General features: G+C 40.5%; 2 protein-coding genes across 2 annotated transcripts; one reads left to right on the top strand and one right to left on the bottom strand.

Moving 5' to 3' along the window:
* The first annotated feature begins 61,702 nt into the window (after positions 1-61,702).
* Xpr1 (xenotropic and polytropic retrovirus receptor 1) lies at positions 61,703-220,123 on the top strand. The gene is made up of 15 exons (XM_041662278.1): positions 61,703-61,935; positions 92,479-92,530; positions 144,224-144,325; positions 155,336-155,559; positions 159,188-159,337; positions 159,589-159,672; positions 168,188-168,269; positions 177,027-177,217; positions 177,414-177,593; positions 183,759-183,930; positions 185,120-185,314; positions 204,265-204,431; positions 207,761-207,900; positions 212,997-213,218; positions 214,746-220,123. The coding sequence occupies exons 1-15, from the start codon at positions 61,867-61,869 to the stop codon at positions 214,804-214,806; spliced, it is 2,091 nt and encodes a 696-aa protein (XP_041518212.1). The 5' UTR covers positions 61,703-61,866; the 3' UTR covers positions 214,807-220,123.
* Positions 88,720-89,299, bottom strand: LOC121454900 (cytochrome c, somatic-like). Its single transcript, XM_041662279.1, has one exon. It carries the CDS (start codon positions 89,232-89,234, stop codon positions 88,917-88,919), a length of 318 nt encoding a protein of 105 aa, XP_041518213.1. The 5' UTR covers positions 89,235-89,299; the 3' UTR covers positions 88,720-88,916.
* Positions 220,124-243,793: the final 23,670 nt, after the last annotated feature.

Here is a 243,793-nt window from a genome sequence, read left to right on the forward strand (position 1 = left end):
TGCATGTGTGTGCACACATGCAATCTGTGGTTCATGCATGGAGGTCAGAGGATAACTGTCAGGAATTTGGCTCTCTCCTTCCACTGTGTGGGTTATGGGATGGAATTCAGGTTATCTAGCATGGTGGCAAATGCCTATACCAGCTGAGCCATCTATCAGTTCCTACTTTTTTTTTTAAAGATTTATTTTGTTTTTGTTTGTTTGTTTGTTTTTTGTTTTTGCTGTGCTAGAGTCTCACTATGTAGCCCTAGCTGGCCTGGAACCCACAAACTCTATCCTGGATGTAAATCTCTCACCACTCGTCTTTCACAAGGATCAGGTGGGCTGCCGTACCTGAATTTACACGGGGTCTGAAAATCTGAAGACAGTTCCTCATACTTTTGTGGAAAGGATTTTATGTACTGAGCCATCTCTCCAGCTTGTATCAATTAATCTTCATTTGACTAATGATCCTGCTTTTTTGAAAATTAAATATATTTAATTCAAAGCATTTAAAACTAATTCCAAGATTTAGATTCCTTCTGTTAGAATTAATATAATTTTAAAGCATAATCAGATGATGACATTAGAAGTGTGTGTGTGTGTGTGTGTGTGTGTGTGTGTGTGTGTGTGTTTTCTCTTTGGGAGACAGGCAGAAATTTGCATATGACAGACTCTCCTAAACATTCTGGCAGGTTCTTCTCTTATTGGGTGAAGAAGGCTTCTCTTTGGTCCTTGTCTTCTCCAAGGAAAATGTTCAGCCAAAGACCAACAGCTACAGCAGAACTGGATGTAGGAAAGGAAAGCCAGGTAGTACACACACTCCGGAAAGAAATCAGAGCGGGCTGGCGGGAGGACGTGTGTAGCAACACTCTGAGTTTTGTATTATGGGTTAAAGAACTTTTTGTGAATATTTATGAGATGGGTAGCATATTCATAGGGCTAAGTTGACCCATTCCCCTTCCCAAATCATGTTGGACCAGATTTCCCAGTTAGAGTAATTCTTTCCATGATCCTCCTGAAAAGCCCACAACCGGGGCAGAACCGAGTGGCAAATGCCTTTAATCTCAGTGCATGGGAGGCAGAAACAGGAGTTTGAGGCTAGCCTGGTCTACATAGTGAGTTCCAGGAAAGACAGAGCTACAAAAGAATGAAAGAAAAAAAGGAAGGAAGAAAGGAAGGGACAGAGGGATAGAGGGAAGGGAGGAAGGAGAAATCAAGGAAGAAAGGTGCTATATGATCTTTTACTTTTTGGGTTTTAAAAGGCTCTTTTGGGGGCCCACCATCTAGTTCCCAAATAAATCACACACACGGAGGTTTATTATTATTTATGAATGACTGGTCTTGGTTGGGCTTGTTTCTAGCCAGATTTTCTTATCTTAAATTATCCCCACTACCTTTTGCCTCTGGGCTTTTGTCTTTCTTAATTCTGTATATCTTACTTTACTTCTTTCTCCGTGACTTTCTATGTAGCTGGGTAGTTCGAACCTGATGTCCTCTCCTCTCCTCTCCTCTCCTCTCCTCTCCTCTCCTCTCCTCTCCTCTCCTTCTCTCTCTCTCTCTCTCTCTCTCTCTCTCTCTCTCTCTCTCTCTCTCACATCTCTTCCCAGATGCCTCCTTCTATTTATTCTCTCTGCCTGCTAGCCACCCCCATCCTTGCTCCTGCCTCGCTATTGGCTGTTCATCTCTTTATTAGGACCATCAAGTATTTTAGACGGCACAATAACACAGCTTCACAGAGTTAAACAAATGCAGCGTAAACAAAAGTCACACAACTGAAAATAATATTCCCTAACAGGAAGGAAGGGAGGGAGGGAGGGAGGAAGGAAAGAAGGAAGGAAGGAAGGAAGGAGAAGGCAGAAAAAGAAACACCCACAAAGGGTAGAGGGTGGGGTACATAAAAACACAGTGATGGTGATATTGTAATGACGTCAGGGCTTTTTGAGAATATGGACCCTTTGCAAGTGTGTATATGTGGCAACTGAGAAAGCTTCATGGCGCCTTAGCTTCTGATATAATGGGAAGAACTTAAGAACAGCTTCAGGGAAGCTTAAGCACAAAGAGGTCTTCTCACCACCAGATGACACAGCTACAGAGATGCAGTGGCGGTTTCCTTGGTTACCCTGGCCCTAACTCCTTGCCTATCCGTTCTCATTCTAAGCACTCTTCTCACCCAGTGTGGGCTGTGGACTTTGGTGTTCTTACCCAGGAAGCTTGTATCACCTGGTCGTAGCAATAACAAGAATCCTGTTACATATCTGAAGAAAACACACGCTCTAATAATACATTTTTAAAAATTAAGGCCATCAAGAAGGCTCAGCAGATAAAGGCACTCACCACCAAGCCTGCTGTACAATTCCTAGGTCCCACCATGGTGAAAGAGAAAACTTACTAGTGTTCTGGCCTCCACATGTATATAGCACGCACACACATTTACACACACAAAATAGTAATTTTCTTTTTGTTTTTTGAGAATTTCACAAATTATATTGTAATCATATTCATCCCTTTCCCAGCTCCTCCCAGATTCACCCTATATCTCCTACCTATCCAACTTTCTGTCTTCGTTGTTCTTTTTAACTATTAAGTCCAATTTGTGTTGCCTGCATACCCTTGGGTGTGTGACTACACACTGGAGCGTGTTTGACCAGCCAGGGGCCACACCCTTAAAACAAAGTAGCTCTCCCTCTATTAGCAGCTGTTATTAACAGTTGTGATGAGCACGGGCAAGACTTTGTGCCCCTTCCCCCTCCATGCTGGGGTTTCATCCAGCTTGAGCTTTCCCAGGTCTTGTGCCCTCTGTCGCATGGCTCTGAGCTCGTATATGCAACGGTCCGGTACAAATAATACATTTTTGCAAAAAGAATCCCATCAAGTCGATGTGGCCAGAGTGTCCTCAGCCCAGCCCATTTTCATCTTAATAACATCTCACACATTGAGCCTCTTCCTTCTTCCTTATCAGTAGCTCCCCATTTGTCCTTCTTTGAATTCAAGATTGAGCCCAGTTCTTAACTGAGACCACTTATACTCAGTAAAATAACGGAATGAAACTCGTTTTTACCACATAGCTGCCCAGCCCTGATCTTTCTCTGATACACGTAGAAAGGTTATTGGAATCACCAGCAGGAACAAAAGGCACCTCCATGAGCACAGGTGACTCGGCTGGCAGAGAAAGATGCTGAATTACGGTGTAAATGCAGCTGGGCTCTCAGCTGATCTGTGGGGAATTCTGGGGCTAAAGCAATCTTTCAGAGTTGCCCTGGATACAGCCAGGGTCGGGACCTCTGCTCCCTGAACCTCTCCCTCATTAGATGAGATCATGTGGGGAACTTATATCAAACGTGCTGGAGGAATATTTGAAGTGTAGTAATTCTCAGAGAACCCGAGGCAATCCTTCTATAAGGACAAAATAAAACAAACCGAACTAGTCGCTTATGAAACCCTTTCTGTGGTTCTGTGACCTCTGCTACCTGACAGCCATGTATCCTGGCAACAGTTTCTGGGCTTCCTGCCTAGTTTGCATCATTCCCCCCCCCCAGGGTAAGAGCATCACTTTTAATGGGCTCCACTGTTTCTTACCCTCATGAAAAAAAGAACAGGTTTGTTTGTTTGCAAATGGACCCTCTTCCCAGGTAGCAGTTCCTAGGGACAAGGACCTTCATGCCCATTAGAAAACTCAAGGGGATGCGAAGAAGATGTGTATGGGAACTCTCTCTCTCTCTCTCTCTCTCTCTCTCTCTCTCTCTCTCTCTCCACGTGTGTGTGTGTGTGTGTGTGTGTGTGTGTGTGTGTGTGTGTATGTTTGAGCCAGAGATTCCTGTTACTCAAGCTGACCTTGCACTGGTCCTCCTGCCTCCACCCCCAAGGAATGAGATTACAGCTACGCACCACATTTAGATTCTGAGAGCTTTAATCTAAACAAACTTTTACAATTAAAAATGTTTCTGTTACACTTATTATTTGGATGTGTTTGTATGCATACATACCATAGCAAATGTATGAAAACCAGAAGACAGTGTTTGGAGTTGCTCCTCTGCTTCCACCTTTATTCCAGGGGTCTAACTCAGGTCATCAAGTTTGCTTGGCAAAGAACTTTTATCCAGTAAGCCATCTTGTCAGCCCTCCAAAAACTCTTGACAGTGTACAAAAACATGATGTTTCGGTGGCCCTGGTCCACATACTTGGGGATCATGTCAACTGATTCTGAAAGGCAGACCAAGAAAAGAAAAAGCAAACCCTAAGCAAATACTGCTTCCTCAAACTTTCCCAGCCTCTAGAAATGTAAATACATTTACCTTTTGTTTGTTTCTTTGTTTGTTTTTTTTTTATTTTTTTTTGTTTTTTCTTTGTTTGTTTTTGAGACAGAATTTGTGTAACAGCTCTGGCTGTCCTGGAACTCATAGCCCAGGCTGGCTTCGAATTCACAGAGATCCACCTGCCTCTGTCTCCCAAGTGTTGAGATTAAAGGCATGTGCCACCACTGCCAAGCTGGGGGTTTGTTTTTTGAGACAGGGTCTCACTATGTAGTTAGTCTTAACTGGCCTGGAACTTACCATGTAAACCGGGCTGGCCTCAAACTCATATAGATCTTCCTGCCTCTGTCCTCCAAGTGCTGGGATTAAAGACCTGTGCCACCATGCCCAGGTATATTTCTCTTTTAAAATAGGCACTACCTAGTCTGGTGTTTTGTTATCACAAAATATGTGATGACCATAGACTTAGGCAGATTATGACTTGTGCTCTTGCCTGGAATAACTCTAACATCTGAACAAAACCCAAAGTCTTGTTGGAAGGAAAGGCATTAAGGGATGCCTGTCTATAGTGTGTGCTTCAACCTATAACGGCTCTGTAAGTGGGTCTTACAGCTTAATGTTAGCTTAGTGCCAGCCACTTTATGCTAGCCTCTTATTACAATCAGACAGAAGCAACTGAGTTTCCTCCAAGGCTTTGCAGCTGCCATTCCTACCAGCCGGAACATCCCCCTCCCCTTGCTAACCCTATAGCTCCCATCCTTCTTGGACTTCTAGCTTTGTGAACCTAGTCCCTCAGTGCCATCTGGGTGGGCCACCTTTGGCCTGTCCTGGACCTAGTAGCACCCTTAGTAGTTGTTCAATAAACACCGACTGAATGGCAAACACTGATTGAGTGAATCTTCTCTTCATTCCTACACGCTGCTTCTTTGAGCCCCCGATCTTCGTCACTATTCACGCCTTAAAACCATCTCTCTCCTCATAGAACCATTTAAAGGAGCCCTTAGTCCATAAAATACATCCAGATAGTGGGGTTGGGTTGCTAATGAATTTGAGCCAGAAACTGTTTTGTATGGAATGTAATTTTGTGCAAGCTCAAAAACCCTAATTTGATATTTAATCTCATAATATCCTGTCCCATGGTATCTATGATAAATAATTCTCTTTTGCTTCTGGGCATTTTGCATACATTTTCTTGCTGTCAAGTGATCATGTGTGCAGTGTAGTAATAGGGACACTTAGAAATGCTAATTTGTGTTAGGCTAATACTGGTAGGGGTATGTGTACAGAAAATTATTCAAATACAAGCAGCAGGATAGAGGAAAGGAATAAAAGAATATTAAGGAGAAGATAAAATGTAGAAGAAATTTACCCCAGAGCACGGGGAGCAAATATAGAATAATCTCAGGTGGGGGGGGGACCTTAAACTTAAATAATGTTAATTTGCAAAAATCTTATACCCTCTCTGATTCATTCTAAACTCTGATTTTAAAACAATCCATTTTGCCAAGTTGCCAGGATTAGCAAGTAGCATCCCACCTTGGAGCGACATGCCCTGGTCTGACTCACAGCCCTCTGCTGTCTGACAGGTGTCAGCTAGCACCCCCCAAAAAAGACAGAAAACATCTATGTGTTTGGGGAACGTGACTCAAGGGTGAAAACTGCTCATATCCCCAGAACGAGGCTTTCGCGGATGGCAGAGTGTGGCATGTATTGTAAAGACAGCAAAACAAAATCATGAAGGCTGGGGAGGGGGTGGGGAACAATGCAAGGAAGGAAGAGGGAGAGAAGGAAGAAACTGTGGAGTTAAATGGAGTCTGAAGTTGCTTACGCTGTGGCTTCTAGGAAGCCAGCCCAGCCTCATTTCTTTGAAAGATGACTCAGGCCCCTACCCAGGAGCAATATGTCCTTATTCTGACAGAACTTTAAAATATTTACTCTGTACTCGGTTCAGACAAATTCTCCATTCTTTGTCTTGGGCCATCTGTTTTATAGAAGTCACACACACACACACACACACACACACACACACACACACACACACACAGATTTCACCCTCTGGTGCAGGTAGTGTTTTCTCCAGTCCATCCATGGGCTGCTTGTGCTCCCTAGGGTGACCACTTCCTTGTGGTCCTTGGTTCCCTTAGAATTGCTGCTAAGGTCAAGACCTGGGGCTGCCTGGGCAAAGGATGAAGGAACGGGATGTATTTGTTCAACAAAGGTTTGCAGGGCTGCTTTAGCCAAGGATCCTTCCCTATGTTCAAAAATATTGCAGCCCTTTTATAACATCATACCAGGGCTTTCTGAGGATGCTTAATGCAGTCAAAGCAAACCTGCAAGGAAGTTGCTGGGATTTTAGCCTCGGGGTTTCTGGGTGTGACTGTGTCCCTCTTTAATTCTCAGTGGACTCTGTTTTCAATGTAGGCCACGGGCAAAATCTGCCTTTGGAAATGGAGTTAATAATGAACTCCTTCACATGGTGCCGTGGCAAAAGAAAAAAATTGCCTTTTTAAAGGAGTCGTGGTTATTTTGCCCATCTAAGACAATGAAACTGGCAGAAGGTGGGGTAGGGGTAGGAAGAGAAGAAGGGAAGAGGAGAGAAGGGGAGAAGAGGGGAGAGGAGGGGAGGAAGGTTTGGGGGGACAGGAAAAGACTTCTTAGAATCTAGGACTTTTGTACCTCACAGAATTCAATTTACTGCAAAGAGTGCTTCTTTAGCAGGCTTGGAAAAGGTTTGTTGATCTTCAAAATAAGGGGAATCTTCTGTTTTCTGAACTGGGCTATTGGAAGCACAATCAAATCTTCCTTTGTTGAGCGCTGACTGTGTGCCAAGCACTATATAAGCCATTATTTTCTTTTATCCTCACATGGTGTAGAACACCATTCAGGATTCTCTCTACTGATCTGAACTGAAAAGAGTACTTATTGGCTAATAACAAACTTGGAGGTCCAGGCATAGGGATGGATCCTGATGGTGGGACTTAAACAACATCCCCAGAACCTTGTATCCCCCCATCTCCATCTTTCTTGCTGTGTTGGCTTTGTCCTCGGGTTCCCTGTAGGAACATGTGGCTTGCTATCCAACTTGTTCCCAAGAGTCTGCATTTCAGTAGAAAACGGAACAGCGTTCAAGACCTCAGCTTCCTCTCGAGTGCTCAGAAGACCTCTAATTAAAAACTGTCCTGCCCAGCTCTGAACTGCCCTGTGACCAGGGACTTTCAGGATTTGTCCTGTCATGGTTCACAACCACAGAATAAGGTGACTGGGTCACAACTGGACCAGGGGATAGAGACAAAGGGAGGAGGATCCTCAAATGGAAATTATGGACATAGGCAATAAGAAATGTCCCTGGCCCTCTACATGTTAGGCTGAGTTTGACAGAGGGAAAAATACTGGCTCAGGGGTTTTGCATAACTCACTAAAGGTTAATACTAGGAATTGTCAGGGCAGGAACCTGAATCCTATTTGTTATATTTAACATCTACACCTATTGCTCCATTTATTCAGAGGAGACGTGTTTCATCTTTAAATAAAAACAAAAATACATAATTAGAGTAAATGAATCAAATTTTCCATAATGAAAATCTTCCCTAACTTGTCCTGTGAGTTTGTCCCGGGAGGCATGCTAGAAGAAACCCTCTAAGGAGACACAACTGTCTTTCCAATAGTCACGGCCAAGTTATACTGCCAAGGGAGAGAGCAAGTAGATGTTCCTAAAGATACAGAGAGTGCTTTTAAATTCATACCTGTGACAGTTTGAACCAAACACTGTCCAGGCTTCAATAAAAAGCAATACATTAGCTGAACTCTTGACGCAATGCTTAATTTTCTCAGACACAAGCCGGGCAGTGGTGGCGTATGCCTTTAATCCCAGCACTCGAGAGGCAGAGGCAGGCGGATCTGTGTGAGTTTGAGACCAGCCTGGTCTACAAGAGCTAGTTCCAGGACAGGTTCCAAAGCTACAGAGAAACCCTGTCATGACAATCCTAAAAACAAAACAGTGGACACTTCATACGAACTCAGCTGCCTCCTGGAAGGACTTTGAAGCTGCCATTTAGAGATGCGGTGATTGTTGAGATTGTTCTGAATTCTTAACCACCAGCATCTATGACGTCAGTTATTGATGGCTCTTTCCCTCTTTCTCCTCCAACCACCAGCTGCCCTGTCAGGTCCCTTGTTCAAGAGGAAGGATTCGGGTGAATGGTGGCTGATACGGCTGTACAGTGTGGCACCGAACCACACAGGGCCGTCTGCCAGGCTGCTTCCCGTGAAGGTTGTTCTCTTTGATCATGTCCCCTTTAACATGGTCTGTGAGTGGACTCCTTCATAAATATGAAGTCCTGCCCATTCTATTCCATCCTGGAACCTTTAAGCTTCTCTAATGACAGTTATTAGCCCTGTGTCCCTCAAACGCCAGGAGACACAGGTCAAAGTCTCCAAGTGATTCCATGGTGTAACATGGAAGTAGTTCCCAGGACATGGTAGTGGTGTGGGGGATAGGTTATAGTAGAACCCAGGCCACTCTCTGTAAGGACCAAAGTTTGACTTTTCCTGATATTTTTATGAATTTTTGTTTTAAATTATGAATATGTGTGCGTGTGTGTATGCACCCATAGAAAGCAGAGGCTTTGGATCCCTTTGAGCTGGAGCTACAGGTGTTTGTGAGCCACCTGCCATGGGTAGTAGTAACGACGTTCTGGAAGAGTAATCCACACTTTTAACGTCTGTGCCATCTTTCCAGCCCCCGTACTGACTGCTTAAACCTTCCAAAGGATTTTTGTAGTTTCTCTTCTGTGCGCTGAAGGTGGGTGGTGGGCTTGCACGGCTGAGCCCTCTCTGCTCACTCTGCATCCAGCTAGTTCTTCTCAGTGCTGCCAGCCTGCAAGTTGCCAAGCTTAGAAAACAGAAGATGGACTTTTCTTTAGAAAATGAAAGTCACCCCAAATCCCACCATTTTCGTTTGTTTTGTTTTGTGTTTCCTTTCTGCCTCTGGAAGCGTGGAGAACAAAGAAGGAACATTTAGTCTTAACATGAGCGGTTTGGTGTCCATCTTTAACCCGTCTTTCATGCTTGCACAAACAGGTCGAAGAGCAGAGGCTAATAGGCCGTGCTCAGTCACAGAACACATTTTTGACATTTTTTTTTCCTCCAAGGGTGGAGCTTATACTCCCTCTCCTGGAACTGGGGCAAGGCATGACTGCTTTGACCGATGGAATATGGCTTGTGACTTCTGGGGCAGGGTCATGAGAGGCTGTGAGGCTTTCAACTTGACCTCTGGGGGACACCTGAGACATGGAGGCTACCACAGAACAAATGTGACAACTTTTAAGCCATGACATTGGGGGTGGCCCAGAAGATCCACTTCGGCATTGCTGATTGGCATGGGATGCGGTTCAAGCAAATGGAGAGGCATCGCCCAGCCCCAGTGCTTCTGTCCCCCAGAGCTTAGGTCACACAAAGCCCAGTTATCAAGGGCAGAGAAAAGCCACCTGTGGTGTGCCTGCTCAGAACTCCTGCCCGTGGCCTCTCCAAGTATAGAAAACCAATGGATGTTTTGAGCCAATGTGTTTTAGGGTGGATTGCTACACAGACAGTAAAAGGGAACAGGCATAGCCATTCATACTTGGGAATTCCCGTAACTGCAACTGGGAAGGAGCAGAGGAGAGCAACCCTAGGGGCAGGAAAACAAGGTGTCTGGATTTTGCAGAGGTTCACATGTGAAATGAGGGACCTACTGAGGAGTATTTAGGCCAACACTTCTGACCCACATCCCAGGTACGAAACGTGTGAGGTGTGGCGGCACATGCCTGTAATTCTAACACGTGGGAGGTGGAGGAAGGAGGACCAGGTTCAAAACTAAACTGAACTGCGTGAGAGCCTGACTCCACAACACAACAAAGCCTGCGGGCCACGGTGGCACATTCTCATCATCTCACAGTTCAACAGGAGAATCATGAGTTCGAGGCCAGTCTGGGCTATGCACATAGATTCCCATTTCAAAAACGGGAAAAGGTATGAAACGTGAAAGATTGTTTGGTCTGTGCATGCATCACTCCCTCCACACATGTGTCTCAGATTCCTCTCTCCACGTGTAGAGTCGGCTTTCTTACCCCAGGCTATGTTTTCATGATTTAGTTTTACAAATGGGATGCTCCGAATGTTAGGATGTAGATTACACTAATCAATCAATTTTATTTTATTTCACATACATACTTAAAAGCCTCTTATACTTAGAAAGAAAATATATGCAAAGTGCGGTTCAAAGCAGAACTCGTTATTATTTTAAGTTGAGCCATTTACCCTGTCAGTGAACAAGCAATCAGCCTTGGTGAGATTGGCTTCCTGCAGCCCAGCAGGCAGGTGGGGTGGGAAGGACAGAGGATACAGAAACCACACAAAGACAAAAACAGCTGTTCACAGCCAGTTTACTAGCATGGTTCAAGATCTATCATGCCAGGCTATAAGGCGGTGTGTATGAAGCATGGTTTACATTCTAGAAAGTGATTTGCACACGGGCAAACACAGCCAGACAGAAGACCAGAGGCTTATCTGCTCCAATGCAAAGATTTCAGCCTTCCGTTTTTGCTGCTTTGTTGGGTCCTTTGTGCTTGTTTATGTCTTCCAAGTTTTCTGCGTATACAGTATCAGAAAGTGAAACCAACAAGCAAAATATGTCCTGCAGGAGACCCTGCAGAGGCTGATTGACTGGAAATGCAGTACCGTGGCGAGGCCGGAATGTTGCAGGTCCGAAGGCTGCTTACCTAATCTTGGGCTAGTTCCATCCCTCTGGAACAGCCATTCCTTGCCCACCTCAGTGTCAGAACTACCATCTGGTGACTAAGAGATAAAAATCCTTTAAAATGTGTTAATTTAGTAGATCACTGACTCCCACCAATCCAAATGCTCAGAAAGCACTCAGACATAGAGAAAAGAGGACCCTCATCTCTCTATACTTGTCTCTCTGAGGGACTCACCAACAGTTGGTTAGTTTGTTTGAGACAGGGTTTCTCTGTGTAGCCCTGACTCTGTAGACCAGGCTGGCCTCCTAGAGTTCCGCCTGCGTCTACCTCTGGGTGCTGAGATTAAAGGCGTGTGCCTCCACCACCACCTGCTGAACTCCACCATTGTATTTTAAATTTTCCTTTTTTATGACTATCTTTGGTCTGTAAAATGAGAAAAACTTTTCAAAACTGCTTATGAAACTTGGAACATGGAATCTGGGGAAACCTAAATCTGTGTTCTTGGACCCTGATCACTCAAAATGGCTCTAGAATAAACTTTCTTATATCTTTAAAATGATAGCCGTGGTTTTGGTGTCCAGAACTTCATCCATCCTTCCATACTTGACAATGTTGACTAAAATTTCCATCTTAGATCACTTCGTGGTTCTTTATTTTACCAAGACAATCACAGACCCAATGAAGGAACCTGTTCCACACAGCTGGGCCCCTTCTGATTCCTTCAGAATTCTTTCCTGGACATTTCTCCACTTCTCAGCTTATTCCCCAAGTGCCCAGCACTGTCTGTGCCCCCATCCTCTTCCAGTTCTCCTTTTGGGGGGAGGTGTGGTCTTCAGCAACTAATTTCCTGTGTCTCCTATCACCTTCTGCCTGGCACTCCCTGTGCTTTTCCACTTCCCCACTCTCCACTGACTTCCCCGGCAGATAGCAGTTTGATGTTCAAATTGGAGCCAATACATAGTAAACTCGCTCACGATATTTGAGTAGCTAATAGTTTCGGACTCACTGGGTTTTTAAAAGAGGTTGCCCAGTTCACATGACTGTGTCTCTAATTAGTGATGTTAAAGGTACAGTCAAATGCAGATTTTCACATGCTTGAATTTGTGTGCAAATAGGTCGCAACCTCTTTTAGCAAAGCAGGGAAGGTTGCCTGTAGCCGGGCGCCATCACTGTTAATATCAGATGGAGCGGCAACTAATTCAGTCATGTTGATGGATGCTGAGATGGTGCCCAGACTCCTGCAGTGGGAGCGACTCAGTAGAGAAACCAATTTCCTCCCAGCCTAAAGTGCTCCGGGTCACCCTTGTTACAGAAAAACGACAAGAGTCACTGTGTCTCCTTAGTCGACTTATCCAGAATGGTGTGTACAGCTAAGCAAACAAAACAAACCACAACAATAGGTGTATGTGGACTCTGTGATGTTGCCAAAAATCTACCCCAGTTTTTCAGGGGTAGGGGAAAGAGGCTAGGGAGCTAGGGAAGCCGCAAGGTGAGCTAATTACAAGAGGCCCTGCAAACCAACCAATACTCCACAGAGGCAGAACCGGGGACCAGCTTCTGAACTCTGGCCACCGAGTCAATTCAAAGCAAGGCTGCTCCCATCCTAGGGAATTCGTTCCCTGCGCGATCCACACAATAATCTGAAGGCTTCTCTACCTCCTACCTCCACCCATCGTCTCACACCAGAAAGTAAATGTGAGGTTTATATAAGCACCCAGGGTTATGAAGACATACTGAAACATCTCTAGGTTTTGTTCATTAAACAAACCTTTGTTGGGACCCACTATAGGCTCTGTCCTACTGCAAGGGACGTTACAATCTAGGTAGCAGGTGGCAAGGGGGATTAGTGCAAATGGTAAACACAATCATCAATGAGGTCATGTAGCAGGACGGCAGAGAGCGGAGAATGAAGAGGGCTTCAGTCTTCATGCCTGGACAAAGGGGAGACAGGCAGAGGGGGATGGAGAGGAGGGAAGCTGGTGGAGAAGGAGGACACAGGAACCTGGAGCGAGGTCTTCAAGGATAAGTAGGGACAAAGCCAGTGAGGTGCTAGGGAGGAGGGGAGGACGAGGAGGCAGCAAGAGTTCCCACTGAAGGAAGAGTCAGTTCTACTTTTTCTATGCCTTTCTCCACATTGCTCGTTCTACTCTAAAATCAGAACTAAGTGGAAGCCACATTTCATAGCCCTTGAAAGTGGAAATGGAACAATCTGACCCCTGACTTTCACACGGTTATTTCCTGGAATCTTCGTCTCTTAGCCTTTTGAATTTGTCCTTGTCCTACAAGCTAGATCAGAGAAAGCAAAGGAAAAAAAAGTTAAAGCCAACCCCTTTTAAGTAGTTGGTTTATGTTTTCATAATCTATTTCCAAAGACATTTAGAGGAAACAGTTAATGTATCTATTGAACTGATTGGGTTAAAATGACCATGAAAAGGTTGGAAGGAACAAGCTACATTTCCACTATTTCCTTAAGCTTCTCTCTTCAATTAGCCTGATAATGGGAGATAAAGGAGAACAGGCTACACCCACTTCAAAGAACCCGTCCAGGAAAAATACCAGAGGGCTGGCCCTATGCACACACCACACACATCAAACTGACATTGCACATATTCCTTTAGAGCTAATTCTTAAAATGGGAAGTGATATATGCTCATGGGTTAAAAGACAGAAGGCGGTCGCGCTCACTCTTCAGAAGTAATCCCGCCAACAGCTCTGTGAATCCTCTTCCAATATAGATACGACACAACAGGAGAAATTGTACTTCGTGGCATCTTGGGGATGTATCTGCGAGGCTTAGGAGAGGCGATCTGCTAAGATGGGAAGATTAAGGGAGCAACTGCATCCTCTAGTAAGCAGTTAAGTATTTAGGTTGGTGTTTATTTGACGTGATTTTGAGGAATGGGACCTGGAGCAAATGATGGGAGAAGTGAGATGCTTCCTGGAGCTAGCCATGGTACACAGCCACAGACACTCATATGCGTACAGCTCCCCAACTTCCTCTTTTTGATTTAGAAGTACGTGTGTGTGTGTGTGTGTGTGTGTGTGTGTGTGTGTGTAGCCTAGCCTGTTCTGGAACTTGCTCTGTGGACCAGTCTGGCCTTTGTCTCCCGAGTGCTGAAATTAAAGGTGTTTGTTATCACTTATTTAAAAGTATCTTGAACATTTCATGGCATCATCAGCATGCTAATCGGTCACTTTCTTTGATAATTACATAGAATTTTTACTATATTTAACTCATAATGATAAACATTTAGATTTTCCCGTTTCCACTAAGCATTTGTATGTGTGTGTGTGTTCAGATTATAAAAAAGAATTTCTGTAAGATAGACTCATAGGAGGAATATCTCCAGGATGAATGATGGGAATTCTTAAAGTTTGGACAGAAAACTGTCATTGTTTAATATGCTGTTTATGTGCAGCTCAATGCACAGCTGTTCCATGGCTCTGCAGTTGTGAAGGCAGAATGCTGGCTCGGGTGACAAATAGAATACCTATGGAATTCAGCAGCTGAGGCAGGACAGAGGGTACATGGAAGGGAAAGGGACTCTCCTGTCTGAGTCTCTTTACCTGCCAAAAGTAAAAAAATCTCCAAGGCTAGGAAAGATGGCTAAGTGGTTAAGAATACTAATTGTGCAAGGCAGTGGGAGACAGCACTTGGGAGGCAGAGGCAGGCAGATCTCTGTGAGTTTGAGGCCAGCCTGGTCTACAAGAGCTAGTTCCAAGACAGCTAGGGCTGTTATACAGAGAAACCCTGTCTTGAAACAAACCAAAAAAATTAAAAAAAAAAAAAGAAAGAAAGAAAGAGAAAACAACAAGAAGAAAAGAACACTAATTGTTCCCGCAAAATCTCAGCCTTTCCCCGATAGCCACATAGCAGCTCACAATCACCAGTAACTGTCGGGGCCGTGTGGGTCCAAACACAGATTCCCTAACTGGACGGGAACGGAGTCGCGAGGAATAAACCGACGCAGCCTACACGGTCATCATGGAAGGGCAAGATCTTTCTGAAGATCTCTCGTTTATTCTCCAAATACTTTATATATTATCACATCAATTGAGAGGGAAAACACATTAGGCTGTCTCCTAAGCAACCAGGTGCATGGGCTCAAGTCACATCCGCTAGCAGTCAGGTAGGCCATGAATTAGCATCTCTATAAGACATCCTCCAAATTACAAAGGGAGGAAGCACCAAACCTCTTAACTCTTAAGTCATCAGCTTCAGCCAACATCTCTTCTCAGGTAGTCTACATTTATAACAAAAGAAACTAGGAGCAGCAAGTAACTCCAGTTCCAGGGTATCCGATGCCTTCTTCTGACCTCTGTGGGCACCAGGCATGTGTGTGATGCATAGGTATGCATGTGGTGCACAGATATACATGTAGGCAAAACACTCATATACATTAAACAAAATTAATTTTAAAATTCCAGCATAAATACATTTGCTGTGAAGGTTACTTTCATAAAAATATTCCTTTTACATTTTTCAAGTACGAATGTTTAAAGACAAGCAGAGATGTGGCTCAACAGGTAAATGTTCTAGTCTCGAAAGCCTGGCACCCTGATTTCAGTCCCCAGAACCCTTGTAAAAAGTCGGCTGTGGTGATGAGACTGTAATCACAGAGTTCCTGGGGGGAAATGAGCGGTAGAGGCAGCAGAATTGCCCAGAAACTCATAGGCCAGCTATCCGAGAGAACACAGCACAGCAGCAGAAATAAGGAAGGCAGTCCCCACAGAGAGACAGCAAGCCCCAACTCCTGGAAAGCTGACCTCTCTACATGGACCATTGCACCTTGATATCAGAGTCATGATTCTATAGCTAATAGGCACAGCCTAACACACACACACACACGCACAAAAGTAAATACATTTTTTAAATGTTAAAATAGCAAGGAGCCATGCTTAAGGTCCAAATAGATAAGGCCATATTCCTCTTGACTGTAAACCTGCAATAATCGGGAATCTCGCGATACCATAAATTTCATATTTATGATAGCATGCCTTAGCTCCCTCATAAGAACCTAGTGTCTGTGGTTTTACTTTACCAGCCTCTGATCTTACTCAGTTCCCCTCCCGAGGTGCCTGTGAGGAACTCTGTGACCGAGAGAGAAACCCTGTGACCAATGTAACCAAAATCATATACAGGACTGCTGTTAAGACACTAAATGCAGGGCTCTCTTAAGGAGCCACACCCACACCCACCCCTGAGTGCCTACTTTCTTTACCTAAGCAGCTCACTTTCCACTAAAGACGGTGCTTAAATCTGCTAGAAATCTCATCTCCACCTGTGCTTTATACTGACGTGCCCTGCTCTCTTCCGCAGCATGGCCACATGACACCATCACCAGAACATGCTTGAGAGGGAAGGTGGATGCCGTCGATTGTTACACTGGAAACACACGCGTAAACCAGGACAGTATAGAGGAGAGTGGAACAATCACTTTTGCTAATAATTACTAATACAAGCACTAATGAAAACAACGTATCTTAAAAACATCTGTCAGCTCTGTAAACAGCTTAAGTGACTTCCAGTACCCCCTTCTGGCCTCCAAACCCACTGTACTGCTCCACAGTACTGCGCTGAGAGCGTGAGTATATGAACCTTCTAGCAATCTGCTTGTTGGAACTTGTGTTAATGGCGCAAACAAAACATTTAGTGATGAGTGGGTATAATTAGCTTCTAAATATTTTGCACTATTAAACTTCTCATTTGGAGAGGGAAGATTCTCAAATGAAGGATTACAGAAGGATATAAAACTTTTTCATGGAGCAAAAACATAATAAGGGAAAGGAAGATGTTTTGGAAAATAAAAATAGAACAGTGCCACAAAACATTTATTTCTCCTGTAGTCATCTTCAGCATGTCCACAAGCCCAGAAATTCCAGGGTAGCAGCAAAGACCATGGGAGGCAGTTCGGAGGTCTATGGAGATGTAAGCAGACCAGATCTCAGGCGCTCCCTGGACTGGTGATGTTGACTTTTGTGGCTCAGCTGAGACCTTACACTCTGTTTGCCATCAGTTCTGCCAAGCTTTGACTTGTTTCCTTTGGTTCGTTGTGAACAGTCCAAAGCCCTAGCATACTAGATGTCTCACTGCCTTCTGTGAGCGTGTTCGAGCAGATAGATCGCCTCTCATTTTCCAAGACAGCGGAGGGTGGGTGGGCTTATTTGGCTGCCAGGCAGGATCAATTCTGGTTGGAAATCTGTGAGGTTTCAAGGGACAACTGGTCATTCCAGAAGGAAGGGAAAAGCCCATCTCCAGCCTCGCCTGTGTGTGTGTTCCCTCCAGCAGCGCTCTTTATTCCTTGTTAAGGATTACATTCGTTTCTCTCTGGGTTATCCCCAGCTCAAGAAGAAAAGCCCTTGATGGGTTAATGAATTGCCTTGCTGGGCATACTGAATCATCTGTCTTGTGTTTCTCACTAAATGAGAAGCTTTAACAGCTCTGAGCTGAGGTGTTGAGAAGTGTGTTTCTAGCTGATAGCAAGCTGTTGAAAATGCCTGGGCCTGTCACCCTACCACCTAAAGGCAATTCCACGGGAGGGTGTTTCCCAAGGTATTCTTCATTTCAGCTTTGTCTGTTGGCTGTTCATTCAGAAGGCATATTTAATTGCCTAATTGTTTTCAAAGGCTTAGTTACTACGGTTTGCTGTTTTGAGAGAGCAGCTATCAACTTTGAGCCCCCTCCCCCCAGAAATCTTGACTGGTACAATCGATAGCAATACCATCACCTTATCATTCTTGCTACATTGCTATTTACTCCCTCTATCTCTGTCTCTGTGTGTGCATGCACATGCATGCATATGCATTTCTGTGTGTGTGCATGCACGTGCGTGCATATGCATGTGTGTGTGCATTTCTGTGTGTGTGTACGTGCACATATACCCACATGCCTGCACTCGCTGTAGTGTATGTGTGTGCAGTTTCCAGAGATGGAACTCAGCTTCTCAGGCTTGCAGACAGGCGCCTTTAGCCGCTAAGCCATCTCTTTGACCCCCCAGTAGCATCAGTTTCTCACCTGGACCTTGCTTTTTAATTAACGGATACATCGGTAAAATATTAGACACGTATTCTGTTTTTGCAAAGTGCGTGTTTTCCTCTGTCAAAAAGCCAAGATCAGTCTAAAAAGGTTCTGTCAAAGATAGCTGAGCTGTTAAGTGAAAAACAAACAAAAAATGGTCAAATAGTATGGACGACAGATGCCATTTGTATAAAATATGTGGACATACACTGTGCGTTAGTGTAGAGGAACCGTGAAGGACTGTGCACCATATTATTAATAGCTGCTATCCTGGGGGTGGGACTGTCGGGGCGTTACTTCCTAGGACAGCTGGAATGCTTGCCTTTTCACTATAAGCATCTGTTAGTTTTCCAATCCAAATGGAAAGAGGCACAACAAAATAAAGTTACTCGGAAGGAGTCAATTGATTTCTTAGCTTTCTAGTCAAGCTGGCTGAACTAACAAAATTCAATCAAAAGCAGTTCACCGGCAGAGCACGAGCGGTACATGATGTGTAAGGCAGCATGATTACATATTGATGAATATTATGTATATGTTTATCTAGGCAGAGGAAAGAGGCGAATGCCATAGAACAGTTTTCTCTAGGTGTCTTTCATAAAACAGAAATTTTTGATTAAAAATAAACTTGGATCTCCTGAGTAAATTGGGAGCATGGGGACTTTGGGAGAGGGTTGAAGGGTGGGGAGAGGCAGGGAGGAGAGCAGAGAAAAATGTAGAGCTCAATAAAAATCAATAAAATAATAAAAATAAACTTGGAGCTGGAGAGATGTCTCAGGAGTTAAGAGTTCTCTGTTGTTCTTGCAAGAGGATCTGGGTTTGGTTCCCAGCACCCACATGATGGCTCGTCACTGTCTATAATCGCAGTTCTAGGGATCCAGTGCTGCCTTTCTGACCTCGGAGGGCACCAGGCACACACCTGATGAACATATAAATAGTTAAGCAAAGCATTCATGCACAAAAAATAGGTAAAATGAGAAAATTGCAGAAATTCAAATTCCTCCAGGGTCAGCCACAAAATATGCGCTCAAGGTTGCACTTGTGCTCAGAACTGCTTTCTACTCATCAACTCCGCCACTTTAAGTTAGCCAATAGTGTAAGAATGTGCGGCTGAACTGGGGAGAACCCCCCTTGCCCCTTGCTAACTGCAGCACTCGGAAGACAAGGCTCTGTACCTCGCCTGGGCAAAGCAGTAGAGTTGTTTGTTCCTGTAGACAGGGGAGGGTGGGATGGGGGATGGGTAGGGGTAGGGGTGTGGGGGATGCAGGTGAGTCTGCCCTGAAGGCCTGTGAGTGAGAGAGCTAGCCCACTGTCTGGCATGCAGTGTCATGGGTGAGGGAGAGATGCTCCTCTTGACCCTCGTACCTCATCACCGGGAGGGAAAATGGGAGTGGGAGACCCTGCTTCTCACTAGGTGCACCACTCAGGAGAACAGCCCTGCACTTCACCTGGAGAGCACGCTAGAGCTGACCCTATTGGCGAGGGAGCAGATGAGCCAGCCCTGAGGGCGTGAGAGCAGGAGAGCTGACCTTCACTCCCTCATCTGACATGTGGTGGCCTGAGTGATGGGAAGATGCCCCCCTCTGCCCCTTGCCATCTGCAGCAGGCAGGAGAGCTGGTCCTTGAGGCCATGACCATGGGGAGCTGCCCCTGCCCTGCAGCCTACGGGCCCTGCCCTTCACCTGGGAGCAGGTGAGCCAACCCTGAGAGCATGAGAGCAGGAGGGTAGCCTCTGCGCCTACCTCATGTGCCATGCGGTGGCCCTCTACTCCCACTCCCACACCTGCGTCAAGCCAGAGAGCCAGCCTTGGGGACATGAGAATGGAAAAGCTGGTCCTTCCCCTCATGACTGCAGCAACCTGGAGAGTGGGCCCTGCACCTCTCCTGGGCAAAACAGGAGAACTGGCCTTGGTGTGAGTGTAAGTGAGCTGGACCCGAGGGTGTGAGAGCAGGAGACTTGGTCCCATTGTTTGTTTCTTGCTTCATTTGTCGAGCTAACTGAGGCAGCGCTGGAGAGTTTGTCCTGGTAGTGAAGGTGAGGGAAAGTTGGCAGAATGACCAACCCAGCTACCACCCAAGCCCAGAGCTAGGGCACTGAGTTGGCCCACCCCAACACCCCAACATCTATGATTTGCTAGAGTATGTGAACGGGCCAGACCTGCAGATTCTAAGTTGCGGATCTCCACGACACAGGACAACAATAGGATATCCAAGAGGAGGCCCAGTGAGGGACCAGTATTTGATAGTGTAGCCGAAAGCAGGGGCCTCGAACCAGACCAATGACTCATTGCAACGAACACTTACAAGTAAAGATGTATATTATATGACTCAATGGGCTACACCACAGCTTCCATGCCGAGATTTTTGCTTGTTTGTTTTTGGTGTTATTTTTGTTCTGTGGGGAGGTTGCCCAGGCAGAGGGCAGAAGCGAGGGTACAGGGAGATGAGTGGGATTGGGATGCAAGATGTGAAATCCACAAAACTTCAATTTTAGAAAGGCTAAAAAAGAAGAAGAAGAAGGTGAGGTTGTGCTCTGGCCACTTAAGAGTGTGTGGCACAGGACCCCAGCGGGTGTGCGTGCTGCCTCGATAGAACAAAGCTGTAGGCCCTTCTGCAGAAGCAAAACATTTTGGCATGCTGAAATACTTTGGACTCCGTGGTCACTTTCTTGGGATCCTAAACCCATTTCTAGCACCACAGCCCCAAGGAGCATTTTAACTAAGTTGGTGCCTGGCATGTGTGTAAGGGGTGGGGGAAGGGGCGATGAAAAGGCTCAATGTGCAAGCCTGGAACTCGTGTGATGGGAAGGAGAGAACTCCACAAATTTGCCCTCTGACTGCACACACATGTAGTGGCACATGTCCATCCCCCCCCACATCATACATGTAACCAGTACTAATAATAACGGCAAAAGGAATTATTTTGGAATTATTTATTTTGTTACATAATCTGAACCAATTTCTGTTTGGGAAAATATCAAGTTAGAATATGTCAGATATTGGTCAGTAGTGCCTAATGGCAATTAATTGATGGGTATAGTTCAGTTAATTATATGAGGTCTAACATACTGTTTTTCTGTGGTTTATGACTTTTCCCAATATGGAGTAGAACTTGGTTTTAATGACTCAAATCTGCTTTCTCCCTCACTATTCTTACAATTTGCATTTGTACAAATTCTTAAACCCTCTTGAATTTCAGATTTTGAAACCAATACATTAGGATAAGTGATATCACACAGGGTTCTTGTAGGCTTAAATAAAATCACCTTCAAAGCCTAGTGAGGGCCTGGCAAGTGAAGACTGCAGGGCCAACCAGATTCTCTTTCAGAAGAAATTAAACCAAAAGAATTAAATGATTTGCCTGTTGACAGAGAAGCCCACTTGCAGAGTGAGTTCCCTTAATGATAGTGCCCCAGGGTGACCATTCTGTGAGCCGAGCCTGTGCTTGATCTCATAGTTAGGAAAGAGTAGAGTTGGTTAGATATAAGTGTAAGGACATCTTAAACACAGGATTTTTGGAAAGAGTAAGTATCTTAGAAGTTTAAAGTTCAGTTCTATTTTATTATCTGTTTTAAAACTTTTTGAGTGACACAATAATTGCATAATACTCAGAGTGCAATTATAACTATGCACACTTATAGAGTGCAGTTATACAACATACACACATACACACACACACACATTTTGGTAATGGTCACTTGGTAGGAAGGTAGAGACAGAAGAAATAGAAAGGTGATCACTGATAACCCTTTCAAGATTGCCAAATAGGCTTGCCATCCCTCATCCTCTCTCTCTCCTGTAAGGTATGTGTCATGCACCTTGAAGTGGAGACTTGACCTTTCCCTTCAGCAGCCTGGGAATCTTCCTATTGGGTCCCTCACCAGACCCATCTGGGATCTATTTTTCTGTCTTTATTTATAGATCCTTAAATCCATGCCTTTTTCCCTCTCTGCCTAGAACATTTTGAATTGGTACAGTATGTGACTGTCATGTTCTCATCCTATTTTGCTTGGGACACTGCCTTCAGTTTCCTTTTAGTTCCATGTCTGATGCTATGTATTATTACAGCTCCATATGAGCATTTGCGGTTTTACTCCGAGCCTTCACTTCACCCAAATTTAAAGCATATTTGGTTCCTAAGAAAATATATAGGGCACACGGTGGAGAAGCGTCAAGAAGAGGTCCACTTGAAAGACCACTCAAGGGGAAGGAACAGTAGGTGAGGAATAGAGGAGGGAGTGAGGATGGACAGGACAAGTATCCAGAGAAGATTTCAGGATGTAGGCGAGTGCGTCAAAGACAAGGGGAAAGAGACAACAATAAGGATAGGTCGAGTTAGACTTGTGGGTGAGGGTTCTCCTAAGAATGGGGCCATGGAAGGTTGGGAAAGATTTTTTTTAAGGGTTTGTGATGGCTTGGACAGCCACTCATGGGAAAGGTGAAATGACCTAAGCAAGAAACAAGGTTCTAGGGTAGCACCCTGAGGCTGGAGAGACTGGAGACAACATTTACAGTGATGATCACTGCCCTAGGACTTGAGAACTGTGTTCTGTGAACCTGGCTGGCTCAGTTCTGGTGGTTAATGCCAGAGTTCCCAGGGCCCTGCCCAAGGCCCAGGCATACTGTCTTTAGGACTCTGCAAAAGTCCAGATAAAAGAGTCTTAATATCCCTGCAGCTCATCTCTGTGCCCCGCAGACAACATACATGAATTTCATAGAAGCGTTCATGATATGTAGGAATTGATACTTTATATGATCAAGGCCTCACTTGCAACAAAACCAGTTCTATTCCAATGAAGCCCAAATCTAGACCCGGCCTGCTTCCTGCTACAACTGGAAATGCTCATGGTTCTCATGACTCAGCTGCTTCTTTCCTTATGGAGGCGAAGTAGACGGTTTTCCGGGTCTCTCCGTCACACAGAAGAACGTGGCGAGTCTTGCATAAGCCAAGCTCCAAGTGCTGAAGTTTGATTCAATTGGCATGCACTGGCCAGGCTATTAACAAGCTCCGGCAGGTTAAACCCATGTCAGCTGCTCTGCAGCAGGACTCTGGATCCTGGCCCATGACCTGTCTGGAAGAGCAACTGCTGAGTGTTGTTCCCAGGAGCCTGGCTGAGCCCTTATGATGAGCTGTCTGAGAATGTTCAGGGACTGAAGGCATAGCTGCTGTCATTTTTATGGGACAAAGTACTACTCAACACAAGGGTGCCCTGTTTGGGGAAAACCCACATCTACCACCTAGAAATACCATGCTTCCTCAGCAGGGAGAGAAGTCAGCTGGAGCTGAAGGAATCCTGTCCACATACCTTCCTAAGAACGGCACTCCTGTGGCTGCCAGAGGCTCAGAGTTTCCTTACAGTCTAAACTCAGTGAGCTCAGCAGATCCCTTCTGCTGTCTGCAGACCCACGCTGACCTGAATTCAAAACTGTTCACTTACCAGAATCTATCACTTCCTTGTCCCTTGGGTGATCTGAATGCCCGTGTCTGTGGCCACTCTGGTGGTCAGGTTAGAAGATCAAAATGTAGTAGTCGTATTTTGACAGTGTTATATCTAAATTTGGGAGGCAGAGGCAGATGGATTTTGAGGCCAGCCTGGTCTCCAGAGCAAGTTCCAGGAAAGCTAGGGTGACATAGAGAAACCCTGTCTCAAAAAACAAAAGATCGTATTTCGGGCTGGAGAGATGCTTCAGCAGTTCAAGAGTGATCACTGCTCTTGGAGAGGACCTTGATTCAGTTTCCAGCACCCACATCACGCAGCTCACATCCACCTGTAACTCCAGTTCTAAGGGATCTGATGTCTTCTTCCAGCCTTTGCAAGCACTTGGACATATGTGTTGCCCATAAACTCACATAGACATTCAGGCATATATGTAAATGAATGAATAAATATGTAAATACATTCATGAATAAATAAATGTTCTTAAAAACTGCTTGCCACATAAGCATGAGGACCAGAGCCTAGATTCCCAGTAGCCACACAAAAAGCCGAGAGTGGCGGCACATGCCTGTAATCCCAGTGCTGGGGAAGCAGAGACAGGAGAATACCTGATGGTTGCTCTCTAGCCAGTCTGCCAAATTGGTGACCTCTAGGTTAAGTGAGAGACCCCCACTCCCGAAACAAACAAAATACAAACATAATGGATAGCAATCAAGGAAGATACCTGACTTTGATCTCTGGCCTTCACATGCACAACCACACATGCATGTGCGCGCGCGCACACACACACACACACACACACACACACACAGAGGAGAAAACATCCTGAAATGTTTCCTCTTTCTCCTGTTCTTTTTCTTCTGTCTTTTCTCTTCCTCCCCTTGGTATGCCATGTAGCCCAGAAAAGCCTGGAGCTCACTGTGCAACCCAGCTGGCCTTGCAATCCTTCCTCTTCTGCCTCCCAAGTACAACGATTACAGACACGCAGCACCTTGCCTAGCTCTTCTTGTACACTAAATTATAGATCTCAAGTCCTCTAGAATCTCACATGTGTGCAGGGGCTTCTGTGTATCAAGGAGAAACAAGATCCTTAAAATGGAATTCTTCTTGTCACAGGTTCAAAGTTCGCAAGAAAAAGGTGAAAAAAAAAATACATAAAGTAGTGGTTTGAAAGAAAATGACCCCCAAAGGAAGGGGCACTATTAGGAGGTGTGGCCTTGTTGGAGGAAGCGGGTCACTGTGGGGGTAGGCTTTGAGGTCTTTTTTTCTCAAGCTTCCCTCAATGTGACAGTCCATCGACTTCCTGTTGCCTCTGAGTCAAGGTGTAGGACTCTCAGCTCCAGCACCAAGTCTGCCTGCATGTTTCCATGCTCCCTACCGTGATGATAATGGAGTGAACCTCTGAAACTGTAAGCAAGCCACCTCAATTAAATGTTTTTATTTATGTGTTGCCAAGGTCATGGTGTTTCTACATGGCAATAAAAAACCCTAACTAAGACAATCAAGTTACCCATCATTCCAAAACAAAGTGCTAGATCTTGCGTTAAACCTGTCAGCCCAGCCATAATTCATCTCTGTAACACGAGTAATAAAACCCAGAGACAGATACTGGGGTTTAACCTGAAGGTCAGAAAAGCAAAACAGCCAGCCACAGGCTCTTACCTCTACCTCAGCCTGAAATGGCAATCCTACCTCCAGGAATCTCAGAATGAGGCTGTGCCTGAGACCTGTTTCCTCCCATTTTATATTCCTCTCTAGGACTGGAATTAAAGGCGTGCACCACTGTTGTCCCGCTTCTATGGCAAACTAGTGTGGCTACTGGGATTAAAGGTGTGTGTCACCACTGCCTGGTCTGTGAGGCTGGCCAGTGGGGCTGTTTTACTCTCTGATCATCAGGTAAGCTTTATTTATTAGAATACAAATGAAATCTCACTGCACATCTCCACCCTGGAAAGGAGTGGAAGGAGGTTAGTGGTCAGGAGGTCTGACTAGGAGAGAGTGGGTGGTGTGCTCTGCATCCACCAATTCCTGGAGCCATTCTTCTTGGTCCCAGGCACAGGGAAAAGACTTCAAAGGAATGGAGCTAGGCTGACACTCCCTGATAGATGGCTAACTGACTTGTGATGCCCCAGGGGAAACTGCAAACTCAGGGAACCCTTGATCAAAAATCAGAGAAGGGAAGTGATATTAAAAGTGCTAAATCGGTTTTTAAAAAAAAGAGATTGGTGCTAACTCGTAGGGATAAACTCTGACCTTAAGGCTCAGTTCTGGCAACATCTCATGGCATTCAGAGGTGAAAGCAAGCATGCTTCTCATTCAGTGTCTGCAGTGGCTCAAGGGCTAATGGGCATCTTGAATGTGCTGTTCTGTTTACCTTCATGTCAATTCTGGTTGTGTTCTTGGTAACTGATAGGATCGCACAGAAAGCAAAGATAGGTAGAGACAGGGTATGGGGCTCAGAAATTACAGCCTGCAGCCTTAGCATTCTTTGTTTTCCCTCAGTGCCCATGGAGGAAGAGAGAGTAGAATACTGACAGGTTCTGAGCATCTGCAGTTCGCTTAAGGATGTTGGTCCAGCTGTTGGAGAAGGAACCTCAGCTTCTGAAGGATCCTCTCTTGGCCCTTCAGATATGTTACGTAATCTCCACCGTGTGCCTCAGCTGGCTGACCCTTAGGTAGAGCAGCTGGCAAGCTGATAGAAAAGAGACCAGAAGTGTCCTTCTTTTTCTCATCCACGTTTGTCCATTCATGTAGGTATTTAATCAACCCCTCCTCCTTTACACCCCCTGATTCCCAGTGCAATTCCGCCTCCTTCTTTTTCCCTCTCTTTAAAAATCTTCTTTGTTTGTCCAGGGCCAGCAGAATCTAATGAAAAGGCAACCTAGAGGTTATGCACATAATGAAAGGAAAATAAATTATTTCAGGATAACATGCTTTCTGAAATGAAATTTCATGTATTAAGCAAAAAAAAATTGAGCTGTCTGGCCAATTATCTTTTTGTCCAAGAATTATTTTATTCCTCCATTTAGCCATACGGTCCATGTGTGTGATGGCTAATGGTGCAACAGAGAGGGTCACAGTTAAGCAGCCGTTGAGCAAGGAGGTTATGCGCTTTTCCCTTAAGGTCACGGTCTTGGAATGTGTGTAAATTCGTGGCCATATTTGCTGTTTTGTCTAAAATATGTTCTCAAAGAATGGAGCTGCCAGTAACCTTGGCAACAAAACAAGGAAAGAGAATGGCTTGTTGAATCCAAAGATCTTACAGCTGAAAGCGGCACAGCGTGGCCATTTGGTCCAGTGCCCTCCTTTGACAGACAAGGAAACTGGATGAGAGATGCCAGATGGATTTTCTAAAGACATGGGTCCTTAAAGCAAAGTTGAGCCAGGACCCCGCCTCCTAGGCCTCCTGGAAACTTGCCTATGGTTTATTTTCAGTTTGTATATTCCCTAGCTTATTTGTGTTGGATTGCTTTTGTTTTCATTTTGTTGATTTCAAAAGTATGAAAGTGGTATATTTCTTACTGTAAAGAAATTCAAAACAAAAATATAGAGAGTAAAAAGTGAGTTTCCCAAATGCATTTTTCTTTCTAGTAGAAACTTCTGTTAGTATATCAATGTGTGCTCTTCCTGAACCCCCCCATGCATTTACAGTACCATCTGACTTTTCTGTTTCCTGAGGGGGAGCACACTGTCTGTGTTATGGGGGGAGGGCTTGCTTGTTTCATTTACTACTGTTTTTGTATCAGCATACAGTTACAGTCCTCTTTTGTTGCTGTTGTTTTTGTTTTTTGAGACAGGGTCTCTCTGTGTAGTCCTGGCTATTCTGGAACTTGCTATGTGTAGATTAAGCTGACCTCAAACTCCTGAGACTCCTGCCTCTGCCTCCTGAGTGCTGGGATTAAAGGTGTGTGCCACCACCACCCAGCTCCTCATTATGTTTTAAATTGAGACATTATTTTCTAATCCTGAGATTCTTGAGAGAAAAAAACAGTTCCATAATTCTGAGCCAAATTTCAAGCAAGTTTTAATTAAGCGCTGACCAGAGAAATGGCCAGGTCCATCCTTGAGTTTCCAGAGAATCAAGTCATATTTTGCAGGGGCTTAAAAAGGCAAAACCCACCATTCATTGCCTTTCCCACCAGGTCCAATCAGGCGCAAACATACATCCTGACGTATTTCCTGCCTGCGCACCTTCCACCCACATGTGGTCAAGAGTATTTGGTGTATTTGATTCAGAAAACTTGTTTAGGGGAGTGAGATCACATTGTCCCTGGGCAAGTGGGACTTACAGCGTAACTTTGGCTCTTACATATTCACACAACATGAAATTTGTTTTGAGATGAACAATTCAATGGCTTTTAGTATGCTGTTCAGTTACTACCACTAATTTCTGAACATTTTGAATATACACACACAGTAGAAGCATCAGCATGGTGTGATTGTATTTTTCCAGAGAAACAAAACCAGTAAGAAAAACACAGATATGATATGGTACGGCCATCAGCGCACAAACCCCCTGGAGATCTAGATGTCCTGCAGAGTACCATCTGTAAGTCAGCAGACCAAGAAGGCCAGAGGGAACCACTTACCCAGTACTGGGTAACTTTTCTGGGGAGATGTGAACAAACTTTAGTTTATTCAAGGGGGGCAGATGTGACAGACGAAGACAAGGATTCCACCAGCATTCATCTTGAAAAACCAGTGCATGTATAGGACTTACAGAGCATAGACGAGGGATTACTTACAGGAATATGGATGATACCAAAACAGCTCCATCTTCACAGAGTCCCAGCCCAACAATGATGAGGACCTCGTTCGTGGAAGCTGAGTCATGGAACCCTACCTTCAGTGAACCTGCTGCTTCCTATATAGTCTACCTCCTCCCAAAATCATTCGTAACTAGTGGGCAGGGGAGTGATGGAGGGAGCAAAGGTTGGACTTGCAGGTGAGGATCCTGTGACTATTCTCTAGCCTTGGCTAACACTGTATCGTTCTGTTTATTTTGTTACCATGGCTACTGGACCAAGGAAGTCTGTATTCTAGAATGGCCATGGAATCATGCCGTGACTAGATGAAAAAGCTGTGCTATCACACCCAGTCAAGTTGACACATAAAATTAATCATTCCTTGTATCTACTCGTTGTTAGTCCCTGTTCTCAACTGGCAACCACTGAACTAGTTTGCTTTTCTAGATTTTCCTATTCTGAACACTTCAAACAAAAACGACAACAAAATGTGTATCACTTTTTCACTTTGCCTAATGTTTGCAAGACTCATCAAGGTTGTAACTTTAAAAATGTGGCGCAAGAGAGAAAGATGCCATGCAATAACTCATGTGGAGGGGGAGACAGGCAGGGAAGCAGAAAGAGTGAGAGAGAAAGGAAGAGACAGGAGGTGAGCAAGACCCACCTTTTTTTTTTTTTTTTTGGCTTGGTTTTTCAAGACAGGGTTTCTCTGTAGCTTTGGAGCCTGTCCTGGAAGTAGCTCTTGTAGACCAGGCTGGCCTTGAACTCACAGAGATCCACCTGCCTCTGCCTCTTGAGTGCTGGGATTAAAGGCGTGCGCCAACCCCGCACAGCAAGACCCACCTTTTAAAAGGGAACAGTAGCAAACATTCACAGAAGGTGCTCTTAAGGGCTGCAGCTGAGGACGTATCCTGTCAGGACCTTAAGGGCAGGCCAGTACAGATCCCTGACTACTAACAGTTGTAGTATGTGTAAGCATGGCAGCTCAGGCGGAAAAGTAGCCTGGCAATTGGGAGCCAAGGAATCCCACAAAGTCACTGTAAGCATAACAGTTTACAGCCCTGTTCCAAGGAAAGGTTTCCCCAGTGTAACAACGCTACTCCAGCAGGAGAGGGCTCCCGCAGAGAAGTTGTTCCAGCTCTGCTCTAGTCCTCCGAGGATAGCAACTCTGTTCCCCTAGGGGAAGGTTTCCCCAGGGAAAGTGTTACAATTCTGCTTTGTTGTGCTCTGGCTCCAGGGAAAACTGTTACAGCTGGGCTTCACACGGGTGAGAATGTAACACCACACAACAAACCTCACTCAAGAGATTTATTGGGAGGTTAGAATCCAGGAGGGTGGCTGCCTTGGGAGAGAAACAGCAGCAAACTGAACAGGGTACAGACCTTACATAGGATTTTTTTTTGGGGGGGGGGGGCAAGGCTTTTCCTGGGTGAAGATTGTTAAGGACTGGTCAAATTTCAACCCCTGAGCTTGGACAAGTTCAGAGATTGGCTAGATTTGATGCTCAGGGATTGGTTGGTTTTCCTGCTCAGGGATTGGTTGGTTTTTGTGCTGAGTTGGTCAGGGGCAGAGTGTGTTTTTTAGGCTCTGGTTTTAGGGTCAGGGTGTGTTTCTTTGGCTATCCCTTTTACCCACTTCATTCCTTTTTACAGTTGGCTTATATCCATTTATTGTACGTACTATTTTTTGATCCATTCCTTAGTGGACATTTGAGATGATTCCAGCTTTGACTTTTATGAATAATGCTACTATGAATATGTGTGACTAGTACTTTAAATTATTTCATTCTTTTTGAATTACTCCATAGTGTTCTAGGATAAGAATTTGTTGTATAGCCACTTCTCAGGTCTGTAAACATTTATATTTTATTCAATTTTTTCTTATTATAAGAAACAATGCATTAAATACCCCTGTATATTTATTTGAGAGAGACAGTACAGTGGTACAGAGAGCATTTTGTCCTTGAGTCATTCTATTGCCACTTCCTGGTTCTGCTACTAAAGTGACTGGCTTAAGCTCTGCTTGTTTCCTCATCAGAGGACATGAAGAGAACTCGGCTTGCAGGGTTAGTTAATGTGAACAAAGCAGTTACAAGGGACTTTATGCATAATATATATTCAAATGTTATTATATACAGATATTTCTGAGTTAGGTTCATGGAAATAGAATTTTGGGTCAAGTGTTCATATTTATGATTTTGAAAGATAATAATTGCCATCCAATAAAGTTATAACAGTAGGAAGAAGAAAAATGTCTATTTCCATACAATTTAGTCAATTATGGAAATGTTTATTGTTTTAATATTTTAATTTTATCTGCCTGATAGGTAAGAATGGCATTTTGTTGCCATATGCCTCTGTATGTATGTACGTGTGTGTGTGTGTGTGTGTGTGTATGTTTGTTGCATGTGGGTGTTGATGTGGGACTATGCATGTATGTGCAGGTGCCCACAAATGTATGTACACGTGTGTGGAGACCAGAGGTTGATGTTGAAATTTTGTTCAGTTTTTTTTAAAACCTTAATTTTATTGACCCTAGAGTTCACCAGTTGGCTAGGCTGACCAGCCAATGAGTTCCAGGGGTCTACCTGTCTCTGCCCTCCCCTTTCCCTACCTAAGTGCTGAGGTTGCATACATACTGCTGCTGCAGGCTTTTATGTGAGTTCTGGGGTTTTGAACTTCGAAACTTCTGCATGTACAGCAGACACTTTTCCACTGGAACTGTGCCTCCAGCCCCTTGCTGCTATGCTTTCTATTTCTCTAGCTATTCCTGAGGTTGTTTCTTTCGATATGTTTATTGAGAATATATATTTTTCCTACTGTGAAAATCCTATAACTGAGGCAAACTTTTCTCTTGATTCCTTGAGTGTTTTTTACATAAAAACTAACATTTTAAAGTCTTTTCTCTCCGCTGTCTTCTTAGCATTCATGTCAGATGGCTCACAATTGTCTCAAACTCTAGCTTCAGGGGTTCTGAGACCCTTTTCTGGCCTCCTCAGATACCCACACATACAGTATATTCTCTCTCACACACACACAGACACACTCACACACACACTACAGTAAAATGAATCTAAACAAAAAGTACAAAAGTATACTGTATTCTTCCAAATATTTCTATAACTCTGTTTTTACATTTGGCCTTAATATTCTAGTTGGAGTTTGGTTTTGTGTAAGATTAGAGTTTAACGAATTTTTTTCTGTAGAAATATTATTGATCCAATCAATTTCTCCTTAATTATTTGAATGTCAGGTACAATGTACATTAATTTTGTTCACATGTTTGGTATTTTAAGGGCTTATTTAATGTGTTGTAGATACTATGGATATTTCTAAAACTATAATTCTATTCATGTATTAGAGTTCTCTCTCTCTTCTTGATTTTTTTTCTTAAAACAGGGTTTCTCTGTGTAGCTCCTGCTGTCCTGGAACTCTCTCTGTAGAACAGGCTGACCTCAAATTCACAGAGATCTGCCTGCCTCTGCCTCCCAAATGCTGAGATTAAATGTGTGCACCACTACCATCCAGCTAAATTTTCTGTTTTGACATAGCTTATATCCTAAGCAGATATAAGGAAATTAAGCATTGATATCATAGTTTGAGACATACAAATATTTACAGGCCCATTACATGTAACATCTATATTCTACTCAGACAATATTTTAGCTAGCTTATTCTATTATAACATTAGGCTATTATAATTATAAAATTTGCAACATCAGGATTATTGTTCAGACCCATAGTTAGACTTACGTCTGAGTATGTGGGTATGTGGCATTTTGACTGAAAAGCAATTGCTTGATTAAAATGCCTTTTGTTTGTTTGTTTACAAAATACTTTGCAACCACCTCTAATTTAGACTTGTATAAAATTTAGCAACCACCAGATATGAAGAAAATCTCTGTGAAAGTTTAAGATGGAAGCTAAGCATAGGAAGTTCATAGACCTCTTCCCCGTTTTTAGAGTAAGCGGGAGAAAGGGCTAGGGGATGCAAATGTGTGTAACTGTGGACAGGGAGTCCTTTGAAGGTTGGGTCACCAGGGGCTCACCTTCCCTTACCCCCTCATACTCCCACGCCACCCTTGTTTCCATGGATTTACAGGGTCTTCATGAAGTACAAACTTTCTCCTCAAAATCACTCAGGTTCTCAGGCGGATGGAGTGACCACCATCTTAGAAATGGCTAGTTGTCTCAGCAAAGGAAAGGAAAGAGATTTCTAGAGGGTCTCTCAGCTGGCCATTGAAGATTAACTTGGAAACACAGATAACTTCTGTTTACAACTCATTGATCAGAAGTGGTCACGCAATGGCATCCTCTCAGAGAAGGCTTAGGAAGTATTATCCTAGCCTGAATGGGAGGAATAGGTCATGATCTTTGAGGAGTTGTCATAAAAATCTAAGTTAGACAGACAGATGTGAACAAGGAAAAAACAATAGAGACATACGGAAGGTGTTTACATGCCTGCAGCTGTTGGGTAAAAAGGCTGTGATCCAGAGATATAGGATTAATTGTATATTGTGTCAGAAAGGTGTGGCTTCAGAAAAGCATTTTACACAGACTAGCTGGACCAGGTTTTCAATGAGAGCCTCAGTCACTGTTTCAGATACATACAGTTCTTAGCATATGGAGTCCACATAGGAATTACCAGGGGTGCTCATCAGCCATTGATTTATTCCTGATGTGAGGAGTTTATATATATCACCCAAATATTAAGTCACCAAGCCAGAGGGTATTCTGAATGCATTTGGGAAATGGTAGAGTTATCTGTTCTTGAATAAGTGCTTGCCCAACCCCCGTCTTCCGAAAGCGCTCTTTGTATGTGCATGTGTGCTTCTGTGAGTGGAAAATCAATACCCTCTTGGATAGATGGAAATTGAGCTGTGTCAAGGCATACATGCATTGTCTGATAACATCTTCCTGCCAGGAATCTAATATATTGATCAAATTTTCCTTGCAGAGTATCCCCGTACAATATACAAGAACAAGACAAGCGGATGGTAGAAATATTAGCTGTGCATTTTTTAAAAGTGTCTCCTTTACAAAAGAAAAATAGTGATAATAAGCTTGAGACTTTCAGGCAGGGCATTGCCCCTCCTGATGAGTGTCCTGATCATCTTGTAATTCCTGGCCGAGGTCACCAGCTCTCTCCTGTCTGCTTCAGTGTTACACCTGCTTCTTACCGAGGGGAGAAATGATTTTCGCAGTTGGAATACTCCTGTCAAACACAAGCGTCTACCTCCCACCCTGCTTTGCCTCCTCCCCTCCCCGCCCCCTCTTAGAGCTCAAGCCCTCCACCCCTGCAGCTAGCAACAGTCAATGTGTGGGAGGCTATCTGGCTGCAGCTCCACATGGCTGCCGAGGTTGTAGCTTGATATGGTTCGTAGGGTGATTCTGATCGTGGTTAGCGCTTTTGTTATTATTGTTGTTATATTCATTGTTAAAAGGCCAGGATGACAAGGGAGAGCAGGGGGGAGACTCTGTGGCTCTTTTAGATGTGCGGTTCCTAGTTCAGAATGATGACACACAAGCACAAGGGGCACTACCCTGGCTGACACTCTGGCTATCGCTCGTGAACCCGCCTTCTGCTGTTAAAGAGGAAGGGACACGAAGAAGCAGAGAGGGGGATGTGCTGGTATTTTAAAATGCCTTGTGATACAAAAGGCAAGTGAAACATCTGAGATACTGAATCCTAGATACGTGGAAAATTACTCACTTTTTTTTTTGTCTCTAATGACTCTAGTAATCCAAAGGAAAATTATTGCAGCTAAATGACTCATTTGGAACACATTTTCCAACTGTATCTTGGGCAAGGAAGAAGCTACTCAGAGATAACAATTTATTATTTAACATTTTGACAGGTCCAAGGAAGTACAAGTCAATTGTGACCAAATTAAAAAAAACTGTTCTGTTTTTAGCAATTTCTCGATATGCTCAACAGAACCCAGGTCAGGCATTGTTAAGGGCAGAAACGGGTTTGGGGTTGGTTTGCTTTGTTTCTTTGTTCTTTGTTTGATTGTTTGTTTTGTTTTTCTTTATTCAAGATTTCAGTTGAGATTTGGTAAGCAGAATCTTATTTTAAGATTGGAAAGCCAAGGAAGAGAGATGTTTATGAAAATGTGACGGAAGAGCTAGTAGGGGAGGGGATGGGGGGTAATGTGAAAACACACTCTGCCAGGGAGTCAGAAACAGATGCACCTGTGTTTTTACTGATTTATCTCTATAGTTGCATAGATTGTTAGAAGGGATTATAAACATTATATTATGCTTCCCCGCCCCCCCCCACAATAAAGGAATTTAGTTCCGTAAAGGTGAAAAAATACTATCCCATTGGAATTTGTCATTTAAATGCGCAAAACAAATTCGCAGATTTTTCTATACTCTTTATTTTCGTGTGTTCAGACATTTATTGTTACTGTATGTGAAAACTGTGCACCCTTGTCAGATACAAGGACAGGCATTAACATCCTTGTTTCATTGATGAGGCGATGGTCACACAGAAGAGTTATCATAAAATTGGATCATACATCGAATTTATTGCAACATGGGCCTTTTAAAGCTAAAACCCAGATTGGGGGCATACACCCACCTTCATTTTTCTTCTTGGCATCAAGTATGAGCCCATGGGAGTCCTAGACAAGTTTGGCCCTGATGCTTGAAATTTTTAATCTTCCTTTGGAGGGAGTGACAAATGAGAGTTCTATCCCTATTAAAGTAAAAGTGGAATGTGTATACATATATATATATATATATATATCCATAGGAAACAAATTGACCCAATTTTGCATTGTGCCATTTTTAGTATCTTTGCTCGACTTAATCTATTGTTAATTTTAATACCAATGGAGTAATCCATATAAGGGTATCATGATAATTGAATATAACATTCATAAATTCAGTATGTGTTCAGTAGTAAAGACAGAACTGATTTTGCTTGCATTCTGCTTAAGTCGATTTTCTCATAAATGAAAGATTGAAAATATTTGGAAAAATAAGGCTGTCTTTTGACTTAAGCTTAAAATATGGTATCCATGCAAGATTCGTTTTAGATACAGACAACCAGCCATTTTGGGGAGGTGGCTGGATATTGAATGCTCCTGAAGCTATTAAATATTTTATCAATAAGCTTCAATAGGTTGATATATGCTTCTCATAATGTCAAGAAACCTCAGGTAGGAATCAATACATGCTATAAAATGGCAGCAGAATTAACAGAAAATTCTGAAAAATATAGTGCATAAATGTTTCTATTTTTATTTGAAAGTCGGCATCTGGTTAAACTGAGAAACCTTTTTGGAGAGTATTGGAGCTGTAATAACATGCACTAACTGCTTTTGCTTGTTGAATTTTTCATTTGCAAAGATAATCCATGCTTTAAAACCTGGAAACCTTTGAAATATGCATCAGGGAAGAGGCTGGTGTGGGGATTGCCTTGAGGTCAGGGCTTTCAGTTTCTTGGTTGCTGAATCTGAGGTTTCTGCTAAAGGCCATGAAATATCCCTTCATTAAGTGGTTCTTGGCGGCAAATATAATTAAGAGCTAGCCAGAGATCAGAACGCTGTAAAAGGATAGATGTCTCCTGTGGTGTGAAAATCGGACCAAAGACGCAGATCCTACAACAGGAGTCCTGGACAACTGCTCTTCCTTAGTTGGCAGGGATGTGATTTTCACAAAACAGAGTAGAATCAAGCAGCTGTGCAGCACTGGCGGTTTCTGACAGATAAGGCAGTCGTCTGTGGTCCTGGCAGGGGTAGAGTGCAGGGACTTGACCCCACATGTTCACAGTTCCTTAGTTTTCCCAAATCCTTTCCCAGGGCAGACCAGTTAGGTGCGTGTTTGTGCAGGCAATGGGGACACCCACAGCAGGCCAGTTAGGTGCTTGTTTGTGCAGGCGGTGGGGACACCCACAGCAGGCTAGTTAGGTGCCTGTCTGTGCAGGCGGTGGGGATACCCACAGCAGGTCAGTTAGGTGTGTGTTTGTGCAGGCGGTGGGGACACCCACAGCAGGCCAGTTAGGTGCGTGTTTGTGCAGGCGGTGGGGCCATGCATGGCAGACCAGTTAGGTGCGTGTCTGTGCAGACAGTGGGGAAACCCACAGCAGGTCAGTTAGGTGCCTGTTTGTGGAGGCAGTGGGGACACCCAAGGCAGACCAGTTAGGTGCCTGTGGGTTCAGGCGGTGGGTCAGCGGCTTTCCCTGACAGTCGTCCTCGTCTCTTTCCAATTTTCCCGTTCAGGGTCACTCAAAGGTGGCAAGTTTATGCTCCCTGAAGGCTGAGCCTGCTGCTGCTGTGGCTGCCAAAGCGCGGCCTGAAAGAAACAATGATTTGAACCTGGCTTGCTGACTGCAGCCTCTAGACTCCCTGGCACCACTCAGTTTGGAGAACAACAACAACAAAAAGTAGCAGGTAGCATTCAAGTCAAGGACTATAATGAATTTAGAGTGTCCAGATGTATCCTCTTAAAAGGATCAAGCCAGTACCCAGGAAGCCCTTTGAGGATAATAAATTATTTACTTTTTCCAAAGCAGGCAGGTAGGAGTAGGAAATCTTCAATTGTGCTCATAGAGATTAGATTTTGAGATAGCCAGGCCTTTTTTGAGTAGGACATAGCTGTTTGTGCTAAGCAGAGTACACCACAATTGATCTTTGTTTCCACCTGGGTCATTAGTGCCGGTTCTGATTATGTCCAAGATCCCCTGAGTACACCAATTATACTTTGCTGAAGTCTGCAATAACAAAGTTAGACCGTGTGGTTAAACAAAAATCCAAACCCGTCTTGGGCTGGGAAGAAAGCATTCTGAAATCCTAATATTTGCCTTTATAAGATTATTTATTGTTGATAATCTCTTTTACCCTGCAACTCGCTCTGCTTGCTATGCAAACGAATCAAACCCTTGATATTACTCAAACTGGACTCTCTGCCATTTCCTGTGCATAAAATCAAATAAATACTTATCAAGTCCATATTCTGTTCCAGATACTGCATGATATGTCCTAGATACACAGAAATGCTTCAAGGTAATTAATAATTATCTATCCTTTAATTTAATCAGAAAAATGCTTAATGGTTACCTACTAGACGTCAGGAAGCTTAGATGTAGATGTGACTACATCTTTGGTTTCACGGAACTTATGAAATTGCTAAGAGAAAATAAATGTTAAGTAATAATAAGGGGAGGGAAGGAAGACTTGTTAGATACAGGAGGGCTGACCTCGAAGAAGATGTGTTTTCCCTGAGGCATGAAGCTATGGGAGCAGGCAAATGAAGAGGGTGGAGATGATCCTGTGGCCTGGGGAAGAGTCTGAGGGACAGGGACAAAGTCACAGAGTGGCAGGGATGTAGACTGTACAGACTAGAGTATTCTTGATCCAAATCCTGACTTGTCATTTTTCTCATACCTGAGGCAAGTCTCTTAATTCTATGCCTCTATCCTTGTTTGTTTTGGCTTTGCTTTGCTTTGAGAGAGTTTCAGACTGCCCAGGCTGGCCTTGCTAAACAGCAAAGGGTGAACTTGCTAAGTGGCTGCAGATGACCTTGAAGTCCTGATCCTCCCGGGCCCACCTGGAATGCTAAGATTACAGGTGTGCACTACCTCGCCTAGCTATTCTCTTATCTATAAAGTAGCACGGCTAAGCCAGCCATTGTTCTGGTAAATGAATTGCTGTGTGCCCAGGACATAATAAACATCGTAAAAATGTTAGTTCTTTAAACAAGACAGTGAAAGTATATTGAGTTACCCAAAGCCTAGAGTGGTGTACAGGAGCAACAGAATTAGAGAGTTTAGGGAAGCTGTTAGAGTTTGGCTTAGGAGAACCCACCCAGTCCAGAAGGTAGTCATGTAAACATGTGAAGGATTTTACTGATCTGTAAAACAACGGGAAGTTGTTGACAAGGTTTAAACGGCCAGTGACACAATCTGATTTGTACTAGGCCAAGGGGGACAGACCAGCGGGTAGATTACAGATGCCTAAAACAGAAAACTAACTACATTTGCCTAGGGATTGACACTGTGAATGAAGGAGATGGAAGACTAAAGGTAGCCAGCATCTCTCTTCTGTCCAAATAATGAAGGGAAACAAGACAACTGTGGGCAGATATGGGTTGATGGACTGGAGGGACCTTCTTTTCTTTTTCTTTCTTGTGTCTCTCACAGGTACGCATGCTCCCAGTCCACCTGCTGGGGTGAGCGGAGCAATGTTGGCGGTAGAAGTCTGAGAAGCCATGAGTGAAGACCAAGCTATAGATAATAGGCGGGAGGATCTCCTAGGGAAACTGAGGCAGAATGGAAGACTGGCAAAGCTGCTGGTGACACTGTGTTGCCTCCTGTGTGAGGTCTGCGCAACAGCTCTCAGAACTGCTGGGTGGAAAGGCGACAGAAGCATCTGTGCGTCCATGTCTGATAACAAGATCACTAACACTGCAGTATTGTGACATTATTAAAGGTTTACTGGAGAGATGGGTCAGTGGTTAAGAGCCCTGACTGCTCTTCTAGAGGACCCTGGTTCAGTTCCCAACACCCACATGGTAGCTCACAACTGTCTGTAACTCCAATAACCCTCACACAGACATACGGACAGGAAAACACCAATGCAAATAAGATAAAAAGTAAATAAATTATTTGTTAAAAAAAGGTTTACTCCATACTCAGTGCCGTTTTAAGACCCTCACAGACTACCTCGCAGTCAGGTCTTTCATGGGTTTCAGTGTAAGGCCAGGCAGGTAAGGAGTTTGATATGAGGTAACCAAGAAAAGCTCCAGCTTCATTTTGGCAGTTGCGTCTCTTGGTGGCTGGAATGTCCCCTTGTGGTTAAACAGTTTCGAAACTACAGTTAGGTTCTTCCTATTATATCTGAAACTAAGGCACCAGGGCACTTTCTCAATTGGTACAAACGTATTTTGCTTGTTGTTTGTGTTATTCTTTTTTAAAAAATGCTGCAAGATCCCTGCGGCAGTAGGCCGCAGAAATGCTGTAGGTCCCAAATGGTGGCAGCAGGCCATGTGGTGGCAGGCAGCGGGCTGGCGGTGGGCCATGTGGCGGTAGACAGCGGGCCCTGGGAGCAGCCAGTCCCAGTCAGAGACAGCTGCTAGTCCCAGAGCAGTGGTGGCGGGCCATGTGGCAGCAGGCAGTGGGCCCCAGGCAGAGTCGGCTGCTGGTCCCTGAGCAATGGCTGGTTTCAGGCAGGGAGACACATGGCGGGCGGGCAGAAGACAGAAACATGGATAGACACGACATGCAGGGTGAGGTTGAATGTTTATTCAGGGAGTTATGGAGGAGGAAGGGTGAAGGGGGGACAGAGAGAGAGAGAGAAGAGGGGAAAGAGACAGAGAAGGGGGAAGCAGAGAAGTGGGGAGACAGGCAGAGGCAAAGCTGCCTCTCCGAGAGGAAGATGGAAAAGAGAACAAGCTCAGGCCAGAAGCTGAAGATCAGCCTGCCTCAGCAGATGGGGAGGGGAATGGGTGTGGCTTGTCTCTTAAAGGGACCAAAACCATAACAGTTTGGTTGGTTAGTTAGTTTTGGTTTTGTGAGAAAGGGTTTCTTTGTGAAGCCCCAGCTATATTGGAACTCACTTTGTAGACCAGGTTGGCCTCCAGCTCAGAGATCTGCTGGGCCTCTGCTTCCTGAGCACTGAGATTAAAGGTGTGTTCCACCTTTAATGTATGCTTGGCATACATGCACACTAAATGATCTGCATCCTCAAAAGATTCTGGCTTCATTATAATATCATTTGCATTGGTTTTTTGTTGTTGTTGTTGTTGTTGTTGTTGTTTTGTGTTTTCGAGACAGGGTTTCTCTGTGGTTTTGGAGCCTGTCCTGGAACTAGCTCTTGTAGACCAGGCTGGTCTCAAACTCACAGAGATCCGCCTGCCTCTGCCTCCCAAGTGCTGGGATTAAAGGCATGCGCCACCACCGCCTGGCTTGCATTGTTATTTTGATGCAACCCACTCCTACCTCTTTTGGGTTTTCCAAGGGGATTATGGGAAGAATTACCCTAAATGAGAGAACTGGTCCTCCATAATTTAAGAGGGGGAAAAGTGTCACCTGGTCCATATGAATTATACTATTCACCTCATAACTATGAAAAGGATTTAACAATCTACTACACAGAGGAGACATGGTGGCACATGACTTTAATCTCAGTGCTCAGGAGACAGAGGCAGGTGGATCTCTGAGTTCGAAGTCAGCCTGGTCTACATAGCAAGTTCTAGGCCAGTCAGAGTGATGTAGAAAGACCCTGTTTCCAAAACAACAATAGCAACAACACCAGAACTCTACAATTCAGAGTCTAACGCTCTGCTGCGTTCCCCCAATGCCCCACCTCTTTGGGGTAGTCCACTCCAATTTTTCTCTGGAGTGCATGCTTTAGAAAAATTGATATAAGTTTTAATTATGTGTACGTGTGCAGGTATATGCACATAAGCCCCAGTGCCCACAGATGTCAGAGTCATCGGGGTTCCCTGGAGCTGGTGTTATAGGTAGTTGTGAACTTCCTTTCAGATGTGGGTCCTGGGAATCAAACTTGGGTCCTCTGCAGGCAGTGCATGCTTTCATCCTCGCTCTTAACCGATGAGTCATCTCTCATCTTTACCTGCTTTATCTTGTTTTGCTTTGCTTGATAAGCAATGTGCCCTGACTTAAGTGGCTTAACACAATAGAAAGTTATTGTCTCTCAGTTCTGGATACTAAATGTATCCAGCAGTGCTCTTTCTGAGGAGGCAGAGGAGACTCTTCTTCGCTTATGGTGGTGGCTGGTGATCTTCCATGTCTCTCGGCTTGTAGTTAAGTTACTCTGTTCTTTGCTTCTGTTGACATGGCCATGCTTCCTCTGTGAGTCTGTTGTCAAATAGCATTTCCTTGTTCTCTTTTTCTGTGTGAGTATGTGTGTGTGCGTGCACATGTATGTGTGTAACATTTTCTTGTTCTTTTTTCTGTATGAGAATGTGTGTGTGCATATGTATGTGTGTGTGTGCGTCGGGGGGGCTAGAGTTTGATGTCAGGTGTCTTGCTTAATTGCCACCTTATTTTTTTTGAGACAGAGTCTCTCACCAAACCTGAAGCTTGCTGATTAGTCTGGGCTGCCTAGGTAGCTTCCCAGGAATCTTCCTGTCCCAGTCCTCCCAGTGTTGGGATGACCTGACATTTTTTCATGGGTGCTGGGGGTTGAACTCAGATTTTAACATTTACACAACTAGTTCTTTACTGTCTTGTTAGTTGCTATTCCCCTGTTCTTTTAAGGACACCAGTAACATTAGATTGGGGTCCACCCTCAAGCCTCGTCAGAACTTGATTACATCTACATTGCCCCTATTTCCGAAGTCACATTTGGAAGTTCTAGAGCTTATGTTTCCAATACATTTTTCTAGAGCATGTGGTGTATTGCAAAACCAATTTCTTCCAATCATCTCTGAAAGCACAGGAGTGCTCTTGCACAGTTGCAAACTGGACTCTGCATCAATGTGCTTCTCTCTCTCCTGCTTTGGCTTGTTAGAGTTGTGTCTTCCACAATGGCACCAAGGCCAATACACTACAGATCTACAAAGAAGCCTCAGATGGATGATGCTCTCCCAAAGTGTTGGTATCTTCTTGATGTCACTGCAATCTCTTGTGCTGTCTTGCACCATCTCTGGTTTGGCTATAGACGGTCTCCTCAGTTCATTCTGAACCTCCACATTTCCCACACTGTTACCTTGGTACTCCCACAGCTGGACAGCCCCACTCCCTTTGTAGATGGTGAAACAGTGTTCTACCTCATGTTGAACTTCTGTCCACACCTCTGGAGGCCCCACTCCCTACGCTCAGCAGGTCTAGACACCAATCAGAATGATGATGCTGTTCAAGGCTCTCTCAGTCCTCCAGCTTATACAGACCTTGAACCAGAGTCCTTGAAACAACTCTGTGAGTCTTGTCTTCACCATCCACCCTCCAATCTGATGATAGTTTTCGGCATCAGTTGGCACAAATAAAACTTCTGATATTCTTAAACATGCTCAGAAGTCAACAGTAATTTTTAATCTTCTAACATAAGAGTCTAAATAACTCTTGGGGTCATTTAAAAGAAGTGTGAGTCTGGTCTTTTTTCAAAGATTTCTAATTTTTTTTTAAGACCGATCTCATTATGTATCCCTGGCTGTCCCTGGAACTCTTTGTAGACCAGGGTGGCACCAAACTCATAGAGATCTACCTGTCTATGCCTCCCGAGTGCTGGGGTTAAAGGTGGGGCACTACCACAGCCAACTGAGTTCTAGTCTTTCAAACAAAGGATGACCTCTCTACTTATTGAGCAGCATAGGAAATATGGTGTGGAAAAAGAATGAAGAACTTCTGTCTAATCAGCCTTTTACGTGCATCACCCAAAGTTAGAGATTGATTTTTTTTTTTACCCTATTAACTCAGAACAACACACAGAGACCAACAGATGTTATCACTCCATGTCATGTTGTTTTCAACATTTTCTGTGGGGGTCATGTTTTCAACATCTTGCCATTTCCAGTCAGTAATCTGAGGTCTAATTACCACGTCTTACACATACACACATTGTTCTGGATCAGGGGCGTGAATGGGTCAGGAAAGAGAAGCAGGAAACATGGGGTAGGATTGAGGCATTTGATGCTATGCATTCAGCTGAGCTTGTGAGAAGTAATTATACCAGAAATCCAAAGCACAGTAAGACTGGTTCCATTGTTTCTTTCCAAAGGTCAGTTAATTCTAAACAGGATGTTATTAACTTGGTTATTGGTTGGGTGAGAGTTTGATTAGTAAAAGCAAGCTACAGGCAGCATTTCTCAGAAAAATCATTCCCAATAGGAATCCTTGAATGAACAGCAATTAGCTTCTTAAGCTACAACTATGGCTTCCTCTGATACATGTTTGAACTAATTTCACTAAAAACGTTCTTGCAGCATAAGGTTTTGTTGTGGGATAATCTTTTTGTACACTGTGAAGATGTGTCTCTGCCAAGGCGCCTTCTGATTGGTTTAATAAAGAGCTGAACAGTCAATAGCCAGGAGAGGCTAGGCGGGATTTCCAGAAGAAATGGAAACTCTGGGAAGAAGAGAAGTGGGATTTGCCAGCTAGAAATGGAAGAAATGGGACTTTCAGTATTGAGCAGAGGTAACGAGTCATGCAGCAGAACATAGATTAATATAAATGGGTTAATTCAAGTTATAAGAGCCAGTCGTGAGCAAGCCTAAGCTAAGGACAAGCTTTCATAATTAATAAGAATTTCTGTGTTATTTGGAAACTGGTGGTCCAAAGGAAATTCACTACAAGGCTTCTCATCAATAACTGTTAGGTTGTGCCATTTATTGGGTCTGCTGCTGAAGAGATGAAAAGAATTTCGTCCCCTTTAGAAAAGCTTCCCATACACCTCACATTTCGTTTCAACACTTCTTCTGCCGAGTCTGCTAAATCCACTTTCTGAGATGTTTGTTATCAATCCACAGCCCTTTCATCCAATCATAATCCCTCATTATAGGATAACACAACCATACCCTTCAATATTTAGCAGGAGTATGTTTTTGATTTACTCTTTTTATGACTATCCCTGTTATTAAAGTAATTATACAGGTTTGTGCCTAGTTCCCACTAGGACACTTTTCACTTTCACCACAATAAGAAAAGGTTTGATTATAATTATACCTGCGTCCTATCTACCTCTAAGATGTAATGCCGTTCCTTCCACCCAGATATCAGTCTACAGTTATTCAATCTACATACAAGCATTTATTGATTATAGCAGATATCAGTCTACAGTTAGTTATTCAATCTATGCACAAGCATGCATTGAGTGTTCCATGTGTATGCTGTTTTAGCAGAAAACACAGGGAAATTAGCTTTCAGGAAACTTTTTTTTAACTCTTTATACCTTGATTAATTAAATCCCCCATTCAAGAAACACTGAGGCTAAGTTTGGGGGTGCACACCTTTAGTCCCAGCACTCAGGAGGCAGAGGCAGACAGATTACTGTGAGTTCAAGGCCAACCTAGCTTACTTAGTGAGTTCCAGGACATTCAAAGCTACAAAGAAAAAGAGAGAGAGAGAGAGAGAGAGAGAGAGAGAGAGAGAGAGACTATTATGTGTTGGCACTGTGCCATACACTAGGGGCACAGACCAGAAGCAAAAATTCACATCTGCTCTGAAGTCACCATCTGATGGGGAACCCAGACAGTAACAATCTTGCGAGCAAATCTAGATTCACAAACTTTGGTGGAAACTCTGAAAGAAATAGATGGGATACTGCATACAGTTGGGAGAACCTAAATTAGATTGGGCATGGATAGTCTTTAACATTTAATCTGACGTTTGAAGGAAGGCTGGAAAGAAAACAATAACAGGGTTTTTTCCCCCTCTCTGACTCAGGGTCTCATGTGATACAGGCCATCCTTGACTTAATAAGTTTAAGGTGCTTTTTAATTTCTGATTTTCTTGTCTCTAACCCCAATTGTTGGGAATACAGGCATGCGACAAGTCCAGTTTATATGGTGCTGGGAATTGAACCCAGTGCTTCTTGCATGGTAGGTGAAAGACCCTCAGAGAGGACCTTTCCTCTCTGATGAAGACCCCAGAACCAGGACACCCCGAGACCAGGCCACAGGATGCAATTATCAAGAGGTTTATTGAGTAAACACAGGTACCTGCGGGCAGCAAGTCTTTCGGAGGACTTGCGCGCCTGCAGACTGGGGGGAGGTCTTTTTATAGGGAAGAGCAGGAGATAGAGATAGGAAGACTGCAAGGCAAGATGTCAATAAGATAGGATGTCAACAAAGCAGGTTAGCTATAAGATAGGAACAGGATGACTGTTGCCAGGCATCCATGCTGAGAGAGGAAACCATTCATGCCCCCGCCTCATTCCGATAACCATGCTTTTGCTTCTGTAAGCTTGCGTTTTGCTGACACCCTTGCTGAGAGAGGAAACCATTCATGCCCCTGCCTCATTCCGGTCAACCGATAAGCACGCTTTTGCTTCTGTAAACTTGCTTTTTGCTCTTCCCTATAAAAAGACCTACCCCCAGTCTGCAGGCGCGCAAGTCCTCCAAAAGACTTGCTGCCCGCAGGTACCTGTGTTTACTCAATAAACCTCTTGCTAATTGCATCCTGTGGCCTGGTCTCGGAGTGTCCTGGTTCTGGGGTCTTCATCAGAGAGGAAAGGTCCTCTCTGAGGGTCTTTCAGTAGGCAAGCACTCTATCAACTGAACTACACTCCCAGCCACGAGAATGGCACGTTATACAGGAGGATAGCACATGGAAAGGTCCTAAGGATGTAAAAAGGCTGATGGCTTAAAGGAGATGAAAACAAGACCACCGATCCTTCAGAACCATGAATTAGGAAAAAACTGAGAAAATATGTAAGGGGGATTCTGAATGGGGATGGCAAGGATTCTGGAGTCTATCATATGTGCCATGGAAGCGTCAAGAATTTTAAACAGAAAAAAGATACAATGAAATTTATGTTTTCAAATATCATTCTGCATACTGAGTAGACAAAGGAGTAGGGATGGAGGAGCATCAGCCAGGATACTTGGATGAAATGAGAGAAGGTGGTGGCTATAGCAGTTACTGTTCTAGTTGTGAAGAGACACCAAGACCAAGGCAACTCTTAGAAAAGAAAGCATTTCACTGGGGGTTTGCTTACAATTTTTAAGGGGTTAGTCCTTTATCATGGCAAGAAGCAAAGAAGCATGGTACTGCAGCAGTGGCTGAGAGCTTCAGATCCTGGTCCTCAGGCAGAGGAGAGAGAGAGAGAGAGAGAGAGAGAGAGAGAGAGAGAGAGAGAGATTATGAAAGAAGATTGGGCTTTTGAAACCTCAAAACCACTCCCAGTGAAACATAAACTCCAAAGAGGCTGCTCCTGTTCCAACAAGGCCACACTTGTTAATCCTCCCCAAACAGTTCCACTGAGAGGGGACCAAGCATTCAAGCACATGAGCCCATGGAGATCATTCTCATTCAAACCGCTGCAGTGGCCAATACTCTGAAGGCAGAGACACATGCTGAGATGTATTAGGGGTAGAGTAAGCAAATTTCTTTCCACAGAAGTTTGAAAAGAAAGCCGAAACAGTATAGATGACTGAATTATTTGGGTGTGAATCCAAACAACCTGGAAATTAATTACTTACTAAACACCAGCATCACCACAGAGGATCTACTCTAATCCTTCTCAAGAAAGTACTACTGAGCAAGACCAAGTGCCTGATTTCTCTCCAAATGGGGCATTTGGTTCTCGTCTTAGTGCTTGCCTTTCCCAAGCTGTATGGTCTACGTCAGGACTTCGGGAAGTAAACAAATGTTTTTGTTCATTTGGTTTTGGTTGTTAAAGACTGTCATCAGAGCTGACCTTTTCGAGGTGTTGAGACAACAGAAGGAAATCGGTGTTTTTGCTAATAAAGTAGATGTTTCCTTGCTTATTCCGAGTGGTCTTCCTTGACTCTCACTAGTAAGAGTCTATAGAAGTTATCCTCAAAGTGCACCTGCCCAGGAAACTTCCAGGTCTTCACTCCTTTTACACTGCCAGGCTCACGGACACACTCTCCTTATTCTATAGGCACAGGCTTCTCTCTGGCACCCCAGACATAACTGATTTTTTTTCAAGCCATTTTCTTGCCAACTTCTACCTAGATCTGGGCTCTTATGATACAACTAAAAACTGTGTGTTGTGAGGAATTGTAAAGTGTTTGCCGGACATGCTGGGCTTCCCTGACTGGTTTTTCCTAATGCTAATCAGTCATGCAGAAAGGACCGCCTTCACCCTCCAGTTCAGACGAGACTATGTTTCAGCTTCAAGTGGAGACTTAAGGTGGCTTGTGGAGGTGTCTATGAAGGGAGGGTTTTCCCTAGAGACCTGCTCCCTGGTGGGACTCTGCTTCTGATCCAAATATCACACATTTCCTATCTCCAAAAGACAAAACTAATTTGCCCAAATGTTGATATCATTTCCTTCTGGATGGTGAGATAAAAATTTACTGTGGAATAAGTGTGTGTGTGTCTGTGTATTGCTTTATACTTTCTAGGTATTCTAGGTTCCCTAAGATTAAGATATATTAACTTGATCCACTAAGAAACCGCCTAAAAATTTAAGCCAAGATTCTATGAGACCAGGGTTTTTAATTAATTAAGTTGCTAATTAATGTGTGTGTGTGTGTGTGTGTGTTATGGATCCAATCCATGGCCTTTGCTTTGATCTTAAATTTCTTTTTTATATTTATTCATTTGTTTGGTGTGTATGTGTGTGTATTTGTACACATGCTTCAGCATGGTTCTCCTGAAGACAGAGGACAATTTGTGGGAGTAGTTCCCTCTTTCTATCTTCTGTGCTCCAAGGATCGAACTCACGTCATCAGGCTTGGTGGCAAACATCTTTACCCAATGAAGTATCTTGTCAGCCTGAGACCTTTTTTTAATTTTAATACTGGAAGTTTTTTTTTTTCTTTTGATTGAATGTACCGGCAACTAAGCAGCACCACCCATGAACTTAGTGAGTTTATCCCAAGACCTCCCAACCTCTGAATGCTTCAAGACTTCTTGCTTTCTAGAGCACCCCCCCCCCTTTGCCCCCAGCCAGGTCTCTTGCTCTAACTTGAATTTCCAGCTATTCTAAAAGCTGGGGGAGGAGCCAGATTGTGAAAAGAATGGGTCTTCATAGATTCATAAATTGTCATTCTGATCACTCCTGGAGGGGAAAAAAAAAGAAAGAAAGAAAGCTTGTGTATAAAGAGCCTACTTGTATTGCTATGTAGCATCTACTGTGTTAAGTGCTGTTAAGAGTGACTAAGATAGGCATGGTATCTGTCCCTAAGGAGCCAACTGCAATTTGAGAAAGGTTATTTCTCTACCTTTAAAGCATTAGCAGAAAATAGTCAGTCTTTTCCTTTGATCAAGACATCTGTGAGCGGAATGAAAGACAAAGCTGTGTCAAAGTGAGCTACATCATGGCCTGCAGCAATCTTTATTGCCTGAATACTAAGCAAAAGGCTCTTGTAAGTAACCCAAAACAAATGACCAAAGTCACTGTTTCCTAATCATTTTAATCCAAAACCAAAATAGCCCGACTTGTGCCTTTTCATTTATGTAGGGTTGTTTTATTTGTTTTACTTTTTGGTCAGGGCTTGGGTGCAGATGACAGAAAACCACAATTTAAAGGAGGTGGGCTAACTTCAGGGCACTGGGTGTTTACAACTGCTTTGGAAGGACTGGAGGAGTGGAGTGGGTTGCTGGCTAAGAGAAACTCCTGGGGACTTGCAGTTTGGTATCAATACCTTTAACCTAAGGGTTAACATAAATTTACCAATTACAACAAAATAATAATAAGTATTATAAGGCTAGGGATGTAGCTCAATGCTGGAGTGCTTGCCTACAATGTGAAAAGGTCTGGGTTTGATTCTAGCAACACACACACACATGCATGCACGTACATACACGCACACACACTCACATACAAGGAAAGCTAGGGGAAATGAAGAGAGCAAACACACACAAAGACACAAGCACACACACACAAGGAAAGCTAGGGAAAATGAAGAGAGCGAACACAAACACAGACACACACATACACCAGGAAAGCTAGGGAAAATGAAGAGAACAAATGAAGGAAATTCATTATGTTGTGGATAACAAAGCAAGGAAGAAAACTCCAGTACCTCCTACAGAAGAGCCCACTTCAGTGTGAGCCCAAGTCAAGGCTTGGTATCTCTAACTTTCTTTCACTCCTATCTTTGTTCCTCCACCAGAATTTGGGCTGATCATGCTCATTACTTGATAATTGAAACCGTCATCCCAAGGGGTTTGAGTTTTGGTGATCTGATGTTGAGAATTAAAACACCTTCAATTAGCTTTCACCACTAGATGGAGCATTATAAGGGGTGCTCTGCAGAGTCCCCTTGGTTTTTGGTGTACTCCAACCTACCCCCCTCATCCACTTTGACATCTCTCTCACCTTGAAAGTCAGAATCAGGGGCTGGAGAGATGGATTTGCGATTAAGAGCACTGGCTGCTCTTCCAGAGGACCCAGGTTCAATTCCCAGCACCCACATGGCAGCTCACAACTGTCTGTAATCCCAGTTCCAGGGAATCTGACATCCTCACACAGACATTTGCTAAATACCAATGTGTAGTTGGTCTTGTTTTGGTTCACCAGCTCCCAATTAATGACATGGAAACTTCTTACTAACTATGAAAGCTTGGCCTTACTTTAGGCTTATTCCTATCTAGCTCTTAAAACTTAAATTAACCCATTTATATTAATCTATGTTCTTCCACATGGCTTGTTAGCTCTCCTAAGTACAGCATGTCCAGCCCCATCCCTCATGTTTCACTGGTGAATTACCATGCCTCAGATTCTTCCCAGAATTCCTATTCTCTCCCGCCTAGCCATTGACCATTCATTCAGCTCTTTATTAAACTAAGCAGACAGTGCAATATCTTGCAACACTAATGCACATGGAATAAAAATAAATTTTAAAAAAAAATTTGAAAGTCAGAATCAATCACTTCAACAGCATGGGAACACTCTTTTACTTGTTAACTTAGAATCATGAAGAGCCATATGGGTCTCATAGTCCCAGCATTGTGGCACATGAAGAAGGAATGTTGCCATGAGTTTGAGGCCAGCCTGGGCTACCGTGTAAGACCCTGTTTCAAACAAAGATTTTGCAAGGGATAAAGAGACAGTAGTTAGTACAATGTTTCCCTTGTAAACATAACAATCTGGATTTGATCCCTAGAACTCAAGTAAAAAGCTGGGCATGATAACACATGCCCGTAGTCTGCCTGGAGAAGGCAGAGACAGAAGGATTCCTAAAATAAATGGTGACAGACACAGACGCACACACATCTGCACACACCACTGTTGAATCTCCAGATAGCAAATATCTTTTCTCAAATAGTTAAGTCTTTAGATGTCAAAAGGCCACAAGAAACAACTACAAAGTTGTTAATAGGTACTCATCCACCACGTCGCACTTAAGTTTTCTGACTCCTACTGTCTAAATGGAAGAAGCAGCATCATTTGATATATATATATATATATATATATATATATATATATATATATATATATAATGTTCATTGGTGTTTTGCCTGCATGTATGTCTGTGTGAGAGTGTCAGATCCCCTGGAACTGGAGTTACAGTCCCTTGTGAGTTGCCATGTGGGTGCTGGGAAATCAACCCCGGTCCTCTGGGAGAGCAATCGATGCTCCTAACTGCTGAGCCATCTCTCTACCCCCAAGAAGCAGCTTCTTACACTGACTGCTGGTGAAGGCATCTCTCGTCTGGAAGTATAGTTCCCTACTGTCACTGAGTCATCCACAGGCCACTCCTTCACTCTGTGTTTGCAAGTACTTTAGGAGATGAGATACGTGGTGAGACCAATGAAGCCATCTTTTCTTTCCCTCTCTTGCTTGGCAGGAGCAATAGTAAATGGTGGTTACTGGTGTTCACAATCATATTACTGGCAGAAACAAAATTGGCCAAAAATCCCACATCCAGAACAAGGGTCTGTATCAGTGAGAAGATAATGCCTGTCTCTCCTGCCCCTCCATAAGAAGAGAGCTATGCAATTAACCTGCTCCCTCGTGACTGACTGGCCTAATCCCATTCAATATAACAGTGTGTTAGGGAGTCAGCACTGGTCCCTGTCGACTGTCAGATCCTTGCTGATGGAGGGAATCCCCCATCCTTGCTACAATGGCCACTTTACTCATGAGCTCCTTGGTCAAACCCTAGAGGGGCTAATGAAAGGGGCTGACTAACATCTGTAGACAGTCTGTGTGTGATTGTGACTCTTTAGCAGTAGTCATGGGCACATTTCTTAATCCCCATGACTTGCTCAGGGTTCTTGGCTACAAGTAGGAAAACCTGACGCTGGTTACCTTAAACAGAAATAGATTTTACTGGATGGCTTTGAGTAGCTCACAGTATCAATGTGGAAGCAGGGAAACAAATCTAAGAAAAAAGCAGAGGCCAAGAAAAGCTCACAGCCAAGGACAGAGCAGAGGTTGCAGCAGCTTGGTACCCTATCTTTAGCAGTCAGCTTTGGACACTCATTTTCACTGCTGACCCTGAAGTCTGCTTCACTCTCTGAGGCTAGGTTCTTATTATTACCGTGTGTTTGGCTACTGCCCCATGAAAGCAAGATCCCTGGCAGGAGCATGCATTTGGTCAAATCTGGACCCTATGCTCCTTGTGGAGAGCTGGGGTATGGATTTAAGCTTTTTGTTGTTGTTGTTGTTGTTGTTATTTGTTTGGTTTTGGTTTTTCGAGACAGGGTTTCTCTGTGTCACTTTGTTGTCTGCCCTGGAACTAGCTCTTGTAGCCCAGGCTGGCCTCAAATTCACAGAGTTCCTTCTGCCTCTGTTTCCCGAGTGCTGGGATTAAAGGCATGCGCCACCACTGCCCGGCTGAAATTAAAGCTTATTTTAAGCCTAGAGAGAGCCATGGTCTTGCCTGGTGTCAGACTTAACATGGGGAACTCACTGTCTAGGAAGACAACTCCACTATAGACAGCCAAAACCTGGTGTCTGTCATGTCACCTAAGCCTCAGTTTCCTCCTCTGTGCAATGGAAACCATAATATGCTTTTAAGATCCTTGCCCTTTGTGGTAGATCTTTATCCCACTATTAACTTTATCCTTCATCACTATGATTAAAGGACAATTAACAAATAAAATAAATCTCAGTTGTTATCCTATCTGTCATTATCTCTTTGTCTTGAAGAAAGTTTCGCAATTCCTGATCTCAGATCAATTGACCCCTTCCCTCTACTGCTCTGGACTGCTCAGGGGATTTTGTTACAAACAGATAGCCCCCCCCCCACCCTTGATATTCAAGGGACTCCCACAATATCTGCTCAACTCAGCTCTCATTGGCCCCGAGCAAATGGATTCACTTGTATCCTTCAGAGAGTTTAAGGGAGTTCTTTTAGCTTCCTTCCTGAGCATCAGATAACTACATTTGCCCTGATTATCAGCATTGTTATTTCTGCTCCCAAGACTGAACTGAAGTCAGGTCCCTTTTCCTCTTAAGCCAGTTCCCTGTGCTAGTCTGCCTTCTCTGAGTCAAGGCTTGAGCCCTTTCTTGAGCTTCTGTCGCTGGATATTTACACCCCCCCCCCCCCCCCGTTCTTCCCTCCCCACCCACTGGTTTCTGCCCTGGAGCTTGCACAATCAAATGCCACAGTGGCACATTTCTACACTCACTGGTTGTCACTGACTCTTCAGTTATTAAAATAGAACTCACTGTTTTTGTAGATCTAATTACAAAAAATACAAAAAAATGTGCAAAGAATAATAATCCCTTGAAATCTCTAACTCAAAGAAAGCCTTGCTCCTCTCTGTCTAGTCAAACACACAGATATTTATGGTTGGTTTTATGTCGAGAAAATTTATGTTTCCTCTCTTTCCTGCATAATCGCCTCCCCCCTCTAAGCTGCACTGAATCATTCCCATCACAATATATATGCTGCTATTGCTCCTATCTTGAGAAATTCTCTATTACATTCTAGCCCGACTATCACCTTATTACTCTGCTCCCTTTTAAGGAAGTGCTTTTTAAAGCAGTGATGAGCTCCCATTGTATTGACTGACTCTCTCTCTCTCTCTCTCTCTCTCTCTCTCTCCCCTCCTTTGCAAATTCCTCCTCCTCACTGCAGTCACCCCGGAGAGCCCCAAGGGTCTCTCTTTAGAGTTCTCTTTTTCTATCTACACTCATTTTCTGGAGACTCACGGCTTTAAATGTCGTCTTAGCCTGTTGACTCATGGACTTATAAGAGTTTGTATCTCAGCCTAGGGCTTGCTTCTCTGCTGACCTTCAGACTCCAACTGCTATTGGACATATCCACCCAGATGTCCGACAAACATTCTCAATATAGCGCGTCTAAAGTAGAATCTATGTTCTCCACCCTCTACCTCAAATTTATCCTTCTGCAGTATTCCCCAGCCCTGCCCTTCTAGTTACTCAAGCAAAAGACCTTGGAGTCTTCCTTGACACCTCCCTTTGACTCACGTGTACTACAGCACAAGTCCTATCTGCTTTGGCTTTAAAATAGATCCCAGTTTCTTACCACTTCTCATCCCCTTCGCTGTTTGCTTCCCCATCTCCCTCGGAGAGAGTGTGTTTCAAGTCTCTTCAATAGTGTGTTTACAATCGCTTTGTGTTGTGGGTTTACTTGGAACTCTTCGAAAGGGTATGTTGAGGTCTTACCTGAGGATATGATCTTATTTGGACTCAGGGCCTTTATTAGTGTAATCAAGTTAAGATGAATGAGCTCGCAGTGGCTTCGGATGGGTTCTAATGCAAGAAGACTGGTATTGTTTAGAAGAAACAGTAAAAGGAGGGAGAATGGCGTGTGAAGTGCAGACCCACACAGGCAGAAAACGACGTGACGATGGAGGCAAAGAGCAGACTAGTGCGGGAACAAGCCAGGAACACCAACCGTGTCCACTAACAGAAGCTCAGGGAGGGCACAGCACAGACGTCCCCCCAGTGTCATTGAGGGAACATGGTCTTCCTGACTCCATGGGATTTTAATCCTAGCCCCCAGAATTGTGAGATAAATTTCTGTTAAGCACCCGTCTTCCTTCTTCCTCTTCTTCTTTGGAGACTTGTTTTGCACACAACAGAAACAGACGTGCCTCATCTGATGGATAATATCCAAAAGATAGATGTTTCTCCAGGAAGTTCAACACAGAAGCATCTCATGGTTCAGGAAGTCTAACTGCCAGAGGTCCCCAGCAGCTTAAAGCAGGGACTCGGACAGGTGTGTGCATATCAACATCCATAGTAGCGGGATGCGCTATAGTCAAAACGTAGAAACAACTCAAATGTGTGTCAGCAGATCTCTAGGTCCACAGGGCCTGCCCTGGAATATGACTAGGCCTTTAAAAAGAATGAAATTCTGATGACTACAACAACGTGGATACACTGTGGAAAGAACGTGCTGAGTGAAAGAAACCAAACACAGTTGGAAACTAGAAAAAGAAAAATTCATCAAGTCAGAAAGTCCAACAGAACTGGACTGGGGAAAGAGAGGATGGAGAGTTATTGTTTAACAGAGACTCTGGAAACTGATATAGTGATGGCTGTGCAACACGATAAATATACTTAATGCTATTGCTGTTTAAGCTTTATGTACTACTACTTTTAAATGCATAGATGAATTAAGAGAGATCTTATTATGACATATAAGGTCCCCCCACCCTCAAAAAGGCAAACACATAAAAGGCCCCAAGTGTCTCAAGTCTCTCCTCTTTAGCCTAGCCAATGGAGCCCCTCCTCCCTGTCGGGCATTGCCACTTTCCCTGGGACATTCCCACCACCCAGGTGTTCCTGCCGTTCTCCCAACACTCTGCACGTCTCAGACTCAGGACCTGTCTTTTGCAGATTCCTCAGCTTTGAACACCATTCTCACCTCCCGCTGCTACCTCCAACCTCTGTTTACATAGTTCTCACCCTGCCTTCAAATTTCTCCCTCCAACTGGCCTGACCAGGAAGGCCCTGCTTCACTGCCCTATATAAAAGTATACAGTGTTCTTTCTTTCCCCACCCTGGTTTCTTTTCCTGCATACATGTGTATCCCCAGGTAACCTGTTACACACTGCTCTGTTTTGTTTGTATATTTCATGTTTCAGCAAGCTCCCCCAAATTAGGGACTGTCCGTCACTGCCCTATCCACAGTGCCCTGAAGGGTGCCTGGTGGTAGTACTTGCTAAATGAGGATTTGGTGAATGGGTGTTGAATAAAAGTAAATACCAAAAACATCTGTGTGCGTGCATGTGTGTGCGTATGCGTGTGTGTGCGCGTGTGTGTGTGTTTGTGTATGTGTGTTGTAGATTAAAACTAGGGGCCTACATACGCTCAGCAGGCACTTTATCATGGAGCTGTGCCCTGGTCCAGGAATGCTCTTTTATAACTTGCAAAATACCTTACACCACCAACAAGAAAACATTCAAGCAACTGGGAAGATGGCTCAGACTGTAAAGTGCATGCCACTCAAGTGTGAGGATGTGTGTTTGAATCTCCAGCACCCATGTAAAAGCTAGGCCCCGCACCTTGGGTCTGCAGCCCCAGTGCTGGAGTGGGTAGAAGAAGGTGGTTATATTTAGGAAGTGGTCTCCTGTGCCAATGCTTTCAAGTGTACTTCCCATTTTCTCTTCTATAAGGTTCAGTGTGGTTGGCTTTATATTGAAGTGTTTGAGCTATGTGGACTTGAGTTTTGTGCATGGTGATAGACCAGCAAAGAATATTTAATTTTATTTGCATTAAAACAGACGTATTTCCAGAAATCACACCATTGACTGACTACCTTGAAACTGTATTTGAAATTCCTAGTGCTGTGTTTTTCTTTTTTAAATTATTTTTTGAGATTTATTTATTTTCTTTTCGAGACAAGGTTTCCCCATATATCCCTGGCTGTCCTGGAACTTGCTCTGTAGACCAGGTTGGCCTCGAACTCACAGAGATCTGCCTGTCTCTGACTCCTGAGTGCTGGGATTAAAGGTGTATGCCACCACCACCTAGCTGAGATTTATTTATTTTTATTTTATGTGTATGGGTGTTTGGCCTACATGCATGCATGTCTGTGTAAGATGCACATGCAGTACCCAAAGAGGGTGATGGATCCCTTAGAACTGGTTATAGAAGGTCGTGAGCTGCCATATGGGTGCAGCAACTGGAACCCAGGTCCTTTGGAAGACCAGCCAGTTCTTTAACCATTGAGCCCCAAAGTGCTCTAACTTTAGAAGAAGGGGAATTAATAACCAGGGCCTCTCAGTCTGAAGTCTTTGAATGGGGCAAACTTTAGAGATGTGCAGTCTTTCCAGGAAAATATTCAAATTTTTAAAGGAGTCGCAGATCATATAAAGTCCATCTATTGAACCTCTACCGAGTCTGTAAACTGACCATGTTTTAAAGCGGCACTGGCCCTGGGATGCACTTTGAACGTGATCTTAACTCTTGTGGTACCATAGCTTGCTGAGCTTAAGGTGTACCCCACAGGTCAGTTCCTCTGCTTTCATGATCACCAGTCTTGTTTTCTTCAAGCAACTGTTTGGCTTTATATTTATCATACATAATTCTAAGGTTTAAAACAGTTACTTTGTGGCAAGTATAATTGTTCCCAAACATAGAATTATGTGTGATAAATATAAAGTGTTCAGAGTTAGGACTTATGAATTTCTAAATAAATTGCTGGGTATACTATTAGAGCCTCATTCCTGGGCACTCCACAGCAGGTATGCGCAGCAGGCACACAGAATAAATACAACATAGGACCGCCAGGAGCAAATGCTCTGCATGACTCAGGTTACCGTGATAACCTTTAAATTATCAAAGCTGTTTTCCCCCAGAGGTTATCAATGACTTCTGTTGTATATATAACTTTTAAAAATGATTTGTTTACTTATTTATTTGGAGACAGGGCTTCTCTTTGTAGTCCTGGCCATCCTGGAACTTGTTCTGTAGATCAGGCTGGCCTTGAACTCAGAAATTCACCTGCCTCTGCCTCCTGAATGCTGGGATTAAAGGGAAGCAATCAATCCGTTTAATTAAAGGTATGTGCCACCACCTGGCTACTCATTTTTATTTTATGTGCATAGGTGTTTTGCCTGCATGTATGTCTGTGTGAGGGTGTCGTATTTCCCTGGAACTGGAGTTACAGCCAGTTGTAAACTGCCATGTACATGCTGGGAATGGAACCCAGGTTCTCTGGAAGAACAGCCAGTGCTCTTAACCATTGAGTCATCTCTCCAACCCCTATTAATGAGTTTTCAACTGCTAAACCCAAGAGCTTAGATGTCGGACAGCTCAACTTCTCTATGACATTTTCCTTATCGATTGGCGCTTCCTTTATGAAACTTTTCATCTTTTACATCTTTCTTAACATCACTCATTCCTAATTGCCTTGCTGCTTGCTCTAGCCACATCTCAGTCTCCTTCCTTGACCCCTCTTCATCAGCCTTACACAGGGATGTTCCTTTGGCCTCCTTTTCCTTCTAGCCTATGCTTTATCTCTGGGCAATCTTTCTGGACTTGATTACCATTTAAATCTTAATCACTCCCCAGTCTTCAGTCCCAACCAGTTTCTAAAGCTCTAGATCCATACGCTCAATTGGAGATTTCCAAATACTTAACATATCCAGGGAGACCCCCCCCCCAAAAAAAATTTAACACATCCAGAGTACCCCAGGGATACTCTGTTTGCATTCTTCATCTCAGTGTATGGAAACACCATCTTCCCTGTCATTAGATTCATATGCCTCATCTGTCTTGAATTTTGCATCAACAGACATATAATGCAAGGCTCAAAGGTACTCTGGGGCGGGGTAACAGGGGTTCAAAGGCAGGTCTACCACTTTCTAGGTGGGTGATCTGCAAGATGCTTGTCCCCTCTGCCTTTATCAGCGCCCAAGTGCGGATAAGGATAGAAACTACCCCATATAGGTTCTTATGAGGATTAGATTTGCATTTGCAAAGTGGTCAGGCCAGTGCCAGTACACAGTAAGTGCTTGCTGATACACCCACCGATCTTGAGTTCGGCTCCACTCTAGTCCATCCCTTACCCTGCTGACAGGTTTTGAGAGGTTACCAGTTATGGGATGTTCAATCAGGGCCCATCTTCATGCAAAGAGCTATCGGCACAGAGTCTCATTTAACCCACAAAATTGTTTTCTAATCACCTTTGGAAGAATGTGGAAGGAATCTGGGGCTATAAAGATCAATGTACCTTGCTCAAGGCGGTCGGTAGCTTGTAAATACAAAAGTGAGGAATCTATTTCAGGTCTATTCCTAGAGTCAGTGTTGGGAATATTTATGTGCACTGCTTGCCCAGACAGAAGTCAGGCACTTACTAAAAATTCTTCAGACTCCATGTTGGTGTTGTGATCAGTTTCTGTCTTAGTTAGGGTTTCTGTGGCTATGAAGAGACACCATGACCTTGGCAACTCTTTTTTTTTTAAAGATTTATTTATTTATTATGTATACAACATTCTGCCTCTGCCCGCATGCCAGAGGAGGGCACCAGATGTCAGTACAGATGGTTGTGAGCCACCATGTGGTTGCTGGGAATTGAACTCAGGACCTCTGGAAGAGCAGCCAGTGCTCTTAACCTCTGAGCCATCTCTCCAGCCCACCTCTGAGCCATCTCTCCAGCCCTTGGCAACTCTTATAAAGGAAAACATTTAAGTGATGTAGTGACCTACAGTTCAGAGGTTCAGTCCATTATCATCATGGCATGGCAACGTGTAGGCAGACATGATGCTGGAGAAGTAGCTGAGAGTCCTATATCTTGCAAACAACAGGAAGTTGACTGAGACACTGGGTGGTATCCTGAGCATAGGAAACCTCAAAGCCTGCCCCCACAGTGATACATTTCCTCCAACAAGGGCATACCCTCTCCAACAAAGCCACACCTCCTGATAGTGCCACTCTCTACGAGATTATGAGGGCCAATTACATTCAAACTACCACAGTTTCTTTACAATCTTGTTCCAACTTCATTTTCTGAGATTTACTTCAGGTGGTCTGGACTGTCTTGCTTTTCTGTCTCCATCTTCCCTCCCTTCTCTTCATCCTTCCTTTCTCTCTCCTTCCTTCCTTCCTTTTTTTCTTTCCTTCTTTCCTTCCTTTCTTACTTTTTTCAGTGCCCAAGAGCCAGGCACTGTGCTCAATCTTAGAAGAAAAAAAAAAGGAGCAATTAATTCTCAAAGAGCTTGTGGTCTGATCAACAATTAATAGCAACACGATGAATGGAGAACAACGGGACCAAGGAGGAGAGGGGACCACGCAGACAGTTTCAGCTTTCTGGAGGATATTGGGGTCAGATAACACTGAGTCACTCTTTAGCAATCCTGCCATCTTGCTATATGCCCTTGAGGTATTCGAGGTGTCCCTTTTTGCTTGTCACATCATTGTCTGAGACTGAATTTCAAAATCATCTCCATGACACCATCTTTTTCTTTTTCCTCAGCTAGATATTCGCTTCCCTTATCCAACCTCACTCCCAGCATAGTTCACAGTGTAGGCGATTAGTCTGTCTGCTCATCACTTGACTAGACTGTGATTTCCTTCCAGGAAAAGACAGTTTTATGTCGTTTTGAATTGTCCTTCATTCCCAAAGGACATGACTGGAATATTAGAATGCTCAGCAGCCTTTTGTTAGAGATTATGTTCACAAAGAGAAGTCTTAAGTAGAGGGCCCTTCTGGTTCAGAGCAGAACCATTCATACTATCTTTAAAACATTCAGCTTTATACTCTACAGAGAGTAAGTGTTCAGTAAACGTCATTCAAATATTTGATGAGACATTTGTAATAATGCTCAGGATAAAGAAATTTCACCTGGGAGTGATGGTGTGTGCCTTTAATCTCAGCACTCAGGACGCAGTGGTAGGTGACAATTTCTATTGCGCTAGAGGCCAGCCTGGTCTACATAGAGAATTCCAGGCCAGCCAGGGCTACATAATGAGTCCCTGTTGCTATTTTTTTTTCTTATCTACTTGTGTGGATAAATAAAGACTGTGTCTCGCTGGGCAGCTGGGCTTTGAGTCAGCCTGGAGAAGAACTAAGAATTATTGGTTTTAGAGCTAGAACTAAGGATTTCATTTTTCCCTCAACTGGACCGCAGTTCCTGAATCTTATATACAATTAAGGCCTGGGCAGGCTGTGTTGTGGCAGCAGTGCCCCCAGTGTATAATGTTCCCCTTTGCCTGTGTTTTCCTCCTGGCATTATACTGTTGTAGAAGAGGGGGGCGGAGGAGTACCAGGCTGAAGAGTAGTCCTACATCTCCTCCTTTCCTTCTCTTTGACCTTGATTAGCCCTTTTTTTTGTTTGTTTGTTTGTTTTTTTTTTGTTTTTCGAGACAGGGTTTCTCTGTGGTTTTGGAGCCTGTCCTGGAACTAGCTCTTGTAGACCAGGCTGGTCTCGAACTCACAGAGATCCGCCTGCCTCTGCCTCCCGAGTGCTGGGATTAAAGGCGTGTGCCACCACCGCCCGGCTCTTGATTAGCCCTTTTTAAAAAAATCTATTTTTATTGTTTTTAGTTATGCGTATATGTGTGGGTACAAGCACAAGAGTGTAGGTGCTCTCGGGTGCCACAAATGTCCCTGGAGCTGGGAGTTACAGGTGGTTGTGAGCTGCTTGACCTGGGTTCTGGAATCAAGTTCAGGTCTGCTCTTAATTGCTAAGCCATCTCTCTAGGCCTCTGATTAACCCTTTGCCAGAGGTTGAGGTTTTTGTACAAAAGTTTGCCAGAAAGAGTTAGGCTTTTTCCCACCAAGCCTCATGCCCTGTCTTCTCCTGAAGAAACATTTATAAAACCCTATTGACATGAGTTAAATGGAAGGGAAGGAGAAAAAATCTTGTGTGTGTGTGTGTGTGTGTGTGTGTGTGTTGGGAAGCCAACAGCAGAGATCTATATTGTCCCAGGTACAATACTTCCTAGCAATCCTTTGAATCTCATCAAAATTGTGAGAATTCAAGGACAACGGACATATAAGGGATTTAGAGCAGTGCTTGGTATAGGGGCAAGGACAGACAAGCTGAAAAATCTCAGCTGCTGTGTTATCCAGGGCTCCTCCACCCAGGGTGGCTTTTGCCTCAAATAAGTCCTCTAGGGCAGTCATTCTCACTCAGAATGTGGTACTTTGCTCCAGGAGTGGTATCTTCCCAGAGGTTCAGCCTGGATACAGGACTGTCTCACCAGAGGGTGGATGCAAATAGGATTCTTTTTCCTCTCAGCACTGTTTTCCCTCTCAACCCTTGTCCCAAGCCTCAGTCAGCTGGATCACAGACTAGTTTCAGTCCTTGTTTTTTTTTTTTGTTTGTTTTGTTTGTTTGTTTTTTCGAGACAGGGTTTCTCTGTAGCTTTGGAGCCTGTCCTTGCACTAGTTCTTGTAGACCAGGCTGGCCTCGAACTCACAGAGATCCGCCTGCCTCTGCCTCTCGAGTACTGGGATTAAAGGCGTGCGCCACTACTGCCCGGCTCAGTCCTGGTTTGTATCCAGGTGTTTTGGCTTTTCTTGTAACTCCAAGACTAAACAGACAATTACGTGGACAGAAACAGCACAAATTTTTTGGCACTGACATTTTAAATTGAACTCGACAAGCATTTATTGAGCCCCTAGAGCATGCAAATACAGTTCCTTTAAATGCATTTGCCTCTTAACTGTTTCAACTATTCAATTTGGATTAGTGCTGATTCATCTTTAAGGGTTTTATGAAGAATCAATATTAAGATGGAAAAAATATTTGCACAGTTCTCTGCAAATATAAGCGTCTTGTGTGGATTATTGTTGCTCCAGTAATAATATTAATTGAAATAACAACAGTTCTGCTTCCCAGGCAGACTGTAGAAAGCAGCTGTAGAAGACAGAGATAGGCGGAAGAGGTCAGGGGCGGTGCCTTTACCTCGTCCGGCCCAAAGAGGCGGAGTATAGAGGAAAGCCCCCGGAGGCCCCGCCCTGTATCCCGCCCCCTCCGTTCGAGCGGCGTAGGCGGTTACCATGGCGATGACGTCTAGAGGGCGGGGCGGGGCGGGGCTATGGAGAGGAGGAGGAAGATGGCGGGAGGGCGGCTCTGAGGAGACCTCGGCGGCGGCGGAGGAGGAGAGAAGCGCAGCTCCGCGCAGCGCCGGGGCCCATGTGGGGAGGAGTCGGAGTCGCAGTTGCCGCCGCCGCCGCCTGTAGCTGCCGGAGCCGGGTGGGAGTGAGGGGGACACGGCAGGATGAAGTTCGCCGAGCACCTCTCCGCGCACATCACTCCCGAGTGGAGGAAGCAGTACATCCAGTATGAGGTACCCGCGGCGGCCGGGTTTGGGGCGGGCTCGGAAGGGGCTGCCATCTCCCCAGTCGCGACCTCAGCCGCCGCCGTGAGCTCCCCGGCCGGGGCGGACTTTGACCCACCGCCGCGGGGAGCCCCTGCGGCATCCCCGGCGCTTCTGGCCCCCGGCGGCCAGGCCGTCCTTCCCCTCCCCCGCAGCCCTCTGCCGCCGGGGTAACGGATGTGCAGGCGGCGGCGAGAGGAAGGGCACAGCCGGGCTGGGGCTGAGGAATGGTGGTGGGAGGCTGAGCCGCAGGTGTGACGGCGGCCCGGGGTCGCGGCGGTTCGGCGCCACCCTCTCTCATTTCCCGCTGACCTCCGGTCCCCACCGCGGAAGATTACCCCCTAGCTAAGGTTAGGTGCTTCTCGCCGCTCATCTCTCGCCAAGGAATCGTGCTCTTGCAAGATAAGCCCCCTCGAGCGATTGCCTTCAGGCCACCGAGCCCGTCGGCTTACCCCCACTTGCCCACTGTTGACAAAGGCTTTATAACAGGATTGAAACTTGGTGAAATGAGTTTCACCTAATGCAGTGGTTATAGTTTCCAAACGCATTGAACTAATAGTTCTGTTTTGATAAGGAGACGGTGTCTAGTCTTTGTACTGTTTGCACGAACTATACAGAGGAACCTCATCTTTGGATTTTCACTCTTCTCAGGTTTTGGAATGGAGGGAAGAGGAAGGAGGCAAGAGGATCTTTTCAAATTTCAGATTTTCTGCTAAGTTTTTTGTTAGGGAGAAAAATCACTGTAATGTAAATACTGTACCTTACTTGTGTGTTACAGGAGTCATGTTCCTCCCTTCCTCTCAGTTTCTTCTTCCACAGCTTTTGGAGGCTATATAATAGATAGTGTAAGGAACCTTGAGTCAATATTGGGAACAGTAAAGACAGGGAAATCCACTCACATATTTAGAAGGTAGGGTCCCTGAAGGGTTTTTGAGCTTGCAATAGGTTATTCTCAGAAGCTAGTAGCTCATCTCCTGGATAGAGAAAGACAGCTGGGTCTCTAACCTCCAGGAATTCACATCTATGGTATGAGCAGGAACAAAGAGTATAAAATCAATAGGAGCGCGCGCACACACACACACAGACTGGCTAGGTTTTATGAATTAAAATATTTTGGATCTCTTTTTAACTTTATATAAATTTAGTGATAGGATGTTTAGGCAACAGCAGTAAGTTCATTTATTCATGCAGCCAGTGTAATAATTGGAGACCTGGGGTGGGGGAAGGGTGTAGTTAGGTTAAACAGAATCTTGAAGATTGTAAAATAAGTTTACTTACAATATACTGTATTTAATGCTGGAGACGAATGGCTTATTATTGATAGTTTCTTGCCAGTTTGCTTGTAGGGTTCTTTAACCGCATTCTGTAAGAAAAGGCTCTAACAGTTCAGGCTGTAGAGTGTTGATTTAATGTTTGTAATAACATTCAGTCAGTTTTAAAACCTTGGCTAGCCTCCAGATGGTGGGTTTCATTGAAAGGAGGGCCTTGGCTTTTCATCCCACTGCGGGCACTTTCAGCACCACTGTCAGTTCTTTAGAGAGACTGGGACCGGAGCATGCCGAAGCATATCTTACTATTTATTATACAGTGTGGAACGCTTGATTTCTGGTCAGAGTAACAGTGGTAGGACGTATCCTATGATTTGTTTGAAGTATTTCAACATTTGACTATTTTATAGAATTAACTTGGACTATCTTGGCCTGGAAGGGGAATCATATGATTTAGTTTAAAAATGCAATTAACCCTTGATTTGTAATGTCAGCTTTGTGGCTGGAGTAACCACAGTGACTCTGGGACTCCTCAATTTACGTAGTCTATTTGGTTACTATTATTTCTAAATGGTTACTCTAGATTGGCCACTGAGGGACAGAATTCCTATGCCTTAGAGTAACTGCATTTTCTTTCTCAGACCAATTATAATTTACTTTTAGAAAAATTCATTTATTGTGGATAATTGAAATTTGATTCTACAGAGAGATTCCTAGTATGCAACTCCTATTCTTGGTAGACTCATTGTTCTATAGGCAAGGTGAAAAATAAGGGGCTTTTTCTTTGTAAGTTGGATCCATTTGCATGATAGTGTAGTCTTTGTGCTGTGTATTATTTCTAAAGATTTGGTGCTGTTCCTTTAAACATAGCATAGAGGTATGAGTAAGAATTGCTAAGGTCTGGGAATGTTAGTGACTTTAAAATGCCAGGGAAGAGACTGTCTCAAAAAATAGGGGAAAAAGGTATCTATAATAAAAAAGTTAGCTTTTGCTAAGGATTTGCTTAATTTTTTGTAATATGTGTTTTCATGTAGTTGGAAATAATGCTGACCAAAACAGTTGGCAGAACAGACACTTGGATTTGTTTTTGAAGCTCCAGTGATGAAATTTGGTGCATTTCCCTTAATTCAAGCTTAGGTTGCTTCTAGTGCCCCAGACCAACAGAAACTGTTCAGTTTCTTTGTTTATGTCAGTTTATTAATTATTACTTGAGTTAGGTGGAGCTTTAGATGGAAACTGAACATTTTGCTTGCATTATAATTCTATATAATATTTAATTATATATAATAGTATAGATACATGTGGTATTTGGTATGTTAGCTGTGAGGCCCTGGAGAGAATGTTTTTGCTCTTCCTGCTCTCTTTTTTTCCATAGAGAAATACATAAAGGGCCAAAGCCCTTTAAGGCCCATTCTAGTTCCTAAGTGTTTGGTTTAACTTTTAATTTCCTGAATTACTAAAATTATTGATAGTATTACGTCAACATCCTGAAAATTATTAGTCTTTAAAAAATTGTGGCATTCATAGTCAGAATAAGCACAAAAGAATAGATAAACAAGGCAAGGCCATATACAGGACTTCTAGTTGATGCTTTATGAACAGTTTTACCAAGAATAAATACAAATGAGGAGAGACTATCTTTGTTCCTGATAATCTGAATACAAATCTCAGGGTAGAAAATGGAACATCAGTAAGTGTTGGCACAATCCTTTGAAAAACTTTAGAATCAATGGTTGTATCTGTAATAGGTTAATTGAAAGTAACTCAGACCAATTTCATCCAGATAGACTAGTGTGATCAGATAAAGGCTAGTATATTTGATGCCTTTGATTGTTGACATGATCTTTTTTTCTCTCTCTCTAGGGTCCTGTGTTTTGGTGTCTCAGGAACCAAGAATGACTTTTTAAATGTATACTGTAGTAAGCATAAGCATAAAACAGTGAGCTCTCCAAAGTTGAGGAATTAAAAGGAATTTTAAAGATTATCTACTTCCTTGCTTTTTCAGGCAAAGAAACTCAGGTCTAGAAAGGTTAAGCCATTTGGATTCATATAAATGTGTGGACGCACACACACACATCTGATTTGTTTCTTGAGCACTGTATGTTTCAGTATTGGGAACCAGGTCACATTAGCTGTGTGACCCTATGAAATCACTTCCTCCTTTTGGGGTTTCAGGTTGTTTATCTGTATGTGGTGTTGGAGAACTGAACTTTGATGATTTCTAAGTAAGCCTTTTATAATCCAAGCACCCATTCAATTATAAATTTCTGTGGGGTTTTTTTTGGTTTAATTATGTTTATGAAGAGAATTTAAGGAACTATTTTTAAATCCTAATATAAAATTAATGTTTTAAAAAAACATCTTTTCAAAAAACTTAATGAAAAGCCAGGCATAGTGATGTTTGCCTTAAATTCCAGCACTTGGGAGTCAGAGGCAGAAAGATCTTTGTGAGTTGAGGCCAGCATGGTCTACATGGTGAGTTCCAGGACAGCCAGAGCTACATAGTGAGACCCTGTCTTCAAAACAAAAAAACAAAAATCCTCCATATAAATAAATATGCCAAAAAATTAATAAATTAAAAAAAATTTAATTGAGATTTTGTTGTGACTTGAAAATTCAGTGAAATCTTTTGTGTCCATTGCTGGAGATTGAACCCAGGGCTTTGGGCATGCTAAGCAAGTCACTCTACCACTGAACTACATCTCCAGCAGGAGACTTTTATTTTCCTTAAACAGAAAGCAATGTGATGAACTGATTTTATGTTGCATGATCTGGAAAACGTACTGCATAAACTGCACTTCCCCATTGTCAGGTGGAAGGAAGCCTTGCTGTGATGTTGTTCTGATTTTCACTTATAAAGCCCTCCTGTGGGAAAGCTTGTGTTGCAGCTTCCGTGTCTCAGGGGTATTATGTTGATTAGTTAGGGTTCACTTGCCTTGCCGGAACTTGTTTGAAATTTTCAGTTTGGCCACCCGATGGGGCACAAACAGTTTTTCTTGATGGGACTTCTACAAATAAAGTACAGTGTAGTATATTTTAAATAATGCTTATGAATGATTGTTAGTGAGATGTCTGACATTTACAAATATGATTTAAATGAGTGAATAAAAGTAGAGCAGGAAGCTATAACTGTTCTTTATTGTCTCTGTAAAGTATATTAGGGTGAGTATCCTGGTAAGATTATACTTGTCTATCCATCTCTGAGGCTGATTTTGGATCAGCTTTTGGGTGAAGGCCCAGATCATAAGAACCTAAGAATCTTATTTGACCTGGGGTGACCATGGAAAACTAGTCCTGGCTTCAGTCCTCATTTGGAAAACATTTGAGAGACCGAGTTATACTTGCTGGGGGTTTCAGGTACTTTTTACTTTTAGTCCCTAAAGCAGCGTACCCCAAACTCTATGGAGTGAGACAAGATAGTGTTAAAACCATTAGTTTTGTCAATTTTATGCATACGAGAAGGAAGAAATAACATTTCCAAATGTTAGTAAATGGATTGGTGTAGCACTCTGCCAAGCAGGCTTCCCACAAATGTTTTAAAATTCTGAGGGAGTCAGGGTTTTCAGTGATTTGCTCACTTCTTTGTTCATTGTCAGCGGGTAGCAGTTAGTACAGTTTGCCTAGGTAAATGAATGCTGTTTAAGTTTAGCTCAGTCAACCTTCAAAGTCAGTAAAACTTAAAGGGACCCAACAGGAGATGCTGTGAGGTAATGCCAGTGTGTAGGCATAGCGAACAGCATGGCAGTGACAACTGACTTATCTAGAAATAGCCCCTAGCCAGACTCCAGGTAAAGTAGCAATACTTCGTTAGATCTGACAAAAAGTTCACAGTTGTTAAGATAACCTTTTGAAGTCAGTGTTTATATCCTCTGACATCCACGATTAACTTATATCTCATGTGTGCCTTGATAGTCTGGTGTCCATCAAAATTAAGTTCAAAATTAAAGCAGTCCTGAACCTTACACTAGCCCTTTGAAATACTGAGATAAATTATTAAATCAAAAATACTCAGGTAGGAAAGGTTGTTTTTTTTTTTAAAGTCTTATTATTGAAGGAGGTCTATACTAGTATAAAGTACTTAGATCAGGAATAAGGAGCTAAGTAATTCCTAAGGTACGCTCTGTCATTAAATAGTGAACACCTCTGTGCGCACTTCTGTGTGCATTTGTGTTTAGAAGCCAGAGGTTAGTATCAGGTATCTTCTATTGCTCTCCATCTTATCTATTTTTTAGGTGGTCTCAAAATATGGCTCTAGCTGGTCTAGAACTCACAGAGATCCACCTGCCTCTACTTCCTGAGTGCTGAGATTAAAGCCTTGCCCCACTTTTGTTTATTTAAACAGCCTCTCTACAGGACCTTGGAATGTACACTGGAACTCACTGTGTACAATAGGCTGGCCTCAAACTCAGAGAGATCTGCCTGCACTGAGTGCTGGGATTAAAGGCACGTGCCACCACACCCAGCTCCTTCTTAGTTTTTGAAGACATATCTCTCACTGAACCTGGACCTTGTTGATTTGGCTAGACTGGATGGTCAGAAAGCCTCAAGGATCCACCTGCTTTCATTGCCCCTGTTCAGGTGTTACATACGAATTTCGCCATACCAGGATTTTACATGGAGGATGAGGATCCAAACTCAGGTCTTCATGATTGTGCAGTGAACTGTGTATCCACCAAGCCAGGTCCCCAGGCCTCAGCCCTAACAGTTGGTCTTTTTAAGATAGAAAGGTGGGATGCAGTCACAGAGGAAAGTGGGGAAGTCTCAGTCTCTATTCCACTCCTCCACTTAATCTCCCCATATTCCCTTTCCCTTGGTCTTTCCTTCCTCCTCTTCCCCCTTTCCAGAAAAGGATTTCCGTGTAAGCCTGGCTGGATGACCTTGAATTTCTGATCCCTTTGCTTCTACCTCTAGTGCTGAGATTGGTAGGCATGAGCTACCATTCCCAGTTTACACCATACTGGAGAAAGAACCCAAGAGTTTTCACTAATGCTAGGCAAGCACTCTTATCAACTGAGCTGTCTCTCTAGCTCCAGAAAGTGTGCTTTGTGGGATGCTTTTTTTTTTTAATGCCTTAGAGCAATGGTTCTCAAGCTTTTTGAATCCTACCTAGTACACTACGAAACTCTTAAAATTATAAAGGATGTCAATGTCTATTGATATGCTATATTAGAAACTAAAAACTGAGGAATGTTTAGTATGCAATATACAAGTGCATCTGTTACTAACCACTAGGGGTATGATCTTACATTTCATACAGCATCTGAAACTACTTTGTGTATCTGTGGGAGAAGGAAAAAAAAAACCAAGACAAATGAGTGGTAGGTTTATGAAGTTTTTTTTTGTTTGTTTATTTTATTTTTTTAATATAGGGTCTCACTATGTAGCCCCGGCTGACCTCAAACTCACAGAGATTCTCCTGCCTATGCTTCAGGAGTGTCTCCCTAGTGCAGGGATTAAAGGCATGTGTCATCATAACCAGCTCAGCAGTGCCCTCTGTGAGCACAGGACTTATTTCAGAAAGTTAGGAGGCAGCTTGAATAAGAATGTTCTGTTTTTACAAAGCATGGGAGAGGATAAGGGATTCTGTAGGGTGAGGATTTCCTGGTGCCTGCTACACAGTGAAGGGCCGTAGAGAAAAGAAATTTGGCTTCCCTGGATTTCACCTGCTAAGTCAATAAAACTAGAATTGAAATTATGTCTCACACTGTGGAGCTCTTGCCTCTATGAGGGAGTGTAAATAGCAGCAGTGGTGGTAGTGGTGGTGATAACAGCAGCAGCCAGGATTTGTTTGTTTATTTATTTGAGGGCTTACGTCACATCTTGTGATAAACACTTTAGAAAACATTTCTCTTAAAAGCAGGCTGTGTACGTAGGTTGTTAGTGCTGTCTCAGGAGGGGGGGGCTGATCTTCTAAATAACTATACTGCTGCTCCTAGTTACAGGAGCACAGATGAGACAGTGAGAGGCCCCTTCAGTACCACTGACCTGTTTCTGTATCACCTATTCTGGTGAAGTGATGACTGGTCTTTTCTGTCAGTAGGGTTTGGAGGCAGCAGAGTCCTTAGTAGGACAGAATTCACCTCTGTTAATTTATGTTTCCTCATAGTGGTCATAACATTATGAATAAACAGCTAATACGATGAGCATAAGAAGAAGGGAATGAGTTGTAAAAAGAGGAATGTGAAAGTGGATATTGCTGTTGATTGCCTCAGTTGTGGCAGTTAGCTTTAAGGTTTATGTCAAGGTTACATGTTCCTGTAAGGAACAGTTTGGTTCCAGTTTTGTCCAAGTGAGAATGGAATCAGAGAGATTAAATGATGAAGGTCATTTGGCTTGGTCAGTGGCTGAGCTAACCGTTATCCTGATTTATTTTATTGGCTTTGTGTGTTAACGCAGAGAACCTAAAGTCAGACTGTAGGTTCAAATCAAGGCTCACCGGCTTACTAGCTTAGTGACTGCAAGCAAGTCATTTGTCATTTAGTTTTTTCTTAATAAATGTGTGTGTGTGTATGGTGAGTGCACACTTGCGGAGCTCAGAGGACAACTGTTAGGAGTCGGTTGCCTCTTTCTACCCTGGGTCCTGAGAATGGAGCTTGTCATCAGGCTTGTATGGTAAGTGCTTTTACCTGCTGAGCCATTTCCCTAGCCCACATCACTTGACATGTTTGTGCTTTGCTTTCCTTTTGTGTAAATTAGCAATGATGATAGTAAAATTCTTGTAGGACTGTTACAAAAATCTTCATTTCCAAAATTCATTTCTTCAATTGACATTTCCAAAGTCATTGAGACAGTCTCACTATGTAATGCAGGCTGATCTTGACCTATTAGGTAAGCACTCTACTACTGAACTATAGCTGTAGTTTGAACTTTTGATACTTTGGTCTCAGCCTTTTGAGAAAATGCTGGGATTGCATATGTATGCAACATGCCTAGCTGTTGAGGATTAAATAAGTCAAACCACAAAAAGTTCTTAGAACAATGCCTGGCATATAGTAAGATGAATATATTAAAAAGCTCTTCTTTTCAGTGAGTTCAAAGATAATGTGTAGTGCTTGGTTAGTCAGGTTTATATTAGGGAGATGAAACCTCAAGCTTTATCTGTCAGATGTCATATGTAGGTTTTTATAGAAAATGTCTGTGTTCATTTGAGCTCATATTTCAGATATCTATAGTATTTGTTCTAATGAATTGTTCTTAGCTTTTTTAGTATACACTAAGGAAGACAGTCATCAATGATAATATAGTTGTATAATAAATTAGTTGTGATGGTCATTTTTTAAATTCGTTTGTTGACTAGCCCGTGTCAAGATATTTTTTTTTTAAACTGAGATGAAAAATCACAAGTGCATTCTTAAATGTATCCAAGTGGCTTAAGTGAGCTTCTAGTGGTTGCCCAACTTTAGTTCTTTGCAGTTTTATAGTAAAAACAATATTTTGTCCTAAAAAGTTAGCTTTGGAATTGAAAAAAAAAACTCAATACCTTTGTTTTTGAATGGATAAATTGAGGGCATACAGGTCACACACTGCATGGGATCAGCCTTACAGCTGGCTGCTTAGGTTTAGCACAGCCATATTGTAATGGATTATTAAAAATTGCTGCAGATCCCCATGTAGCTACAGTGGCAGAAACCCTGCAGGTCCCCATGTGATAGCAGGCAGCAGGCCATTTGGTAGCAGGCAGGGGGCAGCAGTCCCGAGAGCAGCCAGTCCCAGGCTGGGACAGGCGCATGAGACCATGCAGCAGGTCTCCAAAGGTGGCTGGTCCCAGTGGCGAACCATGTGGTGGCAGTGGGTGAGAGACAGACGGATAGGCATACCATGCAGAGTGAGGTTGGATATTTATTTAGTGGTTATGGAAGGGAGGGGAGAAGAGGAGAGAGAGAGAAAGGCTTGAGGGGTCAGGTAGAAATTAAAGGAAGACTCAGGAAGGTTAAGAAATGAATAGCGTATTCCTCTGTAACATACCTCTGCTTGTTTTGTAGCATAGGTTACGTGAAGACTATATTTCCTAACTCCTATAGCTCAAGTTGACAAGCCAAAGTCAGGACAATGTGCATAGAGCAGTGGTTCTTAACCTGAGGTTTGCAACCCCCTATCTCCAAAAATGATTTACATTACAATTCATAACAGCAAAATTGCAGGTATGAGGTAGGAACAAAATAATTTTATGGTTGGGGGGTCACCAGGGTTGCAACATAGGAAGGTAGAGAAGCACTGGTCTAGAGGATATTAGAGCATGTATTAAATATATTCATTATTCATGAGTGCCTCCCTTCTTTTTAAAACAACAGTAAAACAATAATGATAATAACCACAGCTAATGTTTATTGAGTGTTCTAGTGTGCACTTTAATCTTCACTATCCAAAGTATATTATTATTCTTGTTAGAAGAAACATTGAGTTTTAGGATGAGTAGGTTGTATAGCTGGCAAGTGCTTAGAGCTAGAAAGCAAAGGCAGGGTGTCAAATTTTAGAGACTAGGTTCTAACATGATGACACACAGTTGGGATCATGCAGGGTGCTGCGGTAAAGTCAGCATGAGTTTTTACTTTTGAGTAATTTTTAAATTACGTAGTCTTCTAATTATACATACATACATATATGTGTATTATTACTCACACACACATATTGTTTATTACAAAAGAATGACCAATTGATTTTGCCCTAGAGAGCAAAGACATTTAAATTAGAAGGATCTACAGTGGTATTATTTCAGTAAGATACAAGCGATTGAATATAATTTTATCATACAGGTAAGAAGGAAAAGGACACTGTAGGCAGTGTAGGCAGAAAGAATGAAGTTGAGCAATGGGAATATCTATGAGGAGAGGGCCCTTTGTTTGTCTTGGCCACCCGACTAGCTTACACCTAAAATAACCACACAGAAACTGTATTAATTAAAACACTGGCCATTAACTCTAACTTCTTATTGACTAACTCTTACATATTAGTTTAACCCATCTCCATTAATCTGTGTATTGCCAGTGACAGTGGCTTACCGGAGATTCTAACTGGCATCCATCTCAGGCCATGGCTTCTCTCACTTTGCCCTTCTTCCAGTATTCAGTTGTTTTCTTCGCCTACCTAAGTTCTGCCCTATCAATAAGGCCAAGGCAGTTTCTTTATTCATTAACCAATGAAAGCAACACACAAACAGAAGGAACTCCTACACCATATCCAGATATACCTAACGGAGTTTGATTTTATTAGAGCATTGGACAGTCTATAGAGTGAACCTGGAAAGGATCTGGGAGGGATTGAAAAGCCTAGAACACTGTGAAGATATGTTCCTGGGTATGAATTGTAAATATTTATTTACTTATTGACAGGATCTTAATATGTAGCTCAGAACTGCCTCAGAGTTGCCATCCTCCTGCCTTAACCTCCTAAGTGCTGTGATTATAGGCATGTATTACCATTCTTTGTCCATAAAAGATTTAAAGAGATGAGACAATGTGGTATGTGTCTGTCTGTAATTTGTATCTTACATGATGTTTTAGAAAAAGTATGATCAAAGACAGGAAAAACAGAGAGTATAGTAAAAATTATGAAGACTTGAATCAGTGTTTTAATTGGTTTTATATATAGTTCACATTTTAAATGAAATTGGGATGTGTTAAAAATTAATGCTATATTGTTTTTCTGTTTGACATAGTATTTCAGTCTTAGAAGTATATAAACCAATGATGTGTGTTGCTGTTGGTGGCTTTTTAGATTTGATGTTATAGTGTAGCATTTACCAGATGCTTGCTGAATGTCCAGCCAGGTAGTAGATATTGTCCATCTAGTATCTAGCCCACCATCTGTCACATTTAGCTACTTATATATTTGTTGGATGATGTTTCTCTTGTGATCTTTACAACAGGCCTGTTGACATAGGTGTTTATCTTATTTTTGAAGAAAAATATCTCATACTCTGGTAGTTGTCCAAGGCTGCACAGTTTAGGATGAATTAAGATTATGAACTCAGTTTTGTCTTAGTACAGATTCTGTTATTTTTAACTTTTGAGATTGCAATATAATTATGTCATTTTCCCTTCTCTTTTCTCTCTCCAATCCCTTCCATGTACCCCATTCATTCCCTTGCTCTCATTCAAATTCAATTCTGTTATCACTGTGATATGTTTTCTGTGCAATGGTTCTGCTGAGTAGGAAAAAAGTTGAAGGGGAAGAATTGTTTTTTATTTGGTACTTGGGAGTCTCAGGGCATTTGCTACAGGAACTAATAAATGCTGCTGGAATTTGAATAAAAGGTGTCATTTGAGGTCAGTGCCTTGCTTGGGAACACCATTTTACTGGTTGCCAAGGAGTTTCACAGAATGTCTTTACTTTGAATTCACTGTGCCCCAAGTTCCAATCTGAATTGATCTTTTCAGTAACCCTAGATTGATGGGGCTTGGCCAATTGTATACAATTAAGTGGTTGGCTGAATATTGTAAGCTCACAAAGGAGTGATGTTTAAATACCCGTGTACCAAATTATTCATTACAATGAGAAATGTACTTAGCATCCATATTTTAGGCTAAAACAGGTTTTCCTTGTCATCATATTGTTTGTCTGTTTTCTCCACCAGCCTATTGAGAGGAGATAATTATGAGACTGGCTGAGCATGTGATTAGAAAGCTAGAGTTAATGATGCACTCATTTCATTCTACAAGGCCTTGGTCTTACACTGTTTGAATGGATCAAATTCCTTGTGTATATCTTTTTTACTGGAGTATGCTTGGATATGCCACCATTGTTACTGTTTTGAGACATTCTTTCCCCTTTACTTTTAATGTTGACCTCCTTTGTTCTATTTTCTTTTTCTTTTTAAGATAATGTTAATGCTGGGCTAAGAGATGACTTAGCAGTTAAAAGCACCTACTATCGGCCCAAAGACTATTTGAACCATATGGTAGAAGGAGAGAACCAACTCCCATGGGTTTTCCTCTGATTTCTGCACATGTGCTGCAAGACATGTATGCTTGCATTCACACAAGCATGAATTTTAAAGACTGTTTTAAAAAGACAATGCTAGTATCTATACTGGTATATGAATGTTTTGTTCACAAAGTTTTTTCCCCCAGTACTAGGACTTGAACTCAGGGTCTTATGTATGCTATGCAGGCATTCTACCACTGAACTACATCTCTGACCTCTGCCTAGTTGGATTTTAAGAAAGCAATTTGAAGTTTGGCTTTATTATTTAATAGTGATTACCCTTTCTGAATCTTAGATTCTACCTGTGGAAGAGGCTTTCTTAGTCATTGTGATACTGTAGGTAAAACATCTGGTCTGTATATTATAGGCATTAATAATGTATTATTTATTACCAAGCCAGGGAGATAGTTGACTGTTAGAGGTTTTATCGCTGGAAGGCATTATTGGTTTTAAGGAAAGCAGCATTGGCAATTATCTTGATAGGTAAACTGCAGTACAGCACTATGCAGTAGGACTTGCAGTGATAGAGGAAATGTTCTATATCTGTATAGTCCAGTATGTGGCCACGAGTCACATATGACTGATGGGTCCTTGAAATGTGGTTCATGAGACTGCAGAACTCAATATTTAATTTTAGCTAATTAAAATTTTAATAGCAACATGTGGCTAGTGGCTACTGCAGAGCTCTGAAACTTTTATTATTCATGGCCATGACAAGAACAGAGAATCTCAGTTTAGATTCCTTTTATTACTTTACACCTTTTTTCTGTCTCTGATTCTGGGTTTCCCAGCATCCAGGATGGCCAGTGTTCTAGGCTTGTTATTGGCAGTGGCTGTTCAGCAGCCTTGAATCAAGGTCTAATTTTTGAGTTGCTGGAGATTGTGTCTCAAAAATTGACCCAATAACTATTTGCTTTAGAGCCACACAGGCTGTGTGTAAAACCAGAAATTCAGTCTAGAGAGATGGTTCAGCCTTTAAAGATACCTTCTGCCAAGCCTGATTACCAGAGTTTGCTGCCTGGGACCCACACAGTGAGAGGAAAGAACTGACTTGTGAAAGTTGTTCTCTGACTGCCACTGGCACTGTGGCTCTTGTGCACCCCCACTGCATCCCAGCCACCCACACAACACACAAACAAAAACAACAGCCTCTATAAGCTGAATCAAACCAGCATGAGTTCTGAGCTCTTGATGATGGAAGTTACAAAATAATCCCACACTCGTTCAGAATTACGTATAATAAACGGTTATTTATTTAGGGAAGACTTACAAATCACTGTCCTAAATCCTAATCCTCTGCACAAATGGAGAACAGGAACAGAGTCTAGCAGCTGGAAATGAGAGCTGGATGCAAGATAGAGTGCACACACTTAGCAGCCACATTTATAGTATAAGAGACCCTGCCCAAGTGGGCTGGTAACACAAAGGCTATTGGCTGAAGGAGGCGAAGGCGCTCCCACAGCAAGCTATGACTCAGAAAGATGTAACTTTGTCTTTTCTTTTGTTCTGTCTCTTTCTTTCTGCTGCTGGTCAGAACTTAGGGACTTCTTCACACCCTCTTAAGCTCCTTCACCTCCATGTGACTGTGTGCCTCCATGTCAAGTGGCCTGGCTTAAACCTTCTCTCCTCCATTTTCCTCCTCTGAGTAGCTGCTGAGACGTACAGCTTGTCTGCTGAAGGGATTTTTCTTTTAAACTCTAATAAAATTGCTCTTGAATGTCAAAAAAAGAATGTAATTTATAGACCTCAGTAGTGCAAGTATCTAGACCCCACTAATTCTGTAGAAAAGTAGAATTTCTGGAATTCAGACTACATATTCTGATTAAAAAAGAAAACAACTTTCTGTAAACCACTGAAATGATTCTTACTATTTTCATAACTGAAAAAACAGATTTACTTGTTATAATAGTGAGATTTATAAGTTTGTTATTTCAATGTGTGTATGAGTAATTTTACAGTTAGCATCTTTACTGGGAGACTTAGTTTCTAATGTTGAACATGTACTGGGTTCATGAAAATTTTGTTGTGTTTCTCACAATTGCTATATGCATATAGGAAGAGTATATCTGCCTTGTTTGTGAAACTAACCTAGAATAGCATTTCTAGTGTAAAGTCAATGATCTCTATACTTTGATTAAAGAATTAAAGATGGATAACTCCGTTAAAGCAAACTCACAGGAGGATTCTTGATCTAAAATAAAATAGAAAGCGCTTGACTTTAGAGAACACTCTTGAGTGATATGTGCAAATGAGCTCTGATGAGGCTATTATATAATTACCATCATATTCACATGCCATTGTTTAACTACGGAATATTGAAACAGAGAAACAGAGAGACAATATCCTAGTTTTCCTTCAATTTTATTCTCTCCTCTCTCTCTCTTCTCTTTCTCTCTTCTCTCTCTCTCTCTCTCTCTCTCTCTCTCTCTCTCTCTCTCTCTCGTGTGTGTGTGTGTTTTGTGCTGTATGTGCACATGTGCCTGTGGGTGCTTCTACCTATTCATGCTCAGAGTCCAGAGGAGGCTATCAGTGTCCTGCTCTATCACTCACCACTTTATTCCCTTGAGACACAGGGTCCCTCAGTGAACCTGGAGCAGTTCTGGCAGCATGTAAACACCAGGGACTTTCCTGTTTCTTCCCCCTACAGTTCTGAGATTACAGGTGTGTGTCATTACGTCCCACTTTTTACATAGGTGCTGGGAATTTGAACTATGGTCTTCATGCTTGCCCAGCAAGCACTTTTACCCACTAATCCTGTTTCCAGTCCCCCTAGTTATGTTTTCTTAGCAGGCATGCTCTTAGTTATGAGGGTTGGGGAAGAAATCAGCTTGCGATCCTACCATTTGCGTACACACTTGATTTTCAGTCTGTGCTTGTTGCCTCTGTCCTCTGCTTGGTCTGCAGTCAGTATCCTAATCCCTCCTCTTTCCTTCAGTTCAGTTTCTTGGTCTAAATGATGTTAGTGTCTGGTGGGATATGTGTGGAAAGTATTGTGGTAAGCCAGGAGTAGACCTGTTCACTACTTTATTCAACCAATCCTGTATTTAGCCTTTATTTAACTTTGCCTTCTCAACCACATGATACTTCCAGTTCCTGGCCTCTTTTGGGTTTATAGACTTGAATTGGCTTGCTTCCTGTTAGGTTCCTTACTCTGAAGGTATTTCAAGTTTTCTGTGTTGTGTGGTAAATCAGTTCACTCCTCTCCTACTGTTTCGGGCAGACGTATTAAACCTGCTACCTGCTATATCTCCTTCCCCATTTTTTCCTTACAGCTTTATACTTAAAAAATTACTACATTGTCATTAAGCTTTGAGAGGGAAGGGGGATAAATATATTGTCTTACTTAGGGTTTCTATTGCTGTGAAGAGACACCATGACCACGGCAACTCTTATAAAGGACAACATTTAATTGGGGTGGCTTACAGTTTCAAAGGTTTAGTCCATTATCACCACGGTGGGCCGTGGTAGCATGTAGGCAGACAGGGTGCTGGAGAAGGAGCTTGATATGCAAGTAACAGGAAGTGAACTGTGTCACTGGACATAGCTTGAGCATAGGAGACCTCAAAGTCCTCCCCCCACAGTGACATACCTTCCAACAAGGGCATACCTACTCCAACAAAGCCACATTTCCTAATAGTGCCACTCCCTATGGGTTTATGGGGACCAATTACGTTCAAACTACCATGTGTATGCAGTCAACATGTCATATTTCTGGAATATATACTCACTGTTAACTTAAAGTTACTCCATTACCTATATTAGTGCTGTTACTTGGAATGTCTAGGAGAACTATTTAAAACATACTTTGGAGGGCTGAGAATCATAACTGGTAGAATATATGTCTAACAATAGAACTCTGGGTTTAGTCCCCAGTACACTACTCCCTAAATTGAGATGATGGTACCTTTCAGGATTTATGTTAAAAGTGTTTTCGTTTATTGTTAGTTAGCAATTTGCTTCAAATTAATATGAAGACTTCCACTTGATTTGTTTGACAGCATATAATACAGTGTATTGAAGGGAAAAATGAACAAAGAATTGCTCATTGGATTTGTTGACAACTGGAAATGTGAGAGTGTTTGCCTAATGTGGGCAAGGACCTGGGTTCAGTCTCCAGCTCCAAAACCAGAAGGAACCAGGGAGTGGGGGCAGGCAGAGAGAAAGAAGAAGTTAATCTCATTTCACATGGAAACTTTAACCTTCTATTAAAATGACTAAATGTCAGTGAGATCTGCCACTCTGACAAGGAGGCGCGATTTAGAAGAGGAAGAGGTTGAAGGCAGTGAATAGCAGAGGTGACATTTCATGTTTGTCTTCTGTTGCATGTAAGTGAGCTTTGGGGATTAATCTAAAGAAGTTTCACTTATTGATTGATTGATTGCTGCTCAGTAAGTCCATATTTAGCAGTAGGTTTTTTTTAATATTTTCTCCCATTTTTCTAATATTTTTATAATAGCAGGTAACAAAACTATATCAGTAAACAAAAGAATTGCCACATCTAATGACATAGTCTGTCTGTCTTTTGACTAATCCTCTCTGTGTAGAATAAGCTTATGTTTTGAAAAGGTGAATGTCTCAAGCTGTTCTTCTACTTTTGAGTATTTCTTAGAAAAGACAGAACGTTTTCTATTGGATTTGATTGCATTGTAACAAGGACCTTTAAACATTCTTGTTTGTTCATTGTTTGTTTTTTTAAAATTTCTGAGACCGTATCTCACTGTGTAGCTTTGACTGGCTCAGAAGTTACTATGTAGACCAGGCTGGCTAGGAACATACAGAGATCTGCCTGTTTCTGCCTCTGGAGTGAAGAGGTTCACTCTTCTTACTTGGTTCTCAGTAGAGTGATTTAGAAAATATGTTGGTTTTTGACATCACTTAAAATTGTGGTAACACATCTAGTGCAGGTTATTGTGCCTATCTGTCACAGTTTTCTCATCCATAAACTACAGAGAGCAAGATTGTCTTTTTAGGAGGGATATATGGAAGGGAATGAATTGATTAGTATTAAGTGTATAGACAGTGTTGAAGTACATAAGGGGATACCTTGCTAGAGTGTTGAGAATTAGATGTAACAATATTTGAAAGTGCTGAAAGACCTGATCTAAATAAGAAAGGTTATTGGTGTTATTTTCTATTGTATATGTTTACATGTTTACTCAATATTTTTACATTATACTACCCCCTTTCAATGTCAAAATTTTCTAGAAACCGGTTGATGACAGCTGAGCATTTGGACTCCATTTACGGTGCCTGGGATGTGGCAGATGTGCTGGTTTTAGAATCTTTAAGAGGTGTGCCTTCTTAAAGGTTTAGGTTGTTGAGGATGCCGTGTTGGGGAGAGATTCATGTAGTTCTTATGTGATTCAGGTTAGGGGTTTTTTGTTTGTTTGTTTTCAAGACAGAGTTTCTTTGTAGCTTTGGACCTGTCCTGGAACTAACTCTTGTAGACCAGGCTGGCCTCAAACTCAGAAATCAGCCTGCGTCTGAGTGTTGTGTGCCACCACTGCCCAGCTCAGGTTAGTTCTTGTTAGTGCATTGTTATAAAAAGGCCAAACTAGGCCTTGTCTTGCTCTTTGGCTTCCTGCGTCATCATGTGCTGTTATGTGTGCTATGACATGATACCATCTGCCATGTTTTGAGGTAGTCAGAGTGTCTTCACGTTGTGCATGTCTGGCTTTGCATCTCCAGAGGTTAGTAAACTCATAAAAATGAAAGTTGTAGCCCCACACATTTCCTAAACCAACAGCGAGAGTGGCACTACTGCATTTAAGTGTCTTCAGCATTGAAATGCATCTTACACGTGCCTCAGTTGTTATTGATGCTTTTCTTTCTGAAGAATATGAAAAATAACCGTGCATTCCTGACGAGAGTTTGACGAAGTAGTGTTTTTTAAAAATATCTCTCGAAATGTGAGCCATGAAGTAGTCTGAGATCCGTAGATTTAAAAGAGAATTTATAGGCATGTAGGCATTGTAAAATTTAGTTCCCTTTGAGTTTACTTTTATTTTTAGTCTTTTCATCCTATATAATGACAGGCGTGTACTAAGAAGAGTAGCTAGCAGTGTTACATTGTGGTGACTTTTATATTTGACCAAAAATCCAAAATGTTTTGCTAAATTGAATAGTCATAGTATATATTTAGGAAGTCTAGAAAGCAAAACCTTGAAAACATTTTCTCTGTCTAGTGAATGAAAGTGATTGGAATTTTGTATAAAAAAATAATGAAGTTTGGAATAACTGAGGTGGGACTTTGCAATTTGATATCTCATAAAACTGCAATTGCTTTAAAATAAAAGTAACAATGAGCTAATACTTAAAATTAAGTGATGAGTCTGTATAGTTTCTAGATGAATTTTAACATGCACTTTGTTAGATTCTGTGACTCACAGACCTTGAAGTGACATTGCGCCACAGGAATGTACAAGTGAGCTGCGCAGACTTTAGTGCTAGAAGAAGACTGCATCTTATCATCAGAATAAGATCCTTAGATAAAGCCCTGTTTTAGTCTTCTGTCAGACCTGTTTTAGCATGGGTGTGAGTGACTTTTCAAGGGCATTTGAATTGATAAAAGTTAAATTACAGTAGTGGTGGCTTTGACATGGGAATATATATTTTTATTATTACTAAATAAATAACTTGAAGTTGTCATAGTTTTCCTTTCTATAGTTTTTTTGTATTTTATTTTAAAAATTATTTTTATTTCGCATGTATGAGTGTTTTACCTGCTTATGTTTGTGTATCATGTGTGTGCCTGACACCCACAGCCAGAAGAGGGCTTTAAATCCACTAGGATTTTACACACACACACACACACACACACACACACACACACAATAGGTTATGGTACACCATGTGGTGCTGGGAAGCAAACCTAGGTCCTCCAAAAGAGCAGCCAGTTTGCTTTTAGTGCTAACCCATCTGCCCAGCCCCAATAGTTTTTTGTTTGTTTGTTTTTTAGTTTTTTGAGACAGGGTTTTTCTGTGTAGCCCTTGCTGTCCTGAAACTAATTTTGTAGACTGGGCTGTTCTCAAATTCACAAGGATTTGTCTGCCTTTGCCCCCTGGGTGTTGGGATTAAAGGCGTGTGCCACCACCACTGGCTAATAGGTTTTTTTGTTTGTTTGTTTTGTTTTCTTGTGGACGAGTCTGGCTTTGGACTCACAAAGATCTGCCTGCCTCTGCCTCCTAAGTGCTGAGATTAAAGACGTATGCCACCACCGCCCAGCCATTTTTCTAATTTAAAAAATTTTAGATTTATCTATTTTATGTACATATGTGAGTACCTGCATATATGTGTGTGTAACCTGAGTGTGCTGATACCCACAGAGGCCATAAAGATAGTGCTGAATTTCCTGGAGGTTGAGTTACAGGCAGTTGTGAGTTTTGTGATTGGGTGCTGGGAGGTGAGCCCAGGTCCTCTGCAGGAGTAGTAAGTGCTCTTAGCCACTGAGCCATCTCTCCAGTCTCACTTTTTTATAATCTTTAATTTTATGGGAATAAAAATTTACTTTGATAAGAACTAACCAAAGATGTTACTTATGATCTACTAACAGGTGCATTTGATTATATAACTTTTTTTTCAAATCTAGCTTGTATTAATTATCTGTTGCATTATGGTAAGTTGTTACAAAATGTAGTGGCTTAAATTAATACACATGTCTCATGGTATCTGTGTGACAAAAATTTGGGAGCAGCTTAATAAGATGATTCAGTGAAGTTGTCAGTGCTTATCTTGAACTGAGAAGCAGTGGGGTGGCTCAGTCAGGGTGTGCACGTTTGTGCTGCACTTTTTATGAGGCCTCAACTTTACTACATGGAGATCTTGATAGGGCCACTTGAGGTTTTCTTGGCTGGCTTTCTCAGGAGTGGGTGATACTAGACAGAACAAGAAGAAAACACTGTATCTTTTGATCTATCTTCAGAAGTTCTACCCTGGCATCTCTGCAATATGCAGTTGCTTACACAAGCCTGCCATCTGTAGTACTGGAGGGGGCTGCACAGAAACACTACTACCAGGAGGCAAGGATTATCAGAGACTCTTTATCACACTTCTTACCAAAACCAAAAGGATACAGGAAAAAAAATATAGAAATATATGGGAACAATCAGAAAATTTGAGACCAAGATAGAAGTTGTTTTAGGAAATAAGGTCTTACTCCCAAACGAGCTATCTATTCTTGTTCTCAAAGAAACATTGATTGTAAAGTGACTAATACTTAGCAATACTTGGGCATGGTACTTTGATAACAGATTTTCTGAGTCTCAGATCTTCAATTGGTTAAGTGGGAGTCATATACTTAAAATAGACTTGCAAGTTTCTCTTAAAATAATAAATTAAGATATTCATAATATCTGATGATAGGCATTCAGTAAATATAGCTATTATTTTATAATTTTGATGGTAATATTCATTTTGATGGTAATCTTCATTGGCATCTTGACTGAATTTCTTTTCATCCAAAAGACATACTACTAGGAGTGTTGGTTAGAGCATTTCCAGAAAGGTTTAATTGAAAACCTACATGATGGTTGGTGGCACCATTATATGGGCTGGGGTTCTATACTGAATAAAAAGGAGTAAGGAGGAAGTCACCCGAGTAACAGCATTTATCCCTGTCTGTTTCTGACTGGATGTGATGGGACCAGCCCCTAACATTCCTGTTGCTGTGTTTTTTCTCTGTGATGAACTCTGTCCTTTGAACCTTTCGCCCCTTACATTGCTTTTGTCATTTGGTTGTTCCAGCAACAACAAAAAAAGTAATATGGAAAATTGTTACATAGAATATAACTTTTGCCATGATAATCCTGACAGTGTGCATTGTTGGTTGTTAGTTGATTTGTGGGAGAAATGTGCAGGTGTTTGGAGCTGTGAACTAGAGACAGGCCCCACAGTGCTCTAAGTGGAGCTTACTGGGTCATTTTGGTAGGAGTTCAGAAAATCAAAATTCCAGGAGAAATGTGGACAATGGAGGCCTGAATCCTGAGGTTTCAGAGGGGAGCAAGATTCTACTGGGGAGTTGCTTAGAGGCCATTCATGTTATTTTCTGGCAAAGAATGTGTTTTCCATATGCCTGAATTCTGGTAAGTCAAGTGAGACTTATGGCAAAGTAATGATCTATAATAATTTGTTTGGCAGAGGCAATTTTAAGATAGGATAGTATTGACCTGTGGTGTAGTCACTTGCTGACTGCTCTTATCCTGGTTTAGAGGAGAGAGAGTAGCAAGTGGAACTAAAAGATTGACAAGGAAAGGAGTGTGATTGAGTTTGAAGTTTTAACAAGGAGGATGTATAGAAAACACCTGCAGTTGTTGAAGAGACACACACAATTAAGGAGAAACCTTGTTCTTTTGCAATGGGACAATAGGGAAGGTGTCCTGAGGGCAAGACCACACCCATCAAAGGCTCCACTTTAGAAGAATACAAACATATTGTTTGCATGTTTGTATTTGAATCTTCAGATAAGTGTGCTTCATTTGAAATACTCATAGATATATCAGGAAATTAATAAAGGAGAGACAGGAGGCTTTCAAAGGAGCTGTCTCAGTTTCTTTTATATTGCTATGAAGAGACCAAGGTAGCTTATGAAAGAGAGCATTTAATTGGGGTTTGCTTACAGTTTCAGAGGGTGAGTTCATGACCATTATGGTGGGGAACATGACAGCAAGCAGGCAGGCATGGTACTAGAGGAGTGATTGAGAGTTCATAGCTTATCCACAAGCATCAGACAGACATACAGACAGAAACACACACACACACACACACACACACACACACACGGGGGGGGGAAGAGAAGAGAGAAAGACTGAATATTGGCTTGGCATGATAAGAGCCCACACCTCTTCCAACAAGACCACATCTACTCCTTCCTAAAACAGTTCCATCAACTAGGGATCAAATATTCAAATATATTAACCTTTGGGGGGCATTCTCATTCAAACCACTGTTTGAGGGAGATAAAACCACTAGGAGGGGAGATAAAGTGCAATGATATAAAGGAGAATAATGGAACAAGGTTTAAAATTGGGTGGGGATAGTAGTCCAGGGTGCAGAAGGAAATATAGGGTGAGATAACAATAAAGACCTTTCAAAAAAGTGATATTAGAATTAACATAGAATTTCCCTGTTTGTATATATACTGTTATATATATATATATATATATATATATATATATATATATATCACATATGCACAGATACACACACATAAAAGGAATTAAAGTGGAGTCACCCTATAACAGAACAACAGTATCCTCACTATGTACCCAGGTTAACAAATAAAAAAATCAATGCCAAATTTATTTCTTTTGGCATTGTTAACAAGTGAGATTCTATCCCCCCCAAAAAACATTAAAGGCTATTGCCCATGCTGTGATTACACTATTGCCAAGGACAGCACATTTTTTCCTCCCTCCCTTCCTCCCTCCCTCCCTCCCTCCCTCCCTCTCTCTTTCTTTTTTAAGGGTGTTTCCCTGTGTAGTCCTGACTGTCCTGGAACTCACTCTCTATACCAGGCTAGTCTTGAACTCAGAGATCTGCTTGCCTCTTCCTCCCAAGTGCTGGGAATAAAGGTGTGCTCCACCACTGCCCAGTGACATCACATTCTCGAATCATAGAACATGGAGAAAATCAAGCTGACTTGGAATCTTCATTCTCACTGGCTAGCTTTTCATAGTTAAAAAAGGTGCTGTGCTGTGCATGCTGCCAGAGGAGAAAAGTAGTCATCAGTCTTACCTATCTGTGGACCCTGCAAGCTATTGTAACAAACTGGCCTCGCAAGACATGTTCACAGATGGAAGTGACCAACCACTTAATGATTGCATCTACTCCCGCTCCAGAAGATAAAATTCATACTTTGCACCATTATTGGGCCAAGAACCTATGGCTAGATTAAGTCGTAGTGATTAGGGGAGAACCTTCTTTCTACTCTTCTGCTAAATAGATAGATGTAGTATTCAGTTGATTCCTGGTAACTTATTGTTATATCCATGAATAAATGCACCTCCCAAGCCTCATTGGAAAAGCTTTTATTGGCAGTAGATGGTGACTCACACAGAGACTCACAACTGGCCCAGTGTACATAGAATAAGAGGCTGTGGAATGCTCATCTCTAGTGTGGGACATGTATGTCATACTTTCTCCTCCCAAGGCTCATGGATAATTTTGGAAGAGGAGGTAGAAAGAGTGTGAGAGCCAGAGGTGGTGGATGGACTACAAAGAAATAGTGTCTTCCCCACACAATGAGGGTAGCTGTACATATGAACTCACAATGGTTGTGACAACATGAACAAAATCTGGAGAGGGCAGTTGGGCACATAATCCTACCCCTAGTTGTAGAACAATTATTAGCTTCTGGAAGAAGGAGAGACAGTTTTCTTTAAGAGTGTAGCCCCTGGTAAGCTGACCACATTCCAGTGGAAGACCACACACCGAAGAATATTTGGGCAGCACAAATTGGGCTTGATGAATGGAAAAAAAAAAGGACACAAACTTGGGCCAGTAGGGAGGGGGAAGTGGATCTGGAATTGGGGAAGAGAGGGTATTATATCTTTAAAACACATTTTACAGAATTTTACAGAAACTTAAAAAAAGCAAATTAGTTTAAAAGGAGAGAGACTAAATTGAGAATGCCATTAAGGAACCCTATTCTAAAACAACTGCCAAGGGAAGTATTTTTCTAAGTTCAGCTGCCAAGATGTACAGAGGGCACCATAGCTATGGCAGAAAGGGGACAGGCTACAATTGGAGCTGACAGCAGGACTTGGCAGTGTTGTACATGTAGTGCTGATTTTGCATGCATATGGAATATAAGACATGGGTCAGAGAGGTTTGCACCAAGATTCCAATCAGTCATTGAGGCCGGGCTGCATGTGGCAGAGTAGATTACCTGTAAGGATGCCTCGAGAAGCCATTTCATAAAGTTGTGAAGGTGAAGCTTAAGTTGCAGTGGAGAAACTACGATGTTGGAGGCTGTAGGACTATAAAACATTGGTGAAGAAAGCAGTAGGCCTGGTATTGAGCTGACTAAAGAGAGGCTATCTGTGTTGTAGGCAGCAGGGCTGGAGGGCTGGGACTATCCAAGCCCTTCAGATGCTGGGCATGGAACTGCAAGATTTAGTGTTTGCCCTCTAGGTTCACCTTTCCATTCCTCCCTTTTGGGATGTGAATGTTTTTTCTATGGCATTGTATATTAAATGTATGTAATTTGTGTTTTGATTTTACAGGGCCTCATGGTTAAGAGACTCTAAGAAGAAACTTTGGACTTTTGAATAATGTAGGAACTGTAAAGTCTGTGGGAACTTTTGAAATCGGAATGAATGAATGTGTTCATATTCATTGAACTATGGGTATGAGCCTTTTGGGGTCAGGTGTGGGTGGAATTTGAGAAGGGGTGTACTTGTAAGTGTACTTAGTCTTCATTTCAGCTTTCCTGGATTTGGATTTGTCTAGGAGATTCATCTCTGGGTGTTTCCAGGGAGGTTTAACTGAGGAGGGAAAACCAACCTGAACACAGGTAGCACCATGGGCATGGGGTCTAGGCTGAATAAAAAGGGATTTTTAAAAAGCCAGTTAAGCATCAACATTCATCTCCCTCTGCCTTCTGACTTGATAGAATTGACCAACTCTGTCCCTTTCCCACCACCATGTCTTCCTACGATTGATTTTCTTCTCAGACTGTGAGCTGAAGTAACTCCTAAAATGCTCGTCAAGGGTTACCTCACAGAAATGAGAAAAAGGGACTTAGGCAATTATTGACTGGTTATTTGTATCCTTAGCTCTAATATGTATGTAAAACAGTCATCGAAACAATGATTCTCAGACAATTATTTTCAGTTTTAGTTTCTAAATGACTTGATAGCTTTCTTTCTTTCTTTATTGCTGTGTTTATGCACATCTGTTTGGGGACCAGAGGTCTTTCGCTATTGCTTCCCATCTTAATTTTTGAGGTAGTTGTCTCATTGAATCTGGTACTAGCAGATTCTGATAGACTGGCTGGCCAACAAATCCCTGAGATCATCCTCGTCTTGCTTCCCCAGTGCAGGTGTGCACTGCCATACAGGCCTTTTTATGTGAATCCTGGGGACCAAACAGATTTTCATGATTGTGGGGCAGGTATACCAACTGGGTCGTCTCCCCAGCCTCTCCAGTTTTTCATTCTCACCCATAGTGTACATTCCTACCAACAATTGCCACCAACAATGTACAATTATGTACATTCTTACCAAGATGTTGTTGCTGTTGTAGTAGTAATGCTATCTTGCTGTGTCTTTGTTTTGTATCCCTTTGATAATGAGTGGTGTTAACATTTGTTTGTTCATGTGGCTATTGGCTCTTTGTATCTCTTATTTGGAGAAATAACCTCTTGAAGTCCTCTGAATCATTTTGTGTGTGTGTGTGTGTGTGTGTGTGATATGTTTGGCTGCTAGGAATCAAACCCAGTGTCTTATTCATGCGATGCAAGCATTACGCACTGAAGTTATACATCCAGTGCATTGCTGAGAATGTCTGCATGGCTTTCATAAGAGATGCTCATCTGCTGTGTTTTCTTGTAGTCTCCCCTTCCTTCCTTTCTTTCTTTTTTTCCTTCCTTTCTTTTTCTTCTTTTTTTTTAATGTGTATGGGTATTTTTGCCAGCATATTTGTCTGTCTGCCACATGCATGCCTAGTGTACACAGAGGCCAGAAGAGGGCATTGGGTCTCCTGGAACTGGAATTACAGACAGTTATGGGCTACCATGTGGTGCTGGAAATTGAATCTGGGTTTTCTGGATGAGGAGGCAGTGTTCTTAACTGTTGAATCATCTCTTTAGTCACTTGTAATGTTGTTTTAGCTTTGATATTATGGTTTTGCTGGCTAGAAAGGAACTAGGAAATTTTCTCTGTGTTCTTTTTTATTTTATTTTTTAATAAATATTTGAAGAGATTTAGTATCAATTCAGCTTTCTTACACATTATATATATTCTGATTTTCTGTTTTTTTTTCATGATTTAATATTGGTATATTTTTATAAATTTCTAGGAATTGATCTTACTGGTCAGTACACAGTTGTTTATAGTGTTCCATAGCCCCTTTATTGCTATAGAACCTGAAGCAGTGCTCTCATGTCCATTTATGATTTTGCTAACTTCTGGGTTTTTTTTCCATCTACTTAGTCAAAGATTTGCTAGTATTATTGAAACTGTCAAAGAAGCATCTTTGCTTTTACTGGATTTTATCTTGTTTTCCCATTTATGTTATTTACTTACTCTAATAATTTTATTTCCTTCTGCTAGCCTTGGATTTAGTTTGTTCCTCTTTTTATAATTCTTTAGGTTGTAAAGTTAGGTTGTTGGTTTGAGCTTTTTTAGCTTTTGTAGGTATAAATTTTCCTCTTTGCAACTGCTCTCACTATGTCTCATAAATGTGTGTTTTCTATTTCTAATTTGCTTTGTGATTTGCTTGATCCATGGGTTATTTAAGGGAATATTGTTCAGTTTTCACATCTTATGAATTTTGCGATTTTATTAATTTTTTGCTGATTTCTAAGTTCATTAGATTATGATCAAAGAAGATACTATGTACCATCTTTTTTTTTTATGCAACTGGAATCGTTACTTTAATAAAGATCATATCCACTTTTCTACAAGTCAGCTTTCCTTAAATCAGGACTGTCCAACAAAAAATTGTTAGCCGTTCATGATCTGAATTTTGGGGTATGAATTAAATTACGGTACATATTAAAAGTCATGAGACATTTGTTTTGTAATAAATAAGGCACTGGAATTACTCCTTAGTAGCCTTTTTAAGATAAGCTATTAGGTCCGCCCTCTCTCCCTTCTTCTTAATTCCAGCGAAGATCATTTTTGTTCCAGGGATGTACTTTTTGGGATTCTCCAAATACTCCATCAGGGTGTCCTCTCCCCAGGTGATGCCTTTGTTCTTGTTGGCATCTGTGTAGGAGAATCCAGCCTCCTGACCTGTCTTCCTCCCAAACAGACCGTGGAGGTTTGGTCCAGTCTTATGCTTGCCTCCCTTTTCCACAGTGTGGCACTGGGCACACTTCTGAACAAAAATCTTCTTGCCTTTCTCAACGTCACCCATTTTTAATTCGCTCCCGGGTGATCAACCCCACCAACGCTGCTGCGACCCGAAGACGGACGTCCCGCTCTCTACTGTACCATCTTTTAATATGTATTATATCTAAGTTTGCCACATAAATAAACATGATCCACATTGGACCCCTGAGACACACAACAGCTGCTATGCAGACAGCTCTGAGGACACTAGGCACTTGTCCAGTTGAAACTCAGTATCAGCGTAAACCAATAGAAAGGCAAGAATCTACAAGTTGAACCATCCTCCCCATCCATCTATGTGTATGACTAGCAATTTCCAGTTTTCTAGAACCTGGAAAAGAAACCCCAATGCTACTTCCTCTTCCTCCTCCTCAAGCCCATTTCTTTTCTACACATTTGGGGGATATCATTACACAGGCATGGTTGACTATGTATAGGGAGGCGATTGAACTTATTTCCAACACCTTGCCCTCCCCAGAAATTCAGAGCTAGGACCGAAAGTTTTAACCCTGTAGTCAATTGTTTTCATTGGTTAGCTTCCATTCTGAAGCTGTTTGAGATTCTCCTCTAATTCCTACCCCTGGAGCAATTTTAGTATGTAAAAGTCAGTAAATTCTAAAGGTTTCATGAGTGCCAACCAAGGACTTTAAAGACCAAATACCTATTTTTTATTATATTGCCTATTCAAATTGCATACAGTGAATCTTACTGAATATTTTTTCATTTAAACAAGTAAAGTTTTAATATAGGTAATTTTCTTATACTTTTATAAAACAAAGTGAACAAAGATGGATTAATTTAAGAATTTTAAACTTTTTTTTATTTTGTTAGAGATCTTTTAGTTAGGCTTGGATAGATATGGAACTAACAGACTAATTATTAAGACAAAGCAAATAGTAAATTCACTTGGGAAGACTATAATGTGCTAGATGTGAATACTTTTGAAAGAGAATGGGCCGCTCTAGAGGTTTATTTATTCCTTTTCTGTATTTATATACTTGAAAACTGTGGGTGGGTGGTTCTGGGGAAGCGCGATTTTGCTTGCCAGGAGACATTTAACAGTATCGCAGCTGGGAGGTGAAGATTGATGCTGGTGTCTCTAGATGTCACTAGAGATGCTGAGAACTCTTCCTCTTAAATTATTTAGCCCCAAATGTCACTTATATTAAGGTTGAAGAGCTCAGTCATATGCCAGTTTGGGAATTGGCAGTAGTTAGCTGTATTTAAAACTTGAAGTGGTTAAAGTCACTAAGTTTATGGTTAGTTCTTCATCCCTTATCTACTTAATGGGTTGAAGAATATTTTGATTTATATGGGAAGCTCTCTTTACATTAAATTAGTGCTCTTTCTCTCTTTAAAAAACATTTGTTTATTTTTTTTTTGGAGGGGGAGTCAGGGAAGCATGCGCCATAGTTCATTTATGGAAGTCAAGAGGCAGCTTGGGAAGTTGGTTCCCTCCTTCCACCGTGTGGGTCCTGACTTTGAACTCAGGTTGTCTGATTTGGCAGCAGTAGCACTTACCTGCTGAGCTGTCTCTCATCTCTGTCCTGAGAAATGCTTCTTAGTCCAGCTCCCAACCTACTTATTGAGAAACTACACTGTAACTATCCAAATTACCTAAATATGGTTGTTAGCTAATCTACTGTATAATTTGGGGGAGAAAAACTATAAAATCCTTGTTCTTTTTATAGTCCTAAGCTTTTTAGAGTTTCACTAATAAACATTTATATCTAAAATAGAAAGATTTCTGGGGATTAGGTATGGTGTCTCAAGCTTGCAGTCTCTGCACTCAGGAGGCAGGGCATGATTGCCATGATTTGTAGACCGGCTCAGGCTACAGATTTTTTCTAGTTTTTTGCACTTTACTATGTGGTCCAGTGGTTAGGACCTTTTTATTACTAAATTTTATTTATTTAGTGTGCATGTGCATATGCAGCCATGTGGAGATCAGAACCTTCAGGAGTTGGTTCTCTCTAGTGTTTGAGTCCAAGGGATTGACACCGGCCATCAGGTTTGAAATTATATTTTCATCCACCGAGCCAACCCCATCATTAAGGGTATTTTTCTTTTTTGTTTCTAAAAAAAAAATCTATCTATCTATCTATCTATCTTCCCAGCCACAGTTTCCCTTCCCTCTCCTTTCACTCTTCTCTGTTCCTACACCCCAACCCACTCATCTTCGCTCTATCTATCTATCTATCTATCTATCTATCTATCTATCATCCCAGCCACAGTTTCCCTTCCCTCTCCTTTCACTCTTCTCTGTTCCTACACCCCAACCCACTCATCTTCGCTTTCTGTTTAGGAAAGTGCAGGTCTCCGTTGAGTATCAATAAGACATGGCATATCATATTGCAGTAAGACCAACCACCTCCCATGTATTAAGGCTAGGCAAGGTGACCCAGTATGAGGCGTAGGGTCCCAAAAGGCAGTAAAAGAGTCAGTCAGAGACAGCCCCTGTTCCCACTGTTAGGAGTCCCACAAGAGGACCAAACTACATAACTGTTCTATTTATGCAGAGTGTCTAGATCAGTCCCTTGTAGGTTCCTTTGTTGTCAGTTCAGTTTCTGTGAGCCCAGGTTAGTTGGTTCAATGAGTTTTCTTATGGTGTCCTTGACCCCTCTGGCTCCTACAGCCCTTTCTTCCCCTCTTCAGCAAGATTCCCAAACACCACCTAATGTTTGACTGTGGGTCTGCATGTTTCCATCAGTTGCTGGATGATGACCCTGATGACAATTGGGCTAGGCACCAATCTGGTCACAGGAGATGGCCAATTCAGGCTATGTATGTGCTGTTGCTAGGAGTCTTAGCTGGGGTCATTTAGCTAAGTCTGTAACTTCCTGGGAGATTCTCTTGTGCCAGGTTTTTACCCGACCCTGAAATGCCCCCACCTCCAGTAGTCTCTTTCAGTACTTTTCCCTGTGCTCCCCCCTAGCCTGATTGCTCATGTTCCCATCCCCACCCGCCGTCAGTCCTCTCACGCAATCTCTTTTATTCCCCACATTTTTCTTAATCCAGAGTGTTTTTGATCTTTTGGGTGTGTCTTCATTTTCCGTTGCCCTTTCATTGTAAAGTATATAAATGAACACTCATTAAAGATTGTACAATGTGGGATGGATTATTAAAGTTACCTGAAATAGTTCACTAAATTTTTAATTTAGAAAACTAAATATGGTTACTAAATAGTAAAAAAGAATTGTTTAGCTCATGTGCTTTCAGTACAACTTAATTTTGTGATTTCATGTATTATTTTTCTTTCTTTCTGATAGGCATTCAAGGATATGTTGTATTCAGCTCAGGACCAGGCACCTTCTGTCGAAGGTAAGATGAATTAACTTCTAGGTTTAGTCAGAGAAAAACCTCTTTTCAAGGAAAAATATTTTAAATGCTGAACTATAAAATGAACACTATAATTTTCTCTATTATGTATGTCTTTTGGGTTTTGATATGACTTTTTAAAGCATTTTAGCTTTTGTTTGTTTCACGCTTAACCTTGGATGGTTGTGATGAACCTTGTGCTGTATTCTCGAGTCATCGGTTATTGATTAGATATGAAGTGCTTCCCTGAGGCTCATATGCAAAGGCTTGATCCTAGTTGGTGACACTATTGTGAGCTCAGCTGGGGCCTATTTGGAGCAAGTAAGTCACTGGGAATATGCCCCGGAATGGCAGACCTTGTCCTCAGCCCCTTCTAGTCTCTCAGTGTTCTGCCATGCACTGAGCTGCTGTGTTCCACCAGATGCTACTGCCATGGCAGAACAATAGAGCTAGCCAGTCATGGACTAAAGCCTCAGAAAGTTTGAGTTGAAAGGTTTGTCTTGGGTATTTGGCACAGTGCCCCCCCCCAAAAAAAAACAAAAAAAAACCTGACAAACACATCATCTTAGGACTGTGAAACATATTGGTTTAGTCGAAGGTTTTTCTGTTGCCTTCGTCAATCAGTGGTGTGTGAAGTCCTTCTGTATATGTGTTGCTTTTATTGGTTAATGAATAAAGAAGCTGCTTTGGCCTGTAATAGGACAGAATAGAGCTAGGCTGGGAAAACTAAACTGAATTCTGGGAGAAAGTAGGCAGAATCAGTGAGAAGCCATGTAGCCCTGCCGGAGACAGATGCCAGACACTAGATGGAACTTTATCCAGTAAGCCACAGCCAATGGAATGGAGATGGGTTAGTTTAGGATACAAGAGCTAGCCAATACAAGCTAGAGCTAATAGGCCAAACAGTGATTTAATTAATACAGTTTCTGTGTGGTTATTTCAAGTCTGGGGTGCCTGGGAATGAGTGAGCAGCCTCCTATAACACCTCAGTGTTTATATCCATCCATCATGAAGTCTTAGTCCATAATTAGTTAAACCAATACAACTTTTCTGCTTATACAGTATATGAAGCTATATCAACAAAGTCTAAGACAAGATTTTAGCTTCAACTTTTTTTCATTTATGTCTTGCAGTGGTGGGGCTTGCCATTGTATGCTTACACAGAGGTCACTGTGTGGGTCGCAGGGATTGAACTCAGGTTGCCAGACTTGGCAGCAGTGTCTTTACCTGCTAAGCCATCTCACCAGCCTCAAGCTTCAACATTTTTAAAGGGAAATATTTATTAGGACTTAATGATATCTAAAAAGTCCTTTTGTCTTCTCTCTTTCTTTTCCCCACAGTCCTTAAGTTTTAATAGAGTTAAAAGCTTTGATGCCAGAGAGGAGTATTTTTATATTAAACTGGCGATTACCAGTTATATGTCTCACATGCAGCAAATCAGGGATTCTTTTTATTTACATAATTTACATAATTGTCTGAGTTCACAAACAATTAAAAAAAAGCAACACTTTGTCCCTGTCTCAGACTAATTGAAATAGGATCATGGGGTGGAACGTGGGCATTGTAATGCTCGGGGTAGGTATGCTAGATACCATAAGGTTTTATACAGCTGCCAGAAGCTAAATTTTAAACCATTTTCCAGTGATTGTCATGTATATTGTATAACTACAGTAATGTCAGTTTAGTTCATTCTACCCTTCTAGACATTAATTAGCCCATAAGTTAATAGGTTTCTTAAATTCATTGATAATTGAATAAGGAATTGATATGGGATTCCTCTCTGTATGCCTCTCTGTATGCCGTTTTTATTACCATTGGATAATAAGAAGCTGCTTTGACCGATGACTCAGGCGTATTTGTAGTTAGCTCTTCTTAAATTAACCCATTTCTGTTAGTCTGTGTATTGCCACGTGACTGTGGCATTACCTCATTTTTTTACATGTCTTCTTTCCTCAGTGGCTGGCTGGGATCTTTCTCATTCAGCAGCTACATGGCATCTCCCTGACTCCACCTTCTTTCTGCCTGCATTCAGTTTAGCTTTCCCACCTACCTATATTCTGCCCTACCATAGTCCAAAGTAGCCTTTTATTAACCAATGGTAATAAAACCTATTAACAGCATACAGAGGGGAATCCCACACCAAGGAATTTTTTCTTTTTTAATACAGTGTCTCATATAGCCATGGCTGACCTCAAAGTCACCAGATAACTTGAACTACCTTAAACTGGATCCTTCTACCTCTGCTCCCTGAGCATTGGGATTATAAGCATTTGTCATCACTGTAGCATGAATTCTAAATTGTCTTAATAATAAAAACCCAGTTATCAGGGGGTGAAGGCTGAAGAATCAGAGAAACAGAGCAGCCAGCCACTAGAGTTCTTACCCCTACCAGTGCTCAGACCAAAAGGAAGATCATGTCCTCAGACTGCATTCTCAGACTGTCCTCAGACTGACTACCTCAGACTATGTCTGAGCTCCTGTCTCCTCCCGCCTTGTAGTCCTCTCTCCTCCCAGCCATTTCCCTTCCTGTCTCAACCTCCCTAGTGCTAGGATTAAAGGCATGTGGCTCCCAAGTACTGGGATTAAAGGTGTGCACCACCACTGTCTGGTGTCTGTGGCTAACTAGTGGCTTAGCTCTGAACTCTTTGTTAGATTACAAGCAAAATATCACTACACATTACATCTTGTCATATATAAATGAATATAATATATAATATAAAAGAATGTTTTTTAATAGTATCTAATGGGCATTTATTTTTAAAATATTTATTATTGAATAAGTAAAAGCTGTACTATGTTATTTAGATATGTTAAGTGTTTATAGCTTATTGTTAAGATTAAAGAACATTTATAAGATTTGTGAATTTGTCTAATTCTTTAAATGCAATCTTTGAAAAGATTTAAGGTAGCACCAGAACAAGCTTCTAATAAGATTCTAATAAGTTATATAATAATAACTACAGTAGATATGAAAGAAGTAACAGCTGAGGAAATCTGAGTAAATTTTGGACTTTGACTAATAATAATATAACATTATTTTTAATTGTGGTAAGCTGTTATATAAGATGCTCATGACAGGAAATGGGTGGGGGTAGATGGAAACACTTTGTACTATCTTTCTCACTTTTTTTGGTAAATTTATAACTATTTTAAATTGAAATTTTTATTTTAAAAGAAAATAGATACCATAAGGTTTTATGCAGCTGCCAGAAGCTAAATGTAGATCGAACTTTGCAGTTTTTTAACGTTCCAAGGATAGGATAAAGGAGAATATAATTTCAAAGTGCACATGAAAGGGTCATGGAAATGGCTCAGAAGTAAAGGTGCTTACTATGCAAGCCAGATGACCTGAGTCTGATTTCTGGGGCCCAGGTAAAGGTGGAGGAGAGAGCTAACACTACAGAGTTCTCTGACCTATGCACATGTTGTGGCATGTGCCTCCACACACATACATCATGTATACACCCACAATATCAAGATTTTTTTTTTAATTTAAACGTGCATGAGGCAGATATATACTAGTTGCTTAGGAAAGGTCAACTTCGAGCAATAAATAAAAGGTTTCCTTTGACCTCTATGAAGAATATTTGGTTTATATAATGGATAGGATCTCTAATAACAGTTTTCCAGAAAGCATGAGACACTGAGTTTCACAAGGTTGCTTCCTATGATCCAAGGATGCAATCTAAAAATGTATTATTATGGTCCACAAGTGCACTATCTGGTTTTATGTTGATTTCACCTCCTGTACCCTCCACTTGCTTGCTAGCTCCAGCTTTGCCTTCCTTTCTGTCTCTAAGTTTGGCCAAGCTTGGATTGTATTAGAGCCCTAAGTATGGGCCACTGTGCCTTCCTCTAGAATACAAATCTTTTGAGGCCAAGATTTTTAAAATTTTTTTCTACTGTTTAATATCCATTATCTAAAATATATATGACCTTTGCACATTCACTTGGTTCATGAATGAATAAGAATACATAAATTTTTACCTTCAATTTTTACCTTTATTTGAAGCCTAAGTATTATCTTTAGGGAGAAAGAACAAATCAACCTAGTTTGCTTCTTTATGTAGTGATTTTTTATGTATTTGTTTTGTTTTTCTTCCCTTCTCCTGTGGGTGGACTTTTCTGCCCCACAAGCCACGTCCCAGATATCCACACAGAAACTTAATATTAGTTATAGATGCTTTAGTGATAGATTAAGTTTGTTTTTAGCTAGCTCTAATAACTTAAATTAATGTGTTTCTATTCATCTGTGTCTGCCCCGAGGCCTCTTTACCTCGTGTACGTACTTCCTATCCTGCTCGCTCCATGTCTCATGGAGTCTCTCCTCAGACTCCTGTGACTCCTCCCTTCTTCTTCCCAGTGTTCTCGCTGCCCCAAAAATACTGCCTACCTATTGGCCAGGCAGGTCTTTATTAGCAATGAGAGCAACATAACAATGCACAGAGGATTATTCCGCAGCATTCTCCTTTAGAATACAGGATTTTACCTGCTGCTTAGATGATCGGACATTTTGTTTGTTGTGTTTTATGATGTTGATGTAATTTGAAGTGACAAATAGCTTTCTTTAAAATGAGTAAAACACATGAGGCAAGATCCTAATTTTGTGACACTATATTGTTTTGATGCCCAAGATATGACAAATTATTGAGACTATATTTTCTTTGCAGGAGGACACTGTTTCTTTTGTGCTTTAATATTTTGATATATCTCCTTTCAAAGATATGTGAAGTGTAGGTATAGATTTGAAAGATCACATGTGAGTTGTTAGGCTTTTTTTCCTTCAGTGTAGTTAAAAATTTAAATGATACTGAATTAAGGTAAAAAGAATGGCCATTTTCCTTTTTACTATTTAGTAATGCATTCCTCTTGGTGGGAAATATACTTAGCCAACCTTAGCTAAATACAGCTAGTTTATTAGTTTAAAACAGCTATCTGACTTGATGTAAGTAACTGTCTATCAGCCTATTCTGTGTTTTTTTAACATTTTTTCTTTAATCTCACCACCTCTCCAATCTTATACATGGTTTTGTTAGAGCATTTAAGCCTTCGATCTGTTTATTTTTTTCTTTTTTTTTATTGAGAAAAAAAAATTTCAGCCTCCCACTCCTCCCCCCTCCCCCCACTTCTCTCCCCCTCCCCCACTCCTCTCCCCCTCCCCCCACTCCTCTCCCCCTCCCCCCACTCCTCTCCCCCTCCCTCTCAAGTCTGAAGAGCAGTCAGGCTTCCCTGCCCTGTGGAAAGTCCAAAGTCCTCCCACTCCATCCTGGTCTAGGAAGGTGAACATCCAAACTGGCTAGGCTCCCACAAAACCAGAAGAACATGTAGTAGGATCAAAACCCAGTGCCACTGTCCTTGGCTTCTCAGCAGCCCTCATTGTCCACCATATTCAGAGAGTCCGGTTTTATCCCCTGCTTTTCTAGTCACAGTCCAGCTGGCCTTGGTGAGCTCCCAATAGATCAGCCCCACTGTCTCCGTGGGTGGGTGCACCCCTCTTGGTCCTGACTTCCTTGCTCATCTTCTCCCTCCTTCTGTTCCTCATTGGGACTTTGGGAGCTCAGTCCAGTGCTCCAGTGTGGGTCTCTGTCTCTATCTCGATCCATCGCCAGATGAAGGTTCTATGGTGATATGCAAGATATTCATCAGTATGGCTATAGGATAGGATCATTTCAGGTTCCTTATCTTCAGCTGCCCCAGGAACTAACTGGGGACCTTGCCTTGGGCACCTGGAAGCCCCTCTAGGTCCAAGTCTCTTCCCAACCCTAAGATGGCTCCCTTAATTAAGATATGTGCTTCCCTGCTCCCCTATCCAACCTTCCTTTATCCCAATCATCCCGTTGCCCCAAGTTCTCCCCATCCTACCCTTCTCACTTTTCTCTCCACATCTCCCCTTACCCCCCTCCCACCCACCCTTAAGATCCCGATTTTTTGCCTGGCAATCTTGTCTACTTCCCCTACCCAGGAGGATAGCTATATGTTTTTCTTTGGGTTCACCTTCTTATTTAGCTTCTTTAGGATATCAAATTATAGACTCACTGACCTTTATTTATGGCTAGAAGATCTGTTTATTTTTGATTAGCAGATGTGTTACAGTTTCCCTAAGCTCCTTAAGATTGAGCTCTTAGTAGTGCTGAAGATAAAAGTATGCTTGTAAATAATTCATTCTGAGTATCTGCTTGAATGAACAGAATCCACTTCAGGCATTTTCTTGTGTCTCACCTCTGCCCTAGATATGAAGATTGATCTGCATTTCTAAAATACATGAAGTAGTTTCTGCATGCATAGGATCACTGTGAAGTGTGCATCCATAATATGTTACTTTTTCACGATGTTTACAATCTGGTCTCATAGTCCCCAGTTTCCTTTTTATTAGGTTGTCTCATTATCTCTAAATTTTGTTTTTTATAGGTTTTATGACACAGAAATAAAATCTTTGACGTTTATAAAAGAAGGAGCTATGTTAATGCACCTTTTCAGCTGGGCAGCTGCGAAGAGTAGCTTTTCCTGTTTGGGTGGTGGTTTTTGTCATTATGTTTTCAAAAATCCTTGTGCTTGAGATTAGTTTGTTGTAAGAGAAGACTAAACTGGGGGGTGGTAATGGAATGTTCAGATTATTTCTAGCAACTATTTTTTGAGAACCGTGAAGAAATAAATATGACTAAGAATTGAAAATTGAGATAAGACCCAAACCATCTATTGTGATTTCTTTAAGATTTTTTTATTCTTTCATTAGCTTCTGTTAGAAAGGATATAAAACGCTGCTTGATGTCATGAGTCATGAAATAGAGTTAAGTGCATGCCTTATTTTCTTCATCTCATTTTCTCATTTTGGAAAAGGATTGCATATTCATTTCATTTGCAGTGTAAAGTAACAGCTTGTAGATGAAAACGACTTGGTCCCCGGAAAACTGTCTGTGTGTGTGTTCTTGGGAGATGCTGCCAACCTCAGTGTGTTTGGTAATAAGTGCTTCTGAAGAACAAATAGCATTACTGTTCCAGAGATGAACTATCTACTCTTTCTCAGAAAGTGAATTAGAGGTAATTTAATACTCATTCGTAGACATTAACTAATCATATAAATAGGTAACAGAATTCTATTATAAAAATAAATGCAACTCAGTAGACTATAGATGGGATACTGGAGGAAATGAAATGTTTCTAATGCAGGTTTTTAATCTTGGTGATCCTGCAGAGTCAAGTACCTTTGGTATAACATATAGCGTCACCATTAATCAAACAGTGCTGTTTCTTAGCTTATAAGAACAGCACAGAACAGACAACATTAAAAATGTGTGCTCGCATGTAAGATAAGTCACTTAGAAAAATATAGTGAATGGATAGGATCTACCATGTGATAAAAATGCTACAAGCACCATTTATTTGCTGCTAGTACAGAATTTACATTAAAAAAATCCAATTGGGCAGTGGTGGCGCACACTTTTTATCCCAGCGCATGGGAGGCAGAAGCAGTTGGATTTCTGAGTTCATAGCCAGTCAGGTCTACACAGTGAGTTTCAGGACAGCGAGGGCAATATAGAGAAACCCTGTCTGGAAAAATTGAACAAAAATCTAGTACTGGCAAAATGATTCAGCAGGTACCACACAACCCTGATGACCTGTTTGGTCTCTATAACCCACAGAAAAGTTAAATAGAGAACTAACTCCTGAAAGTTGCCCTCTGACCTCCACATTCATGCCATGGCATATACACACGCACACATCACACACACAAACACCAATAAAAATAAATAACAAATTTTTAAAATCCTTTAAAAACCCGAATGCTGGCATTATCCAGAATAATATAGCAGGTATGATAGTTAGTATTAGTTCTCAGTTTGCCAGAATTTAGAATCACCTGGGAGATAGGCATCCAGATAGGTCTATGTGGGACTTTTGGATTACATTACTAAATGTAAGTAAGAAGCTGTATCTTTTTTTGTTTGTTTGTTTTGTTTTGATTTAGGGTCTAACTATGTATCCCTGACTGTCCTGGAATTCACTATGTAGACCAGTTGGTTTTAAACTCACATAGATCTGTCTCTGCCTCCTGAGTATTAAAGGTATTAAAGGCGTGTACCACTGTGCCTGGTTGAGAAGACCCATCTTCATTGTGGACATAACCTGAGCTGTATAAATGGAGAAAGGAAACTGAGCACTAGATTACTTGTGTTCATTCCTTTTTGTTCCTGATTGTGGGTGTCATGTGACCAGCCACCTCAAGCTCCATGGGCTGTGACTAGGAGGCTGTGCAAGCCTGTAACCACCAGCAGATAGAACTTTTCTCCCTAAGTTGTATTTGTCAGAGTCATCATAGCAATGGGAAAAAGTTTTAAACTAAGATAGCAAGTTTATAATTATTAGAAGTTTGAACTATGTTCACTGAAACATATGTCTTGCATTAATGCTTTACATCCCATATTTATACTAAAATTTTTTATAGAAATGAAACTTCAGTCAGTACCTGATTGCTATTTCCCCACTTTTCTAATTCTAGACTGGGACCCAGATAGACCTTGCCAATTTATGATGGCATCTTGACTCTTTTATTTGCTTCCAGGAAGGTTTTCTTCCTGTAGAAACTGCATACTGGGCTCTTTTTTAATGTAATTTCTGTTGGGCTGTTCATTGAAATGAAATAAATACATGTATATGCCTAAAAACATACAAAGATAAACCACATGTGTGTCTGTTTAAAAAGCAAAATACTTTGTTAAATGTTAGATTCTTAGTTAGTCTACTTTGGATTTGAAAAAGTGTGCGTTAGTTGAAATGTGATACTTTTTAGGTTGAGTAATATTCTAGAGTAGCAACCACAAGCTCAGGTCCTTAGAACTGGAATGTGGAAGATGAGGAACCCATATTGATTACATTTTCATTTTCTTAGTCATAGGGTGCGAGGTGAAACATTGTTTATCACCTAGGAGATTGAGTGGCATTTGTGGCTCTTGATGAGAAACTGACCTGCTGTATGTTTGTTGCAAGAGGTACACTCAGTGGGATTGGAAAAGAAAATTGAATTTATATTGGTGTGTTATCACAAGCAATTAATTTTGCATATATACCAGAGGAACATGAATATTTTTCCAGATTGAAATATCTGTGCTCTGACATAGTGTGATAAATATATTTTAGAGTTTTGTTCTACAATCACTGTGCATTTTTTTTTTTTTTGGTTTTTTCAAGACAGGGTTTCTCTGTGGCTTTGGAGTCTGTCCTGGAACTAGCTCTGTAGACCAGGCTGGTCTCGAACTCACAGAGATCCACTTGCCTCTGCCTCCCGAGTGCTGGGATTAAAGGCGTGCGCCACCATCGCCCGGCAATCACTGTGCAATTTTAAAATATGAAATTCTCATTAGGTTTTTCATAAAGGAATGCTTTTTGAGAAAAGTAACTGTGTGAGAAAAAATAACTGCATTTCTTTACAAAGACTAGATCAGAATAAGGTAATTCATATGGTGAAATGTACTATTTGCATATTTTTGTTTTTTTCCTATAATAAAAAAATACAGATCTCTGTGTGTTAGTAAAATGTTATCTTTTAAGACTCCAGCAACTTTTTGCTTTAAAAAAATGTCATGATTCACTTATGACAATGGTAAATAATATTATGACAGAAAAAGTTAAGAGTATAAAATAATATTGTAGATTAGAAAAATATATATCTTCATGGGCATTTTATCTAGTGACTACAAAATCATCTTATTTTTAAGTGAAGTAGTGGGAGAATGCTTAGTAGAGGAGATGGGATTTTAGGCAGAAGGAAATTATATAAAATCCATACTTGTAACTTAAGCACTTGGGAGACTTGAGACTTGAAGATTGTGAGTTCAAGGTCAAACGTCAGAGGTACTATGTCTCAAAAACCATTTTAATTAAGAAACAGGTTACAAAAAAAAAAAAAAGCAAAAACTATTGTCCGTAAGCAAATTAGTAACGGTGGAACTGTCAAATCATTTTGTTGCCTGCCATATTAACTTTGTCTTTATGCTGTTGTATTTTATTAAACAGATTTGTGTTTGTGTAGAAATAATGGTACTTTTGGCATAGTTAGTATAACCCTTGGCTTCTGTAGCTTTCACATATACTGAGAATGTAGTCAACACCACAGTTGTGATCTTTGGGCAAACCAATTACTTTTGTCTTTTAACATTCCTACATACTTAGTTCTGTTTTATAGAATGCACTAGTTACTCCTCCTCCTTTAAGGCCCAGCTAAAAGTCGTGTCCTTTTTAAGGATACTGTATTACCGTATATTTTTAAATGCTGCTTATGTTATATAATGTGTAGGGAGACCAGAAAAATGAATGAAATTACAGTGTACAGTTACATGTGGTGGCCCAGGCTTGTAATCTCAGCCCATTAGAAATGGAGGCAGGAAGATCCTGTTTTAAAGCCAGTCTGGGCTACAGTAAATAGAAGTCTAGCCTGAGCTACGTCTAAGACTCTATCTAACCTAGTTTCTTCCTCCAAAATGTTCAGGGCACTAAATAGATGACATGGTCTTATATCATTCATGGCATATAAATCCCTAAACAAAGTGGCCGACAAAGCCTGGAGAACTGCAAACTATTACCCAAACTTTTAGACTAGGCTACCTCAAAGAAAAGCCTTTATAGATATTGCTACATGTGTGTGTTTGTATGTATGTATATGTGTGTGTGTATAATAATAAAATGTGTGTGTGTGTGTATTTTGTTTTTGTTTATTTTTAAAGACTGTGTAGCTCTGACCGTCTTGGAATTTGCTCTGTAGACCAGGCTGTTCTCAACTCAGAGATCTGCCTGTCTCTGCCTCCATAGTGCTAGGATTAAAGCCATGTGCCACCACTGCTTACATAGTGAAAATCACTAGTTGATAGATGAGAGAGTAAGTGGTAGGAAGCACTCAGTGATACATTCCACATATGCAGTGCAGTCCTAGAGATCTAGTTTTGAGCAATACCAAGTAATGCTTGGCTTTTTGCAGGAGCTCCATAATGGATTGGGTTGTGTTTTGGCACCTAATGCTCATGTTTACTTGAATGTTATTTGACTCCCCGAGAAGGTTGTCAGCTTATGGGGTGTGGTAGCGGTGTAATTTAAGCTTCATTATGCCTCCTTTGGTTTGTGTCAAGGCCATAATAGCTGCCAACTAATTAATTTTATTGATCAGCAAGGCTCCTGATTGGACTTAGAAGATCTTTTGCTCCCAGACTAATAATTACCCTGGCCTCTCAAACCTTTTGTTCTGGGAGTCAAGTTAACTTCTAGTCCTAGAGGATCACAACATTTTTTTTGTAAGAAATATGAGACAATAAGGAGCAAAACTAAGGAGTTTGTAAGTGGGCTTACTATTATCTATTCTTATAATGTATTTGCCCTTCTTTCAATATAGGGTTTTAATTTATTGCTACAGCTATTACTGTTATTACTCTGTTTTTAGGATATGTTTTCTGTCTCCTGAATGTAACTTGAAAAAGTAATACTTTTGTTATAGAAGCTCCTAGAAATAAGGATGGCAATGTGATGAGTGGCTGCTGTCATGGTAATTGACATGTTTGTATGTGTCATTAAGAAGGTTCTTGTAGAGGTTTCAACACTGTATGTTGGACATGCTCAAATGTTTTTCTTAATTGGGACAGTCTTAAGTATTTTTTCTTTCTTAAAACATGAATTAAATTTATTGATGTATCTTTATTTTTCTGTTTTATTTTCATTTGGTTAGGTTTGGGGTAGGACTCCAGAGTGATTAAAGAGCTCTGTGGTGGTGCAGATCTGTAACCCCAGCACTTGGGAAGCCAAGGCAGGAGACAGTCCAAGGATACCTGTATGATGCAGTAGGACCCATACTCAACAAATCTGAAAGAAAGATGAAAAACTGCTCTCTGGGTGATCAAGGGACACAGGGATAGAGGGAATAGAGGGGAGCTCAGGAAGAATCCCTGACACCTGGAGGTGCAGAGCGGCTTCTCAGAGGTCCCTGGGCTCTGGAGGCTCTTGGTCTTGCCTGAGGGAGAGCATTTCTAACAAGTATCTGTCTGGGACTGTCAGTGTGTAGAGGTGAGCCACATGCTCATCCATCTTCTTGTTGAGCTTTACCTTTTTATCTAAGAATTGGGTCCCTAGGATGTCACAGAGATTGGGGTCTGGGTGGACAGAACTCAGGGTATGACGTTTGACAAGGTTGAGGTTCTTCTTCAAGTTCGTATTGGCTTCTGAGGTACTGAGGGTTTTGACTCATCTTGAGAAAGTGCCTGAATATTCCTGAAGAGGGCATCATGAAGCGCCTGCCCTGGTTTTGTATGCTGGAGGTGCTTGGTACCCTTGTGCTTTAGATCCAGTGAGTTGGGGATGGTTGTTGAATAATAATAGGTCAACCAAAGGAATGAATACACACCCACGTCTCCGATTGTTTGCATGAGTGGTGTGTGTGTGTGTGTGTGTGTGTGTGTGTGTTTGTAAGATATATTGGTCTAGTTTTATGTTGTTTTGCTTTTAATTCCCCCACTTTTGAATTGGGTTAATTTTGATAGCGTAAATGAGTTAGGATCTTCCCTCTATTTTGTGTTGTAGACTTTTTGTATAGAGTATTGTTTTCCTTAAGTGTTAAATTCCTAATCAAATCATCTTGCTTTGCAGTTTTCTTTTTAGTAAGTGCTTTTCCCCTCACCTCAGAGGCACTCTATACCCCTGAGCTCCATCCTCCAGTTTCTCTTTTGTTTTGACAGGATTGCACTGTGTAGATATATAGTCCTCTTGTGTCTACCTCCCTTTCTAAATCCTGGAGTTACAGGCAAGTGCTACCACAGCTGGCCTCTGACTGTCTTTTTAATGGTTCTAAAATCTGTAGTTAAATATCTTGTTTCTTGTTGATATTAGGGATTTATACATTATCTTTTTTGCTAGTAAATATGAAGAAAATGTTATGAATTTTGTGGATCTTGTCAAAGTATCACATTTTTATATCATTAGTTGTTTTTTGAGTTTTGATCTTTATTTACTTCCTTTTTTTTGGTTCCTTGGACTTATCTTGCCCTTATTTTCCTATTTTTTCAACTATAAGCTTTTGTCTGTGCTAAAGATTCTTGCTTTATGTGGATCCCTCTGCATGTCCTAAGTCCAGGCTTCATGCCTGGTAGCTAAACTGGTAAGCATGCAAGACTGAGTGGCACAGAAGGTCAACTTGCCTCTCTTTGGTTCTTTCCTCTCTGGAATTAAGTACTTCACCTCTAGTTTTTGCTCTTTAGTTATTTGCTACTTTGAAGCAGTAAATTCCACTCTCTGGTTTATACCTTGTGAGTGCTGCTACTTCTTACCTGGAAGTAACCCTTCTAAAACAGACGAATTTTGAGCTTTCAGCATTTTGCTCATCACCTAGCAGTTCATACTGGTTCACAAAAGCAAGTTGTGTGATTGTTGACCTGATTTTTTTTTGAAGCTGGTTTTCCTAAATGACTGGGCAAATGCTGGAGGCATGTCATTTCAGGTCAGATCCTTCAAGCCTGTCAGGTTCTGCTTATGGAGGATAAAATGTGAGACGATTGAGAACTCTTAGCTAACTGAACAAATTCTATTCAAAGAGTGTTGACAGTTTCATTTAGCCAAAAGTGTTTTCATCCAAGTGTATGCTTTAGATATACCTGAGGATTGTTGAAAATTTCCTAGTATCTGAATCCCATGCTATACTCACTGTATCAGAATCTTGGAGACCAGTTAGGAAATGTTAATTTCAAAGTGCATTTGCAGAAACTATGATGGAAATGTCTAACTAAAATGGTGAACTGAGCACTGTAGTCCCTGAGCCTTCTCACACAAGCTTGTGATCTTTGTTTACAACTCTTTTCAATCTTATATTTAGTGTTGATAGCTTGAAATTAGATATGACGGCATTGTTTCTATCATAGAAATTGGTAATGTTTACAGGCTAGTCTGTCACTCTGGAGAACAATTACTAGCTCAATATTTGTTAAACTGAATAAGATTGAAGAGTTAAGTTGAAGTTATAAACACCTGGAGGAAGGGAGAATGAAAGCATGATTAAATATAATTTAAAGATATCTAGGGATTTAACTATTTCCCTGGTACGAGCCACGAGTAAAATCCTAGTTATTAGTATATAGTAAGTTTTATAGAACAGCAATAGCAAAAACTGTAGAGCACCCTTAACCCATGTCTGGAATATTGAGTATGATAATGGGTACTATGGATTAAAATGAACTTTTCTAGAGATGAGCCATTAGCATATGGGAATAGGCATTGAGTAGCAGTGGTTAAAGAAGCTTAGCACAGAATACTTGGGTGATACATGGGTAATTAGAAGAACTTGGATGGTGAACTAGAAATAGGACTAGGTGGCAATTTTTGCTTTTCAGAACTTCCAGAAAATTTAAATTGCTCCAAAATTAAATTGATGGACATATAGTAGGTTTAACAGAATGTATGGTGGGTAGCTATTACAATGGATTTTAGAGAAAAATTTTGCTTTAGGTAAGAAGATGGATTAAATTGGTGACTTAACTGTGGTTGCAAATCAGAATTACCAGAAACTTTATAAAAGAAGTTTGGTGTAGTCTGGTGTGGTAGTGTATTCCTTTAGGCCCAGTGTTCCTGTGCTGTGTGAGATGGGAGACTGAAGCAGGCAGATCACTGAGTTAAAGGCTAGACTGGTTTATATAGTAAGTTTCAGGACAGCCAGAGCACCATAGTGAAGCCCTGTCTCAAAAAACTAAAAACAAAAACAAAACAAAACCAACAAACAAATCAGAAGTGTGATGTTACCTTATAAAACTGATTAAATTAGAATCTGTGGACTTGGTATCTGTATGTTTTTATCCAGCTTTTCAGGTATTATATTATACAACAAAGCTTGAGAATCATTGGAATAGATAAATCCTAGTTGAATTCTATCTGTACAATGGCCCCACTTTGTTTTCCAGAAAAGGACTTTGAATAATCTATCTTATAAATAGAGATTTATTGACTCTGAGGGTAGGAATTCTCATTCTAGAAACTATTAAGTTTCTGTATGGTGATTTCATAATGAATAGCAAAAAATTGATCTTTAAGATCCCTATTCAAATAAAAATGCATTTAAAATCCACAGAACAATAAAGAAAAGGTTTTATTTTTAGAGTTTTATTTCTTGTGTATAAAATGTGATGAGATGACTTTTGCAAAAAGTTGGTTAACCTCAGCATTAATCATGTTTGGGCTTATAGTCTTTTCAACTTTCTTCTTTGTTGGTTTTAAAATCTGATAGAAAAATAAAAACAGCAATAACAGTTATACACACACAAACACACACACATGCATGCAGCAACATGCAGCTCCAATAGTGCTGGTCTCAGAGTGAAAGGAGATATGAGGCTGATAATATCCTGGAGATAAGCTGCATTATCATTTATTATTTTACTCTTTTTAAAAGTGTTCATATATAATTTTATATGGTTATAGTCTTTCTAGAAAAATGAATTATTGGCATACTATATTGAGTGCTTGGAGCAGAAACTCTTGGAAACACACATAGCTTCTCCCTGAGGGTATTAATATCTGAAATAAGAAACTGGTTGCTAGTAATATGCAGAAAAAGACCCTCCAGCTAGAAAAAAACTTAGCATACAGAGTTCAGTGTCATTAATAATGGTTTCTATAATTCATAGTTCATTTTCATGCACTAGTGAACTGTAGGGACCATGCCTCTAAATGACGAATTAATGGGTACAGTTCTTGTTCCCCAGGGTGGAGGGGTTGGGAAGGGAAGCTCTCCCCTCACCCCCATCACTCCCACTGCCACACCCTAGTTCCTTTTTCCTATTCAGGTACTGAACAGTCTGATTCTGCTTATCTTCCAGGATCAGATAAAATTGGTGCTTTCACACTTGTATAGCTTTGCCTAACCTGAGTTCTTTTCTTCTTCCCTTTCTCAGGCTGAATCCACTATCTTTCTTGGTATTTCTGCTTTTCAGCTACTTCTGTTGTTTTCTGATGTCTGCATTGACTTGTCTGTTTTTCTCTTCCTCATTTCTTGGTTTTGCTTTTTTCATTCTGTATCACCTTTGTCTGATCCTCTTTTTTGTTTGCTCAATTTGTTCATCTGTTTCAATCTGTGTTTCTGCCCTATTGACTATTGCTCGGTCTCTTCCTGTCTGTCCTTGCGTTCTTTGTTTTTTTCTGTCTCTTACCTAGTCTGCCCATTTCTCTCTTTTTTGTCTTTCTGTTTCTCCTGACCACCTGTTTTTCTTAATGTCTTGACCTCCCCCATTTATTATTTCTTGTCTGTGTTCTGCTGAAAGATCTTCTTGAATTCATGCTTGCCCCAGTGCCCTTGTTGCTTTCCTCTCACTCACCATTTATTTTCTTCCCTTTCTTACTGATACCTGTGATGCCTGTCACTCACCTTTCACGGGCTCTTTCACAGTATAGAGGTATTACTGAGAAGTACTTCAAGTGCTGAAACTGCAGACTTGTCCTGGTGTGGTAAAGGAGTATTAATAGGATACTTAGATTATACGAAGTGCTAAAATGCAAGATAGTTTTACAATTTCAGCATTAGATTTTACTGTATTCCATTCATTGCTATCATATATTTGTATGGAATTTGGGGGACTTGAGGGTACTGTGTAAAGATCATCAGGATATGTGGTTGGTGGTGTCCAGTGATTTCAAAGTTGGAAGTTATGCCAAGTATACCTGATTGGCTATAACTATTAAGATGTTTGCATTTAACTGCTTTAGTAAGTGGAAATATGAAGTCTTTCTTTCTTTCTTTCTTTCTTTCTTTCTTTCTTTCTTTCTTTCTTTCTTATGTGTGATGGCTCCCCATGGGTAAAGTCCTCTATACTTTTTTTTACTTAATTAATTTTTTGCATACCAATCCCAGTTCCCCATTCCTCCTCTCCTTCTGCTCCCCTTCTTCCCTCTACCCCACACCCCATCCACTCCTCAGAGAGGATAAGGCCTCCCCTAGGAAATCAACTTAAGTCTGTCTCAAGCCACACCATTGTCACCTGTAATCAGGAGCCTAGTTCGGTCCTATGTAGGTTCCCCAGTTGCCAGCCTGGAATTAGTGATCTCCCGCTAGCTTGGATCAGCTGATTCTGTGGGTTTCCCTATTATGGTCTTGACCCCTTTGTTCATATTACCGCTTCTCCCTCACTTCCTTTGTACTCTGGAGCTCAACCCAGTGGTTATTTGTAGATGGATCTCTGCATCTGCTTCCATCTGTTTCTGGAAGAGGGTTCTAGCTTCTCTTGGGTTATGGACTGTAGGCTAGTTATCCTTTGCTTTATGTCTGGTATCCACTTATGTTTGTCTTTCTGGGTCTGGGTTACCTCCATTCAGGATGTTTTTTTTCTAATTCTATCCATTTATCATTGCTTTTATTTACCACTGAGTAGTACTCCATTGTGTACCATATTTTCTTTATCCATTCTTTGGTTGAGGGGCATCTAGGTAGTTTCCAGGTTCTGGCTCTTATAAATAATGCTGCTATGAACATAATTGAGCAAATGTCCTTGTGATATGAGTGTGCCTCCTATAGGTATATGCCCAAAAGTGGTATTGCTGGGTCTTGAGGTAGATTGATTCCTAATTTTCTGAGAAATAGCCATACTGATTTCCACAACAGCCATACAAGTTTGCACTCCCATCAGCAATGGAGGAGTGTTCCCCTTACCCTATATCCTTTCCAACATTGAAGGCGTAAGTCATAAACAATGCCACACCAGTTTGGAATTATGATTAATAGGGTGGTATTTATTTAAAGGGGAAAAAACTTACAGATCACTGTCAGCCCTCTGCGCAACCAGGAAGTGAGTCTAGTTGCCAGCGGAGCAGGAAGTGAAGAGAGAGAGGAGAGGCAAGTGGCCGCTTTTTTAAAGGGAGAGAGACCACGCCCCAATGGGCTGGTATCTCAGCGGCGATAGGCTGGAGGAGTGGGAGGACCTCCCGTAACACCTCCCCATTTTGTTTAAATAAGAGAGTTCTAAACCTACTATGAAATTATATACAATAAGTACAAATATCCTAGTCTAACTAGCTTAGGTCTTGTATAATAAATAACTTGGCCAAGTCATGAGAGAAAGTAACTGCATTTATATAGTCTTCAACCCCATCGAAGATCTGAGAAGGGAAATAATGTTACCTGGGTAATTAGGAAGTTCAGTAAAACAACTTCCAAAACATGCAACAAATCACAGAGACAACTAGCTACCTAGGCAATCACCCAAAGTCACATTAGCAGCGTTGAAGCAACCAACATTGGCTAAGGCCTAACATAACTGACATACCATTTTTCAAAGGCAAGCAACTTTTCAAAACTATCTTACCCTGTCTTGGCAGGATATGACAGCCCTGTTTTATCCATTGATGCATGCTCTGTATCTTTGTCAGTGGTTGGGGTATGGGCATTTCTTTGCCCCAAGGCCAGTTCTGCCAAAAAGAAGGCTCCAGGTGGAGTGTCTTTGGTGCTCAACATTCTCTCGGGAATAGAGTGGTGTTGCCAGGAGCAAGTGTCTCACTACCGCAAAACTCTTAGTTAGATTAAAGGCCATTTTCTACAGCTCTTTGAAGAAGTTGAAGATTATCTATCTATACTGAGTGTAATCTCTATATACCTAAAGAACCTGATTAGTCTAATTATAAATGACAAACTTAGATGACTATTAGTCTATATAATTCTCAATATCTATCTAACTTAAAGACTAAGACAATAAACGACTGTGAAACAAATGAGGACAATGGCCTCCAAATATAAACAATGTACAAATATACATTGCAGTAGGTAAATATATATCAATACACAAACATTATATAAGTATCTTAATCAGAGGTAGAAATGTACACTGCAATATGGTAAATATATACAATATATATATCAATACAATATATGTCAATACATAAAAAATGTTTTAAGCAGAGGTAGAAACATGCATGCTTACAATAGTCAATATAATTTAACTTTGTGTCAATATACAAGAATCTATACCAATATATTTGTCTAAAAACAGTAACTCACAATTACAAATCTATTATCCCATCATCCCTCTTTTTTTTTTTCCAAAATGATCCCTGAGCTTATAAAATTCCTCCCCCAACCCTTAATCGTATACTAATTATAATCAACCCCTAAATGATGTCCCTAAACCCAAGGGCAAACTTTACTGGGAGAGGGGACATCGTCCTCTAGAATTACTTCCAGCTGTCATGGGGGCAGCGTTCTTTCTGGGGGATCCTGTGAAAGTAAAATGATGGTTAAATTTCAAGATCAATGTCTTTTAAAATTGCCAATAGTCTCTGAGTATTTTGTGCAGGTCTGGCCAAAATGTTGTATAAGATGTGCACCATTTCAGCTAACCAAGTTGGAACTGTCTTGTGCAGCTGGTATCCAAAGCAGGTCTTGTAGTAGCGCTATCAGTATCATGACGTCATATCAACCAGGTGGAGTTGTTGTTATGGGGCCCCATCTTCTTCCTGGAAACTTCAAATGTCACTTCAGGAAAAACTCATTGTTCATTATGAAAAACTTAAACATTAATCATATAGACATATATATATATATATATATATATATATATATATTCAATGAAAGCCATGATAGATATATTCAATGAAAAGTATGATAGATATGAAGAAAAGCAAAGATGTTTTCTAAACTCATATTTCTTTCTGTCCCACATCATGGCTCTTGACATGAGACAGAAACTCCAGAAACTCTGGGTTTTTCTCTTACTAACAGGCTTGGAATTGGAGAGGGACTGAGCCAGAGTCCAACTTCAAAACCAGCTTTATAAATTTAGAAATATGGTTTAATTTTACTTACACAACCCATTCAGTTTTCTTGATATTTCCTATTGGGAAGGTATTTTTCCATCTGTCAGTATCCAAATATCCAGGGTCCCTTGAATTTTTCAAAGATGAGTGTTTTCCTGTGGAGATAAGAACAGAACCCTGCCCCCATTCTATATGTTTTTCTTACCACCTGTATGAATATCATCATTGTGGATAAGTTGTCATTTCTCCTTTCCAAGAGGTTTCTCCTCTTCAAATCAAAACTTTATTAATTTTGATGGTATCCACAATTTTTCTTCTCCTGTGGAAACAAGAGCAAAACCCCTTCCCCAACATAGCACATCTCCTGGCTTCCATTGAGAGGTCAGCACATCTTTGAAATAAATCGGTTGATTTAGTTCAGCAGACTTTTCCATTATCCAATGTCTCTCTGCTGCTGTCGTTCCTTTCTCATTAGCGTTAAGAAAATTCAAGGTTAATAAAGCATTATGTAATCTATTCCTGGGGGTATTTTCAGTCCCTTTCTGTTTGTTCAGCATATCCTTTATAGTACGATTTGATCTTTCTATAACTGCCTGACCTGTAGGTATACCTGTAATGTGTTTTATATTATAATAATCAAAAAAGCGTTTCATTTTCTTAGATACATATGCTGGACCATTATCTGTCTTTATTTGCGCAGGTATACCCATGATGGCCATAACTTCCAATAAATGTGTGATTACTGAATCAGCCTTTTCTGAGCTCAGGGCAGTAGCCCATTGAAAACCTGAATACGTGTCTATGGTGTGGTGTACATATTTTAATTTACCAAATTCCATAAAGTGGAACACATCCATCTGCCAGATTTCATTTCTCTTAGTACCCTTTGGGTTACTCCCTGCAGGCAACGGTGTTTGATTATAGAAAGAACAAGTAGGACATCTCTTTATAATGTCCTTAGCTTGTTGCCAAGTAATGGAAAATTCTTTCTTTAGGCCTTTACTATTGACATGATGCTTCTTATGAAATTCTGAGGCCTGCAACACACTTCCAATCAATAATTGATCAATCTCAGCGTTGCCTTGGGCTAGAGGACCAGGCAGACCTGTATGGGACCGGATGTGTGTTATGTACATCGGACAAAGCCTGTTCCTGATTATGTCTTGTACCTGGATAAACAATGAAGTCAACTCTGTGTCATCTGGTATAAATTCAGCGGTTTCAATATGCAAGATAACTCTTTCTGCATATTGTGAATCTGTAACTATATTAAGAGGTTCTTTAAAATCCCTTAGCACCATAAGAATGGCATATAATTCTGCCTTCTGGACAGAATTATAAGGGCTTTGTTCCACCTTACTTAATTCATCTGACTTGTAACCTGCTTTCCCTGATTTATTTGCATCAGTATAGAACGTACGAGCTCCAGTTATTGGAGCATCACGTACAATTCTAGGAAGAATCCAAGAAGTTCTTTTTATGAGGTTAAGTCTACCACTTTTGGGATAGTTGCTATTAATTTCTCCCAAAAAATTAGCACAAGCTCTTTGCAACGGTTCATTGTCTTCCCATAACTTTTTTATTTCTTCAGTAGTAAAAGGCACTATAATTTCTGCTGGGTCTATACCTGCTAGTTGACGAAGTCTCAGCTTACCTTTTATAATTAATTCAGAGACTTTTTCCACATAAGTTTTAAATTTTTTACTTGGTTTATTAGGTATAAATATCCACTCTAAAATAATATCTTCTCTCTGCATTAGAATCCCTGTAGGAGAAATTCTGGAAGGCAATATGACTAGGATGCAGCTAAGATTTGGGTTCACCCTATCCACATGTGCCTCCTGTAATTTTTCCTCAATCATTGTCAGTTCCTTTTCTGCTTCAGCTGTCAGTTTTCTTGGACTATTCAAATCTTTATCACCATCTAAGGTTTTGTTTAAAGGAACTATTAGATCAGGTGTTATCCCAACAGCTGGTCGTAGACTGGAAATGTCTCCTAACAATCTTTGGAAGTCATTAAGAGTCTTTAACCGGTCTCTCCTAATTTGTGCCTTTTGCGTTTTAATTTTCTCTAACCCTATTCTGTAACCTAGGTAATTAATAGAATTTCCTCTTTGAATCTTTTCAGGGGCAATTTGTAATCCCCACCTAGGCAAGACTTTCTTTACTTCTTCAAACATCCTTTCTAAAGTATCTTTATTTGAATCAGATAACAAGATGTCATCCATGTAATGATAAATGATGGACTTGGGGAATTGTTTACGAATTATTTCCAATGGCTTACTTACAAAATATTGGCACAGTGTAGGACTATTGAGCATAGCCTTTGGGAGGACAGTCCATTGATATCTCCTATTAGGCTGAGAATTATTATAAGTAGGCACTGTGAAGGCAAATTTTTCTCTATCCTTTTCTTGTAATGGTATAGTGAAAAAACAATCTTTCAAATCAATAACTATAAGAGGCCATCATTTTGGTAACAGAGAAGGCAAAGGAATTCCAGATTGTAGTGGGCCCATAGGTTGAATTACTTTGTTGACAGCTCTTAGATCTGTCACCATTCTCCATTTACCAGATTTCCTTTTTACAACAAACACAGGAGAATTCCAAGGGCTGGTTGATTCTTCAATATGGTGAGCATCTAGTTGCTCTTGCACCAGCTGTTCCAATGCCTGTAGTTTATCTTCAGCTAGAGGCCACTGTTTGATCCATATTGGCTTCTCACTTAGCCATTTTAAAGGTAGGGCTGTTGGTACCTCTAAAGGTTTGGTATTTGCTGTATGTTCTTGTACAGCCTGAATGGCTGGTGACCTTTTTCCATAATACCTCATCATATCCTTCCCAGAATTATGAGTTCCTGGAACTACAGGAATGTTAACCTGGGTATTCCATTGCTGTAGCAGGTCACGGCCCCATAAATTTATGGCAATATTGGCTATATATGGCCTTAGTCTTCCTATTTGCCCTTCGGGCCCTATGCATTCAACCCATCTTGTGCTTTGTTTTACACGAGATAGGGTTCCAATTCCCAGGAACTGAACATCTCCCTCTTGAAGAGACCAATTCGGATGCCAAGATTCTGGGGTAATGATACTTACATCCGCACCTGTGTCTAATAAGCCTTCAATAAAAGTGCCATTTATACAGACTCTTAGCTTTGGTCTTTGATCATTAATAGAAGTCTGCCAAAATACACGTTTACTCTGTCCTACTGGGTTTTTTGACTCATCCTCCACACGTATTTCATCATTTAGACCAGTATTACTTTTTACAGCAGAAATTGGAGCTTTTAATTTTCTTGTTGAGGTACGTTCTCTACTGTGACTGGGAATGACTGGGCCACTGTTGGCTTGGGGGCCTGCGAGAGGCCCCTCAAGGAGTTTCCCGACGGTATCGGGTTGCCTTGTTTGTCTGTTGTTGACCTGCATTCATTGGACCAACGTCGGCCTTTACCGCATCTCCTACATATACCTGAAGGCCTGGGTCTCCTATTTTTGTCATTCCCAGAGGAGATAATATTCCTAGAAATTCTTTGCCTGCAATCCCTTTTCAGATGTCCTAATTTGCCACAATTAAAACACCTGGCAGTTTGATTTCTTCTCATTGCTGTGGAAATCGCTTCCCCTACCCAAGGTTCATCGTTATAACTAAACGTCTCAACATTCATCGTATGCTGAATCCATTCATCCATAGGTGCTGATCTAGACTTTAAAGGCCCAATTATCTTTTTGCATTCTATGTTTGCATTCTCAAAAGCTAGAGATTCAAGAAGTATTCGTCTAGCTTCTGGGTCTGTTACCCCTATGTCCAGACCCTTAATTAATCTTTGCAAAAAGTCAATAAAGGGTTCTCTCGGTCCCTGCCTAATTCTAGTATATGATTCAACCTTTTTTGCTGGATCTTGTATCCTATTCCAAGCATTTAAAGCTGCTTGGTGACATAGACACAGTACTTCATCGTCATAAAGAGCTTGGACCTGTGGATCAGCATATTCTCCTGCACCAAGAATTTGATCTTGGGAAACCTCGACACCTTTTGCTCTTCCTTGCTGTTCCATATGTTTGGATTCTTCTCTGAAATAAATTCCAAACATCAAGGAAGGTCCATTATCTAAAACTGCAGACATTAACTGATGGAAATCATGGGGGGTAGCTCTAACATTAGAAGCCCAAGTCCTTATCATTTCCTTTACATATGCAGAGTGCAAGCCAAAATTAACAATAGCTTGCTTAATTTCTTTTAGATCATTCATTGCTATTGGCATCCATCTAGCTTCTCTGACTCCCTTTGAGCCTTTAGAAGTTGACGCTTTGTCAGAATTAAGTATAGGGAATGCCACTAAAACCTTTGGTAAGCCAGTTCTAATGGCTGGTGTTGGCATTGTATCCTGTCCTTGTGCCTTATTACTCTGTTCACCAGCTCCAATCATTTCTTCAATCATTTCAAGTCTTTTTATTATTGTCTTTATTATTGTCTCTTTTGAATCCTGAATCTCCTGACCTGCATGAGTTTCTAGTAAAGATTGTATGGTTCTTAGGAGTGCCATGATCTTTCTAAATGATAGAATATTCAAAAGAATACTGAAGCCTAGTAACCAGTAAATTAAGTTATCCCCATAGTCATATAAACCTTGCATGATATAACCCATTGTATTGGCAACCAGAACAGTAAAATTCGCGTTGGAAACAAAAACTGCCATATTACCTATTATCCAGCAGGTGGCGCTGTTGCCAAGTCGCGACGAAAACAGAGTCCTGTTTCAGAGTCCGCCTAGTATTTGTTAAAAACTGGAAAATGTAAGTTGCTCAACAAAGTAAATGTAATTAAATCAATTCCAGAGACGGAACCAGAAACCCAGAATCCAGGTGTAGAGAGAAGAGCAACCTGGAAGCCGCTTATGCCTCCACGTGACAGAGTCACCCTGAGGGGTTGCAGCTTTCAGCAACCGCGTGCTCTGGTTCGTGCCACTTAAGAGCTGTGCTTGCAAGGGAGATTTAAAAACGACTCAGAAAAGAGCAAATCACGCGGGCAGAGACTACGCGGGCCTGTGGAGTTTAAATCCACGTGGGGAGGCCCGTCACTGCAAGGCACAGGCTGCGGCTGAGGAAGGGAGGGCTCCTGCCAAGCCGAACTCGCGGCCGGCAGCCAAGCGGGGAAAGGAGAGGTTCTAAAACCAAACGTTGGGCGCCAAAATGAAGGCGTAAGTCACAAACAATGCCACACCAGTTTGGAATTATGATTAATAGGGTGGTATTTATTTAAAGGGGAAAAAACTTACAGATCACTGTCCCAGGCAACAGCCCTCTATGCAACCAGGAAGGGAGTCTAGTTGCCGGCAGAGCAGGAAGTGAAGAGAGAGAGGAGAGGGAGGTGGCCGCTTTTTTAAAGGGAGAGAGACCATGCCCCAATGGGCTGGTATCTCAGCGGCAATAGGCTGGAGGAGTGGGAGGACCTCCCGTAACACAACATAAGTCGTCATCAGTGTTTTTGATCTTAGCCATCCTGACAGGTGTAAGATTTGGAATCTTAGAGTTGTTTTGATTTGCATTTCCCCGATGACTAAGGATGCTGAGCAGTTCCTTAAGTGTCTTTGGCCATTTGAGATTCTTCTGTTGAGAAATCTGTTTAGATTGCCCCCCACCCCGCTTTTTTTTTTGTTTTGTTTATCGAGAAAGGGTTTCTCTGCAGCTTTCCTACTTGTCCTGGAACTTGCTCTTGTAGACCAAGCTGGCGTTGAACAAACAGCGATCTGCCTGCCTCTGCCTCTGCTGGGAATAAAGGCATGCACCAGCACCTCCCAGCTTCTGTACTCATTTTTAAATTATATTATTTGGTAATTTGATGTATAGTTTCTTTATTTTAGAATAAATAATATTTTAGAGATCAGTCAACACCGCTCGGCTTAACCAAGTTTTCTAAGCAACACTGCCATCTTCTGCATAGTTATGTTTATTTTTTAAATTATGAGAACAGATGATAGGCAGACTATAGTTGTCTGCATTTGGATATTTTGGCAGACATTTTCTCAAAAAAAAAGGGTAAAGTCAGTCTCTTACTTCAAGAAAAACCTATCATATTGCTACCAATAATAAAATTTGAAGTTTTAAGTGAAATTTGAGTTTTGGGATATTTTTATCTGCCACTGTGAGTTTGGTAGTTCCTCATACTTTGCTCTTTGACCAATAGTTTTGTTAACCATTTTCTTCAATAATTGTGAAGCATGTAGTTGTAGGGTGCAGCATGGTTGGGTGTTCTCCCAGGCTGCGGACTGATGTTTTGTATTCTCACATAGCATAGAGAGGAATAGAGTGCTCTCTGCTGTCTCTTTGATGATTCTTCTACCAAAATAGTTATTTTTTGTAAAACATATTAAAAAGAATGTTATTTGTTTGCTTGTTTCTTTTTCTTATTTTCAAAACAGGATCTTGTATATTTCAGGCTAACCTCACACTGGATATATGTAGCTCATGGCCTTGAACTCCTGCTCCTCTTACGTCTAGCCTTGGGATTGTTATTTTTAAATGTATTAATAACTAATGAGTTAATTATGAGGATTCTACCTTTATAACTGATTATTTCCCCCAAAGGCCTCAGATCCTAACACTATCACATTGGGGATTAGGATTTCAACATATGAATTTTGAGGAAAACACAGATATTCAACCCATAATTGTCATTTAAAAGTGTTACATAAGCTGGTGGGTGATATATGCCTGTAACCCGAATACTCAGTAGTTGTGGTAAAATTGAAAGTTCAAGATTTTCCTAGGCTATCTAACAAATTCAAGCAATTTAATTAGATGGTGTCTCAGACAAAAATGTAGAAACTGGGTTGAGGCTGGAGAGATGACTTGGTGGATAACATGTTGCACGTACTACTGTTGCAGAGGATCACGTTCAGTACCCAGAATCCACATGGCAAGTCACAACCCTCTGTTACTCCAGTTCCAAGGGAGGGAACCAGGCACACATGTGGTACTCATACATATATATGCAGGCAAAATACCCATAAGAGAAAATTCAGTCTTTTTTTATTTAAGGTACTGATGGTGCACTTAATAGTAGAACACTTTCTAAACATGCAGAAGTCCCTGAATTCACATTATCAGCACAGGGAGGAAATGTGTATATGGTAAAATACATCAGCTTTTGGACGAATTACATAATTCAGTATTTTCAAAATGACAAATATTATCATTTACCTGCCCCCACAGACATCATAAACATAGACACAAAATAAACAAGTTCTGACAAGTGTGATTCATTTGTGCTGTTTGTATGCTGCTGCGGAAGAGGGAACAACTAACTACACTGGTTAGCAGTAATACTTTCACATTATTTAGTAAACTTGCTTATTTGTCAAAGTTACTATATTAAACTAGCATTTATTATATGCTAGTAGCATTAGGGCTTGGCTTGTTGGGGTTTCTGTCCTGCCCTGTACCCACAATCAGCAAATCCCAAAGAAAATCACACAGAGGTCTCCATAAGATTATAAACTGAAGGTCAGGCGGTGGTGGTGCACGCCTTTAATCCCAGCACTCGGGAGGCAGAGGCAGGCAGATCTCTGTGAGTTTGAGGCCAGCCTGGTCTACAAGAGCTAGTTCGAGGACAGGAACCAAAAAGCTACGGAGAAACCCTGTCTTGAAAAGTCAAAACAAAAAGAAAGATTATAAACTGATTGGCCCATTAGCTCAGGCTTCTTATTAGCTCTTATAACTTATATTAACCCATTATTCTTATCAATGTTAGTCGCATGGCTCGGTACCTTTTTCAGCGGGGTAGGTCACATCCTGCTTCTTTGGTGGTCTGGGCAGGACTGGGGAAAGAGCTTCCTTCTTTCCAAAATACTCCTGTTCTCTTTGCCCTGCCTCTACTTCCTGTCTGGTTGTCTTGCCTATACTCCTTGCCTGGCTACTGGCCAATCAGCGTTTATTTAAAACATGATTGACAGAATACAGACAATTCTCCTGCACCAATTCCCCCTCCTTTTTTTTTAAAACAAAGGAAAACATCCATAGTCCATTTTTTTGGGGAATGTTGGTGTAGTATTCCAGGCTACTTCCAGCTGGTTGGGGGTGCTGATAATCTTATGGGGACCTAAAGAAAATTTAGAATTATGATCAAGTCCTGACTGTGAGTCTTGATCATCTCAGGCAGCAGTCTTGAATCTGCTCTGGATGTACAACTCAGACATCTGGGCCATCTGTTCCTACCAGAGATTTCTCAGGTGGTCTTCCTTGATCAAACTTGATTTTTCTTAACTCAGAATGAATCCACAGCCTCTCATTTCCTGTGGAAACAAAAGCAAAATCTCTTCTCCAAAGTAACATACCTTTTAGTTTCAATTTTGAAGTCAAGGTATTTTCAAAATACCTATCTTGAATTAACTCAGCAGCATTTATAAACAAATATCTTTTAGCAGCTGTTGCTCCTTTCTCAGCATTCAAACAATTCAAAGAGAGCATAATAACATACACTATCAAGATTCTCTGTGTCGTTTTCATCTTTACGTGGCTTTATTTTAACCTCTATTTCTTTTTTTTTTTACTTTTGACTTTTTGCGACAGGTTATCTGTGTATCTTTGTTCTGGAACTCTCTGTAGACAAGGCTGTCCTTGAACCCACAGAGATCCACTTGCCCCTGCCTCCCAAGTGCTGGGATTAAAGGTGTCTGCCACCACACCTTGAATTTACAGAGGTCTGTCTGCCTCTGCCTCCCAAGCTTTGGGATTAAAGGTGTGTGCTACCACACCTTGAATTCACAGAGGTCCATCTACCTCTGCCTCCCAAGTGTTGGGATTAAAGGTGTGTACCACCATACCCAACTACTCTCTTTTAGGTTATAAACTGATTGTCCCATTAGCTCAGGCTTCTTATTAGCTCTTATAACTTATATTAACCCATTCTTATCTATGTTAGCTGCATGGCTCGATACCTTTTTCAGCGGGGCAGGTCACATCCTGCTTCTTCAGTGGTCTGGGCAGGGCTGGGGAGGAATGGGCATCCTCCTTCCCAGCATTCTCCTGTTCTCATTGCCCCACCTTTACTTCCTGTCTGGTTGTCCCACCTATACTTCCTGCCTTGCCTATCAGCATTTATTTAAAACATGATTGACAGAATACAGATAATTCTCCCATACCAATATGCCTTTTTACTGAGTAAAGTTTTCTTTAAATGAAGGAATTAAAGAATTTTGGTTTTTTTTTTTTTATTTTTGTGGAGAGTGCTGTGGAACAATGATCTTTCATCCTATCACTTGTATTATTTTTAATAAAATGCTGATTGGCCAGTAGCCAGGCATGAAGTAGAGGTGGGGCAATGAGAACAGGAGAATTCTGGGAACAAGCACAGTCTGTAGTCATGACCCAGCCACAGAGGAAGCAAGATGGGACTGCCTCGCTGAAAAAGGTACTAAGCCATGTGGCTAACATAGATAAGAATAGTGGGCTAGTTTAAGGTGTAAGAATTAATTAATAAGAAAAGCCTGATCTACTAGGCCAATCAGTTTATGATCAATGTAGACCTCTGTGTGTTTATTTGTGTCTAAACAGCTGTGGGACCTAGTGGGACAGAAAACATCAAACCGGGGAAGGGAACAAATGTATACTGAGTGACATAAATGTAGTTTTTTAAAAATCAAAATAATAGTCCACAGTAAATATGTATACTTACAGATCAAGAATATCAAGATGACTATATGAGACCAGGTGACTATAGCAAGAGAACAGAACATTGGTATTTAGTTCAGATGTACTTTAGAACTGATAATTTGAAAGATTACAGAACAATGATTGAGAAGGATGATATCTAAGAAATGTTAGCTGTTAAGCTAGGGATTGAATATATTGGAATTGAGAAGATAAGATTAGAGATATATATTGGGCTCATCTTGTTTAATATTTAGGAACTATTGAAGGAACAAAACACCCATCCAACAAAGACAAACTCAGAGATCAGCACCTAGACATATAATCATTCACACCCTGATGCTAAACACCAATGTAAGAACACGTCAGCAACAGCCAGGGCAGTATGTCACCACCAGAGTTCAGCTATCCTATGACAGCAATACCTGAATATCCCGGTGCAGCTGAAGCACATGAAAACGACCTTAAAACCAACTTTATGAAGGCGATAGAGGCCCTTAAAGAAGAAGAAGAAGAAATAAAAAATCCCTTAAAGAAATCAAGGAAAAGACAAACAAAAAAATTGGAGGAAATCAATAAATTCTTTAAAGAAAGCCAAGAAAAAACAAACAGGTGAAGAAAACTATTCAAGGTCTGAAAATGGAAATAGAAGCAATAAAGAAAATCCTAACTGAAGGAATTCTGGAGATGGAAACTCTGGGTAAGTGAACAGGAACTACAGATGTAAGCATCACCAACAGACTACAAGAGATGGAAGAGAGAATCTCAGGCATTGAAGATACAATAGAAGAAATAGACTCATCAAAAAAAAAATGTTAAATCTAAAAAACTCCTAACACAAACATCTAGGAAATCTGGAACCCTATGAAAAGATCAAGCCTAAGAGTAATATGAATAAAAGAAGGAGAAGAATCCCAAATCAAAAACACAGAAAAATATGTTTAACAAAATTATAGAAGAAATATTGATTTATTTTAGCATCCATAGTTTATTTTGTAGAGAGTCTTTGCATTGGTTTATAAAAGGGTAAGGGCTCTGATAGGTCGAAGGGAAAGTGCTAGGGCATAGGGAAGGGTCACTCTTAACCCATGCCTAGACTATGGCATGTTTACAATAATAATAATTAAGGTTATTAGATTATCTTTCAAGAATTATTAAAAGGAAGAAAAATACAATTGTAGTTCATCTGAACTAGACTGGAATGTTTTAAAGAATAAACTTGATTATTGAAAAATGACAAATATACTCACATAGGATAGAATATTAGAGATGCTGCTGCTGTCTAAAATAGTTGGTCCCTTAGCTTTGGGAAAACTTCCTTAACCATGTACCCTTTTTCTATTCCCTCTTTTTTGAAACAGAGTTTCTCTGTGCAGCTCTGTCTTGGAACTCGCTCTAAAGACCAGGCTGGCCTTGAACTCAGAGATCCCTCTGCCTCTACCTCTGAGTGCTGGGTAGCTGAGTGCTACCACTGCCTATCTTCTATTTTTATTTTTAAGGTTTATTCATTTTATGTGTATGAATGTTTTGCCTGTATGTACGTCTGTGTGCCACATGTGTACCTGATGCCCAAGGAGGCTAGAAGAGGGTGTTGGGTCCCCTGGAACTGGAGTTGGAGATAGTTTTGAGCCACCATAGGATGCTGGAGGGTGGGGATCAAACCTGGGTCCATGCTTCTAACTGCTGAGCCATCTCTGCAGTGCCCCATCTCTTTTGTTTTAGAGTCTTACTTTTTTGCTCAAGCTGACCTCAAACTCATTGTGATCCTCCTGCATCAGTCATCAAGTGCTGGTATTATAGGCATGTGCTACCTTTCCTGGCTAGAGTGTTTCTTTATGATAAGGATATATCATAAAATTCTTAAGGAGCTAGAACATGGTAATTTTATATTAGCCAATAAAAGAAATTTGAAAATGTTGGCATGAAACAACATTTATAAGTTTGATGAGCTAGATCAAGCTGATGAATGACATAAAAATTCATGTTTAGCATTTTACCAGATCAATAATTTTCATCATATGTTTTTGGACCAATTAAAGTACTAGTTTGTCTTGATCACTTGATAGACTTGAGTCAGGAACTCAGGGAATGGATGTGAGTTACCTGTTAAGTTTGAAAACCTAAGACCTAGGCTATTACTGCCTCTTAACCAGATTCTATGCCACTCAAGAGTTGAGCATTCATAAACTGCTCAATCAGTTTATACCACTTATATTAGAATGTTTAAAAGAATTGACCAGAGGGAAAAATGATAACATATTAGATGTCATTTAAATTAAGACAAAACCCACCTCATTCTGCTCCCATAACTTGAGAAAACAGATGATCAGGTTTTGGTGTTTTAGATAAATTTCTTACTTCTTTTTTTTTTTGGTATTTGTGACTGATTGAGCTGCTGAGTTTGACAGACTAAGGTAGACTCTGTTAGTTGATCTTGGTCAGTCTGGAATGCCATTTGGATGGTGTCAAAATAAGTCCTGAGGGAGATGAGGGAAGAGATTATTCTTGTCTTGATCTTGAGCAAGCATTGGGATCGTCATTTTTGTCCCTGGGTCTTACTTTGAGATTGTTATCCTAATATATGTAAAGTATTTATTTCAAAAACATTGTGTTTATAGGGAGTGTTAAACTAGAAATGTTTTTTTTTTATTTTACTTGGTGCTTAGATTTTATGAACAGGTGAAATTAAACTACAGACCTGGAGAAATGAAGCTGGGTGTTTCAAATTGGCTTGTTGTAAAATGACCTGGTATAAGATGTAATTTAGTTGAACACAGATGTAATTTTATCAGTTTTGTTTTAACTTGTAACCTCATTGTTTTCCTAGGCAAGAAAGCAATTGCTTGACTATCAGAATACTGGTCCCGAAATAGGATTCACACTGTTTTCAACTTGATACATTTCCTCCTGAAATGTTTCCATTGGGGACTGGAAGAGCTGTGATTATTTATAGACTAGTGTGCTTTAGACAGGTGCTGAGTTTACATAGATCAGTAGAATTATCAAATGTCCCTGAGACTATCTAATGTCAGAGCATTTCATTTTATCATCACATTTGTAGTTAAAAGACAAGAATAATGATGTGGGTAGACAGAGGTATCATTTGGGGGAGGGGGATTCTTTTCTTTTTTGATCTTGTTTTGCATAGTCTCACTATGCTCTCACTAGATTTCAGAGATCCTCTAGCATCTGCTGGGATTAAAGGTGTGCACCACCATGCCTTGCCTTATCATAGTTTTCAGACTGTTTCTCTGTGTCTTTGTAAAGAAAATACCAATTTTAAACATATTCTTTCTCCTCATAGTTTTTGCTTCAGATGATAGGAATATTTTTAAGGTGTTAACCTATATAAACAGGGTATTTAATCATGCATTATTGAGACTCTTGGTAAAATTCTAAATTAACTATATTGTATTAAAACTAATACTGTGTTAGTTAATATTATAACTAAAACTTTGAAATTTAACCTTTGTACCAATTTTTTATATTTAAAACTATTGTTATATTAATTGGGCATCTTAGAATTAATCCTTCAATTGTTACACTAGGACCACTTTGACATAAAGGATATCATATAGCACCCAACAAAACTCTTCTTTCTACTCTATCTCTATCTAGGGGCTGTCTTCCCTTCTAAGAGTGTTTCTGATACTTTCATTTTCTTTCTTTTGCTTTGTTCTGTAGTGATATTTTGTTTATGGTTTAACAAATAAAGCTTGCTTGAAGATCAGCGTGCAGAACTAGGCCAGGCAGTGGTGGCACACACCTTTAATCCCAGGACTCAGGAGACAGAGGCAGAGGGATCTCTGTTACTTCAAAGTCACCCTGGCTACAGGAGACTGAGTCTGTCTAAAAGAGAAACAGCTCACACAAAGGTGATCCCAGCACTTGGAATCACCCGCCTTTAATTCCAAGCAATAGGGAGGTGGAGACAGGAGCGATATGACTGGGTGGAAAGAGGAATATAAGGTGAAAGGAGACGGGAGCTCAGATGCAGCCTGAGGTTTGGTGGAGACAGTTGCAGTCTGAGGGCACAGTCTGAGGACAGGATTGTCCCTTTCTTTGGTCTGAGCATTGGTAGAGGTAAAAGGTCTCTTTAATGACTGGCTGCTCTGCGTCTCTGATCTCTCAGCTTTCACCCTCTAATATCTGACTCTTGGTTTTTATTATTAATACCAATTAAAATTTGAGCTACATTGTTCTTTTTTGAAAGCTCGGAGTCGATTTCCATTTAGTTAAGAGATTAGTTAACATAATGTAAACATGTCTCCTTTTCTTTGCCTTACATATCTTTTTATTTATTTATTAAAAATTTCCACCTCCTCCCATTTCCCTCCCATTCCCCACTCCCCCTCCCTCTCCAGTCCTAAGAGCAGTCAGGGTTTCCTGCCTTGTGGGAAGTCCAAGGTCCTCCCCCTTCCATCCAGGTCTAGGAAGGTGAGCATCCAAACAGACTAGGCTCCCACAAAGCCAGTCCATGTAGTAGAATCAAAACCCAGTGCCATTGTCCTTGGCTTCTCAGTCAGCCCTCATTGTCAGCCACATTCAGAGAGTCCAGTTTGATCACATGCTCCATCAGTCCCAGTCCAGCTGGCCTTGGTGAGCTCCCATTAGATTAGTCCCACTGTCTCAGTGAGTGGATGCACCCCTCATGGTCCTGACTTCCTTGCTCATGTTCCCCCTCCTTCTGCTCCTCATTTGCACCTTGGGAACTCAGTCCAATGCTCCAATGTGGGTCTCTGTCTCTATCTCCATCCATCGCCGCATGAAGGTTCTATGGTGATATGCAAGATATTCATCAGTGTGGCCAGAGGATAAGGCCAGTTCAGGCACTGTCCTCTGCTGCCCAAGGAACAAGCTGGGAACATCTCCTTGGACACCTGGGAACCCCGCTAGAGCCAAGTCTCTTGTCAACTCTAAAATGGCTCTCTTAAGATATCTACTTCCCTGCTCCCATATCCACCCTTCTTCCATCCCAACCATCCCATTCCCCCAGCTCTCCCAAATCCCCTTCTCTCTCCCCATCTCCCCTTACATATCTTTATCTCAGTCCAGAAGTTCTCTGTCCTGTGTTAGTTAAGCCATGGATAGATAGTTAAAGCCATCTAAAATTTAAATTCTTCTTACTGTTCCTTTTTGTGACACATTTACTAGGAGAAACAGCTTGTGTCTTGAGACATTGACTCTTTTATAATCTAGTATTCCATGACTAAAATCTCTTTGTGCATATTCTGTGTGATCATTAGTGCTCATCAATCCTTTCTGGGTTTTTTTTTTTGAAGATGTATTTTATTTTTTAAATGATAGATATTGGTGTGTATTGGAAGGGTATGTACATGTGAGTCCAGGTGCCTGAGGAGGCCAAAAGAGGGTGTCAGATCCTGTGTAAATGGAAGTACAGGTAGACATGAGCCATTCAAGGTGGGTGCTGCGAACCAAACTCAGATCCTCTGCAAGAATAGCAAGTGTTGTTAACCATCTCTCCAGCCCCTCCCTTTCTCCGTCCCTCCCTCCCTTTTCTTTTGTTCTGATCATATAATTTATTTTGTAGTAATAAGAGTGGTGGGGCTGCGTTCCCAGCACCCCAGCTGCCTGCTCGGCTAGCTTATGCCCCGAAATAATTACACAGACACTGTATTCTTTTAAACACTGCTTGGTCCTTTAGCTCTAGCCCTTACAGGCTAATTCTCACATCCCGATCAACCCATCTCTAATAATCTGTGAGCACCGGTCTTACCGGGAAAAATTCAGCATGTCTAACCTGGTGGCGCTTCATCGTGTGCGTCTGCCTGGGAGAGTGGAGCATGGCATCTCTCTGAGGCGTCTGCTCCCGAGAGGAGAGCTGTGGAGTCTGAGCTCACTTCCTCTTCCTCCCAGCCTTCTGTTCTGTTTACTCCACCTACCTATGTTCTAACCAATAAAATGGGCCAAGGCAGTTCCTTTATTAGCCAATGACCTTCCTCCATCATTATTTTACCCCTATGTCTACAAAGATAGAGAGGACTGTGGGTTCTCTCTGAGTCTTTGTGTATCTGTTCTTAGTCTGTCAAGTTAACAGTTTCAGATTTGTCACCAACAATTACACCAAGAGAAATAAATTTGATAAGCTTATCTAAAAACACTAAAATGTGATGATGGAAATTTCTGAGAGGTAGTATATGAAAAGGAAACCACGTATAACATGAATAGAAAGGCTGCAGTGCTGTCTTCTGGCAACTTTGGAAGGCGATTAAAGAAGAGCTAAACAAACTGACTTATTTACTTGTTTTATTGACTTATCTTATTCAATGCCTTGAAGTGGAGCTGTGCATTAGGTCAGTGACTACAGTGCTTCTGCTAGCGTGAACCGCCTCACAGTAGCCCCACAGATAGAAGACTCAGTGACTGTGGGTGACTTCTCTCAGATATTTGTCCTGAGTGAGAACTGACTTGATAGTGAAGGAAGCTGCATGAAGTCTGTGAGCAATTCTGGATCAGGATCCCAAAAGAAGCCTGGAAATTAGAAACCTAGAAATCCTGACTGGACTCTTCATTTTTAGCCCATTATTTCTCAAAGGTTGACTTGTAGGGCATCTCGGGATTCTTGTTAAAAAACCATAACTCATTTTTTTTAGTGTAATGTATTTTAGTAGAAAGCTTACAGGAACAGCACAAACGACAGACATTAAAACATGCACTTGCATTTAGGACAACTCAGAGAAGTACATTGAATGGATAGTATAATAAAAATGCTGCAAACACCATTCAGTTCTTACTCATCAGAAACTTACCTTTTTATTATTTTTTAAACCTGAGGCACAGATGAGATACAGTGACCTGTGATCAGTATGACACACTAGTCTGAGGACTAGTAAATGCTGGACTAGAGATTAAGATTCTGAAATCATCATGTTAGTTGGTAGGCTTCAGTAGGAAGCACCTACCATGAGTTTTGGTATTGTGAAAATGAATATGCGGAGGGGTATGGTCAGAAACTATGAGTGGGGCCCAGTGATGATGACATATGCTTTTAATCCCAGCACTCAGGAGACAGAGGCAGGCAGATCTCTGTGAGTTCGAAGCTAGCCTGGTCTACAGAGTGAGTTGGAGGACAATCTCCAAAGCTACACAGAGAAACTCTGTCTTGGAAAAAAAAACATAAAACAAAAACAAAACCCAACTATTAGTGTGGTCAGGACTGTGAAATGTGCCATGGGCCCATCATCTTAGCAATCATGATGGTATTTTATAACCAGAAAGAGACCCTAATTTAAGTAGAATGAGCTCATTACCTTGACTACTCAGGGGAACATTGTGGCTTTTCTCAGTGATGCCCTTTAGAGTGCAGATACACACTTCAGTTCAGAAATACATATTGTCAGACAGACTGTGTCTGTTCTCTATTTAATGGTTCAAGTCTATTTGAAAACTGATTAAAATAGTGTTTTTTAAAAATGATTTTAAACAGATTTTAGTATTGTATTATGATTCTCTCTAGACATTTAACTTGTTTAGACTTAAGAAAAATTGATTTCCAATTAACACCAGATTTCATAAGAAATAAAATATTAACTAAACAATTCCATCAAGTAGCATGTATTCCAAACAAGACCAGACACATCTGTTAATTCATTTGGGAAGACAAGACTGAGCTTCATCCTTTCCTTTTTTATTTTTAAGTAGACTAGTTCTGCACTTAATAAATCAGTGTAGTATAAGTGGGAGTAAAATCCTTTTGAGTTTTAAATTATTGTTCAGAATTTTATTTCAAGTATGCTTTTTTAAAGATTTATTCATTATTTTGGATATATATAAGGCAATCCTGGTCCGTGTAGTGAGGTTCTGGCTAGCCAATGCTACATAATGAGACCTTAAATTTTTTTTAAATTTATTTTTATTTTATGTGTGAATGATTTTGCCTGCATTTACACCATTTGCATACTTGGTGCACAGGGAGTTCAGAAGAGGGCATCAGTTCCCCTGCGACTGGTGATGATCTGGCATGTGGGTGCTAGGAATTGAACCCAGATCCTCTGCAAGAGCAGCGAGTGCTCATAAGTGCTGAGGCATCTTTCCAGCTCCCACCACAACTTAAAAAGTATACCTCACCCCGCCTCTCTGTTTCTCTCTCTTAGACAAAGTCTCACTCCAGTTCATAGAGTCCCACCTACCTCTGCCTCCCAGTGTTGGAATTAAAGGTTTGTATCACCACACCCTGTCTAGTCATGTATGTGTCTTTTAATAGCAGAAATAGTTCTGAGAAATGCGTCTTTAGGTGATCTCATTGTGCGAATGTATTCTAAGGGTACTTACACAAGCCAAGATGCTACAGGTCAGTTACTTGATGTGATCTTTTGCTAAAATGAAAAAAACTGATGACTCAGTGAGTAAAGCACTGCCACCCAAATGTGGGGACCTGAGTTTATATCCCCAGAACTCATGTAAAATTGGATGCAGTCAGTGTGTGCCTGTAATTCCAGTGTCCCTGTGGCAGGTGAGATGGCAGGCAGAGACAGTAGAATACCTGGAACAAAGGGAGAAGACAAAGGGAAGGACTGACACCTGAGGAACTCTGATAACATGTGACACATGAATGACGTGTGTACTCACTGGCGTACATATAACACTGGGGAAAATGAGGGAAATACAAGATTTGTAAGGCTGCTGGTGGCCTAGCATAGCTTACTGTTTTACAGTAAGCTTTTGTAAGTAAGAGTTCACTCAAATCATGAGAAAAGGTATAATGTGATAAATACATAAACCACTAACATTTTAGATGGCCCTCAGTTACTGTATACTGTGCACGATTGTGTTCTGTATCTTCACATATAATATAGGCAGTTTGTTTATATCAACATTACCTCAAACATAAATAATGTGATGTACCAGGATATTGTGTTGGCTTCACTGTCACTAGCTGATAGTTTTTCAGGTTCATTATAATTGTAAGGGTCTAATGTGGTGGTGGTCTATCACTGACCAAAACCTTACTATGCAGAGAATGGCTGATTTGTTTATGATCCCTACATTTAATATTTTACAGCTAGATCTAATGGTAACATCTGACTAGTGTAGTACTCTCTTAGCATGATTCTTCATTTTTTTCATTTATAATATAATTAATGCTTCTTTAAATTTTTGTTTTTTTTACATTGGTGTTTAGCCTGCATGTATGACTGTGTAAAGGTGTCAGATCTTGGAGTTACAGACAGCTGTAGCTGCCATGTGTGCTGAATATTGAATCTGGGTCCTCTGGAAGAACAATCAGTACTCTTAACTGCTGAGCCATTTCCCCAGCTCCCCCTCCCCCCGCCACCATAATTAATGCGTTTTTTTCTTATTTTCAGTTTATTTATTTATTTTGGTTTTTCAAGACAGGGGTTTCTCTATAGCCCTGGCTGTCCTGGAACTCACTTTTTAGACCAGGCTGGCCTCAAACTCATAGAGATCCGCCTTCCTCTGCCTCCTGAGTGCTGGAATTAAAGACATGTGCCACCACTGCCTAACTTAATTAATGCTTTTAATAACTTTGAAGCTCTGCAGTTTTAAAAACAGATTTTTAAATAAGAAGAAAGGATAGATTTTTGTTTAGAAGTTTTATTATGTACCACCGTCGAATCTTAAGTATTTGAAATGTTAAAAATCTTTATTATAATAAAAATATTGCAAAGGATTCTAAAGGTTATCTAGTTCCAGTTCCCATCTTTTATATGAAATTCTTAATTATTTCCAGGATGGATATGGTCACATGGCTTTATTTTTTCTTCTCTAGAACTCATTACTTTGCCGGTTACATTGCAGCCAGTCATAAGTGCTCATACTACAGGAAATAGAAGGTACAAGGATCTGGAAATGGACAACACAGACACTTGCCCTGTCTTCATAGAGCTTAAAACCTATTGGTGACGTCTCTCTCTCTGTCTCTCCCTCCCTCTCTCTCTCTCTCTCTCTCTCTCTCTCTTCTCAGGTCTACCCGAAACTCACTTTGGAGCCCAGGCTAAGTTGAAACTCGTAAACTCTTGTCTCCTTGGTGCTAGTTTCCCAGGCTTGAGACACCACACCTGGGCTTAGGGTCAGATTTTTACATTACTGTATATGTGCATTGTGGTGGGATGGGGTCCTGTCTTTGCCATGACACAAGTGTGATCAGAGGACAGACTTTGTGGAAATGGTTTTATTGTCAGGCTTATGTGGCAAGCACTTTTACTCACTGAGCTATCTCTCTGAGCTCAATAGTGACCTTTAAATACATCTTTCTTGAAGAAGGAATATAGTTATTTTCATTGTTTTTTGAGATAGGATTTCTCTTTGTAGCCCTGGTTGTCCTAGTTCTCTGTCAACTAGGCTGGCCTTAAATTCATAAAGATCCACTTGCCTCTACCTCCTGAGGGCTGAGTTTATAGTATGCTTGGCTTGGAAATAGAGTGTTAATAGAATATGACAGAATTTCATATAATGTATGAGAATTAGAGAATGTTGTCTTAAGGCATATGTGTTTTAGCTGACATTTGGAGGATAAATTAGCTAGAGATAGCTGGAAAGTTTTTTATGATGAAGAAAAACATATCCCAGAATCTAGAGTTGTGAATATGGCACACGGAAGATGTGAAACAATTCCAGTAGGAAGACATCTGCCCTTTTCTGCAGGACCTAGCATGGCATTAATGTTTAGAAATAAAGGAATCCTTTAAGGGCTTGATGCTTTGGGAGTGACCCACTAGTGATGAGGAAGCACTTTCCTTCAGTGACTTTATAGGAACCAGACATAAACATAATGGGAACAGAATATGAAAAGTTTAGGAATGCTGCGAGACATCGAGACTAGAGAGCAAAGGGGAGATAATAAGGCATTATGTGTGTTAAAGGCAATAAGCAGTAAACACTGGAGTTATTTAATACACCTGTAAGCTGGTAAGGCAGAGGAATATTTGAATTATCTATATCCAGTAAGGCATTTTGTAAAGCAAATTATTCGACTTAAACTTTCCCCTTTTTGTTTCACCCCTCCACACTTTGGGGGGGGGGGGCGTTAGGAAATAGAATCTGGAAATAATAATCACATACATTGGTATTATAATTGATTAACTTTTAAGATTTTATATTTTTAAGTAAACATACATTAGAATTGAGCTTTTATTTCTTATAGTTTATGGATTTTAACATATGTGGAGTGATTGCTATTATTTCCACATCAAGACGCAGAAGTTCCTTTGTAGTCACACACAGTATACAATCCCATCAACCACTAAGATTTTTCATCTCTGTAGTTTTGTCCTTTTGAGAATAACATCTGAGTGGAAAAATACAATGTAGCTCTTTGCTTCTTTCACCTTTTGTACAGCTTTGTGCCTTTGAGGTTTGTGTGTGAGCTTATATCAGTAACTCATCTCTTTATTGTCAAAGTATCCTATTGTGAGCCATTTACCTGCTGAAGGATATTTGAGTTGTTCTCAAGTTTCCAGTGGTTGTAAATAAGGCCACTTTAGACATTCATTTGTTTATGTGAACTAATTTGATTTCCCTAGGTACTCAGGAATGGGATTATTTGGTCATATTTTAAGTATGTATTTAACCTTTTTTTGAGAGAAGTTCTCACTGCGTAACTGAAGCTGGCCCAGAACTCAGCTATTTACAAGCTGACTTTAAATTCAAGAACTACATCTGTCTCTCAGGTGTTGGAATTAAAGGTATTCTCATAAAGTGTTGTTACTGGAGATGTCCATAATCTGAGGAGAGTGTGTTTCTCTACTGATCAGTGAGCTGAATGTGTGTGCTCCCTCTGGTCTGCTGGTACGCACTAGTTCCAGGTATGGTGGGTCCGCGAATCGATGCTACTTCTCCTTCTCTTAGAGATTTCCGCGTGCTGAAGCAGTGGGGCTTACCTTTCCAGAGTAAAAGAATGATTTTTAAACATTTCAAGAAAAATATAGACAATATTCGGGGTATACATTGTTTTACATCTAGTTTCAGAAAAGTTCCCTTACAGTCCATCTGGGAATCACTGATGAAGAATTACAATTTGGAAGTATCTTTGATTTTGTTTTTTAAAACTCGTTTGCATAGGTTTGTCTTTTTCTAAAGAACTTACATTCTTTTGCTTTCTAGAAATCTTTTTTTTTTCATTCAAGGATCTAATTTATTTCCAGTTATAGAACATCAGGATGCTCAAGGAAATGTTCTGAGAGTTCACACGCCTTTACCTTTTTTTTTTTTTTTTTTTTAGAAATCTTATTAATGCTTCATATCTTATTATCTATTTTCTTACCCTGGTGCTTCCTAAATAATAAGCAAAAGATCTAATTTCTAATTTTACTATGTAAGAGCCAGTGAAGGTGAGAGGTTGCAGCCCTTCATACATAGCCTGCCCTTCTGTTTTGCATTTCATTCACTTGAGATTGGCAAAGCACAAGTAGGATTGAGTATCTTCTAATCTCAAATTCAGGGTAATCTTGATTGCAACAACTATGGTCTGTCTTAGGCCTTATCAAATAGAAATAAATGTTCACATCAATCTCCTAGAAAGAATCTGGAAGCCAGGGATTATATAGTCTTGTGCCTTTCGCATAAGTTGCCTGAATATAGGCAAGCCTTTATTTTGAAATTCTGTATGCACAAACTGATTTACTTGATGACAGAGACCCATGGATTCAAGGCTTATGTATATTTAGGTGTGTCAATAACATGTGTGTTCTTTCATTGTAAACAAGTTGAATGACCAAGTAAAATGACGCTTTACTGAAGGATAAATATGGTATCATACAGAATGGAAGGAACAAATTAATGTGAGCAGCAAGAAAGAAAAAAAACATCTCCATTTGGTGCTTCTAGTGGTGTGGTCCATGAAGCACCTTCAGAGAAAGCACATCAGGTTATCCACAGCAAAGCATATCTATACCTGTGTTTGAAGTCAAATGATTATTTGGAGTTTTAAACTAATGACTATTTATATGTAAATACTGTTTAATTTGGATAGTTTCGTTGTTTCACCAGCCAGCATGTCTGTAAGTCACCTTTATTGTTTAACCCTTTATTTCAGTGCTCAGTAAACTTTCAGGGTTTTTTTCTATATGTTTTGGCTCCTGAAAATTTCCCTTGCTCTTTCTTAGTTATACATTTAATGAGATGGAAGCTTATCTCAGGCTACTGAAACAAATGATCATGGACTCTCTAGCTTAAACAACATTCATTTATTTGTCATAGTTTTGGGGGCTGGAGGTCCAAGGTCAGGGTGCCGAAATGGTCAGGTTCTAGTGAAGTCTCTCTTCCTGGTTATGTCATCACATGGCATGTCCATGGTTTGTGCTAGCAGAGAGTGATCCTGATCTTCATTCTTTTTCTTGTATGAGTTTCACCTTTTTTATCTTATCTGAACCCTGTTAATTCTAAAGGCCCCACTTCTGAATAATATATTGGGGTTTAGAGCTTCAGCATTTGACTTTTTAGTGGGCAAAGCACCAGGTGTAGTGTATTATGAGTCTTTCTCAAGGTATTGAGTCCCTTTGTGATCCTGAAATGTCTCTTTGCCTTTTATTATTCATAATGACTGCTAAAAATGCTTCAGACTGTATTATTAGTCTGCCCTGGTCTCATTTCTCTTGCTTCTTCCTAGCTACATCCTTCAGCTTCTCCTTCATACCACACTTGCAGTGTCATTTCCTCTGCATGGCTTGCTTGAACTCTTAGCGGATTAGTGCCTGTTGGCATGTGTCCTCACAGCCTGTGCTTTCCTTTTTACTATTGCAAGGTTCTCCCGATTACTAACTTTAGTGTCTGTTTTCTCTCAAAGTACAGGGACTGAATTTGTTTTCTTGGTCAGCAGGTTAGTGTATTTTGGAGGGTTGCTTGTTGGTTCCCAACCGCCTGGCTAGCTTAGACCCAAAATAATCACACAGAAACTGTATTAATTAAATCACAGCTTGGTCCATTAGCTCTAGCTTCTTATTGGCTAACTCTTACATATTAATTAAACCCATTTCTATTAATCTGTATATCACTATGAGGTCATGGCCTACCAGCAAAGTTTCAGCACGTCTATCTCTGGCAGCGACTTTGTGGCGTCTCTCTGACTCTGCCTTCTTCCTTCTAGCATTCAATCCAGTTTTCTCTGCCTACTAAGTTCTGCCCTATCAACAGGCCAAGGCAGTTTCTTTATTCATTAACCAATAAAAGCAACACATAGACAGAAGGAGCTCCCACACCAGGCTAGTGCCTGGCACATAGTCAACATTTTTGGGGAGAGGAACGCCTGTTGTAATTATTTGTATGTACGAAGTTTCTCACAAGGATAAAATTTCTAAAATGGGATAGATGATCTTCTTCTACACTGTTCATAACGTGATGGCAATTTGATATTCATTATTCTTGCAAGTAATATATTTATCTTTCTAGTAACAGGATATCATATATCAAAGAATATATTAACTAGTTGGGACGAGGTTCTCCATTCCTTTAAATATGAAATTTATTTTCAAATCTTCAATGATGCCATTTTATGTTTAATACTTGTAAATATTTATGTTTTGATATAGTACATTCTAATAATTGTAGTGATATTTCAATGCAGGGCAATTTTTAATATTTAAAGCATGATAGTTAGAAAAGTTTTGCTATTTAAATTTTAATTCATATGAATATTTAATCCCCAGAAAATAATAGTGATGTGTTCAGTAAATGACTTAAACTTAAATTTTGTGATCTAAAAAATTGAAAATATAAGTTCAAGAAGAAAACATAGTAATATAAACAAACATATCAGCTCTTAAAGATCTTGTGCTTTGGTTTTATTTATTTGTTTGTTTGTTTTGAGACAGAGTTTCTCTATCAGCTGTGGCTGCCCTGATACTCTCTCTGTAAACCAGGCTGGCCTCCAACTCAGAGATTCACCTGCAAGGTGTGCACCATCAGCAGCCAGCAAAGAATTTTGTTTTCATGTGTTTGACGAATGCTTTTGTTTTTCATACATTCTTGCGTATTTAACCCAAAGCCTTAGGTTTGCTTGCCAAGCATTGTACTGCTGACCTGTGTCCCTAGTCCTTTATTTATGAATTTTAAAGTGAATAATAGTGAATTTTGGTAGTAGTGATGAAATGACTGTGGCATTTGAATTCCATTATGCCTTTTCTCAAAGTGTCGTTTTAATCACCATCTATCAGAAATTATATTGTTTTAACTACTTAAGTGTTTTAAAATCCTTTGTCTTAACTTCAAAATATGTAAGATAGTTATTCAGAATTATTTTAGGAATTATAAGAGCAAAACACTTCTGAAAGTCACTTGCTATCCAGGTCATTTTAACCTTGAATGATGTCCTATTTGAATTTATTTGTCAGTGTTTTCATGTTAGATTTCTTTGTTTAGCAGATATTAGGCAAATATTCATTGCCACAATTAATACTTTAGATTGTATTAGAGCTACTACAAATGAGATTAATTTCATCTGTTACATATTATAAATACAGTTCAAAGACTTTTTGGTCTGTATTCTGCCAAGATTATTTTAAAACCACATTTGGTTAAAACTTTGTGTGATAAAACCTCAAAGACAAACTTGGATCAGAGGCTCCTGTTTAGGACCACAGAAGCCAGGCTGAATTCAAAATCATTTTGTACAAATTAGCCATTTTAATTATGGAACACAAAATTTTTAGATAAGAGAGAATTTTTTAAATTGCTTATTCAAATGTCTTCTCTTTTAAAGAGAGAATGTAGAGGAACATCAAATTTATACAGGCAGTAGGCAGCAAAACCAGTCATGAAAACTATTGATTTTTACCTCTAAAGCAGCTCTTAGATTTCTCTTTTAATATGAAGCAGAGAAAGGACTTATTCAATGGGGATGCACTGAGAAAAGGAACAGATGAAGAGGTCCATTGACAACACACCCTGCGCTTCAGTCCCAGCCCACCAGATCCATCATCAGGATTGCTCTACCTCTTGTCCTCTCCCTCATCCATGTTACCATGGTCTCTTGTGTTTTCTGTCTGTGCCTAGTTAATCCCCTCTAGCCCTCATTTAGAAAGCATATCTGCTGATAACTGCCCTCTGCTTAGTATCCTCTGCAAGAACTCGCTGTCTCATAAAGAAGGCTCGTCTTCTTGGGTCCATACTGGCTAGGCCTTGCTTGCCCCTGTCTTTAATAGTCACCATTGTTCCCTTGTCCTCCTTATAAACTCCTGTCTCTCAGATTTACTTTATTCCTTCCTTTAGCATTTTTCTATATGTTGTTCTTCTGCTTGGACCATGACTGCTTCTTTAGTGAGTGACTGCGTAATCTTCATCTTCCCTCTCAAAGGAGACATCTCTAGAGACTCCCACATTTCTTTTCCATGTCCCTTTAGGCTTGACGTGGTCTCACTCCTGTGGTTTTTGTTAGCTTTATGCTTTATACTTTTATATTAATGTTTATACTTTTGTGCCATTATTTGATTGACATATTTTTTGTAGGTAGGCTGTAATCTCTGGGTGTGGAATTAATGAATTCTGCTCATCACTCTTGCTATTCCTGCCATATTGCTAGGTGCGTAGGAGGGACTTAGTATTGTTGAATGAATGACTCCCAGTCTATTCCCATTTTCACTACACCAGTGATTTCAGAGTAACATTTTTATCTTTGGAATCTTATTTGCAATATGCTTTTTATAATTTATCCTCCCATCTGTGGATATAGTGTAGTATCTGGGAAAAAATAGAATTTCAAGTTAGTTATTCCCATTTATAAATTTCGCACTCTTAAAAACTCCAACTGGTTTTCTCAAAAGCATGAAATCAGTTATACCAAATACTCCTATTTTTGATTTAGTCTCATGTTGAATTTTATTTTTTAAGTTTTCTCATAAGTAGGAGAAGCTAGGAAGTCATTGCCTGTAGAATACAATGAAACGTACAGAAAGGTAGTCATGGTGACATTCAAGTTAATGTCTCCAGAAGGAGTGTTCTCCAGAATACTGAGCCTGAAGATTTCTTCAGGATTACACTGTTATGTGTAACATTGGGAAACAATACCCTGAGTCCCCTTGTTAGTTTAGTAAAACTTCTTTGTTTTAAAGTAGAGATTTTCAGCCTGTACTTTAACATTTGGGGATATTATTTGGGAGGGGCAGGGACAGCGAAGGATTGCTGGGCATTTTGACAGTGTACTTGGTCTGTACCCATTAGATTTATAGTACCCTGTTAAGTGAGTTATGACAACCAAAACTTCTCTAGATACGTTCTAGAAGGCAGAATTTCCATCACTGAGAGTAAAAAAAAAAAAAAAAAAAAAAAAAAATCACAGTAGGTGGGAAGCAAGATGGCTCAGCAGGTAAAAATGCTCACTGCCAACCAACTCCTTCAAGTTGTCCTCACCAATTCCAGCTAGTCTAGGTAGCCAGCTTGCCCTAGGGATCCCCTTTTTCTGTCTCCTATGTGCTATGATAGTAAACACTTACTTACTTACCCAGCTTTTTCTTGGGCTTTGGGGATTCAAACTCCAGTCCACAGGCTTATGTAGCTTTGTCCATTGAGCCATTCATCATCAATTGTTGACTTTTTTGTTGTTTGTTTTTGAGAGAAAGTTTTTCTGTGTAGCCCTGGGTGTCCTGGAACTCAATCTGTAGACCAGGCTGGCCTCAAACTTGGAAATCTGCCTGCCTCTGCCTCCTGAATGCTGGGATTAAAGATGTGCTCTACAACTACCTAGCCAATTGTTGACTTTTAACTTTCATAAATCATTACAAAAATAAATTGTCCTCATATTAATATAATTTCAACATTTACATTTCAAATATAATATATGGACCACATTATATAAGATAATATATTTGACATAGGACTTATAAAAATAAAGGAGGCATAGTTCTAGCCTAGGTATCTCTCAAAGCTGGAAATTAGGAGTATTCTTTATAGAAGAATATCAAGATATTTGATGAAACACCAGAAATGAAATGGAATTAATAGAAGCTTTAAATTGGGTTTTGAGAGGCATGGTGTTGATCTGTCTAACCCAGATACAGCATTAGAGATTAAATGACCTTTTTGGTATAATTAAAATATTCCTGAGAGTGGTTGTAAAGCCCTTGATGGTGATTTCTGCTCAGTGGAAACTGTTTGCTTTGATTGATACTCTTAAGGAGCATGGCAGGCTGGGTGAGAAATTGTTCACAAATGTGAAGTAGGTATAAGACAGTTATAGAAATAACAAAATCAGACTATGTTTGCATAATTGACTGCTTAGTCCAGATCAAAGGGATCTCTACAGCAACAGTCTCTGAGTCATTCTTCATCAGCTCTCAAGTTTTTGTGCACTTCAGTTTTTTCCTGTTAATGCTAATCAACAGAAGATGTTGATGTGCCTTACCAAGATTTGCGCTTTTTCATGCTAGCTCTCTTTGCATTAAGTGTAGTCTTTTTGTGACTAATTATTGAGTTTAGGGTATGTTTGACTGTAGCTACCCTTTCTCTGTCCAGTCAGCCAGCTCTCAAGTAATGACATGAGACTTATTAATTATGTAAATTTGGCCTTAGCTTATGTTTGTCCCACTAGCTCTTATTACTTAAATTAACCCAGCCTCTGCCTGGGATCAAAGGCGTCAATTTAAAGATTTATTTTTGACTGGACTCAGAATTTGAAGTTCTCAGAGAAGACACAGCCAAAGTCTTTTGGCAGTCTGTTCTGGCATTTTTCTTTGTCATGCTTCATTCTCTTGGCCAAAAGTTTAGCTTATTCTGTAGCCTCTTCTTTATTTTCCTTAGTGCATTTTTTCTTCAGAGCAATACCTTAGATTTGAGTTTCAGGACATGTGAAGTAACAAGATGATGAATCATGGGGGCCTTGGTCTTGTACTCCATACCTTTTTTGTTTATGGACTTTCAGACAGCATATTGGAGGATATCATCTTTAGAGAGACTGAAAAGTTTTCAGATTCTTCAGGCTCTTTGGGGCTCCATCCACCAGAGCAGAGTAGTAACTGTCAGTCAAGGAATATCCTTCTCTCATTTTTTTAAAATGAGCACAACCAGGGCTCAGAGAAACCTTGTCTCAAACAACAACAAACAAACAAAAAACAAAAAAAAAACATTCAGATTGGCATCCGTAAATAGACTTGTGCTTCTCCCTTTCAATTCTCCTTGGTCTTTTACAAAAGTGCCCCTGACTCAACAACAGGCACGCTCTGCTGTGGGTCAAGAAACCCTATTTCCTGGGAACTGTGTTTTTTCCATTGATTTGGACTCCACAACCCTTTGTTCACCCGGAACATCAACAACTACTTCTGTGGCCATTCACTTTTTATAGACAGAACCAAGCTTGTGTTCATCGTTGAGTACAATGAGTTTCTGATGGTCAGTGGCTGGAGAGCAGATACTGAGCTTAATCTGGACACAACTGACCCCTTAGGATGTGCCACCAAAAAAACCATGTATACTTTTAAAAAAGAAAATGATTGCTATAGTATAACTACTGGGCTAATTTATTTTCTTTTTCCTTATTAAAATAATGATGTATGAAATCCATGAAAATACGTTATTTTTGTGTAGATTCCTTTAGAGCATGTTCCTGCATGTGGGATTGAGCATGCTGAACATTTTGATAACTACTGCCAAACTGTCTTCCTAGAAAGACTGCAGATTCACATAGATATCGACAGGGAGTAAGAGTGTTGATTTACCCTTATTGCCAAAATGATATCACTATTTTAAAATTGCTTCCAATCTGATGTTGAAATTTCATTTTATATTTTAGATCTTGAATTCATTTGAGATATTGAGCCTTCTTTCAGTTTCTTTTTTTGGCCAGTTATTATTTTTCTATGATTTGCTTTAATTGGCTCATTTTATTAAGAAGTTAAAAATCATTTAGTGATGGCTTATAAACATTTTCTGAGATAAATTTTGCTGGGATCTGGGAATCTGAACTCAAGTGCTCTTACATGATGAGCCGTTTCACCAGCCCCAAAATAAATTTTGAATATGATTTTTTTATTAAATACTGCACATATAAATTTTCCTATTGCCTGCTTCTCTATCAACTGTACTTAGGGCATTTCTTAAAGTGAGATACTTCATTTTGTAGACATGTTAACTATTTATTCATGGTCTCTGTATTTTGCATAGTGTTTAAGAGAGACTTCTTTGTATAATCCACTCCTTTATATGCAAGTTTATTTTGAGTTGTCCTCTCTGTTGTTTTCTAATCTTCTACCAGTAGTGTGCTTCTAGTAGTTCCTTTGTGTATCAGGTCTTTGAAATCTGACAGGACAAAAACACCATCTTTCATTAATTTCTGCACAGCTGCCCTTGCTGTTGTTACTTACGGTTTCTCCTTTTTACCCTCAGATATCACTCCCCTGTGTTGCTGTAACCCTACTGTATTCTGTTAAGATTTGTGACATTTGCGTTATATGTGAATAGAGATAACAGACTGCTAGTGTTTTAGATGAAATAGTCTTTGAAATAAGAAAGTAGATTGTTCACAGTTAATTCATATATGGATGTTTTTGTTTCCAAGTCTTTGGCAATATTTGATGTTGATGTTTTTGAATATGTAGCTTCTATATAAACCTTAATGTTTTATTTTATTTATTATTTAAATTATTAAAATAATTTAATTATTTTAAAGAATAGAAGCCATATTTAAACTAAATTGCTGGACTTTGCTACTTTGTCTTCTTATTGTTAATAGGGAAGCAAAGCGAATATAACCAAGCCTCTTTTTGCTTTTGGGGTTTCTTTCTTAACAATAGGGAATAAAATTAAAATGAAGAATGTAGGAAATTAATTTATTGTTCTTATTTTTAATTAGCTGGAGTTAGATACTATTCTAAGCACAGCTTCTGTTACCATGGAGTTTTCTTAACTCAGGGTCAGCTTCCTTAAAAGTGCTGGGGCCTGCTTTATGCTTTGAAAAAAAAAATAATTCTCAGTGACCTTGAGTAATAGCTGTAGCCTTTGTTATATCTTAATTGCTACTTTTACATGAGAAACATAAAGTCATCCCCATATTTCTGAAGAATCAATGAACACTCTGCATTGTATGCTTAGACTTGAAGCATATGAAATAGAATAGTGGGTACATAAAAATAAATTTTTACAAATAATAAATAGACAATATTAATTTTTTGCAATTATGTTATTCAAATTAAATGAATAGGTTTGATGACCTTTTTTAAAAGTTATTTAATTATACTTATTTATTTGTGGGGGGCACATTTGCTATCCTGTAGACAACTTGAAGGAGTCTGTTCTCTTTCCACTGTTTGTACTTCAGGAATTATCAGGCTTGATGGCCAGCACCTCCACTCGCTGAGCCAGCTCACTGTTCAAATTTGACAAGCTTTTAAAGACTATTTAAGCCGTTTGTCTCTCTTTACAGTATTTCTACTGCTATGAATTTGTGTGTGTATTATATTTCTTAGGGAACTGCCATTTTATTTATTCTTACACAGGTGGAATATTTAAGGGTTTCTGGGTTTGCACTTGGAGTCTAGGATCTGGGGGATGGAAAGGAGCCTATTTTTTTTTTCTATACATCTCAAGTTAAGTTACCCTAGATCCAGAAATAGAATGTTTCTATATTTTGGTTAAGATCTGGGAAGTGTCTAGGCAAATCTCACATGGTTCCTAGAGTCCCTGAAGTTACTTTTCTTCAGCATTTCTAGTATATTTAATAGTTGGTAGGTCTAGCACAATACTCACAGAGTAGATCTAGTCAACAGAAAGACATGCCATTGGTCCAGAAAGATCTTACAAGTCATATTAACACACAAAAGTGACCAAATGGACATTTCCAGAAGTCATCCCCCTCTGTCCTGAAGGTGTCAGTTGTTATCTACTCGTACAGGTGTCTTGTCAGTCACTACGTTACCTAGCAAGCCTCTAATTTACACCCACTGGTCCACACCACCTTCCCTGTCTATACAGCTAAAATAAAAATGAGGAAATGCTAACATAACATAAAACAGAATCTAACCTATTTTTTCTAGAAACATGCTGCAGTCTCATTTCTTTTATTTCTTTGTTGTATTTTTTTCTTCTCTGAAATATTTAATTTCCCTTTTCTTACATGAATTCTACTCAACTCAGCTGCCAGCACCTTGAAACTTCTTTGATTAATTGTCTACAGAATTTTCTCTGTGTTCTGAAGTCTTAGAGCATTTCTCTTCTCAACATGATAACTTGTATTATACTAGTAGTGTGTTTGGATTAGCCTCTTTCCACTGCCAGGCACTTACATACAGACGTCTACTGGCTTTTTGAAGACTAAGAAAGTAGTCCTATTTTTACCCTACTTTTCCCACTTGGCCTTCTGCCTTAAATTTGAAAATTTTTTCTTGCTTTTCAGTTACAGATGAGGATACAGTTAAGAGATATTTTGCCAAGTTTGAAGAGAAGTTTTTCCAAACCTGTGAAAAGGAACTTGCCAAAATCAACACATTTTATTCAGGTGAGTAGTCACAAAGAAAAAAAGACATTCTGCAATGCCCTTCGGACCTGATTGGTGTTGCTTGAGGCGGACTTCCCTTGTTTATGCTGCAGTAATGCAATTGGTACTTTATGTGGTCATTGCCTAGGTTCCCTTACACGTTATAAGACCTTCTGTTATATCTTTTATTTTATCTTTTATAAATTTTAATCCCCATTTTCATATTATCACTTAGGTTAATTTTATGCCCTTTCATTGGCTAGAACACTCATCTTCATCTCTCTAATGCATAGTCTTACAAGTGTCATCTGCAAGATGCTATTGGAGCTTGAAAAGAAAATATTAACTTTTTTTTTTTTTTTTTTTTTTTGGTTTTTTGAGACAGGGTTTCACTGTGGCTTTGGAGCCTGTCCTGGAACTAGCTCTGTAGACCAGGCTGGTCTCGAACTCACAGAGATCCGCCTGCCTCTGCCTCCCGAGTGCTGGGATTAAAGGCGTGTGCCACCATCGCCCGGCTAACTTTATATTTTTATATGCCTAACTTGTTTAAAGTGTATGTTTTAATGTACTTAACAGAGATTAGTAAAGCAATGTCCTTGTAATGGATTGCCTAGAGCATTGCCTTAAGCATCACAAATCCTGTGGAGCCTAGTTGAAAATTAGATAGTTTTGTGAGTACAGAATCAAAAGAGTGATTTAGATTCAGAGAGACTTCATCCAGACTTTGAATAAACGTTATATGTATTCCCTTGTACATTGCTGAATGTACCCCCTTTATGCTTGGAATCACCTACTAGATGGATTTCCCTCTTCTCTTGGCAAAGGTTTTGGAAATACCATAGTCTTAATAGTGACATAATCATTAAAAACAATCAAAACTACTAGTATGGGTTAGTCCGAGATGACTAGTTGCATGACTTTATTAGTTTCTTTTTCGAAGGATGATTTTTTTCTCTCCTAGCTTGTGTACAACTTTTGGAAGCATTTTATTCAGATATTTTCTCTGCAGCCCTCAGATAGGTCTGATTATTCTTGTATATGGCGCAGTGGGAGACTGAGAGAGGTAAGAAGCAGTATAAAGCAGATGCCAAAACCCTAAGAGGCTTGGTCTGACATTTAGATGCTGTTGTTTTCCAAAATCAGTACTGCTGTGTATCCTGCAAAGTGGATCTATGAACATCTGGTATCTTGTGGAGTTGGCCACTCCTGTGTATTTGCTACTGCTGATCTCTTGGTTGCTCACTGAGAATAAAGATGCTTACCTCCCAATGTAAAGTTTTAGATCAACTTTCTGTGTAATCCTGGTGACTTAATTGTCTTTGTGGACAGTCCATTTTTGGTTCCAATCTACTTTTTTCACAGTATCTCATGGCTGTACTTGCCCAGAATTGCTCTCCTCCAGATTAGTAAATTCCATAAAATTCTAGGACCATATTTCCCAGGCTTTAAGCTTTTTATACACCTTCTCTAACATCTGGATATATTCATACATACATACATACATACATATACATTTATTATTATTTTGTGTTTATGGGTTTTTTTTTTTTTTTTGCCTGCATGCATGTCTGTGTACCACGTGCATGCAGTACTGCAGGGACCAGAAGAGGGCATTAGATCCCCTGGGACTTGAGTTACAGATGGTCATGAGCCACCATGTGGTACTGGGGATTGAATCTTGGTCCTCGGAAAAAGCAAACGGGGCTCTTAACCACTGAGTCATTACTCTAGTCCCCTATTTATTCGTTTTGTTTATTTGTTTTATATCTTAGAGAGCTCAAATTCCTTCACATCTTCATTTTATTCCAGTCATGTCACACCCTGTATTGATGTCTTTTTATCAGTCATTTTAATCGTTTTGTCCCTGTACTTTCAATTCTTTTACCCTTATTGCTTTATATTGTGCTTGCCTAGCAAACTCAGTGCTTCTTGTACCTTAGTGCCAACATTCTGGACTGATTCACATAACAATAGAGTTATAGTAAAAAAAAATCTACTTTATGACTAAATATGCAAATGTACAGCTACCCACCTTGTTTTGTTTTGCTTTTTTTCTTCCCAGACAGGATTTCTCTGTGTAGCCCTGGCTGTCCTGGAACTTGCATTGTAGACCAGGCTGTCCTCGAACTCAGAGATACATATACCTGCCTCTACTGGGATTAAAGGTGTGTGCCACTACACCTGGCTAGATCTTCAGATCTTATGTGTGCTTATGCACCTATGAGTGTGAATACACAAATGTTTAAATCATTTAAGTGTTTTAAAACAAACAATATTTGTCTTCTTTTAATCTATTTTTTAAATACTTTTTCTGATTAATTTTTAAAATGTTGATTGTGTTTCACTAAATTTTGGGGGTTTTTTGTTTTTAAGACAAGGTGTCACTGTGCAGTTCTGACTGGCTTAGAACTTGCTATATAGAACTCACAGGATTGGGTTGTCTCTGCCTCCCAAGTGCTGGAATTAGAATTTACCCAACCCAAATTAGTTTTGAACATTGCTTTTGATCCATATTGGATTGCAGGATTCAGTTTGAAAAGTAATATCATGGAGTAGATCAATTTTCAAAAATCATTTTGGGTTGGCTGTTATTAAATTTTTTGAATGCTGTGAGATAATAACTTAAATATGTGTATTGACAGGGCCATTGGGGTACAAATTGATAGTCACTGACTTTGAGTTTTTGCCAGGTCTGGAAGGGGTGAGTAATATGATTGGACATGATTGGAAGACAAGAAATAGAATTTGGCACGTGTAGACAGTATCACTTTCCCCTCTAGTTAGCTGCTTTCTTATAAACTGCAGTCTTCAGGTACTCATGCCTGAGAGAAGCCATAAGTAACTAGTGAGTTACCTTCTGGGAAGGGTTAAGAGAAGCTCTATTTGGCCCAAACCAGCCTCTGATACCGTCCTCCTGACAGGGCTTTCCAGTATTGGGTATAGTTGTGTGCACCACCTATTTGAGCTTATTTATTAACTCACCTTCATCTACTAAGGTAGCACAGATTACTTAATACCTAAAAATGGTCAGTCTTTAAATGACTTATATTCTAGATCCAAACATTTTACTACCTCCCAATTTTTTATCTTTCTAATCATACCAAAATCCCAAAAATAAATAAAATAATTAAAGTGCTAATTCCATCAACTAATTACATTTTGAATTTTTAAAGTTTAGATTTTGTTTAATTTTTTCTTTTGGTTGTGTTGTTGTTGTTGTTGTTGTTGTTGTTGTTGTTAGTTTTTCAAGACAGGATTTCTCTATGTAGCCCTGGCCATTCTGGAACTACTCTGTAGACCAGGCTGGCCTCAAACTCAAAAGATTTGCCTGCTTCTGCCTCCTGAATGCTGGGATTAAGGGTGTGTGCCAGCACCACCTGAATGATTTTGTTTAATTTTATCATTTAAAAAAACTATTTAGGGCTGAGAGATGGCTCAGAGGTTAAGAGCACTGACTGTTCTTCCAGAGGTCTTGAGTTCAATTCCCAGCAACCACATGATGGCTCATAACCATCTGTAATGAGATCTGGTGCCCTCTTCTGGTCTGCAGGGATGCAGGCAGATGCTGTATACACAATTAATAGATAAATTTAAAAAAAATAAAATAAAAACCCTTTTTCATAAAAAAACAAAAAAACTATTTAACCTTCCTACACCAACAAACACTTGCTTATAAAGTAGATTAATTCCCGGGCCTCTTAGGATTGTGCTTGTTAAGAGTAAGAAGCTGGGCTTTTGGGAACATGTTCCCCATGCTGGATTACCTCACACAGCAGGGGTAAAGCAGGGGAAGGAGCTTGGTCCTGCCTAAACTTGATGTGCCATGTTTGGTTAACACCCATGGGAGGCCTGACCCTTTCTAAATGAAAATAGAGGAGAAGTGGATGGTGAGGGGGTCATATGGGAGGCTGGGGGTGGGGGCAGGAGAAGAAGAGGAAGGGGAGACTGGTCAGTTGAGAAAATAAATGAAAAAAATTTTTCCTTTAAAAAAAAAAGAGTAAGAAGCTGTTTTCAGTTGAAAACCTGATATAAATTACTTTTCTTACTTTTTTCTATCTGTTTTGTTTAATTTTAAAAGAACAGTTGTTTATATTTATAGAAAAATGTTTTTACAATTGAAAGACCATGGGGAAAGAAGGAACTTTTAAAAATGAGGGGCCCCAATTTCCAAGATGAACATAAATGTAAACAACCTCAATAAAATACTTGCAAGCCATATTCGATAGTACATTTTAAAAAATCATATGTGATTGAGTTAGTTTTATTACAGGAATGCAAGAATTTCAACATATGCAAGTCAATAAGTGAAATATAGCATATAAATAGAATCACATGATCATTTTGATAGATGTAGAAAAATTCCTTTGATGATATTCCATATCCATCCGTTCATTATAAAAAGCCTGAATAAAACAATCTAGTAATAGAAGGACCATACCTTGACATAATGAAGGCAGAATATGACAGACTTTTTCATAACCCATATAATAAATAGGGACAAATTGAGAGCATTTCCTCTAAAATGAGATGTGGCATTTACTCTTGTCACTCTTATTCAGTGTAGTGCTTAGAATCTTAGCCAGGCCTTTAAGGCAAGAGAAAAGAAATGGGATGCAAAGAGAAAAGGAAGAAGTCAAATTGCCCTTGTTTCCAGATGATACAGTCCTACACTGGAAAGATTTTAAAGACTCTATGAGAAGCAATATAATCAACCTGCTAAGTGTCTGAGTAGTCCCATTGGGTAGCGGGGCATATCTGAGGGTCAAGAATGGTCTCTACCTGGTGAATAGCTGCCTTGCCTAGAGTGCAATTTAATACTTGCATTACCAGGTGTGCAGGTGCATACCAGGTGCTAGGGACTGTATTGATTTGCTCCAGTGAAGCTACCTTATCCAGAAGAGCAGCTGCTATGGGAGAGAATACTTGCTTAAGTTAACAATAAGATCTATATTTCCCAAGAGTCATCCAACTCTGTACAAAGTAAAGCTAACGCTATGTTAAGTGATAGTTTGTATAGGCATCACCATCCATTTGTCTTTCAACTGTCTGCTGACACCTTTAAAGTTTTATTGTGATACTAGGAAGTTATAGGAATTTAGGCTTAGCTCCCTGTACCACACTGTTCTTACTTCTGGATTACAATCAGTACGGAAATCCTACTTGCAGCCTAAAGTCTATTCCAGTTACCCATTTTAGAACTGAGAAAGTTGTCATAGGATGAGTCAGTAAACCAACTTTCTACTGTGAGCCAAACCTGGACGAGCACTTGATGGTTTGAACGTCTACGGTTAGTGTGATTGTTAAGTTGCAGTAGTGTTTGAAGATTCTGGAAATTTGTCAGTGCGTTGTTATTGTAGACATAATTTTAAGATAGCCTTCAAGCACACAATGCCTGCTAGAAGAGAGTTTTTTCAGGAATAATTAAGGTTTCAAATAAATTGCTTTTAAGTAATGGTACTTACCCCAGGTTAGCCCAACCTGGCTAGGTGAATCCTTAAAAGTGACTTAAGTTAACCCTGCATACAAAGTAGAGAAGGACTTGAAGTGAGAGTTTCTCTGTTGGTAACTTTGACATTCAGTAGAGACTTTAGTCTTACAACTTCAAACAACTCAATTCAGCTACATCCCAGTAAGTATGACAGAGGATCCCAAACTCTAGATGGTCCTGAGAACTGTACTGGCAAGGAACCCAGCTACATCATGCTTGGTTTGTTTATGCCATTAAGTTTGTGCTGGTTTGTTATATAGTAATAGGAAACCAATATAAAAGCTGGTGCCTGAGAATTTTAGAAATGTCTGGAAGTTTCCTTTTCCACAAACCACAGTCACCCTAGAAGATGGCCACTGGGCCCTTTGAAGAAGGGTTGGGGAAAGACTTAACAATATATTCCTGTGGAAGTGGCAAGAGAGAGAGCAGCCTGCTGTGTTTCAGTAAGGAGTCTCATTGTTGTGAATTGCCTCTAGGTCTGGAAACAAGATATCAGTTGACTAAACTCAACTGTCTGCCACTAGACTGTGCAGACTTTACAGTGATAAATAAGGCAGTACTCTAATAGTTGGCCCATTTGTTTCATTCCTAAGACAAACCTTGATCGATTAACCTTAGCTAAAAATCCTGTGGGCTAAACTGTTCTGGTTCATGACTCACTTAGTTGCCTTTTATGACAAGCACACCCATTTTGTTTTGGGGGTTAAATGCTACCATCTGGCCTTTCTCTTCAGGGTCCTTTTGTTGCCACTGAAATCAGTGAGCCCAAATGGCTTCATCTCATATGACTGGGCCTATTCTGCAGTGAACAGCAGACTCAGAGCTCTTCAAAGAGGCAGGTGCTTTCCTCAGTGACTTACTCCCTACCTGCCCTAGTGAAGGGGGTTTCTGGGCCTCCCGGGAGAGAGTGGAGTTGGTTTTAGAGATGGGGAGCGTGATCTCAAGATATATATAAAAAATAAATTATTAAACATAAAATGAAAGTCAGGTGGTTAAGGATAGAGATGAATCCAATAGAAATAACTTCTGAGAAAGAGAATTGTGTAAATTATGAAAGAAGCAGCAGTGCCAACGAATATAAAAGTCATAATACTACACTTCAGTGTGTATGACAGTCTCCACAACAGAGAAGCTTAGAACTCTGAAAAAAATGAGTCACCAGATAACTCCTTCTTCCTGCTATTGTCTAATCATTGTTTACTGAGCGCTAGCTGTGCCCGTGGCATTTTTATGCTGCACTTAAACTTTACAAGTACTTTTTAGGAGAGTTGTGTCTTTTTTTTTTTCACCTATGAAAGGCTTACAAAAGTTGAAAAATAAACTCAACTAAAATCATAGGAGTTAATAACAAATATTTGAACATAAATCTGCTTAATTCCATATACTAAAGTGTGATTGTGGAATGTAAGATACAGTTATTTTAATATGTAATTAACCCTTCATACCAATGGAATCTGCATCTGTGAATTCAACCAGTATATTTAGAAAAAGAAAGCAGGAGCACAAAATGCATAGCTCAGCAGTAGAGTACTTGACTAGTATGTATGAGACTCTAGGTTCCATCCTTACCATGGCAAATAGTGTGTGTGTGTGTAGACCTACTTTTAGCATAGCTCCCACCTTGATTTTGTTCCTAGGAAAAATTGTGTCTATACTGAACATGTTCTTATGCTTTTTCATCTCTTCTCTAAACAATGCACTTCCACAACTGTTTATATTGTATTAATATTATAAGTCAGGGCTTAAATTTTTTCCGTTCATGACACCTTTTTACCCCAATTCTTACTTGAGTTAGAGTATCTAAAATTGGATTATAGATCACATATTTACTGGTAAAAATAATAATTATACTTTGTTTCATTTCACCATTTATTAAGGATAAATACAAATTTGCATACTAGTGAGATGGATGTGCTTATTTATTTTTATATAACTAATTGAATCTTTGCTGATTTGATATTGTAGGAAACAATAGGAAAATTTTTTAGAGCTGATCAATAGTTTATGATTGTCTTTAATGGCAATTTATAATGACTTTATAATTGTCAATAATGAGAATGCTTGTTTCTCATTAAATGTGTAATAAAAATGGAAGCAGTTTTTATAAGGCTTATTTCAGAAATTGTTAGAATTTTTTTTAATCTCAAACCAAAATTATTTGATGATATTTTAAAATTATGAAATCTGCCAACTTGGTCTACAGAACAAGCTCTAGGAAGCCAGAACTGCACACAGAGACCCTGTTTAATAAACAAATATTTTTCTCTCTTTCTCTCAAAAAAAAAAAGGAAAACAAACAAACAAACAAACAAAAAAGCCAGTAAGACAAAAATAACAAAACAAAAGGCCTAGGAGAAAATCTGTCCTGAGTTGGCCAACTGCTTCTTTCTGTGCATGGGGCTTGACTTGGAGTGTGGCTAATGTATCTACCTAGTGACACTGCCTGGGAGAAAACTCATTTTCCCTTTCCCAGCAAGCATCAATTGAAATAGCTTCTTGGTTAGGGGTGGGCTTTGTATAAGTTTCTCCTTCAATTTGTAGAGTATCATAGTTTTTTTTTTTATAATCAAAGATAAGAATTTTTGAAACTGTCTCCAGACATTTCAGATAATCAGTTATAACTCTTATATTTAAATCTTTGAGAAAGTTATTTTTGGTTAAACATTTTAAGATATTTACTGTAAATGCTTCTAAAGAATGAATTTTAACGCTAATCTTCCATTTGTTAACTATTTAGTTAAAATTCCAATGAAGGGTTTAAAAATGACTTGAGGCACCGCTTTTAATGAAGTTACTGATTTTTCTGATATCATAAAACATATCATCTCATTGGCGCTCTGATGGGGGCTGTGAGTGCCTGTAGGCCCATATTTCTATATGGTGTGGTAGCCAGGCGCTAAAGCTATAGGCCCGATCTGAGATGGTCACGTAGCCCTGCAGACAGGCTGTCTCTGCCTAACAAAGGGTCATGATGTTGTTGCTCCTTTCTTTGTAATTTAGAGGATGCCTTATAGAGATGCTGATTCAAGCCTATGTGACAGCTAGCATACACAGCAGACAGGTAGATGCGGATCTGACAAAACGCCATTCACCTGGTGACCTAGAGGACAGGTCTAGTGTATTTTCCCGCTCAGTTTATGTGTTGGTATAAAAGTTGTTTGGATAATAAACATGGGGAGATCTTGAGGAGAGAAGAAGCCTGAGATGCTCTTCCATGATGACCGTGTAAGCTGTGTCTGCTTATTCCTTGTGGCTCCGTACCAGTCCGGTTATCTATGTTGGGGCCCACGGGCTCTAACAAGTGTCTTCCTGTGAAACACCGAGTAAAAGTGATATGTTTTCCACCAGTTTTTTTTATCTTTTTTGCTACAAATTCAACTTCTCTCACACAGTGTTGCTCCAGCACCATCTATAGACACTAGTACCATATTTTCACTGGAGAAAGCTCCATTTGTGAGGAGTTTAGCTCTCTGGTGACACTCCCCTTCCTGATGGGTGGTGAAAGAATAGTCTCTCACACATACTTCCTTCATAAACCTACTTACATAAAGAAATAGATGTTTCATCTAGCTGAATTGCAAACTTTGGGCTGTTTATATGTTTATAATAAACTGCTTTCATTAGTCATTACAAATTATAGAAGTTTGTTTAGAAACAGCTTGATTTGATAAAGGAATGTAATTAATTTCATACCTATCTTTTTTTTCCCCTGTGAACTACTCTGCCACCCCTACCCCACAAGAGGGTTTTTCTGTGTAACCTGGCTGTCCTGGAACTCCTGTAGATCAGACTGACCTCAGACTCATAGAGATCCACCTGCCTCTGCCTCCGGAATGCTGGGATTAAAGGTGTGAGCCACCACTGTCGAACTAAAACTATTCATTTTTAATAACAGCAGGTAACACAAGATCTCCTTTCATGTAATACTTTTTAGGTTTCGGAATTAAATAAGAAATTTCAAACAAGGAAACACTTTTTTAATTTACAACAAATCTTTCAAAACATTATTTTTGTTTATTTGAAGATTTGTTAAAAGTATTCAAATAATGCTGCTATAAACGTAGTTTAGCACTTCCTTGTGGTATGACTGAGCATCCTTTGGGATCGTGGAACCAGTCCTTAGTGTACTGAGGTACAACTATATATGTATAACAGAAACACATGTATTCACTAACAGTCTAGTTTTTAACACATATCTTATTAGTTTTAGTCTGTTTGGAGTACCTGCTTTAGAGAAATGTTGAGGTACAATGGGAAATATGGCAATCAGAGCTTTGATTCTACTTCTGTTTGTGTATGAAGTTGTAAACACAGGAACATTTCTTTAAACATTTTGTAAAATTACATTTATTTAGTGTTTGCTTGTATGCTTCATTGTGTTTGTGGAGGCCAGATTACAATTTGGGGGACTTAGTTCTTTCTTCCCACAATGTGGGTCTTAGGGATTGGACTCAGGCTGTCAGACTTTTGCAGCAAGTCCCTCTGGCCCTTTTGCTGGGTCTTCAGAAATATATCTTATATAGAGCTCTTTTAAAATAAGATACATAAAAGAAAACTTATTTTAATTTATTTATTTATATACTGGGGTTAAATCCTAGGGCTTCATGCATGCAGGGAAGCACTTTAATAACTGGACTATATCCCTAGCCCCAATGTTTACTATTTTATAATAATGTAATTTTAAGTATAGTCACGATATTGTAAAATCATCACTATCTAATTCCAGAACATTCTTGTCATTCCTCAAAGGGATACTGCTTCTTATTCCTGCTAGCAGTCACTCTACCTTCTCTTTCCCTGGCTATTGCCAGCTGCTAATTCCCTATTTTGGACAGTTCATCTAAGTGGAGTTATATCATACTTGGGGGGTGGGGTTGTCTGCCACCTTTAAGGTGTATCCACGTTGTAGTGTAAATTGATACTTACTCTTCTGTATGGCTGATACTCCATTTTGTATGTGTTTGTATATCCACACACTACCTTTTGTTTATCCACTCATTACTTGATAGATATTTGGCTGGTATAAGAACTTGTTTATATTGTATGCAAGGTTTTCTGTGGAAGCCTTATGTTCAGTTCTCTTACATATATACCTAGCATGGGTGTTGCTGATCATATGGTAAATTCTGTGTTTGTTTTCCAAATTCATAATATTTGTACTGTTTTATGTTTTCACTCTTAGTGACTGCACATTTCTTTAATCTATGAAAATAGATGCAGTAACAGTTTTGCAGGGAGTAAAGTATGAGGTAGAATGTACAGATGTTGTGCCAAAATGTTTTCTCCCATCTGGTTCTACATATCATGTGTAATATTTTTCCTAGAAATTCTAGGGAAGAAAAATAGTATAATCAAAAAAATTAGAATTCAGTAAAAACAAAAACAATTCAAAATTGAGAGCACTTGTCACTTCTTTTTTATATAAGATTAGAAGATGAGTATACTTTATTTTATTTTTAGATTTTTAAAAAGCTTTTATATGTTTGGGTGTTTTGTTCACATGTATATCTTTAACCTGATTGGACAATGCCCTTTCCTTACAGAGAAGCTGGCAGAGGCTCAGCGCAGGTTTGCTACACTTCAGAATGAGCTTCAGTCTTCACTGGATGCACAGAAAGAAAGCATTGGTGTCACTACATTGCGACAACGCAGAAAGCCAGTCTTCCACCTGTCCCATGAGGAGCGTGTCCAACATAGGAATATTAAAGACCTTAAGTTGGCCTTCAGCGAGTTCTACCTCAGCCTCATTCTGCTGCAGAACTATCAGGTGCTTAGATTACCCTAGGGAGTGGCATTTTAAAGTAAACTCCAGTAAGTGGAATTACCTTGATCTACACAGAGTCCCCCAAAGGTGACATCGTCTTTATTCTTGGGGTTCTTGTTCGAGTAGATGTCTTTGTTGCCCAAAAACCATGCATTAGAAGGATTAAAACTATTAGCAAAGCTAATAGTTTTTAAGATACACACACACACACACACACACACACACACACACACACTTTTGTAGGGCGGAGGAGATAGCAGTGCGAGCACCAGAGTTCAAGTTCCCAGAGCCCACGTTAAAGCCAGGCAGGCATGGCAGCCACCTGTAATTTACACATACAGGAAGGAGACAGGAATTCCCAGAGAATATGGCTAGCCAGACTAGCAGAAGCGGAGAGCTCTTGACTCAGCAAGACAGCCTGCCTCAGTAATATAAAGAGGGGATAGCAAGTGAGAAAAATACCACCAATTTCAAGTCTCCACACACATATACACTTAGTTAAAAAAACAATTCATATGCTATTTATGGGTACCTTTGGCTCAGAGAATAGCAGTTTGCCTACTATTTGAAGGAAGCTCTTATAGTGGTGAATAAAAATAAATGTCTATCAAAATGTTGGCTGTGTAGTCTTTATATTCCTAATGCATTGCTAAAGTTCAGAAAAGCATTGGATCTTTCTGAGGCAGACATTAAGAAAAGAAAAGCAACTGCACAGCTAACATTTTTGCAAGTTTGCGATAATAAAACAAAAGAGCTGAACATTTTAGCTTGCTACCAAAAGAATCCCAGTTTTGTAAGCAGAGACTGTTCTTTTTGTTTCCCGCCCGCCCTGACCCAAATAATCACACAAAAACTATATTAATTACAACATTATTTGGCCTATTAGCTCAGGCTTCTTACTGACTAACTCTTATATTTTAAATTAGCCTATTTCTATTAATCTGTGTATCACCACAAGGCTATGGCTTACTGGGTAAGGTTCTGTTCTGGCATCTTTCTCCTTCTGCAGCTACATGGCATCTCTTAGACTCCACCTACTCTCTTTATATCTCCTCCAGCCAGGCTATATTCTGCCCTGCTATAGGCTGAAGCAGCTTTTTATTAACCAATGGTAATAAAATATATTCATAGCATACAAAGGGGAATCCCACATCACAATTTTATTATTCACAGAATACAGTATAACCATATCAAAAATAAAGAACTTAGATCATGCTAGATATGTGTAAAGGTTACATATATAGGCTGTTATAGCACTCAATAGTTTTTACACCCAGTATGAAAAATGCGAACATCCATTAGCCCTATATTAGGGTATTCATTTATTTGTAATTTGTTATAAGTTTGTTTATATAATTGTTATGAAAGATAATAAACAGGTTATGTTCAATAATAAACATTTACATCTCTGGTCTGATGTACTACTTTGCATTTTATTCTCTAATATAACTTAAAATGAATGATTAGCACCTTGCAGGATGATAGAACATCTAAAAAGTAAAAGTTATGCAAGAAAAGTTTTACCTGTAGTGACTGGTGATACAGCTCAGTTTGTAGAGTGCTTGCCAGCAGGCATGAAAACCTGGGTTGTATCTGCATAAAACTGGGTGTGGAGGCACATGCCTCTAATTCTGGCTGCTAGGCAGATGGAGACAAAGGAATCTAAAGTTCAAGATCATCCTCACGTACACGAAGTTGAAAGCAGCTTGTGTAAACTTTAAGACTCTGTCTCAAAATAATAAATAAAAAGGTTTTTCCTGAAGTGTTGCAATTTTAAAATGCAAAGTACTAGAAATCCCTTCAATTATTACTAAGTATGCTTTTCCCATCGCTTTCATTTTTTTTGATAATTTAGTAGTTTGTCATTCAAAGAAGAACCCAGTTGAGAAATAATTCAGCAGAAAAGTAATAACATAAGAGAAATAAATGATAAGTCCTTTGTTTCTTTTATATACCCCAGGCTGATTTGACATCCTCCTACCTTAGCCTCCTAAGTGCCAGGATCATTATCTACATACCTAGGACCCTTTTTTGACATTTTCCCCAAAGCTTTATAATTTGATTCTTTTTTTTTGGAAATTCATATTAGTAACTAAATATTTAAAAGAAACAAAATGCTTTCCCTCAGATTTTAAAGTATTAACCTTGTGGGTTGGAGAAAGAATTCAGTTGTTAAGAGCACTTGCTGCTCTTTTAGGGAACCTGAGTTTATTTCCCAGTAGCCCTGTCACTATGATCACAACTGTCGGTTGTTGTTGTCCTCTTCTGGCCTCCATGGGCACCTGTCTGTGTGTGATATTTACACAGACATATATATAAAAAATAAAAATAAATCTTAAAAATGTAATAGAAAATATCCATATTTCCAGCTTATTTTGTGTTGTTAAAAAAAAAAAAGAACAAAAATGCTGCTTTGGATGCCCTGGAACTGGAGTTACAGACAGTTGTAAACTAGGAATCCAACCTAGGTCCCAGGTCTTCTGCAAGAACAAGGCTCTTAACTGCTCAGCCATCTCTCCAGCCTCAATAGTGTTTCTAAAAGTTCTGTTGTGGAGCTGCAAGGATTACCGGACTTCAGATTCCTAGCATCCAAGTAAAAGGGCCAGTTTTGACTGCTCTGGCCTATAATCCCAGGACTGGGGAGAAAGGCAAGAGGATATCTAGGGTCAGTCTGGCCAAATTTGGTGAGCTCCAGGTGAAAGACCCTGTCTGAAGAAAGTAAGAAAGGGTGGAGAGCTATAGAATATGATGCTCAAGGTCACCTCTGCATCCACACACATGCATGAACACACACACACACACACACACACACACACACTCACACCTGTTTCTAAGTTGAGCTGTCTACTGTACCCAAGAAGATTCATAATCATCCATTATGGTATGAGGAATAGATTCCAACAAGTGAGCAAGAAACCTTATCAGCAAATACAGACAGCCTCTGGTTGGTAGATCTCATCTAGACTTGCAAATCTGTGTTTTCCTGCCTTTCAGATGATAGGCAAACAAATAAAGGTGAGAGTGTAGGAAAATACAGTATTTTAATTTTATAGAAATTGAAGGAATGCCAAGCTCCTACCCATTGTCACCTGCCCTGTGCAATGGTTCTTTTCTGCTGACATCTGCTTACTTCCATCCCTAAATGGAGGAGGATGAAAGGAAAAACAGTCAAGAGAACTAGAGAAGTGTCCGTTGTACATGCCTGGAGGAGTGAAAACACACTCTTCACCACCCTTCAAAGAGCAGAGAGTTAAAGCAGATGGGTTCAGTGCATGATAAATGCAAAAAAACATTTTCTGAAAATACTCTTTTGGCCAAAGCAGGAAAACAACCTATTTTAAAATGGTTATATGTGGAAAGTTGGGAATGAAAATGTTCTGAGCTTAGAATTTTCATTAATTTACTTGGAAGAAAAATAACTGAGTTGTGTTTCCAGTAGGATTCTACCTTGGAACCAGTAAGTTACAGGAGAGCCTTATCCTGGTAGCAGTGAATGCTTCTAGGACGTGCTGCTGTTCCCCAGGGTTCTCAGTATTGACTCAGTCAACTCTGTTGATGTCTGCTGCTTCATTATTTTAATGTTCTCTAATGATCTTAGAATGATAATTGCATTTATCTTTTCTTCCTATAGAATCTGAATTTTACAGGGTTTCGAAAAATCCTTAAAAAGCACGACAAGATTCTGGAAACATCTCGTGGGGCAGATTGGCGAGTGGCTCATGTAGAGGTGGCCCCATTTTATACATGCAAGAAAATCAACCAGCTCATTTCTGAGACTGAGGTACAACACCTCTGCTTGCTTGCCGTATATGTTCAGTATCATTTGTATGTATTTTAAAGAAATAATTCACTATTTTTGTTCTTTTATAAATTGCTGGTTTAGAATACCTGTGTTCTTATTGAGGTCTCTTTCTTTTTGCTTTATCAGTATATTTATCAAGAGGCTATCAGAACATTATACACATGTGTATTTATATGTATTGCTTTTATTTAGAATAATTTATATCAAAACTTGACAATTCATCTTTCTAGGCTGTAGTAACCAATGAACTTGAAGATGGTGACAGACAAAAGGCTATGAAGCGATTGCGTGTCCCTCCTTTGGGAGCGGCTCAGGTTAGTATCAACTTCTAGTGGCTTGTTTCGTTTTCTTTTCTTTCTTTTTTTTTTTTGTTTTTTTTTGTTGTTGTTGTTGTTTGTTTGTTTTTCAAGACAGAGTTTCTCTGTGTAGCTTTGGTGCCTGTCCTGGAACTAGCTCTTGTAGACCAAGCTAGCCTCGAACTCACGGAGATCTGCCTGCCTCTGCCTCTCAAGTGCTGGGATTAAAGGTGTATGCCACCACTGCCTGGCTTTCTTTTTATTTTCATACTTAATAATTAACACAGCATTGTTGTTGACTGTTGTCATTACCTTAAATTTTTAAGCCAGATTTTTTTAAGTAATTGATATTATTGTTTCTCTCATTACAAAAAAAAAAATAGATTCAGGCATGGCGGCATATGTTTTAATCCAGTACTTAGGAGGGGAAGGCAGAATAACCATTAGTTCAAGGCCAGCCGGGGTTACATAAGACCCATGTCAGAGAACAGAAAGAAGGAAGGAAAAATTAGATGCAAGCTAAAAATTAGATGCAAATCATAATGATTTGAAGTATCTTACACCTATCTCTTAATGCTCCCCCTCAACTCCCTCTCCTATTTGCTCTTATACACACTTGCTTCTTGACAGTTGCCTCATCAATTAAGACGAAGTTTTTTGTTGTTCATGATATGAGAAGTTTAGATGTACTGGGCTACCATATAGCTTTTTCCAAAATAGCAGTTATACCCCTTGCAAAAGAGAGGAGGGGCTTATTAAATGCTATATAAATATCTTTTGTCACATAAAGCATGTCTCAATAAATTAAAAAATTATCATGGAGTATTTTCTGTGATCACAATGTATTGAAATTAATAATAAAGAACTTCTATAACTTAATAACTGGAATGTTTGAAAAGAATTAGACTTGATGTCATACTTAACAGTAAAACACTGACACTTTCTTCACAAGACCAGGAACAAATTGTATATTCAGTCTTAGGACTGTCATTAAACCTTTTCCTGGGGATTATAGCCAGTGTGATAACATCAGAAAAAGACATAGAAGGTATTCAGTTAGAAAGAAAGATAAAAATACTAGATGTTTTGTTGTTTGCTTTCTTGTTTATTATTAGTAAATTGATGATCTCTGTAGAAAATCCAGTGATTTGTATAGTACTAAGCTAATCAGGGAGTCAGCAAGCTTGCAGAATGCAGCACCAGTTTACAAAGAATCAAGTGTATGCCTGCACATCAAGTACACTTAAAAGTCAAAACTTTACCAATAATGCCACAGAAATAAGAAATTCAGTAGTAATAGTCCTGGAAAAGAGCTGAAGATTTTTACATTGGAAATTACAGAATATTGCTGAAATAAACTACAGATCATTTAAGTGAGAGCCAATTGAATTATGGATGGGTTTATTATGTAAGTAAGCTCAGTGCTTTTAGAAACTATTTTTTTAATTTCAGTATAGCATAATCCATCTAAAATAATCTCAGTCAGGATATGTATGGTATGAGGTGTGCACGCGCGCGCACGTGTGTGTGTGTGTGTGTGTGTGTGTGTGTGTGTGTGTGTGTAAATTGGTATGCTAGCTTTAAAATGCATGGAAATGCAAAAAACTTAAACTAGTACATCTTTGAAACAAATTAAAGGTTAAAATATTACTAATACATGGTATAAAAAAGCTGCAGTAGAGTCAAGATAGGCAGACACTTCAAAGGAGCAGAATAGAATCTAAAAATATGCAAAGATATATATGCAACTAATTTTCAATATAGGCATAAAGCATGCTAGTAGAGGAAGAATAATGTTTTCAACAATTCAACAGTTGGATTCTCTATACAAAAAGAAAGCACAAGCCTTTATTTATATTTTATACCAGGTATTTCTAGACATAACATGGACCTAAGTTAAACCTAAAACAAAATTTTAGAAGGAAATATAGGAGACAGTCTTAGCACCTTTCGATGACTCAAAGACTTTTTAGAAATGACATCAAAAGCACTTCATCAAAGTTAAACACAAATCTTCAAAAGACCTTGTTAAGGAGAATGAAGAATATTAAACTGGTAGAAAATATTTATAAAACATGTCTAGTAAAACGCATATTTTACCAAGAACATATAGAGAACTCCAGTAGTTAGCAAGGAGAAAATGACCTGAGTGTCATCAAAGCTGTCTAAGTGGAGAATGGGAGCATGGCAAGGTGTTCCACTCCAGTGTCCTGTCGAGACATGCAAATTAAAACCAGAGAAATACTAACAGTAACCATAACCAAAATTCAGAGATTGACCATGCCTGTGATTGGAGGACCAGAATCCCATCTCATATGCTGCTAGTGGAGTAAATTATATAACCCTTTAACATATAGTTGGGGAATTTCCTAAACAGTTAAATGTATATCTGCCACATGACTGGCTATTATATTCCTAGATACTTATCTAAAATATCTGTCCACAAAGCAGTCTTCTAAATAAGTGTTCATAGCAGCTTTATTTGTCGTAGCCTAAAGTTGGAAACAGCCTGCTTCTGTCAGTAGGTAAGTGGATAAACAATTGTACTATATATCTTCTTAGCCTGGAAAATACTTTGTTGATACATGCCATACATAGGTAGAGAGAGAGAGAGAGAGAGAGAGAGAGAGAGAGAGAGAGAGAGAGAAAGAAAAGGTTCTTTACTTTTTTTTAAAGTATATACTATCTGACTCTATTTACTTACTATTTTGGAAAATGCAAACCAGTAAACAATGACAAAAAGCATAGCATTTGTTGCCAATCAAGCTGGAAGTGGGGCAGGGAGGCTTGGGCAGGAAGGAAAGACAACAAAGGGGCATAAGGAAACTTTTAAGAGTAGTGACTGTGTTAGGGTTTTTTTTTTGTTGTTGTTGTTGTTTTTTTTTTTTTTTGAGACAAGGTTTTCTATAGCCCAGACTGACCTCAAACTCACTCTGTAGCTAAGATGACCTTAAACACCTGGTGCCTCTGCCTGAAATGCTGGGAATATAGACATGTACCACAATGCCTTGCTCCATATATTGTCTTGATCATCTTCATTATGGTTGTGATTTCATAAATATCTCTATATATTAGATCTTATAATATCTTATCAAGTAAAATAATTTAGTGTGTTTAATTCATTGTATGCCAGTGTATTCAATAAAACAATATTTAAAAAAATAGATACATCACAGTCAAACTGATTAAAAGATAAAGAAAAAAACCATAAAAACATCATAACAAACAGAAATTGTGTACATTAAGTATATGTAGTTTATTATACTATTTATAGCAGAACAATAATTTAAAATGGAAAAAATTAATTTAAAAAAACTAAAGCATTTAAAAGTGTGCTTGGAGGAGACAGTCCTGCAGAAAACACAGAAGCGGTTATCTGGCGAGGAAGGAAGGTATGTGATGAGAGAGAGAAGGGCTTCAGGGTAGGATGGTATCTAAAGTCTAGGATAGATACCATATATGTTCACTTTACCAGCTATTTCCAACATTCTAAATATATGGTGTACATTCTTTTATGACTAGAGTGCAATTTCTGTAGCTTTTAAGAGAAGATAAATTACCATTTCCTAGATGCTTTCATTCAGAAACTGACAATACAGATACCTCCTGTGACAAGTAAAGGGGGTTTTGATGCTTGTGGGGGGATTAAAGGTGTGACCTCTCACCCTTCACTACTTTAGAAAGCTGTGAGTCTGTCTATCTGTCCTTCATCCTTTTATATTTAAAATCTAAGGAATTTTTTATTTGCTTTAGAAAAAGTAATTTAAGGTCAGTTGTAGATATAAAATAAATTTTTTTCCCTTCCTGAGTGAGGTAACCCAGACCCAGAAAGATGAACATGGTATGTACTCACTTATACTAGCTGTAAAGCAAAGGATAACGAGCCTATGGTTCATGATCCTAGAGAAGCTAAGTAACAAGGTGAACCCTAAGAAAACATACATAGACCCACCTGGAAAGGGGAAGCACCTGATAAAAATTGGGAGCATGAGTGTGGGGGAAGAAGTGAGGGTGGAAGGGGAAGGGGGAAAACTTGAGGGAATGGGATATTCGAGATGGAGGAAGGACAGAGATGAGAGCAAGGAAAGATCTTTTGATTGAGGGAGCCATTATGGGGCTAGCAAAAAACGTGGCACTAGAGAAATTCCCTAGGAATCCACAAGGATGACCCCAGCTAAGACCCTAAGCAACAGAGGAGAGGGTTCCCAAACTGACCTTGTCCTGTAGTCAGACTGATGAATATCTTAAGTATCACAATAAAACCTTCATCCAGCAATTAATGGAAACAGGGACAGAGACCCGTAGCAGAGCTCTGGGCTGAGCTCCCAAAATCCAGTTGAAGAGTGGGAGGAGTGAGAATATTAGCCGAGAGGTCAAGACCATAATGGGGACACAGCTTACCTGAGCTAATGGGAGCTCACCAAATCCAGCCAGACAGGGAAGGAACCAGCATAGGTCCAAACTAGTCCCTCTGAATGTGAATAAAATCAAATTATAATAAAGATATAATTATAAGTCCATTGCACTGGAGGTTTTAATATGCCTAATCTCTTAATAACTAGTATAGCTTAAAATGTTGCATTTAAGGGGCTAGAGAGATGGCCCAGAGGTTAGGGTGCTTATTGTTCTTGCTGAGGACCCAAGTTTGGCTTCCAGGAAACTATATAGGAAACTCAAAACTCCAGTTTCAGGTGGATCTGATGTCATATGGCCTCTGTGGGTACCTCCACATACATGGTGCACATAAACTCACACAGACATGCATATATATAAATAAAATAAGTAAATGTTTAAAATTTCTCACTTAAGTTTTTGTCAGTATAAGAGCATAACATATTATCAGAAAGTAAGTATTCTTGTTTTTGCCATTGACTTTCATCATTCATGGTACCAAAAAGTAAACTCTGAGTAATTCTAACTTAAGAAATGTAGAGATAAATTTTATAAAAACTAAATTGCATTCTAAATCACTCAAGACGTACTTCTGTGTGTTCATCTGAAGTCTAAAATTACCATCTTATTTTGACTCCTATTTCTGTCTCTTTCTCTTTTCTCTCTTTCTTCCCTTTTCCCTTCTACCTCCCCGTGTGTGTGCGTGCGCGTGCGTGCGTGCTTGTGCATGTGTGTATGTTCCTTAGTCATTTTTCTTTTTTTTTTTATTGAGAAAAGGAGAAAAAAAAAAAACAAGTTTCCACCTCCTCCCAGCCTCCCATTTCCCTCCCCCTCCTCCCACCTTTCTCCCCCTCCTCCCACCCTTCTCCCCCTTCCCCCACTCCTCTCCTCCTCCCTCTCCAGTCCAAAGAGCAGTCAGGGTTCCCTGCCCTGTGGTAAGTCCTAGGTCCTCCCCCCTCCGTTCATATCTAGGAAGGTGAACATCCAAACTGGCTAGGCTCCCACAAAGCCAGCACATTAAGTAGGATCAAATCCCCTTGCCATTGTCCTTGGCGTCTCATCAGCCCTCATTGTTCACCATGTTCAGAGAGTCCCATGCTTTTTCGGTCACAGTCCAGCTGGCCTTGGTGAGCTCCCAGTAGATCAGCTCCACTGTCTCAGTGGGTGGGTGCACCCCTCGTGGTCCCGACATCTTTGCTCATGTTCTCCCTCCTTCTGCTCCTCATTGGGACCTTGGAAGCTCAGTCCAGTGCTCCAGTGTGGGTCTCTGTCTCTATCTCCATCCATCACCAGATGAAGGTTCTATGGTGATATGCAGGATATTCGTCATTATTGCTCTAGGATAGGGTCATTTCAGGTTCCCTATCCTCAGCTGCCCAAGGAACTAACTGGGGACCTCGGCTTGGGCATCTGGGAGCCACTCTAGGTTCAAGTCTCTTGCCAACCCTAAGGTGGCTCCCTTAACTAAGAATTGTGCTTCCCTGCTCCCCTATCCAACCTTCCTTTATCCCAATCCTCCTTTTTCCCCAAGTTCCCCCCATTCTCCCCTTTTCCCTTTTCTCTCCCCATCTCCCCTTACCCCCATCCCACCCCACCCCCAAGATCTCAATTTTCTCCCGGGCAATTTTGTCTACTTCCCATAGCCAAGAGGACAACTATATGCTTTTCCTTTGGTTCACCTTCTTACTTAGCTTCTTTGGGATCACCAATTGTAGACTCCGTGACCCTTGTTTATGGCTAGAAACCAATTATGAGTGAGTACATCCCATATTCATCTTTTTGGGTCTGGGTTACCTCACTCAGGATAGTGTTTTCTATTTCCATCCATTTGCATGCAAAATTTGAGAAGTCATTGTTTTTTACCGCAGCATAGTACTCTAATGTGTAGATATTCCACACTTTCTTCATCCATTCTTCCATTGAAGGGCATCTAGGTTGTTTCCAGGTTCTGGCTATTACAAATAATACTGCTATGAACATAGTTGAACAAATGCTCTTGTCATATGATAGGGCATCTCTTGGGTATATTCCCAGGAGTGGTATTGCTGGGTCCAGGGGTAAGTAGATTCCGAATTTCCTGAGAAACCGAAACACCGATTTCCAAAGTGGTTGCACAAGATTGCATTCCCACCAGCAATGGATGAGGGTTCCCCTTCCTCCACAGCCTCTCCAGCAAAGGCTATCATTGGAGTTTTTTATTTTAGCCATTCTGACAGGTGTAAGATGATATCTTAAAGTTGTCTTGATTTGCATTTCCCTGGTTGCTAAGGAGGTTGAGCATGACCTTAAGTGTCTTTTGGCCATTTGAACTTCCTCTGCTGAGAATTCTCTGTTCAGTTCAGTGCCCCATTTTTTAATTGGGTTAACTAGCATTTTAAAGTCTAGTTTCCTGAGTTCTCTATATATTTTGGAGATCAGACCTTTGTCTGTTGCGGGGTTGGTGAAGATCTTCTCCCAGTCAGTAGGTTGCCTTTGTGTCTTGGTGACAGTGTCCTTTGCTTTACAGAAGCTTCTCAGTTTTAGTAGGTCCCATTTATTCAATGTTGCCCTTAAAGTCTGTGCTGTTGGGGTTACACATAGGAAGCGATCTCCTGTGCCCATCTCCTGTAGGGTACTTCCCACTTTCTCTTCTATCAGGTTCAATGTGTTCTGACTGATAGTGAGGTCTTTAATCCATTTGGACTTGAGTTTTGTGCATGGTGATAGATATGGATCTATTTTCATTCTTCTATAGGTTGACATCCAGTTATGCCAGCACCATTTGTTAAAGATGCTTTCTTTCTTCCATTGTATACTTTTGGCTCTTTTATCAAAAATGAGGTGTTCATAGGTTTGTGGGTTAAAATTCGGGTCTTTATACGATTCCATTGGTCGACTTCTCTGTTTTTATGCCAGTACCACACTGTTTTCATCACTGTAGCTCTGTAATAGAGTTTGAAGTCAGGGATGGTAATGGCTCCAGACAATCCTTTATTGTATAGGATTGTTTTGGCTATCCTGGGTTTTTTGTTTTTCCATATAAAGTTGATTATTGTCCTCTCAAGATCTGTGAAGAATTTTGATGAGACCCTCAGCAAGCCGACAGCTAACATTAAATTAAATGGAGAGAAACTTAAAGCCATCCCACTAAACTCAGGAACACGACAAGGCTGTCCACTCTCGCCATACCTCTTCAATATAGTACTTGAAGTTCTAGCAATAGCAATAAGAAAACATAAGGGGATCAAGGGGATTCGAATTGGAAAGGAAGAAGTTAAACTTTCGTTATTTGCAGATGATATGATAGTGTACATAAGCGACCCCCAAAACTCCACCAAAGAACTTTTACAGCTGATAAACACCTTTAGTAATGTGGCAGGATACAAGATCAACTCCAAAAAATCAGTTGCCCTCTTATACACAAAGGATATGGAAGCAGAGAGGGAAATCAGAGAAGCTTCACCTTTCACGATCGTCACAAACAGCATAAAATATCTTGGGGTAACTCTAACCAAGGAAGTGAAAGATCTATTTGACAAGATCTTTAAGGCATTGAAGAAAGAAACTGAGGAGTATACCAGAAAATGGAAGGACCTCCCTTGCTCTTGGATTGGGAGGATCAACATAGTAAAAATGGCAGTTCTACCAAAGGCAATTTATAGATTCAATGTAATCCCCATCAGGGTCCCATCAAAATTCTTAGTCATTTTTCAACTTGTTTTTGGAGACAGTCTCTGACTGAACCAGGAGCTCACCGGTTTATCTCAACTCATTGCCTGCAAGCTGCAGGAATCTGTCTTTGCCCACCTGGCATGGAGATTACAAACATGTTCTGTCCCCAGCTTTTTATGTGGGATCTGCCTGGCTTTTTATGTGGTTGCTGGGGTCTGACCTCATACCAACACAACAAGTACTTTACTGTATGAGTATCTCCCCAGCCCTACAATGCAGATTTCTGTAAAATAACTCAATAGTGTCCCTATTCTACTTATAGAATGATGGGGTGTAAATGATCCTCTGCTTCGAAGTTATAAAAGTTAAAATAATAAAATATACTTTCACTGTAGAACTTTTGGGGTCATACTACTAAGTTACTATACTGTAGCATGTATTACATGTGTGTTTGATATCTTTTACTCAAAATTCTGTTTTATGTTCACAGCCTGCGCCAGCATGGACTACTTTTAGAGTTGGCCTATTTTGTGGAATATTCCTTGTGTTAAATATTACCCTCGTGCTTGCAGGTAATTCTTAACTTTTTAACCATTTGGTCTTATTATGTTTATGTCATATTCTGCCCTTTTATAAAGAATCAAGCATATATCTACCTATTCTACTGAAAGAAGTGCAAGGTTTTAGAAAGTTGTTTGTAGCCTTTGGGGTATAATTTTTTAAAACATTGACCTCTTATTTACTATCATTTTCTAGTCTTCATGATTTTTAGAGTTCAATTGTCGAGAACTTAAGCTTAGGCCAGTGATACGGTTTAGTGGGTAAAGATGCTTGCTGCCAAATCTGACTACATGAGTTTGATCCCAGGTTTCACATGTTGGAAGAAGAAAGTCGACTCCCACAAACTGTCCCTGACCTCCTCATGTATGACATGGTACACACACACACACACACACACACACACACAAACACACACTAAGTAAAAAGTGTAATTAATTTAAGAACTTGTTTCCTTGGTCATAGATGAAGATAAATATGTTACAAAGTTCATCCAATAAACCTTATTTACTTCTTATAGAGACCCCACCACCTCATGTTTTTCCAAAGCTGCTTATAACTGCTCTGCATGCTTGGTTTTATAGTTTTCAATTCAGTGAAATTTCAAAGTAGGGAATAGAATGTATGGTTAGCATGGGTGAAGTCCTGTGTTCAGTCCCCAGCACTACATAAAACTAAGTATAGTAACACATACTGATAATCCCAGCATTTGGGAAGGAGAAGCACAAAGATCAGGAATTCAAGGATTTCCTCAGCTACATAATGTGTAGATAGGCTTCCTAAGCTCACCCAAGAATTTATAGAGCCCTTCAGTAGCATTTCACATTATCACTGCTTGAAAAGCTTCAAATGCCACACCTGTTATTTTCCCCATTATTTCTTTAGTATTTCTTTCCCAAACCATGCTATTCTTTGTGGCATTGAAATGTTAGGTAGTCCCAATATATTCAATTCTCACATATCTGCTATCTATGTTCATTTCCTATCTAGGCAAATTATTCAAGCCTATGGCTACAAATACTATCTATATGCTAATGGCTCACAAGTATATATCCTCTCTTCTCTGAAAAAAAAAATCTAATGCCGTTTGGAGATCTAATACTCATTTCCCATTTAAGTAGACAAAAGGACCCTTGATTTTTTTAAGTCCCCCAAATAGAACCCAGACCTTTTAGTTCCTATTTACTCTGTCTTGGCTGAAATTATCAACTTAAAAAGAAGAAAGATTTATTTTGGCTTATGTAAAGATATTAGTTCTTGATCACTTGGCCCTGTCAGTTCAGGCCTGTGGCAAGGCAGAAGATTATGGTGGAGACTGTGTTGGAGTGCAAAATTTCTCACTGAATGGAAGCCAGAAAGTGTACACTGGAGAGGGAGGATGTTCTAGTACAGGCTTCAAGGGTCCTTCCCAGTGACTTTCTTCCTCCAACGGGGCCTGACCTCTTCAAGTTTCTCCCTCCCAGTAACAGCAGGAGCTGGGAACCCACACACATGACACATTACCAAGATATGTGAGCTTTGGCCAACACTTAAGGCCCAAACAACATCCCTCATGTTTAATCACTAATTCATATAAGAAATCCTATTGCTCTGTCTTCATACTATGTTTGAATTTGATCACTTTCACTACACCCATTAGTACTGTCGTTGTCTCAAGAGCCATTTCCTGTTATGTACAATAGTCTTCTGGACTTGTCTCTTTGTTTGCATCCAGTGTTTCCCTCTTCTGACCACAAGTTTGTTGAGGGTGGTTTCTCCTTTCCTCAGCCCCTCTTTCCTCAGCCCATGTCCCCATGTAAAATCTATTTATGAATTCTCTTACATTCAGATTCCTTACTATAGTACACAAGACCTTCAAGGATATTGCAGTTATCATTTCTTACTTCCTATCCTTTCTTTCTTCCTGTACTCATTTTCATTTACTATTCTTTAAACACATCTGTTGTCTAAGGGATTCTTTTCCATCAAGGGTGTCTGTTTGCATTTCCTTTCCCTTCAGTTAAACATCTATTCAAATCCTGTCTCTTCAGTGATACCTTCCGTGGTCACCCTACACTAAAACGGTTTATTCTATATCTTTCTGTTTCTTTAGCCTACATTAATTTTCTTCAGAATGTTTGTCTGACAGGTATCATATATTTATGTCTCTGCTTTCCCACTAACATGTAAACAATGTTTGGACTTGATAACAAACTTCTCAATGCCTGGGCTTTCATCTCTAGTACTGAAACACTATGTGGAGCATAAGAAGAATTCCAAAAAATTTTGAGAAAATTTGAATGGATGGAAGAGATAAAGAGTTGAAATTAAATGATGTGCAGAATTCACTATTCCTTGCTTGCATTCTCTTCAGCACTGCCTATTGCATTATAAAGTTATAACCCAAATTGTAAAGGCTTTTACATGAACTTTGCCTATTGACAGTATGTTTTCATTGTATTATTAGAGTTCTTTGGCTAGAGAGGTGATTCCGCCATTAAAGGCTAGGCTCACAACACCAAGAGTTCTCCTTTCCACCAGTTGCTAAGTATTATGCACTCATAGCTTACAATGTGACATTGATGAGATTTATGATCAATTTGTTACCTGTTTGTTTATTATATAGGGTAATTATAGTCTACTTATATAAAATATATGGAAATTCTGCAGTACAAACCCCAACCTAGAATATCAAACTAGCTGCCATGAAGAGAACGGAAGTCCTGCCTGAGTTTCAGTTTCAGTCCCCCATTCATTGTTAGCTGTTATGGTTGTGTGGACAACCCTTAGCTTTTTCTAAAACAGTTTTCTCATCTATTAAATAAACTCAATACCTTACAGGATTACTTGAGAATTTATTTGTTCATCCACAAGTAGCTTTGACATCTGGGGTTTGTGTGTGTTGCATGAATGTGGATTCAAGCACAGTCACATACCACTACACATGTGGGAAGTCAAAAGACAACATCCACTATCATTCCATCTTGTTTTGAGGAAGAATTTCTTTACCTCTGGTATGCCAGACTGGCTGGCCCACAAGATTCTCCTGTCATCTTGTTGCTGGAGCATTGGGATTATAGATTAATGTTATAAAATCATGCTTTTTATGTGGGTTGCTAGGATCCAAAGTCAGACCCTCACACTGGCCACAACCCCAGCCCATCCATCCACAAGTCACTTTTATGTATATCCCAACTATTCCTGATCCCCACAAGTCTTAAGATATAAAAAGTTTTGGGGGGCAGAGGGATTGAGTTGTGTAGCTCAGTAGCAGCAAGCTTGCCTATCATAAATGAACTCCTGGGTTAGAGCCCCAGTACTGCAAAACCAGATGAAATCAATCTCTTAGACAGGCGTGTAGCATACTTGTAGTCAACATTTAGCAGTGGGACTGGGAGAACCAGGTTGTCAGTGTTCAAGGCCATCCCGAGCTACCTGTAACCCTGCCTCAAAAGTCTGAAAGGTGATAAACTTCTAAACAGTACAATGAGACAACTGAGTATTTTCTTAATTAGACTATTGGGGAAGACACTGTGAAAGAAGTGACATTTAAGTTAGTGGGATTAAAAGCATTACCAGAGAAGGAAAGAGAGTAACTTAGTTGGTCAGGTGGAGGAGGAGGGAGGGAGTTACTAGAGGGGCCAGTTAGTAGAACAGGGTGAAGCCCAGCTTTGAGAGCATTGCACATATGGTGAAGCACATCAATCCCAAGTATAGACTTCACACATGGCTCTCTCTTTAGGGAAATATTGTTACTCATTTATGAGTGGATTTACTTGTCTAATTTCCAAGGTGTATGTGGTGATTTTATCCTCCCTAGCTTAAGACAAGTGAAGAAGCAAATGTCTTTCTTTTCATGTGAATTAAATGGAAAGGGTTTTTGTTTGTATGTTTTATTTCTTAATTTATATCAAGCTGAGGTTTTAATAAATAAAGACTGTATTACTGTGATAGTTTGACCTTTGAAATGCATGCAGTTTATACATTTAGCATTGTGTATTATGTTCTAACCTCAGAACCCTTCTTTGTTTGATCTTCCTGTGTACTGATGAGGGGGAGGGTAACTAGAGATAAAGCCAGCTGTCTATCCTTATTTATCTCCCCCCGGGTACTCAGATGATAACAGTGTTGAGAGTCAGAGGGGATTGCAGCAGTAGTAATGCATGTACAAGCACGATTCTTTTCTTAGAGCATTCACATAAAAATTATGTGCATAATTGCTGTGCTTTTTCATGGGGACTTGGCCCAGTGTTCAATAATTTGCCAGAAAAAAAATCACACATATAGAGTTTTAGTTTCATAAAAATGAAATTTTTGCTGTATAGGTTTTTAAAATTTTCTTCTAGAAACCTTGGCTGTATTTGAAATAATCACAGTATGCCATATTTCACTTATTAGTTTACCATTTACAGTAATATAATGCTGTAAACTAAGCACTTGGAATTAATAAGACTATTGATGGTTGAAATCTCTTTTGAAAAATAATGTGGTAGTATATGTAAAAATTTGATAATGATTTTAACTAACTTTAGTTTTTTTATAAATTTAGCTTACAACCTAGGCTCCTACAAGGTAAAGAAATTATTTATTGTCATGTTGCTTATAACAGCAACATCTTAGAAACTGCTCTTATAGCTACTGATTATGAACTGTACAAATGAGTTGTGTTGCCATATACAATGGCATATCATGGTTGATTGAGCTGGAAATGAAAGGGAGGCATAGCACTTTGGAGAACGACTTGGCACTATTTACCAAAACTGACTGTATATTAGCCTAGTAATAGAAATGAGTGCATATATCTACCAGGAAACATTCAAGAACATTAGTAACTGTTCGGTGTTAATGTCCCCAAACTGGAGCAGCCCAAATGTTCACCAACAGTATAGCAGATGTCTTTACCCAATGGGATAGTATGTAGCTGTGAGAAGATTGAAATGTAGCCCATGCAAAAACATAAGTGAATCTCACAAGCAAATGGAAGTGAGGTTTATATAACATAAAATTAACCATTGTAAAGTAAACAAAAGAAGCCAGACACCAAAAGTACACGTTATATTATTTAATTTTGAGGAAGATAAAAAAATTAGTGTTAGAAAAGAGTGCTTATCATGGCTGGAAAGAAGATGTAAAGCCAGGCCTTTGGGCATGGTTTTGTATTCTGGGTCCTGATTCACTGTTGTTGAAATTTATCATACTGTGTACTTAAGATTTGTTTTATCTTCTATAGTGTGTAACACCTACATTAGAAAATAAGTTAGATTTTTGTGTGTATTTATGAGAAAAATAACCACTCTAGAATGTAAATAAAAAAATAAGCTTTAGGATCGCCATGTATGGCATGCTGCTAATTGTAGTTGGTTAGTTGCTTTGTTTTGAACGTTATTTGGTATTTTTCAGTATGTGAAGAATTTCTTGGAAGGTAATAGAAAAACTGTTAACATGGTAGCCTCTAGGGAAGGAGGTAGGGATTTGAATGTAGGAAGCTTCTTACATCCTTTATATTTAGAGCCTTTTCTCTTATACATATTCCTTATTCCTAAATATTTTTAGCAAAGGGAAAACTGGTTTGGTCATTCAAAACCCCAGCGTGGAATGGGGAAAGGTCATGAAAAACCCCACCTGTGGCTGAGGATCCATTGGCAGTTGATGGCTCCTGGTGGACTGCGTGTATTTTCTTCAGGGATGTATTCCCAGAGAGGCTACCCACGCTCCAGTAGTGTCTTTCACCCATGTCCATAACGGCAGCGTTAAGTAGTCTTAGTGTTTTGATCACAATTTACATGTGTAAAATTCTTAATAAAAAGAATAACAAATCACAACAAAAGGGAAACCTATTTGGCAACTTGATTCAGTACCATGAGGACTATAATTTTGTAAGGTTTCGAATAGGCTTCTGTTTGGGTTATTGATTTTGTTTTGTTTAACAGATGCATGGTAGTTTCTATATAACTTAGCTACATTGTTAAGTGCATTAGGCTCTAGAGCCATATTACTGGGATTAAATCCCTGTGTCCTTAAACAGGGAGGCTTAATTTAACTGTTTCTTCAATGTGAAGAAAACTGATATGTGGGGTTTTTTGCTGTGAAAAATTAATGAAATTATGCATATTAAGCACTAAAACATTGATTGTCTTCTATTTTTCTGAAAATAAAGTGACCATTGGAATTTTGACAGGGATTTAATTAAATGTATCGATTGACTTGTCATATTAACAATATCAAATCTTCCAATTTATAAGCATGGCATTTTTTTTCTATATACTTAAGTCTACTTTAATTTCTATATATTTTGTCACTTTCAACATATGAGCCTCTCATCTCCTTGTTTAAAATTACTACTAAATGTTTTATTCTTTTGGGTACTGTTATAATTAAAAATTGGTTTTATAATTTTATTTTCAGATTGTTTATTGCTGATGCATATAAACACAACTGAATTTTGTGTGTTGATGTTGCATTCATGACCTTGTATTCTACAGCTTTGCCCAAACTGCTAACTCTTACAGTTGTGGCTTCTTTGGAATCTATGCTTTGTTTTCTGTCATTGTAATGTCTGGGGTCTTTGCTTAGGATTCAGGATGCAAAGCTACAAATGTGCTTTTCTACTCCTCTAATTTTCCAGCTAATCTTGACTCTGTGGTTCATTGTCACATAGAAACTAGGACAGTCTTTTAAAGTGATTACTTGGGTCTTAACCCATTCAAAACCTTCTATTAGTTCATACATCAGAAATAAAACTTAAATCTAAACAAAGTACTACAAAACCTTGTCTTGTCGCTGGGAACTTTATCTCTAGTTCCTTCCCATAATAGTGACGTTGGCCTTCTATCACTAAGCTTCTTGTACTTTCTCTCTACCTGGAGTCCTCTAGAGATTCCAGGGGTTCCAGTCTTTATTCTTTAAGGCAAGTATATCTCCTGAGAGTCTTTATCTCTGATTTTACTCTTATCTCCCTTACCATATACTGTTAGATAGAAGTTAAATGGAAATTGATATCTTGTTTATTATTCACTTGAATCCCCAGTTCTTAGGATGATGTTGGGTGTAAAAAACATCTAATAAGTACTTGTTGTATAAATGTTTTATTTAGCAACTAATAGAAACTAATGTAACTAATGTACTGAATACTGATAGAGTCAAACATTAGGCATTTGATGTGTTATTCACATTTAACTGTCACAAGCATGTGAAAGTATGTTGTTTGTTTTTGTTTTTTGGTTTGTTTTTTAAATAGGTCTCATGTAGTCCAGGCTGCAAAGTTCTATGTACTTCTGATCCCTCTTCCTCCACCTCCCAAGGCCTGGGATAACAGGCATGTATAATTCCAGTTTTATGCAGTACTGGAGATCAAGTCCAGTCTGAGAACAGACAATATTTTCATTGGCCAAGAGGAAACTGAAGACTAGAAACTCTTAAGTTAAATAATTTATTCTACTAGGATTTGATATGCAGTTTATATAATATTTGATTCCAAAACAAACACTTTTTCTCCCATTATTTTTAAGTTATTAAATGTTTTTATACTGCAGAGACTACAAAGATAAATAATAAATCATTATTTAAATTAAGTAAGTATATAAATTTGTAGAGATGTAATAAAAGAACACTATAGATTATGGGAAAAATAACTTTTTTAAAAGATGAAATTCATTGGGGTTGGCCATTGGGGAGTACTGTAGGATGAGTTTGGAAAAAGTAAGTTGGAAACTAGATTTTTTTTTTAAGAGCTTAAGTTTGCAGACCTAAGGTGTTTGAACAATATAATTCTAGGAAAGCTGTAAAATAATGAGGGTACTGAATGTTTGTATGGGCGTATGAGCAATATAGTACTTGAGAACATGGGCTTTGCACAAAATTATGTAGGTTGCGACCAGGTATGGTAGTGATGCTATTAATCCCCACAGAGGCAGGTAGAGTCGAGGCTAGGTCAGCCAAATGCTACATTTAACTCTGTCCTATACTAGCTCAGTAAACCTGAGCAAATTACTTAACCTGTCTGTGCTCCAGTTTCCTCAGACAACATGGACATAGTAATTTTTAACTTAGAGAACAATTATAATGAATTAAACTAATTGTTACATTAATAGCACCAAGAATAAGGCTAAACACTATATTAAGCACTCAATATGTGTCAACTATTGTCTATTTATATGACATTTAAATTCTCACATTGTCTTCTTGTGCTTTGTATCTTTTCATTCTTTAATAACTCTGTGAGGTAGAAGTTACTATATTCAGTTTAATGTTAGAGAAAGCAATGTTGAAGAGGGGAGGTATCATAGGAAAAAACCCAGAAGACAAAACTAGTCTTAGACCTGGCTGGCTTGATGTTGTATGCTTTTAATGCCAGGACAGAGGATGTAGAAGCAAGAGTTCAAAACCAGCCTGGTCTACATAGCATACTCCTGTATAGATAGCCAAGACTACATGTCTCAAAACAAACAAACAAACAAACAAACAAAGAAAACAAACTGGTCTTACCATTTCAAAGCCATTTAGCCCTGTAGTACTAAAGCTTAAAATCAAAACAAGATAAAACACTTATAGGACAATGGGATAACATATTAAAAACCAAGTTTGGAGAAAATTATTCTAGTGGCATTCTGCAGAGTCTCTGAAACAGAAGAGGAAAGAATCTAAAGGCAAGTTTATTGGATTCTTAAAATAATCTAGATACAGATTTTCTTTATGAAAACTTCCTGCTAGGGTTGTGTCTGAAAGAACGAAGAAAAAAGATAATAAAGGGAACATTGTAGATTTTACAACTAACTAATACATTTTTTTTCCAGCCGTATTTAAACTTGAAACAGATAGAACTGTATGGCCCTTGATAAGAATCTATCGGGGTGGCTTTCTTCTGATTGAATTCCTCTTTCTACTGGGCATCAACACGTACGGTTGGAGACAGGCTGGAGTAAATCATGTCCTCATCTTTGAACTTAATCCAAGAAACAATTTGTCTCATCAGCATCTCTTTGAGGTAATAAAGCAGAGTCTCATGAATATAGTTTGCAGTGACTGAATGTAGTTTGCAGTCTTGATGAGTACTCAAGTCCATCTTCCACTTGAAGATTGATGGATTCTTTATTGTTTTTCTTACCTTTGTTTATTAAAGGTTTTTCTGTATAATGATAAGAAGTAACTTTCTTTCTTTTTGTGTTCCCTGTGCTTTATAGATTGCTGGATTCCTGGGGATATTATGGTGCCTGAGCCTTCTGGCATGCTTTTTCGCTCCAATTAGTATCATCCCTATATATGTGTACCCACTTGCCCTTTATGGATTTATGGTCTTCTTTCTTATCAACCCCACCAAAACTTTCTACTATAAATCCAGATTTTGGCTGCTTAAACTTCTGGTAAGTCTAGAAAGCTTGTGCAACATTTTTAGAGTAGTGTTGTTAGTCATTGGCTCCCTCAAAGGTCACTCATGGCTGCTGAATTGTACAGCCCATATGTGTGCTTCACATTGTACCACATGAGTGGTGCCCAGCTTTAGGAGCAAAAATATTTTTGACAGATACTGGATAACCTTGAAAGTTTACAGCTACAGCATGCAGCTCTGGAAAAGTGCTTTGTGTTTTTTTCCTCCAAGTGACCAGATAGTGAATTGATTTTGCAAATTATGATTATTTATTATTTTGTTATACAGGTTATTTAATCTGTGTGTTAGTATGTAGAACTTAGAACTTTTGGCTTCTTTCTAAAGAAAAGAAAGCCAGGCATAATGGCTTTGTGTAATCCCTGTACTTAGGAGATAAAGGCAGAAGTATTAGAAGTCCACAGTCATTCTCAACTACATAACATAACCTTGAACCTGTCCTGTTAAAGGTGTGATACTGTTGTTCCTAATTGTCCAGTTGATGTGACTAGTTAGCCAAGCCCTTTATTTTAGGAGCAATTGGTTCTCCATCAAGCTGAATTTGAAGCCAACTTGTATTTTTTGTTTTAGTAACTTCTTTCTTTATATGATTTTGCATTCACTTTTTTGAGGTAGAGTCTACTTTTATAGCCCAGGCTGACTTCAGTGTCATGGTTTTCCTGCCTTAGCCCCAAGTCAGGGTTATAGCAAGTGTGCCACAGTGCTTGGCCTTTGCCCAATTCTTAATGATCTCAAAATCTTTTAACAGTGGAATAGAGAATGTCCTGGAAAATTATAGCTGTGTCATTTTGTGATAGTGTAAAGGTAGTTCTGAGAGGATCTGATACACTCTTAAATGAAGCTGGCTTTATTTTTTTTAAGTCAATTAAGAATGTTTTCATGTATATATTTCTTAGGTGATGGATTACAGCTGATAATAGAAGGAAGAATAGTGGTTAAAATGAATCACCATAATTCTTTCCTCTCCTTGTTCACCATACCTCCCTGAAAAATATAATTTTTATTTCTTTTGTTTTTTGTTTTTCCCTAGGGGATTAGCAATACTTGTTTAAAATTTTAAAACTGAAACATACTACGCTTGGTGGCTCATTCATGTAAACCCTGCATTCTGGAGGCTGAGGCAGGAAGATTGCCATGACTTCAAGGCCAGCTTGGTCTACATAGTGAATTTTAGAGTTAGACCCTGTCTGAACTTACACGCACGCACACACGGATGCACACTGCCTAAAACCTAAAAACCTAAAACACAGCTTTCTTCCCCTATTTGTTTTGTTTTAAATGAAAGTGAATGCTTATAGCAACGAAGAAAATAATATGGCCAAATTTTCTTGGCTTTTCCAAAGTTGAATATTATTACGAGAATTTTACCTTCTACCAAGATTTTTATTACAAATTAAAATTCTTCCTTTTTTCCCTCTTAGGAGTGGGGAAGACAACAAAAACTCAGGGCTCAGGATGTACCTCAGTTGATAAAGTGTTTGCTAGCTTAGGCTAACCTGAAATTTAATTTGTAGACCAGGCTGGTCTTGAATTTGCAACCTTCCTGCCTCTGGAACATGAATTCTGGGATTACAGGCATGTACCAGAACCTAACATCAGCATGCTTTTAGAGAAGGTGGTTTGGGAGGGAGAAGAAGAAATAGAGCTGCCATTTATCTCTTGAATATATTAAAAATGTTTTCTTAGATTAACTATATATGTAAAATCCCTGTAAAGTATTGGTTTTTTTTAAAGATTTGTTTATTTTTTTATCTCATGTATGTGGGTGCCTTCATATGTGTATGTGTGGTTTGTGCTCATAGAAACTAGAAAGTGGCATTGGATCCTTGGAACATATAGATGGTTATGAGCTGCCATATGGGTGCTGGAAACTGAACCCAAGTCCTCCCAAAGAGCAGCAAGTACTGTTAGCCACTGAGTCACCTCTTCAGTTTATCTATAAAATTATTTCTAAATGAGGTTTTTTTGGAAGATTCAGGAAGCTTATTATAATAATCTCAGTGCAATAACAGGATGATGTAGTTGTGTATGTTGTGTGCTAAGTGCACAATTCCCCAGTGCATCCTTTACTTAAGAAGAAAGCCACAATTTCATGCATGGCTACTTCCTCTGATTAGTAGAATGATCCCTGTTGAGTAGATGTTTATGTATGTGTCTGCAGTGTGTGTTAATAATGCAGATTGGTTGATTGAATAGGCTAGCAATGATGTATAAAAAGGAATCATAGACTAGTAGGGAGCACTCTTAGAAGCAGTGAAATGTAGAAAGAAACACTGATTTGTTGCTTTTGTCATATTGTTACCAAAACAAATAATATTATTGTGTATAGGTCATTTAAATTCAGTTGACATATTTATTTTATTCAAACTTCACTGATCCAATTAGTCCGTATAGTGTATGACAGAAAATTAATAGAATGTTTTCATTGTAGCTATATTTCTTTGAAATTGTTTTTTAAAGATTTATCCAAAGTAAAATGCTTATTTCTCTCTCTTTTTTTTTAACCTCCAATTTTTAGTGTGGAAAACACATATGTCATGTGATCATAATAATAAAGTACTTTTATGTTCATAGTTATATGGGAATATATATTATATTCATAGTTATATGGGAATCTTTAAAATTGGCAGATACTACCGTCCCTTAAAAAAAAAAAAGCTCAAGAACTTTAAGATACTAACTTACCGCAATATTAATATGTCTAGTCTAGTACAGTCTATTTATATCCATTAGTCTCTTTCCTACATCTGTATTTGCCCCAACTAGAATTTCAATTAGAAAGTATAAACAAAGCTCCAGATTTCCAACGGTAACATTACCTCATTCTTCCAGTAAGCTAGCTCAAGATTTAAAATAGAATTGGGCAGTGGCATGCATGCCTTTAATCACAGCACTCAGGAAGCAGAGGCAGGTGGCTCTCTGTGAGTTCAAGGCCAACATGGACTGCAGAGTGAGTTCTAGGACAGCCAGAGCTAGACAGAGAGACCCTGTCTCCAAAAAAAAAAAAAAAAAAAAAAAAGTTTTAAAATAAGAGTCCTTAATTATGTTATTTAGAGATCAGTTTCTAACCAATATTTTCTTTAGTTCTATAGTAAAATCATGTGTACACTCACATGAACCTGGGGGTCGAGGAGATGACTCAGTGGTTAAAAGCACAGGTTGCCCTTCCAGAGGACCCATTTTTTAGTAACAGCATTTACATGACAGCTCACAACTGCCTGTAACTCCAGTTCTAAGGGATCTGATTCTGTCTTCTCCCTCCAAGAGCATCAAGCACACGCATGGTGCACAGACATACATGCAGTCAAAACATCCATATGCATAAAATAATTTTTGAAGTAGAACTGCAACCTCATATAGTATATATTTACCTTCAGCTATCATAGATTCTACATGTAGACTTAGGTCCCATGCCCAAGATAGCTCATAAAGTATTTGCAAATATTCTAGGCCAGTAGCTTACCAATAACCCACCAGTGATATTTTTTGTGCATTTGTCTAAACATTCAGAATTAATTCTCGATTTCATAATGCTATTACTCTGGGAATCTATCATTTTAATCAAAGTCAGAGTAGAGGTAGAGTATTTGGAAGACTTTGGCTAGTAGAGAAAAAGAAGAGTTACATGGTACTCATTTAGGAAGAGGATTCAGATAAATCTGGAATGAGGTTGACTGTGTATAAATGTCAGTTAAGTATGACCTGTCTGTCCTCTTGACTTGCCTGTGACAGAAGTGCTTGTTCCCTTCTGTTTTCTAGGGTGTCCTTTTTAATGTGTCTCTATGATACATTTGCCACGAGGTGCTATATTGTATCTCTGTGCATTTATTTGCCCAACTAGACTGTGGGTCTTCTAAGCTTTTGGGATCACTTTTTATATCTACACGTGTACATACTTGACATACAGTAAAGACTTAAGTCTTTGTTAAAATGACTAACATTTACTCTTCCCTCTTTTTATTTTTACATCAATGCTTTCCTCTTGTAGTTTCGTACCTTCATCCTTTATTTCTTGTTGCATTGTATTTATCTGCTTCTCTTTTTTTTTTTTTTTTTTTTTTTTTTGGTTTTTTGAGACAGGGTTTCTCTGTAGCTTTGGTGCCGGTCCCAGAACTAGCTCTTGTAGACCAGGCTGGCCTCGAACTCACAGAGATCGGCCTGCCTCTGCCTCCCGAGTGCTGGGATTAAAGGCGTGCGCCACCACCGCCCGGCTTTATCTGCTTCTCTTATAGAAACATTCTGGACTATCCAGATTTTGAGGATGAGGCTGGCGATTAAAAGAGTAATGGAGGTTTGTCTTGTGTCAGAAGGAAACAATTTCCCCTAGTCTGCCAATTTTGCAAAAGTCAACTACTAGAGAACTGTGGCAACTCCTTCAGCCAATAGCCTTTAAGATACCGGCCTACTTTGGGTGTGGTCACATGTATGACTTTCTGATCCTTTGGGGTTATATTGGAAATTATCCTCTTGCATTTGTTTCTTTGAATTATTTAAGTCTATTCCACATCCTAGAGTATCTCAAAATAATACAGTAGCTCAAAGCAGTGTCTACATACATGGACTGCTAAGACCTCATTCTGCCTCTTCCCTGTAAGGAAGTGTCCTCTCTCTGGAGCTTATGGTACAATAGCATAACTTGTAACCTGGTTTTTTGGACTCAACAAAATATAAGGGAGCTCTCAAGAGAATAAGTCATGGAACCCAAAGATACCAGCTCCAGACAGCAATATCACAAAGCCTGTATTATTATTTCGTGATCTAGTTCCAGTTACAGTATCTGTTAGGTGACACTCAGGATTGAGTCATACCATTTAGTCCTGTGTCTCTCTGAAGAGAAATGCTAATGGATTGAATTTGTCTACTAAATGAATATATCCAGAGAGCAAGAAATTTATATTCATTTTCAGAATTGCTACTTTGACAGAGTAGTACATCATTATTATCTTACTCTTCTTTATAATAAAATCAAGGGAATCTGACAGGATAAATATAAAAGCTATCTGCGTCCATACTCCTTTGCATGGGGTCATCCAGGCACTCTCCACAACTTTTTATTCCTGGTGATGGCATTAGTGTCTGAGTCTTCTCTTCTCTGTAGTGCTAGTATTTCTCTCTGCAGTTATAACAGGTTGATATAGAGCAAGCCAAGATGAGTTTATGTTTAATGGAATAGCAATAGTACCTAACTTTGGAATCGAGTTGGACATGGTGGAACACACCTATGATCCTAGCACTTATTGTGTAAAGATGGAAAGATTTCAAGTTAGAGGCCAACCTGGGCTACATAGTGAGGCCTGTCTCAACCTACTCCCCTTAAGAGGAGTTATTATAAAGATTGAGCTGTAGCAGTCTATAAACCCTAAGAAAATATAGTTAATATAGTTTTTTAGTTAGTGTTCAATATATTTGCTTAATAGATTGACCATTTTTCAGGACGGTGGTAAGAGAGGTGATTTTGTGGTGAAATTCAGGGTTAACAAGCCATTACTATTACATTAGTGGAATAAATATTACATAGGCTGGGGTTGCAGTTCAGTGATAGAGCGCTTGACTTATGCACAAGACCCTGTGTTTGAAACCCCATGCTGTAACAATGTCATTTAGGTTAGAGAATATGACATGCCTCAGCTGATATAACTACCCTTCCCTACCTGTATTTTACAGGCAAAGAAGAGCTTTGTATTTAGTTAGCAAAGTGCTTCCCTGTCCAGCAAATTTGCTTTGTAACCTAAATATTAGATTTCCTCTCTGTATTTCCAGCACTTTTTTTTTCTTGTCTGGATTTTACTCTGTAGCTCAGGCTGACCTTGAATTTGTGGAAATCCTGCCTTAGCCTTCTAAGTGTTGGGCTTACAGGAATTACCCACTCTGCCTTGTTTATTCTTCCTCCTGATCTCTGCTTTTTTACCTGCAGTTCCTACCAGCAGCCCCACACACTCACACAGGCACACTGTTGTCTTTGCAGTCGTGCTTTCAGTGCAATCCCTGCACTGCTGCTTAACCCAGCCTTTGTTGCATGGGCTTTGTGTGTGTGTCTGTGCCTCATCAGCAGTCACTCTGAATGGTCAGACATCAACTGCAGAAATTTAATGTACGGTTTCCTGTTTCTATTCTCTCTCTCTCCTTTCTTTCTTTTTCTCAGTTTCGAGTATTTACAGCTCCCTTCCATAAGGTAGGCTTTGCTGATTTCTGGCTGGCCGATCAGCTGAACAGCCTGTCAGTGATACTCATGGACCTGGAATATATGATCTGCTTCTACAGTTTTGAGCTCAAATGGGATGAGAGTAAGGGCCTGTTGCCAAATGATCTACAAGGTAGGCTATAATTTTGTATTCACACTGCTGAATTGCCAACATAAACCAAGAAATATTGGGAATGATAACTGCGACAGTTAAGGTCATGGTGAAAACTCATCCAATAACATTACAAATTTAATTAAATATACTTGGCATTCTGTTAGCAATCTCCTGAACTGAAATAATTTGGATTTTAAATTGTGTTATTTTAGCCATCCACTTGCCAAGAAATTTACAACTTATACTGAAGAACTCTGCAGTTATTTCTCAATGTTACTGTGTGTTGGTAACTATCACAAATGCTAGAGTGCCAGCAATTAGTCCTCACAAAAATGTTTGGGATAGCATTGTAGGTACTGTGATCAAAGTACTGATTGCTTAGAATCAGGTCAAATGCCTTGAAAAAAGTTGTGGTAGATTGCTTTACAAATCTTATTTGAAACCTTTATTTTTCTTCTGGCTCTTTACCCACACTTAAGGTAATGCCACGTTTGTATAGTTAGGAAGTTTGCATTCATCACAAAGATCTAATGTAGACAGGTCATACATAGAGCATCTACTCACAAAAGAGAATGAAAAATTGGGTGTGACAGCCTACCATGCACTTGCTATCCCCACACTGAGGAGGCCGAAGCTGTAGGATAGTAAGTCCCTGTTCAGCCTAGGCTGCATAATGATGAAGCCCTGTCTCAGAAGTAAAAGCACAACAAAGCAGCAGTAAAAAATTAATAATGAACCCTATACCTTGTTCTTGATTAAAAGGGAGTCCATAGAACATGTGCTCTGTGTACATATTTTCTAGTACTTGGCATTTATAAAACTGTCTAGGTACCTGTGGTTTTTGTTGGTTTTCCATATGTTTAACATCACAGAACAAAACAGTTTTTTTCTTCTTTTGATTCATAGACTCTTTTTCCTATAGTTTTATTATTGCACTTGAAAAAATATTAATTCTAGGATATTAAGAAGTCTAGAGGACAGATTTTTCCAGTAGTTCCTCTGTAATTTTTACCTTTTCTCATTGGTTTATCCACCACTGAAAAGCTTGAGCAAACAGTAAGTGGTTACATAGGAGAGAATGACTGAACCCATGGGATGACTTGGATTTTATACGCTGATGGGTATTTGGACTGTGCTACTAGATGATGTGAACAATTCATTCTTTTGAATTGTAATTTTTCCTTCTTCTTCTTTGAAATCTTCACAGAACCAGAATTTTGCCACAAATATACATATGGAGTGCGAGCCATTGTTCAGTGTATTCCTGCTTGGCTTCGCTTCATCCAGTGCCTGCGCCGGTACCGTGACACAAAAAGGGCCTTTCCTCATTTAGTAAATGCTGGCAAATACTCCACCACTTTCTTCACCGTGACCTTTGCAGCCCTGTACAGTACTCACAAAGGTATGCTGAGACTTTCAAATCTGAGTTGTTTCTTCCTGAGTCTGTTGCCCTGGACCTTTTGTGCTCTTGGTTTCCACTGAAGCTCCAGACCCTGATTATCGTGGTTTATCCTTGAATACAGTTTTATTCTCATTTCATTGTATATTAACAAACATCATTAACAAGAATCACAGTCGATCAGATAGGAAGAATTATGTTAATGTTCGAAAGCCTGAATTATGCTCAGTGAATTTAACCTATGAATGCCTTGGATTTTCATTTAGTGTTTTTTTAAAGATCTCCTTGTTCATTAATGAGGTTAGGAAATGGGTAGGTGTACAAGATTCCCTCTGGCAATCAAGTATATTTTTAATCGTTTCCCTTCACCAACTAGTAAGGATTGTTTCCAGCCCATTTAACTGCAAATTGAGTTCTCTGATCCCTCTATTTTCTTGTCTCCATGGCAACCTGCTATTACTTGCTACTGCTCTTCTATTGGGAAGAGAAAAAAGCTTTTAAGTTCTGAGCCACATGCAGACACTCCTTTTGAATTTTTAACCTTTTCCCAAGAACTGCCAATCAGTTATTTCACTTCCTTTTACTAAAACGCATTACAGTATCAGCCCACGACTAGCCACTACAATTTCTCATCCGTAGGTGGCCCAGAAATGTGACTAATGGAAACCAGTAGATGCTTTTAAATACTCAGGTAAACTGTTTTCAGAAACCATTTTTGTAAGGCTGTATTTGTGAGTCTTAATTCAGTGGGACAAAACTGCTGTTGCACTAGTATGTACCTGCTGGTCCTAAGAGTTAATAGTGTGAGATTGTTGTCCACACTATGACGTAGGTTCTGTGCTTAGAACAGCACGTGCCATTCTGGTTAAGTGATAGATTTAATTTAGTACCTTGGTGAAGTTTGAAAAGCTCCCATAATTTTAATTTTGCTGAGGAATGCCACTAGTCAGTTATTACTAGATAATTTATAAATCTGACAGTTGATCTGATACAAGATGCTTTATGGCTCCTCTTACTAAATTATCACAAACACTTGCCTCTCATCTTAGGTAAAAAATGAGTACCACTATTTTGGGGTAAATATTTTATACTAACAATACATTCATTAAGAAGCTGACAGTTGCCAGGGCTGCTGGTGCTGTTCACACAAATACACAACACTCACCTCAGGAAATACAGCTCATTCTTGGTTCAGTGGTGATAACCTGGGAGCACAGATGCAGGTTGCCCTGAAAGACGTGTTCCACTGGACGTAGTTACATGAGAGTTTGCAGTTACAGAACAAAGAAAGCTGTAAGTCAGGGCATTTACTGAGTGCTTTGGCGGTGGCTGCAGGTAGGCAGGCTACAGCAAACCAAGGGAACACTATAGGTCTGGGGTGTTGTCAGCTTTTAGATTGGTAGGAGCTGGTGTTCTGCTGAAATTAAATTTTAGGGCTGGTAACTCATTTAGGAAAATGCTCGCTGCACGAAGCTGAAGACATGAGTTTGGTCCCCAGAACCTATGTGAAGGCTGGGCCTGGCAGCAGGCACCTGTAATCCCCACTCTGGGAAGACAGACACGGGAGGATCCCTGTGGCTTGCTCACTGGTCAGTTCAGTCATATCATCAAGCTCTGGGCTAGATCAGACACTGTCTCAGAAAACAAGGAGAGAGAAATTGAGGAAAACACTGATACCAAACTCTCCATACACACAAAGAATACATTTTAGAGATTTTGATAGTCACAGGGATGTTCAGACACAGGAGTAGACAATAAATGGCTTTAAAGGGACTGAAGATAGTCTAAGATAATGTGGCTCAACACTAATAATGTGTCTTCAACACTATCTACAGTCACACACAAAGTTCAGCCATTCAGGGGCTGGAGAGATGGCTCAGAGGTTAAGAGCATTGCCTGCTCTTCCAAAGGTCCTGAGTTCAATTCCCAGCAACCACATGGTGGCTCACAACCATCTGTAATGGGGTCTGGTGCCCTCTTCTGGTCTTCAGGCATACACACAGACAGAATATTGTATATATAATAAATAAATAAATATTAAAAAAAAAAGAAAAGAAAAAAAAAGTTCAGCCTTGTAGAATCCTTTAACACAGTATGACTTTTCTTTTCCCCCCCGGGAACATCAGTTTATACTAAAAACTATATATATAGTTTTTTTTGTTTTTGTTTTCTGTTTTTTCAATACAGGGTTTCTCAGTAACTTTGGAGCCTGTCCTGGAACTTGCTCTGTAGACCAGGCTGGCCTCAAACTCACAGAGATCTGCCTGTCTCTGCCTCCCAAGTGCTGGGATTAAGGTGTGTGCTACTACTGAACTATATATTAATGTGATATAGTTTTACATTGGTGTAAATGTATTTACAGTTGTTGACTTACCTGCTGCATATATATGTAAACTGATACTAAATTATATCCTTTCACTAGAAGGTATTAAGAGAAATTTTCCCACTTTTTTGTAATTATTGAGCTTTGTTGAGCTGTATATGAAGGAATGGTTAAAGTGCTAAGTTTTATGGGGTTTGGAAACTACATGTTTTGAAAGACTTGAAAATAGAGTACTAGTTTGTATAAGCAGGGTACTGGGAAAGCGCAGAACACAAATCTCTGACCCAGCCTGCTAGGCCACAGATGAAAGATGATGTTCAGATGACATGTAGCTAAGGATGGACTTCTGATCCCCCCGCTACCTCTGCCACTCAAGTGTTGGGATTCCAGATGTGTGCCACCATGCCTGTCTCTTCATTTTTATTTTTGTGATACTAGGATGCTCAGGGTCTTGTGTGTGCCATGCCAGGCAAGTACTGTATCACTGAGCTTATCCCAGCCTTACCTTGCAGTTGAAGGGTAGAAGCAATCCTGTTTCCTACTTCGGCTTGCCTTGGCCTCATTTGTCATGGCTGCTTTTGTTTCACAGAAAGCCGTATCTTTACCTGAATCTATTTACTTCACAGATTTATTGTAAGAATTGCGCATGGAATTATAGACTGGCATACTACAAAAATGGGGTGAATGGGAAAAGAACAGCTCCCTTTGCTGACCAGTGCTGATGAATTTCAGGACAGCTAGGGCTATACAGAAAAACCCTGTCTTAGGAAAAGAGAGAGAGAGAGAGAGAGAGAGAGAGAGAGAGAGAGAGAGAGAGAGAGAGAGAGAAGAAGGTCTCACATAGCTCATGCTGGCTTCAAATTCACTGTGTATCAAGGATGACTGAATTTATGGTCCCCTTGCATCAGTCTCCCTCTTGAGTGCTGGGTTTACAGAAATGTACAATACCCAGTTTTATGTTGTGATGGGGCATCAAACTCAGGGCTTCATGCATGCTAGGCAAGCGCTCTATACACTGTGCTGTATCCCCAGCCTTAAGTTCTTTGATTTTCTTGGGCAGTATTCTAAGAAAACACAGACTTTAGAAATAATTACTGAGTCAAAAGAATAAATTCAAAATAACTAATTATATACTCTTCTATGGAGTGCATGTGCTGTTGCAAAAGCTACATTTATGATGAAAGAAGAGTAAAAGATCATGACATAACCTTGTTCAGACTCAGATCTGAGTCTTTTTTTAAAAACTAGCCTGCCAGGGTTACCATAGTAACAGCATTATATTAAGTGCACTTTCAAAATTGTTACAGAGGTTGTTTCTTATGTTATGCTGCATGATTTGTAAAAATGGAGGTGTAAGCATTAACCCTGCACCTAGAATCATTTTTTAGAAGGTGAGAGTTTAAGCAGCCCATTTAGGAAGATTAATATTTCAGTTAGGCCTCTTTTGTTGTATAAAAAAAGAAGCACATTTGAATTAATTCAGGGCATTTTATTTTCTGTCATTGATTTTTAGAGACAAAGGAATTCAGCTAGCAGCCAATGTCTGTGTTTAAAAATTCATATTTCATTACATGACCACATTTGAAACAGCTCCTTACAAGTGTTGTCTTGCAATTGGGATTAGAGGAGGTGAGGAAGTATTTTAAATGGGTTTTGGTTTCCTTGAGGTTACTGGGCTTTGCAAGAAAAGATCTTTGGGAAGTATAATAGCAGAAAGACTGTGATGTTATTAATTCTAACAAGTTGTATTTCATCAGCTCATATTGCATTTGTAGCTCCTAAAATTCTGTACTCTCATAAATTCTTAGTGGAGTTAGACCTGTGCTATTCACGTAAATATATGGAGGGGTGCTTTCACTCCACTTTCCCTGACTTTTGTGGACAGGGTGGGATTCGCTATAAAGTTTTTGAAAGAGCGTCTCTTGAGTTCATTTACATCCATGTTATTGGTGCCTAGGCCTCATCTGAATCCTCCTGTGCATTCTGAAGTGTGTTATGCCTCCCTGTGAGGTTTCCCCAGCAGCAGTTAGTGCCTCCTGTGCAGTGGCCACTTCATTATTTTGAGTGAACACACACAGTCCTGAAATGCTGTTTCTCTGGGGTACAGCTAGTTGCTACTCTCTTGCTACCCTGAATAATAGGCCTCTAGTCCACATTTTAATCGTCTTATATTATAATAGAAAGAGTAATTGTGGTTTTTTTTTTTTTAATTCTTTGGGGAAATTTTTGTTCCATTAGCTTTAAAAGACATACGTTCAATTAAAAAAGAAAACTCATTTGGATAAATGTTCTCATTTTTGCCTTGATATTTAAAGTAGTTCAAAACATTAACCCTTTTGGAACTTAATATATTCTGTTGTAATTTCCTCATAGAAGGAAAAACAGTTTTATAGTCTATCTAGACAAGATTGGCTAAAAGACCTGTTGATATCAGAAAACAAAATAATAAGATACTGATTTCTTCTTGTTAGTAATTTAATGCTCTTTGCCATTTTTGGCTATCATTGTACTAATTTTCAAATGATGTAATTGTTTCTATATATAAATTTATATATTTCTACATGTGATAGATATATATGTATATATATATATCTTTGAATAAATTAAATCTTTTTACCTTCTTTGTCACTTAAAAGACTTTTAAAAAATAACACACGCATTGACACCTTGATATCATTTTGGTTTTCTCATCACATTGGTTTTCTTAATTGTTCTTACAACTCATGAAATCAGCGTTTCCTATATGTCATGTTGCTTTAATAACACTAATATTTGTAATATTTTATTGCTCAGAATTATAGGATTTTTTGATGCTAAAAAGAAGCAAAGGAGCCAGTCGGTGGTAGCACACGCCTTTAATCCCAGCACTCGGGAGGCAGACACAGGCGGATCTCTGTGAGTTGAGGCCAGCCTTGTCTACAAGAGCTAGTTCCAGGACAGGTGCCAAAACTACAGAAAAATCCTATCTCGAAAAACCAACAACAAACAAACAAACAGAAAGAAGCAAAGATGAAAATTATTTTAATTCAACTTACACAACAATGCCTGATTAGAGAGAAATTTAAGGCTTGATAGAATTTTTAATTTTCTTTTTTTTCTAGAAAAAAAGATGAGATCACATTTATTTATTAAATGTTCGTGTAAAACTATTAAAAACATCTTTTACTTAAGATAAAGTCCACTCACACAGAGTTTTAAAACCTTTAAAACTTTAAGCATGTGATATATATATGTATATATAATTTTACATTGATGTTATCAATGAAAAACAATGAACTTATTGTGTCTACATATTTTTAGCACAAAAAGAAAGGCAAAAGGTAAGTGAGCAAATAGACTATAAGGGCTTTTTCCTACTATATGTTGTACTTTAGGGAGAGGGAGAGATTTTATATGGATCTCTTCCAATTGTTTATATAATTCACTACATTAAGTATACTTATCAGCTGTTGCTACATAATCAACCCAAAGTTTGGTAAGTAAAATAACTGTAATTTCTTCTCGCTTGAGCCTCTTTGGGTCAGCTGGAAATTGATTGGAATAGGTTGGTCTCATATGTTAAGGCTGCCTCTGCTGAACTATCTTATGCGGACGTTGTTCTCACTGTCGTTTGGGGTAAGTCTGTTCCATCTGTGCCTATTCTGGAGCCTCACCTCATGGAGCAACACTTAGAAAGGAATCTCCTGACATGGCACTGAGGAAGCAAGTCCTACTGCACAAATACATGCAGAGCCTCTCTGCTCACCATCTGCCTGCTTCTTGTTAGCCAAAGGAACTCACAAGACAGGTCCACAGATGTCTGTCTTTTCTAATACTAAAACCAGTCACCAAACCCAACATCACTGAGGCAAAGAATATTCTTGTCTTGGAAACAAGGATGGGCTGAAGGGAATGAATATTTTTTAGCTGTAATCTAATCTACCATTATTTGGAAAAAAATATAAATTGATTCTTTAATTGGCAAAGGACATAAACATAATTTTGCAGAATAAACACATTAACAGTGTTTCAGTTCACTAACAGCAGAGTAATGCAAGTTAAAGTAGTATTGATGGGAGAGTGATGATGTTCGCTGCAGGGTAGGTTGGTGAGCAATCCCTCTCTGGTAATTGGTTATTTGTTTTGTTAAGAGTCTGGCATGGTAGTGCATATCTTTCTTTAATCACAGCACTCGGGAAGCAGAGGCAGGCAGATCTGAGTTCAAGGCCAACCTGGTCTAAAAAATGAGTTCTAGGGCAGCCAGGGCTACACAGAGAAACCCTGTCTCGAAAAACCAAAATATATGTCTTTTATTCTAGACATATATTTATAACTAGAATAAATAGAGGAGTTGTGAAAAATTAAGGCGTGTTCATGGCATTATATGCCATGTAACAAGTTTGTAATAGACTTAGTAGCAGCAGCACCTGAGACATTATACAATAGCTTACCAAAGGATAATGCCATTTTCTGCAAAGAGTAGATGAAGACTAGTGAGGGATATCACAGTCTACAAACCAGGTGTGATGAATGGCACATGTTTGAATCCCAGTGCTGAGTAGGTAGAAACAGGTAGATTGACAGCTTATGGCCAGCCCACCAGCACTACTTGGCAAGTTCTAGGCTTGGAAGAGACCTTGTCTCAGGGAGTAGAAATAGCCCCTGAGGAAGGGCTCCATGCATACAACACAACACAAAAAGAATACCTGTATTATCAAATGTAGTATTTATGGGATACATCTATGGACTGGACACTATTTTAATTTAACATGTACTAATTAGCTTAATTCATAGCCATCTTGGATATTAAAAGCAAAGCTAGGCAGATTTTTGGGTCTGTTTTTTTTTGTTTTGTTTTGGGTTTTTTTTTTTTTGGTATGCTTTGGTTTGGTTTTGGTTTTGGTCTTTGGAGACAGGGTTTCTCTTTGTAACCTTGGCTGTCCTGGAATTTACTCTGTAGACCTGACTGGCCTTCAACTCACAGAGATCCACCAGCCTCAACCCTCCCAAGTGCTGGGGTTAAAGGCATGAGACACCACCACCCGGTGCTGGGAAGTTCTTAAGGTGGCATTTTATTGAGAAGTATTGCTAGTGAGGAAGAGTGGTCATCATTCTTTTTGTGTTTGTAACTTCACTTCTGGAAGAATGAACAAATGAGGATTTATAGCCAAGAAGGAAGGTAAGGATGGAAAGTTACTAAAAGGAAACATCAGGATTGGGCACACTGGCTAAACTGACTTGACAGGATTCTTACCGAAGGTTGACATAGGTTCTCTAATGCCTATTGGGTTTGGAGACTCTAAATTTAGCAAGATGCTTGCTACAGGTAGGTGATATGGACCTATAAATCCCAGATGCTAGGGTTGGAGCCTAGAGAGAGTAGAGAGTCCTAACTAAGCAGGTCAAGGAGAGAGTCTTTCATACAAACAGACATTTGATCTTCATGTGACAAGGAAGGAAATTAAAAACTGGATAAGATATTTGCCAAAGTCTTACAGCTAGGAAGTAGAAGAACCTATGACTATGTATAGAGAGAGTGTACCTCCAAAATCAGCTAACAAGTGGGTAACAGAGCTAGAATTTACATCAAGGCCTTAGGATTATTTTTGTTTTACCATTTTTCTAAGTTTGTAGAATGCCCTGAGCACTACCAAGTGACACAGTGTTAAAGCCCAGGTAAACAAAACAGAACCAGTCGGGTACCGTAGCATGCTGTCATTCCATGGAACAAAGCTGTCTTTGAGAAAACACGGAAGTACAGTGATCAAGAATGATATAAGCTGTATTTATAAGGAGATACCCATTTCCTGGTTCTTGGCCCTAAATGCCACATCTACCGAACACCGAGCCAGGAACTTACCTTTCATCCTAACAGCCACAGCAGTAGTTCACACAGTGTGGAGTCAGCTCCAAGTTCCCCTTCTGCCAGAAAAGAAAAGTTACCTTTGCATCAGAGGAAAACAGAAACATTAATGCTCACCCAGCAATGATCATGCACACCTTCAATCCTAGCACTCAAAAGGCAGAGGCAGGTGGGTCTTTGTGAATTTGAGACCAGCCTGGTTTACAGGGTGAGCTCCAGGACAGCCAGGGCTACACAGAATAAACTTGATCTTGGAAAACGGAAAAAAAAAATTAATGCTATTTCAAGTAGTGAGAAAATGATTTAACATGAGTAATTTGCTTAGCGTTGTGTTCTTTTTACATTTTTATTTCATCATTATTATTTATATAATGGGAGAGTATTGTGTGCCATCGTGTACATGTGCATGTCATAAGACACCTTTGTGGAGTCTGTTTTCTCCTTCTCTAAGGGCACCAGGCACACAGATGGTGTACAGACATACATGCAGACAGAACACCCATACATGTGAAAAAATAAAATATTTTTTTAAAGGAACTATCAAAAAACATAGGGGAAGTTTGCTATTATGCTAATAAACAAGACATGTCATCTATATGCTTCTTCAAATGTAGTGGACAAAATGTAACTTTACAGCTTGTGTCACACACACACACATACACACACAAACACGGGATTGAACCCAAAGCCTTGAGTATGTTAAGCACATATTTAGACTGAGCTACACCCTTAGCCTTTTCAGGTACCAATGTATACCTTTTACCCATTTTTGGTTGAATTTGCTATTACTTTTGAAGTTGTTGAGTTCTTTATATACTTTAATAGAAATCATCAAATAGTGTTTAAAATAAGTTTTGCCATCTACAGCTTTTTATTCTCTTAACATGGCCTTTTTCAGGGAAGGGTTTAGTTCATCAACATTTCCTTGTATGGTTTTTTTTTTTTTTTTTTTTTTTAGTTTTAAGAATGACAACTCTTTACCTAAGCCTAGGTTTTTCTTCTTTTATCTCAGTCTTTTTATTATTAACATAATTTTTTATTGACTCTTTGGGAATTTCACATTATACACCCCAATACCAAACTCATTTCCCAGCCTTTCCATGTCTGTCCTCAACTCTTGTAGCTGTCCCCGAAAAAGAAAATTTCAAAAATAAAAATAATTAAAACAAAACAGAAACAAACCACTTCGCTTCTCCATCTTTCCCACCTCTCTATCACATATTTGTTTGTTGTAGTGTCATTGGGAGCTGTGGTGTTTCTTACAATATGCCTTTTTGTCCAGTTAGCTTTACTAGCAAATGTTCATTGCAATGAGTCATTGGTCTGGTTTAAGGCTTCTGGTACACCATCAATACTGGACGCTTACCGAAAACCCTCTCAGATATCCTGCTTTTGCTCTGAGTCATGGACTACCTGCTGCTGTAGTTCCACAGGACCAGTCCCCATCATGTGCTCCAGCAGGTCATAGATGGGGTAGATGTTGGGATGGACCAACTCAAAACCATGAATGTGTGCCTTGGTGGTAGCAGAGTTCAGTCTGTGCCACTGGGACCACTCCCCATCCCTCATGTTATGGTCCAAGCCAGATCTCTCATACACATGGTAAGAGGTGGGGCCAGCCCCCCCACACACACACCCAATGGGACCAACTCTTATTGCAGTAGCCAGCAAGTGGGGTGGCCAGTTGGTCCATGGCAGTCGAAAGTTTGGGCCAGCTCTTGTGTGCCTATGCCACTGGGGCCAGTTTAGCTGAGGCAGTCAGTGAGAGAGAGGCAAGACCAACTCTCTAGGGTCCAGGCCACCTGGGCCAGCTGTCCCATAACTCCCAGTGGTAAAACAGGCCACAGACATTAATACAGACCCCAGCTGCATAAACCAAGACATGACCCTCATCTGCAGCTCTGGACCAGACGTCATGGTGTCTGGTGGCAGCACAGGTCACTCGGGTTAATATGGCCTCAGTAGCAGCATGGCCCTTGGACATCAACGTGGCATCAGTGGCAGCCCAGACCACAGGCATCCATATGACCTTCAATGGTAACAGAGGCCATGGACATCAGCATAGACCATGCACTGACCTAGACATGGCCCCAGGTAACAGTGTAGGCCACCATAGCAGCCTGTTCCTTACCACTGTTGAGTCTTCAGTTCTGTTTCTCTCCATAGCACATGAACTGTTCCGCTTCTCTTTCTGTCCCATTGTCTACCACTTACCTGTTCATCATAGTGGCACCTACCAGGAGGGCCTGCGGCTGGCTTCTGCCCATCAGGGCTGTTGGGAGCCCTCAGTCTTACATTTTTCTCATCCTATTTTTATGTTTTACAGGTAAGCCCATGGTCTATTTTGACTTAATGTTTTGTAACAGTCAAAGTTTATATTTGACCTATGGTTATCCTGTTTTAGTAGCTCTGTGTTGTTGAAAATGGCTGTCTCTGTTCTATTGAATGTCTGCTTTCATATCGCTGTCAGAAACAATTAAGTATTTTTGTGTGGATCCTTTCCTGAATTCTCTTTAGTGTTTTCTGTTTGCCAGTATCACACAGTCTTGATTCCTGGAACTGCATATTAAATATCAAAATTTGGTAGACCTTACCTTACTATTCTTTTTTTAGATTGTCTTGCCTATTTTAATTCCTTTGCCCTTTGTTATTAATTTTAGAATTATGTTGAACCTGCTTATAACTTTAAGAATTGGTATCTTGTCTACGAAACACTGTACTAATTTAAATATTCTTTTATTTCTTTAATTGGCATTTTATAATTTTTGCTTTATACTTATGCACAGATATTTTATAAATGGAGGATTTTTTTGAGAGATTGTAAATAATACCATGGTGTAGACTGTTCATTTTCCGGCCACTCAGACCTGAAATAATCACACAGAAACTATATTAATTACAACACTGCTTGACCAATAGCTTAGGCTTCTTTTGAACTAACTCTTACATCCTAAATGAACCCATTTCTATTATGCTGTATAACTCCACAAGGCTGTGGCTTACCAGGTAAAATTGCAATTGCAGCATCTTTCTCCTTTGGCAGCTACATGGCATCTCCTTAACTCTACCTACTTTCTTTCTATAGCTCTGTTTGGATTTCCTGCCTGGCTTTATTCTGCCCTGCCATAGGCACAAAATAGCTTCTTTATTAACTAATGGTAATAAAACTTATTCATAGCATACAGAGGTGAATCCCACATTACCATGGTTTGGGATTTTTACTTTCAAAGGTTTTAAAAATACCTAAACTTTTTACAAGAAAACTATAGGTTTGCATTCAAGTTTGAAATATATATTTATTGGGGCTCGAGAGATGGCTTGGCAGCTAGGAACACTTATTACTCTTTCAGAGTACCAGAGTTTGGTTTTGGCTTTAACTCCAACTCCAGGAAACCAGTTCCCTCTTCTGACCTCCACAGGCGTCCACAACATGTGACAGATACACATATACATAGATAATATTAATATATATTCATCATTATTTTAAAATGTGTCTGTATAATTTTGTATATGTTGCACTCTTTACACAGTTTTTCCAGCATTGTAATTAGGATGTTAATACAGTCAAGGTAGAAAATATTTTCCCTTGCACAAATATACCTTCTATTTTATCATATGTGTTTAACATAGAGATACAGTTTCATTTCATAACCAGAGAACTGGTTGTTACACTTTAACAACAACAACAAAAAAAAAAAACAGGGTCCTTATATAGTTCTGGGTGTCCTGGAACTCACTCTGTAGACAAGGCTTCCCTCGGACTTCCTCCCAAGTGCTGGGGTTAAAGGTGTGTGCCACCACCTGGCCTATTTTCCTTTTCTCATACTGCTCTTGATTCTGTTCTTAGAGTGAAGCTGGCTTCATAAAATCAATAGAAAGGTATTCTCTCCTTTTTGGAAGAAATTGTACAAAATGTGTATTCTTTAAATATGTGGTAGAACCATTCTGAAGTCTTTTTCTTTGGGGGACAGAGAGGCTTTCTGTGTGGTTTAGGCTGGCCCCAGTCTTCCAAGTACTGGGATTGTGGGCATGTACACATGCCTGACTTGTTGGGAGTTTTTAAATTTGCAAGTATTTTTTTAAGTTCCAGTCCAGCATGTTCCTCTTTATTCTTCTAGGCCATTTTGCTGTTGTCTTCCACTTTGAGAATTGATAGGAATCATTTTCTGTCAACTCCTTTCTGTTTATTTCTCTAAAACTGAAATTCTTTGCAGTCTTTTTCCAGTCTCAGGAGACAAGGTGTCTTTTTTTTCCGTGCTGTGCTTTCACTTCCTGTCTTGGAGTCTGACTGTGGAAGTCATCCTTGTCTCTGTTCTAAACACCATCATTGCTGGGTCTTTCCTTCAGCCTATACTCAGCAGCTCCTATTCCACACCAAGCCATCTAACTTTATTGCTGTTTCTTTGTTCAGAGTAGTGGTCTGCTTCTCCACACTATCTCCATTCCTTTCATCAGCAGTGTTGAGGAACAGTCACAGCATACTTGGGGACTAGGGCTGTTTTTCTTGGTAGAGTGCCTAGCATGCACAGGGTTCAATCCCAGTACTACCAGTTTGTAGAAGTAGAACAGGGGATGTAGCTTACGTCTCGACTGTTTGCCTACCAGCTGCATGCATCTGATAATGCACTTGAAGTTACCTCAACTATCTTTTCTCTCTATTCTTATCGTTCCCTCTTTCTATTTTTCTGTCTCTCTTCTTTCTGTTCTATTCTTTTTCTTTCCTTTATTCCTCCCTCTCTTCCTTCTGTCTTTGGCATTGGATTCAAACTTGGGATTTCATATGGTAGGCACTAAGCTTTATAAAACACCCAAAATGTGTCTACTCTAAATTAAAATATTCCATAGGTATAAAATACAAACTAGATGTTGGGGGCTTAATATAAAAAGGAATATAACATATCTCAATTTTATAATGACTAAAATATTTTGCATGTGATGAATTAAATAAGGTGTATTATTTAAGTTAATGTGTTTCTTTTCACTTTCTCTAACATGGTGTCTAGAAATTGTAGCATTGTATCTGTAACTTCTTTGAGTTTTTCATGTAGCTGCCCCTTCTCATCTCAGACCTTCTCTGCGTGGACACTGCTTGAATACTGTCTGAAGGAGCTCCTCCCATCTGCTGTGTCACCCTGTTCTGTTTCCCTCGTGGTTCTTTCCCTGTCCACAATCTTCTTGTTCATCCATGCATGTGATAATGATCTCCCCCACTAGACAGCAAGACTCAATGAGGCAAGAAATTTGTCTGCCCTTTAGTAAAAATAAGATTCACTGCTATGTACCTAGCATCTAGAATGATATCTGGTTCACATTCAGCAGATGCTTATATATTGGATGAATGGTTTCCGCTCACTGGAAATGGTTCTCTCTGCACCCATAAACTGTTCAGCTAAGTCCCTGTAAGAGTCAGTTCAAGGAGCAACTCCTTCATGAAGCTTTTCCTAGCTGTTGCCTTTCCCAAAAGCCACATTCTTCCTCCATGCACAGGTCTCTGGTTGTGCTTACAAATTGGTTTTGCCTGCACCAACTCTCCTCTTTTAAATGTAGCCTTCACTTGTTCTTCAGCACATCCCTAATTCTCCAGAATAGGTTACCCAGGCCACATTCTCTCTGTAGAACATACCAAAGAACACACTTCTCCTTAGAAGTTAATCTTCAGTGCTATATCCATATAACAAATAATGTAAGTTACAGCCCTTTGTTGAATAAAGAAATTCCTATACTATTTAATATTATAAAACCAATACATCATTTATAAATATCGTCATGCTGACATTTATTTTTCTTTGTCTACTTTCTTCCCTCCTACTTTTAAAGAAATTTATAAGCTTCATGAATGTGATACATGCATATATACATTGAAGCAAACACTATACACCAAAATAAAATAAATCTTGTTTTAAAAAATTTGCAAGCAAAATATAGATATATAGAGATAGGTAGATGGATGGATGGATGGATGAATGATTAGGTAGATAGATATGTATTACTATATAAATATACATTTATTACTATAATTTTCAAATAATACAGAAATAAAGCTAGAATGGGTTCCCTCATCTGGAATAATCATCATTTTATATACAAAAATAATTTGAAATAATATATGTATAGTTGTTTTGGTTTAGGGTTTATACAGGGGTGGCTTTTTTGAAACAGAATCTCATGTTTGGCCCTGACTTGTCTAGAACTCACAGAGATCCACCTGCCTCTGCCTCCTGAGTCCTAGGATTAAAGGTGTGTGCCACCACTCCCTGGCTGGACTTTGTTTTGTTGTGAAGGTTGAATCCAGGTCCTACACTTTCTGAGCATCACTCTAACCCAGAGATAATCCTTTAGGTTCTATAGATAGTGTTTAAGTAATTTTTTACATCATCTTAGAAATATTTTCGTGGCACTCCATAACTGCTAGAACTTCCCTTTCACTTTGAATGTGAGAGGCTCTCAGGAAAGCACACTGTGTGGTACAAAAGTTTCTTGAACTGCACAGTGGTGGTACACACGCCTTTAATCCCAGCACATGGGAGGCAGAAGCGGGTGGATCTCTTTGATACCAGGCCAGGCCAGCCTGGTCTACAGAGTGAGTTCTAGGACACCAGAGTTACACAGAGAAACCTTGTCTTGAAGAACCAAAAAATAGTTTCTTGAATAGGGTTGCTGTTTTTCTTTTCCTCTTTTATTCTTGGGCCTAGTTAGTTGTATTTTTGTCTCGATCATGTTAAGAGTGTTTATCTTCTGTAACCACAAGGTTGGGAAGTGATAGAGTCTATATTCCAACCCAGATCTTTTAACTTCAAAACCAGTTATTTTTCTACTTCCTTTCTCTCTGAACTTTAGAATCTTTAACTGTAAGTGAAAATAAAAATAGCTGTTTTGCTTGCTTCAATTTAAAGATGGTCATCACCTCAGGAGTATTATGCGCAGTCTTACATGCTAACTAAAACACAGTAATGATGAGTGACTATGTGCTGATCCTCCTGTAGTGGGATTATGCCCTGTAAACCTGTGTGCACTGAGAATATTGTAAATCAAAATATATTCAGGACACTTAACCAACCACACATCCTAGCTTATGCACTGTGAAGGACCTGCTGCTTGAAGTTATGAACTCATGACTGCTGGAGCTGTGCCCACTGCTGCTCCCTGTCATGATACTATCATGAAACATATAACTAGTCAAAATGCAAACTATAATTTTTTCTGAGTGCATATGGCTTTTGCGTTATGTGTTGCAGATTATCTGTGTATTTATTCAGATTTCTGAATTTTTCTGAGAGAACGATATTAATCTCGTAATTCAGTGATTTGGTTTGGAAGCTATAGGAATAAATGCAGAATATTACATGCTAAATTCAAGCATAATTCAGTTTACTCCAAGATTTGAACTTTGAAAACAGTGCCCTCTCTATTTCATTTTTTATCTAGTTTTAGTGTAAAAAGTGGTAATTAAGAGAGTAGGACTCTCTGGGTGAAAGACTACTCCTTTCCTTCACTCTAAAGCACCCTTCCTAAAAGAGATGGAGTGCTGGGTGGTGTTCTGGTTCTGCCTATCACTTCCTAACAGAGATGGAGTGCTGGGTGATGTTCTGGTTTTCTGCCTATCACTTCCTCTGACTCTTACTTCACTTTTCATTCCTCTCATGGCTGTGAGTATGCAACTCTTACAAAATTTATTTTTATTTTAAATTCAATGGATGTCATTTCCACAGATTTATTCCATATATTCTGCTTCTAATGTGGCAGATGAGTAAGAGAGAGACTCCTGGTAGAATAGCAATGATTTGATTTTCTGTGATTCTAGCCATTATTAAAGTGGACTACCAGTGTAAGCCAAGAGAGAATATGGTATAATTGCTTGCCTAAAGTGATAAAACCCGTCTTGTGTGTCCCTGAATATCAATGAAGGAGGAAGATTTAAGGGAGAAACATTTTTTATTTGGGATATGTTAAAGATCAAAAATGAGACCAAAATATAGTACATGTTCATCATTAAAGTCTGTGAAGTAAAATATCATTTATTTTGAAATCTTATATAAGAATATTTGTTTATCTTAAAGGTCAGTAAAATCTCCATGTGTGTCTCATAGAAATTCCATAGAATAATTGAACTTAGAAAGAGGGAGGTACCTGAACCATTGTACCAGTTTAAGGATTGTACTATGAAGACAGAATAAAATATAAAAATGCAGGAAAATTAGCACACTGTATTTTGTTTCACTGTTAATTCCTTTTCCTTTGACAATAATGCATATTTGATTATTTCTTCAGAAATTAATAAAGAACATCAGCTTTCAGTAAAAGACTCGGTAGTACCTATACTCACCTGATAAGCACCAATTTGTGACCTGCCTGTTGGTCTGTGTGCAAATCCTCACTAGCAGACTAATTAATAGATTATTATTGGAAAAGTTGAAGTAATATTTGTAGAATATAAGGCTTATCATAAACATTTTATTTGATAAGTTACTATTATATTTATTAACAAGCTGTTTATCTTTTAATTTCTATGTTCATCTTGTTTTTGAAATATGAAGAGTGGGTTTCATTCCATTCCTGAATTTGTTTTACTTTTTGGAAACCTTGATAGATGAATTGTGAGCATGTTTTAATGCATTCATGAAACAGATAACTAATACTAGTTACCTGACCTCTGAACAGATCCAAGTATACCTAGATAAAATTAATAATGTGTTAGACACTTAAAATTCCTATTTAGTGTTCTAATGTAAATATTCAGATCAGTATGCTTTTGAAGAAGAGAACTTTTATGACAATAATTTAAACCTGAAAAATGGTTTCTGTCCAAGCAGAGCTTTTCTGCTCTTTTTTTTGGATATATCGATCAGAATCACTTGCCTTTCCTTCCTCCTGACTGTCTAAAAGAAGCTAAACAAGGGTTTATTCACTAAACAGCTAGCTCTTGGTGAGTAGAGATTGGGGACACTGGTTTTAGTGTTTGTTGATTTCTATGATGTAAATTTTTCTGTCAGACCTAATTTTAGGCTCCTAATGTTGAATGTAGAGTTGAGAAAAGGTGTTTTCATCATGCAGAAAGAATGTATACAATCTCGGAAGGGTAGAAAAGAACAAGGTTTAGCATTTAGGATTTGAAGTGATGAATCTCAAGTGTTTATTACTTTAATATTGCTAATTATGTCTATGTGACTTAATGTTTAATAATGATTGTTTCAGCAAACAATATGTATCTCATGAGCTGATAGATACTAATTCTGGCTATCCTGGACCTTTAAGGTATCAGATTTTTTTTTCTAACTATGTAATTCTGATGTTAGTAAATGTCTAAGCATTTAGTTTTCTAAAATACAGAGCTGATCCTAAGGCCCAGGAAGACATTCTGCAGTCAAGTCCTACATATCTTTTCCAATGTCATTTCAGGTTGTTACAAACTGTCTTATGTTCTTTGTCCTCTGCCCTAGATGTAGATGAGACTTGTAATTTTTTAAGCATAGCACACTTTCCTACCCCAAGCCTTTTCAAAGGTGTCTTCAACTGGGCAATGGTGGCACACGCCTTTAATCCCAACACTTGGGAGGCAGAGGTAGACAGATCTCTGTGAGTTTGAGGCCAGCCTGGTCTACAAGAGCAATTTCAGGACATCTAGGACAATAACACAGAGAAACCCTGTCTGGGGGGCGGGGGAGGGTGTCTTCAGCCTTGAATGACCTCAGTTCATCCACCTGACTTTTGCAATACTGTTTATTTCACTTTCTAGAAATATCACAAATGCTACTGATGCTCGTTTCCTTCTATGGGAAACTCCCATTCTCCTTGATGTTTTTTCAGTTCCTTGTACTTCATTTGAAGTCAAGTTTACTCTTGTAGCAAATGTCTGTCACTCAGTAGATTGTTAATTACCTTTGGATCATACTGTATTAAGCACATTAATAACTTTAAAGTGATTAATAAATACTTGTTTATTTTAGTAGGACAAATTTTGGAGAGTGCATGCTACAGTCTGAGAAACTGGCCAAACCTTAAAGGATTTTGAAACTAGATCACAGGCACCATTCTGACAGTTCCGTACCAGATTTTTATCTCTCAGTGTCTTGAAACTGGAGAGCATCATGGGAACTCTGGAACTTACTGAAGGAGAATTTCAGAGAGCAAACGAGGCTCTTAAGACCAAAAATGATCAAATTGATTAACTATGTTTAGAAATTATTTTATTCTGTTTTAATGTGCTTTATGGTGTTCTCAGAATAAAACCGAAAGTACTGTTTATCAGTATAAAGATAGGTTGGGCCTTTATATTAGTAATGTCCCTATGAAAGAAGCAAAACTAATCAAGCTCCGTGGCTTGAGGGAAACTCATTCTCATAAACGTAAAGGGCGAATACCTCATCAGTCTGTTGGGTTCTGGGGCATTTTTTTTTTTCTGGAACTGCCTGATTGTCTTCACAGTAAAATTGACGAGATCAAAGTGTGTGAAGGAAATGCTCTAAATCAAAAACAACCCAAGATTTCTTTTTTCTATCTTTTATCCTAAGCTGCCACCTAATGGCAGAAGTTTAAATGACATGTTTATAAAATCCAAAGAGTACATTGAGATGTTATAGATTCATTATAGATCCTTACTCTTAATAAACATTTGTATAATTTTGGACCTCAGAGAAGTCGTATTTATTACTAACCTTTGTTAGGCGATACTTTTGCTAAGGATGTTTGTTTTAAAAGTTGGGTTTCTCTTACGGGACACTATAAAGCATCTGTTTTTTGGTTCAGTTTAGTCACTTTATCTTGTCCTTTTTGCTTCTTCTCTTTCTGCAGAACGACAGCACTCAGACACTGAGGTGTTCTTTTACCTGTGGGTTGTCTTCTGTGTCATCAGCTCCTGCTATACCCTCATTTGGGATCTCAAGATGGACTGGGGTCTCTTTGATAAGAACGCAGGAGAAAACACTTTTCTCCGGGAAGAAATTGTATACCCCCAAAAGGTATGTGTGGAATGTTTAAAAAAACTTAGCTATATCAGTAGTTAGATCATACAGCAATATCGACTCAAAGTTCTAATTATAATAACCTAAAAATGATTTTAAAAAAAATAATTACCCAATTGGGCGGGCCACACCTTTAATCCCAGCAGTTGGGAGGCAGAGGCAGGTGGATCTCTGTGAGTTCAAGCCAAGCCTGGCCTACAGATGAGTTTCAAGACAGCTAAGATGGTTACACAGAGAAAGCCTGTCTCAAAAAAAAAAAAATGTCCAAGATACCAACCCAGTCCACAAAAAAATTTATCATGTTTGCCATGTGGTAGATGCTGTGGGAATGTAAGCAGATAAGCAAATGGCAGTGCTATGTCCTAACTAATGGAGAGGGCGACTTGCTGAGAAGCCTCTATTTTCTTAACATATCTGGTGCTTGGGTGTTCATGTTCCTCACTGCTCAGAATAATTCTTGTAGACTTGGTGTGCACCAAATGAGTAGCTGCATACTGAAAAAGCAACTTTATGAACACCCATGGGGAAAAGACTGCCAAAGTGCTCAGATCCTTTTGTCTATGCAATGAGTACTTGTTAGTGCCAGCCCACCTGGGAGAAAAGTAGAGTTCTGTAGGAATCATTTTAGTGTTTTACCGGCATATTAGAATAAAGGGAATGAGAAGCTGAATTTCAAATAAAAAAATTGTCTTTAGGGGCTGGTGAGATGGCTCGGAGGTTAAGAGCATTGCCTGCTCTTGCAAAGGTCCTGAGTTCAATTCCCAGCAACCACATGGTGGCTCACAACCATCTGTAATGGGGTCTGATGCCCTCTTCTGGCATGCAGGCATACACACAGACAGAATATTGTATACATAATAAATAAATAAATATTTTTTTAAAAAGATTGTCTTTATAGCCGGGCGGTGGTGGCGCACGCCTTTAATCCCAGCACTTGGGAGGCAGAGGCAGGCGGATCTCTGTGAGTTCGAGACCAGCCTGGTCTACAAGAACTAGTTCCAGGACAGGCTCCAAAACCACAGAGAAACCCTGTCTCGAAAAAACAAAAACAAAAAATAAAAAATTAATTTAATTGTCTTTATACAGATGCTTTGGTACCATGAATGATTAGACCTTGAAAAAATTGAACAATGAGCTGGGAATCTGGGTATGTGTATTATAATCCCAGCTGTATTACTAACTAAGCTGTTTAGTCAGCCAGACTGAAGGGATGTAGACTACATTAGCCCTTGATATATTCTCAGGCCTAAAGTTCTGTTATGGATAACATATAATTCAATACCCAAATGTTGCCATTACATCAAATCTGTATTTTGAAAAGTGTGTGATTGTATAATATGGAGTAGAGAAGGCTGTGACTAAGGCATTAAACATTTTTTATAATTCTTAATTAAAAGGAAAATGAACGGGTTGGGGCCAGGCAGTAGTATGCTGGTAAAGCACTAGCAGGAGCAATATACAGATTAATCCCTAATGCCATTTTAAAAAAGAAAAGAGGACCAGTAATCGGAATAGTCATGAATTCAGTTAAAAGCTACTTTTATGTTTACCACGTGTGTGTTTTTTATTACTGCGTGTGGTGTTTGGTGAATTCTGCACATATTTGTTACTTAGGCTGATTGCTTCAGTTCATTGTATCTTTACATAAATGTTAGGCTGTTTTCTATTTAAATGGGTTCTGATTTACTATTTTCTTTGTAATGAAATTAGTGGGTAGAATCTTTCTATTAGTTTATTATATATTTTAATGCCATAAAAAATAAAGTATAAATTTTCTTAAATTATAGTTGCAAATTTATAAGGAAAAAGTGAGGAAACTATTTGTGAAGTCCAGTGAACCTTCATTATAAAATCCTGTCACAGTCTTCATAAGAATTCTACCTGCTTTCTCACATGTGGGGAAGCTACATTGTGGGGGGTGTTTTATGAAACTGGAAAGGGGACCGTGAGAAGGTTAAAAAAGACCTTAAAGGGAGGCGGGAGATGGGAATGATGGCACACAGGTGACATGAAAATAAAAGTGGAGCTGTTGTTGAGGGGAAGGGGAGATGGGGCAAAGAGATGGGGCAGGGGTGAATACAATTAAAGACTGAAAATACCCTACTGAAGCTTATTGCTTATTGTGTGCTTGCTTAAAATTTTAATTTAAAAACTGATCAGTTAGCCAGGCAGTGGTGGCGCACGCCTTTAATCCCAGCACTCGGGAGGCAGAGGCAGGCGGATCTCTGTGAGTTCGAGACCAGCCTGGTCTACAAGAGCTAGTTCCAGGACAGGCTCCAAAACCATAGAGAAACCCTGTCTCGAAAAAAAAAAAAAAAACAACTAATCAGTTAGTGGATAATGTCTAAAACTGACCAGTCAAAACATTAAACACATTATTTAAAATTATGGAGGGCAAATGGAATGGATAGTTAGTTACAAATGACTGTCTCTGGGGAATAGAAGAGAAGAAGTACAGGGATCGATTGTCAGTTCCTGTTAATAGTCCTCTGATGGTGACTCATACACTTTGTTAAAAATTAAACAGGCCTGGGAAGGTGGCACAGGGCATAAAAACACTTACTGATCGTGGAGAGGACCTACATTCAGTTCCCAACACTCATGGCCACTCCCAACCACCTGTACCTCCAGTTCCTCTTCTGGTTTCCAGAGGCACAGTACACATACACACTTGCCAGCAAATAAAAGAGCAATACTTTTTAAAGTAAAGTAAATTAATACAGCTTACTACATAGCAGTTCTAGTTACCAAAATGACACAACCTTTAAATACATTTTGAAGTGCGAATTTTGCTTAGTAATAAACAAATCCATGAGTTTTGGGATCTATTGGCAGTTTGTATTTTTAAGACTTTCGGGTAGTTAAACTGAATTAGTTGAATACTATCTCTTATTTTCAGCAGTGTTTGTGAAATATTTATCATTTGATTTATCAACATAAAAAAACAAGACAAAACTTGTATTATATATGGGATAAAGAAATTTGAAATTTTAAATACAAATTGTACAGTTAATAAATCTGCTAATATCCTTTAGTACTAGTGACTTAGTCATCATCTTCCCATGCTTCTCCTAGAATACGATCTCATTTAATTTATAAGAGAGGCTCGTGTACAGTGTGGACATTAACTGTATTTGTTAACTGATTTCTGAAACTCAGTACTATATCATCATCTTAAATTTTTGCACTATTTAGGGAAACTAAAACCTATGTAATGTTTCCCCATTTATCTGTTGGTGGGCTATCTGTGAGTCTCAACAGCTAATGTAGGAATACTTTGTAAGAAGAGTGGTGAGAAATATACACTATTTGCTTGTATTTCTTAGGCTTATTACTACTGTGCCATCATAGAAGATGTGATACTGCGCTTTGCTTGGACTATCCAAATCTCTATTACTGCTACGACTTTTCAGCCTCATGTTGGGGACATCATTGCTACTGTCTTTGCCCCCCTTGAGGTTTTCCGGTAAGCAAACTATCGAACAATTTATCAAGGATTCTTTTAAAAGATGCCCAGTACTGGGCCAGCAAGCTGACTCAGCAGGTAAGGTACTTACTACTACCATGTCTGATGATCTGAGTTCAGTTCTGGGACCCAGATAGTAGAAGAAAGTTGTCCTTGACCTCCACACATGAGCTTTGGCTTTCACGTCCACACAAAAACAAAGAAGACAATTAGATGTAATAAAAACTTTGTTTGGGCATAGGGTAGTGCACACTTTAATCCAAGCACTCAGGAGGCAGAAGCAAGTATATTCTTGTGAGTTCAGGGCCAGCCTAGTTTGTATATAGAGTTCTAGACCAGCCAGAGTTACATATGAGACTGTCTCAAAAATAATAGTTATTATTATTAAAAATCACAAAATGATAGGTTTAAAAATGGCAATTGTTTAGAAATGAACCAAAACATGTTTGTGCTGTCACTGTTGACTGTGAAAGAGAACCAACAAGCACAGCGTGGAAAGGATGGTTTCAGAGAAACCTGAATTTATGGCAGGGGTGGCAGGACAAGGCATGTTGACGTAGCATGTGCCGAAGACTTGTCCATCACAATGCATCAGGAACCAGAAAGTGGAGGTCAGAACTAGGGGCAAATGTAAATTTCAGAGATCCCAGTGATCTTCTCTGGCCAGGGCCTCACCTCCTACATGTTCCACATCCTTCAAAGTAATACTGGAAAGACTCAGCACATGTTCCTTTGGGGACATTCCAGACTCAAACCATTGTGATGTCTAATGCCTTGGAGTCAAAGTTAAAATTGTAACAAAATGTTAAGATATTTTAATAGACTGAAATTGAAAGTGGTAGCAAAAAAGTAAAAATGCAACTAAAAAGCCACTGCAAAAAATCAAAAATAAATATATTAGAAAAGTAGAAAGCTTAAGAAATTAGAAAAAAATTAAAGCTTCAAATCAAACATAAAAGAAAGAAACATATAGACTAGAAATTATCAGGATAGAAAACAGATGCGCAGTGGAGAATATTAAAAACGGAATTTTTAAAAGAATAATAATTGATGAAGTGCTTACATAAGACTAATCCAGAGAAAAAGGGAGGAAGGACAAACCCTAAAAAAGGCTAGGATGTGGTTAAGAGGCAGAGTTTGACCAGCGTACGCAATGCTCTGCATCCCATCTCTGAACAGGAGGGAAGTTCTGAAGGTTTTTAAAAAGATGTAAGTGCCATTAAATGAGATAGTCAAATTCCTCAAAATATCATAATCAATAAGAAAATAGAAAATCTGAGAAATCTGTATCTTTCAAAAACATCAACATTTAAATCAATATCAAAATAGTTTTCATGAAGAAAACTCCAGACCCGGAAATTCTTTCTAATATTTGAAGTCAAAATTTTTGTTTTTTACAAAACACTTCAAAAGAAAGGGACAAATAAGGACTATGAGGCCAGCATGACGGTCGTCTGAACCTCCAAGGATATTCCTAGAGTGACCCTGTGCCTCACTGTTGCCTTGCAGCATAGTTGCAGAAAACCTGAACACAGCATTAGCCATTGAGTTCAGTAGCATCTGAAAAGGTTAATACTTCAAAATTTAGGATCATTCTGTGAATTAAGGTTTAATATTGGTCTTAGTTACTATTCTGTTACTGTGAAGAGATACCATGGCTAATGCAACTGATAAGAGGAAGCATTCAATTGGAGCTTCGTTTCAGAGGGTTAGTATGTGATCAGCCTGGCAGGAAGCATGGCAGCAGGCAGGCATGGTACAAAAGCAGTAACTAAGAGCTATATCTTGATCTGCAAGCAGTGAGCAGAGAAATTAAGACTGGTTCTGCTCATAGGCTTTGAAAACCTCAAAGCCTATCCCCAGTGACATACCTTCTCTACAAGGCCATTCCTACTAATTCTTCTTAAACAGAAGAATTGGTCCACCAATTAGGGACCAAGCAGTCAAATATATGAACCTATGGGGGCCATTCTTATTCAGACTATCACATGTTCAAAAATTAATTCATGTCATTTAGCTCAATATGAGAATAAGAGGGAGGAGCCTGTGACATGTGGGAACTGCCATTGTTAACAATACCTGGTTGAGCAAAGGAGTATGTAATTTATAGTTGTAGCTGTTTTTTTGGTGGTTTTGGTTTGTTTTTTTGTTTGGGGGTTTGTTTTTGTCTTTTTGTTCTTTGTTGTTGTTTGTTTGTTTTTTAAGACAGTCTCTCTTTGTAGCTTCGTAGCCTGTCCTGAAACTCACTTTGTAGACCAAACTGGCCTTGAACTCAGAGATCCGCCTGCCTCTGCCTCCCAAGTACTGGGATTAAAGGCTGTGGCCGGAAGACTATTGGCGGTCAGGCTGGGCAACATAGCCAAAGCCTATTTCAAAACCAAACAAACAGAAATGTCAGCAACTTAAAAATTGATACTTGTTCCTGAAAAAAAATTAGAAAAACAATGTAAGATCATAAAGCACATAAACACAATGTGGCCAGGTGATGTCTGCTGTCAACAGTTATGTTTACTGTCATAATGCTGCAAGTGTGGGTAGTATAGTGAGGAGGTTCTAAAGACTTAATCCATGTCCTTAATAATGCCAAGTACATTAAAACACCCAGAAGTCAATCTAATGAGAGATTGGTGTATGGGTGAAAGTTGACAAGCCAATTCTATAGTGACGCAAGTGTGTGCGTGCGTGTGTGTGTGTGTGTCTGTGTGTGTTTCAGATGGAGTATCACTAAGTTACCTAGGCTGGCTTCCAATTTCCTGCTGCCTCCCTCCCAAGTGCTGGGATTACACCTATATGCCAAACATGCCTGATAGCTTTGTAATTTATATAGGAACACAAAGAATAACCAAGACTATTCTAAGAAGAACAAGGCTAGAGTAATGTTCTAAGTTGAAGACTAGTCAAACAGAGAGAACAGGGCTGTGCACCGTGTTAGTAAGAGGTTAGACAAGAGGCTCCCCTGGAACAGAGTGGGGCATCTAGAGACAGATCCATAATCATGACACCACCTGCTAATAAATGTAGCTGCCTAACAGTGAAGAGAGGACATAACACATGTGTCAGAGCTGGAGAGATGGCTCCAGTGGCTAAGAGCACTGACTACTCTTCAAGAGGACCTGGGTTCAATTCCAGTACCCACATGGCAACTCATACCTGTCTGTAACTCCAATACCAGGGACCCAATACCCATGGCAAAACACCAATGCATTTAAAATAAATTTAAAAAAGAAGAAGAATATAAGAATAAAAGGGCTTAAAGATAAAAAAGAAGTCAAAGTATTTTAAAATAAAATAAGAAATTTTTTAAAATAAATAAAACATGAGTCAGCTGACTATATAGAAAATAAATCCTGCCGCCTGTCACATTCATTATGCAGAATCAGTTACAGGGAGGTTACAGAGCTAAATAAGAGTAGCACATAAGCTCTCTAAGTGTTGGTAGAGAGCCCTAGAGGTGACATTCAGGGTAGTAATATATTTTATACTTCAGGATATCGGATATGCAGTGTATTTTTGTATACTAGCCAAGCTATATACTAACATGCAAACTTTGAGGTGTATGTGATATGCTTGTTTTGAACTACATATTTATAATTATCTTGTGTACATATGTGTGTGTGTGTGTGGATGCTTGTGTGTCGTGCACATGTGGAGGTCAGAGGACAGCTTATAGAAATTGGCTCTCTCCTTCATTTGGCTCCCAGTGACAGTACTCAAATCCTTTGGCTTGGCAGCAGGCACCTGCTGAGCCATCTCACTGGCCTACATTTACTTCATTTTTAAGTAACCTTAGAGAAATAAGTGGCAGTTGGACTGACAGGTAACTCCTCAACAGTAACAGTGAAAGTCAAAAAGCATGTCTTAAATGTGCTGGGGAAAAGTGAAGGCCTCCCTCCTTCAACTCTTCATCCATGAAGATAGCTTGCACAAAAGAGAAGATAAAAAGACACTTTTAGAAAGGTGTGTGGTGTTCTTGTGAGCCAGGAAGGACAAACATAGCCTGATAAATAACATAGGATTAGAAACAGAGCTAGCCCTGGACAGAGTGTGCTTGTTTGTGGGTGCCACTGACCCCTCTGGACCATCGCCCCCTCTTCATTTCCCTAAACATCTGTATGTGAGGCCCAAGCCCTCCAAAGTAACTACTTCCTGCACTTGACTGTCTCTGCTCCCCTTTCTCTCTGTTCTTCCTTTCAACCCTTGTATTTGTTCCCAATACAGGAATTGGGCCACTTTTAAAAACTACTTATGCATATGCATGTGAGTATAAGCCTAAACATGCCGTTCTCACTGTGAGTGTAGAGAGCAGAGTGAAACTCAGTAGTTAGTTCTCTCCTGCCTCCTTGTGGAAGTCCAGCATCAAACTCAGTTTAGCAGGCTTGTCCTCAAGCACCTTTACCTGCTGAGCATTCTCACTGACCCTCAACCTAATCCATTTTTAAATAATCCGTAATAAGAATTATAGACCAAGTACTCTGCAGTACCAATTCTACTTCTATCACTGTCCCTCGGCCTGCATAGCCAGGGTGACATTTCAGTGTTACACCATTTCCTGGTAACAGAGAAGCATAGGCAGAGAAACTCATCTATCGTCTTTATAGCTAGTAGTGGTGGAGCCATGATTAGAACACAGACAGTCTTCTAGAGTTGAAGCTCCCAGATTATGCTGTTTTGAAGTCTTGCCTTCGATCCTCTGTACTTATCTTTTATCTCCCAGAAGAGCCCTGTCCTCACTCGGCTTCTCAGAGTCCATGTTTTCCATTCAAATCAACCTGGAAGTAGGGTGGGCTGGCTCTTCTGGTCCAGTACAGATCCCCCTGTCTCTGCTTCCCGTCTGCCCTTGCTGGAGTTCTGACTGTGCATTACTGTGCCTGGCTTGTTGCATGGGTTCTAGGTTTCCACACTCATGTTCTTGTGCTGGTGAGACAAGCGCTTCACTAACTGAATCATCATCTCCCTAGCCCTCTGATTTTAATATTCTAGCCTGTAGTTGTTGTTTTGTTTTGTTCTCAGTGAGTAGGAACTTGAGTCTCCTGAAAGTTTACAGGAGGTAATATTTTCAGATCTTCACTTGAATGCATCCACCCCATTTTGCTTAGGCGATTTGTATGGAACTTCTTCCGCCTGGAGAACGAGCATCTGAATAACTGTGGTGAATTTCGTGCCGTGCGGGACATCTCTGTGGCCCCCCTGAATGCAGATGATCAGACACTCCTTGAGCAGATGATGGACCAGGAAGATGGGGTGCGAAACCGCCAGAAGAATCGGTCATGGAAGTACAACCAGAGCATATCCCTGCGCCGGCCTCGCCTCGCGTCCCAGTACGTATAGCCACCACTTCTGAGTAGAGTACTTCTTTGGTCTTTAAGATCACGTAACATTAGCTAACAAGCCCTAGACTGAACCAGATGAAGTTGCTGATACTCGGCCATGCTTCCTCTCCAGACAGTAGTAATCAGCCACTCCATATGATCAACTTCTGGAATGTGTCCTGGGTAATGAAATTTAGAGAGAACAGATAGCAGACTGGAATGAAAGAGACTGAAGCTGGGCAGTTTTCTAAAGATAGGGGGTGTTTAGGTAATACTATGAGTGGAAATGAAGGGTAGAAAGGAAAAGCATGTGTCCAGAACTGAAGTGAGAAAATATAATTGGGAGCACTCACTTGAACTGTCAAAGACTGGCCAGGCATTTAGACAGTGGAAGCAGGAGGATCAGTTCATGCTTATCCTTGGCTACATAGCAAGCTCAAGACTAGACCTGACTCAAAAAAAAAAAAAAAACCAATAACAAGACTGAAAACTGCAAGCTTCATCTTGTAGACAAGAAAGAAGCATGTTCTTTCCGAGGAGTGATGTGGAAGGAGATTTTAATGACACTGCACAATGTGGTAGGAAGTTGGGGCAGTAAAGACCTGGATTGGGATCTTAACGTCAGACTAGAAGGAACATGAAGGACACGAGCAGAAGGTGCTGTAGCCTGCTGAGCACAGGAAAGTAGACTAAGTCCTGCCGAGCTTTAGCTAGAGATTGGAAAGGGTAGAGAAGAGAGGAAGCAGGAAGCTGAGTCTTGGGCAGAAGGAAGAGCAAAGAAGCAGAAGTCAGCAGGGAAGTCAGCCAGAAGAGCATCGAATCAGCCAGGCTTCTGCTAAGGAAGGCTTTGCAGACTGGGACTTGGGGGACTGAGTAGGTAAGAGAGGGGCCTCAGAGCTGAAGAAAACGTTGGTGGGCTAGAGCTCCTCGCTGTAAAGGTTTCAGAGCTACCAGCAGAGGGCAGTCTAAACACACTTTCTGTTTCAGAAATGGGGCTCTTAGGCTCCAGATTATGTTGACTTCAGGTGTTTACCGGGAAACAAATGGCAACCAAAGGTAGAGGTTTATGGTACAGAAAGTCTGGGGAACCTAGGGTGAGACCTGATTCTGAGTTCTGACGCTATGAACTGCTGTGGTACATCATCAGCCTTCTGAATGTCCGCTTCCCCATCTGCCACATGGGAGTAACCGTCTCCTTTCACAGACACTACCTTCACACTTGGGGCGAACGAGTTGCAGGACATTTTCATGTTACTTCATCCCATTTCACACAGTACAAGAATCTCTGCACAGAGTCCTAAGAAACCGATCATTTTGTGCCAATTGGCAATCAGCAGTGGTAACCGTTTAACTGAGGCACCTGCATTGTATTGGGTAGTCGGTACTCAAACTCCTGTCTGTTTTTGAGAGCTACTCTGATGTTTAAACATAACCCACTGTTGTTCCTGCTTGTCCACCTTCTGCAGTAGATAGTTCCTGTTTAGGATGAGCACTATATGAGATCAGTTACATGTTTATTTCCTCTGATTACCCTAGATCCAAGACTCGAGACACTAAGGTATTGATAGAAGATACAGACGACGAAGCTAACACTTGAATTCTCTGAAGTCTCGATTTACATCCTTGGTTTCCTACTCTACAATTCTTCCCTTGACCAACGCAACCTCCAGCACCTTTTTCCAGCTGAGAACAGGAGAAAACAGAACACGTTCCCGGGCTCTTCAGATCGGGTCCTATGGACTCGAGCAAGCTCACTGTGTTTCTTTTCTTTTCTTCTGGTTTAATCTTCATTTTCTATTTTTAAAACAAAAACTTCATTTTGCCAATCAGAGGATGTTTTAAGGAACAAAAACCTAATATCTTATGGATTGTTTACAATCACAAAGACACAGATGCCCATCAGGATGAGGAACAGGCATTGGAAGGAGGCCTCTGATGGACAGCATGGACATAACTCAGCTTCTGCCTAGCCCGGTTTTGACTGTTTGAAACCGGACACTGGTTTTTAAATTTTCTGTCAGTTTCTGTGGAGAGTTTTTTCCCTCCCTTCCTAGCCAGCATAGAGCCACTGGCAGCACTTGCAGGGAAAGCTTGGAGCAGCACCCTCCTCCACGAAGCTGCTTTTTAATTTGACGTGGGTTTTCTCATTTGGGGAGGGTTTTGGGTGGGTGGGGAATATGATGTATTCGTTACATATGGTCTTCTTATTATTTATGAAACTTAACCATAAGTGAATGATACTACTCCTATGAAGGGAGGCAGGAGGAACTAAGGGTAGATGGTATTTGGGAGGGTCAAGCCCACATACCTTTTCCAGGAAACAGTTTGTACCAGTTTGTACTTTTCCTCTTTCGTTTTAACTTTAAGCCAAAGTTTTATTGCTAAATTTTAAGTTGCTGCTCTAGAGTCCCAAGTGTCACTGTCATGACCTGGCATCCACTTGCTTCCCACTGGTAGACATTCAGAGCAAAGGCTCTGATACTTGTGTCTTTAGGAACAGGTGCAGGATACACTCGCCCATTTACCAGTCCCAATAATGAAGTTCTGCCATCTGCTTCTGCATGTAGGAGAAGAGAGTCTGAGTTCTCCTGGCTGAATGGAAAGGCAGGCCTAATTTCAGACTCTTCACATCTTTATTAAATAATTCCCCTTCTTGTCTCATCTACTTTACCCAGAATTTGATCAAACTAAAAGTCTTTGGTGGGGGCTGTACTTTTGAGCATGTAGAACAAATCCTTCATCCTTCAAATTACATTGACAGAGAAGACCTTGGCAGCCATTTTTAAGGCCAGCAGTATTAAAAAGTGAATGTTGGATTTTATGACCTCCCATGATAGAACCCTTTTTAATTTGGGGCCTCTAAACTTGGCCATACTTTTAAAACTATATTTCTTAGAAATTTCAGGCTATAAATATACATTTTTATTTCTTTATCTCATCCCATCTTCCTAAATTCTCTAGAGAAACCTAAAAACATACACTTGACTTTCTTGAAATGGTTGGTATCAAATTTACTATTCTTCAGGACTAGGGGTATAGATCATTGGTAGCAGTGATTGCTTAGCATTCTTGAGACCTTGGGTTTTCTCTCAGCATGGGTGGGGAGGAGAACCACTCTTTAATAAAGTTAATATAAATACTAGGAAAAGGTAAAGTCAGCTTTAGTGCCCCCACCCCTGGATCTAGGAGAGCCATCAGAATCCATTCACTTATGCCCTTTTCACATTAACTTGAAACAGAGAACTAATGACTAGGAAGACGGCCATCAACACTTGCTTTGTTTTAAAAGTTGGCTGCTGCCCTTTAACCTCCCTTTTGTCATGAGCCCTGCCTGTGCATCATAACCGTCCCTCATTAAAGTTACTGCACTACTAAAATTCCACCTATTAACTCATCAACTTCCTTCTAGAAAGGGTTTCTTTCATTTTTATTCTGACAGAGTTCCAATTTTTTTTCTTCTTTCAGAAATGAGATTTTAACACATACATTCATATCCCCGCAAGTACATACAGTGTTGTAGGTTCTCTTGCTTTGTGTTATGCCAAGCATGTCCCTTGCCCCAAAACTAAAGAAGAAACATTTATTTTTAAAAAACAAATTTTAAATAAATTGTATACTTTATAATAATCAGTGGTAACAATTTAGAGACCCTTTGTAAATTAAAGGTTGCATTATTTCTATTTAGAATTTTTTTTTTCCTAACCTAGGTTTTTATACTTTAAAGCAGGTGATCGATCTCACTGGTCTCTGAGGTAACATCAGCAAGTACTAAGACTCTATAGAAAAGTCCAGTGACTTATGATTTCTTGTACAATAAAGTCAGTGGTACTGTGTATCCAGAGCCACGTGAATTGGCAGCTTCTTTCTCTGGTAGTCAGTCTGTGTGTGACATGCAGAAACTCACACAGTTGACTTCCACCATTCCAACTCCTTGATGTTTTCACGTCAGTCACGTCAGTTAACATGTGGCCAGCTTGGTCTTTCTCCACCTGTTAGGATCCAGGCCCTAATCAGTATTATTTCTTTCATAAATAATGCAGAGATAGAGTGTATTCATTTTTGGCATTTGTCCTGTTGCCTACTCAAAGTAAGGCTTACATGCTCTCCAGCTTACCACGGCAGATGCCCAGTACTTTCTTACACACTCCGGCTTCATCTCCCTGGCTCTAAAGAGATTACTTTATCCAACGAATTTGGGAAACCAAGCGTGCATTTCAGTTTTTCCTTTCGAAAAGGCGATGTGCATTTTTCTCTCCTTGATTCCATCTGGCCTAAGCACTGTCGGCAGTGTGTCCTGCTAATGTTCAGTTGCATAATCCTGTACCCTGAAACTCCTGATGGAAATCTTAGAAGTGAATCCACACCACAGCCATGTTACAAACTAGTCCTTAATTTTAGTTTTGTTTGAAAAGGGTTCCATTTTTAACAGTGCTTAAAATACTCCCAAGAGGAATGCAATAGAGAATAAAGTCTGTTTTCCATTTTATACAATGTAGGAAGCAAAGGAGTACAAAGAGAGCTATTAGCGGTTTGTTCTTAACAAATGAATGCCTATAGCAGAAGCTGCCATGGCGTGACAATGGATCGTTGATAATGTCCTCTCGTACAGAGACAAAGGCATGATCAGAGATGAAGTCGTCCGATAGTCACGTGTGTCATGTTGGCTTTTTGTCTCCAGCACCCTATTATTAGAAGACTTCGTAGGTTCGGGGACACAGTGTGAAAGAATGCCAGTAACTCAGCAAGAATCTGGACAAACTCTTAGAGCAGGCCCGACTGCCTAGCCGCGACTCCCAGCATTCCGAATGAGAGCACTGCTGTTTCAGCGGACTCAGTTCACAGGTGGTGTCTTCCCAACATGGCTCCCTAGTTTCCCAATAGATGGACCTAGCGCAAGGCAAGAGTGGAACTGAGCCACACAGATGCACCTTAGCACTGAGTTGGAGATAACAGAGAGGACTTGGGCCTTGGCAGCAGGAACAGGGCACTAGGTAAATCACATGACCTTTCCGTCCCTCTGTGCCTCCATTTCCTCTCACTGCATCATTTAAGAATAGTTTTTATACCTGAATTCGATTTTCTGAGGAGTAACTACAGAGATTTCTTATTCTAAGGAAAGAATTTAGAAATAACACTGTCTCTGACATTATAGTAAACCCCTGGGATTCTCTGAAGTGATAATACTATTTCATCGATATGTTGTAGGTTGTCATTCTTTTACTAGTCTAATAAAATTTGCCTCCCTCTTAATAGATACATCTTACTATAAACAGTGTACTCTGGTGTCTAAAATTAAGGTAACTTAGACTAAAAGTTGATCATGTAGAATCTTGATCTCCCTCGACTACAGAAACCGTACTTTACTCTAATAAACCAGTGTCATTATTGACCAGGTGAAAATCGAAATTTAGATTGAATTTTGAAAACGGTGATCTGTTTTCTACTTGGTCTATTGGTTTTTGCTGGTCATTCGCTTCAACATGGATTTCTGCGGTTCTGCTATCAGTCACGATATTAAATCCTAAAGCTCCCAACCTGCCTATTTCAAGTTTATACAGAACATGTGGTTGTGTGGGACAGAGCTGGTTCTGTTGTAGCATCCATTTGTGGCATGGCGTGTGACAAATCAGCCTTGTAGCCCGCATTAACCACACTCTAGTCAATGAATAGTAGCAAAAAGCAAAAGCATCTCCTTAGATTTGAGAGAGCTGAAGTCAGACAGTACAAACATTTTCCTGATGGAGAAGAGGTACTGATGGGTGTGACCCCTGATGCCTTTTTCACACACTTTCAAAGCCGATACTGAGCTGCCCCCGGAAGCAACTTTCAGAATGTATTTTCTTATGGTGGATGAGGAGGTGAGGGGGACAAGATGAGTTTTCCTTGAAGTGGGGAGAATCCTATCAGTTTACAACTGAATGTGTTTCCTTGTAGCAGGCCTTTGGTTTATTTTATTAAACCAATGCCAGCTTCAGTTTTGTTTTGTTTTGTTTTGTTTTTGTATGGTGCCATCCACCTAGGAGGACAATCAAATAACCTATTGTTTGCTTTGGATTTGGTGTCTATTGATTCTCATCTTGTATACCTCTGAACTTAATTTCTACTTGGCGCCTATCCATGTGAGTCACCACGAGTCAGAGGGCAGCTAGCAGCACTGCTGGACAGCTGTAGACCTGTGAGAAAGGGCAGGGTCCTGCCTCCCTGTTTCAAACACTATTCCTGAAGTTCTTGCCTACACTTCTCCCAACATCCTTAGCAAGACTAGTGTGCTCTGGACAGGGAGAAGGAGTTTTTATGACATTGTTATTGTTTGAACTGTTAAGGTAAAATTGTAAACCACTCCTGTTTCATCTGCAAAAAGAACAAAACCCTTGAAGCTTTATTCCATTGTGAAGACTGGGTTAGCACAGGAGCTTGTACCAGTGAAGAGTAGGATGGAATAGGGTGAAACTTGTTATTTTTTCTTTCAAGTCCTCTCTCTACTGTGTTACACACACACACACACACACACACCTCCACCCCGCCACACCGTGTTGGTCAGATGATGCTGTCCTGTGACTTCCTGAGCTATAGTTGTCAAGAGTAACTATGGATTGTGATTAGTCCTCTGTGGGTGACTCTTGCCCCGTTTGCTCCCTTGCTTTCTTCCCTACTCTCCACTCCGGTGACGTCAAGGAATCAATGCTTGCTTGGACTCACGTCGTATCTGTAACTATGCTATTAGCTGTCTCCTTTTTCCTTCTTCTATGGGTAGAATTCTTATGACCTGTGGAGTTCCCTTCTGGATAAGTAGGTTAAATGCACAATGTGGTACTGTTCTATAGTTTCTAGATGGTTAATGTGCTTATGTGTTTTTAAAAGAAAATAAGTGATTGGTTTCAAAACACTGGCCTTTTTCATTATTATAAGCTCTGTTTTCCAGTAGTTTGCTGACTTGTGTCTGGGGAGTGCTTTGTGTCACTGTGTGCCTTTCTCTCTGGGGGGTCTTGGATTCTTGATCATTATTCCCCTTAGTACTAATAAGTATATGGGCCCAACACAAACAGCTTACAATGGTGAATTAGAAAAACAGAATCTGTCAAATTCAAAAACAATTTTTTAAAAAGGCAGGCATAGTCGTCTATGCCTATAATCTCCAGCACTTGGAGGCTAAGGCAGGAGAATTCCTATGAGTTTGAGGCAGTCCCTGGCTGAATAGTGAGTTCCAGGCCACCTGGTCGAGAGAGAGAGAGAGACAGAGACAGAGAGAGAGAGAGAGAGAGAGAGAGAGAGAGAGAGAGACCCTGCCCCCAAAACTCAAATAATCTTAAATAATCTTAAATGGCTTTTTTTTTTCAAGGTATGGCTCTAAAACAATGGAATTGATCCAGCAAGTTTTATCTTTTCTTACACAAATTAAATGAGACGCTGTGTGTAACTGCATGCTGGACAGCAACAGCCTTGTTGCCTCACAGCTCATGCCCAAGGTGGGGAACGCAGCTCTTCCTGCTGGGTCCTGGGTAGAGTAGCACTGATGTCTGACTAGGGGAAGTTAGGAAACTCACTGGCCCTGAGATGAAAAGAGGGAAACAGTCTGCTGACTGAGCGGTAGAGCCGTCACCTTCATGTTGTTGCTCCCTCTCCTTCTCCTGTTTCTCTGCAGGCTGAGAACTTTATGGTGATGGGGTTTCCTAGCTAGCGGGCTAGGCTGGAAGTGGCATGAGCCATCAGAGCCACCCCTTTCCTGTAGCCCAGCATTTGTTTGCCTGTGGCCTTCATGCTTGCCAAGTACACAGCACTGCAGTTACATGTGAGCCAGTGGGCAGTTTTAATTTTAATTAAGACCCAAAGCAGATAAATCTGTAATCCTACATAATCCCAGAAGCCCAGTGGCTCTTTTTACCAGCACATCCAAAATCCTTGGACTTTCAGCATCTGTATCTTTCTGATTTTTTTTAATTAAACCTTTTTCAAAGGTTATGAAAATATTAGTTTATCCTTTCTGACTTCCCACTTTCCCCCTTAAAGGCATTGTTTAGTTCTTATATTTTTAAAGATTTACACATTTATTGAGTCCCTGCCATGTACTCAGTCAACATTACTTGGCTTTCACTGAAGTTGGTTTTGTTAACTTTATGAACCTGAGATGGTAAAAGTTACTTTTATGAAACCATTAGCAAAATGATCAAGACTCCTGGGTGTTTGCACTGGAATAAGCTGGATTTTCTCTCCCAAATCACAGGGGCTCTTCAATCTGTCTGGGGCAATCATTAAAGCCTATCCTGGGTACTTTTCATCCCTTAAAAAACAAAGTGTGGAACAGAACAAGATGGCAGTCAAGATGCTCCAATTACCATCTCCCTACAGACATTGCAAGTTCAGGCACCAAAAACACTACACTCTGGACAGCTAAGGAAATCCAGTCAGAGACCACAGTGCTTGGTTTTAGCATGACAATGAAAAGACAGGCTAAAAGCCCCGTGGTGGTGCATGACTTTAATCCCAGGACTTGGGAGGCAGAGGCAGATGGATCTCTGTGAGTTCAAGGCCAGCCTGGTCTACAGAGTAAGTTCCAGGACTGGCTCCAAAAACTACACAGAGAAACCCTGTCTTGAAAAACCAAAAAAGAAAGAAAGAAAAGAAAGATAAAATATGCCCTTGCCACCACACCCTCTTCTACTTCGGCAGCCCAGCAGAGGCATTTCCCACTTTACTGAAAGGAGCCCTCCTCAGTTAATTCCAATTAAGTCGAGGCCTTTGACTCGAAACCCAGATCCAGGCTTATCATGGTAAAATCCAGTGATAACATGACTTACTGTGAGCCTCAGGCTAAGTGCAGTGTAGTGTGCTTCAAGTACCTATTTACTGAAGCCAGGGTAAGCACAAGACATCTCTCTGGAACTTGCAGATGAAACCCCATTCCCAAGCCTGCCTATGCACGGAGCCTTAGGAAGAGCTTCAGTGCCAAGAGAATACATATAACCCCAGTATGCTGGCCTAATATTGCAGCTAGCATCACCTGTGGCTAGTTGCAGGAATCTTGGGCCACAAGTCCCCAGCAATAGGCAATCTATAGCTGTGTGGCTCTTGGTCCTGCCCCAGTGTTGTGTTGGTCTTGAATGGGCTAGTTATTCAGATTACATTTAGTACCAATAGTGGCCATGGTTATGACATAGGAATGGAACTGGGGTTAGTTTATCTGCCGTGATTCTGCATGTAGTTACATAGAATCCCATCGTGGTAACTATGGGAAAAGTATGCAGGCGTCCTCCAACCCCAGAGGGAAGTTTAAGAAGACAGACTGCTGTTGTTTAATAGTCTTCTGGTTCTTTCTTAGCAACACACCAAGAGTAAATGCTTCTGGGATAAACCGGCACAAACCATCCTCTATAGTGAAACAACTCGTACACTAACAACAGACTCCCTGCAAATCAGGACCTAGCATCAACCAGCCAGTGTGGAAATGGTGACTGTAACCAGCTTAGGAAATCAGGAAATACACGCATAGACAAAGCCAGATGAAGAACAGTGGAATGAATAACTTGTAAATACCTACTCCTTCAGTGTGCAGATGACCCAGGAAGAGCTTGAGGAAAGCATGACCTCACCTCATCAAGTCCAGAAACTGACGTGAGAATAACCACTAAAAGAAGCTTGAGCGTGTGTAGCCACTTGGGAGGATACTCAAGGAGGTGAAGAAAACACAAATCTTTCCATACTCAGAATATAACCACAGATGGAAGAACCTTAAATATAAAATATTTGGGAAAATTAAAAACAATAGAAAGAAGCAACAGTAGGAAAGATCAAACAGAAGAGAGACTCCAGGCTTTAAAATGGTGATGTAAGAATATACAGTTGGGAGAGAGAAAGTTTACAGAGTCTTTTTGACAGCATTAAGAGAAAATATTTGGATTGTTGGCAGAAGAGGCATGGAAAGTTTACCGAAAGAAATAACACAAAAGTCCCCTTAGCCTAGAAAATGGCACATCTGCATAAAGGAAAGTCAAGATCTCTAGTCAGTTTAACTAGATCCTGAATCTAGACCAAGCTAAAAAAAGAATTAAGTTCTAAAGGGAAAGAAGGAAGAGAAAGGTCTCAAGACTGCACAAGAAAAAACACGCCAGCGTGCCTCAGTTCTCCAGCTGGCCGTCATTTGACAGGCCAAAGAGAATGGCATTGGAGTCCTGGAAGGACTGCAGGGAGAGTAAAATGCTCAACCAAGATTACTGTATCCAGGAAAGCTTTCGTGTAGAAAGACGGGAGAAACAGAAGTGGAGTGCTCAGCAAGGCCTGTGCTGTAGGAAAAGTTAGCCAGCTATGATGGCTGGTCCCCCTGATCAGGAAGACCTGTGCTGTAGGAAAAGTTAGCCAGCTATGATGGCTGGTCCCCCTGATCAGGAAGACCTGTGCTGTAGGAAAAGTTAGCCAGCTATGATGGCTGGTCCCCCTGATCAGGAAGACCTGTGCTGTAGGAAAAGTTAGCCAGCTATGATGGCTGGTCCCCCTGATCAGGAAGACCTGTGCTGTAGGAAAAGTTAGCCAGCTATGATGGCTGGTCCCCCTGATCAGGAAGACCTGTGCTGTAGGAAAAGTTAGCCAGCTATGATGGCTGGTCCCCCTGATCAGGAAGACCTGTGCTGTAGGAAAAGTTAGCCAGCTATGATGGCTGGTCCCCCTGATCAGCAAGACCTGTGCTGTAGGAAAAGTTAGCCAGCTATGATGGCTGGTCCCCCTGATCAGCAAGACCTGTGCTGTAGGAAAAGTTAGTCAGCTATGATGGCTGGTCCCCCTGATCAGGAAGACCTGTGCTGTAAGAAAAGTTAGTCAGCTATGATGGCTGGCCCCCATGATCAGTAGGGAGGAATGGAGGTGGAGAGCTTATTTGTGTATTTTGTGCTTCCATCTTTATGGCAATGTTAAATTTTTATTTCCAAAAGGTAATTTCTACGTATGTTTTTGTAGGACTTATAATAAACAGAAAGCACACCACTAAATTACTTAACCGCTCTAGGAGACGAAGAAAGCAAGCAAATGTGAGAGAGTTACCAGTAGGGAAGAGATGCTCCAACACAGACTAGGTGAGCACCCCACTTTCAGCAATGGGCCAGGCGTACAGACACACAGCCAGCAAGCGTCAGAGTAAAATTGTATCCCAGATCAAATGGAGCTTGCAGACACCCACAGAACATTCTGTCCAACAACTGCAGGCTATGTGTTAGTGCATGGAACATATGTCAGAGTACCTAACATCGTCTACGATAGATTGGGAGAAAGTGATGAAGGATCTAGCTGTCTGTACATAGCAAGAGAAAAGGCCTAGGCCTGCAGTGAAAACTGTTACTCACACAGGTTGCAGTGCAAACAGAGGTTTGGGGTGCAGCAAGGTGAGGGCAGAAGGTAGATAAGCTGGGTGTGAAATGATGGAGTTGCACACATGGGAGGGACAGAGCTCTGCAGGGCTGGCAAGCCAGCTGCCCTCCACCCTGAAGCCCTTGAGGAACATAAGACATCATTATTCTCTCTCTCCCCCTCTCCCTCTTTTTTTTTTAAATTTAATTGCATTTTATGTGAATGAGTGTTGTGCCTATATGTTTGCATGTGCACCATGTGTGTGCCAGGTGCCCACAGAGGTCAGCAAAGGACATTGGATCCTCTGGGACTGGAGTTACAGATAGTTGTGAGCTGCCATGGGTGCTGGGTCTTCTGCAATAACAACAAGTGTTCTTAGTCACCGAGCCATCTCCCCACCCCTGCTTTCATGCACTCTTGCATCTAATGCAGTTTGTAGCAAACGAAAATGTTAAATACAAGGTAACCAAAACAGAGGGCAGCAACTGTGATAGAGTGAACTCCCATGTAAGAACAAAGAAAAATCTACTTAACACCCAGAAAGCCACCTGTGAGGTCATCACTGGCAACACAAGCTGGGGCTAAAACTACAGGACAGTCAAGTTCAAGGTCAGCAGCTAGCAAAGCACAAGTCAGAGGTGGGTGTATCGACCACCCCTAGCTGGGTGGGCAGTGCACAAACAGTGTGTGATCTACCTTGAGCCAGGGCAGACAGACAAAGAGCATAACCCTCCATGGTCTTGGCTCATGGTTGCCCAGAGAGCTAATTGTTGTGGGATATTTTGGTTATGTTCTGACACTCCTGAGATCGCCCAATAAAGTAATACCTTGAATTGGGGCAGAACCAGTGACTAGCTGACCAGAATTGGAAATGGAGAAGCCAGCAATTTGAATAGAGAAGAGGCCCAGGAAGGAAAGGGCAGGGACTAAAGTTTGAGCTTGCTTCGTTCTGGGATGAGGGAAGAGATGTATCACTTGTAGGGTCTTCACCCAAACAGCAAGGTGTGCTAGCTGCTCTCCAGCCTCTCTGAGCTAGCAGGTTTCCACCCCAGCCTTTGATTTCTGTGTCTAATGATAAATAGACCAATTTAGACTTAACCATGGGACCGGAAGCCGGGTCATGGGGCTTCAGACAATAATTAAAATAGCAGTAGATTCATGAGCAACCACTAAGCTGACAGAAAAACATCAACTATCCAATCTCTTAGCAATGACCTCAGCCTTGGAAATGCCAGACAAGGAGTTCAAACTTTCTTCTACTGAAAACCCTTCTCTAGGAGTTTACCACCTGTCTCCTCAGCTTTTCACTTTTCCGTAATTCTCCTTGATAAAGCTGACTCCCACTCAGTGTCTGCATCGTTAATCTTTATTGATGTGAGACAATGAACTCAGAGCCACTGTCCCAGGCAGTTTCTAGGGACTGTGAATGCCCATCACCCTAGCTCCTTGGATCATGAACAACTAAGTCAGTGGTTCTCAGCCTTCCTGATGTGGCAGCCCTTGAATACAGTTCCCCATGCTGTGCTGACTCCGATCATAAAATTATTTCTTTACTACTTCATAACTGTAATTTTGCTACTGTTAGAAGTTATAGCCCGGCGGTGGTGGTGCACATCTTTAATCCCAGCACTCAGGAGGCAGAAGCAGGAAGATCTCTGTGAGTTCGAGGCCAGTCTGGTCTACAGAGCTAGTTCCAGGACCTCTAGGACTGTTACACAGAGAAACCCAGTCTCTAAAAACAAAACAAAAGCAAACAAGAAGAAGTTGTAGTGTAAATATCTGTGTTTTCTGATGCTCTTAGGCCACCACTGTGAAAGCATCATTCAACCCCATTCCCACCCAGGGATTGCAACCCACAGGTTGAGAACCACTGAAGTAAGCTATGGACAGTCCTATTGTACTCTAACTCTGCACCCATAGTTCATAAAAACAATTCTCAATTTTAAAACAAATAATCAACTATCTTTTTTTGATGACAACATAATACCCCTGACAAAAGCAAGGCATGGCAGTACATGTTTGTAATCCCAGACACTCTGGAGACTGAAACAGGGGGATTGTGAGTTTGAGGTCAGTTGGGACACATAACAATACCTGGTCTCAAAACATAAACACTCAGAAATCAGAAATAAAAACTTGGGAAATGACACCAAATACATAGAAATGACATGACCTACTTTTGAATAACCCGTGAGCCAAGGAAATGAACAAAGGGATTTAACGCGTCTTTAAACAGAAATGGAGACATAGCACACTCGAGTCTATGGACTACACCCAGAGCAGTGCTGATGGACATTTACAGCCACCAGTGCCTTGAGATACAGTGACAGGTCTTGTGGGATCTTTGTACTTTAAATGTAGATAAGGTACCAACCATAGCAATCCATTCTTGCAGCTCCAGCAGGGAGAATGCAGGGGGCTGGGGTGGGGCATGAACTCTCGACTAGACTGGACTATGAAGCAAGAGCTTGTCTCAAGGGCCAAGAAAAAGAAAGAAAGAAGCAGACAGGGAGAGGAAGGAGAAAGGATATAAAAATTGAGACAAAAATATGCAATATCTATGAAACAAAGAGTCACCTCTTTGGAAAGATAAAATGGAACAAATGCTTTGTTGAACTAATTTCTAAAAAGAGACTGGGGTGGTGGCGTAAAGGGAGGGCTGAGGAGAAAGCTCAGTTGGTGATGTGCCTCACACACACAAGAACCTAAACTCAGTCCCCACGTTAAAAAGCCAGGCGTGGTAGACACTTGTAATCCCAGTGCTGGTCGAGACGGGAGGATCTCTGACCCTCAGTGGCCAGCCAGCCTATCCTTAATCTGTAAACTCCAGGCCAGCGTGAGACCCTGTCTTAAAGAACAGTGATGGCCCCTGAGGAACAGTATCTAAGGCTGTCCTGTAGCTTCTACATGCACACACACACGCACACACACACACACACACACACTGCTGCACCTACGCACAAACAGGCACATGCACAAACATGAAAACAGCTGGGTGGTGGTGGTGCACACCTTTGATCCCAGCACCAGGGAGGCAGAGACAGGCAGATCTCTTCTCTGAGTTTGAGGCCAGTCTGATCTACATAGTGAGTTCAGAGCAGTCAGAGCTATATGGAAAGACCCTGTCTCAAAAAGGGAAAAAAAAGCAAATAAAATTAATTTTTTAAAAAAAATGTGCGGGAATGAGAACTCAGTGATCACTTGCTGTTCTTACAGAGGATCCCAGGATCTATCGCCACCACCCACATGATGGTGCAGATGTCCACAAGCAGCCACAGGCACATGCATGGTATATATACATACATGCAAGCAAAACACCCATACACATAAAATGAAAATAAATAATTCTTTAAAAATAGTAGTTTTAAAGTGACAACTAATACTACAGAAACATAAAAGATCATTAGCAATTGTCATGAACAGTTTATGCCAATGAATGTAAAAAGAAATGGAGGGGCTGGAGAGAGGGGGCTCAGTGGTTAAGAGCACTGGCTGCTCTTCCAGAGGACCCTGGTTCAATTTTCCAGCACTCAAATGTCAACTCAAGACTGTCTGTAAGCCCAGTTCCAGAGGTTCTGGCAGATGTATTAATAGATTAAAAATAACTACATAAAACATTTAGTAGCAAAATATAATAAAGAAATATATATATGAGAAATTCCAAGACATACATGCCTTCCCAAAACTGAATCATGATGAAGTAGAAAACATGAGCAAATCAATTTAAAAAATGACATTGTATTAGTAATTAAAAGTCATCAAATAAAAGCCCAGGCCAAATAGCTTCACTGATGAATTCTACCAAACATTTAAAGAGGAACAAATACCAGTTCTTTTTTGGGGGAGGTGGGGAGAGTGCTCTTGAGACAAGGTATGGTGGTTTGAAAGAAAATGGCCCCCAAAGGGAGTGGCACTATTGGGAGGCGTGGTCTTGTTGGAATAGATGTGGCCTGTTGGAGGAAATGTGTCACTATGCAGGTGGGTTTTGAGGTCTTCTTTGTTCAAGCTACCCCCAGTGAGAAAGACCACTTCCTCTTGCCTACAGGTCAAGCTGTAGGACTCTTGGCTACTTTTTCAGCACCATGTCTGCCTGCACACCACCATGATGATAATGGAATAATGGAAACTGTAAGCTGCCACCTCAACTAAAAGTTTTCTTGTACAAGAGTTGCCATGGTCATGGTGTCTTTTCACAGTGATAATAATCCTAAGATACAGGGCTTCTCTGTATAGCCCTGGTTGTCCTGGAACTCTGTTTGCAGACCAGACTGGCCTCAAACTCACAGAGATTCACCTGTCTTTGCCTTCTGAGTGCTGGGATTAAAGGCGTGTGCCTTTAACCAACTCCTGCTTCACCGATTCTTAAATGAGTTCAAAACAACAGGCCATGTTTGAGGTTGTGGCATAGCTACCATCCCTCACTGCCTGCGTCCCTCACCCACAAGCGAAGCTGACCTTTCTTATCTGTCCGCTTTTGTTTCAGGGTCTCACGGGGTCCCCACACACTCGTAGGTCTGCCCCTAGGGAGGAGCAAGAGACAAGGAGGTCTGGCCCACCTCGTGAAGCTTGATTGTGCTCAGTCCTGGAGATATCATTTGTGTCTTAGGATGGGCTTGTTCTGACCAGCTGGTCAGAAAAAAATGAAGGTTTTAAGGGATCAGGGAGAGTCTTACAATCACATGTTAGTTCCCATAAAACAGCATCCATCATAGACAACAAAACAGACAGGTGTTCAGTGACTTAGCCCATAGACGTCAGGAAGCCTCTGTCACTGGCCACTCACGTTGGCTCAGTAACAGTGGGTCAAAGTGTCTATCAAACACTTGGATGTAAAGAGGAGACAAGCTATTCATGGGTCAACAGCATGCAGAGTCTATAGAAAAAGATTTATAAATCTATCACCAAGGTCCAACCTGCCTGGGTACGCCTTTGAAAGCAATTGATCTACTGGCATAGGACTCAATATAATATCACTGTAGGCCCCAAAACCAGCTTTGCAGCACAAGAGGAATATTATGGGGGACATGTCCCATGGCTATGACACTCACTGATGGTACCACAGAGGCACCATCTAGAAGATTCCAGGTTAAATGAGCATTGGACTAATTAATACAATGAGAATATACCTGTAGTGCCAGATCAAAACATGCGCTGTGAGCATATGGGATCTCTTTTAGGACATAATACATGCTTTGAATCAAAGGCTCAGATATATGGTACTGTACCCTCTAGAAAAGGACACATGGGGTCTGAAGATCAGGAAGTGGACTTGGAGCCCTGCTTACTTCCATGGCCCTGGCTCTCCTCTCTCCTCTCTTTCCCTCTAACTCTGAGCCCACAGGGTCCTAGAGCTGGAAAATTCTAAGTTCTCAACAACCAGAGACCAAGAGTGGCTGACGTTTTGGCAGGGCAACTGGCCCTGGCCATTAGGAAGCGTGGGGCTGCCATTACACACTGAGAGCAAAGGGGATGGGTCTGCAGGGGGCTTCTGAATGGCAGTCTCCCATAAGGTATGAAGTGGTAAAACTGCCTGGTTAGCGGGGTCCACCTTGTGAGTACGGAGATGCCCTGAGAACAACCGAAGATCTGGAGCAGATATTTCCATCTGAAAACAGCACACCAAAGACAAGGGTATCAGCAGGTGGCTGCAGAGGTGGCCTAAGAGGTAAGAACTGCTCCTGAGGTTGAGGTGGCTGTCCAGACTGAGACTCTGTGCTTAAGGAAGGAACGGCAACAGAAAAGTAACCTGTGCCTAGGGTTTTCTGCATAAGCCTCTGAATCACTGGGGAAATTGCATAGAAGAGAGACTAGTAGATGAGATGGAGGTGTTGGCATCCCACTTCTCACAGCTAGGAGACAGAAGGGTAAACACAAATCAGATCCACATTAACGAACCCTTCCTGGGACCCCTAACCTAGGATCTATGAAAGAAGCCAGGTAACAAAGATGCCCCTCGGGTGTGATCTTCAAGACAAAGACAGGGGACATCCAGGACCCCCGCCCCACCCGCCCTGCAAGCAGGAAGAGGGAGGTGACCTGTGGGACGTGCTGGGGGACATGTTCTTTTTGTTTTGTTTTGTTTGCTTGTTTTTTGAGACAAGGTTTCTCTGTGTAACAGCCCTGACTGTCCTGGAACTAGCTCTTGTAGTACAGGCTGGCCTCGAACTCACAGAGATCCGTCTGTCTCTGCTTGGATTAAAGGAATATGTGACCACCACCACTCAGCTGGTGGCAGTTCTTAAGAATGGTTCAGTGTGAGAGACCATGGGAATCAAAGCTTATTCAGCACTAGAATTCCTGGAATCGGGGAAAAGCTTCAAGTCTCTCAGGCTGGTTTGTGGGGGATGCAGGCAGATGGGTTTGGTCTGAGTGCCATGGACACACAAGCTGAGCAATGTCACCGCAAATCCACCCTTAAGATACAGACTGCAGAACCTGAGACACTCTGAGGGGGATCCGTCCCTGGTGGATTGACTCACCATTAGAGAGATTTGACCATCACCAATGGAGGTTGCCATGGAGACCACCAACTGGAGGACTATGGAGGAGGGACAGGCACTACGGAGGGAACTGGGTGTGAGGAAAGCAGCGTTAGATGCCCAGTTGACTGGGTCTCATGGGATTGTTCACCAGCGACTTTAAAGGATGACTTGATTCAGTCTTGACCTTGAGATGGACTTGGAGCCCTAGTGGCTTTCCTGAGCCCTTTGGTGGAACAAGACCCATAGATATGAAGTAGGTAAGGCTTTGACAGATCTTAGTGACTTATGCCAACATATCAAGGGTGTCCATCAAGTGAGAGAACAGCCAAGAGGAGCAAAGAGAAAGGTCTTTCTGGGCTACTCAGAGGCAAATGTGCAAGAATTGCTTCAAGTCTAAATTCTTGAAGAAAAAACAAAATGGGGCAGGAGAGATGGCTCAGCGGTTAAGAGCATTGCGTGCTCTTCCAAAGATCATGAGTTCAATTCCTAGCAACCACGTGGTGTCTCACAACCATCTGTAATGAGGTCTGGTGCCCTCTTCTGGCCTTCAGGCATACATGCAGAAAGAATATTGTATACACAATAAATAAATAAATAAGAAAAAACAAAATGGACAGAAAGCCAATTTTGATGCTAATGAACCTTTGGAAGTCTTTAAAGCCAGAAAAAGTTTCTAGAAAGCATCCCTGTTCAAATAATGCAGGTGCAGAAGATCAAATCCATCCCAGGGGTGGGCAGTTATCTTCCCCCAAACTAAGCAGGGGGCCTTTCTTTCTTGCCGTGTACTAGGCTGTGCTAGGAGTGAGATAGTTTGCCCAGCACAGGCTGCCTCCAGCAGTCAGGTATGGCGGATGAAGAGGCAACAACGGCAGCTACAACCACAGTGCTAACCCCTATGCTCTCTGATGTAGGGAACCAGCCCCAGTAGCAGGTGCAAACACGAAGTGTTACTGTGGCGTTCTTGAAAGGGTGATGGCTGTGTAAGATACACGATACCCATTAAGGTGTTAGGGAAAGCCTGCAACAGTCTCGGTCTGTAAATGCTAAAGAATGAACAAGAACCTTGTGGAAGTAGCAACAGGTGCTCCCGGAAGCACTAAGACTGTTAAGAATCCCTGTGCTAGTCTATTACAACTGCTGCTGGCTGCATTCCAGAACTAAAGACAGGAAAATCATAGAGCTTTGGGTTCAGAATTTGGGGAAATAAAGCTAGGACTGGGCTGGACTTGTGTCTTCTACGCCTACTAGCCCCTGTAGTGCTGGAGTGTGGTGCTAAGGATGCTGGGAGAATTAGGGCAGAGTCCTCCACCACTGTGGATCCTACATGCTCCATGATAGAAATGCAAGGCGAGATTTGCCAGCTTGTGGAATATTGGCAGGAGTTGTTACAGATTGAACCAACTTTCTGATTGGATACTGGGAATTTAGACAGATCATTTGACCAAGGAAGTCATAACCCATTGGAGATGCAACTGTTGTTGCTTTGTTAAATGATGTACCAGCTACAGTCATGGGCTATTACTGCAGTTCGTGTCCATTTTGGTTTCTTTCTTTCTTTTCTTTCCTTCCTCTTCCTTCCCTTTCTTTTTCTTTCTTTCTTTTTTTTTCTTTTCTTTTCTTTTTTTTTTTTTTTTTTTTTTTTGAGACAGGGTTTCTCTGTGTGGCTTTGGAACCTGTCCTGAAACTTGCTCTGTGGACCAAGCTGGTCTCAAATTCACAGCAATCTGCCTGTCTCTGCCTCCTGAGTGCTGGGATTAAAAGTGTGCCAACGCCGCCCAGCAATATTTTTCTTCTCACAATTTCTTTATTTATCCTTTTCCTGACTTGTTTTGTAGTAGGAGAAAACCCTGAAACTTGCCAACAGCCATGTTCTGGAAACAGAGGGATTTATCCTTGGGCACCAGAGTTTGGTAACTCACTGGGGTTAGAGAATATTCAAACACCCATGTCCCCTTCTCCAGGGCTCAGACATTCTTCCAGAAGAGAAGGGGATTGAGTGTGACCCAGGGCTGCCCTTTGAACCAAACTGTTACTGTCCTCAGGAGTTCAGCTGTGCCTGCTTTAACAAAGGACATCACAGGTGGACTTGGTGACTGTTGGTACTCCCCCATAGAAGTAGGGGTTTGGACAGACTCACCTGACTACCCAGCCACTCCAAACCTGTTACAATTCTGCCTACCTGCTCTTGACTTCAGAGGCAGCTAGTAGTCTATAAGTGAGCAGACCTAGCAAGGGAGGCTCCGTTTGGGTGCAGACCTTCCAGCATGGCTGCCTTAAGGCCACTCATCCTCTTGCCCGGAACCCCTTGCCCATTGTTCTGTATCTAATTATACCTAACAGACTCATTGGTTCTGCAGTGTGCTCTTTGGTTGCACATACCTTGGTTTGTCTTTGGAGCCTTAGGAAGAGAAGTAAACGCTGTTTATGTCTCCCCCAGGGAAGGAATTTTAGCAACAGTTATGAAATGAACATGTCAGGAATTTCTAAGTCACTCACTGATTAGAGGTTCATTAAGTGTTACAATTTGTTCAAAAGTCAATCCCAAGTGTTCAGCAACAGAAATACTGAGAATTTATAAACAAATGGAAAACTCAAAACAGGTCAGTATTCTTGGAGAAGTTTCACCAAACACAATTTGCATTATTATGGTAAAATCATTTCTATGACAGTTCTTCTGAAGTTTATGGAATCATAAAACAGCAGCCAGACATGGCGGGTGCATTCCTGTCATCCCAGCTCCTCCCGAAGCAGGAGGGTGGCGAGTTCAAGTCTAGTCTGGGCAATTTAGCAAAATGCTGTTTCAAAGTAAGATTTTAAACTTTAAAAAGGGCTGAGGATGTAGCTCGGTGGTAGTGTTTGCCTGATATGCATGGTGCCCCGGCCTTGCTACCCAGCTCACGTAAGCCAGCAAAAGCTGTCTGTAAAACAGCACTGAAAAGATGAAGAAGACAGAGCACTCAAAAACCTTTTCAGATCTCCAAAGTCTTTCATTATCCTCCCTGTATTTCAGTTGATAGTTGACCCCTCTACCCAAAATTATGCACTGAGCTGTCAGGTGGGAGCTCATCTGGTCAGCCGGTAGAGAGCCTGCCTCGTATGCACAGGGCCCTGGGTTCAGTCCCCAGCTCTGCGTGCAGCCAGGCATACTGCATGGTGGCACACACCTATAACCTGAGTGCTTGGATCAGGAGGTCAGTGTCTTCCTTGGCTAATTGAACAGGCTGAACAGAGACTCAGAGGCCAGCTTGGGATGGATGAGACCCTGCCTTAAAAAGCATTTACCTGCTCTGTCCTGGATAACCTTGAGAGTGACCCTTTTCATCTGTAACCAGTTAGCCAAAGCTGGTAGGCAGGAGCATCAAAGGGGCAGATGGAAATACACCCAGGATCCTTGTTTTCCTGAAATCTTCACAGAAAGTCACTTTTCTTAAAAATACATATTAGCCGTAGCAGAATTGAGGAGAGGACACTGAAGAATCGGCCAAAGGCGACCTCGCACACGGCTTCCCTCCACTCACACTGCTGGACCTCAGCTATGCTCAGGCCGGGTGAAGCACCTCCCCTGGTGGCTTTCCCCCTTCTTTTCTCCTAGGAAGCAGTTGGTGACCTCATTCCCGTTGCCTCAGTACTCAGTGTTGTTGCATCCCCATCGTACGAGAGCCTCAGCAGTCCGGCGTGGCTGAGTGCGGATGCAGATGAGACCAATGCCAACGTGGACAACAACATCACAAGATGTGGCGGCCTAGAGGTAGCTCCAAACAGATCAACTGCCACCCAGGTAAGGCCCTCTGCTCACATGTACCAGGAGCCCCCAGCTTACCCTGACAAATGTAATAAATCAATACTCATACAATCAATAAATGCTTAAAAAAGACAAATGGGGGGAAGGGTGGCAGTAGAGAATTACCCACCCCAGGATTTGGTGGTTTACTTGCCTGTAATCCCAGAACTCAACGTGAAGACACAGAAAAATCAGAGTTCAAGGCCAGCTTCTGCTAGCCTGAGCAACAAGTGACAAAGTCTCAGAAAATATAAACAGAAGATAAAAATAAAATTATAATAATGATCAATCAGGATTTTCACCCCCTGCTTTCCCGGGGGCCAAAAAGACGTCCCTGTACTATCCCCAAGGCTGCTTAAAATGGGGTTGAGCATTGGTCAAGAGTCAATTTGCTAGTGACTGTGGCAGCGACTCTGGGAACAGACGGAGAAGATCGGCCACCCCTGAGCTTCTCCTGAAGACGCCACTTCCACAGAGCTGACATGCCTGACCTCACAGCTTCATAGCACAGCTGGTGACGTCATGCTGAACCCAGTGCTGAGCAACAGGGCTGGAATGACAAAGGTTTAGATGGTTTTCACATTGGGGCTCTGCGGTGTGAGGCTGGCCCAGATCCTGAGGAATGTCCCAGGGGCATGCAGAGAAGGCAGGCAGGCGCATCCCCAAGCAAGGTGGAGAGAGAAAGCTTGTATGTATAGGGAAAACTGTAAAAAATACAGATACACAGATATGTCAAAACATAAAGTAATATCCCATTCACCTTTACAAAATATCCCTTTGCAATTTGTGTGTGCGTGCGTCACCTTTACAAAATATCCCTTTGCAATTTGTGTGTGCGTGCGTGTGTGTGCATGTGTGTGCCTGTGTGTGCGTGTGTGTGCATGTGTGTGCCACTAAGGATTAAAGATAGAACCCAGAGCGCTCTTTTTTTAATTTTTTTATTTTTATTTTCACCTTTTTCTTTTCTTTTTATTTATTTATTTATTAAAGATTTCTGCCTCCTCCCCTCCACCGCCTCCCATTTCCCTCCCCCTCCCCCAATCAAGTCCCCCTCCCTCGTCAGTGAAGAGCAATCAGGGTTCCCTGCCCTGTGGGAAGTCCAAGGACCACCCACCTCCATCCATGTTTAGTAAAGTGAGCATCCAAACTGCCTAGGCTCCCACAAAGCCACTACGTGCAGTAGGATCAAAAACCCAGTGCCATTGTTCTTGATTTCTCAGTAGTCCTCATTGTCCGCTATGTTCAGCATGTCCGGTTTTATCCCATGCTTTTTCAGACCCAGGCCAGCTGGCCTTGGTGAGTTCCCGATAGAACATCCCCATTGTCTCAGTGTGTGGGTGCACCCCTCGCGGTCCTGAGTTCCTTGCCCGTGCTCTCTCTTCTTCTGCTCCTGATTTGGACCTTGGGATTTCAGTCCGGTGCTCCAATGTGGGTCTCTGTCTCTGTCTCCTTTCATCACCTGATGAAGGTTAATATTCAGGACGATGCCTATATGTTTTTTCTTTGGGTTCACCTTCTTATTTAGCTTCTCTAGGATCACGAATTATAGCTCAATGTCCTTTAATTATGGCTAGAAAACAATTATGAGTGAGTACATCCCATGTTCCTCTTTTTGGGTCTGCTTACCTCACTCAAGATAGTGTTTTCTATTTCCGTCCATTTGCATGCAAAATTCAAGAAGTCATTGTTTTTTACTGCTGAGTAGTACTCTAATATGTATATATTCTATACTTTCTTCATCCATTCTTCCATTGAAGGACATCTAGGTTGTTTCCAGGTTCTGGCTATTACAAACAATGCTGCTATGAACATAGTCGAGCATATACTTTTGTTGTATGATAGGGCATCTCTTAGGTATATTCCCAAGAGTGGTATTGCTGGGTCCAGGGGTAGGTTGATCCCGAATTTCCTGAGAAACCGCCACACTGCTTTCCAAAGTGGTTGCACAAGTTTGCATTCCCACCAGCAATGGATGAGTGTACCCCTTACTCCACAACCTCTCCAGTAAAGGCTATCATTGGTGTTTCTGATTTTAGCCATTCTGACAGGTGTAAGATGGTATCTTAAAGTTGTCTTGATTTGCATTTCCCTGATTGCTAAGGAAGTTGAGCATGACCTTAAGTGTCTTTTGGCCATTTGAACTTCTTCTGTTGAGAATTCTCTGTTCAGCTCAGTGCCCCATTTTATAATTGGGTTTATTAGCATTTTACAGTCTAATTTCTTGAGTTCTTTATATATTTTGGAGATCAGACCTTTGTCTGTTGCGGGGTTGGTTAAGATCTTCTCCCAGTCAGTGGGTTGCCTTTTTGTCTTAGTGACAATGTCCTTTGTTTTACAGAAGCTTCTCAGTTTCAGGAGGTCCCATTTATTCAATGTTGTCCTTAATGTCTGTGCTGCTGGGGTTATAAGTAGGAAGTGGTCTCTTGTGCCCATGTGCTGTAGAGTACTTCCCACTTTCTCTTCTATCAGGTTCAGTGTGTTTGGACTGATATTGAGGTCTTTAATCCATTTGGACTTGAGTTTCGTGCATGGTGATAGATATGGATCTATTTTCATTCTTCTACAGATTGACATCCAGTTATGCCAGCACACTTTGTTGAAGATGCTCTCTTTTTTCCATTGTATACTTTTAGCTCCTTTATCAAAAATCAGGTGTTCATAGGTTTGTGGGTTAAAGTCCGGGTCTTCTATTCAATTCCATTGGTCGACTTCTCTGTTTTTATGCCAATACCAAGCTGTTTTCAATACTGTAGCTCTGTAATAGAGTTTGAAGTCAGGGATGGTAATGCCTCCAGACAATCCTTTATTGTATAAGATTGTTTTGGCTATCCTGGGTTTTTTGTTTTTCCATATAAAGTTGATTATTGTCTTCTCCAGGTCTGTGAAGAATTTTGATGGGATTTTGATGGGGATTGCATTGAATCTATAGATTGCTTTTGGTAGAATTGCCATTTTTACTATGTTGATCCTCCCAATTCAAGAGCAAGGGAGATCCTTCCATTTTCTGGTGTCCTCTTCAATTTCTTTCTTCAAAGACTTAAAGTTCTTGTCAAATAGATCTTTCACTTCCTTGGTCAGAGTTACCCCAAGATATTTTATGCTATTTGTGGCTATCGTGAAAGGTGATGCTTCTCTGATTTCCCTCTCTGCTTCCTTATCCTTAGTGTATAGGAAGGCAACTGATTTTTTGGAGTTGATCTTGTATCCTGCCACAAAAGGTGTTTATCGGCTGTAAGGGTTCTTTGGTAGAGTTTTTGGGGTCTTTAAGGAGTGTATAGTTCAATTTTGTGCATGAGGAGTCTGCAAGTGCACAGGCCAGAGGTTGTTTCTGAGCTCCTGAAAAGTTTCTGCACACCAATAAACCTCCCTGCCAATGCAATAATCTAAATCAGACCAAATCAAACCGAATTAGAAAAGGCCCAGTTTTAATGGATACAAACACTCTGGATGGCTTTCCAGCCCCCCAGAAAGGAGAAAGGAAGACCAGAAAACCACGTGTTTGTTCTCTGGGGTGGGGGTGGGGGCAAGTTTAAATACCTGTGGGACTGGCCTTCAGCATCTTTGGGGAGGGGTCATTGATTGGTGGGCTTTCTGGGGGCAGAGTCTGGACTGAGGCAACTCCCAGGGGAAGGGGCTTGTGGTGGAACTTCCACCCGAACATTCCAGACTCTTTGGATACCAGGATGCCAGGGGCTGGAGGGAAGCCTTCACCCAAACACCTTCCTAAATCACCTTCCATGTTTAAGTGTTATTTTGTTGTTGTTGTTATTTGTTTGTTTTTGAGACTGAGGCACGCTCTGAACTGGAGCTCCCCTATTGGCTACACTGACTGTCCATCATGCTCCTGTATCCTTTTGTCTCCAGACTGGATTACAGACTTGCAATGCCTCTTCCAGCTTCCTGTATGGGTTCTGGGGATCCAAACCCAGGCCCTCTTGCTTACATAGCAAGCACTTAAGCTGCTTCTTTAACGGTTTATTTTTTTTCAGCTGACTTTGTTCCACAAAGCGATAGTGAGACTCTCAGTCTGTGTGCACTGTGGCCATCTCTTGTTCGTTTCCATTGCTGTGCTGTACAATATTTCATTTTAAACTTAGGACAAAATTATCCTTTCTGTCACCAATGGACACTGAGTTGTTTTCAGTTATCTTGTATTATAGACACTATCGCTATCAACTCTCTTATAAGTGCTTCTATTGTAAAGATTATTTCTAGATGAATTATCATTATTTTAGTTCATTTGTTTTTGAGATAGGATCCCACTTATATAACCCAAGCTGGCCTTGAACTTGAGATCCCCCTGTCTCAGCCTCCAGACACTGGTGCTACAACTACGCACAAACAAATCTGTCTCTAAATGGATTAGTGGGGTTTTTTTTTTTTTGCCTAAGATATTTTTCTTTCAATTTTGTATATTTGACTAGCATTGGTATTTAAGGAAATTGCATTTTAACATTTATTTTGTGTCCATGTTGCTTCCGTTTTTCCTGGGAAACAATCATGTAAAGAAGGCAGGATATTTGGGAGGAGGTAGGGGACTAGCAAACGGGGGGGGGGGGGGGCAGGGAGGTGGTGGTGGTGAAAAGGATGGGGGAGGAATAAGAGCAAAGTAAAATGGCATGGATACGAAACCCAAAACTTCACAGCAGCCTTCAAAAGTAAAATATATGATCATATCTACATCAACCAATAAGTGTAATGATTTTGACTGCACCTTCTAATTGATCCCGCACCTTAAAGGACCACAATAAACGACTATGGCGTTCCAAGTGTCCTCACTCAGTCTCTACCCTTGATGGGGCCGCCGTGGAAAGCACCATTTAGTAGCATGTTGGCTGTTTCATGGAGGATTTGAGAAAGATATTTTTATCCTGTTTAGGCAGACTCTACTCAGCATAGTGTTGAATCCTGTCAAATACCTTTTTTTAGCTTTCCCTGAAATAGGCCTAGCTTCTTACTGAGCTTCTGGTGTGAGAATGCTGCCAGCACAGCTTTTCACCGTCTCTGCTGTGCCTTAAGCCAATCAGCAAGAGCAGAGAGTGGTTTCTGTCTCTTCTCAAGGTCAAAGGTATCACAATAACTACTTCCAAGCTTCCTCACCCTCCAAGGTTTTTCTTCTCCCAGAGTCCTTTGTTCAGAACCGAGAAGGCACTAGGCCGCAGGACAGTGACTGTTGAGTGACAGGACCCTGTTCTTGTGCTAATGACAGCTCTCCCTGCGCAGGTGAGGAGGAGCGGTGGAGAGTTTGCCTAATCTCAGTCACCACCCTGTGATTAGGGCTCTGAAATCAAAAGCTGCAGTTGGACTTCAACTCGGAAGCAGCTGCCTGGTAGTCAGTCCCTGTTGAGCCAGGGTGAGAAGCTGCCAAACCAGTGAGGTCTGGAGTTGAAGTCCCTGCCAAAGGTCCCTGTCCCATTGAGCTCCTCCCCTGCCAATCTTGGGCAGCAGGAGAGGCTGACTATGGACTGGCAAGAACCACACTCTACTCTTCTTAGATTTTAGCTGTGGACACTGTGGCATGGGAGAGCTGGTGTGTGTGTGTGTGTGTGTGTGTGTGTGTGTGTGTGTGTGTGTACGTGTGCGAGTGTGTGTCCAGGGAGGTAGAGAAGAAACTACGGTGGCTGCTATCTGGGGGTACCCAATGGCCACATGGCTGACTACACCCCTCTCAACTTTCTCTTCTAGCTTGTCTTTGTAGTCTCTCATTATTGCCTCTTCTCCCTCTCCATTATCTTATCTGATATGTATTTTACCTCCAAATTACCAGGCTATCTCAGAACTGGGGTGTAAGAAAACACTGCTGTCTGTGATCAGTGGCCTTCTGGGGAAGATGGGCTGTGTGAAAAGACCTGGGCGAGCATAAGATCAGGAGCACGTCAGTCAGAAGCCTGAAGGCTGGTCCTGGCCTTGCCCCTGAACACCTTTCTCAAAGAGTCTAGGGCATGATGGGCTGTTTGGAGTGGATGCTCAAAGCCCTTGAAAGAAACCTAAGTCTACTTGGCACGCAGAAGTTCTTAGGCAGCCTTTTTCCTTAGCCATTGACAGACTTTGTGTAGCCAGGGACACAGGGAGGAGCAGACACCAGGCTACTATAGGGATTTTTCTAATGGGAAAATGTTCTGTCAGTGTTTCGATAGAATCGGACAGGATATGACAAGGATAGGATGCTATGGATGAGTATGGTGGAGCACACCTGTGGCGGAGCACACCTGTGGTACTAGTGAGTAGGCAGGGAGATTGGGAGCTCAAGGTCATCTTTAATATACAGAATAACTAAAGGCTAACCTGGGCTACAAGAGACCCTTTCTCAAAAAAAAAAAACAAAAAAAACAGAAAAAGAAAGAAATACAGTAGATTGAGTAGCTTGGGGGGACAGACACTTTTCTCCTAGTCCTGACATCTGTGAGCTAGGGAGGAGGTCTGGGTGGGGTCTGGTGAGGAGCCTGCTCTTGGTTTATTTCTGTTCTCATTTGTCAGGAAAGGGGTTGGCAGAGAGAAAGCAAGTTCACCAGCATCTCTTCCTGTAAAGTCCCCCCTCCCATTGCGGGGACCCATCCTTATGACTTAACTACCTCCCAAGAACCTCATCTTCCAACAGCCATAATAGGGATTAAGGCTTTAATACATGAATGGAGGTGTTCTCAGTGGCAGGATCCTCGGGTGACTGGACTGAAGCCTGGGCAAAGAGCAAGGAGACAGAATCAGCCTCCACAGCTGGGGATACATAAGCAGCTCAGCACTGTGGGCAACTGCTGAGGTTTGCGAGAGCTGAGGCTGGAGGGACCTGTGGGCTTCAGATTGCCTGACAAGCCCATCAGGACGTAGATTCCGGGGTCCTCTCCATCCCGAAAGAATGAATGCCCATGGAGGAGACCATGGAAGTACTCTTTTGCCAGTGACCAGGGAGTCTGCACGTGCCTTGGTCTGTCTTGTCCCTAGGGCCCCAGGTACCAGAGGGGCACAGAGCACCGAGTCTGGTCCCCACTGAAGAGATGTTCAAATGTCCTGCCTATAAGACCTGCTGCTGGGGCCAGCTGCCTCCTTCCTTCACCACATGCCTTCCCTAGTACAAGACAGGAGAGCTGGGGAAAGACAGGTTTCCAGCTGGGCGAGCTCCCTTAGTCTGTGCAGCAGGGCAGGGACAAATCTCCCCCACCTTGTTTCTGCTTGGCTGGACTCTAGCCTTGTGAGCTGTCCTAAGTGAAACCTGATTCACACCTGGGCTCCTCAGCCCTGCTGGGTTCAGAGCACCATGGAGAAGCTGGGGAGGAGGGGAGGCCTGCCTGTCCTTCACCGAAGGTGAATCAGAGGCTTCTAGGAGAGTGGTCCCTGTAGCTGCTCAAAAGGGTGAGGCGCCATTCGTTTGGCCGGGCACTCTCACACCTCGTCTACCACTGGCTATCCTCTGCTGGTTCTGAGCCCCCATTCTCAGTTACACCACTTCCCACACGACCACGACACCTCACCTCAGTCAGCTGTTCCTGAGAGCAGTCTACACCACCCTGCGTTAGACTGACCTGAAACTAGAACACAAAAGTCGACAGGCCTGCCCCTTCCTGCTTCAATTTTGCTGCAAACTCCTCAAGGTCATAATCTACGGCACTTCCTTCTGTTCCCCAGTCCCTGACACACACAGGAGCTCAACAGATATCTGTGGAAACAAGCGGAATCTGGCCTAAGAGAAAGGCGTTCTCTGAAATATGGATGGCGTGATGAAGCCTTGCTGGTTTGTTTGGGACAGGTCTTGCTATGCAGCCCTAGTGGGACTGGTACTTCCTATACATATAGCCCAGGCTAGTCTCAAATCTGTGGCATTCCCTTTGCTTCAGATTCCTGAGCAGTGGGATTATAACCTACCACACCCACGTGACAAGATGATTTAACATAGAATGTAAAGAATTTGCTCTTTGCTATATTTAGGATTGGAGGCTTCCCCTCTTCCCTAGACAGATTAATGTGTAAACCGAAGGTGACTGTTTCCGTCGTAGAGGGCTGGAGGGAAGGCAGGGCTCCTTTAAACATTAAACCTTCCTTGAAACTTTCAGAAATCTGCCTTACAGATCATTAACTTCTGCCGCAGGAAGGGACCAGGAGCCCTGGGGAATTATCTGTGGGGGTCTGAGTTCAGAGAAGCAAGGCATACTGCCTTGGAGCCAGCTGTGTGGCCCAGAGCAAGTCACTGTCTCTGGACCTCAGATTTCCACATTGCCAAAGTGAAGGCACACTATATCATTCAAGTTTTGTAAAGCTTTAAGAGCCTATGAAGTCCCTCAGTTTTGTAGGTCCCAGTGGCAGGCAGCAACTGTACTGGATGCTGTCTGTCAAACACATAAGAGGCTAACCTGTTTTCAGGGTTTACCTTGGACAGCAGGAATAAGGTATGGCAGGTAGAATCCAGAGAAGGGCCACCCCCTCCTTGGCAGCACATTTTCTGTATTGAAAAATGTACCCCCCAAATAATTACCATTATTATTATTCAGTTTTATGTGTATGGGCTCTGTGACGGCTATCCTTGGTTGTCAACTTGACTGTATCTGGAATGAACTACAATCCAGAAATGGGGGGCATACTTGTGGTCTGGATCTTGAGGCAGTAAGAACACCTTTAATCTGAGCCACAGCTTTTGCTGGAAGCTTGTGTAGGGACGAGGGAAGAAGGGAGGCGTTGCCCATTCTTTGCCTGCATGCCCTCGCCTTGGCAACATACCCATTCCTTCCCCGGCGTTGGAGCCCCCTTCCTCGGGATGCCAGCGTACACAGAAGACCAGCTGAGACACCCAGCCTCGTGGGACAGAGCAACTACTGGATACTTGGGCTTGTGGTCCTCCTACCTCTGTTTTCTTAAGTGTTAGGATTACAAGTGTGTACAACCCAGTTCATGTAGTGCCAGCATCAAACCCAAACCCAGGGCTTCCCGCTTGCTATTTCCCGGCTGAGCTACATCCCAACCTGATTCGAAGTGTTTGGTTTGTTTACTTTGTTGACAGGGTC

This window comes from Microtus oregoni, unplaced genomic scaffold, assembly GCF_018167655.1.
Source record: "Microtus oregoni isolate MIOR12 unplaced genomic scaffold, Mior012 000013F_ref0000133, whole genome shotgun sequence".
Lineage (NCBI taxonomy): Eukaryota > Metazoa > Chordata > Mammalia > Rodentia > Cricetidae > Microtus > Microtus oregoni.

Coding starts and splice junctions, on each gene's coding strand:
- Xpr1 (XM_041662278.1), top strand. CDS start 61,867: ATGAAGTTCGCCGAGCACCTCTCCGCGCACATCACTCCCGAGTGGAGG. Junction 155,560..159,187: donor TTCTGCTGCAGAACTATCAG/GTGCTTAGATTA, acceptor TTCTTCCTATAG/AATCTGAATTTTACAGGGTT. Junction 177,594..183,758: donor TTTGGCTGCTTAAACTTCTG/GTAAGTCTAGAA, acceptor TCTTTTTCTCAG/TTTCGAGTATTTACAGCTCC.
- LOC121454900 (XM_041662279.1), bottom strand. CDS start 89,234: ATGGGTGACGTTGAGAAAGGCAAGAAGATTTTTGTTCAGAAGTGTGCC.